Source organism: Talpa europaea, assembly GCF_964194135.1.
Source record: "Talpa europaea genome assembly, chromosome: 2".
Classification (NCBI taxonomy): Eukaryota; Metazoa; Chordata; class Mammalia; order Eulipotyphla; family Talpidae; genus Talpa; species Talpa europaea.
In genome coordinates this window covers 67,630,013-67,918,370 of record NC_140068.1, presented here as the reverse complement: position 1 = coordinate 67,918,370, position 288,358 = coordinate 67,630,013, and the positions used below count along the sequence as shown (strand labels likewise).

General features: G+C 38.1%; 3 protein-coding genes across 3 annotated transcripts; 1 reads left to right on the top strand and 2 right to left on the bottom strand.

The window, feature by feature from the left end:
• Window positions 1-22,302: 22,302 nt before the first annotated feature.
• On the bottom strand, window positions 22,303-71,754 carry SLC17A5 (solute carrier family 17 member 5; the record flags this gene model as incomplete). The annotated part of the gene is made up of 11 exons (XM_084227831.1): window positions 22,303-22,440; window positions 26,321-26,411; window positions 32,767-32,914; window positions 34,283-34,415; window positions 36,422-36,580; window positions 43,898-44,016; window positions 46,474-46,560; window positions 49,084-49,171; window positions 52,019-52,252; window positions 53,993-54,189; window positions 71,661-71,754. 11 exons carry the CDS (start codon window positions 71,752-71,754, stop codon window positions 22,303-22,305), a joined length of 1,488 nt encoding a protein of 495 aa, XP_084083957.1.
• On the bottom strand, window positions 65,855-66,010 carry LOC311167919 (large ribosomal subunit protein eL39-like; the record flags this gene model as incomplete). Its single annotated transcript, XM_084229090.1, has 1 exon — window positions 65,855-66,010. One exon carries the CDS (start codon window positions 66,008-66,010, stop codon window positions 65,855-65,857), a length of 156 nt encoding a protein of 51 aa, XP_084085216.1.
• Window positions 71,755-101,320: 29,566 nt separating the features above from the next.
• On the top strand, window positions 101,321-224,367 carry CD109 (CD109 molecule; the record flags this gene model as incomplete). The annotated part of the gene is made up of 33 exons (XM_084258676.1): window positions 101,321-101,394; window positions 102,760-102,932; window positions 127,269-127,297; window positions 132,854-133,084; window positions 137,239-137,364; window positions 148,207-148,246; window positions 150,716-150,800; window positions 159,542-159,638; window positions 159,906-160,050; window positions 160,751-160,860; window positions 162,773-162,997; window positions 163,873-163,974; window positions 164,061-164,123; window positions 164,743-164,919; window positions 166,464-166,616; window positions 177,914-177,988; window positions 178,185-178,245; window positions 181,948-182,083; window positions 182,888-183,005; window positions 185,044-185,157; window positions 187,957-188,175; window positions 188,954-189,098; window positions 191,653-191,829; window positions 203,410-203,491; window positions 205,287-205,515; window positions 206,809-206,974; window positions 208,540-208,730; window positions 210,153-210,308; window positions 211,457-211,522; window positions 213,289-213,431; window positions 217,282-217,429; window positions 220,748-220,850; window positions 224,192-224,367. 33 exons carry the CDS (start codon window positions 101,321-101,323, stop codon window positions 224,365-224,367), a joined length of 4,335 nt encoding a protein of 1,444 aa, XP_084114802.1.
• Window positions 224,368-288,358: the final 63,991 nt, after the last annotated feature.

Sequence of the window (288,358 nt, the reverse complement as noted above, 5' to 3'; positions counted from 1 at the left end):
AGGGTGAGAAAATTCACCAGAGACAGAGCAGGGAGCAGAACAGGCAAAAGGACGGAAAAACCTGCTGAGGGGAACAGCGGGCGAGACAGGAAAGGTCTGCTTCACCATGTGGGAATCTCCCCGGCCGGCTGGGAATCGAACTGGTGCTGCAGAGGCTGCGGACAGCTTCATAGCACTGCACTCAACTCGCTGTGCCACTGGGGAGGCCCTCTTTTTTTAACTTTTAAAATAATGATTAAAAAAAACCTGTTTCATAACATCAACCTTGGGATAAAATAGTAAAATAGAACATAATACATACATTTAAAGTGCTATATAAATACTGCAGACAACAATATTTCCACAAATTATTTTAAATTATAAGCTATGTTTGCTTTGTGTAATTTGCTCTCCTACTATCCTGAGAGAACTAGGATAACTTTGGTGTCCTGGGTCAGTTCTGGGCTCTGGAGGTGGAGTCAGTCTCCCAGGGCTCAGCCAAAGTCACTGCAGTTTGAGGTTGTGTAAGAGAGCGGGGTACAAAGTGCACAGATAATGCTTCCGTTTGCCTTCATTTGGCCTGTTACACACATTATCTGGAAATTGCTTAGAGGTCAGTAGCAAGAGGGTAATTTGGAAGATTAGAGCCAAGGTGGGAAAGAGGGTGGGACTAGCAGCTTTGAGACTTGCCAAGGATGTGTGCTCAGGTAGAAGGTGGGTTCTACCAGTTGCTCTAAGAGCAAAGTCCACTGGGGATTTTTGCTACCAAATTGCATGCAAGCCAGGATGACCTTGATTTAGGTTCTTTATACAGGAGTTACTGTAGGAGCCCCTAGCACTTTGTCACAGTGGTTCTCACACATGCAGGATGAATCTATATCAAGAAGACCAGGTTAAAACAAATTGTCTTGGCCCCAGAGAGTCTGATTATGTAAGTCTGGGTGGGACTGATTAACTAGTTTCAAAGCGGTGATGAGTCTACATTGAGAACTACTTCCTGAATCTGATGACTGGGATAACAAATCATATCTTAAAGTCAGACTCTGAACATATATAATATGAAACATGTGTATAATATGCATGATGTATGTAATGATATATTTTGATGTAGTGATAATTCCTGATATATGTTCCAAGGGCTTGTTCTACATATCTTCAAACCTCTCCTGACCTGAATCCTGCCAGTTTTTAAAAACCATTTCAGAAGTGATTTCCCAGTCATTTTACACTGTATTACAAGTTCCCCAATTAGTTGATGTGCAATACCAATACAACAGTTAAACAAATACATATGTTTTTAGGTATAATACTGTTTTTATAAATCAAGAATGCCACTATATAGATCGTAAGATAATTTCAAAGAATTTGTCCCCATAAAGTGAGAGGTGAGATCCTTCCCTTGTTCAATTACCTTTTGAAAATAGGTGATCAGATCCTGTGGGCTTCAGCAGAATTCCAGGAGTAGTTAGTCTCACTGATGCTTCCTAATTATGTAGCCTTCTTCCCCTCTTTTATTTTTATTTATACAAGAGCCAGGGTACAGACCAGAGGCGCGGGAGGGTGAGAGGATTCACCAGAGACAGAGCGGGAACAGAACAAGCAGACTGACGAAATACACTGCTGAGGGGAGCAGCGGGTGAGACAGGAGAGTTTTGCTCGCCATGTGGGTTAGTCCAAGGCCGGTGGGGATTGAACTGGCACTGCAGAGGCTGCGGACAGCTTCACAGCGCTGCTCTCAACCACCTGCGCCACCTGGAAGGCCCTTCTTCCCACTTTTTCTTTGGCTCTATGACTTGCTCTCTCCCCCTCAACTCACCTTAACATACCCACTGGCTTATAGTATCTTGAAAACCTGTTGGAACAAAGCAATTTGGGAGCAGAACAGCAGGATTCAAACAAGGTATCAAGAGCAAGCTCACTTTTCAACCAAGAAAGCCTTTCATCATTGTACAAATTCCTACCTCTGCACTGAGTTTGCTCCAACTCCAGAGGCACACAATGCCAAGGACTCAGCAGGATCACAAACCCTAGTGTGGAGGCGCAGCTTAAGTGCTTCTTGGGTGTCCATGCATTTTAGCAGTTTTGTTATATGCATTCATTCATTCATTCGTTCATTCATTTGTTCAGTTTTAGTCATTTGTTCTCTTATTATTGACTCATAATCAGTATTAGGACTACAGCAGATCCTTGAATAATGTAGTTTTGTTATAATGTTGACAAAGGAAAAAAAATTGTGGCCCAAAATTGAAAAATCTGTTAGTCGAGGACTTTCCTTATACATTCTTTCACTTAAATAAAAGTTTCCAAGAAACTATGACCCTGAGGTCTTACTGTACAAAGCTCATTATACTTTTGTTACAGGGCAGCCCCGTTATAAGATGGGTTGCCTGACTGTGGGTCCTCACCCACGCACTTAAAAGGGACTTAATACTCCAATGCAGTCACACACAAAAGGTTAATAAAAGATTTATTCACAAGGGAAGAGGAAAAGAGGAAATTGTACAACTCAGGGGGGAAAATGGGAGATAAAGTCTTAAATGTGTCCTACCCGATCCGCCGATCTCGAATCCCAAATGGCACTCTGTGAGCTGGCCGCGAGCCACGAGCCATGAAGCCAGAAGGTGAGCGAGAGACCCCCCAAGGCCCATGTGTTGGGTTTTTATACCAAACCTGGCTGCTTAACTCCACCCTCAGGTCCCAGCAACCTTCCCTTTGGTGGTGATGGGATTTGTCTTTCCCAAAGTCCTGATGGCTTTGGTCTGGAGTGGGGTGGAGTCCACAAAGCCTGCATGGAATTAGCTCAGGACATCTTTCCCCCTAACAGCTTCAGACCATTGGGGCTTTCAGGCTACTAGTGGAGATAAGACATGGAAGCAGATAATGTCAACAAATTTGTGAATATTGAAATAGAGGTACATAAGCTGACGGATGGAGCAAGAAGTGCTCAGAGAAGTTCACCAGGGGGTGATAATGGATGTAAGTATTGGGGGAAGACTGTGTAATACTGAAATTCCTAGGAACTAGATCTTGGTCTTTATTGCTGTTTCTGACACAGAGTTCCTAAAACCTTGGAATTTCCAGAGATGAGGGCCTTAAGGGTGTCTTTTGTTATGTTAACGAGGCACCTTTTGGAAAGCACCTAGAGTGGGTGTTGATTAAGAGGAGAACCAACCACTTGATTAGAGGTTTGGAACTTTCAGCCCCATACCCTGACCTCTGGGAAGATAAAGGGGTGGAAGATTGATTAATAACAATGGTCAATCATGACTACATAATGAATCCCCACCAAAACCCAAAAAGATGGGGCACAAAATGTTTCTGGGTCAGTGACTACATGGAGTTGCTGGAGGAGTGGGGCTCTTGGAGAAGGCGTGGAAGTGCCTTGTCCTTTTCCCATACCTTGCCCTCGGCATCTCTTCTACCTGGTTGTTCCTGAGATACAGTAAATGATCTCTCTAGTGATCTAGTAAGCAAATGTTTCTCTCATTTCTGAGAGTGGCTCTAGCAAATCAATCAAAATTAATGAGGTTATGGTGCTTCTAATTCATAGCATAGATGAAAATCTAGACTTGCAGTTGGTATCTTTTTTTTAAGATCTATTTATGCATACAAGAACTGGGGTACAGGCCAGAGGTGTGGGGGTAGGGTGAGAGGATTCACCAGAGACAGAGTGGGGAACAGAACAGGTGGATTTACTGAAATACACTGCTGAGGGGAGCAGTGGGCGAGTGAGGAGAGGTTTGCTGCACCATGTGGGTCACCTCCCTGGCCGGGGATTGAACTCACGCTGCTGCAGTGGCTGTGGGTAGCTTCATAGTGCTGCGTCTTAACCCTGTGCACCACCAGGAGGCCCCTGCAGGCCTTGTAGGAGTAAGGTCTTAACCTGTGAGAGCATGATGCTCTCTCTGGGTAGATACTGTCTGGATTTACTTGAATTGTAGGAGACCCAGCTGGTAACAAGATTTGTTTAAATGTATGTGCAAAATACTCACATTGGAATTGGTATTGGTATCAAAAGTTTCAGTGGGGGGGGGGGTGTGTCTCCCTGGTGATGCAAGGGGTTAAATGCCAGCATTATGAACTCTCTGCAGCACAAGTTTGATTCCCCCGTCAGTGACCCACAAGATGCAGCAGACCTCTCCTGTCTCTCCTGCTGCTCCCCTCAGCAGTGTATTTCAGTCAGTCTGCCAGTTCTGTAACCCACTCTGTCTACTCTGTTTCTGGTGAATCCTCTCACCCCCTGCACCTCTGGCCTACACCCCAGCTCTTGTATGCATAAATAAATAAATCTTTAAAAAAAAGTTTCAGTGGGAACACACAAAGCTAGGCCAAAGGAATAATACCTGTAAAGGCCAGAAGATGAAAAAGAGAATGACATATTCAGCATGGCTGCACTGCAGGGTGTGGCAGGGAGTGGCAGCAGATAGAACCGGAAAGGTAATCAAGAACATAAAATAAAGCAATTGCCCTCATAATCAGATATACCAGCTTTTGTTGTGGGCATTATGTGGCATAGATTGGTTAAATATAAGTAGAGAAATTTCAGATAGTATGACACAAATAACTATGGAGTTTTTACCATATTAATTTTCACCTCATGATAGACTGAGAACCAGTATCAGTAAGTGTGTATTATGCAGGGTATTTTAAGTGATTTTAAAAAAGAATACTTTCTAAGAAAAAAAGAAGAAAAGAAAAAAAATACTCTGTATGGCATATTAACTCTGCTATTCTATTTCAGTCAAAGTGAGTGAATTCTATTACTATAATAGGAAAAATAGCAAGAATCTTAATCAAAAGGAGTTTGCTCAGTGGGCCAAATAATATCGATCTTTTGCCAAGACATAGATATTTAGTCCTTAATTGGAGGAACAATGCATGGAACTGGTTTGTTGGTATTAATGTTTAAAATTTCCCATATTTTTCAAATTTGTATTTACAGTCTTGAATATCTAGAGAAAGAGTGATGTTCTAATTGAGTTTGCCTTTTCTTCTGCATTTGCATCTTTAGTATCTGTGTCTTAGTTCATTGGGGCTGCTGTAATATCATAGACTGAATAGCTAATAAACAAAACCTGTCAAGGTCAGGTATTATTCTGGATACGAGAAGCCCAAGAGCAAGATACTGGCAGATTTGTTGTCTGGTAAGAGCCCTCTTCCTGATTCATAGTCAGCTGTCACATTGGCAGAAGGTGCATAGAAGCTCTCTAGGGTCACCATTTTAAGGGCACTAAACCATTCATGGGGTCTTCCCTCATGACCCAATCACTTCCCAAGACTCCCACACATTGGGGATTGGGTTTCAACATTTGTATGGGGGAGCATTCATTTTATAACAATAAGTAAATAGATTTAACCGAAGCACAGTTCTCCCCTTATATATGGCTATCAGGTTTTTCTTAGACATGTAAAGTTACATTAGAGGAATTTATGTCTAATACAAAAGAGGGAGGGGAGATAGTTTTGGAAAGGGGGGAATGTTCTGGTTGTTGGTGAAGGATGAGAGAGAAACCAGAATCTTTCATTCATATGAATTTACTAGTTAACATTATGAGACATTTATAAGCCACATGATATGCCAGGCATGACACCTGATGAGTCAGAAATGAAGATCCTAACTTCTGCCCTCAAAGGGCTCAAAACTTAAGGTAATAGTTATAATGAAGTATGAGAAATCATTTAACATGTCACCTTAGATTGTGGTAGAGGTACAGAAAACAGCACCTCACTCATGGAGGGAGTGGAGTTATAGAGGATTAGCAGGCAAAAAATTCACCCAAGAGAAGATTTTGCTACTTGAATCAGGTCTTTTTCAAGTTATTACTTTAAAAAATCGTTTTATGAAACACTTCAAACATTAAAAACTACGGAAAATAACATGACACCCATATGACTATCACCTAGATGTAACAGATGGTAATCTGGGTATCATTATTTTCTGTACTTTTGTTTGAATGTGTCATAAAATGTTTGAAATGTTTCATAAAATAGTTGGTTCCTACACCCGGGCAAGTTCTTTTGCAATTGGATGCTATAAATGCTTAGGAAACCATGTGCTTGGCTTATAAGCTCTAAGCCTTTTGGCTCTATAACCTCATTTGGCCACCACTCTAGCCTCCAACAGTGTGCGGGACAAGTGTTTGAGTTCCCATTTTGTAAATCAGGAATCAGAGGCACAGAGAAGTAAGTGGATAGGAATAAATGCTCTAAGAACATATAAGTTTATTAAAAACACTTATATTTGTCATTCACTCCTCAGAAGCAGTATTAATAAGTGGGTAGTCGCTTCTGGGTATGAAAAATCAGAGGTATTTTTTGTTATAAAAGAAATCACATTGGGGGTCTCCCCTGGTGGCGCAGCAGTTGAGCCCTGGGCTGTGAGGCTGCCTGCAGCCTCTGCAGCGCTGGTTCATTCCCTGGCCACCAGTGAGGGTCCCACAAAAAAAAAAAAGAAAGAAAGAAATCACATTGGCACATTTATAGCCCTTAGCTTATAAGGGGTTTCATATGCAATTTAGAACAGAAGCTTTGCAAAATTGTGAGATTAATACATGAAGCTCATTTTAGAGACTAGAAAACAGCCTACAGAGGCCTGGTATCTTACCCTGTTGCACCAGCACTGGTGGCAGAGCTCTGGTTTTGAAGCATACTTTTCACTGCACAGTGTTTGCAAATTTTCACCAATTCTTAATGAATAATTCAGATTCTCCAAGTTCATTGGGCAGGAATCCTGATTAAATGTGCTTCTGCCTTCTCACCAAGTCTGGGGGCTGTAAGACCTGTGCATAGTAAGTGAAGTGTCAGGTCTGTGGTCTTCAGATCAGGTTCCTTCACACATTGCTGTAAGCAGTAGGTGATGAACTGAGCTTAGGAGCAATTTTATCTCACTCCTGTGCTGGTGTTTCCCACCCATCACTACTCTGCTTCAGTTTACAACTCTGTAGTTGTCAGCTTTTCTGTCCATCTTTCTAATTTTATTCTGAATTCCTTATACCAGCACTGGGCCTAGAACACTTGAGCCTATCTTCAGCATCCTGCCAGGAAAGCTGACATATCACACTGGAAAGTGACTTTCTGGGCTGCCTTCTAGCAAAGGGCTCCGGCTTGTCCAGCTTTGGGGCAGGCCCAGTTCTGTTGGTTCCAGGAGAGGTGATGAAGGGCTATGACAAGTACCCTGGCAGATGGACCTAGTTCCAGTTACCATGTGAGTGTAGTGTAGTAGGGGCTGCCCTGAGAAATGTCTTCTAAGCTCCCAGATGAACATAGCTACACGGGCCTACCTGGTGAGTGGGGCCTTCACAAGCACAAATGTCTTAGGGGATCTTTACTGCCAATCTATTGGCTGTTGCCACCAAAAGAATCTAAGAGGGCACCAAAAGACTTAGCTGAATATCTTTTTTTAAAAAAAGATTATTTATTTATGCATACAAGAACTGGGGTATAGGCCAGAGGTGCAGGGGGTAGGGTGAGAGGATTCACCAGATGCAGAGTGGGGAGCAGAACAGGCAGATCTACTGAAATACACTGCTGAGGGGAGCAGTGGGTGAGACAGGAGAGGTCTGCTGTGCCATGTGGGTTACCTCACTGGTTGGCCAGGAATCAAACTCATGCTGCAGTCGCTGCCCATAGCTTCACAATGCTGAGATTTAACCGCTTGTGCCACCTGGGAGCCCCTGAATATCTTTCTTGAGAGGCTTCCTGGTAAGAGGCCTAGCCTAGAAAAACGTACATACCTGGTTTCAAAGCTTGTTGGAATGTTTTTAGATTCTACAGAAAGCCCTGACTCAGTTTTCATAATCAAAAGTAGGGTGCGCTTGGCTCTGTGTGATCAGTGTCTCAGAGATGTCATCAAGGACAAGAGTTTTGCCTCCTCACTCCTATCATCCTCGGTGTTGGTATCCGTTGGACACAAGTCCTGCCAGCTCCCTCTTATAGTTCCAAGATGATCCACACTAAGGCTCTGGGCAGTCAGAGCTACAGGCTTCCCTAATCATGAACAGCAGCTGGACATCTCTCACATATAGACTATCACTTCTCTGTTTTGGTCTGATCAGCTGTAAAGGCAGGACTGGACCACAGTGCAGGTTTTCTGATCCCATGCAGACCGGGTAAAGGAGGAGTCAGAGTCCTCAGTGATTTTGCAGGTTTTTTATTGGGGTTCACCAGGCATATGGCAGGCAGGGGTGCTGGCTGGGAGGCTGGTAGGCCTCCCAGCCCCCAGCAAGTCTTTACTCTATCTGGGCTCTCTTGCGTTCTCTGCTTCTGCTTCGGCTTCTCCTTCAGGTTCTGCTGCTGCTGGCTGGGGCTGCTACTGGTGCTGCTGCTGCTGCTACTGGCGTTTCCCCCCCCCGCCCCCCCCCCCCCGTGACGCCGCCCTTAAAAGCACAGTCTTAGCTCAGCTGAATCCCATCTACCTATGCCCACACCCTATTCCAGGTGCCCGCCATCAGGCATGCATTCAGGCAAGGATCCATCATCTATCCTGATGGCGGAAGGGCAGAAAAGCCTGATATTTTCTTTACCCTACATCAGCCCACCTTAGGTCACCAGCCTACCATTCCTGGACCAATATCAGTCACTGTGGGACTGCTGTGTTTTTGGGCCAGACATGTCATTTCCAATAGGAAGCTATTAGCCACATGTGGCCACTGGGCACTTGAAATGGATCTAATCTGAATTAAGGTATGCTTTAAGGGCCTTCCTGATGGCCTAGGGGTTAAGTGTCAGGGCTATCTCCGCTATCACCTGAGTTTAATCCTGGCCAGGGAGCTAACCCACATTTGGCACAACAGACCTTTCCTATCTCACCTGCTGCTCCCCTTAGCAGTGTATTTCAGTAAATCTACCTGTTCTACTCCCCACTCTGCATCTGGTGAATCCTCTCACCAACCCTGCCCCCACCCCCACACACCTCTGGCCTACACCCCAGTTCTTCTATGCAAAAAATTTTTTTTGAATATTTTTTAAAAAAGATATATATGCTTTATAAGTATAAAATACTCATCAGAGTTCTCTCTTTCACACACAACCCCACACACCAAACTATCTCTTCAATGTTGTTTATGTTGGATATTTTAGGTTCTATAATTTGTTATTAAAATTAATTTCACTTGTTTATTTTTACTTTTTAATGTGGCTACAAAAAATTTAAATTTCAGGGCCTCCCTGGTGGCTCAAGGGGTTAAGTACCACAGTATGAAGCAATCCTCAGCCTCTGCAGCACGATTTTGATCCCTTCCCGGCCAGGGAGCAACCCACATGGTGAGGCAGACCTCTCCTGTCTTGCCCGCTGCTCCCCTCAGCAGTGTATTTCAGTCAGTCTGCCTGTTCTATTCCCCACTCTCTCTCTAGTGAATACTCTCACCCCCCCCCCCACAACTCTGGCCTATACCCCAGCTCTTGTATGCAGAAATAAATCTTTATAAAAAAAAATTTAAATTTCAGGGCCTTCCTGATGGCGCAGCGGTTGAGCGCTGGGCTGCGAAGCTGCCCGCAGCCCCTGCAGCGCCGGTTCGATCCCCGGCTGCTCCCCGGCCACTGGAGGAGGGTCCCGCATGGCGCGCAGACCTCTCCTGCCGCCCGCTGCTCCCCTCAGCAGTGTACCTCAGTCCTTCTGCCTGCTCTGCTCCCCGCTCTGGCTCGGTGAATTCTCTCACCCTGCCGCGCTTCTGACTGTACCCAGTGCTTGTATAAATAAATAAATAAATCTTTAAAAAAAAATTTAAGTTTCATATGTGACTTGCTTTGTATTTCTATTGGGTAACACTAGTTCAGATAAATCTCTTTCTAAAACTAGAGAGGGCCAGATACCTGAATAAAATTATGGCTCTTTTGGAAATAATCAATATATTGTTTTTCTTTGCAGATATTTAAGAGGGATGGATGAAGGGAAAACAATGTGGGGTTATACATTCACTAAGAACTATACATTTGAAAATGTGCCATGCTAAGTGTCGTGGGGAAAAGCATGCTGACTGAGTAAAGGTAAGAAAAGTACGCCCATGAGTGGTACAGATAATAAAGGCTGTCAGATTTCAGACTCTGGAGAAAGACTTTCTGTGTTCTGTGACAATAGGATATCAGTGCTGTGAAGGCCTTGAATGTAGATGGGATTCCAATAAAGTAAAAATCAAAATCAACAAGCAACTATAAACCAGAGACACAGTACAGGGGTGGGGGAGAAGGGAGTAGGATGAAAACAAGGGGGGTGGGAATTGTATGGGGACTATAACCATGACGAAAATGCATACATTGTGCAAAAATGAAAAATGATGTAAAAAATATATAAAATAAAATAATAAATTAATAAAAAAACCCACAAAAGTTGTCAAGTGGGGAAAGTTGGCTTGTGACGCATTTTAAGTGGTGGGAAAAGCACAGAGAAAATGCCCAGGCAGGAAAGTACAAACTGGAGTTTTAGGTTAGCTGAAGTTGAGGGTTAGAGAAAAAGAAGGCTGCATCACATGGCTACAAGCTTTATACCCTGAGGTGAATTCTAGTAGCAACTTTATTCTGGGATAACTGATGGCAACAGTGAGACATGTCTTTAAGCACTTTAGCAAATATGCTTAATTAAGCCGGTTCACACATCTATCAACCATAGGAGGTATTCAAGGTTAAGTCAGCATAGTGTAGTGCTTAGGTACATGGATTCTGACAGTAGACTCCCTAGTTCTATACCCATCTCTGCAATTTATTAGAAGTGGGATTTTGGGCATTGTATAGCCTCATTTTCCCTATCTGCAAAATGGGACTGATAACAATATATTACTTTATCAGGTTGTTGTGAGGATTAAATGAGTTACTATATGTAAAATTCCTAGAACAGAGTACCTTGAGAGCTTGTTTAAAAAAATTGGTTGGTTATTGCTGACTACACATAGCTAGGCAGGTAGGATGTTAATGTTAAGTGGGGGGAACTCTATTTTCCCCCAAATTCTGTATATATGTAACAACTATGTGTATATGAGAATAATGCACAGACTCTCCTGAGACGAAATACCATTGTCAGATCTGGCACAATCAGGCTTGTTCCACATCCCCTGTAGCATTGGCTAACCCAGCTCTGCTGACATCCACAGAAATTGTTAGAGCATTTACAAGTAAATCTCCAAGTATTTGCAAAATACACTAATTTGGTCTAAGTGTTCTTAATGAACTAGGATATTTTTCAAAATGCTGAATTGGGCTTTATTTTATTTTTAAATGACACATCTACCTGTTTCACTCCCTGTCCTTCCCTGTCACTAGAAAAGTGTAAGGAATAAAGCATGCTTTGAGTAGAAACTGCTCAAATCCCCCAAGGTGACCCCATATACTAGTATCTTGGTTTGTCCCAGACAAATATTCTGCTGTTGTCTGGCTGTAATTATTACTAGCATCTCTTTCCTTGCAAAAATCTTGGCTTGGAAGACAAACCACATGGTTATCACATCTGGAGGAAAAGGAGAGGAACTTGCATGTATCAGTGTATCAGGGATTAGGGGTATCAGTTTTGGGGGACTTAGTGTTTTCTCAGAGGTGGAGAGGGAGTTTTGAGGGGCAACTTTTGAGTTTGGAAGTCATCATGGGCTTTTAGAAACTGTTCTGGGCAGGACATATGGTGACCCATCTACGGGGGTGGAGGGGTGCTCCATGGGTTGCCTGGACACAGAGGCCAAGCTACCCTTCCGCAGCAGGGCGCTCGCTGCCAGACCCCCTCCCTCCCCCCAGCAATGCTGTACCCCGCACGTGGCTGCCAGGCTGCATCTGGGCGGCTAGAGGGTGGGTGTCAGGGTGGGTGTGGGACCCTGGCTCACCCTGGGCGGGGCCCTGTCGGGCTTCCCGGAGGTATTCAGAGCTGGCCTGCCCCAGGTAGGACTGCTTTTCTTCCCTTGCACCAGCAAATACAACTCTGACAAGCAACGGGGTATTAAACACATTCTATTGATTTTCTAATCTTGGCTGCAACTGTTATATTCCTCGAGAGTAACTGAGCCCCGGACAAGAAAACTCCGAGCTCAATACGTTCTGTAGTATTGCATTTTCCAGAAACCGCCTCCTCATCACCAGGCCTGCGGCCAGCTTATTCCCCGAGTCCCTGTTCCTGCCTGAAAGGGCAAATTGGTATCCTCTGCTACCCAAACTGGCCTCCTAAAACTACAGCGAACCTTTTCCCGCGGTCTGGAAGCAAAGGCTTGTGATGTGGACGCTTGTGCCTTTTTCTGGAAGGTTTTCGGGAAGTTAAGAAAACGTGTGCAGATGGGAGTTGATTTGGGGTCTTTTGGTATCTGGTTGCTGCCGCGGTGACTCTGGCTTCTGGAGGTGAGACTCGGGATCTTTGCTTTTAGATCCCACAGCTCCTGTCAATTTTACAAAATAGTCATCATAATTATATTGTGAGCTTAAGAGGTCTGCATTTTCGGTTATAAAGCAAAAGGCTTTATAGTCACTTTTTTTTTTTTTAAGCTTCCTTACTGCTTCGAGCTGCGGGCAGCCCCACCCCCCCGCACATAGGCGGGTGTAGACGCGGAGGCCGGGTCGGATCAGAGGCCCAGCTGTGACTGCTTTGTTCTCGAGACCCGCGGCCGCCGCGCAGTCCCGGCTGAGTCATTCCAAATTCTTTTCTTTGTGTCTTCTCTCCGCCAGCGCGCAGAGATGGTTGCTCTAATAGTCATCTTCTTTCTTGCCTTTCATAAGACAAAAGAAATCTAGTCTTTGATAGTTTTGATTCACGAGTCCGCTAAAATATGAGTCAAATACGTTTCCTGAGCGCTATAAATATCTACTCTGCCCCACCCTGGTGGAAAGTGCCCACAGTCCGTGTTTCACCAGCAAGTGGCTCAAATCTGGAGAATTCCTATGCTATTCAGGGTAAAACGATGTGCGCGCCGCGAGTGCTTTTAGGGCAGCGAAACTGCAGTGTATTCCAAGCTTCTGAAAAAAACCAAGTATGAGGGGGGAAGGGGAGAAGGGAAAGAGAGGGAGGGAGAGGGGGAGGGAGAGCGCTAGGGTGATCACTTTAATATTCAGCTCTTTAGAAAGTATTTTTTGAAAATATAAAGTCCTTGCGGCGACAGTGATAGCCATTACGCGAGGATAAGGGAATGGAAGAAGCAGCAAAACTAAAAGGCATCCTACATGGTGTCTGGATTTTTTTGGCAAGTAAATATGGGTCATTTGGCATGGCCTGTGGGCTGACATGAATATCAATAAGAGCCACTTTGTAGGTCACAGAAACCACTTTACACCCATGGTGAGGTGTAAAGTTTGAAGAGTCATGAAGAAGGGGAGCAGGGACGACCAGTCTAAGCTCCAGCGCCAGAGACCCTGTGTTTAGTGATCCACGGCCAGCCGAACATTTCCGGAACTAACCCTGAGTTTTGCATAAAAGAGATCTTTTTTCTAATTAAAAAAGTCAAGTTTTGAAAATGTGATATGTAAATAATAAAAGGTTCAAAGGAGAAAAATAATTTAATTACTTATTATCCCACTACCTGTAAATAATTACTTAACATTTTGTTGTAGGAGTTGAGTTTTTTCCTCCTGTGCATATTTTATTTAAAAAAATGGTATTCAAGAGAATTGAACACATACCTGCCCCAAAACATCTGTACATGACTGTTCAAACAGCATTTCTTAACTGCCAGAATAGTGGAAACAATCCAAATATGTCCAACTGGTGAATATATAAACAAAAAGTGTTATATTATCTACTTGCATCCTTTTTTTTTTTTTAAAGATTTATTTATTTATGCATACAAGAACTGGGGTGTAGACCAGAAGTGCAGGAGGTGAGAAGATTCACCAGAGATTGGGGAGCAGAACAGGTGGATCTACTGAAATACACTGCTGAGGGGAAGCAGTGGGCCAGACAGGAGAGGTCTGCTGAGCCATGTGGGTTAGCTCCCTGGGATCTAACTGGTGCTGCAGTGGCTGGCAATGGCTTGATAGTGCTATCTTTAATCCCCGTGCCACCAAGGAAGCCCCTCTACTCATATCCTTTACCAACATTTGGTAGCATCAAACTATCTAATTTTTGCTTATTTGATGGGTCTATAGTAATAACTCATTATAGTTTTAGTTTGCATGTCTCTATTTCTGTAGTTAATAGGGAGTTTGAGCATTTCTTCATAGACATCTTCTGTTTGACATCTTCTGTTAATTGTCTATTCATTGCTCATATTTTCTATAGGATTTTCTAACTTTTTTGGTTGATCTGTAGGATCTCTTTGAATATTCTAGCTATTAAGCTTCTATAATGACAAGATGTTGCAATTTCTCCTCCGGTCTGTCATTTGTTTTGTTGAAGTACATTATTAATACAGTAAAATCCATCGCTCCAACTGCCCATTCTTAGGCCCTAAGGATATTTTCCAACATATTTTCTCTTTGGTTATAATTTTACATAACTATTATTAACAGATCTTTTTTCTATGTATATATCAAGAAGTATATATAATTTGCATGTTTGTTAATAAAAATAGGCTAAAACAATATATATTGTTAGGTAACTCTCATTTTCCAAAATAAAGTATGGATACTCTCCTATATGTCTATCTCAGGTCTTTCTCATTCTTAATAATGACTGCATTGTATTCTCTGCCATGAACATACCAGAACTTAAACAATTTCCTTATTGTTGGAAATTAACAATAATAAAAAAAAAATGCTCAGTGCTAGTTCAAGTATTTTTTAAGCTATGTGAACATAAGTAACTGGCTCATTCATTGATGATTCAATGAAATATTTGCTTTATTTTGACTTATTACCAAGTTTTTCTCCAAAAAATGTTCTATGATTTTTATTTGCCCATCAACAGTGCTCAAAAATGATTTTTAAAAAAATTGCAGTAACTTTGGTTTGCATCATTGTTTGTGTATTAGAAGTGCAAGATCTCCTCCCTCAGGTGTTACCGCACCATACCCAACACCTTGAAGTCCACCATGATGTTCCCTTGCTCCCTCCCCACCTTGCTCTGCCTCCCCTACTTACACTCTGTTAACCTCAATTCTCTAGTCACTTTCAAGAGTTAGTTCTTAGTCAAACGTGATTTTTAATGGTTATAGGATCGCATAAGACTAAGGAGATTCTGTTGTAACACCAGAGGGACCTGGTTTGAATTTTGTCTCTACTACTGAGTTGTGTGATTTTTCTGTTTTCTCACCTGTAAAATGTCACTGCAAATTACTCTGGGAAATTTACAAAGATTGTTATTTGTGATATAAGGCTAGTTATTACTACATGTATTCAATAATTTTAAACATGTCTTCACTATTTCCTCATCTACTTTAGTTCTTCATTTGATAGTTTCAGATTGTCCCGGTTCAATCCGTTCCATGCTTCTTTCCAACCTTACCAGATTTCCAGTGGAAGACCTCATAATGTGCACCCACACATGCATGCACCTCTGCTAGTGTAAACCCAGAGAAAGTGAGTACCAGAACATGTCTAACGAGTGAGTTCTATTGGACCTCATTAGCCTTGTTGGGCTCCATTTTACTGTGCAGGTAAAAAAATAAGGACAGAAAGGACTGTTGTCTGAGGAAGCTTTCCAGAAAGAACAGAGGCCAATGGTACCAGTAATGACTCTGCAGCTACCATTTCTGCTATCAGCGAAAATTAAGAAGTGGGTGACAGTTAGAGACCCCCATATGTGAGGAGAGCCTGTCATAGAGAGAGGAAGTGGGAAGATATGGGAGGGGAGGTCTAGGAAACACAGGGTGTGGTTTCTGGACTGATTTTTTCCCCATTCTGCATTCTGAGTTTTCGCTTGCCAGTGGGAACTGACACTCTTCCCCTAAACTTTATAATTTGAAATAACAAGGTTTATGGAGTTAAGAATGGAATGTGAACAGTTCTTCTTGGAGGAAGTTTAATTTTCAGTAACAGCAGAGCGGGAGGCTGGATCTTTTGCACCCCACTGGAGTGTCCTAATAGTCAATTTTCAAACTGGTATATTGGTGAAAATAATGAGTTGAATTTGTTCACAGAAGGAACTGAATAGTTCCTTGGGTTTCTAGAAAACACTAAAAATCCATAGTTCTATAGAATAAACATAGAATAATTAGATATTTTGTAATATTCATACACAGAACTAAAATAATGTTACAAAAATTCCCAATTGGAGTTGCTTTGATTATACAACTTATGCTAGAAAAAGGTAAACATCTTATAGCTCTTATGCAAAAGAGTTCTTGTGGGATTTAAAAAAAAAATTAGTAAATAATTTTTTTCTTAAAATGATGTTTTGATTCTGTGCTAGAAACACCTATCATTAGGGAGTTTTTCTTTGGCCTAATTTAATACTTTCAGTCAGTGGGCTTATTTGGTTGAAGTTAGCATTGGGAGCTACAGTTACTAGCTGGGTCTTTGTCAGGACCAATGATCTCTCCATTGATAAGAGAATATATCTCTATCCCAGAATGTTCCCTGAATATTCAGGCTTACTGTGAACATGAAGTGAGGTACAGCATTGACAAAGAAAATTCTATAAATGTCCCAGGATAAACTTCCTACCATTTGCTAGAACAGCTTAAAGGACTGCAAACCTCTGAAACATTGTCCCAGTGTTTAAAAAAAGGGGGAAGGGGCATTATGATCAATATTATATAGGTAATATTGGTAATTTTACAGGTAATATTATATATTATACAGGTAATTTAGACAATATTATATAGGTAATTTATACAATACATTCACTTGACTTTCCTCTAACAGCATCCCAATACTTCACATAAAACAGTTCATAAGCATTAAAAAGACCAGACTATCCTATTCAGATTCTTTCAATCTCAACCAAGCTTGTGTGGGGAGCTCAAGTTTCAGACTGTGGAGTGAGTGTGAAGTTGCAAAACACCGGAAACCTAGGGTTATTTGTGGTGTGCTTGAAAGGAAGACTGAGACCACGTGCTGCTTGATTCTGAGAGGGCCATGACTCTGTTGGAAATGTGAGATATTTCAGTGAAGGGCACTTCCCGAAAATACTGAATACAGTGTTCAGGGTGCCAGGGTTCCTCAGTCCAAAGTCCAGCCTATCATGGCCTTTTGAAGGTGCAGATGAAGGGGAAACAGGTAGTTTAAGATACTTTTTCAGCTCAGTTGTGCAATAGTGCCTTCTCACTGGTGGTGACGTGGAACTGCTAGGCTTCCTCCTCCCCCCAAATCAAGATAAAGTGAAAGTAAACAGGCACTTGGAAAATTACTAGCGTTCTTCCTCTTCAAGCCTCATGAAAAAAGGTGGCAGAAAATTCCTTACATTTCATTTCTTTTCAGTGGCCTGTCCTGACAGCTTTCCGTAGCAGAGCTCCTGCAAAGTATTTCCTATATTTCTTTCTTGGAGTATGAACTTTTATAATTGGCTTTTCTGCTTATGGTTGCTCTAAAAGACAGAGACATCTGAAAAGGTTTTCTAATCCATTTTAGCTTACTTTTCTATGAGAAAGATGATGTATTCTTTAACTGAAATTAAACAGTAACCCCTCTCTATTTATCTGAATTAGTACATGCTTTTCCCAAAGGAACCCATCCATTCCCTACAGTGTCCTTCCTGCCTTCAAATTTAAATATTCTATTGATATTTTTTCTACTGGGAGGATTTTATCTTGAGCAGTGATAAGCTCAGAGAGAAGAATGTCTTCCTTGTGACAGGGCCTAAATTTAAACATCTTTATCTCTGATTCTTGGAGATGAAGGACTGAAGGAAGACATATCAATGGTTAACACAAACTGCTGACTTTAGCATTTGTCTCGCTTTCTTTCATAACTCTGATTCTCAAGGTCACTTGGCATGCTTATTTCCCACTGGATTTGCTTGTTGGGTGGAATGATGTATTTACATGGATGTTTTTAAAGGCTAGAACCTATAAAGAAAAACGCTGGATAAATCAGAATGTGAGCTCCATGAGAAAAGAGATTTACTTCTTTTCACTGCAGTATCCCAGGTGCAAAAACAAAGCCTGGCACATAATGACACTCAATAAATATTTGTTGTGTTACTGGGAGAAGTATGTTGCTTATATAGAACAAAGCTATTTTCAAATACTTTCAAAACCATTTATTAATAACTGCCACTTATGAGTTACTTTGAGGTTAGCATATCATTTTTTCTTTAAAAGGTGTTGGCACAGGGCCTCCCCGGTGGTGCAGCGGTTGAGCGCTGGGTTGCGAAGCTGCCAGCAGCCTCTGCAGCGCCGGTTCGATCCCCGGCTGATCCCCGGCCACCAGAGGAGGGTCCCACATGGCGCGCAGACCTCTCCTGCCGCCCGCTGCTCCCCTCAACAGTGTACTTCGGTCCTTCTGCCTGCTCTGCTCCCCGCTCTGGCTCTGGTGAATTCTCTCACCCTGCCGCGCTTCTGACTGTACCCAGTGCTTGTATAAATAAATAAATCTTTAAAAAAAAAAAATTTAAAGTTTAAAAAAAAAAAAGCAAATGGACTTGCCCTCCAGGTGTTTGTGATGAATCTAACAAGGAGACAGACACAAACAAGTGTTCTATGTTTTATAATGAGAGGGCTGTGGAGGAGTTAGATTAAGAAGCCTGACTGAACTTCAGGGAGGCTTTGAGGGGCGGGAGGACTGTGTTAAACTCATTCTTGTATCCTTGTTGCCTAGCAAAGAGTAGATACTTACACTTGATGAAGAGTAGATACTTACATTTGTCTAATGCATGTATGCATGAATGATATCTTCCTTATCACTAAGCCTGATATGTTGAGTTTACTGGAAAGAAACATCTCAAAATAAATAATAGGGTGTTTCAGTGGATCAAACGTAGAGGCCACATCTAAACCAGGGAAGATGGAAGAAATCAGGGGTCATGCAGGAGGTAGAGATGAAGATTGTCCTACCAGGAGCAAGGAATTAAGTTAGTAAGGGCATAGAGAGCCAGTGGGGGAAGAGTTAAATAGTAAATGGAGCTGTAACCAGGTGTGGTGGAAGATGAGGATGGATTAGGTTGGGCCTAGGAATGAGGAGGGCAGGCAACTAGCTCAAGTTCATTGGGTATGCAAAGAGAAGTCCTTTGAGGTACACTGGGCTGGTGAACCCAGCCCTGTGTGCAGAGGCAGGACAGGAAAGACACAGTGCAGGTTTTCTATGATCCAGCAGACCGGGTAAAGGAGGAGTCAGAGTCCTCAGTGGTTTTGCAGGTTTTTATTGGGATTACCAGGTACACGGCAGGCAGGGGTGCTGGGGGGCTGGGAGGCTGGCAGGCCTCCCAGCCTCCAGCAGGTCTTCACTCTGGGCTCTCCGGCCTTCTCTCGGCTTCTGCTTCTTTGGCTTCTCTCTTGGCTTCTGCTGCTGCTGCTGGCATGCCTGTGACGCTGCCCTTAAAAGACCAGTCTCTCTGCCCAGGTGTACCCACTTCAGGTGCCCACCATCAGGCATGCATTCAGGACCACAGGGTTCCCTCATCTATCCTAATGGCGGGAGGGCAGAAAAGCCTGATGCATTTTACCTACCCTACAGGGTGGGAAGCTGGACAGAGGTGGATCAGCCTAAAGGCTGTGAGATCACTTGACCTCTCTATTCAGAGGAAACAAAAACCACAAGGATCTTATTTAGATGTCAGATACTAAAAAAAATTCCAGAGATTTGAAAAGTTGGAATGAAAAAGACAGATGGTGAATTAGACTTGAGGGTGGGGTAGGAGATTAGGGAGAAAGAATAAAAAATGATTCTAGGTCCAAGCCTAAGCAACTGGGAAAATGAATTTTTTTAAAAAAGATTTATTTATTTATGCATGCAAGAACTGGGGGACAGGCCAGAGGTGTAGGGGGTGAGAGGATTCACCAGAGACAGAGTGGGGAGCAGAACAGGCAGATTGACTGAAAATACACTGCTGAGGGGAACAGCAGGAGAACAGGAGATCTGCTGTGCCATGTGGGTAGCTCCCTGGCCCGGGATCGAACTTGTGCTGCAGTGGCTGCGGATAGCTTCGTACGTTGCGTCTTAACCCCTTGTGCCACCAGGGAGGCTCCAAAAATGAAATTTTTAGCAGGAATAAATAGAACATCCAGCTTTATTGGGATGGGAGTGCAGAAGTAAGGTTGGATTTTAAGCAAGTCTCACCTGCAAAGGTAAGCATTTGGGGATGACCAGTAGCAAGTTAGAACCTGGTGATGTTTATACAGTAGCTTTGTGCAGTTGTTTTTTTTTCTTTTTTGTTTTCTCAGTGAGGTATTTATCTGAATAGTCTATTGTAGAGGCAGGACTGACCACAGGGCAGGTTTTCTGATCCCATGCAGACTGGGTAAAGGAGGAGTCAGAGTCCTCAGTGGGTTTTTGCAGGTCTTTTATTGGGGTTCACCAGGCATATGGCAGGCAGGGGTGCTGGGGGGCTGGGAGGCTGGCAGTCCTCCCAGCCCCCAGCAAATCCTCACTCTATCTGGGCTCTCTGGCGTTCTCTGCTTCGGCTTCTGCTCGGCTTCTGCTGCTGCTTTCTCGGCTTCTTGCATCCCTGTGATGCCGCCCTTAAAAGCACAGTCTTGGCGCAGGTGTACCTACTTCAGGTGCCCGCCATCAGGCATGCATTCAGGATCACAGGGTTCCCTCATCTACCCTGATGGCGGGAGGGCAGAAAAGCCTGATTTTTTACCTTACCCTACATCTATACTGCCACATTGGGTGACATTTCTCCTTTCTATACCTTGGTTGTTTATTTTTTCTCACCAAAAGTAACCAGTTTCCAGTTTCTTGAGTATCATTTCAGAGCTATTCCGTAGACTGTGTGTGTGTGTGTTTTGCATCACCCAGGGAGTTCTGTAGCTTTGCTTTTTTCAAAGGGTAGAATAGGGAGGTAGAGACTGAAGGAGCAAGTTAAAGAGGAATTAATGAAGCAAGATCTCAGAGGAGGTGGGAGAATACAGATCAGTAAAATAGTTATACTCTTTAACCAGAAGATGGGACCCTTTTTAGAGCTAGGAAGGACAGGTTGATGGCAATCAAGGTTTCTGATGCTGAGTCACTTAGCCTAAATCTCTTCAGCCTGGGGTTGGCAGAGATGCATGCAGAGGTAGACTGGTAGCTTGAGAAGGACGTCAGAAAAAAATGTGAAATAGCCACTGTGGACACCAGCAAATATCACAGAATGGTCAGTTCCAAAAATCAATCCAAAAGATTTATTTTGATGATTTATAATAGAAATATCACCAATAGCAACTTAAAGCTATTTACATATTTAAAAATAGATTTACATAAATGTATTAACATGATATTACATTGAAGTTTTGGTTAAAATGTTATAGGTAGTGTTGAACAAACATAATAAAACATGAATCAAATCCTAAATCACATAAATGCACTTAAAGTATGACTCCAAAACCCTTGGAAGATGGTCCAGATAAAACTGGAAAAATATGATTTCATAAGCTGCAATAAAGATTATTACACCTTGGGTCTCAGATAACTTGGCCAAGTGAAAGTCACTTCAATCTCAAACGGCAACCAGAAACTTACACATAGACAGAAGAAGACATGAGAGGTTTTTGTTGCTGACTTGTTTCTATTTTGGTGCAGCTCATAAAACAGAACTTGAAAATTTATTCTCTGTTTTACCTGAAGGTAGTTTTAGTCAAGGATGAGGGTATTTGTGGTTAATGGGGCATCCATTTTTCTTTGGCAGGTTACATGCCAGTCAATAACCCAGTGTGCTGGGAAGGGAATGTCTGAGGATGAGTCAAGGCCACAGCCATGGATCTCATTGCTCCTGCCACTCAGGGCTTTACCGACACATTAACAGCTCCCAGTGGAAGAACACTATCCAGAGACTTGGCACTGCCCTGGTCTTGGATGCTGCTCCTGGTAAAGGCTGGGCACTGGCCCTGAAGCCAGGGAAGGAATGTTTGGCAGCTGCCTGGGCATGCTTCCCTCCTTGAAGTTGCCAGGCCAAATTAGACAGTGGCTGGCTGCTCTGTGGCGATGTTAAAGTTTGAGACCTAAGTGTCAGGGATTGCAAGGAAAGCAGACAAAAACAAGTATTTACTAAGACCTGAGGATTATCTTGTTTAGTTAATTAAGAAAAGTTATAGAGGGGTCCATATCAGCGCATTCCTTTTAGTATGCCTATTAAGAGTAAACACAAACCCTCTACTTCATATTACCTGATTTGCAACCAGGTCTGTGGCCCTACAGTATAAGTTTCAGCATATGTGCTTTATTAATAATTAAAAATAGCTAATTCTAGTAATCTGGTGACATTTCATGATTATAAGCCTTAAAAATTTAATCCAAGTACAATTTTTTTTCTTCTATATAGAATGTTTACACGTTAAATATCAAAGGCACTTTCAGGTTACATGATAAACAAAAATACATTAATAGAGACAGGATTATTTATTAGTTCCTTCAGTTTCTGTGTCCATGGTGATCACCAAGAGCCCAACTTTGCACTTCTCCTTTGGCAAATAACGTGAAGAATATGGCACCAAATACATTAATAGCAGCAGCAATAGAGAAAACAATTTGCCATTCTCCAATAGTGTTCTATAGAGAAAGAAAGAAAAGAAATACAAATGAAAAAATTTTTTGTTTGTAGTTCAATTAGCAAAAAAGGTGGTGTCACAAGACTATTATAATAGTAGCATTATTTGTAAAAGCCTCATGCCAGAAACAACCCAAATGTACAACAGGGAACTGTGGCACTTAATGTTCGGGATGTGTCCTGAGAAATGTGTTATTAGGCAATTTTGTTGTGTGAAATTCATAAAGTATAATTGCACAAAACTAGATGGTACAGCCTATTACACACCTAGGCTATATGGTTTAGCCCACTGGGACCACAGTCATATATGCAGTCTGTTGTTGACCAAAATGTTAAGACACATGACTGTATTTGTTCAATGGAATATTATACAGCACTAGAATGAATGAGCTACAACACCACAGATACATCTCACACACAAATGTTAAGTAAAAGAAGCCAGATACAAAAAAGTACATATTGGATGCTTTCATTTATATGAAGCTTAAAATGAGACAAAACTAATCTGTGGTGTTAAAAGTCAGAATGGTGATTCCTTTTAATGGGGGTCAAAGAGGAATGGCAGGAAGGGGTACCTAGGTGCTCTGCAAGGTAGTTAATGTTGTTTCTTTATTGGGTACTGGCTATAGGTATGTATTAAATTTGTAAAAATTTGTCCACCTGGATACTTAGGATTTGTGCACTTAAAATATACATGTTATACTTCAATAAAAAGCAAGGAATACACTTTAATTTTAAAACAAATAAAATGTGTACATGTCTTTGGATTCTGTATAAGTAGGGAAGTATTATGCCTGTATATCATCTCCCAAGTTGTTACAGGTGAGAGGTATAAAGATGGAGATGGACTCTGAAGTTCAGTTTTTGAGGCCTGGCCTGCAAGACATACATGGAATTTATTCAATAAGAGATCATCAAAAATAATTGATCAATGCATAATCCAGTGGTATAAAAACTTCAGGCAGTTATCTAATTTCCAGGTCATGTGACTAAGCTTAATGCCATTTTTAAAATTCTTATAGTTCCAATGTAACCAGAGTACTACATTTGTAGCATTTGTAGCATTTTTCTTATAGCAAAACAAACAAAAACCACCAAAAAATCCAACAATCAGTAGAATTAATTGGCAATGAGGCAGCAAAGGAAAGTCACTAGGAAGCTAGTATAAGGTCATGTATTTAGGGAAAAAGAAAAATATGCAGAAAGCAAGGAGCCCTTTGTAGTTGTACTATTCTGAGATGAATATACTTTGGTGAAAAATAAATCTTAGCACTCTTAATTTTAATGACTATTTAGATATGCTAACAATGTATAACTATTCTAGAGGTAGAATCAGTTAATCATTGCATTATTTACCAGGAAAATGTTTGACAGCCTTTTAGAATTCCTAAGACAAGGCTTCACTGTGGTCTACAGAATAAGATAATACCTCAGTTTTTTTGGTGGCAGTGAATGACTTAAAATCAATCAATTGTACTAAAACTCTAATATAGCTCCTAGTTGTTTTTTTTAACAAAAACTCTGCCATTTTTTAGAGAATGCTGTTTTGTTTGTAGCAAAAGTGAACCTTACACACTTTCAGCTTTTTAAAAAAAGATTTATTTTTACTTATTTATGCATACAAGAACTGGGGTGAAGGCCAGAGGTGCGGGGGGTTGGGGGGTTAGAAGAGTCACCAGAGACAGAGTGGGGAGCAGAACAGGCAGATCTACTGAAATACACTGCTGAGGAGAGCAGCGAGTGAGACAGGAGAGGTCTGCTGTGCCATGTGGGTTGCTCCCTGGCCAGCAGGGGATCGAACTTGTGCTGCAGAGGCTGTGGACAGCTTCATAGTGCTGTGCTCAACCCATGAGCCACCAGAGAGGCCCAATAGCCCTAAGACTTTAACCCCTGCACCACCAGGGAGGCCCTATTTCATTATTATTTATAATCATTCCAAAAGTTTATGAAGCAGTGTAGCAAATTTTTTTTTTAAAGATTCATTTTTTTAAAATTTATAAAAGGACTGGGGCACAGACAAGATGCACGGAAGGGTGAGAGGACTCACCAGAGACAGAGCAGGGAACAGACCAGGCAGACCGACGAAACACACTGCTGAGGGGAGCAGCGGGCACGACAGGAGAGGTCTGCTCGCCATGTGGGTTGCTCCAAGGCCGGCTGCAATCATCGAACCGGCACTGCAGGGGCTGCGGACAGCCCCTGCAGTGCCACGCTCAACCGCTTCTGCCACCAGGGAGGCCCGCAAATTTTAATTGTAAGCAGTTATAGTGGTTAAAGCAAATTTTTTCTTTTTAGAAGTAATATCCTTGAATAACTTTAAATACACATTTTGTAATAACATATCCAAAATCCAGTTTAAGTTCTTACTTTATAAACATTTAAAACTTTAGGAGTTCATGACTCCCTAGCAGAAGTGCTAGGATTATCAACAATAAGTGAAATTAATATATAGTAATATGTTGACTTAGGTTCTTCTATTGGCAGAATGTTCCATGAAGATTAAATATTTCTGATATACCCATATTGAGACACAGCATTTTAGAAGAGGGGGAAAGAAACCCTTTCCTAATAATCCTTTTCAATTAAGTGAGAGGAAATAGTAATGAGGCATCGACTCATTCAAGTAAGGAATTGGAAGTGGTAGGAGTGGAGAAGAAATAGGGACACTACCTGTGGAGAACATATATGTATCTGGAATCTGTATATCTGGTAATCATGTATCCTGAAATTCTATGGCTTAGATTGTGTTAACTTGATCACAAAGACAAACAAATAACAAAAAAAGAGTCTCTTCTAGAGGTTTAAGGCAGTCTCTTGAATATGTTAAGCTAGTCCATTAGATTTTTTTTTAATAGAAATGGAGTTGGAAGGGGTCATTGAGGTCATTTATTTCGATTTCTCCTACAATATAGGGAGTCTTTTATAATGCTGAGTTTCTGCTTACTGATTTGGCTCTTTGCCACTGACACCTTCAGGTCAGACCAATCTGGGGCCCATCCTGCTTCTAAAGGCTTGCTGTACAGTTCTGAGTATCAGCCTTGACTACGCCTCTGGCTGACTGCTCTGTGTTCCTAGTCCACAAAACTGACTGATTCCTACTCTGTGCCCAAAGCACTCTGCACATATTTCTTTCTACAGTAGCTGTCACACTGCATTTTAACTATGCAATTATGTATAATCTCTGAAAGATGAGCTTCTCAAGTACAGAAGCTTGTTATTTTGCCTTTAAATCCTCAGTATTTAGCATGTTAATAAGCACTCAAGAAACGCTTGTTGAATACATGTTTGATTATTTCAGGGCCTTTAAGGTAGTAGACAGACAATTCCATGAAGTAACAGCATTAAACAGAAAAACTGCCTATTGTCTTCTCATAACTTCTCTCTATCTTTGTGGAATTGCCATGAATAAGTCACCAAATTTTATATTGTAGTCCTTGAAATGTGTGAAGACACCTATCATGTATTCTCAAGTCTTATGCTCCTCTAAACAGTCTTATTTCAGCTGTTCTTCATTCATTCTCACATGATTTCCTAACACCTCACTTTTGTGGATCCACCTCTTGAATAATTTTACATTGCCAATTTTTATTTGTTCAAACCAAAGACACAAGTTATTAATGTGGTATAAATCATGCTAAATACAGTTTTAGCCATGAGATGTTCATTTAACTTAGTTCTATGCTATTTAAAACTCCAGCAGTGTTCTTTGAAAATATAGTTCCCTACTCTTTAAGGCATTTAGCATTATGCTACAAAGAACTGCATATGAATAAACATTGAGAATTTTATACTTAATTACAATATACTCAACTTTGTCACAGTTGTGCAGCTCCAGGTGAACTCTTTAAACCTTTTCAGTTTAAAAGCAAATTATCTACTTACATCAGGGGTTAGACTTTTAGCAATGACAGGCCCAATCATTCCGGGAACAGTGGCAAATGTGTTTGTGATGCCCAGGAGGATACCGGCATACCTGCAGAAACATTTTCGAGGGGGTTTATTATTGTGTTATACATTTTAAGTAGCTTTTTTGTTTTTTAAAGATTGTATTTATATATACAAGAACTGGGGTACAGATTAGAGGTGCGGGAGGGTGAGAGAATTCACCAGAGACAGAGAAGGGATCAGAACAGGCAGACTGACGAAATACACTGCTGAGGGGAGCAGCGGGCGAGGCGGGAGAGGTCTGCCACGCCATGTGGGTTTCTCCCTGGCTGGTCGGGAATCTAACCCACACTGCAGAGGCTGCGGACAGCTTCACAGAGCAGCGTTCAACCCTCTGCACCACCCGGGAGGCCCTATGTAGCTTCTTTTGATAGACAGTTACAGCACTCTCAACCTGTATTCTTCCGAAATTTTATGTCTAAATGAAATGTCTTCTAAAAATTGGACTGAATGATTAACTGCTGGAAAACTTGCATTTCAATAGTTAATTGCCATTATATAGAGGAAAATGACCACTGAAATGTTTCCTTTTATAGTGATACAGAAAAGTGCTGAGATATGATTTATGCATGTCACTATCTAGACAAGAAGTTAGATTGTCTTATTTAAAATATTTTTAAGCTAAAAAACAATTTACTTCCTGATTACATTTATTTTATTGTTGAAAATCCAAAAAAAGAAATACTATAATACTCCCACAGAGGTAAACAACATTTTGTACATATCCTATTTTTCTGTATATTTCTAATATTTTATTATAGAAGTGAGATCATATTGAACAAACAACATCACAACTTACTTGTCCCATGTATTACATGTTTCCTTGTAGCTCAGTCCTTGCACACTATCTCAGAAATAGGCAAGTTGACTCTACAATGTGTTTGTATTTATACGTATATATATGACCAAAAAATGCATTTTTAATTAGTTCAGAAAAGTTCTCATCTATGTGAAAGGTAAATGTGAGGGCAGTAAGATATTCTTATCTATGCCTAGATGCAAATCTTTTTATTTATTTATTTATTTAAAAAAAGATTTATTTATTTATTTATTTATACAAGCACTGGGTACAGTCAGAAGCGCAGGTGGGTGAGAGAATTCACCAGAGCCAGAGCGGGGAGCAGAACTGGCAGGCTGACGAAATACACTGCTGAGGGGAGCAGCAGGAGCGGCAGGAGAGGTCTGCACGCCATGTGGGACCTTCGTCGGCCAGCCAGGGATAGAACTGGCGCAGCAGGGGCCGCGGGCAGCTTCGCAGCCCAGTGCTCAACCGCTGTGCCACCTGGGAGGCCCTAGATGCAAATCTTCAATAAAAGACTTCCAGCCTGTATTTGGGAAATGCTAATGATCTGTTGATTTCTCCAATATGTAGGAAGGTAGGTAGACTAAGGAAGGCCACCATACCCAGGACCTTCAGTAGGTGCTATCTTAAAGAATGAAATCCTTATCATTTTCTATATATCAGTCATATTGGACTGGTAATCAGGTCACCTAAAAATTCCTGACCAAGTTCCACCAATAACCATTTGCATCACCTTGGGCAAGTTAGTGACAGATTTATTATTTCTCTTATTATTCATGTGTTCATAGATGTATACATGTAACACATCTGGTGGTCCCTGCTGAGCTCTCCACATCCTGGCAATTATGTGATTTTTTTTCTTTTTTTAGTATGGAATGTTTTGTGAATTTGTGTGCCATCCTTGTGCAGGGGTCACTCAAATTTTCTCTCTATTTTTACAATTTTTGGTATATATGCTGCCAAAGCAAGCATTAAAAAATTTTTTTGTGTTAACACACACATGGAAACATACATACTATATACGGTTTGATGGACTTTCACAAAGTACACACAACTCTGTCTGTCACTAGTATCCAATAATTTTCAAATATCTACTGATGTAAATTTTTAAAGGACATTTTATAGAAGGTTGAACTGCCTCTCAGACTGTATAAACTTTAATTTGTATTTTTATAATACTGTCAGGTCACTCTTCTCCTACTCAAAAACCTACAAGGATGATTTAATGCTTAAGAACACTGTAATCTGCCTGATTTGCAATGGCCTGGAGTTGGTCAGCTATTTCCTCGGCTTGCACAATAACTTCAGATACAGATTGCTGTCATTCCAGCTGCTCACTTCGCCCATGCTTGTTCCTGCTACTTACCTTTATTTATACTAGACACTCTGAAATCCACACTCATTCCAACCAAACCACTTGTTTTGACAAATCTTGTATGAAGGTTTCTCTGTGTGGTTCAGCTTATATTGAACTCTGTCTTCTCATAGTCTTTAGTGTCCTTAAAGCTAATATTATGGGTTTTTAGGAGTTTTCTAATTGCTAATTCTGATTTAATAGTCTCATTGCAAAATCACATTTTATTCCCTCCGATCATTTCTGGTGCCCAGCATAACATATATGTTCATTCAATACATGCTGGCCAGGGAAGTGGCACCTAATTGGCAGCTTTTCCAGGCCCTGTGCCTGGACCCATGGGGCCCTGGCTGCACTGATTGCCAGAGTTTTGTCCCATGGAGATTAACACCATTCTTGGGTATCAGCTCCAAAGAAATTTCCTATAAATGGACTCATACAGAGCATAACCTTTTGGACTATGTGCTAGAGTTGCTGAACATCATTCCAAGTTTTGTGCTATCAATAGCTAGTTCCTTTTTTATTGTCCTCTCTCTTTCTAATTGAAGAAACTGGGATATTTGTCCTGTAGCTATTCCTACATTAGGGATTTTGTAGATTGCATCCCTGAGGTATTACTTAACATAATTTTATGTCCTCTGCATTTCCTGTACACTGGTAGTATCTGGATTCTAGATCCTAGAGGATTCACTATTAGGTTTGATATTTTTAACAAAAAAACCTAAAGGTGTTAAAAGTTAGCTAACCAAGTAAATGACATTTTATTGCTTTTCATAAAAACCACATAGGCATATACAAAGTACAATTTTTAATTTTTAAAATTCTGATCAAAATTAAAGAAACTTGATGTTTTAGTAGTCTACATAGTCTTACTGTGGGATATTACTATCCCACATTATTATTATTATTATTATCTCAAAACCTTGGTTGCAGACTACTGATCTGAAATTCTCCCCACTTAGGATACTGAATTGCGTCCTCCCAAAATTTATATGGTGAAGCCCTAAGTCCTGATGTGACTATATGTGAAGACAGCGATTATAGGAGGAAATTATGATTAAATGAGGTCATATGAGTGAGACCCTAGCCCAATAGCACTGGTGGCCAAGAGGAAGAGAGAGAATGCTCTCTGTTTCTGTGAGCACTTATCAAGGAAAGGTGAACTTGACTATGCTGCTCCCATGCCCTTGGATTTCCAAACTCCAGAACTGTGAGAAAATAAATTTCTAGATTTTAAGCTACCCATTTTATGGTATTTTGTATGGCTGCCTGAGTTGATGAAAATAGGACCTGAATAAAAGTTGTGCTGAACTTAATTCAGTGATCTATAAACATATTTTTATGTTCAAAACTCAAGCATACAGGATACAATAACAAAACCATGTGACATGGCTCTTTCTGGCTTATGCCTGATATGGAGCATAACTCAAATTAACCAAGCTTGGCCTAACCTGTCTTTTTTTTTTTTTTTTTTTTTCTTTTTTTAGATTGTAACACCTTGGCAGTAGAAGAAACTGACTGCAATGCTGCCAGGCCTTTTCAGTGACAGATATTAAGTGCAGATGAATGCTATGGCATTCTAAATGTCAGCACCAAGATCTCATTCAAGTATTTATATTACACTTGGCCAGGAAGGGCCTTGAAAGATTGATGACTGCTTGGAAAACATATTGTATGGAATCACTCTGTATTCTATGCTATTGAAGTACTAGAATTCTGTGCAAGTAATAGTTAAAAACCTGCCAATTCCCTTGACTCTGGACAACAAAATCTCTATTTCAGTCTACAGAAGAAAAGTTTAGAAAATGCCACACATATATTTATACATTAAAAGGAAAGCTGTTTTATTGAAAAACCTTATATCAGGCACAATACTAAGTATTTTATATGTATTATCTCATTTTAATGGTAAAATTGACCCTATCAGGTAGGGATTCTTAGCTTCATTTCATAGATGAAGAAAGAATATAAAATGTTATCCAAACTGATTCCAAATCAGTACTTAGCAGTATACTTTCATAATCTATAACACCATGTCTTTGAAAATATATTATCATTGAATTTAATCTGTAGGAAAGATCAATTTTCTCATGATTAATTTTTCACCACAATCCCAAATGCTTAAAGCTTAAAGTACTATGGTTCTCGAGTGTTCTTGTTCTAACTAGCAGAGTGTTATCCACTGAATGGGCACTTCATTGTTATCAATGATGAAAAGCAACTAAGCAAAACATAGTCATAAGATATGTAACCCATCCAGTTAACCAAGCCAGAGGGAGGGAGAAATAACGATCAATAGTATGTTTTGAACCAAGAAATTCTAGGGGGAAAATGAAAACTCAAAGCTCATCTAAAGGACTGAGTCAAAATATAAAGGACAGAAATAATTTTGATGTTATTACCTTACATTTGTACAGTTACATAATTTTAAAAATTACACATGGTGTTCATATACATGTATGTTGATCTCAGCCATAAATCTCACACCTCGGTCAGTTAAAAGCAAAGTACAGCAGTTTATATCACCATTCTCCTAATATCTACAAGCATTTATGCCATTATTTATGTTACTATTTGCTTTATACCATACCTAGATAAATGTCTTTTCTAATTTGTAAGACTTACAAAATGTCTGGGTTAGAGTATATGGTTCAGGAAATGACCTTATCATCCTCCAAGTCAGCTTAAGCTACACACATGCAAGCAGGGAACATATTACTTTCATGTTTGTGTCTTAAACATTTGGTACAGTGCCTTGCACAGTGTTATTAAATGACTATATCTATTACTCAGCATGTGATGACACTGAAATTTAGTTATGACAAAGCTACCTAGTTGCACATCCAATGTGTCTTTCTCCTGAAGAGCCTCATGGGAAATCTTGTTGAAATCCTGATATGCCACACATCCAGTGTTTTCTCTATGAAACTAAAATATGGCAAGAAATTAGACAGATTTGCTATTTTGCCTCTCAGTGATTCAATGGTGGGTGCTTAGTGATGAATATTTTCTTCTCTAAAAGCTCACTGATTATCCTTTTAACACTTTACTTGGACTGACTGGTGACCTTGATTATGACACAGGAAATAATAAAGTTTACTGTATTATGTACAAGCACATTTTTATATTATGAAGTAAGTATTCTGTGTGTATATGGTTCTAATTAATTCTCATAATTTTATAAGATAGATACTAAGGATTTTCTTTCCTTTTCTAGCATCCACTTTCATCATCTTTTGACAATAGATCCGATTTCTATTTGTTTACCCAATTTGTATTCATTGCCAGTTAAAGAGAACAGAGTGGGACACTTGCCAGGATGTGAAGGATTTGAAGTAAAGGAAAGATGGTAGGAGACCACCTCTTTTCTCCAAAAAGAAATTCATAACCATTATTTAAAAAAATTAAGTACATAAAATTTTCTGGGTCAAAATATTCACACAGTTCCCTCCTCTAGTCTGATAACTGGTACAAAAGAATTCTAGAACATTTCCAGAAAGGGAACTGTAGAAAGAATTTCAGGTTCAAGTTTTGGTTCTATCATTTACAAGCTATGTGGTTTAACGGATATCATTTGACTTTATCAGTTTCCTCAGCCATAAAATAGGTCAAGAGTACCCATTTCATAGGAATGTTTTAAGGATAAAAACAGATTCTATTTGGGGAAGTAATTTTCAAACTATCAAATGCTAGACAAATATATTTGCACATTGGTGTTGGGCATTCATCCATCTAACCAAATGCCTATTATGTGCAAGCATCATGGTAGGCCCTGAGGATGACAGTCTCTGCCTTCCCAGAGTTCCTATTCTAGCGGTAGACTGACACAAATTACAATGTGTTATATGCACTAATTTTATGGGAATACTGTGGACAGAGGTGATGATAATTATAAGTTTAAATTTTAAAATAACTTCATGCTATATTGTATAAAGTCAAATCTTATTAAAGAATTTAGAGCAGTCAAATTCATAAGGCAGAAAGTAGAATTTTGGTTGCCAGGGACTGGGGGAAATAGGGAGTTAGTGTTTAATGAATAAAGAATTTCAGGTGGGGAAGATGAAAAGTTTCTACAAATAGACTGTGGTTAATGTTTGCACAAGAATGTGAATGTATTTAATCACAAAACTGTACGCTTAAAATGCTTAAAATGGTAAACTTTACGTTATGAATATTTTACAATTAAAAAAAAAATCAATCACAGTAAATATTTATGTTAGTACTTACGAAGGAGCAATATCCAGATGGTTAATGCTAAATCCAGAAGAGCAAAAGCCTCCCAGTGTTGTTGATATGGTTAGGAATACAACAGCCAAAGAATAATTACAACCTATATATCCAGCAGCTACCAGGAATACTGCAGGTCCAATCATTCCTGGAGTTTAAAAATTATGAAAAGAAAAATGGGCATCTAGCATTAGTATTTGCTTGCTGTACATTAGTATAAATCTGACATTTGATGTTACTGCCACCTACAGTATAAATGTTATAACTGCCTAGAGGACTCTAAATTATATACATAGTTTTGCGGGAGGGAAAAAACTAGAAAAAAATAGGCATGTGAAACTAATATAAAAGAGAAAAACTTTATTATATATTGTTATTAAATCTTCATGTGGTCAGGACTAAGATAAAGTTTTATAATATCAGCGAAAAGAGAAAGAAAAGACTGAAAAATATGGTTCTAGAGAGAAGCAATAGTTGAAACAGAACATGATTTAAAATTCATATCACTTAGAAAGATAAATAGTAAACTCTGTTGGTTAAAGTTAGGAAAGCACTCCTTTAGGCTTTAATCATTGTTAACAATATTACAGTGTGTTATAGGTAGTTAAGGATAAAATATAAACAACATGAAGGGAGTTAATGAGAGGCTGCTATTTTTGCTGTGTGTCTACAGCAGTACTATCCAGTAACACTCAGCAGTGATGGAAATGTTTTATTTGTATATACTGACACTGAGGAACTTATATTTTAATTTCAATTAAATTTAATAGCCACACATGGCTAGTTGCTAGACATTCTAGACAGAGCAGTCAAAAAAGGAAAAATCAGATTGAACCTAAAGGAATCTATATCACTTACAAACATAGAACAATTTCTTGAGAGTTGAAGTAAGTAAGCAGTGGAACAGGACAGCACCTTATAGTGGAAGGTGTTTAGAAGATAACTGAGAATTATCTGAATAGGGTTCTTTAGAAATGCAATGACTGAGATATAGCCACTGGTGACTTCCAGGGTCTCTACTTACTTGAGATCCTTCAAAAAAAAACCAAAAAAAACCCAAAAAAACAAAAACAAGCAATTGTCCTAGATAGTTTTAAATTTGCCTTTCTGAAAGCAACTCTGAAACACATGATTATTTGTGGTTCCTTTGATTTATAGCTCCTCATTTGGTATGAGGTTAGTCAAAATTTTCTGACTCAATTTTAAAATGTATTCACTTAGAAATGTATTCACTTATTTTTAATGTAAAGTTAGAACTGAAAACAGTGATTGATAACATCTGCAGTCAGTCATTTTTAGTAAGTCTGTAGTGGTGACAATAGGCTATTATGTAAGTCTCGATCTTGAAATGCAAGATTCAAAAAAGAACCATCTGGCACAGAAGTGCACTCATAAATCATACTGTTTCGGTATGTGAACAAAATAAATGACTAACACTATCATTTTCATTTTGCTTTGCATAGTAAACACAGTAAATAATTGTAAACCATAACAAAATCTGATTTATCTCACTTACCTATAAGACTAAAAATTCTTCGAACACTTATAGTTGAAAAATTCCACTTTCCCCTTAAAGTGTCAGCAGCTTGACCAGATAGGATCATACACACCCAACAACCGAAATAAGGTAGTGCAGATAACAACCCATTCTGGAAAGAATAAGAAGGTACTGGATTATTTGTGGTGGGAAGAAAGTAAAAATAACATACACACACACACATCCGATACCACTTGAAAACAAAGGAAACACATAGTGATATATGTTAATTTGTATATAGAGTAAGCGCATTTTTAGAAGGATTATAGGATTCAGGTCAATGAAGTTCCTCAAAGCCTGTTTCAGAGGGAACCAAACGTCCCCATAGTTCAGTCTGGTGAAGCTAATGTTGAATGTTATTTTGGGACTTGGGCTATCACTGCAGTGAAAGATAAGCCTTCCTATTAGCCTATGAACTCTCTCTGCTGAACAGCTTTTGTTTTCAATTTTCACTTATTTATTTTAAAATTCTTTTTATTATACAATATAGATACAGAGAAACACATAAATCAAATATACAGCTTAATGAATTATTCTAAAGTGAACACCACCTAAGACAGGTGCCTGATGTACAAGCAGAAGCTCTGAGCTGAGCACAGGGGCAGAGACCACAGAGGGAACTCTATTTTTCACTCTTTTTCTCCTTTAAGTTACTACCTAAACAAAATGAAAATACCAGGAAATATGAAACAGAATTTATCGTGGAAATATATTAATTACATTGTGGGGAATGATTTGGCCATCAGCTTTTTTTGAATCTTGTGAAAAGCACATAATCCTCCGGTGGAGAAAAAAGAAAAAGTTCTTTCTTCTATTCATTTTTCCTCTGCACAAACCTGAGAAGACTAAATAGACTACTTCTAATAAAAACAATTGTTTTTCTAGTCTGAGATAGAGGGGTACACTGTCAGTGTTATACAGACACATAAAAAAGAGATATTTTATCAGTGGTATTTTAATCCGTTGATAATTCCATTTAAGCATCATTAATGATCTAGACCAGGAACATTTGCTAATGTTTTAATTTTGAGTTTAAGATTTACTTTTTTTCAGCATCGTTTGTAGTATTCTATAATCAGATATCATATACTTCTACTCCTATTATAATTTTATAGCTGAAGAATTTTTTGTTTCTTTCTGATGTTAAGTAATTTCCTATATAAATTTCATCCCATTTGGACTTCTGTTTAGTATGATCACATCTATTGTTCTTTGTGGCAAAATCTTTTTTTTTTTTTTAATATTCTTTTTTTTTTTTTTAAATAGAGGCATGTTTTATTTATTTATTTGTTTGTTTGTTTGTTTTGTTTATACATGCACTGGGTACAGTCAGAAGCGCGGGAGGGTGAGAGAATTCACCAGAGCCAGAGCGGGGAGCAGAGCAGGCAGAAGGACCGAAGTACACTGCTGAGGGGAGCAGCGGGCGGCAGGAGAGGTCTGCGCGCCATGTGGGACCCTCCTCAGGTGGTCGGGGAGCAGCCGGGGATCGAACCGGCGCCGCAGAGGTCGCCGGCAGCTTCGCAACCCAGCGCTCAACCACTGCTGTGGCAAAATCTTAACACATGAATAAACTCTAGCAAATAGAGAATGGAATTTTTTGATCCTGGTCTTGTTGCCTAGCAGGATGACTGATAATTTGTCAGAATTACATTAAAGTTCCCATGTTAAAATCTCCTCCAAAAACCTAAAACCACTAAAACTGTTGACATTTACACATTCCATGGACATCTTTTTCAGTTGTTTAGTTTTGTTTAAGGATATGCCTCCTTGTATTCATTTATTTAAAAAATTGATTAAAAATATTAGTATATAAAATAGGATAATGGATGATCCACCACACTCATTGAATTGTAAGAAACAAGGCACTAGAACTGAAAAACTAGGACCAAAAAAGGTAAGGGTAACTGATGAAATTAAACTTATATGAAAAAGAAAACTTAAAACAAAGGATCAAGAACTTTAAATTTTTTGAATAATGAAAGATTATAATTTCATAATAAACTTTATTTTATTTTATTTTTGCTTAGAGGAACTGGTGTGTAGGCCAGAGGTATGGAGGGTAAGACGGTTCACCAGGGACAGAGGGGAACAGGCAGACTGACTGTAATATTTTCTTACCTCTTGAACATTGAACCTTAAAATTTCCTTCATATATGTAGGCAATAATGTCAATAAAGTATAAAAAGTCCAGTTATAAGAAAAGTGTGCAACTACAATAGCCCAAAGTGGTAGTGATTTTAGTATGGGTACCCATGGCACTGACTTCTGTGAAGAAAGCTGAAACAAAACAAAACAAAAACAGATACAGTTAGGATAAGCTATAGCTATGTTTATGTATGTTTTGACCTATACCTTATTGGCTAAAATTCAGTCTAGAACACATTTTTAGCCATGATTAGTAAATTTCAGATTCTCAAACTCTTTTGAAATATTAAACAGCAAAATACATCTCTCCAATTCAAAGGGGTTGTTAATGACATCCTCACTTGTTGATTTAGTTATAGTGTATTACTGCATACTACTGTTTATACCTGCCTTTTAAGTGGATGTAAGGATTTTATTAGCCATTTTTATTTAAAACAAGTCTCACAAAATCAACAGGATCTTCAAAAGATTCTTATAGAGAAAGAGTTCATAGAAGAGAATTCTAATAATTATGTAGAAGTGAACACTAAGAAAACAGTGGTATTCATAGTTTTCCTCATATAAGTCCTTTATCCACTGTCTTACCAAGCAAAATAATGGCGGGTTCGCCAAATACAACATATTCAAATGCACCGCTCCCATTAGACAACATTATTACTAATAACTTTTAAGTGATTAAAAAGGTAATTCTTATTAAGATTTATGTATATGCTGTTTAGTTCATCTTATTCACCATAATCAAGCTCTGTTTTTACATGTTTTAAAACATACATAAGTACAGGAGTATGTGTAGTTTACTTATGAGTAAAAACACATATATTCAGATTGTCAGATTATTAACCTTATTATTGACACATGATCAAGAAAGCCTGGAGACCAGTGCTCTGGGGCATCAGATTAATACCCTTTCTACATACTAAGGTTCTAGAGTTTCTTTCTCAAAAGCTAGAGAAATCTAGGTTTCTGCCTTCATGGTTCACTGCTATTTTCAAAAGAAGGACCAGTATTAACCTTCTTATGGCCTTTATCCTAGGGAGTTTTTTTTTTGACTTGATATATATGCTATTGCTCTCCACTATGTGTCGAAGATATTAGGGCTAGGAGGAAGAGAAGGAGAGAGACTATTTGCTCTTTTTTACTAGTGATTCTCAATTCTAGCTATATTTCAGAATCAGCTTTGAAACATCAAAATTAGATGTACCTGAGTTAGGTACTCTACCTGACTTTCTGACCTACTGAATAAAAAAGTCAAACTCTGAGTGTAGGGTTCACAATGCAAGATTAAAATAAGCAAAAAAAAAAAAACACCTAAATCTGAGGTCAGTTCATACCTTAGATCAATTACATTGGGTTGGGGATGAGTGGGAAGTAGGTGGCAATATTTTTAAAAGACCCCCCAGGTGATTCAAAGTGTTGCTCCAGAGATTAAAGTCTCCCACTACACTTCTTTACTTGAAAATCTCTGGGCAGAGAGGAAGGAAAAGAGATTCTAGTCTAGAGATTCTAGTTTGAAGGAATTTGGAACACAGCACTTTTCATATAGCTACAGGGAAAGTGAAATCACACTTCTGTGTTGAAAGGTATGAGTTTCAATGTACCTGATCTTCTGAAAATAAAACATAATCTCAATAATGAAGTCCTCTCTTCTGGAAATCAAAACTTTAATGTTAAATACATAATAATTTTAAGATTCCTGCTATATATATTTATATTTAATTTTTCTAAAATTTATTTTTATTTGTTTATGCATACAAGAACTGGGGTATAGGCCAGAAATGTGGAGGAGGGGTGGTAAGAAGATTCACCAGAGACAGAGTGGGGAGCAGAACAGGCAGATCTATGAACTACGCTACTGAGGGGAGTAGACAGCAGACAGGAGAGGTCTGCTGAGCCATGTGGCTTAGTTACCTGGCCAGGGATTGAACTCATGCCCCAGTGGCTGGCAATAGCTTGATAGCACTGAGACTTTAACCCCTGAGCCACCAGGGAGGCCCCTATACTTATGTTTTTAAAGTATTTATTGCTCTCATAAAAGCTTTTGCAGTTTTCCTCCAGTACTTAGGTTTATAGTTTTTGTACAAGTGAGCAAAAATGAAGGAATTTTAGCCATACTGGTATATTTTTAGAACTTGTAAATATTAATTACATTTTTGATAATCTGAAGATTTTGGAGAATCACCCTACCAAATACCACATACCACATACCCTCCAACTGTATGTGGAGAGTGAAATCAGCAAGATTCTCAAATAACATGTAGTACATTCATACTTGCCCTCTTCCCCAACAACAATTTGGTATCCATGCACAAAGTGTCCTTGTGGGGGTTGTGGGATCCAGCACCTAATGCCAAGGGGCCTGAAAGGAGTCTTGCCCACCAGTACACTGGGCATAGAGATATTGCTCCCAGTTGTGAATCCTGAAGTAGACAGCAAATTGACCTCAGTCTCTCTTTTAGATGTGGTCTGGGAGCCTAAGGAGACCCTTCATATATACTCAGAGGAGAAAAAAGAAAGAATAATAAAAAAGGGTGAAGAAAAGTGTAAGTGAACTACAGGATCCTATCAAAAGAAGAAATCTGGGAATTATTGGAATCCCTGAAGAAGAGAAGGAGAAGTGGGCTGAAAGCTCATTAGAGAAACAATGATAGTGGTGGTCTCCAGGACATATGAGCACATAGGATGAGCACAGCACACGAGGGGCCTGGATGGCAGTGACTGGAAGTGGGACTCCTAGGGAGGAGGAGGAGCAAAGTGAGGAGGCAATGGCCCTGCAACCCCAAGTCCTGATGAGGGAGTGTGCCCAGGGTTTTCTTGAGGCTGTCTCTAAGTCTCAGTGAAGGCAGACCCTCATGTGATGCTGGAGGAACAGGGAGCCATCTTCATCCCAGCACAAATTGTAGAACTGTTTGTGGAGAACACTGCAAATGAAGCCTACTGCTATGCTCAACAAGCTAAGAGGAAAACTCTCCAGAGGAGAGATCTATCCATAAACATTATGAAAGTTCGATCAGAGCTCACATTCTTCTAAAATGCCACTGCTGATAAATGAAAATACATCAGGCAGGATGTTTTTTAATTGTTCAGATCATTTGTGCAGTCAACATTTGATAGTAAAGTAATTTGAATGGAAATGTTTAAGGATTCTTGTCAACTAAGAATACTTTATCTGGCAAACTTGTTCTTCATAAATTAAGGACAACAAAAGCTAAGGGAGTTCACCACCAGCCCTTCCCTTCAAGTAGAAATGAAAGGATGCTAATCAGAAACATGAAAACAAACAACACACTGGCAATGTAAGTATACAGTCCAACTCAGAATACTGTAATACTGCAGTGTGGTAATGTATTAACCACTTACTCTAGTAAAAGGTTAAAGGTGAAAGTATTAAAAATGATATAGCTCTAATATTTTTGTGAAAGAATATATAATATAAAAAGAGGTAAACTGTAACATCAAAAACATTAAAGGGGGGAATAGAAAAGTAGAGTGCATGCAATTGAAGTTGTTATCAGCATAAATAACAGTTATATCCATGTTTTATGAAAGCCTTATGTTTACACAAAGCAACAGTCTACAGCAGATACTTCACAAAAAGAGAAGGGAATCAAAGTATACCACAATGGGAAAACATTAGTTCACAAAGGGAGACAGAGAGGAAGAAAAAAGGAAGGTACTTTAAAGCTTTCAGAAGACAATTAATAAGATGGTTTTAGTAAGTCCTTACTTTTTAATAATTACTTTAATGTGAGTAAATGGATTAATTTTTTCAATAAAAAGGCATACCTTAAACTTATATAATGTTATCTGTCAATTATAGCTCTATAGAGCTTGGAAAAAAAACCAAAAAACAAAGACCAGTCCTCCGTCTAATACATAAGCCTGACATGTGGCAGGTGCTCAAAAGCAATTTATTGTAAGAATACAAGGTCCACAAAAGTTTGGAAAGAATAACATGATGTGCATCTGTTTTTTTTATAGCTTAGTGTTTATTTGTAAGCTGGCTACAAAACTAGTTTTCTTTTCTCCCAATTAGAACTGTGAGATCCATTTGCAGTATTTCCACACTGTAAGTTATATTCCATGTGGTAGTCTTCATTTATAAAAATATTTATGATAAAGATGAAGTTTTAAAGTATTACTAGGAGAAACTATCCAAGTATCCAATAGATTAAAAAAAAAAAAAAACACCTTAAGGGTTTTTTCCTTTAAGCATCATGTCAAAGTTTGTTTTTTAAATTTTTTTTTTTTATTGAAGTGCCACTGATTTACATCCTTGTTAGTGTTTTGGAAGTATAGAACTACCCCATCAGGTCCCCAAGGTTTTATGGAAGCATTATTCAATAGAACTTTCTATGATGATGGAAATGTTCTATATCTGTAATTCCCAATATGGTAACCGGTAGCTTTATGTAGCTATTAAGCCCTTGCAATATGGCTAGTGTGAGTGAAGAGTGGAATTTTAAATTAACTTAAATTAAAATTTAATAGTTACACCAGGTTAATGACTATCATAATGGGCAACAGAGTAAGACCTTAATAAAGTACAAAATAGCTTTTTCTAGTTTTCTAGACCTAGAAATCAGTCTCTTGCTACTGTTTCTAAACATTATTGTCACAAATGACATGTTAATCAAGCAATGCTCTCTCTCTCACCCCATGGTTTTACTATACCTACATTTTGGTAAAAATGTTATGAAAATTCTTATCAGAGATCACATTCTTTTAAAATGTCACTGCTGATAAATGAAAATACATTGGGAAGGATATCTTTTAATTTTTCAGATCATTTGTGTAGTCAGCATTTGGAAAGCAAAGTTATTTGAATAGAAAGTACTGATAACTGAGAAAGCACTCTATTGGAAACTTTACTTACCTATTGCCTATCTTCCTTCCACACAACTGTCAGTGTGAGTTGCCTAAATTAAAACTTTATTCTGTCACTTCGCTTACAAATAATTCACGGCACCTCAGTGCCTAAAGAATTAAAACTAAGCACCTCATTGAGACACACAGAGCCCTACAGGATCTGACCTCTGCCTGGCTCTATATCTCTTGTCACTCTCTGCCTTTTCTTTTCACATGTCAGCAATATCTAATTGCTGCACTTCCTGGCAGATAACCAATTTCTTCTGTACCTTTGCTTACATCATTTTCTTGGCCTAGAAAGCCTGAACATCTCTCACTCCCCCAATTTGCCTGGTTAACTCGAATTTCCCTTTCAAAACTCTGTTCAGACTTACCAGTGAGAAAGAAAAAAGCAGCCCCTGGCTGTTGTTACCTGAACTGGCCTGTTTCTAACAGCTAGTCCATGGTGTTCTTCCACTGAACTTGAACAAAGTCACTCTATAAGCATGATGAAAAGAGAGAAAAATAAGACCACTCCATAATCATGTCTGAGTACAGACAAGACCAAGAATGCTACAAACCACAAAAAGAAGCAAACATCTTCCTCTCCCAGCTAATATGAGTGACCTCTGCTTTTCTAGCAATTATAGCTTTAGCCTACCCTTCTAGATAAAAATGAAGATAATCGTAGAATTGCTACTACTTTCCACAGAACCAATTTCAGTGTAAAACACTGATTCTTTAAACCCTCTTTAAAGTCTTAACAGGAGTCTAAACAAGCTCCTCTCTCAACTCTTATTAGAATTTCCGTGGTTCTATATGGTGTACTTTCTCTTATTTCAACAAACCAAAATACCCAACTTTCTTCAACAATAGATATATTACTGAAGGTCTTTGGTCAGAAGGCATCAACACCTAGAGTATAGTAAATTTGTAAAAAATATTTAAAGAATAAATCCAGTACAGTAGATGACATAATTTAAAGGTGAAGTTTCATGTAACACATCAGTATCTTAGGATGTGTTCAACTACATCACCTGGTTTAAGAATGCAATTTGGGATTCTAGGAAACCTAATCCTCCAAACTTCTCTTGCTTCTGAATATTCCATTTTCTGAAGCATACAGAAAAACAAACTAACCTTAGGTTTTGATAATGGGCAGATTTAGACACATATAAAGATAAAGAAATCTTTAAAAACCTAAAGTTTAAAAGTTAAACAAACAAAAAAGTTTCCTAAGTTCATAAAAATAATGATAAAAACGAAGTATTATATAGGAGGAGGCATGATATTTACCATCACTGTAAGAAAATGTGACAAAACATACCAAGTTTTATGTAGCAGGACTGTTTATAAGGTATCAAATTATTTTTATCTATCCCTTAGAGGGAAAAGTGGGTGATTCATATCATAATCATCAGGGAGAAAATTAAGATCTCAAAGTAACTTTATTACATTGCTGATTTCTTTTAAGTTTTTACCAACTTTTGGCAAAGATGAAGAGATGTCATATTTCTTAAAGTTCAGAAGCTTATAGAGAGATGCTGTACCAAAATTTAAAGACTCAAAAAGAAGTGAGAATGAATAAATGCTTTAATGACTACCTGGTTTTACTATATGTAAAAAGTGAAAGAAGCTTTAGATGAAATATTTTAGTCTTTTTTTTTTTTTTTAAAGATTTATTTATTTATTTATACAAGCACCGGGCACAGTCAGAAGCACGGGAGGGTGAGAGAATTCACCAGAGCCAGAATGGGGAACAGAACAGGCAGATGGACTGAAATACACTGCTGAGGGGAGCAGCGGGCACGGCAGGAGAGGTCTGCACACCATGTGGGACCCTCGCTGGCGGCCCGGGATGGCACCAGCACTGCAGAGGCTGCAGGCAGCTTCGCAACCCGGCGCTCAACTGCCGTGCCACCAGGGGAGGCCCTATTTTACAGTCTTAAACTAATAAAGTGACTATGAAACAAGTAAGGATGTTAAAGACTGTATATATTTAAATTTTCACCAATGTTTTTATGTACTTTTTATTGCCCCTAAAATGCAAATATTTTATTTCCATGGTTTGAATATTGAATTATGACACATTTTTATTTCTGACTTGTAACTGTGCTTAATTAGGTGATAAAAATCTATCTTTAATAAGATATATTTTTTCCTAAAGATTTACTGCAAAGGCACAAGCCGATATATATCCAGCTTATTATTATATATTATAATAAATGTGCTGTTGTCCTAATTAAATCACTTTAAATTAAAATATAGATAAAACATACTAGTTTTCTAACAACATTTTAGAATGTAGCTATAAAATTCCTCTTACAATACATTTTCTACAAATTAAGAAGAACAAACTTAAGACTCACTTGATAATCATTACCTAGAAAGTTTAAAATGACTTAAAAATGGAAATACAGTTTTTAATAGATTTAATATAGGTAATATTGGATTTTCTTAGGCAAAACAAACCAATACTTACATTTATTTCATTTGCTCTACTTTGCCTAGAACACACGCGATAGAAATATCTATTTAAAAAATTGGTATCAATTCTGAGGCAAAGATTCTGAAATTGTATTTAAAATGAGCCACAGTCCATACCTGGTTTCTTAATGATGAAAGAATATATTCCTTTTCAGACTGAGAGATTGTCTTGTGAGTTTCCGGTGTATCACTAACTAACCAGAACCATAAAATAAACCAAATGATCCCAATGATACCTTAAAAAAATAGTTAAAATAAAATTAGAATGCACCAACAGCAATTTTCACATGTCTGGAAAGAAAGTTATGTAACTATAAAATCAATGTAAAATTGCTTTTAGTATTGCCAAGTTATTAAAAGATGAATCCTGCTTTTGGCAACGATATGGATGAACATAAAGGGTATTACGCTTAGTGAAATAAGTCAGGTGGAGAAAGACAAACACTATGATTTTACTCATGTGTTGTATCTAAAGAAACAAAACAAATGAACTAAATAAAACAAACTTTTAGAACAAAATAGTGGTTATCAGAAGGGAAGATGGGTAGATAAGTAAAAGGGGCTGATTTTATGATGATGGATAGAAACTAGAAATCTGATGGTGAACATAAGGTAGCAATACAGATATTGATTTAAAAGGGTATACAGGGGCCTCCCTGGTGGTGTAGGTGGTTGAGTGCCGCACTGTGAAGCTGTCCGCAGCCTCTGCAGCACGGGTTCTATCCCGGCCGGCTGGGGAGAATCCCACATGGCACAGCAGACCTCTCCTGTCTTGCCTGCTGCTCCCCTCAGCAGTGTATTTCGTCAGTCTGCCTGTTCTATTCCCTGCTCTGTCTCGGTGAATCCTCTCATGCTCCCACACATCTGGCCTGTACCGTGGTTCTTGTAAAAATAAATAAATCTTTTTTTTTAAAAGGGTTTTTGCAAGAATTGGGGGATACTTTGTTAAAAAAATAAAAGGGTATACATCTGAAACTTATATACTGTTATGAATCAATATTACTTCAGTAAAAAAGTTGGTTTCAGTTTAGTTTTAGTTTCAAGTTATTCTCAAAATTCTTTAATGGGATAATGCTATCTGTATTATTTCTTTTTTTAATTGTATTTCCATTTTATTTTTATATCATTTTTTAAATGTTGTACTTTTTTTACATCATTTTTCATTTTTGCACAATGTATGCATTTTCATCTTGATTATAGTCCCATAAAATTCCCACCCCTCCCTTGTTTTGATCCTACTCTTTTCCCCACCCCTCCTCCTAGTGTGCCTTTGGTTATCTATATCATTTCATTTTTTTTTTTTTAAATATTTATTTATTTATTTTATACAAGAACCAGGGTACAGGCCAGATGAATGGGAGGGCAAGAGGATTCACCAGAGACAGAGCCGGGAATAGAACAGGCAGACTGACGAAATGCACTGTTGAGGGGAGCAGCGGGCGTGACAGGAGAGGTCTACTGTGCCATGTGGGACCCATGCCAGCTGGCCGGGATTGAACTGGCGCTGCAGGTTGCGGACAGCTTCACAGCGCAGCACTCAACTGCCTGCTCCACCAGGGGAGGCCCATATCTGTATTATTTCTTATATATTTTTTCTTTTTAAAAAATTGGATAAATTTGACATGCAACATTGCATAAATTTAGGGAGTATAGCTGTTAACTTTGATACATTCATATTTTGCAGTGTGGTTGCTGTTGTTTTCAATTTATCATAGGACATACTTATATTATAATATTAAAACTCTTTGTTATACATTTGTACCCTAAACATCATCATTCATATCCTCCAGTCCCTATTTCCTATAAATTTTGAAGAGAACGGCTTTTAACCAAATGATCTTGACTATCAGGATCTACCAGACAAATCTTTTAAAAAATAAATTTCTACAATCTATTATTTCCACAGGTATCTGTTTTTGTTTATTGTTTTTTTGGTTCTGACGTATCATCTTGTAAATGAGATAGAAAAATGAAAGGCCCTGGGACTAAATAAAAAATGATTTATAACTACCAAGTGAGAGCATTCAACTTATTTAGCATGAGAAGAGATATTTTTAAAATATACATCTTTATAATATCTAATAGGAATTTTTGACAGTGAGTATAGCATTTCAGTTCTGGATTCAACAGTAGTTTCTGTTGGGAAATATTCCAAAACTGAATAACATCAGGTCATAACTTGGTTAGGTCATTTTAATGTTATCACTTGAAAAACAGGTATTCAGTAAGTATTTTTTTTTTTTTTTTTAATAGAGCCATGCTTTACTCATTTGTTTGCTGGTTTGTTTGCCTGTTCTGTCTACACATGCACTGGGCACAGTCAGAAGCGCGGGAGGGCGAGAGAATCCACCAGAGCCAGAGCGGGGAGCAGAGCAGGCAGAAGGACCGAAGCACACCGCCGAGGGGAGCAGCGGGCGGCAGGAGAGGCCCGCACGCCACGCGGGACCCTCCTCCGGTGGCCGGGGAGCAGCCGGGGATCGAACCGGCGCCGCAGAGGCCGCGCGCAGCTTCGCAACCCAGCGCTCAACCGCCGCGCCACCGGGGAGGCCCCAGTAAGTATTTTTAGAGCTTTGTGGTTTAGGAAATTATTGATTCACTGAATTGGAATTTTTTTTCTAACTGATTATTAGACTATTATTGCATTTTTGGATTTGTTTCATTATAATTTAGGTTAAGTTTTTGAATAAACTTACCAAAAAAGTAGAAGACATAAGTCCAGTCCATATAAAGGCAAATTATTCCACAAAGAGGAAGAGAAATTACTGTTCCAAGTTGTGCTCCTAGAACAACAAAGATTTATAAACTTTGGAGGAAAATGAATAAAGAGGGGACAGATCTATTGTTTAAAGAAGATAGTAGCTTTAGGAGCTTTAGTTACATGTAAATATAAATCAACCATTCTCTTAAAGGATCATTTATTAGAAACCCCAAAATATGTAAAATGTATGCATTAATATGTAGTTATATTAGTTACAATGATGTGGTTATTGATTGATTAGAAGGCATTAATCAATATAAAACCAATTATGAGCTAGTAAAATGCCACATATATTAGAAATCTAGGTGTCTGAAGAGAGATTCAAAGATGGTCTCAGAGCTAATAAACATAGCATACCTGATGAAATAAAAATGAAGCTTTTAATAAACTAATTTACCTAAAATATATACAAACAATTGTTTCAGATAAACAAATAATTAAATTCATTTTAATCATCAAACACAAGATATCTTAGTAGGTAGTAGGAGCTGAAATAATCAGACATTATTTCCAGTCTCAAATTTTTAGATCATCTAGGAGATAAATATAAACAAATAATTATTACATGTTAGAAAGTATTAAGTGTTGGGCTTCCCTGGTGGTGCAAAGGGTTAAGCCCCAGCACTATGAAGCTATCCACAGCTATCCGCACTTATCGGCAGCCACTGCAGCATGAGTTCTATTCCCGGCCAGGGAGATGAACCCATATGGTGCAGCAGACCTCTCCTGTCTGGCCCGCTGCTCTCCTCAGCAGTGTATTTCAATAGATCTGCCTGTTCTGCTCCCTACTTTGTCTATGATGAACCCTCTCACCCTCTCATACCTATGGCCTACACCTCAGCTCTTGTATGCATAAATAAATAAAATAAATCTTTTTTATTTTATTTATTTATTTATTTATTTTTTTAAAGACTTTTTTTTTTTTAAGATTTATTTTTATTTATTTATACAAGCACTGGGTATAGTCAGAAGCGCGGGAGGGTGAGAGAATTCACCAGAGCCAGAGCGGGGAGCAGAGCAGGCAGAAGGACCGAAGTACACTGCTGAGGGGAGCAGCGGGCGGCAGGAGAGGGCTGCGCGCCATGTGGGACCCTCCTCCAGGGGTCGAACCAGCGCTGCAGAGGCTTTGGGCAGCTTCGCAACCCAGCGCTCAACTGCTGTGCCACCGCGGAGGCCCTTTTATTTTTTTTTAAGAAAGCATTAAGTGTCACAGAATAATCTGGAAGTTCAAATATAGGACATATTACCTCTGACTTCCAGAGATCAGGAAAAGATGTTAAGTGGCACTACTGTTACTTTAAAAAGATGGATAAGATTTGGTACCATATAAACAAGGTAAGAAAGAAGATATAGAGACAGATGTAACAGTATTAGCAAAGGAATGAGAGTAGGAAAGGAGACAATTGGTCTACAAATTTCATTTGGGTAAAGAAAAGGAATAGAAGAAAAAGGCTGAAAAGGGGTTGACTAGTTACTGTGTATCTATTCCATACCAGACACTGAGTAGAAGGGACAAGGCTAGCTAAAATGAAGTAAAGATTGTAAAGAATCCCCTGGTTCGAATTTAGACTTTATTCAATAGGTACAGGGTTGCCAGTTCTTGAACTTAATATCAAATTTCTTATGTCAATCTCTATAGCTACAATGAATCATTATAAATTGGATCATGTCTCTGTCTTGATTAAAAACATCTCAAGTCTCCCCTTAGTATTTTTTGGGGGGGGAATCTATATTCCATCCTGTGGCCTGAAAGACCTGATATGATCTGACTCTTTTCTATTTCTTTAACCTCATCTTATGCCATTATTCTGATTATTTATTATGTTCTGACCACCCACACTTTTTTCATTATTTTGAACCCTTATATTATTTCCTGCCTGAGAGTTCTAGCAAATGCTGTTCTGATTGGCTGGAATGCTCTTTTTTCTGCTCTTTGCATGACTGATTTCTTCTTACCCTTTGGATTGTCACTAAAACTCTCTACAGAGAGGCCTTTCTTAAACATGGTATCTAAAGGCAGCCAGATCAAACAATTTTCATTCCACTAATAGAAGAAAGATTAGACGTTCTTGTGTGATCTGTTAAAATTAGAATTCAAATGTAAAGTGCATGCTTTCTATCATCCACATCAAAATGATGTAAATAAATGGATGGAAAATAGATGTTTAAAGGGAGGGGTTAAAAGTTGTGATATGCTTACCAAGCTGTCAAACTGGAAATCACAAATTAAGAACAAAAGTGCTCAACTTTGCAGCAATTGGCCTTAGGAAAAAAACTACATTGCATTCTCTATATGAACATCTGAGAAAAAACATGTTTTGAAATCAATGTTGTCAGATGGAGAAATGACATGAATCAATTAAGCCAGACTGCTATATGTGGAGCCAAAGAGAAACATTAATAACAAGGTTATAATCCCAAAACTTTATTTTTCCCTAAAAGAGGCATCTGACATTGTATGATTCGTGTTATGTAGGCACATTTCCCTCGAGATTGATACGCACATAAATTGTGGCAAAAATTTTTATAAGAATAGTTATCTCACCTGCATATGAAATACTAAGAAGCTTGCTTCTTTCAAGAGGAGGAGCCCAAGAAGACCACATGGAATGCATGGCAGGAAATGTAACACCCTAAGGTGGGGGAAAAGATATTTCTGCTGAAACCCAATGTGTTTTAAATTCATCTGAGTATTTCATTGCAAGAGAAATTTCTGAATAAGAGTCAAATCAGGTTCTATAAAGTGAGATGTCTTTACAGTATCAATGAAAAATACTTTATAACAAAGTAATTTCAAAATCTGAACAAAGATTTGTGGATTCTGGGCCTTTGTGGTGGCGCAAGGGGTTAAGCATCAGCACTATGAAGCAATCCGCAGCCACTGCAGCACGAGTTCAATCCCCAGCTTGGGAGGCGACCTACATGGCACAGTACACCTCTCCTGTCTCACCCACTGCTTCCCTCAGCAGTGTATTTCAGTCAATCCACCTGTTCTGTTCCCCACTCTGTCTCTGGTGATTCTTCTAACCACTCCCCTCCCCGTATCTCTGGCCTACACCCCAGCTCTTGTATGCATAAATAAATAAATTTAAAAAAAAAAGATTTGTGGATTCTGTCAACTGCTTTGAGGATTGCAAGGTAAGGGTTACAATAAATTTGAAAGAATATACTGAATGATGACAAACGGATCACCCTCATGGTTAATTTTACTCATTCATGTTATTAATGGCCTGAAAGAAATGAGAATGTTATCAATATATAACTTTAAAAAATACTGAGCTAATAATTTAGATTACTAAAGAGGGTTTAAATTGACTTGAACAATAGGAAAACTGGCTATAAAAAGGATAAATTCAGTTATATTTTTATAGTCTTTTTCCCCTGGTGATAACTAGCCTAGTAAATGCTAATTACTTATTATGTTAGGAAAGTGGAAAAATGGAGGAAAGGAGGTCCACAGAGAGGTAGAAGAGCAGGAGAAAAGGAGACACCACAGGAGAGCAGGAGGGAACAGTTTGGTAAATTCACAGAAGTGGATTCAAAGCTCTTTTACCACTCACTATGCAGTCTCAGAAAGATTAACTAACCTCCTTGAACTACATTGTTTAAAATCTGAAAAAAACAGAAATAAAACTTCCAATCTTGCATGATTATTGTAAGGATAAGTGGGTACTAGTACTATTATTAATAGACAGAAGAATAGAAGCTTAATTCTTTGTACTTTCTGCTGATTCTTTCCAAAATGCAAAGAAAGAAAAACCAATGGAAGGCAAAAATTATTTAGGCAGCAATATAAATTGATAAGAACCAATGTCATGAAAAACCTACATGAAATACCTGATGAGTCAATTGTTAAGTAAAAGTTAAGTAAAAGTTAAAATGTTCACAGAGATTATGTGGGAAACTTTATTATAAAATCCTAGGGACAATGTAGGATATTTATGATGAATTAGATGCTAGGGATGAAAGAGGCTGCCTTAAGACAAATCATGAGACACGTACATGAGATAATGTACATCTGATACATATTGGAGGAACTGAGAAATATAAAAGAACCTAAAAATAAGCGCAACTTAGATTCTATTTAGAAATAAAATGGTAACTTGGGATAGCAGTAGTATTATAATCAATATACCAAGATGCTAAATTAGTGGCACAAACAGGCAGGAAGCTAAAAAATAGGGGAAGACATTCACCAAAAAGACTCAATATCCAGATCAGAATAAAATATACCATAATTAAGTATATATTTCTTAAGTAAGGAGAAGAATCTGGTGATGGGGGGGTAATTTTCATTTTGTAGTCAAAAAGGGTTTGAAAAGGACAAAATAAGAATGCTTAGATAAGTGATAAAATCTTAAATTTAGACAGTACTTCACAATTTCTAAACCATCCTAGCAATTATTTCACATTTTAACTATGACTGAGGATGGAGCAGATATTTCAGTTCTAATTTTTAAAATGATGAAACTTAAGTCTATAGACTAGGAATTACCTAGGGTTTCACTACTAGATAAAGTGACATTATTATTTAAACTTTTATTTTATAACTTCCAGTCTACTGTTTTTCAACAGCATGAAACATTTTTACCAAAATAACCTTCATGTTATACACCTCATCCAGAGGTCACTTGTTTGGGTTAAAAAAATAATTAAGAGAGAGCAAAATAAACCTAATGCCTCAGTTTCAAGGGTGGAAGTTCAAAGTTCAAAATGGAAAAAGATCATTAGTTATAGATGGAGGTACATATAATAAATGTAAAAGAGTGAAAAGGAAAAGATAAGAAATTAACATTTTTTAATGATAAAAATCTTACAGAAAAAAGATAAAAATTAATAATAACTCTAAAAAACAGGAACAAGGCCAGAGGAATTATAGTACTAAAGAAAGACAGTAATGTAAAATGATAAATTATTTGTCTCTAAGTACAAGACCTTTGTTAGAAGGTCAGAAAAAAGAACAAATGATAAAGAGGAAGTTCTACAAATAACAAAGTTAAAAGTAAAATAATAGCTTCTCCATCTTTTGACTAAGATCAATTGTAGTATCTGTTCTTACCATTTAAAAAGCAAAACAAGGTAGTTTGACAATCTACTGTATAAATTGTTTTAGATCTCAGCAACCAATGATAGAGCAGAGATAAATTATGGCAAAAGTTCAAAAGGTAAGGATTGCCTATCTTACTCTTTTCTTATCTTGTAAAGTAGGAGAGAGGACATGGAACTGTGAAGTGTCCCCTGAAAATGTTTTCTAGTCTTTGAGTAAAGATTTAAATTTTGCGGAATCCGCACTCAAAACCTGAGTGACCACAAACAAAATCTACACAGGTTATTTTCTAGTTAATTATTTTTCAATTAAAATAAAAATCCTATGATCTTCCAATGTCAGTGTTTGGTTCACATTCATACCAAAGAATGTTATCTTTATGGAGACAAGAGAGAGAGAGGCTAAGAAGAAAAACAAGAGAAAAAAATTTTACCTCGCCTAGTCCTTCTAGTGCTCTGAGTGCAATGAGAGCTCCAAATCCGAAATCTGCAGCAATGGGAGTGAATAGGGTGAAGACAGAGGTGCTAAGGATCCCAAATCCTAGCAGCAGTTTTCCCCCTACTTTGCTGGCAAGATATCCTCCAGGAATCTGAGTGATGATGTAGCCATAAAAAAACGAACCAAGAATCCATCCTTGAGTTTCTGCATCCCATTGGTACCTTTTACCCTATAAAGAGTAGAAAGGAAAGAAAAAAACTTTAAGATCTGACTAACAGTTCATTTTTCTTATTGGCATGTAAGTACATAAAAATGTCATTTTGAACTACTGTTTTAGATTGAGGAACATGCAAATTTTCTACTGGCTGAGTGAGTCACCGTAATACAGACAGACAATTTGTGGAAATAAATGAAAAATAATTGAAAAGTCATTGACTTTAGGAAGGATTGCTATTTTATGAAACTAGATTATAGGATTAGCTGTAGAAGCTAGGTAATGATGACCAAGAAGGCTTAAAAAGGAGCCACAGGCTTAATTTAGAAAGCTACTAAACAGGTTACTGGTTATTTAGAGCCAGACCTGAGTTCAAACCTAGCTCTATTACTACTGGATTTGCGATCTGGTAAGAGTAAATAAAAAGGCATCTAACGATTACCTGACACACACTAAATGTTAACTTAATGTTGCCTTAGTACACATATAAATAATATCTCCCCATTTCAGACCAAGCACTCAAACAAGCATACAGTACATAATAAAAAGAGCCAAAATTTAAACCATGCCATAAATTTGGTGTTAGTTGGAAATGTCTTTTAATTAGTAGGAGCAGAAAGTAAGGTAATAATAAAGATCTAGTGACTGATGAGACTATCTGACATGTTCACCACCTGTTGATGTATAACTGAACCAATGTGTCAAGAATCATTTCAGGATTTTTTTTTTTTTTTTACTGTCAATGAAAGGCAAATGAAAGTAAGTAGCCAGATTAACAAAAGCATTTGCCAAAGGTAAAAGAAATAGCAAAGCCCTAATTATCCCTTTTAGGGTACCAATATGTAGCTTATCTGTAGAATTCTAGGACTTCATAAACTATCCAGGAGTACTGTCCCTGAAGTGTATAGGTTGGAGTGAGGTAACTGTGGGGGTCAAGGGTGGGGGTGGGGAGTATGTGCCCAAATACGTTATTTAGCAACATTATTCATGTAAAATATAAAGATATTTGAGAAGTCACTGTTTTGTATGTGTGCTTGCTAGGGCAGAAATCCTCTTCCCTGCTTGAATGTTCTTGTTTGTAAATGGCAAAGGAGACTCACCCAAGTGTGATCTGGCTCTTTTGTGAACACTGAAAATGGATGAAAACAGACTTACAAAAAGAGATACCTTTTCTCCCTGTACTGTCTCTCCATGTGATAACCAAATATTTAAAGTATGTACAACTTAATTCTGAAGAAAGGATGAACACATACTTATCAACTCCATTCTAACATGATGCAGGAAAAATGATTTGTATCTTAAATTACACATGTATACATTTGGAAAAGAATATTCTAAGAAATTGTCTGCTATATTTTGCATCTTGCAGTTGAAATTATCTAAGCTCTCCTACCACAGCAACCTTATAAAATAGTTATTAAGTAATAGTCCCATAAAAACTAGTTAGCAACATATAAAAAAATCCAATTTTCTAATATAGCAAACAGGTTTTTCCAAATTCTCTTCAAGGATGATATGTTTATAGAAGAAACTGAAAAACTACTTTTCAAACAGAGCAAGGTGTGTTAAAGCATAATGATAATAGCTATAGTTACAAGTTACTATTCAACCAGTTCCTGGGAAAATACAAAAGAAAATAAATCAGAGTATATATGAACAAAGTCTTGTGGTTTCTACAGGATGAAGAAAGACCTTTAATATTTATTTGGAAGTATTTTAGGATAAAGGTTGTTTTCTTAAAAAACTGGCACTTACCGTTTGATTGCGAAGAACTTTTGTGGAAGTAGAATGCTCTGCACACTCTTTGGAAGTTCTATTATTCGTTAAAGTTGTATTTGAATCTACCATATCCACTAATGCCACACTTAGATTCACCCGTAATGCATATAGGACGAAAAAACCTAAAAAGGCCAAAACTGCTAAATTGTAACGAGCAGAGCAGCACACTGGAGCTGAAAATAAAGGTGGAGAGAAAACTTTCACTGAAAGAGTAACAGATGATACTGTCTAAATCACTAAAAAGGTTACTTTCTAGAAGTGCACAGATAAATTCATATCATGAATATTTCTCTGTTCTCATATTGAGAATATCAAAAACATTTCTCAAAGAAAATTTTTTTCCCAGTATCTATAGTGTTGACAAACATTTAATACAAAAGAGCCTAAACTGTTAAGAACAGTTTCTTAAAACATGGAGGCAAGAGCTTTATCAATTTTGCTCAGAAAAATTTCCATACCAGAGTCAAAACTGAACCACTAATCCATGCTAGCTGGCAAAGACATAAGATATTAAATGAAGGGGTTTAATAGCATCACTGTTTCTGAAAACTTACAACATGGCCAATAAGTGGCTGACAACTCACTTCAGCACAGATGATTAGAAGTTTTCCATTGCAAATATAGCAGAGCACAAAATTTTTTCTGCCAAGGCTAGGACATAAAACCCCTCCTTCATAAGTTTCTTACCTTGAGAAGTATCCTCAGAGACTGGGTTTGAAGTAGAAGCCATGATTAATACTCTCCTAAACTAAATGTACTTAAGAATCCAGAAGCAAACTTGCAAAATCTATGATAGTTGCAGCATCTGTGACAGTTGCTCAGTAGTGATCATGCTTAAAAAGTCCACAGTAAAAAGGGAAACAATTGTACTAAATGATAAAAAAAAAAAAAAAAAGGGAAGGCAAACAAGGGTGGAGGAACCAATAACAGAAGGCTCCTGGAGAAGAGGAATTTTATCTATTTTTCCCTCTCTTGTTCATACCTACTTTTTTCTTACCCTGAATTGCACAATTGGAGAATGGGAATTCAGGAAGTTATGAATGGATCAACTCCTTAGTGACAAAGAACAACTAGTTAATCCAGGGTCTTACACCTCTAAACTTAGAAAACACTGAGTGTTTGGCAAATATCTTTTGAACTATATGAACATCGTTTTCATTTGGTAATTACAAGTTAAATACATATATATAATTAAAGATATGCTTTTATTTGGTAACAACACATTCACATTAACTGTGTGTGCATATGCTTTCTTCTGCTCAGGAATTCTGGTATTTTTACTCACCTAACATCAGATAAGAAAACATTTTTTTCAGAATACAATGGTTTTTGGTCCTGATTCACATCACTGATTCATACAGAAGCAATAATGAAAAGTCACAGCTATATTTAGGTGTATATTAACACACTATGATCCAACTCACTTTTCTATGACTTTCACACACTTAACAACTATTATCAATTTTTCCTCTGCACAAGAATTTACATACTTTTCCTATGACATTCTTGACTTCTTTTTCAGTACAGCTACATCACTACCATTAATTAGATCTGTAAATCAGATCTAGACACCTAATAACTGCATTTCTAAGGCTCTCCATTTGTGCCATCTTTATTAGCAGAATTTTGACACATTTGTTCTCTCTCCCACTGAATGGGAAGCTGTCCTACTAAGAACAGTTTGGATATTGCAAGGCATGTTTTATAGGGTGGCATATGTTTTTTATCAGTGTTCTTCACTACATAGAAGACTAGACAGGGGACTCATAATCTCGCCAAATTTGGGCAATTAAAATGTGTAATTTCGAGCAAGAAAAATCCAGATTTATGTACTGTCTACTTTGCAAAGTATTATTTACAAAGTTAAGATCTACTTCAGAAAAGAGTGGTAAAAAGTGATTTATGGTTTAAAGAACTTCTCACTGCTTGTGCAGAAGTATGAATGGCTGTAGGAGCTGTAGACTCAGGGTAATCATTTAAGGGAATATGCGGTTTTCTAGGTAAGAGGCAAAGATGGCTTAAACTAGGATAAAGTACTATCACTGTGAAGGCCCACTGACAGCCCATCTGGAGGGCCAGGGAGATAACCCACATATGGTGCAGCAGACCTCTCTTGTCTCACCTGCTGCTCCCCTTAGCAGTGTATCTGCCTGCTCTGCTCCCCACTCTGTCTCTGGTGAATCCTCTCCCTTCCCTGCACCTCTGACCTACACCCCAGTTCTTCTATGCAAAAACAAATAAAATCTTTAAAATAAGTAAATAAAATTTCTTAAAAAAACTATAATAAAGCAGAGGCAATGCAGATTTGATATAAATTTAAAGGTAGAATTAACAAGAATTTGCCTACATATATTAGATGTGGGAATATGTGAAAGGGAGGGATGAAGTTGTTAGTAATCTTCTTACTTCAACTTAATTTTATTCCACTCTGTTTGACTCTATCCTATTTGTTATTCCATTATAACCTTATTTACAGTGGCTTTATTTCATTGTACGTAATTTGTTCCCCCACCCCCCATATGATGCTTGATTTGGATTATGGTTTACCTCATCATGTGAATAAAATGTGAGACTACTCACTTGGAAATTGAAGGATAGGTAAATTAAAGGTAAAATAAATCAAACTACTGGTGATATTACTTGAAAATCTGAGCTACATGTTATGGGTCAGGCAACTTTAACTTTTTGAGGTCAAAATAGATGCCACAAAGATTACGATGGAGGTTTTAAGAGATATTTAAAATAAGTGGTTACTGGCTTTATAAAAAGTTGTTGATTACAAACCAGAGAAATTTTATATCAAGAAAGTATGACAGTAGAGCAAAATGTACCTTTGAATTTGGATAATCTTTGAAATTGGTTCAACAAAATATGATTGCATGACAAAGAGAAATAACATCCATTGAGCATCTGCCACAATGAAATCAAATTCAAAGAACAAGCACCCTAATTAAAACAAGTATCAACTTCTAAAAAATGGTTTAAACTGAGGAATGTGGAGTGGGTGTAGGTTAAAGAACACAGGCTAGTAGTTTAGAGTGAAGCAGACCTGGGAATGAATTTGAAAGTTCAGAATGTTTCCCTGAAGCAGTCCATTTTGGCATGTGGGTTATTTTGAGCTGAAGGCAGTTAAGGCCCAGCAGAAACAAGGGCAAACGTTCATCTCTCTCTAAATTATCTTAAAAAATTTAGATAAGAGACCTGACCCAGAAAAAAGAGCTATTACCATACATAACTTTTTATCTCTATGGATAGTATGGGACAGTAAACGTTTAATTATCTAATATATTAACATATGTTCCTTTTTATTGCCCTACGAATTCCTCTCCCTCCTTTTGAAGTTCCAGGCCCCTCTTCCATTTCTTGGCTCAAGAAGGCTATACTATTTGCTTATGCATGACTCATGAGTATATGTGGATCTGTATATATGAAATTAGTTTTTCTCCTGTTAATCTGTCTTGTGTCATTTTGACTGTTAGAACAGTCACAGAACAAAGAAGGATAAAGGGCAATTTTCTTTCCCCTACAGATATCAGTTCTGATTTTCACTGGTTGTGTATCTTTGGGGAAATTACTTCATGGTTTTCATTCTCAGGATTCTCAGTCCTAAAATGGCAACCACCATACTTTACTGGGGTGTGGGTAAAATGGATGAAATATTGTAGGATGAAATACAATAGGCACTCAGTAAAAGTGAATTTCCTGTTTATCCTGGAGAAAGTTATTCCAATAAGATTAAATACCACAACATATGAAGATTCCAAGGGCAAATAGTCACATTAATCTGTTTTTGTGTGTTTGTGTGTAAAAGGGAGATTAGGAAAGGCCTCCTGCAGAAAGAATATTTGCACTGAATCTTCATCAGTCAGCAGAAAGTCATCCATCAAGCAGGTTAGAGGAGGGAGAGCAATGCAAGCAAAGGTAGCAGCACATGGAGAAGGAAAGAAATGAGAAAAATAGGGGCAGGGAGAGAAGTACACTTCAGATAATCTCACAAGGATAGACTATGGTATTGTAGCAGCTCTGAGTGGGAGAGTGAGTATTGAGCTTAATAACAAAAAATTATAGCTAGTATTTATTGAGCACTCACTACGGGTTTGGCACCAGGCCAAGTGATTTGGGTATATTAGGATTATGATAAATTATTGAATTGGTATTGAGAATAACTTTCTCCAGGATGAACAGGAAACTCAGTTTTACTGAGTGCCTACTGTACAGCCCTACAGTATTTCATTCACTCTATTCACACCCCAGAAAAGTGTGGTCATTGACATTTTAGGACTGAGAAACCTGAGAATGAAAGCCATTAAGTAATGGTAGATGTAAAATACTTAGAACAGTGCTTAGCATATAATAATAAGCCCTCCAATAGTGTTGAACTGTTGTTATCTGTATTAGGAATTGAGGCAATTTGTTAGGAACTCAAGTTATGTGTGAGAAATTAGGAATTGGGAAAAGAAGTTGAACAGAGTGGAGTGTGAAGTTCCCGGTGAAACACGTGATTGGTAAGGGAGCAGACATCCATCTAAAACTGGTGGGAATAATCTGTCCTACTGTGTGACTTTGAAGTATTACCTTCCTGTGCACAGAAATAGGCACTTGGAAAGCAGATAGTTGGCACTCATAAGGGTGTTATGATAAAGCAGAAAGCATGGGAATTTAGAGCATTAGCAAAATAAAATGTTGGAACCAAGGCCATTTGTGGTTCTGCTAGACTTAGGCAGCCTGTTCAGCCACCATTTTTCTTACCTGCAGTTCTGCATTCCTATACAAGCTCAGAACTGCCCAATCAGTTACAAGAGCCTAACCTTACAAGACGCCTTTCAAATCAATCAAGTGCAGAAAGCTGGATCACCCTGGGAAGGGTATGCATCACGAGGTATGACCTGGACTGCCTAGGGGGACGTTGACTGATATATGACAAGGGACCACTGAAGCTGATCAGTGGAACGCCTTGTCGATAAGATTGGAACTATGGCCGGGGGTCTGGGATATGGTTTCGGTTACAACACTTGGTCCTCAAGCAGATAAGAATTATCTGTTCAGCAGACTCATGTCCCCCTGAAGGCCTAAATGACAAAAGCATATTATTTAGTTTCACCCATCTTTTTCTCCTACCCCACATAATTGATGCTGTATGATTATTCTATCAATAAAAAGGCCAGGATCTTGCTTGTTCAGCAGCATCCTGCATTGTGCAGCCTGCTCCATGACTCCCGTTTATCCATATGGTATTGCTGATGCAATAAGTGGCGCCTGAACAGGGACCCCACACGAAGAAGGGAATTGGACATCCTCTCAAGCCTGGTCAAAGGCTTCACAGACCCAGTCTGTGACAAAGCACTAAGAAGGTGTTTTCAGTCGTGTCTTTCCTATTTTCTTTTTCTTCCAAATCAGCCTGGTAAAAGGCCCCACAGACTCAGAGTCTGCAACAAAGTGGTAAAAAGCTGTTTTAGTTGTCTTCCCTTTTGTTGGGGGAAAGGATTTCCTGAACAAACTCCACAAATAGGTTTTATGGACCCCAGCCCCACCCCAGACCAAAAAGATCCAAGACACCAAGGACTGCAAATCCCCTAATGTCATCACCACTGAAAGGATGATTGCTGGGAACTGAGGGTAGAGTTAAGCAGCCAGGTTTTGTACATAACTGGACATGTGGGCCTTGGTGTGAGGGGGGGAGGGTCTCTTGGTTTTTTTGCCGGCTTTCAGTGTGTTATCGTTGGGGTTCCAGCTCAGTGGAATTGGTAGGACGCATTCACCAATTTATCTCTATCTTTTTAAATTTATTATGCATACAAGAACTGGGGTGTAGGCCAACCATGGGGGGGAGGAGTAAGAGGACTCACCAGAGTGGGGAGCAGAACAGGCAGATCTACTGAAATACACTGCTGTAGGGAGCAGCGGGAGAGACAGGAGAGGTCTGTTGCGCCGTGTGGGTCACTTCCCTAGCTGGGGATCAAACTCGTGCTGCAGTGGCTATGGATAGCTTCATAGTACTGTGTCTTAGCCCCTTGCACCACCAGGGAGGCTCCTTCCTCTCTCTCTCCCTGAGTTATTCATTTCTTCATTTCCCCTTCTTTTGTAAATAAACCCTTTATTAACCAATTTGTGTGTTCCTGCAGTTGAGTCTTATTATAAGTCCCTTTTAAGCACATGGGTGAAGACCCACAGTCCTCAGTCCACAGTCAGGCAACCCATAAAGAGCTCAGTTTTTGAAGGCGATAAAAACATATTGTCACAGGATTCCTTAAGAAGGAATCCTAAATTTAAATGTTTGGGAAAAACTAGGAAGATACTTACAGAGAGACTTAGTGGCAACACCTATCTCTCATTTTAAAGTATGGAATTTATGTAAATTGGCTATTCAGTCAATAAATGAGGAAATTTTCATAAGTCCAAAATATTCATTCCAGATGAGCTGGCTCTCCTCCTCCACAAATAATATTAAAGAAGCAGCTTCACAGGACTCTCCTGAGTCTGACCCTGATCCCAACTCCTTTCCAGAGGCTCATGCTGGGGAATATTTCAGGCAAGTAGAGGGTGCTACTATACCATTTACTAAATCTTTTGATAAATTCCAGGAAATCCTGAAGACATTTCAATCTCTTACCACCAATCCCAATCTCTCAGGATCTCTTAAAAGTGGCGGGCTGCAAGGTAACAAGGTGGTGGTTAGAAGATCTCTTGAAAACCACTAGAAAGAGATTCCCCTGGTATCCTGGTGAAAGAAATTTGTATTTAAATAATTGGAAAAATGTAGGGCAATGGCTAAATTAATCAGCCAGCCAGTTAAGAGAATCTTACCTTTCCACTTGGAATTCTGTAAATCAGCACTGAGACGCCTCCAAGGGGATAAAAATATATTACAACCAAATGCTCTGGGGGCTCCTGCCCTTACCTCATCCTCCCCCCACCAACCCATACCACCACCACCATAGTATGGGAGCAGCCAAGATCCAAAAGCAGGACTACTGCCTCCAACAGATTTTGAGCCACTCATAGAAAAATGTTTTCGTGAAAGACAATGAGAGGGAAAAATGCTTCAAGCTTTTCCAGTTATTTGAGGAGGAGGAGGCCAGAGTCCCTGACACTAGAGTTTGCCATTTGCTGTTTTTAAAAAAACTAGAAAAGGTATTTTTCTAAGAATGATATTCAAAGTTCATTCACCAAACAAACAAACAAACAAAGTTTTTTTGCTGCAGCATAAGTTCAATCCCTGGCCAGGGAGCTACCCTCATGGCACAGCAGACATCTCCTGACTTGACAGCTGCTCCTCTTAGCAGTGTATTTCTGTCAATCTGCCTGTTCTGTTCCCCACTGTGTCTGATGAGTCCTCCCACTACCCCTCACACCTCTGGCCTGTACCCCAGATCTTGTAGGCATAAATATTTTAAAAAATGTTAAAGTTATAGGAAATGGGTATAATATGACTGTATGAGAGTGGAAGGTTCTTATCAAAACAGTACCAACCCACTGCAGCTGGCTGGTGGACTGCTGCCTCTGGTCTCAAGAAGCAGCTGCCTGGACCTTTGCTCCAGTGTTGAGATCATTGGCATGTTTCTACTGCCTTCCTTCTGTAGGGGATTGGACTCTCTTGTCCACCTTAAGATACTGATCTGATCTATTCTATAGGTAGAAAATTCTATTTCCCTATGTTTCGTACAAAATGCTTATTGGTTGAGTGAAAACTTCTAAATTGCTTACTGGGCCTTTAAAAAGTTGAGTTCTTATTAAAACTAATTAATCTGGTAAAAATATGAAGTGGGAATACAACTTTCTAGAGCTAAATTCCAAACTTCAGATTTCTGATAAAAGTCTAGAAACAGGCAAACTATAAAAAAAGATCTTTATCTCTTTTCCTGTCCTCTGGGAAAAGTGTCTTCTGTCTTAAAAATGTGCCTGGGGGCCTCCCTGGTGGCAGAAGGGGTTAAGTCCCACCATTAGGAAGTTATCAGTAGCCACTGCATCAAGAGTTAGATACCCAGCCAGGGAGCTACCCACATGGTATAGCAGACCTCTCCTGTCTTGCCTGCTGCTTCCCTCAGCATTGTATTTCAGTAGATCTGCCTGTTCTGCTCCCACTCTGTCTCTGGTGAATCCTCTCACCCCCACACTTCTGCATTTCTGGCCTATACCCTAGCTCTTGTATGCATAAGTAAATAAAATAAATCTTTAAAAAAAAATGTGCTTGGTCTCAGTGAGATAGAGTAGAAACAACTTAAAAGCCAAAGGATCATTTCTTAGAAATACAAGCTCAAAAATATTTTCTTATCTAAGAAAGTTAGAAGAAACTGCTTGATTTTAAAATTGCTGTGGTCTTGAGCCCTAGGTCTTTAGTAATAGTTAAAATTGGACACTTTTTCTATGTAAAGATTTTAGCTTCTATCTCATTAAAAACCTCCTTGATATAAAGGGATATTAAAAACTATTGGCTAAATGGATGTGTCAAACTTAAACTAAAACCTAAGCTAAAGCCAAAGAGTAATTCTTAAAGGTACAAATTAAAGATATGTATTACCTAGGAGTTACAAAAAAAATATATTTAATCAAAGTTTCTCAGTGTCTTCACAAAAATAAAATAACTACTTTTTTTGTTGTTGGAAAAAATAAGGTAGTTTAAATTGAACGGCTAAAAGATTTGTACTTCGTTATATGATTCTATCTGGTAAACTCAATTTAAAAAGTAGGTTCAGGGCCTCCCCGGTGGCGCAGCGGTTGAGCGCTGGGTTGCGAAGCTGCCGGCGACCTCTGCGGCGCCGGTTCTATCCCTGGCTGCTCCCCGGCCACCGGAGGAGGGTCCCACATGGCGCGCAGACCTCTCCTGCTCCCCTCAGCAGTGTACTTCAGTCCTTCTGCCTGCTCTGCTCCCCGCTCTGGCTCTGGTGAATTCTCTCACCCTCCCGTGCTTCTGACTGTACGCAGTGCATGTATAAACAAACAAACAAACAAATAAATAAACATGCCTCTATAAAAAAAAATTAAAAAAAAAAAGTAGGTTCGTTTGCTTTTATCTAAACCTTCCATATCTTGCTCAGTAGTTGGCATAATTATCACCAACAAAGGACCAATCTTATTTTCTATCTCTTTTTGCATCAAGCGTTAGTTTTGTAAACAGAAGTGGAATATGTTATTTTTTTTTAATGCGTAATTTATTTTTAAACAATATTTGCTTCCCCCCATCCCCTCAGGTTGAGTCCCCATAGAATTTCCTTCCGCAAGGCACCATGCACCATGACCATAGTCCCCTGTGCTCCTCCCTCCCTCTCTCTCACCCCTCTCCCCCCTCCTCCCCTGCAGTATGTCTCTGATTTATAATTGTCTGTTTTTGCTTTGTTGTGTTTTGTACTGTTATTATTATTTTTTACACTGACGTCTTATTTGGTTCCCCTATATTCCTGTTATAAGTGAAACCATCCAATATTTTTCTTTTTCCTTCTGGCTTATTTCACTGAGCATAATTCCTTCTAGCTCCATCCACGTTGTTGCTAATGGCATGAGTTTATCTTTTTTGATTGCTGAATAATATTCCATTGTGTATATATACCACATCTTCTTGATGCAGTCATCTATTTTTGGGCATTTGGGTTGTTTCCAGGTTTTACCTATTATAAACAGTGCTGCAATAAACATAGGCGTACAGGGGTTCTTTTGAATCGATGTTTTTGTGTCCTTTGGGTAGATCCCTAGAAAATAACTTCTTCTTAATATTAGTATACATGGCCAAATTTTTAAATAAAAAGCAAGCTATCTCTCTGTGTGTCTTTGTCTTTTACCTCTGGAAGACTGACTATAAAAGGAACCTATATAAATTCTACTAGAAAAACCCAAACTGAATGGTTTGATTTGAAGCATGCATGCGTTAAGGTTATAATGTTGGGTATTAATACTTTTATGTTTAAATGTATTTTTTTTTAAGATTTATTTATTTTATATAAGCACTGGGGTACAGGCCAGAGTCGCGGGAGGGTGAGAGAATTCACCAGAGATAGAGCAGGGAGCAGAACAGGCAGGACCGAAATACACTGTTGAGGGGAGCAGTGGGCAAGACAGGAGAGGTCTGCCTTGCCATGTGGGAATCTCCCTGGCTGGCCGGAAATCCAACCTCGCTGCAGAGGCTACGGACAGCTTCATAGTGCTGAGCTCAACCCGCTGCACCACGGCCACTGGGGAGGCCCTCTATGTTTAAATGTATTTACTTAAAAAACTGTATGAGAAGAGAAGCTCATGATATTCAGCAAAAAAGGAATAAGTAGCGTAGTGTATGTAACAAAGATAAGTTTGCCTTTTAATGTTTATATCAAAACTTCTCTTGACAAAGTTCCTTTCTAGGAAAACTAATCCCAAAAAAAGATAAGTATCTTTTCCCCTTGTTAAAAAAAAAAAAAAGTTATTTTTTTCTTCTTTCCTTCTCTAACTAAGGAATTCAAGATGATATCTAAAGCCACATGGGTGACCTACTCAGCCATATTGAGTCTCTCACAATTATACAGGAAATGCATATGATATTAAGTTTTTTTGATTTTTTTGCTTTTTTCAAATCTTTCTAGTGTTTACCTAAAAAAGAAACTTGGTATATGGGATTGTTACATTTACAACTCTACAATTAATTTAAAATTCCAGTCCTAAGAAAAAACTAACGCCACAATTGATACCTTCATCTTAGATTTGTTCTTTTTATCATTATTTAAATAATGGCTAAATCTCTTATAAAAATAAGGTTTTGCTAAGTTTAATAATAAAAATTTGTTGACTATTTATAAAGTCATCTTATGTAAAATTACTGAACTTTCAGGTTTACTTTTTGCTCCTTATTTTAAGGAAACTAAAATTTAATGTCACCTCACCTAAAAGAAAATTAAAGCATGCATTTATGTGTAAGTTGTCTAGTTTAAAGGGATGACAGTATAATAGCTATTACAACACCTTATAATTTAAAGATTAAAAACTAGGATGTAATAACTCTAAATGCAAATAAAGTGAGGTGTGTGTTTAAAAAGGAAGGAATGTATTGGGAATGGATATTTTAAAGGTCCTGGAAATAATTTAAATAATATGGTTATCTTTGAAATGTAAAGGTATTAATAATAAGATGAAGAAAGCAAAAGAGTGTTAAGAATCTGAAAGAGGTATCTTAAGAGAAGAAATTTTACGTGCTCAAATGTCTTTCTAGAAGAATATTTAACTTTAATATCAATAGTGTAACAATGTAAAACCAACCTTTAGTTCTTTTTTACATATAAAAAATTAAGGTGGGGCCTCCTTGGTGGCACAAGGGATTACGTCTCAGCACTACAAAACTATTAGCTGCCACTGCAGCACAAGTTAGATGCCCAGCCAGGGAGCTAACCCTCTTGGCGCAGCAGACCTCTCCTGTCTGGCCCGCGACTCCCTTCAGCAGTGTATTTCTGTCATTCCACCTGTTCTGCTCCCCACTAAGTCTCTGGTGAATCCTCTTACCCCCCCACCCCCACTCCGGCACCTCTGGCCTACACCCCAGCTCTTGCATTCATAAATAAATAAAATAAATCTTAAAAAAAATTAAGGTGTTCTAAAGCTCCTTTCACTAGCTTCTGTAACAAATTAATCTAAACAGTCTTTTACCCTCAGGGTACCTAAAAAAAAAAATCTTATCCTGTTAGCATTACTGAGCCTAGTCAAAGAAATAGACCTATTCTTTTTTTGTTTTTGTTTCAAACAGCTCACATATTTATTACAGAGCCAGGTACAGAGGTGTACCAAGAGAAAACATGTCCACAAAGCAGTGATGTTTTCAGTGACATGGTAGATGCTACTGATCTCAATACAGCATAAATATGTGCGCCATCTCCATGCGATTCCTTACAGACCCAGCTTGGTTATTCTCCAGTGTCTCCTCTTGGAATTGTACCTGATTTTATTACCAGTTTTCATCCGAATCCACTGGGGAATGGGACGATTCTGTTTTTGTTTCTTGGCTAGGAATCGCTTGATCCTGAAAGTCTTGTGAGAAGACATGGCGAGGAAGAGGTAAGCGCACACAGCACGATGGCGGAGGGAAGGAGCAAGAGAAATAGACCTATTCTTAAAAGTCCTTGTCACTTTGAGTAATAAAGTATTTTATAACAATTTGTAAGTTTGTTAATCCTATGACAACTTCCCTAATATAAAAAATTCTAAAATATTAAAGTTTTTATCTTAAAAGGATTCCCAAGACTCCCATCATAAAAACAGGGACCATTTGACTACCTGCCTCCTTCAGGGCCTACAAAAGACAATCATTAAGCCAGTCAATTACAAAAAACTGAGGAAAGTTACTCAGGAACAAGAAATTATTAAATCACAAATTTTAAAACAAAAAAGGGGAAATCTAGAGATTTTGTTCCCCATAGGAACAAATATACAACGCTATATTTACTTTTAACTTCTTAAATTGCAATTGCTCTGCCCTAATTGCTGTTGAGCAACATTTCATTCCTAATTCTTCTGGCCTCACAGCAGTAAAACAACATTTTACGCCAGCAGAACCAAGCCCTAGGCCCTTGGTGTTAAATCGCCATTCATTGCAAGGAGCAACTTGGCTGGGTGGGACCTTAGAACCATTAACATGGGGGAGAGGCATGTTTCTGTTTTATCACCTACAGGACCATTTTGGGTTCCAGCAAAAGCAATACACCCCTATCATGAGCTGGCATCAAAGAAGAGTAATTCTATTCCAGAGTTCCATCACTGGCAATTCAGCCGCCACCCAGAATGCCACCTATATGAGTCAAAAAGAGAAAAGAGGATCCCTACCCATCGACTGTCCAGTCCTCCGGAACATCAGATCAAGACTTGATGCCCTTGATGCTGCTGTATCCTAGACTGGTGAACATCAACAAGCCCTCTGGACACTACAAACTCTATTGTGGCTTGTTATGATACCATTCTATGTAGCTCCTATTCCTTTTAATACAACTGTCTCCTGGGAAGAGGCTCAAAGACAACTTCAAAGTGTGCTCCACAATAATCTTGGCTGCAATGTCATGGACTTTAGGGACAAACTATAGGAACAATTGGTACAATGACAACAAGAAACACAAAATGCCACATTGGCACATTTAAACAACATTGTCTGTTGGCTAAATCCAACAAAACTGGTTCTCAGGTCTCAATGTTAGGATTTGGATTTTATTTGGTATAGATTTATTATTTTTGTTAATTTTTTCTTGTAATTTAAAAGCCCCGTGCTGCCTATTCCAGAGAACTCCTTGTGTGAAGCTATGCTGATCTCCCTGTAACTCTCCTAATACCAGCCGTTACCTGTCTTTTGCTAATAGCAACTTGGTAGTCTTATATTTCTCGATTTTATTACCCACCATACAAGACCATGCAAATGGATCCATGTAATGAATCCCCCAGTATTTCAAGTCCTAGGTTGGATTGACCCAGAACCACCCATCAGCACTAATGTTTCCCCCACTCTAGGTATACAGAGATACCTGGTGATGTGACTATGCTTCTGGTCCATAGCCTACCTGCTGCCTGGACTATTCACTTTCTAAATTATTCACTTTGTTTTATGTGTAGTACAGACTATGCTATGTACCTATCTCCATATAGCATTCCTATTTCTTCTTTTTATTATTTTTTATTTTTTTAAAGATTTATTTATTTATTCAAGAGCTGGGGTATAGGTCAGAGGCATGGGAGGGTGAGAGGATTCACCAGAGACAGAGCGGGGAGCAGAACAGGCAGATGGACTGAAAGCACTGCTGAAAGGAGCAGCAGGCGAGACAGGAGAGGTCTACCGCAGCATGTGGTTATCTCCCTGGCCAGCCGTAAATTGAACCCACGCTGTAGAGGCTGCGGACAGCATCATAGAGCTGCACGCAACCCGCTGTGCCACTGGGGAGGCCTCCTCATTTCTTCTTAATGGGAATATCCCATTAATATTCCCCCTATTCTCATTTTTCCTCTTTTTAAATAAAATAAAAAAGGGGGACATGTGAGTCTACCAGACTTAAATGGCCTGCTTGGCCACCATTTTTCTTACCTGCAGTTCTGCATTCCTATACCAGCTCAGAGCTGCCAGGCTGATCCGTTATAAGAGCCCAACCTTACAAGATGCCTTTTAAATCAAACAAGAGCAGAAAGCTTGATCACCCAGGAAAGGGTATGTATGATTATAAAGAAAAATCTAGACTTCCTGTGGTATATCAGCATTAAGCCACCCTTCCTCTGTCATTTTGGTATGCCTGTCTCACATCCACTGGGCTAAGCAAAAGCAAATGCTTTACAGGCAAACCAAAGCTGGGTTACTGAGAATTCTGTTATACCAATCTGAGAGGTTAACCCAGTTCTTAGTGTTATGAATTTGTAATACTAAAACAAACAAACAAACAAACAAACAAAAAAACCTAATTTTAGCTTTCTTAATGAAGAACTATGCATAATAGAAAGCCATATCCTCTATTCATGTTGGAGATGGAAAATAAAATCATCTCAAATTTGTGAGGGATCAAGTAAAATGATTAAGCATTTTATAAATAGGAATTTCTTGAATATAACACAAATGTGGCAGCTTTACAAAAAATCCAGGAGAACTATGAGTTTAATCCTTTACTTAACCTGTCTGGGCCTCAGTTACCTAGGTATAAAATGTGTCACCAGTTGATAGCTGGTTTCAAAGGTCTTTTTACAGCGTTAAAAATTTGACATTTTATCAATCTTTCTATTTAAAAAAAAAACAAACTAAATCCTTAGGTATAGATAAGTTACAGCTAATTTCAAAGTGATTTATTCCAGAAAGAAACATAAAAGATAAAATGTATATAAACATATGGAAAGAGAAGTTTTAAAAACTGTTAAGTATTTATTCCTTCAGACACTAAAATCTTTACTATTGACTCTTTTTTTTTTTTATAGAGACATGTTTTATTTATTTATTTATTTGTTTGTTTGTTTGTTTTGTTTATACATGCACTGGGTACAGTCAGAAGTGCGGGAGGGTGAGAGAATTCACCAGAGCCAGAGCAGGGAGCAGAGCAGGTAGAAGGGCCAAAGTACACTGCTGAGGGGAGCAGCGGGCGGCAGAAGAGGTCTGCGCGCCATGTGAGACCCTCCTCCGGTGGCTGGGGAGCAGCCAGAGATCGAACCGGTGTTGCAGAGGCCGCGGGCAGCGCTCAACCCAGCGCTCAACCGTTGCGCCACCAGGGAGGCCCTTTACTATTGACTCTAGATGACAAGTATTTTTTTTAAACACCCATACTTTCTAGAATGTGCAAAGTGAATAGATAGAATATAATTTAATATAAAAATAAAGGTCATCTTGTTTCCCCTATTATAATGTACAAGGTAAATATGATTACTAAAGCTAGGATGGAGGGTGGGGCAGCACTGAGTAAATAAGGCAATCCTTGGTACCTTCCATAAAGTTGATATCCTCATTTTTATCTTTTTCACTCTTTTTCTCCTATTTTTTTTTGTCCTGTTCATAGCACCCCTCACACAGAGCTTTAATTTAAAAATATAGTGGACTAATGTGATTCTTTCTAAAATTTTTTATCATAAATAGCAAAAAGAAAAAAATGTGTTACTATTATTACTTCACTTCTACTCACTAGTACAGAGTAAAAATAAGGAAGATGGCTATAGAGACAACAGCCACCTCAAGTCAGAAAGAATAAGATTAAGATCTATATACCCAATCAATGAAGCAAGCAAAATCAATTTTTAAAAGCAATGCTATGAGATGCATATAGTTTACACACAATATGTGTAATATACATATATTTCAAGTGAACAGTTTAGAAAATTTTGACTAATATCTGTCCATCCCAATTAAGATGCAGAATTTTTCTGTCGCCCCCAAAAGTAACCTAGTGCCTCTCTGCATTCAATTCCCTTCTGTTTATATCTTCCTGGTAACCACTGATCTACTTTTTGTCCTTGTAGATTGGTTCTACTTCTTTTAAAATTTCATACTGATGGAGTTATGCATTAATATGGCAGCTTCTTTTTTTTTTTCTAATAGTCTACTCCTTTATTGTTCAGTATTCTCGATGGCTTCTTTTGCTCAGTGTGTTTTTGAAGTTTTTCAGGTTGTTTTATGTATCAGTAACTTCTTATCATTGAGTCGTATTCTATTATATGGATACACCACAATTTGCTGATCCATTCACCTATTGAAGGATGTCCAGTTTTCAGCTTTTTACTGTCATGAATAAAGCTGGTATAAACATTGTGTGGTATTATGTTAATTATGATTAACTACAATAAATTTCCAATTTCCCTAAGTAGTTATACCGTTATACACTCTTACTAGCATTAACAGTTCTAGTTATTCCATATGTTTACTGACATTTGCTATCTATACACCTTTAAAATGTTAGCCATGGTTGTGTAATGGCTCACTGGCATTTTACTCTGTATTTTCCTGACAAATTAATGATGTTTAACATTTGAGCAAAAATTTGATTATATGTATATATTTCCAATTACAATAAACTATAAGTCTTTAGGGAGTATCTTTATTATAGATTTGTTTCATCAGTCCCATACTAAATTATTTAGAAGATTATAAAAATCTGACACCATATGCCACAAAGGTCAGCTTTGGAACTAAGATAGACTTCCACAAAATGACATTCTGGTACAGTAGTTACACTGAAACTCCCAGCTAAATCAAACTCCCAGCTGGAAAATGGTTTTGTGTTGCCAACTCTACCGCCACCATATGGTAATGTTCAAAGAAAAAGGAATCAGGAAAAGTCAGTTTCCATTTTCACTGCTTCTCCTGCACACATTTTTAAAACTATAGAATGCCTGCAAACCGAGTTGTTCTTCAGTTTTAATTACTTAAAAAAAGTGACATTACAAAATTATCAAACAGCAAAGTACTTTAATTCCTCCAAATTCAGGGAAGATGGATTGTGAAATTCGTTTTTCCGTTTTGTTGCAAAGATCTTTGGTAAATCACCTTACATTTCTACAGATAACTATCTTGAGGTTAGTAACTATTTCCTAACTTAAATGGTAGACTGCCATAGGGGGGAAAAACGTAGGGTACTTTTTTGCTTTTTACTGAGCAATTTCAAGATAGCAGCTGGGTTATAGAAAAATTTTCCTCTGAACACTCAAAAATGTTATCCTCAGCCCTTTTATTTCTGTCTCCTTCCCTCCTCGCCCAGATCATAAGCAGGCGGACTGGCCGCTGCGGAACCCCGGCGGTGACAGGGAGAATGCCAAAGGCTCTGTCCCGCCCTTCGCTTATCGATTTGCAGATTTGCAGATCTCCCCTCCTTCACCTGCACCCAGGATCCTGCACCCGGCCTTTAGCCATTGGTTTGCAGATTCTTCTCCTGTTCCCTCTTCCTTGGGGCTCCCTGCTCTTTGCTAGGGAAAGTCGCCAGGAGCCCAGCGCCCGCGGCGCCCAGCAGCTCCCCGCCCGGGCCCCACCGGGCTGCAGCCGTCGAGGCACGGTCTGAGCAGCCGGCCCAACCCCCTTGACGGTCCACGCCATCCCCCCGACTTCGCGGTGGCCTCCGGACCCCGGGGCAGACGGGGACTCGGTGGAGGCCACGCACTAGAGCAGCCCCGGCCCCTTCCGCCCCGGGTGCGGGTCCTCTAGCCGCTGTCGCCCGGGACTACCGCCCGCCCGGTGCCCAGCGGCCGCCCGGCTGCTCACCGGCTTTAGCCCGCGCGGCGCCCTTCAGGAGGGGCGTGCTGTCTGAGCCCTCCTCGCCGTCGCTCAGGGTCGGGCCCCGAATCGGCGACGTCATGACGCCTCCGAGAAGCAGGTGTGCGGCCTAGAGGGCTGAAAGGAGAGCTCTAGCCGGACAACGGACACCCCGGGACCAAGCCGTTAGGGCCGAATTGGGGTGCCCACATCCCCAAGTCCCGGGTCTGGCACCGCCCTTTGACGACGTTGTGTCTCGGCGGCCCCGCCCGGAGGTGGCCTCGCCGACTCCGCCCCGGCGCCATCTTAAGTTCGGGCAGGCGGATGCGGTGGGCGGGGCGAGCGGAGTCCTAGACGCTGTGACCTGTTGGTGGGGGCGCGCGCGGGTTAGCCGGCGCCGGGTTCCCAGCTCGCCACGGAGCAGGTGTTCTTCAGGGTTGTGTTCTGGTTTTGCGCTCATTTGCAAAGCCCAAGGACCTCACCTTTCCCGGGCGGAACTGGAGTGCGAGGCTGGAGGCGGGAAGCGGGGACTTGAATTCCAGTTAATTAAGGGGAAGATTTTGAACTTAGAAAGTGGATGATGTGTATGTGACCTTCAGTTATCAGTAGTAAGTTGCCATGAACATTAGCTACTCCTGTTACTATCTACCCGTGAGGACATATTGCCCCTTAAATAACTTTTGCCGAAGAATGGACACATTGTCGAGTCCTATAAAATTGCTGATTTTGTGGGTCAAAAATAAATCTGCGGGGCCTCCCCGGTGGCGCAGCGGTTGAGCGCTGGGTTGCGAAGCTGCCGGCGACCTCTGCGGCGCTGGTTCGATCCCCGGCTGCTCCCCGGTCACCGGAGGAGGGTCCCACATGGCGCGCAGACCTCTCCTGCCGCCCGCTGCTCCCCTCAGCAGTGTACTTCGGTCCTTCTGCCTGCTCTGCTCCCCGCTCTGGCTCTGGTGAATTCTCTCACCCTCCCGCGCTTCTGACTGTACCCAGTGCATGTATAAACAAAAACGAACGAACAAACAAACAAACAAATAAATAAAAAACATGCCTCTATAAAAAAAAAAAAAATCTGCAATGGACGTTTCATATGGTTCTGTTACAGGGCAGGGAGAGGGGCAGCCCAGACCCCCCCAAACTTGCCAGCTCGCAATAGGTTCTGCCATCCACCGCATCAACACAAAACATATGAGACTTTAATGGGAAGGAACTTTAATATAATTAGGAAACAATACAGGAAAGGCAAAGAATATAGTTTCTAAATCAAGAACCCACAGTTACCTGTCCCCTCGTGGGTAAAAGTCCACCCAAGCAGGATTGGCCCAGAGCAAGGCCCCAAAGCCTGCCACAAGTCTCAAGCATCTTCCAGTGGAGACCCACAGAAAAGGATCAGAAACAACCCGACAAGTCTGAGAGGAAAAGAGCAAAATCAAAATCAAGACAAAAAACTGCCATTGTCACCTCTCCACAGGTCTCTCACCCATATACATCTGTGTCACCCAGCCCACGACCAAAGGGCAAGCGCAGTTTTCTCACGTGTCTCTCAGCTCCATGTGCCTCCTCCAGGTCTCCTTCTGGCTCTCCATCCTGCTTCTTCCCTTGCTCAGTCTCCTCTGCAGCTTCTTCTCTCTCTCAGCTCCACCCTTCTTTTGGGTGGGGCAGGAAACCTGGAACCTTCCCCTTTCCTGGGGACCACCCTGTTACAGTTCCACCTAAAAATACTTTGATGTATGTGAGCTTTGTCTCCACAGATTTAACTCAACAGGTTCTTCGGGCATTTGCTGTCAGAGAGAGGAACTAGGAAGGTGAGCCATACTGCTTTGGGGCAGGAGCAGAGTTGCCAATTGGGACACAAGGGTTTAGTGAGGTCCTTGTTTGAACAAAAGGGAGGGTTACCCTTGCTGCCAGGGGAGGGTGGCATCCTTTTCCCTGGGATGTGTACATGCTAGAAAAAAGGTTATGTTAAAACAACAAATAAAGCCTTGTTTCTGAGTTACTGAAATTACCAATTAGATTTACACTCTTGCGGGGGGGGGGGGATTTCCTCTTTGAGGAATATTATAGAGCAGTGCCACTAAGACTTGAATATGCATGTGCAACAGAGTACTCCTTCCCTGATCTCAACCAAGGGGCCCAAGCCTCAAGTCAAGACCCAGTTGGACTGGGCCTATGAAGCTGACTCCACAACAAAAAGAGTTGCCTCAGAGCAAATCAGAAACTTCAAAGAAAGACAGAATTCAAGGTTTTTCTTTTTTTAATTGTAGTATATTTCATTGAGATAAAATTCTATACAACACTATATACCCCACAAAGTACAAGTTCACATCTCTGCAGATGAGACTTCAAGGTTTAGGGCATTGCTAAAACTTGTTAAGTCCTTGTTTTCCTCAATACATAGATAACATCACATGGATACATTAACCAAGCAAGTACTCTTTGCCTTTATAGAAATACTTGAAATAACTATAAAAGCCTCAATGAGAAGCTCAGATTTAGGGCAGCTTTCCCACTTCTATCTGGAAATCGTTGATGGACTTGAGTCTTCACTCTTAATTCTTTAATAAAATCACTTAATTTTGCTTGCATCTGTTTTTAGACATGTGAAATCACCTGACAGATCCTTTCAAAATGCACATTCAGATTCATCAGGTCTGGTGTGACAGTAAATTTTACATGTCAACTTGGAGGTTTTGGATGAAGTAAACCAAACTCCCGGGTAAAGCAGATTGCTCTCCATGGTGTGGGTGGTTCTTATTCAATCACTGGAAGATCTAAATAGAATAAAGAGGGACACCCCTGAGCAAGGGGGAATTCACAAATTATTTGCTTTCCGATTATGCCATTGCCTCTCCTGGGTATCCAGGCTATTGGCCCACACTGCAGATTTAGAATTATCCACCTTTGTAATTGCAGAACTTAGTTCCTTATAATACTGTGCTTTATACACACACACACACACCTCCTATTGTTTCTCTTTAGACAAAAATACATACCCTATTGATTGTTTCTCTAGAAAACCCCGACTAATACATCTGGGATAGTTCTGGGGTTGTGTATTGCTAAAATAATTCCCATGTGACCACATTTTGAGTAGCAAGATTAAAGAGAATTTGGAAAGATTCCAACACACCTAGAAGATTTCAAACTAGAGGAAGTTCTTTTATTTTTTTAAAAAACACACCTTTTAAATTAGAAGTTTTAAATTCACAGAAAATTTGCGGAGATAGTTAGCGAGTTCTCCATATCTTTTTTTTTAAAATAAATTTTATTTTTATATTCCCCATACAATTGCAACCCCCTTATTTTGACCCCAATCCCTCCCCTCCCCACTCCCCACCCTTATAGATTCATAGTTGTTTGTTGATTTTGATTTTCACTTTCTTATAGTTATTCATTTTCCTGGTCCCTTATTTAAGTTTTCTAGATTCCTGCTATGAGTGAGACCTTCCGGTATTTTTCTTTTTCCTTCTGGCTTATTTCGTTGAGCATGATCCCTTCCAGCTCCATCCATGTTGCTGCAAATTGCATGTGTTTATCTTTTTTGAATGCTGAGTAATATTCCATGGTGTATATATACCACATCTTCTTGATCCAGTCATCTATTTTTGGGCATTTGAGTTGTTTCCAAAGCTTAGCTATTGTAAATAGTGCTGCTATAAACACAGGGGTGCAGGTGCTCTTTGGAATTGATGTTTCTGTGTCCTTTGGGTAAATACCTAGGAGTGGAATTGCTGGATCATATGGAAGCTCTATGTTTAGTAGGTCCAGAAATCTCCACACAGCTCTCCATAGTGGTTGGACCAGTTTGCACTCCCACCAACAGTGCAGAAGAGTTCATTTCTCTCCACATCCTCGCCAACATTTGTTGTTGCTAGTTTTTTTAATATGTGCAAGTTCTCCATATCTTTTGCATAGTTTGACCTATGGTTAAGATCTTAAATTTTTTGAGGTGCAAAAGAAATCTTCCCCTATCCCTCAGGGTTCTTCTTGAACTGGACAAGAATCAAAAGAGTAATCAAAACAGCACCAGATGGGTTAGCAAAGGAAAAATCAATAAACGGCATATAGAGAATTTGCATGGTTGTGTGAGGTCAGTTTCCTCAAAAGGGTCAGGTAGGTTTTTCTCAATGTGCTCAGAGTAGGCCTCTTTTTGCCTAGTATGGGAACTAGAGGTCAATCAAGGCCCTCTAAGTCTCTGGAGATCTATTAACATGACTTAGTGAATGCAGACTGTTTTGGATTGAGAGCAGTGAGTACTTTGAAGGCTAGCCAAAGCTTCTCTCCTTGCCTAAGTCCTTTGCTTTGCACCTCCGTAATTTAAGAAGAGATACCTAGAAGAATGTAGTTTAGAAAGTCTCAACCAGATCTAGGTTTATCAGTAAACATGTTCTTCCTGTCTAAGAATCTCATCTTTACTTTCAGAGTAAGAATGAAGTAATTGCTCCCCCTTGCTTGTCATGTGAAGTATCTCTCTTTCTGTCCTTGACATCCCAGGTATCAAAATGTAGGAAAAATACTCCTGGTCTATTCCATTATCCTTGAGAATTTACAACCAAGTAAAGCCTCCATTTGTGTGTTATTAAATTGATTGTTTTTCCTTTGCTGACCTGTTTGACGCTGCTTTGATTGCTTGTTCAACCTGAGAAGACCCCAGACAGGTACAGAATTATTTCCTTTGTGCCCCATCAGTTGCAAATTTTAAGAAACAATGGGGCAGACTAAGCATATTTTTACTGTGTTTTTAGACCTGAGGTACAAAGGACAGAGAGGTAGAGATTTTACATGACAGACAAGAAGGGGGTTACTTAATCCTTATTCTAGGGAAAAAGGTGATTCTTAGAGAGGACATGTTCACTGATAAACCTACAACTGGATGAGCCCCTCCAAACAATATTCTTCTAGGTCATAAAAAGGGGAGCAGTGATTTCACTTCTGATTAGGAAAAGGGCAAAAGCTTAGGACGTGAGGATCCCTTCTTTGATTAGGGAGGTGCAAAGGATTTGGGAAAGGATGGAAGTTTCTCAGGAAGTTTCATGGCTCCTAGCTCAAAATATTCTGCATGCCAGTGGTGCATTTTGAGGAAACCACTTCTGGGAATCTTGTGTTTATTTGGGCGCCTTCACATTAGTATTTTGGATGAAAATAATAATCCCAGTAAAAGTGATAACTAGACAAAGAATTTATTAGGTAATGAAAGTATGGATTCAAGCCCAGAAACAACCTGACAGATTTTACTCTGAGAGATCTGCTCCATTATCACAAGTTTGTGTGAGTGAGATTATATACCTTAGGAAAGACAGGAATAATCATTTTGTTATTTCAAACAATACAGTGATCATTACATTAATTTTTAAAATTCTTTTTTTAAAAAAGATTTATTTTTTATTTATACAATAGCTGGGGTACAGGCCAGAGGTGTGGGAGGGTAAGAGGATTCACCAGAGACAGAGAGGGGAGCAGAACAGGCAGACGGACCAAAATACACTGCTGAGGGGAGTAGCGGGCACAACAGAAGAGGTCTGCTATGCCATGAGGGAATTTTGCTGGCTGGCCAGGAATCAAAGCCATGCTGCAAAGGCTGTGGACAGCTTCACAGCACTGTGCTCAACCTGCTGCACCACCGGGGAGGCCCAATACATTAATTTTTGACAGGAGTTTTCATTCATAGATTTTTTATTTCCGGATTTCCAGTCCAGATTTCCCAGTTGTTCTGAATCAGATGGTGGTTGTCTACACATCGAGGGAGTAAAACATCAGGGTAGTTAAACTTTATTCTAACTCTGCTTACATGATTCTTGGTTGGGTAATGGTTATTTTGATCTCCCTATAATTACCTTTGTTCAGCACAGATGTAGAGAAGTTGTGGATTTCATTCCTCACAGATATATGAATTTTTCTGCATTAGTCTTCCCAGAATAGGGTCAGCCAGTTCTGATTCTAGTCTCTGTTGAGGACTTGTGCTTCCTTCTAGCCTATTAGAAGAGGGAGAGGGATCCCAAAATGCAGTTTTGGTTTTCAGTATTGGTCACAATAGCAAGCCAATATTGATAGATTATTATTAACTGAAGTTCATAGTTCATTCAGATTTCTTTATTTTTTATCTAATGTTCTTTTTTATCTTCTAGAATTCCACCCAGGAAGCCACATTACGTTTAGTCATTGTGTCTCTTTAGGCTCCACTAGACTGCCACAGTTCCTCAGATTTTCCCTGTTCTTGCTCACCTTCACAATTTTGTAGCATAAGTTAGGTTTTGTAGAAAGTTTGTCAAATTGGTGGGGTTTCTTTGAGGTTTTTATTATATTTAGACTGAGGTTATGGGTTTTAGGAAAGAAGACCAACAGTGGCAAAGGGCTGTTCTCATAATTTCAAGGAAATGTGCTGTTGACATAACATTACTGATGATTATCAGTGGTGAGGTTAAGCTTCATCACATGCCTGAATTTATGTTGCCTCCCATTCCATGCCTTTATCTCTGAAAAAGAGTCAGCTTGTGCACCTTATATTTAAGAGGGAGGGAGTTATGCTTCATTGCTTTCTTTGTATGTTCTCCCTTACTTGTGAAATCATTTATTTAAGTATCAAGTCACATTTATTCATTTTATACTTGGGGTTATGAACTAACACTGTTATTTATAATTGTTGCTCAAACCATTTCAGCTTTGGTGATTGAGAGTTCTTTCAATTGGCTCCTGTGTCCTTGAACATCCTCCCTTTGTTGTGAGTTTTGAGCACTATCTTACTTTTTTGGTATAATAAGATGTTCCAGGCTCATCCTAAATAGTCTGAGCGTCTGCCATTTTTCCAAGGTGAATAATATAAGAAACCAAGGTGGGAATTGGATGTACTTCATGCTGTTGGGTTGTTTTGTAATCTTGTTTTGTAATCAACTTTTGTTTTGTTTTGTAATCTTCCCAAGAGGACTTTATTTCTTTATTTGTTTTACTCACTATTGTTAGGACCAAGTTTTAAAAGCCAAGAGGACTTTTTAAAAAGAGTATATAAGGTTGGGCCTCCCCTGGTGGTGCAGCCCTTGAGTGCTGGGCTGAGAGGCTGCCCGCAGCCTCTGCAGTGCCGGTTCATTCCCCGGCCTCCAGCGAGGGTCCCACAAAAAAAAAAGTATAAGGTAACACTTTTTTCATCTCATATCTAGCATTTGCTTCCTGCACATTACCATAGAAGATACTGATGATGATGTTATTTATTTATTTATTGGTTGGTAATTCTGTCTTTTACCAGTATTCTAAAGCAGTGCCATCCGATAGAAATATGATGCAAGTCATATATGCAATTTAAAATTTTCTAATCATCACGTTAAAACAGTAAAAAACAAAATGACATTAATTTATAATATATATTTATTTTATCCTGAGTATAAAATGAGTCAATTCAATATCTAATCAATATAAAATGATTAATGAGATCTGTTATGTTTTTTTTTTTCAGTACAAATCTTCAAAACCTCATATGTATTTTACACTTATACTGCATCTCTATTTGGACCAGGCACATTTCAGTTGTTCAGTAACCACAAGTGCTTGAGCTATTTTTTTGCACAGCTCTAGATCATGTGAGGGCTTATTTCTTCCTCTCCCAAAATACTGTATATAGATAGGAAAAGAATGTCTTTTGGGCAGAGTACCTAATTTGAAAGACTGGTTGTTTTCCTTCTCTATAAAATGAAGATTATAACAGAAACAATCTCAGAATTGATTGAAATATTAAATAAGATAATGCATGTAAATCACATTACTTGATTAGTAATAAATCTCAATATATTTTAGCTATTATAATTTTTATTGTTAAGTTTGCTGTGCAAAATGAGATTACTCATCTTAGGAATTTCCTTCTGATTTACATTATACCTCTTTTAAAACACATAATCACACTCTATCTGGAATTATACAGTTTGTAGTTGATTGTGTAGCTGTTTTAGTTCCCTTTTAAAGACTAGGTTTTCTAGAACTTGGAACCAAATCTTATTTGTCTTTGCAAACTGAACAGTTCCTAACATTGCTTGTTTTATTGTGTTTAAAATGTTTCACAGTGCCTTATCATGTTGGCCTTGGTGAAACTACTGAGGTGAGAATTTCAAATGGACAGGAATATACAGGGAGTAAAAAATTGAATGGAGGTAATATGACTAGGGAGGGGGAGGAGATCAGATGACACACTAAGTTGGTATAGTAGGAAATCTGTACAGACATATTGTTTATGGCCTGTCTGCTCTGAGTTAATTTTCCAGCCCAAGGACACACTGAAGGTGTGCCGGGAGCCAGTGCTATCTGAAGACCAGCCTCAGCACACTGGGAGGAGCCTGAGGCCAGTTGTCCAGGAGAGTGATAAGGAGCTCTGGGGGCTGGATATCACAATCTCCTGGCAGCAGTGAAGGCCTGCTTACTGCTTAACTCTCTTTGTTCAACTCACTATAAAAAGGCAGCTGGAAAGGAAATGTTAAGGCAGTTTCTTAAGGGTATTAACACCTGCCCCCCACCTCCAATCCCCCACCCATCTTCCAGATTGCTGGCTGTCTGATTTAAGGATTCAATTCCTGTCTGTACTTTATTGGCATTCGGTGGTGACAGGTAGCCCAAACTCTGGTCTTCCGGTTACAGAGGGACAGGTATTTGGACCATTAAATTTAGAAATATTAAAACTGTTAAAGAAATTTTTGGATAATCAGTGTGATCCTATAAAGTAATACTTTCTTTATCACAATTTTCCTGTAAAATAAATAATTATAACCACAGTGTGATTATTGAGATATAATGGCTATTGAGATTTTTTCAATGTTTTTATTTATTTTTACCAAACTTGACAGTCACTTGAGAGTTGATTTCATGAAGTTAATTTTTTAAAATTCTTTGTCATTTTAGTAGTTGGGTCTCTAGAATTTAGTAAACATATAGTATATCTAGAATATGGTAAACATATAGTATCACATTATTATGTTTGAATAGAATTTCACCATTTGGAGAATTTTTTCTCAAAGAATTCTTTGAATTAAAAAAAAATAAAAAAATAAAGAAATCAAATGCTAAGTAAAAAAAGTATTAAATATCATAAGATGGGCCTCCCTGGTGGTGCAGGTGGTTGAGTGCCGCACTGTGAAGCTGTCCGCAGCCTCTGCAGTGTGGGTTCGATCCCAGCCGGCTGGTGAGAATCCCACATGGTGAAGCAGACCTTTCCTGTCTCGCCTGCTGCTCCCCTCAGCAATGTATTTCGTTAGTCTGGCTGTTCCGTTCCCCCCTCTATCTGGTGAATCCTCTCACCCTCCTGCGCATCTGGCCTGTACCCCGATTCTTGTATAAATAAATAAATCTTAAAAAAATAAATATCATAAGATCCTAAAAAAAAGAATTCTTTGACTTAAATTCCACTGATCATTTTCTTCTCATAATATCATTATAATTTATATAAAGTATCCATCAAAATCTTTGCTCAGAAAATAGATTCATGCAAAGGAGAAACACTAAAATTTTAAGTATCACACAGATCAGCCTAACTAAAACAATGACCTAATGTGATTATTTAAGGAAGAGTATTAAAGTAGTTTTAAAAGATATGATTAATAGGAAAATTTCCATTAAGTCTAAGGTTTCTCTCTATTCTCAGGTATTCTCCTTGAAATGCCTTTCTTGGGCCTGCCTGATGGCCTAGGGGTTAAGTCTCATCAATGCCACTGAGGGAGCTAACCCACATGGCACAGCAGACTTCTGTCTCCCCAACTGCTCCCCTCAGCAGTGTATTTCAGTTAATCCACCTGTTCTGCTCCCCACTCTTTCTGGTGAATCCTCTCACCCCCCCCAACCCCCGCACCTCTGGTTTACACTCCAGTTCTTTTATGCATAAATAAATCTTTAACCAGGAAAAAAAAAAGCAGTCACCTTAAAATAAGATTGAAGTAATGTTGCCTTTGTGAAAAGCCTGGAAGGGACTGATAAGTAAAATTTAAATATACTGCTATGTTTAAGAAGATGTGTCATAGTGTCATCTCTTCATCTTTAGGGAACTTAAGATAAATCAAAATTTGTAAATGTGAAATATCAGCAGAACAGTTAGTTAATCAGGGGAGAAAATCATGTAAGTACAAGAAAGAGAATGACCTTCAGAAATAGGCTAAAAATGCATGCAAAGTAAGTCAAAATTGAATGACTCAGGCAGATTAGAAGATTAAAGTTCGAATAACTAACAAGTGAAGTTCATTGCTGTTGAGTCAGCCCTTCCTGGTAGTCCTTTTTGGCCAAAATTCTCTCTGGATATAATTTATATTTTTTGACCAGTGAAAGATATACTGGCTTAGAAGCTCATTGTTGTTTTATAACAGAGCTCAATGGAATTAATACCTTATTTTTTTCAGAAGCTGAATTTCTAAAGTTTTATATAAATTCAGTCATATTTAAGTTGACACGAGAGATTCCCATTTTTAGGGAAATGGTGATTAATCCTTTTGTAAAGGGATAAATTTTCATATTAAGTGTTCTTTTAATAGAGCACAGTGGTATAAAGAAAAATTAAGTAGTGATTTGGTTATTTTTCCAATGAGTTCTTCAGGAGTAAAAATTGCAATATTACAAATTGTTAGTTATAATGCTATCAAATCAGGATATTACAATCCAATCCTGTCTATCAAAAAAATTCAGTCAGAACTGGTTACATTGCTTGGTGGAATCATCTCAAGTGTGAGATGATTCCACCAAGTAATGTAACCCCTTTTGTGGAAACAAGCAAGACAGCAGCAAAGAACAGAATTACAATAAGAACAATAAAAAAACAAAACTCAAGGTGAGATTGTGGGGAGACTTTTACCTGAAGGAGAAGAGATGATCAAATGATAGTATTAGTTCATTCTGCTGTCTCCTGACTAGGGTTGAAGGATATTAATTAATTAATTAACTAGTTAGCTGTTTACTAATTTGGACTCTGAGTTCAAATGGAATATAAAAAGCATCTCACAAAAATAAGTAGTTGGGACTTCAGAGTTGCCTAAGGAAATCTGCATTTCTATCATTGTGTCCATTCTTGGGAATGAATGGTATTCAGCTCTCTTGAGGGAACAGGATTGCACCAGTAATTATTTCCTCAAAGTTTAGGAACTTTTAAATACTTTCAGACAGGGGCTCTGGGAAGGTAAATAAAAGATAAATACCTCTCTAAGAGTTCATTATAAATCCAGTATGTATGAAACAAAGCAAACACACACAAAGCAAGCCTGACTCACCTGAGAGTAGAACAGCATTTCATTTTATTTTTTTTTAACAGTCAATGAATCAGTAGGTGCTGCAGCTTTTGGATATGGCTCTAATTGTACACTTTAAAGTGTTGTATTCCCCTGTTGTTTCTAAGCTTTAGCGAGTTTAAAATAATTCAGATTCCTGTCAAATGCCTCCTCTGCATCTATTGATATGATCATACAATTTTTTTTTAAGATTGATTGATTGATTGATTGATTTATACATACAAGCACCGGGTACAGTCAGAAGCGCGGGAGGATGAGAGAATTCACCAGAGTCAGAGCAGGGAGCAGAGCAGGCAGAAGGACCTAAGTACACTGCTGAGGGGAGCAGTGGGCGGCAGGAAAGGTCTGCGCGCCATGTGGGACCCTCCTCTGGTGGCTGGGGAGCAGCCGGAGATTGAACTGGCGCTGCAGAAGCTGTGGGCAGCTTCGCAACCCAGCGCTCAACCGCTGTGCCACCGGGGAGGCCCTGATCATACAATTTTGATCTTAACTTTTGTTGACATGGCGAATTATTGGTGCTTTGGTGATTGGTGTGGTATAGTAATTTACATCTGGAGATGTGTGAACTTATACCCTTAAACCACATACAGTATTGTAAACCAATGTTACCATAATAAAAATGATTCATTAAAAAAAGTGATTTAGAACTGGTATTTTTATCCTCTGCAAAATAGGTTTAATACATAGCTTTAATTTAATAGCTACTATAGTTTATTGTGTGGTCTATATCAAGTCCTTTATTTCATTTCGTCTTTTTTTTTTTTTTTTTATAGAGGCATGTTTTCTTTCTTTGTTTGTTTGTTTGTTTGTTTGTTTTGTTTATACATGCACTGGGTACAGTCAGAAGCGCGGGAGGGTGAGAGAATTCACCAGAGCCAGAGCGGGGAGCAGAGCAGGCAGAAGGACCGAGGTACACTGCTGAGGGGAGCAGCGGGCGGCAGGAGAGGTCTGCGCGCCTATTTCATTTCGTCTTTATGGCTACCTCTGAGGTATATCTCAGACAATGGGTCTTGAAACTGGGAGGTGGTAAGCAATTTGCTTGGACACAGATGGTAAGAGGTAAAGATCTGAACCTAGGTATTATGCACTCAAGTTGACATAAGTTTGTCTGGAGGTTTAAGTAGTATGCAAGTTGGAAAATGTCTGGAGCACTGAAGTGTTCCATAAATATTGATTTTTTTCCTTTCCTTTTCCTCTACACCTTGGAGAAGAGAGATAACTCCTTCATGTGTATGTTCGTCTTCCCATTTTTTATTGACTGATTTTTAATTAAACAAGATCAGTTATTTTCCTGAATATTTTCCTACAGTGGGCTTATTTTATTTAAAAAATTTTCCCCACAGTATTTGTTTACTTATCAAGAGAAATTATTCCTTACCCCAAATATTCATGTTTCATAGTCAGGAACATAAGTTAGTGAGAAATGTCCCTGAAATTCAAGCCAAAGAAATCCTTTATGTCTCAAGATCATTTTGCATTCTGGAAGATACCAGCCTTCCTCATCTCCTGAAAACCTTTCATGGAATCATTATCTCTATAGAAATCTATATATGCTTTCTTTCCTGATCCAGCCACAGCAAACTTACAGAAAGCTGCATTTCTTGGGAATACAATGAACACTCCAACAAGTTGAAATCACAGATACTTGGCCAGAAAGTCTCACATCTGAGGTTTCAACAAAACACTGAAAGTCATGGTTGTTATTCTCCTCACCAGAGCTGTCCTTCCATACTATTTTAATATTGGGCTTATTTTAATATATGATTTCAGTCAATAAGAAGGGTAACATTTCCTGGAATAAAAAAGATGTAAACAAATAAAATATTACACTATGTCAGACGATAGCCAAGATCAAATCCAAATCAAAGACTAGCATCTTCATGGAGTTTTGGGTTGATGATACCTTTGAGTGCATACAAACTAGAGATGGAGCTATAAATATGTCATGAATGGTCCCTAAGGTGGATGACTTTGTATGTACAAGCCTCCATATGTATGTACAGCCTCCTGGGTCTGATATTGCTAATCGGTATTACTCTAGAGTCTACCTAGTGGCTTGCGCTCCTCCATAGCTCCTTCATATAAAGAAACCTGAAGTTGGGGGGATCATGTAAGTCTACTGAGAATCTCTGAGAATCTCTGGTGTTAGCCGAGTGTAAACTCTTCACAGCAAAGATCTAAATCAATGAAAACTCTTTTAGAAAAATAACGTAGTCCTACTTTTAAGTCCTGGAGAACAGGTTTTCCAGGAGTACAAGTGGTAAATACTTTTAGGATGAGTGGCATTTTGTTCTAAGATTGAGCTTGGCGCTTGAGTTAAGATCATGTCCAATTTTTATTGAGCAAAATTGAAATTATTTTGTTTACAATGATGAATATAGGGCCATTCATTATCAAGGTGGTAAACCTGAAACCCCTATGGTCTAATTTTTGTGTCTGTCCTTCCTAGCACTCTACATGGCTGACTTAATCATATACCTATGATGTAAGTGGAGTTATTGATAGTCCATTTCACTGATATTTAAGCAAATTGTATTAAGACAATTATCTTAGGTAGATTTCTAATGATGTAATAAGCGTAAGAATTCTATTTTATGATTGGAAGCATCTATTCATAAGTGTTGGTAACCTGCTGCCCAAAAGGAAGCTGGAGGTTTTGGAGAATACCTGTTTGCTCTGCATACAGAGTTTCAGGCCAGTAGAAGTTCTGTAAACAGAACTTCTTTCCAGAATTGACTCCTGTTCTCTGAGGACATGCTGGCTTGTGCTCATGTTCCCTACTAATCAGGAAAACTTGTTTTCAGCAGTAACTTATTAATCTGTATAAGCAAAAACACAATTGTGTGCTATTTTCTTGGTTCTTTGTTCATATCTTTAATAAAAGCTCGGGCTGCGAGAGTGAAAGGCAGAGCTGCCCTTGGTGGCACTCTCCCCAGCCTTTCCCCCATTACAAAATAGACTCCAAGTCTTTGTTAATGGCAGAGAACCTCATCGGCTGTCTTGACCACAGCACATAAGAATTTTGTCAATAGTTGTATTACCATTGTCACAGTGTAAGAAGAATGCCTCTTTTGTCCGCCTTGGTTTTACCTAGTTTGTATTCACTCCCAGGCACAGAAAAGAATGAGTTTATATGGATCATGTGGTGATTCTAGTAATATGTTGCATCAACTGCTAAAACCACTAGGTGGCAGGCTTATACAGAATGGGGACCCCTTTCCTCACTCTCCTCCACTCCCAGAAAGTGGACAGTTTCTGGTCTGGCTTCTTTTACAAACTGGAGGAATGCAAGCATCTGTTACCTATGGCCTAGGAGCCCTAGTTACTATTCCACCTCCTTTTTTCTTTTAGACCTTCAAACACAAAAGATTATGGGTCATGTTCCTGATAATAGAGCTATTTATTCACTATCCTGTTGTGATTCCAGGGCTCCATTATATAGACATCTAGACAGTTTAGCATTTTGAGTCCTTTCTGAAAACTTATGTAACCCTGTTATGAAAATTGAAACACACCAAAGAATCTGGACGTGGTGATGGGAATTGTAAAGAACAGTTTATTAACTATAGTTTCTGATGAGACTTTGCAGTTCAAAAAAGTTACCTCTCTTTTTACTATTTATGCAAAGTCACAAGTTTTTAGTCTAATTTGACTTCCAGGGTTCCAGTCTTGGATCCAGTTCTTTTCCCTTTTACCCTTTCTTGCTGTGCTGTGGTATTGATTCTGGAAGTAGCATTCAGTGTGTCAACTAAAATAATGCAGCTTTTGCTTTCATGTTACTTTAGCTTGAAAGTCTGTTTTTGGCCCAAACTGATCTGTGTTAAGTGATCTCCACAGGAGTGATATTGTTGTCTGGTTCAGTTACTGGCCCTGGCCCTGCCTTCCCAGACCCTGCACTACTTTCCTCAAAACTGAAAACAAAATTATATTAATTGAAACATGTCATTATCTGGCCCAATGATAAACAGATCTGTCCCGACCCGCGGGATTCGGAGGCACGGGAAGAGAAGGGCTGAGGATTAAAATGAGGGGCTTGACAACTTAACGCTAGCGTTTGCTTCTTTATTTTTCCTTTATCCTACATTTACATATCTTTCTTTTCCCTGACTTTCTTACTTCCCTGGCCTTCTCTCTGCTCCTCTCGCAGTAACCCTTGCCGTATCTCCTTACAGTCTCCTCGCAGTCCCTCTCTTGCGGTTCCTTTCTTATACCCTCGTAGTTCCTCCCCCTGTACCTCCCAGTCTTATGTGCTTTAACAGGAAAAACCTGTGGTTCTCCAATAGGCGAAACGGTAAAGCGGACTCATGGCAAACGAACTCATGGCAAGCATATGCAACATGGCACATATTCCGGACGGCTCCGGACACAGATCTCAGAAATATATTAAATTACATATTGTAAATAGATACAAAGGTTTACTTTAGGTAGAATTCCTTTCTCTGGGTGACAGAAAATTCAAAATAACAATGGCTCACGCAAGATAAATGTTATTTCTCTTTCACCTTCTCTAGAGGAAGTCAAGGACCTAGACTTTTTTCTTGTCTGTTTATTTTCCCCAGGTTCTTTTTAGTAAGCTTTATTCTGTTATATAACAGTTGACATGAAAATATAAAGCTTAGTGGTTAATTTAAATTATATACTCTGTAAATACTACACCAATTTTAAAAATTACACATAGACCAATAGATGTCCATCAGTTCATCTGAATTGACCAGACACTCCAGCTGGACTGCTAAAAATAAATCAGGCAAATGTGGAAGCAAAATCCACCCATGCAATTTGTTTGCAGAGTTTGCTGATGGGTACATTGCATCCTAGTCTGTGGTGGCCACTGCTTTCTTCATCACAGCTATTATTATATGCTTTACACCTCTCACCGGCTCCTGAATGCTGGGTGCTCTCAAATTCCTGAGGCTCAACCTCCTGTTTCTGCAATTATGTTTGAAATGTTTCATCTGGATGGTAGAAGATCTTCTAGTTCATAAAGCTTATCTGGATTGATCCAGTTGTTTTCAGAAAACAGCATATCTAACTGAATCGCAAGATTACCTTTTTTCCAAAGGGATTAAGATCTTGTGACTTTCCTTCATCTGGAGCGATAGGAACACATCCTGATTCAATTATATTGCTGAGAGTGGTGGTAATAGGAGGTTTCACCACAATCTGTCTTTCCTCAAGGTGTTAAAATGTGAACTGAAATTCACATAAAGCTTCAACAAGTTCTACTGTATATACCATGTGCAAATCATTCCCATCTCTCTGTAACACCTCATGTTCTTTGTCTTGTAGGGAAAGAACAATGTCTCCTGGTTTCTTTCCTAGAGCCTGGTCTCCTCCCCAGTGAATATGATTTCTGTCCATGTTTCATGCCTTTTTCTATGTGGACATCAAGAATTTTGACTTCTTTAATCTCCTTCTTCCCTTCACATTTTTTTACAGCATTCTTTTTCATTCATTACCTCTCCTTTTCCAACACAGTCAGAACACACAACCTGCAGATGCTGTGTCAACCATCTTGGAATTCCGCCAGCTGCCTGATTGTGATGTGTACACCAGGACATAGACAAGCACTAACTACACTTCCAGACTGTCCACCGTGGCCACTGAAAGAACTAGAGTATATCCTTATTAAGTTGTAGTTTAGCTGTCTTGCCATTATACAGCTAAACTAAGGATATTGATGCTCAGGATTTGATAGTGAGTCCCAGGGCAAGTTAGGGTTAATTAGGCATCTTCAAGGACAGTGCAGGCAAGGATTTCAGGAGAGTTAAAGAGGCTTCTGAGAAAAGGACAGTAAATTCTTGGAGGTGCTAACCAAAACATACTCCAGAGATGAGATAAAAAATCCAGGAAGACTAAACAAAGAGTAAAACTTGAGAGAATAAGACCTTGGACAGGGGAGGTAAACTCTAAGATAAGAGCTGGGACTAGGAGAAAGGGCCAATCCCAAAATAGGATGAGATTTTTTTTGTAAAGATTTATTTGTTTATGCATACAAGAACTGGGGTACAGGCCAGAGGTGGGGGCGGGTGTGTGTGTGAGAGGATTCACCAGAGACTGAGTGGGAAACAAAACAGGCAGATTGACCGAAGTACACTGCTGAGGGGAGCAGCAGGCGAGTCAGGAGAGGTCTGCTGCGCCTTAGGGGTTGCTCCCAGCCGGCTGGGTGATAGAACTCGTGCTGCAGTGGCTGCGGATAGCTTCATAGGTTGCGTCTTAACCCCTTGTGCCACCAGGGAGGCCCAGATGAGTTTTTTTTGTAGAGAAAAAGAGTTTAAATATTCTTAGACACGGGCCTATAAGGGTGTCTTCTGCCCCTCCTTGGCAACGCTGCCTTGGAGTCTTTGCTTTTATTCTTTTTCCTCTAAATAAACTTTTCTTTCTTGAAAGAAATTTGCTTCTCTCTGCTTACTTATCTAAAAAGTCTGCGGATTCCTTTTTGTGGCTTTGTGGGACAAGAACCTGTGGCGGTTTAAGGGCTAAATTAACAGTGCACACTGGCTTCAATAGTACTTAAAGATGAAGCTTATTTCTTTGAATTTGTCCCTGGAATTTGGGTTCTTACCAGAATGACAATTTTTGGCTAACTTTCTGTGTGCCTTCTTCTGCAGGTGTTGTACAGCTTCTTGTGGGCCATGTTTGCCATGGTGACTGGCCGGACAGCACTAGGGAGGAGGTGACAGCTGAATTGAGCTCACAGCAGTGTTGGTAGCTTAGACTTCTACTTTTCAAAACTACTGTGCAAGGCCTACTTTTCTGAACTCAACTAATGGTTCAAAATGGCTTCTCTTGTTCAGGGGATGTCTGTATTCTGCCAGAAAGAGATTAAAGAAGGGGAGTGGCATTCCTCCTCCCTTTGGGGACATTTCCTGAAGGTTATGCACATCGCTTCCATTAATAATTGGTCAGAACATAACCACACCCTGATGCAAATAAGACTGGGAGATGCACTTAATTCTGGATGCCTATGTTCCCAGATAAAATTTCTGTTACTATAGAAGGAAAGGTGACAAGAATACTGAAACATTGCATTCTGAATTACAAGGATGCTTGCTTCTGGATAGACAATATCAGATATCTAGTAAGGGAGAGGGAGTTGGACTGGCGGTGAGAATAAATGGCAGTTTAACTTGTTATATGACTCCTTGTCTGTTAGTTAAAAAAATGGAGTAAAAAGCGATGAAAATAAAACCAAACCAGTGAGTCCTTTCAAGGAGGCTTTTTTCAACATCTTTTAAAGACTGTGGATGGAGTCTGCTCCTCCACTGACCCCTGTCTGTATGACAGAGGATAGAGGGACAGCTGGAGTATTAATACACTCCCCCTCCTGAATGACTGTATTTGTCCTTGTCCTTTACAAGGTTATTACTGAGAAGTTTGGCTCACCATTTGTGCCCAAGCCCCATGGTTCTAATTCTGTTTGCTGCTTTATCTTTGACGGGAAATGGAAGGATCCTATTTTGATTTTTGATGAAGCTCCCTGGAACCCCCCAGTTCCTTAATCTTGCAAAAGACAAGTATGTCATTTTTCTCTGGTATCTTCAATACGCTTCCCTACTCTCTGACTCCCTAGGGCTAACAGGACACCTGAGTCATTTTGTTTTCTCAGCAAGCTGCCTTCCTGGCTAAAACCCAGGAACTCTTGATAAATTACCTGATCTTCCCTGATCCATGTGTTAACACCTAGATAATTTTTTAAAATAAAAGGAAAAATCAAAGGCAGTATGCTGTATTAAATGGTTTTAGTGATCGAAAGAAGCATCTGAAATGAGTTCTTCACTAATATCTAATATCTTAGCATATGTAAAATGAAAACATCATCTTTCTATGAAGGACCACACAAAGACTGGTTTGGTGGCAGTGGAGGTGTGGCAGGAGCTCTAGGAGTTGCAGTGTGTATCTGGCACCTGTGAAAGCAAGGAGCTGAGACAGCCAATCTGTGGCTCTGGGGGAACAGTGACTGGGAGGGGAGCAGAAGCCAAATTGAGCTAAATGTGCACGGAGGAACACAGGTGTGGACTGAGTTTCAATGTAGGTTCTGCATGGCAAAAGCAAATCAAACCAGGAGGGATAAGATATGAAAATGAGTCTAAGTGGAGGCAGATAACTAAAGACAGCAAAAATTAGGGACACAAACTCAAGGATGTGGGTGGGTTCATGTTTCATTTCTATTTTGTTTCTATGTCAAGTCATTTTTACTTTTGTACATTGGCTATTGGTTTGCAGTCTAAATATAGTAGGTACAGATTTATACCATTATATCTATATTATTTTTTATTCTTTTTCCTTTATATAATTCTGTTTTTGCAGAAATCTGTGATTAGAAGTTCAACAAGAAAACATAGTCTAACACAACTACATTAATACACTCGTATAACAGCCCCTAAAATTTGATTGGATGGTACTTATGACTAAAATAAAATAGTGGAAGGATATGCCATTATCAAAAGAAAATATTTAAGGATGCCCTCTATGCCAAAAAGGCTCATCGTCTTCAAGGGTGTGTTACATTTTGTGGGGGCACACAGGGCATGAAAGATTAGCTTTCATGCTGTGGATAGGCAGTGAGAGGGAAGTGGCAGTGGAGAGCTTTTTGGCAACAGTGGCTTTGCCACACAGCTTGCCAAGCTTACAAGGGAGAGTCCTAGGTGGGAAAACCTGAAAGCCTAGCACTGACTCGAGTTCCCTCCCACAAGGAGAAGGACTGATGGGGAAGGAGGCATTTGTCAGGCTCAACAGCTGCTTGAGTGTATACTCAGGGATCCAGGTATTTTCTACCTCTTTCCATTCTGCCCTATTTTGGTGACTTTTATCTCTGAGTTGCAAGGTCTGAGCCCTATGTTCTGGGTGGGATGGAAATGGAAAAGCCAAGGGTCTGCTTCATTGAGATGCTGCAAGTTTATTCAGGGAGGGAGTGCTTTCCTCCACAGTTTTCTTCTTTTGGCTTCTAGTCCGGAATTATGTCACAAGGCCATGTCTTGCTGGGCTTAGCCAGGGAAGACATAGGTTAGTTTTTTAACATCTTTCTCAAAGGAATACGTGGCAGAGGGAGGCAGTGGACAGTCTTTTGGTAGCCAATCTACAGTGTTGATTTCTAAGGTAAGTAGGTGGCTCCACAGGAGGTATCCAAAAACCAAAGTGAACAATGAAAACAAAAGCAAATGTTAAAATGTGGGTAACAGAGCAAACCAAAAGTATTAGGTCAAGGTGACAACTAATTTGTAGAGTATGGTTAATGGTGGCCAGGTTTAAAAATCTTGTCACAGGGTCTTGGCTCTGCCTCCTGTAAAAAATATACACATTTCACATTTAAATTCACTGTTAAAAATTACATATGCCCTGCTCCCCTCAACAGTGTATTTCAGTAGATCTGCCTGTTCTGCTCCCCATTTTGTCTCTGGTAAATCCTCTCAACCCCTTAACCTCTAGCCTACAACCCAGTTCTTCTATGCATAGATAAATAAAATTTAAAAAAAATAAAAATTACATATGTACATAGTTAAAAGACTCAAATAGTTTCACAAGACTTAGTTGAAAAGCAGAAGAGAAACCAGCAGGCCTCTTTACTTACCTTGGTCAATTTCCAGAGGGAGCCGTTTTAAACCAAGAGTTTTCTTCCTTGGCATTTCTAGCTCATTTCATTTTTTTCTGTCGGATCTCAACCTCTTCATTGAGTTCTTATCTAGAAATCTTTCTTAGACTGTGGTCCTTTGGGACAAAAGTTTTAGTTACAAGTTCCATCTTCTCTATGGTCATATTTTTCTGGTGAGTATCATTAGTCATTTTTTTGTTTTAGTTTTTTGTTTTAAGCTGAATTTTCTTGTATCTTTTCATTTTTTTGTTTTGGTACAATTTTTTTTTTCATTATAGATAACTTCAAACATATATAGAAGTAGAGAAAGGAATATAATGAATTCCAATGTACCCATCACCCAGCTTTAATAATCATCAGGTCACAGCCATGTAATTCCATCTCTCCCCTACTTTCGGGTCCCTTCCTGTGTTAATATTATTATTATTGTTGCAGCCAAATATGTGGAAGACAAAGTTTTACCATTTGAATCACTTTTATGTGTACAGTTTTGTGGCTTTAAGTTCATTTACATTGTTGTGCAATCATCACCACCATCCATTTCTAGAACTTTTTAGGTACCTCATAAATGGACATATAATATTTGTCCTTTTGTGACATGCTTACTTCAATTAGTATAATGCATTCAAGTTTCAAATGTGTGTCAGAATTTCCTCCCTAATTTTTAAGGCTGAATAATATACCATTGTATGGATATACCCCATTATGTTTATTCATTCATCTGTCAATGAGGACTTGAGTTACTTTCACCTTTTGGTTATTGTGGATAATGCTTCTATGAATATGTGAGCACACCTACCTGTTTGAGTCCTTTTCAATTCTTTTGTGTGTATACTCAGAAGTGGAATTGCTGGATAATAGGGTAACTCTATGCTGATTTTTTTGAGGAATTGCCATACTGTTTTCCACAGTGGCTACACTATTTAACATTGCTAACCAGCAATGCAAAAGGGTTTAAATTTCTCCATACCCCCAACAATACTTGTTATTTTCTGTACTATTGTTTTCTTTTTAAATAATAGTCCTCCTAATGTATCTGAATTGGTTTCTGTATTTTTGAGGTAAATCCCTTACATCATAACATTTTCCCATAAAATTTCAGTCTGCATTTCTAAAAAATACAACTCTAACTTAAATAATTTATAAAAATTCTTTTATATCATTAAACATCCAGTGAGTATTCACAATTTCAACTGTTTCAAACATGTAATAGTTCTTTACTTTTCTGTTTCGATTTGATAGAAATAATATTCATACATTATTATTATAAACTGAATTGTTTGGTGATGTTTCCTGCGGTCTAGATTTTATTGACATACCCATGTGGTATTTAATATGTTCCCTTATATTTTCTATTAGTAGTTGAATCTAAAGGTTTGATCAGATTCAGGTTCAAAATGTTAGCAATGTCATTTTTTTCTTTTAATATTTATCATTTTTTACATTTTTTAGACAATATTTGCTTCCCCCCACCCCCTCAGATTGAGTCCCCATAGAATCCCCTTCCCCATGCACCATCACCACAGTCCCCTGTGCTCCTCCCTCCCTCCCTCTCACCCCTCTCCCTCCTCCTCCCCTGCAGGATGTCTCTGGTTTATAATTGTCTGTTTTTGCTTTGTTGTGTTTTGTACTGTTGTTATTATTTTTTTTTTTACCCTGATGTCTTATTTGGTTCCCCTATATTCCTGTTATAAGTGAAACCATCCGATATGTTCCTTTTTCCTTTCCTTATTTCACTGAGCATAATTCCTTCTAGCTCCATCCATGTTGCTGCTAATGACATGAGTTTATCTTTTTTGATTTAATTGGTGTTGGATTCTTTTATTGGAAAATATAGAATCTGGATATATTTTTGTGATGTTAGTAACCATTTATGATCATTGAATTTTTTTTTAAAGATTTACTTTATTTATTTATGCATACAAGAGCTGGGGCATAGGCCAGAGGTTCTGGGGGTGAGTGTGTGTGAAAGGATTCAGCAGAAACAGAATGGGGAGCAGAACAGGCATATCTACTGAAATATATTGCTGAGGGGAGCAGTGGGCGAGACAGGAGAGGTCTGCTGCACCATGGTGGTTAGCTTGGTGGCAAGGGATTGAACTCTACTAGTGCTGCAGTGGCTGAGGATAGCTTCATAATACTGAGACTTAACTCCTTTCACCACCAGGGAGACCCTTTGAATATTTTCATTGTCACAGAAAGCTCTACTGGAAGCACTGGACTAGATTTATTTATTCAGTAAGTTTGTGATGTGCTATTCTATTTCTAATATTTATTTCATATTTACTAGCTGGGAAACGTCTATGAAGAGAAATTTCCCCCATATCTCCTATTTGGTTATCTAGGAATACAGTTCATATAGGAAAAGCAGAATAAAACTTAATTTTTTCCTTTTAATGAGGTTGAATCTACAAGCTATAAGTCAATTAAACATTTACTTCAGCGTGATTATGTAATTATTGTTCATTGCAATGAATTAATGGATTCTGGCTGTACTTCCTTTTTTATTCATTTTTTTCCATTTTCTGGAGTTTCTAAATTTTCTTCCATTTTATTATACTAATTTACATTATTGTTGTCTCAATTTTCTCCCCCAGTTTTCCATCATGTTTATTTTATTGAGAGCCTTTCACCCCTTTGGGGTCTTATTTTTGGAAATCTAGTTGGAACTTCTCTTCATCTTTGTCTGAGGTTGTATATACTTTTCCCTGAATCTCATATCTTCCTTTATCTTGGATTATTTAACTGACTTGCTAAATATGTCCTCCTAATGTAACTTCCTAAAAAGGAATTCTGTGGGGGTCGAGGTTTATGAACCATTCCATTTCTGAAAATGATTTTAGTCTATTCACTTTTGCTTGATTGTTTGGAAATATAGTTCTAATTTTACATTTTCAACTGTCATTTCAAAAGTTTAGGACAACATATTATTATTCCTTGCTTAGTTTCAACATCATTACTTCTTTCCCGGTGGACAGGTATATTATCCTCTACCCTTGGGTAAAAAGGATTCTTAAGGAATATTCTGGTATTCTGTTGCAGGATTCTATCTAAATAATGCTCAGATAGATCATGAATTTAAGTTGACATTAATTTCATAGATGGTATTTCTGAAATGTTACAAAATTGAATGTGGAAAAATCAAATGACAGACACTTAAATGCGGTAAATGCTGTAAATTATTATTATATATTTAAAAGATTTATTTATTTATTTACGCATAAATGAACTAGGGTGTGGGTCAGAGGTGCAGGGGGTAAGAAAATTCACCAGAGACAAGAGTGGGGAGCAGAACAGGCAGATTTACTGAAATACGCTGCTGAGAAGAGCACTGAGCAAGACAGGTGAGCTCTGCTCTGCCATATGTGGGTTAGCTCCTTGCCTGGGGATTGAACTCAGGCCATGGTGGTGAAAGCACTGTGACTTAAGCCCCAGGCCACCAGGGAGGCCCCTACTGCTGTAAATTAGTAAATAATATTTCTCTCAATGTTTTCCCCAGCTTCATTTATCTAAGAATAAAGGGTAGAATTGAGAGCTGTTTCTCTCTATTAACACTAGTGATTCATTAGTGAAATTTCTGCTCTCCATTTCTCCAACATGGAGGTCTGTGGATTTAGAGGTCTGAAGTCTAAATTCCCAAGAATTTAGTGTCCATTAGGGGACACTGCAATGGATTAGTTTAATTGGTAGTTGAGATTGCCAACTTGCCACATGGAGCTCCTCATGTTAGTTAATCAACAACCAAAGAAGGGTTTCCATTATTAACTGAGTGATTAAATGATCCTTATTGTCAAGGAACTGCCACTACACAATTAAGAAGTATTTTTGGAATGCAGCAGATAAGACATTGCTTTAGTCTTCCAAGATTCTGTGATTAAAGTCAATAAAAGACACCAATATAACACAAACAGGAATGATAGTGGCTTAGATCCTTCAGGAATGAAGAACTGGTCACCTACTATACAAATAAACATGACCAGACTAAGTGCTTACTGAGGGCAGAGGAATAGGTCATGGGAGAAGGTAATTATAAATATCATTTACAACCATGTGACCAGGAGCATAAATAAGGAATGCTTTTGTTTCTTGTTTGGATATAAATACATTTCTGTATATGTTAACCAATATTTTAACAGATATTGAACAATATATATTCTTTCTCTCGCATTTCTCTATCTAACATACGTTCAAAGTAGTTAGCCTTATACTTCAGTACTGAAATAACAGGATATAAAAAGCGAATATGATTTAGCTAGAATAGGCATAAACAGTATTCAAAGATGGTTAAATGGACTTTGTACACTCTTTTAGAATGGGGATTAGTTTTTGATTGAATGAGGGATATTTGCATCATGTTAGGCAGATGTGTGATTTTTTTGTTGCCTTTCTTTGAAGTTAAATATAGTTAAAAAGGCCATATACAGATGCCTAGTTGTTGAGGCAATATGGTAGCTTCATATTGTTCTAACTAACCTAAAATGGAGCTAAATCTTAGAAAATCTTTCCCTGTATGCTTCTGAGGTGGTGTTGGCCACAAGAGACATTTTGTGTTTGTTTGGAAGGCAGCAGTGAAGCAGGAACCATGTTTTTTACTCTCTGAATGTTACTGCAGAGGTGTTAGGCAGGTGGGCCACTCACCTATATTGTTGCTGATTTGCTCGCTCACTTTGTGGTTGTTGGGCAGTGGAGCTTATAGCTCTTTCAGTTCTGAGAGGATCTCCTCTTTGAGCTTTCCTGAATTCTGGGCCAAGGGCATATGTGATTCTGGGTAAGAAAGACTATTTTCTCCTGCAGCTTACCCATGATATCAAAGTTGGAAGTGGTTAGGAGAGACTTCTTTCTCGTCTTTCCTTTTCTCACCCACATCTAGCATTTCTCCCCTGGGTAAGAGAAATGTTAGGTTCCACACTAGACACAGAGCCAATGACTGATGCACCAGCATCAATGATTATTTGGGATCTGTTTCATAAGGTTTCTGTTTTTCACATTGAATGACATCATAAAGACATGTCAGAAGTGACAAAGGAAAATCATGGAGTTCTTTTTTTTTTTTCTTTTAATGTCCTTTTGGTTTTATTTTTTTAAATTTAATTTAATTTTATATTTTTTAAATAATAAATTTTATTTTTATATTCCCCATACAATTGCAACCTCCCCATTCTGACCCCAATCCCTCCCCTCCTGCCCCCCACCCCCCAAAAAGTGTCTCCTGTTCATAGTTTTTTATTGATTTTGATTTTTACTTTCTTATAGTTACTCATTTTCCTGGTCCCTTATTTAAGTTTTCCAGATTCCTGCTATGAGTGAGACCATCCGGTATTTTTCTTTTTCTGTCTGGCTTATTTCGCTGAGCATGATCCAAAATCATGGAGTTCTTATGCCAAAAATCAGTCAGTTATTTATGAGAACATACATAATATTTTTGGTATCAAAATTTGTGAATTTTATTCAAAAGGGCTTCTAACATGCCCTCTTAAAGACTACTTACTAAAATAATACTGTGTTTGTTGTCTTCTTAAAGGATAAACCAAGTAGAAAACTTGGTAGATATAGGAAATCACCAAAACGTTACTGATAACATTTTGGGGACTATCTTTCAATTCTTTCTTCAGTGCATATATCCATAATGGATATGTACATATAAACTCACTTTATTTTTATAAAAATCAAATCACATTTAAATTTTGTTTTATAACACAGGTACTCTCAATTGTATATCATGATTATTTATTCCTAGACAGTTAAGTAGTCTCCAATTCAAGAATAACATTTTAAATTACTTCACAGTATTCTGTTACATCAGTATACCATGATTTACTTAACCCAATCTCTTATTGTTAAGTGCTCAGGCTATTTTCAATTTTCCTTAATTTTTTAAAAAGATTTATTTATTTATGCATATAAGAACCAGCGTACAGGTCAGAGGTGCAGGTGGTAAGAGGATTCACCAGAGACAGAGTGGGGAGCAGAACAGGTGGATTGACTGAAATACACTGCTGAGGGGAGCAGCGGGCAAGACAGGAGAGGTCTTCTGCACCATGTGGGTCACCTCCCTGGCCGGGGATTGAACTCGTGCTGCAGTAGCTGCAGATAGCTGAATAGTGCTGTGTCTTACCCTTTGTGCCACAAGGGGGGGCCCCTTTTCTTAATTATTTAGAAAAAAAACAACACTATGTTTTTGGGATCTGTCTCATTATTCTGATTTTCCCATTATATGACACCATAAAGACAGGTCACGAGAGAAAAGGGAAAATCTTGGAGTTCTTATGCCAAAGAACTATTCAGTATTCATGAGGGCGCGTGTTTTTTATTAATCATTTAAGCAATTTTTATTGAGTAACTACTCTGTGCCAGGCATTTAATAGCTTCATTTCTATGAAAATTCACATAGCTAACTTTCTGTATGGTTAAGTTTTTCAACAACTATATAGTACAAATTTAAAATCTGCAAATTTACTTTTATAAAATAACTAGGTGTTTCCAAATCCTTTTAGAAGTCTTCTTAGAATGCAACATTATCAAATAATCTTTTGGATTTCCCCTTAAAATTTGCTCACTTCCCAAAGAATACAAAAATAGTAATTTGAAAGGAAACATGCATGCATATGTTTATTGCAGCACTATAACAGCCAAGCTAGGGAAACAAACTAAGTGCCCTTAAACAGATGAGTGGATCAAGAAGATATGGAATACTACTCAGTGATTAAAAAAGATAAACTCATGACATTTGCAGCAACTTGGTTGGAGCTGGAAGGGGTTATGCTAAGTGAAATAAGCCAGAAGGAGTAAGACAAATACCAGATGGTGTCACTTATATGTGAAACATAGAGAAACCAAACAAAGTGTCAGACAAAGACAAACTTTAAAACCAATCTTCGAACACTCACCATAGAGCTGAGGCATCCAGAGAGGAAGGGGATGGGTAAGAGCAGGGTAGGGAGAGGACACAATGGACTATGGTAGAAGACCAATGGTACCTTGGTGGTGGGTGTGTTATGGAGACTACACCTGAAGGGGACGATCCTATACTTCCAGAATATTAACAATTATGTAAGTACATGGTTCTTCAATAAAAATTTTGTTAAAAAAAATGGCAATGTCAACAACAAAATTTGCTATTTCTAGAATAAGCTTGAATTTATTGATCCATTTTATGAAATGAAACTTGAAAAGAATTTACTTCACATTCCCCACTTCCTTTTCTCATCCAAGTACCCCCAAATTGTCTCTACCTGTAGGTCCTTGGTGGTCTACTGTATGCTGAAATAAAGCTAAATCTCAGCACCCATTCCAGACTTGGTGAACAAGCATCTATGTATTAATGTGATTTCCATACACACTAGAGTATGAGAAAGATTGATTTAGACCTTGACATTTTGCCCACATTTGACCCTGGTCCTCTTCGCTGAATAAGAGTTGAGGAGACCAGACAGCAGAAACAGTCATGTTAGGGACAGGGTCTGTACCAAAGTGTTCACTCAGACACTTTTCACTACACCAAGTCCTGCCTGCACAGGAAGTAGGCCCCTAAAGATAGGTTGCCTGTAGGACATGTAAGGACATAAGAGACCTCTGCAAGCTGTTCATCAGGGTGAAAAAGGGTGGAACAGGAAAGGGAAGAAAGCAAGTTCCTGGATTCCAAAAACCACAGTTTGTCTAGGTGCTACTTTTACCCTTATTTAGCACATAGCTTTGTCATCCCTTTGCTGACCTCTTTTCCTCTTGCATTTTGCACTGTATGAAAACGTCAACATCTCAAACTTTTCTCCAAGAACTAAAAAGATTAAGTTTTCAGGGACTGAATGTGTTGTTTTCCAGCAGTTTCTGGCAGTTCCCTGCTTTTATGGTGTAGTCATGGTGAAACCTGAGTCATGAGAGGATAGTGGCAGTGCCAAAGAGCCTGGAAAAGGAGTAGCAGAGCTGCCAGGATGTTGAAGAGTTGGGACATGGGTAACTGCTGAGCTCTTGGGGCTACTGGCCTTCAGGGGGCAGGCGAGCTACCTCCCTCTTAATTGTGTGTATACAGATTGCTCCAACTGTCACCGGCTAGTGAAAACTTTTTATGGTAAATGAGTTTAGATTCAGCGGTAAACATAAAGCATCTCTGCAGATAATTGTTTCTCAGAGTGCCAAATAGCAACGCCTAACTTTTGCGTTTGGAGATCTTTACTACCCCCCTCTTTTTTTTTTTTTTTTTTTAAGGTGAGTAATCACAACTTTTTCCTGGAATAGCAAAAATATACTTCAATTTTTGTTTTAAGGGAGGAAAAAATGTTTTTCTTCTGTGCTCATTAACACATACGAAACAACTACCCAGCACATGCTCCCCTTTTTGGCCTCTGTGTGTATGTGTGTGTGTGTTTGCCATTTGTCTAAAATTCTGACTCATAGTCTGGAGGACAATGATTGATTTTTTTCCACTTCTCATAGCTGCTATGAATTTCTCCTCACAAGGATGGCCTGTTTATTCGCTCTGGGCATCGCGGGTAGAGTGCTAAACGGCTCCGAGGAACCCGGGGCTGGGGAAGTGGGCGTCCCGTGTTCTCCGTGGGGAGCAGGGCTGCCGGGGCCAGGTCGGGCTGACAGTAGTCAGAAACCACTTCTCGCCCCCCTGGTTTGGCGATATTTGTCAGAAGAGCGAGAAGCGCCATTGCGATGAGGGTGGGAGGGGTGGAGTCACCAAGTGCCATCTCAATTTAGATCTCACTCCGCTGTTGGGCGCGCCCATTTCAGATTGCTAAACTCGAGTCTGGGGAAAAAAGTCAGGGAGGTGGAAAGCCACACCCCGCAGTGCCCGCGAATTTCCCTAGCAGCGGACGGTCTCTCCGGCAGAAGCCTCGGAGATGCTGGGCCCACGGCTGCTCACCGCTGCCCACCTCCTCTGCTTGTGCACTGCGCCGCTGGCCGCCGCCCCGGGGTAGGACGCGGGCGCACGTGGCGGGAGGAGGGCGGGCGGGCGCGGGGAGCGCGCGGCGGGATGGGTTCGTCCGGGCGGCGAGCGGCGGGCGGCGGGCGGCGGGCGGCGGGCGGCGGGCGGCGGGCGAGATCCCAGCTGGGCACCGGCCTGGAGTTTTGACCGGCTGTCGGGTCGGCGCGGTTCTCTTAGGGGCTGACTTTCTCCACCCTTGAAGGTGGAGCGTCTCTCTGACCATGTCTGGTTTCTTTTCTTAAAGAGTTATTGAAGAGCTGGGGTGTAGGCCAGAGGTGGGAGGGGGAATGGGGTGAGAGGATTCACGGGAGACAGAGCGGGGGAACAGAGCAGGCAGACTGAGTGAAATACACTGCTGAGGGGAGCAGCGGGCGAGCCAGGAGAGGTCTGATGCTCCGTGTGGGTCACCTCCCTGGCCGGGGATCGAACTCGTGCTGCTGTGGCTGCCAGTAGCAACATAGTCCTGAGACTTATCCTCTGCGCCACCGGGGAGGCCCCCATGTCAGCTTTCTAAAGGGAGTCCTTTATTTTAAGTCCATGTTGCCTCTCTTTTTCCTCAATGTTTTTGCTCCCGAATAACAAACATGTTTTCTTCTCCCAAAGACATCTGATAATATATTTTCTCTGAAAACGGTGTCTCAACTATGGTGCTGGCAAAGTGTGGCTGAGGTGACTAAAGTCTGGGTTTAGATGCAGACATTGTAGGAAGATAACTGACGTGACACCCACATAATAGAAAGAGCCCCACTCCTAAAGATTTTGAGCCTTCATCCCTAGGCTGAGTAAAGGAAGTGCAGTTTTGAGGACTTTTATGCTCTGCTACTCCTGGAAATTTCACTACAGGTAGTTTAATTTCAGATGATATATTTCAATCACTGGTACTGTTATATGATGTTTTCTTGGGCAGATACTGAAGGATACATCTTGAATAAGAAACAGGCAAAATCCTAGTGTGTTGCATATTTGCCTTTTTTTATTTTTGGGGCAAGAATAAAATCACTCTGCCTGGGTGAGATCTGCCTTAAAGTGGTTTTAAAGACTTGCAGTTTGCCAATAACTTATGCATACCCCATGTAAAACACTTAAACTGAGGCTCATCCTGTGTAGCTGTGGTTTATATAATAGAAATAATAACAAGGCCTTCCTCTAGTGGTGCATGAATTATTGCACTAAACTGATTTATGGGAATTGTTGTTTCAATAGCATTTCAGTGTTAAATAGAGCAGTGGGCAATATTAATCGGAGCAATTGCAATTGGCATGGTATAGAGATTCTATCTCACTGTCTATGAAATTTGAGTATTGCAAAATAATGGAGATGTAAAGATAAGAAATTTTGTTGGTGATTCTTTAGGCCCAGGTTTCTGGTGACTGCCCCTGGAATCATCAGGCCAGGGGGAAATGTGACTATTGGGGTGGACCTTCTGGAACACAGCCCCTCACAAGTCATGGTGAAAGCCGAAGTGGTTAAGAAGTCAGCAAACCTCACTACCTCTGTTTTGCAAACAGAAGAAGTCTTTGAAAAAGGTAAGATATACAGAATAGAATCTTAAAGCTTTGGCGATTATAACTGGAATCTGTTAGCAAAGCCTTGAGTTACAATGGGTAACAGAAAACCCAAATTTGCAGTGACTTACATAATATGCTTTTAATTCTTAGATAATATCCAAAATGGTGTTTCTGGGTTCTCTTCCAGTTGGAAATTCAGAGACCCAGGTTCCTTCTACTTTGTGGCTCCTATCATCATCATCATCAACACATGGCTTCTAAGTCTGTAGAGGAAGAACATAGGTTTCTCATCTGGGAGGTATTATGTGTTAGGCCTAGAAGTGGTGCATATCGCTTCTGCTTCTCCTGTGATGGTCATGGGAGGCTGGGAAATGTAAGCCGATGTGTACCCCGGAAGAAGAAATGGGCATAGTTAACAGTCTAACACAAGACCTTATTTATTGAATATAGGGGATTTTACTAAATACTCCTTGGAAAGAAAAGCTACATAATAGTTAAAGTTTTATGGAATATACCTTAATTTTTAAAGTAATAGGAAAATTACAAAAGTTAAGGTAAAAGAGGAATCCATTTGTAAAAGAATCCATCTATTTTCTTTCAGCGTTGGGTTTTAACCTGGTCCGTGATTAAATGGGTCAGTGAATTTTTTTTTTTTCAGTACTAAGAGAAAAATAATTTTTGTGGTAATTTTTTTTTAATTAAAACAAAGATTTATTTTTAAAGTTAAAGAGTAACATGTACTTAGGAATTAGAATCTGATAAAGATTGGAAGGAAAGGAAATAAACCAAAATCAGTTATACTCTTGCCACCCAACTTTAAACACTGTTAATTAGAAGCAGGTTTAGATGTTCAGTCAGAGGTCAGAAATTGTGTACTGTAGTGTTATCTTTTTAAAATATCATTTAAGGGCACATAATGTAGGGTGGATGGGATTCTACAACAGTTCATTATATAAATGTTTATCCTCTACCAGCATTGAGAAATGAACACCATCCTGAAATGAGATAAAAATCAAAGTTTATCTATTCTTTCTCCACTGACTGAGTGGGTGGGTAAGAGTCAGGAAGAGATGTGTGCAGGGGTTGGGCTACTTTGTCTTTTATATGAGTAATGTCAGGAAAGTGGAAGGCCTTGCTTCCTGGAGAGGAAGTATAAATTATTGCTTAACATATGAAGCTGAGTCTTAGTACTTGATATTGGGCATTTTACTTAACTGCAGAGGACCTTAGCGTCCTTATCTATAAAATGGGGATAACAAAAGTTACTTCCCAGATCAGTTACAAATTTAAAATCAGTTGAATGCATAAATTAGGTATTTAATAAACAACAACTGTTGATATTACAAGAAGTAATAATATTGATGATGAAAATGCGGGAAGCTTCATATCCTTTTTATATTAGGGACAGACCTTTGCTTATATTACTGAAATATTATTTTTGAAAATGAAGTGAAGCATGATTTTATGATATCAAAATACTAAGTCATAGAAGACAATACTTAAGGTGATTCCACATGCATTAGTAAGAACAAATAATAAATAATTTATTAAGAATAAACACAAATAATGAAGAATTTTCATGTGGCTGTACAATGCACAGATCCAGAATAACATGGATGATTTTAATAAATATTTGGGTTGTGCTTGGATATTTGTATAATCTTACTCTAGGATTTCTTCTATAGTGTCATTTCTTCAGTTTTCTCTGAGTCTTCTTTCTCTTTTCTGCAAATAGTACCAACACTATGAGTTTGTATTATTGTGGCTTGGTTTTTAACATTATTTTCAGATTTTTCTTCTGGGAAGAGAGTCAGTCTTATACCCCTGGGAAGGGAAAATGACTCAAGACTGGGTCAGATGATCCCATCCTGGGAGCAGAATGGATCTTTGAAAAGGAAGAGAAAACGTTGCTCCTTCTAGGGGTTGTCTTGACTCTTTTACGTACAGTTCTATTGAAAATACCATTGCTGGTTGCACTCTCCTTTCAAAGGACAATGTTACCCTGTTATCAGAGGCTGTGGGGTCATTGTTCTCAGAGCAGATGCTTCCTGTAATGTTTGGACTTAAGGATCAAGACATTTCTCCCTCCCTGTCTTCAACATCCTTTCCTTTATCTGACTCCTCCAGTTGTAACAATATGTAGATAAAGGAGGACTTATCAGTCAGTGGGGTCTGGCTCTTTCTAGGATTTAATCTGTTTTCCTTGCCACATAAATACAAACAAATGCATTTTAGATTTGGATCTTTAATCATTTTCTTATGAGGGTCTCTAAGGAAAGCTTGGTTTTTAAGTAAGATTCATCTTCTAGAAGAGCTGGGTAAGGAGGGGACAGGTTCTGAGAGACTAATTCTGTCAGTTCAGGTCTTAGCAATCCCAGGGGCAGGGCATTATTTCACTATAACCAGAATGCATTTCTACCTTATTGTGTCAACAATAATAAAAACCTTTTTGATTACAGAATATACTTTTAAAAAGTAGAGAAAGTATGCTTTTTTTTTTTAAAGATTTATTTATTTATGCATACAAAAACTGGGATACAGGCCAGAGGTGTGGGGCGATGAGAGGATTCACCAGAGACAGAGGGAAACAGAACAGGCAGATTGACCGAAATACACTGCTGAGGGGAGCAGCGGACGAGTCAGGAGAGGTCTGCTGCACCTTGTGGGTAGCTCCCTGGCTGGAGATCGAACTCATGTTGCAGTGGCTGCAGTTAACTACATAGGTTGCATCTTAACTCATTGCGCCACCAGGGAGGCCCAATATGCTTGTTTTTAAGGAAGAGTTTTTTTTTTTTTTAACACATATAGGGAAATTTTTTGTACATTTCCACTTTTGAGGCCAGCGGCATTGATTAATTGTAGTTAATTGATTGACTTTTTCAATACGTCATTTAAAATTTATTGGGAATCAGTTATGAAGTGTGTTTGTGTGTGAATAATTGTCCCAAAAAAGTGTTTCTACAAAACTTTGTGGAGTTCTCCAAAGGTATATTAATATTTTTCTAGTGGTGACATTCAGATATTGAAGTGTATTTGTTATTATCACCATCACTACTATCATCATTTGTATATTGAATGGAACGAGGTTCATATTCTTTTCTTCTTCTGTGTAAAAGCATTGGTTAAATAAACACTAACTTTCAGCAGTCAGAGTTCAGGTAGTAATGAGAAAAGAGAAGATGGAAAAGCTCTTCGTATTTGAAATCAAGTCAGACTAGATTGTTGGGTGGAGAGTCTCTCCCCTTATCTCTTCTCTTATTTCTTCCCTTACTGTGATGCTGCTCTGGAGTTCTGTGCCAAATCAAGGGGGAAAAAAAGTTAAGAACATTTGAATTCTTAGTTTGTAAATGAGAGTGATCTCATCTTTGGAGACATGTGGAATAATTGCATTATTTTGATAGTAATTCCATTATAAAATTATTTCTGCTTTATTTTTCCTTCGCTTTATAAACATGGAATTTTTATTTGTAAACTTTCTGTGTTTTTCCTGAACAAGATTTGCTTTAAATAATAGGGAACAGACCCTTTACCCCCATCTCTTGGTGCGTGCCTGCTGGTCTGGAAGCACTGTTTATTTATTGATGATGCCAAGCCCACTTCCATCTCCGCATTGAGGTGTATCAGAGTGAGACATACTCTGAATGTCTCTAATCTGCCTAGAACTTGATTTTTCCTTTTGTCCTAAAGTCTTGTTGAGTTAATGGTATGTTTACCTTTTATTTTTTAAGTTTAAAGTTATACTTTGTTCTTCATTGTCTTTCTGTCTTTCTCACCTTGACTATGAGGTATCTTATTTTCCATCTTGATCTAGTAATATGGAAAGTCATTATTTCTTGAATTTGAGGTATTAACTGAAAAACTTAAAAAACCATCTACATCATTTGGGTGGAAACAAAGCTCCTGAATAAATTTCATGACCTGTAGATCAAAATCAGTCCCACGGTTTTTATGAAAGCAGATTAATTAGTGGAGTGTGTGGGCAGGTCTCCCAGGACAGGTTTTCACAAGCAGCTTTGGAAGTAGAACTCAGTCTGAACTTGTTTACGTGAGGATGAGTTTAAAGGGTGTGGTCTATTCATTCACATGTCGTTGCTATTGTGTGGGATATATTGTAGATCATTGGGTAGGTGGTCCCTGAGGATAAAGGGCCGTTGTGTAATCATGAAGTGTTGGGGCTCCGAGGCCAGGTTACCTGAGTGTGTTGTTGGCCTTTCCAGTAGTGGTGGTGTGGCTGTGGGCGGGCATTATCTCACCATTTTTATCATCTGAAGAATAGGGGTATCAGCCTTATATGATTACATGTTATTGTGAGGACTAAACGAGACAGCATGCTTAAGGCACTTAGGATGCAAGAGTTATTCATGAAAATTGTAGCTGTTGTTATTAGAAGAGAACAGCAACAGTCATTGGCAGAGACAGTTATTGACCACATGCTGGGATGATCTTGAATTGGGAATTCTGTGAAAGGTACCTCACTAGGGGGGAATGAGAAGGAATTTAATTTAATTAAATACTGAGTTTCCTTATAAAGCCAGAAACGTTATGCATAATCTTTAACTTCAATAACCCTATGATCACTTTTATTTTAGGGGTGAGGAAACTGAGGCTAAGAGAGAACAGTAGTTTTTCCTCAGTTAACAAGGTAAATACTAAGCCTGAGTTTGAAGTTGGTTCTGCTGAAATTACCTGGGACAGTGTGAAATATTTTATCACTTTGGGAGTTGATGCTATGTTCTATCAGTCATCTTCCTCTGAATTCATTTTCATATTTGCTAGTGGAAATTTAGTCCTAGATATAATGAAATCAAATCCAGATCTAAAAAAAATCACAAATGCAATGTGAGATCTCTTTTTTATTTACTTAGACTTCGGAGAATTTTGAACTTGGAAGAATCCTCAGGGACAAGGCTGTTTAGTTACCTAATTTATGGCTGAGGAAACTGAGGTGTAGTGTTTGGTGACTTGCTTATTGGTGGCAGAGCTGGAATCAGGTCACAGGCCTGTATGTTTATAGTCCAATGCTATTAGCATTTAACTCTAGGAAACTTTCCTAACGTGGAGAACTGTGGGTAAGACACCGGATATATTTGCAAATGTTTTCTGATATGGAAAGAAATAAGGCAAAGTAAGGAGCTTAAAAATGCTTACCTGCATATTTGTGCATGTTTCTTATTTCAGGTCAAGGTGGAGTTGCTCTTTATGGACTAATGGTTCCACTGGGGTGTGGGTGAGGCTGGTAGCCTCGGATCTTTCTAAAACTAAATTCTGTTGCTGGGTTTCTGAAGGTATGCAGGCGTTATTAGCTAAAAACACAGATTCAGGGGCCTCCCTGGTGGTGCAAGGTTTAGGACGCAACCTGTGAAGCAATCCGCAGCCACTGCAGCTTGAGTTCGATTCCCAGCCAGCCAGGGAATCGAAGACCTCTCCTGTGTCACCCGTTGCTCCCCTCAGCAGTGTACTTCGGTCAATCTGCCTGTTCTGTTCCCCACTCTGTCTCTGGTGAATCCTCTCACCCCCCACACCTCTGGCCTGTAACCCAGCTCTTGCATGCATAAACAAATAAATCTTTAAAAAAAAAATCCAACACAAATTCACACATGCCCTAAAGGCATGAATAAGGTCTGGAAATCTAAACTATTTTAAGCAATCACCACACGTGATTATTAGACGCGTTCAGTTGAGAAACACTGCTTTTTAGTATCTTAGGAATTGTTCCTGAGTACTGGAAAGCCTGAGAGTGAGAAACATGCCTTTGCAAGTCTGATGTGATTCAGGCCCTTTAGAGGCCCTTTCCTGTCTGCTGTTAGCATTTGACTTTCACACAGCATGCAGCCCCCAGCCTGAGTGCTGGTGTTAATTTTAAGCAATGGAGAAACACATCATTGGGTTTGATTATGAATCACTGATTGAGTGAGGTTGAAAGTGAACACTGATTTTTTAAAAACATATTTATTTATGCATACAAGAACTGGGGTTCAGGCCAGAGGTGCGGGGGTGGGGGTGAGAGGATTCACCAGAGAAAGAGCGGGGAACAGAACAGGCAGACTGACTGAAATTCACTGCTGAGGGGAGCAGCGGGTGAGACAGGAGAGGTCTGCTACACCATGTGGGTAGTTCTCTGGCTGGCTGGGGATCCAGCACATGCTGCAGAGGCTGCCAGTAGCTTCACAGTGCTGTGCATCACCCCTTGCACCACCAGGGAGGCCCCAAACATACAAATTCTTTAAACTCTAAGTTAAACATCTGCTGCTTTTCTTCTAACCCTGAATGAGTCACTGTTCTTTCTCGTGACTCACTAGGGCTTGTGGTGAAAGTAGAAATCAGATCCTATGAGAATTTGGGCAGGGTTACTTTTTGATCCTTTATGTTTTTAAGAGGGCCTTATAATAGTTGTTTCTCTGATGATGTTCCCCTTTCACTTTATTATTTATTTGTTATTTGCTGTATGTTAAATATGAATGAGTGGGGGTGGGGTGGGGAATAAGGGAGGAAGTCATTGGCAGACCTTCTGAGGCTCCAGAAGGACAACATGTAATATTAAAAGTACAGATGGCCAGAGAGTTATTATTTCTTGTTTGTATAAAAAAATTCAACATTGTTTTGTAAATAATGCTTCTTGTGTGTGACCCTGTGTTTGGCATTATTACCTTCTGCCTCCTAAGCTATGCAGATGTGCATTCATAAATGTTCACCTCTGCTGACACATTTGACATTTGGTGGGAACCGTTATTTCTAATACTGGAGAAGGGAAAGTTGTGTCGGAGGACTGAGCTGATGGCTGGGCTGGCAGTTATTGGGAGATAGATTCTGTGCATGTGCTTTCTGAAATGATGTTGTGTTCTGCTTTAGGTATAAATTTGGGGAGATATCTAGGGGGAAGTGTCCAGCAGATGGTTTTTTTGTTGTAATTAGGGAGAGTATTTAAAGCATTGTTTTCAGAGAGGCAGATGGCATTTGAAGTCTTAGTGGGAATGCATGAGATGCACAAGAGAAAGAGCTAATGGAAAGAACAGGACCAATGACAGAAGCTTGGGAGGAGGAAAATAAATCAATGAAAGGGATAGACAGTCAGCAGCCAGAGACAGGGATAGACTGAAGGTCGTGAAATGTCTCAGCAGCCAAGGGACAAAAGAGTTCTGAGAAGGAAGGTTTTGTTTTATTTTGTTTTTTAAATTGAGGTAATATTTGTTACCACATTGGATGTGATTCAGCAGCACAGGATCACCCAACCTCAGGTACATGTCCTCACAACACTGCGCCCTACACCAAGATACTCATAGCCCTTCCCCATAGTCCCTTGTGCCCTCTCCCCATTGTGTTTACCCCTTTGCCACTTGGAGCCTCGATTCCATAGTCAGTTACCTAGAGTTTGTTGGTTTGGTTTTATCTGACTCCTTGTTTTGTTTATATTCCACATAGAAGTGACACCATCTTGTATTTATCTTTTTTCTTCTGACTTAATTCACTTAACATCTCACTTCTCCAGTTCCATCCAGGTTGTCGCAAATTATGAGTTCATATTTTTTGTAACTGAGTAGTTTTCCATTGCACATATATACAGCATATTTTTCTAATTCACTCCTCTGTCTTTGGGCATTTGTTTCCATAACTTGGCCATTGTAAATAGTGCTGCAAATGACATAGGAGTGCATATACCAATCAAATTAATATTTTTGCATTCTTCGGGTAGATGCCTGGAAGTGTATTGCTAGCTGATATTGTAGACCTATTTTTAACATTTTGAGAAACCACCTGTTGTTTTCCATAGAGGCTGAACCAGTCTACATTCCCACTAACAGTGTACAAGTGTTCCTTTTTCTCCACATCCTTGTCAACACTTGTTATTTCTGGTCTTTTTGATATGGGCCATTCTCACAGGTTTGAGGTGGTAGCTCATTGTGGGTTTGATATGCACTTCCCTGAAGATAAGTGGTGGTGAATATTTTTTCAAATGCCTGTTGGCCATCTGCATGTCTTCTTTGGAGAAGTGTCTGTTTTGCTCTTCAGCTCATCTTTTGATTGGGCTATTTGTTTTCCTTTTGTTGAATTGTACGGGTTACTTGTAGATACTAGGTATCAGCCCCTTGTTGGATACTTGATGTTCAAATATTTCCTCCCATTTTTTGGGTGTCTTTGTTTTGCAGATAGTTTCTTTCACTGTGTGGAAGTGCTTTAGTTTGATATAGTCTGTATTTATTTTGTTTATCTTGTCTTTGGAGTTGAGTCCACAGAGATATCACCGGAGCCAATATCACTGTTTTGCCTATATTTTCTTCAATGTGTTTTATGGTTTTGGGTCTTATATCCATGTCTAATCCATTTCAAGTTAATTTTTGTGTAATTTTTTTGTATGTAGCTGTTCACTTTTCCCAACCCCATTTGTTGAAAAGACTCTCCTTTCTTTAGTGTATACTCTTGGCTCTTTTGTTACTGATTAACTCTCCATAAATGTATGGGTTTATTTCTGAGCTTTTGCTTCTATTCCATTGGTCTATGTGTTTGTTTTTGTTCCAGTGCCATACTGTTTTAATTACCATCTCTGGTAGTACAATTTGAAGTTGTGATCCCACCACTCTTATTCTTTTTTACTCAGTACTGTCTTGGCTATTTGGGGTCTTTTGTTTTTCTATGTGAATATCAGTAATGTTTGTTCTATTTCTTTGAAGAATGTCATTGGCGCCTTGATCAGGCTTGCATTGAATGTGTATATTGCTTTGGGTAAGATGACATTTAACAGTGTTAATTCTTCCAATTCATGAGTACCAAGTATCTTCCTACTTCTTTGTGTATTCTTCTGTTTCTTTTTAACAGTGTTTTGTAGTTTAAGAAGGAAGGATGTAGTAGTACCAAATATCCCAGAAGGTCAGAGAAGTTATGAGTCCAGCAAAAAGGCATTAGAGACCCTCAAGTGAATGGTTTTAAGTGGACTGACTGTTGGGTACAAAAGCCAACTTTTCAGTAATAATTAAGTGAAGAGAAAATATAATCAGAAAATGTAGACCACTTCTTGAAGAAACTTGACAGCTGAAAAGAGAGGTGGATGATTTCTGAAAAGTGCACAGTGAAGAGGCAAATATGATTGCTGCAAAGGGCAGAGATGGATATGTCATGAATAAGAAGAGGTGTGATCTGGAGCACAGGCAAATGGATTATCCTTAAAAAAAATTTGTGATTTTTCTTTGATGTGAGCAAGAAATAGAAGAGAATGAATAAGGTAAAAGATATTCTGAGGTATGAACTTGAGATAAAGAACAAATTTGAACTCTGGTTTTGGAAAAACTGCCATAGTTTTCTTCCTGTCTCTAAATGGTAAATATCTAGTCATCTCTTAATGGAAGTGGAGATAAATGTTAAAAGTAGTGTCACATTGGAAAGAGAAATGGAATTGGAGATGCCGTCTAGTGGTTCCCTATCTTGGGTCCCTGCCTCATTGTGCATATTGAAATGCACTGGCTGAGACTTTTATTTGAGTGGAGAGAGAATGGGGCCATTGATGGTGTTAGTGTGTCTCACATGAAGCTTGAGGGGATATGATAGAGTTATTCATGTTTGTTATGCTAAAAAGAAATTATTTGGTCTCAGGCTAACACTAATTTTTTTTAAATTGGGAAAATAACAATGATACAGTGACTTGTAAGAGGAAAAAATCTTAGGGGGGAAAAAACCTCTATAAGCACAAGAAGTGGAATTGTAACTCCCCATCACTTGGCCTGCGCTAAGATGACTGTCACACCAAAGGTGCAATGACGAAACTTGAGGAGAAGGAATTACAGCCAGTCCTAGTCTTGCTCTGCCTCTTCTACTCTTCATTTCCTTAGGAAAATTCCATGGCTTGACTTCCTTCCCTCACCAAGGATCAAGGTGAAATGGGCAAAAGAAGATTTGGTGGATGGCGTCTAGTTGGGAGGTAGCAGACAGGTTTGTGGGTTGTTAGTTCTGAAGAAATGAATCAGGAATTAAAATGTGAAAACCAGAGTGGTAAAGAGCTTCAAAATAATCTGGGAGGAAATTATTCTAAGAGCTTCTGGTAGCTTCCTTTGGGAAGGGCAATATTAGGAATCAACATTTGTAAAAATGTAGCCAACAGAAATGATTTAGTAGTGTAAATTTAAATTTCACTGAAATATGTGTTAAATCTTCTCAGGAATACAGTAAGAGAGAGAATTTGCTATTTTAAGAATTCCAAATATTTATTTGGTACCAAATTATATATGGTACAATACTGGGTGGTGTAAATTGGTAACCACACACAGTTCTTGTCCCTGTGCTCCTCGTAGGGAAACAGCAGATTTCATTTCATGTGCCAACTTGAGTTGATGGTAGAGGCTGCTTTTAGTGCTGTGTTGATGGTTTCAGGTCATGTCTGGGTTTACTGAAATAGAGAGTAAATGTATTACCTGGGTCTACCATTGCATAGGAACCCTTAACATTACCTTTTACTACCTAGTGGCCTTGGGCAAGTCCCTTCATTTCATCTAGTATTAGTTTCTTCATTTGTGTAATGGCCACAATGTCCCTACTTCAGAGCACAATTTCATTGTGGTTCTACAGACTCCATTCTGGCATATTGAAGACTCTCAGAATGTCAGCTGTATTATACCTGGTACTTGCCAGTATCCGATATTAGTACTGATGCCTCCTCTCCCCAGAACATAAGACTGTGGAGTGAGGCCAGGTACCTCTGTTGATGGTTGTCTGATTTTGATTTGAATTGTCTTTCACCCTTACTATTTATCCCTAAAACAGTGCACCAGGTGTCAGTAAATGGCCAGATGGTAGACACTGTAGGTTTTGCTGACCTTTGCGCCTCTGTTGTAGCTACTTGACTTTGTGTTTGCAGTGAGAAAGCAGCCATAGCAAATGGGTATGATTGTGTCCCAATGGAATTTCACCTATAGACCCTGAATTTGGGGTTTGTAAAAATTTCACATGTAATAGAATATTCTTTTGATTTCCCTCAGTTATTTAAAAATTCAAAACCAATTTTAGTTCATGAACTATACAAAAACAGGTGTGGGACAAATTTGGTTCACTCTGATTTACAATAAATATCCCATTACATTTAGCATAGTGAAGCCTACTTGTATGTTGGCTTTCCATTGGTACTGAGACTAACATTTAGTTTATACTGCACCATTTTATTTATTTTACTTTTAGTGGGTTTTTGTTTGACCAAGTTTGTGCTCATCAACCTGAAGGCTTTTCACAAAGAGTATTTGTGAAACTCATATTTATTGAGATATTTGTAAGCAAGGTGAGGCAGAGAAAAATAAGAGACACGTATAAGGAAACTTAGTGTTTGGTTTTGTTGGATGTACTTGTGTTTTTTGTATAGATTGAATTCACTGAAGTGTTTCTTAGCTTTAAAGTCACATTAAACTATGAACCAGAAACATTATATCTTAGGATTTGTCTTCCACAGATTTATGGTGGAAAGCCCCATTTCTTTCTCTGTCTGGGGTCAAAGAAGATGTTGTGTAATGAAAGCATATTTAAAAACTTGATAAAGAGGTAAAAATTTTTAGCTAAAAAAGTGATATACTGCAGTTTACCACTGTATATTAATGAGTGGCTCAAAACTGCCAAATATATGTAAGCAGCAATTATCAAGTCAGCGTATGTATAGGGAAAAAAATCCACTTTTTCCCCACAGAGTATTTCTGGATCTAATTGGATTTGCAATTACACACTACTCCTTTCCTTTAGCGTTTGTCCAGTTATTTGGTAAGCACAGATGTCAGAAGAGTCAGCACATGGTATTATAGAGTGAGTTAAAAAAGTAAAGAAAAGCTTAGTTTTTGCTCATTTCACAATTTAAAAATAGCTTTGACTCTATTTGTAAATCAAATGGTCAGCTCTCTGGCCTGTGCCAAGTGTGAAGTCTCAAAACAAGGTTTCTTTTGAATCGCTTCAGTGGCAGGGGAAGGAGAAAGCAGCTGAGAGATTTTAAGATTGACTTTTTCTGTTTATACACAAAAATGATCAGAGGTTTACAACATTATCCACAATAACTTTTCAGAGCAAAGTCTGTCTTTAGTCCATGATTTAGGAGTGGCATGGGGTGTTTCAAGTGGTGGTGACTAATTCCTAAGTCTGGGCAGACTCTTGCCAAAAGGGAAAAGAAATGTTCACAACAATTTGCAAATACTGTCTATTTAATTCTCAACCTAGCAACAACAGAGAAAGAGATCACTATTCCTCATCTGCACTCCCACCACCCTGCCCCCAATTTTATGTTTTGGAGTAAATTATTTAGTATAAATTATTACTAGAATGTTAGGACTTTCACTTAATAATAAATACCTAGGAACTTTCAAGCTGCCTTTATAAATTTAGAAGGCAGATGCTATAAAAATAGAGTACTTATAATGAACCGTATAAGGAGGACACAGGAGAGCAGTGAGTGGCCCTTAAATTGGATCTCTACAGATCTCCAAGTCGCTCCTGAATCCAGCAAGAATTAGGGGTGGGTGGATGGGTGATCTCTAGTCTCACACTTGGGCTTTCAGGCAGAGCTTCTATTTCTGGCTCTTTGTCTTTCCTGGGTCTTTGTATAGACATAGTCACATATCAGAGCAGTGGAATCCAGACATGTAGTCATGGAATCCAGAATGTAGTCATTCTTCCTCCAGTTTCTTTCTAGTGAGAAAAACCCTGACAGATTTGACCTGATTAAGAGCTACATTAAACAAAAGTTCTATGAAATGGGATTTCCTGCACTTCAGATCTGGTGTAGCTTGTTTGGAACTGCCAAAATGCTGCCCTCCAGTTAATCAACCTACTCGATTTACTTGGAATGTAGACTTGCAGCTGTTTTTTTACTTTCTCCTTATATGGTGTCATGTTGATACAAATAGAGTACCTTCCTTTCCCTCTGTTCCAATGGACCCCCACCCCCCAGTCTATGTAAATTTGCCCTTGGTAGGAGGCAGACTATGTCAGGCCAAGGTGGAAAGGAAGCACATTGTTTCCTCTAGTCACTTGATGGACAAAAGAGTCAACTGGGATGATTTATCCTACAGTGATGAAGGATAAATAATTCTCAGTAGTTGAGCATGCTGGTTTGTTGGATGCTTCTTGTGGGCATCCAATGTGGGACATCATGATGGAACCTATGCTACGCAACCCAGATATAGTCCTTCAGGGACTGATGATTATTGCCAGAATCAATTATTATCATGATAGTTGTGAAATTTTCTAATTCCATGATCCCTTCTACAATTATTAGCTCTTCTCCCTCATTTAGTCATTTATTTAATTATGCAGCAGCATGAACTCAGACTCTTGTTTTATTCAGTAGATTATAATCCATTATTTATTTGAATGTTTCAGGTTGTCTGAATATATATTTATATATTTTAAAAGCATACTATGTAGCATTTCATATATATATATATGCACACATACATATATATATATATAATTTTATTTTTCTTACAGATTTCCCACATTACTCCTGCTCCATTCATGCATAGCCTTCCCCATAATCAACATCACTTAACAGAAAGGAACATTTTTTTTTTTAACAAAGATGAACCTGTACTGACACATCATAATCACCATAGTATGTAGAATATATGTCATTCATTATACATCTGTTCAAACCCATAGGACGTTAGTGAACCCATAGGACCTTGGGGTTCACTACTTGGATTTGAATATATATATAATGACATATATCCACCATTATATTTAATATCATACAGATTGTTTTCACTGCCCTAAAAGTCATCTGTGCATTGCCTATTCATTCCTTCTTGCCATTCTTGCTCACCCACTGGCAACCACTATTTTCTCCACAGTTTTGACTTTTCCAGAATGTCATATAGTAGCAGCCTATAATGTGTAGGTTTTCAGCTTGGCTTTTTTCATTTAGTACTGTGCATTTAAGGTTCCTCCACGTCCTTCCAGCTGTTATCTTTTTAACATTGATTAATAATCCATTTTCTCCATGTACCGTGGTTTATTTATCTACTTGTTCGCCTACTGAAGGACATCTTGTTTCAAAGTTTTGGCAATTTTGAATAAAGCTGCCTTAAATTTTCAACTCCTTTGAGTAAATACCAAGGAGTGTGATTACTGTTAAGAGTGTATGTTCAGACTATGTTTAGTTTTGTGAGAAACTGCCAACTTGTCTTTCAAAGTAGCTCTTCCATTTTTGCATTCCCACCAGCAATGTATGATGATTTCTATTTCTTTACACCCTGGTCAATTTTTGCTCTTTTGAACATTCTAAAGGTGTTATTGGAATCTTATTGTTTTCATTTGCATGTCTCCAAAGACATATGATGTGGAGCATTTTTTCATATACTTATTTATACATTTTCTTTGGTGAGATGTTTGTTACGGTCTTTGGCCCATATTTATTTTGTTTTATTTTTTAAAAGGTTTATTTTATTTAAGCGTACAAGAACTGGGGTGTAGGCCAGAAGTGTGGGGGAGGGAGGTGGGTGAGATGATTCACCAGAGACAGAGTGGGGAGCAAAACAGGCAGAGCTACTGAAATACACTGCTGAGGGGACCAGCAGAGGAGACAGGAGAGGTCTGCTGCACCATGTGGGTTAGCTCCCTGGCTAGGGATTGAACTGATGCTGCAGTGGCTGCTGATAACTTCATAGCTTGATCGTGCTGAGACTTAAACCCTTACATCATCAGGAAGGCTCCTCTTTGGCCCATTTTTAAATCAAGTTGTTTTCTTATTGTTGAGTTGTAAGAGTTCTCTGTGTGCTTTGGATTACTGTCCTTTATCATGTATGTCTTTTGCAAATATTTTCTCTCAGTCTGTGGCCTTTCTTCTTATTTTCATGACCCCATTGATTGCCAGGGTTGATTTGGTTGTTCTGACTGGCAAGATGGCTGTTCCCTTCTTCCCTCACAGCTCCATGTACCTTTCTCCCGAAGCTTCTCCTCTTCACTCTCCTCCTTCTTGTGCTAATGTAAATAGTGTTGCTTTTAATTTCGAGTTCCATTTGTTCATTGTTAGTATATAGTGACTACAATATTTTTAATGGAGAAAATGCTCGCCACATGTGCTGAAGTACCTGCTAAAATCAGAGCAAATTTTACATATGGAGGATATTCTTAATTCCAATGTTTTTCCACATTGAAATGCTTAAATATTTTAGCCCAAATATTTCACAGGGTCAGTCTTTTGGCTTGTAGATTATCATGCCTTCCTTTGACAAATATTTTTATAAGAAAAAACTTGTAAATTTAATTGTATGTGTGGTTCTTTTGAATGTTTTACCAGGTTTAATTGCTGTAATATCCACTGGACTCAATTTCACTTCAGTTCATTATAGAATGCCTGTCCCATTGAGAACTTAATGAATAGAAGTTTTTTTTCCCCCAAGCTGAGATATTCCTGAAACATGATTATGAAATTTCAAAGTTAACTCTTATGCATATTAAACCCATTACATATTAATATTTTGCTCAACAAAAGAAGATTCAGGACAAATGCTAAATTAGGATGCCAGAATAACAGTGAAACCTGGACAACCCTGGTGAGGGTTCACTCTGGTCTAAAAGCTTTTTCTTTTTGGGATTATTTTACATCCTTGTTAATTTTTTCACAAAATTCACCATAGTTCTCCCATGACCAAACCACCTATAGTCCTCCACCAAAGTCTATTATGCTCTTACCAAACCTCTTTCCTCCCTTCCTTTCCTCAGCTCCCTTCCCTCCTGGGTGCTTCCGATCTATAATTAGGTTTCAGGGGTCCATTTCAAAGTTTTCTGATCCTTTGTTTGGTTTCTCTAAAGTCTACATATAAGTGAAACCATCCATATTTATCTTTCTACCGCTAGCTTATTTTACTTAGGATAATCCCTTCCTATTCCATACAAGTTGCCTCAAATGGCATGATTTTCTCTTTTTTGATGGCTGAGTATTATTCCATTGTGTATATATACCACATCTTCTTGATCCATTCATCTATCCCGGGGCATTTAAGTTGTTTCCCTATCTTGGCTACTGTAAATAGTGCTGTTATAAATATAGGAGTGCAGGTTTCCTTTCGAATTAGTGTTGGGCAGGTTCTTAGGAGTGAATTTACTGGGCAATATGATAGATCCATTTTTAGTCTTTTGCCAGATCGCCACACTTCTTTCCATATGAACTGGACCAGTGTACATTCCCACCAACAATGTAAGACAGTTTCTTTTTCTCTACATCCTATTTGTAGAGAACTTGTTTCTGTTTCTTTTTTGTGATACTGGCCATTCTCACAGCTGTGAGGTAATATCACAGGTATGAGGTAATATCTATTGTAGTTTTGATTATTTGCATTTCCCTCACGATAAGTGATGGTGAACACTTTTTAATGTGTCCATTGGCCATCTGCATGTCTTCTTTGGAGAAGTGCCTATTTAGTTCTTCTGACCATTTTTTTTTTAATTTTATTTTTATATTCCCCATACAATTACAACCCCCTTATTTTGACCCCAATTCCTCCTTTCCCCGCCCCCCACCCCCCACAGAGTGTCTCTGGTTCATAGTTGTTTGTTGATTTTGATATTTTCTTTCTTATAGTTTTTCTTTTTCCTTGTCCCTTATTTAAGTTTTCTAGATTCCTGCTATGAGTGACACCATCCGGGTATTTTTCTTTTTCTTTCTGGCCTATTTTGCTGAGCATGATCCCTTCCAGCTCCATCCATGTTGCTGCAAATTGCATGTGTTTATCTTTTTTGAATGCTGAGTAATATTCCATGGTGTATATGTACCACATCTTCTTGATCCAGTCATCTGTTTTTGGGCATTTGGGCTGTTTCCAAAGCTTAGCTACTGTAAATAGTGCTGCTATAAACATAGGGGTTCAGGTGCTCTTTGGAATTGATGTTTCTGTGTCCTTTGGGTAAATACCTAGGAGTGGAATTGCTGGATCATATGGAAGCTCTATGTTTAGTAGGTCCAGAAATCTCCACACAGCTCTCCATAGTGGTTGGACCAGTTTGCACTCCCACCAACAGTGCAGGAGAGTTCCTTTTTCTCCACAACCTCACCAACATTTGTTGTTGCTAGTTTTTTTTAATATGTGCCATTCTCACTGGTGTGAGATGGTATCTCATTGTAGTTTTGATTTGCATTTCCCTGATTGCAAGTGATGTTGAACATTTTTTCATATGCCTGTTGGCCATTTGCATTTCCTCTTCAGAGAAGTTTGTTTTTAGCTCTTCTGCCCATTTTTTGACTGGATTATTTTCTTTGTTTTTGTTGAGTCTCATCAGCTCTTTGTAGATTTTTGTGATCAGTCCTTTATCATTAGTGTTGTGTGCAAAAATGTTCTCCCAGTTGGTGGGGTTTCTCTTTGTTTTGGTTATTGTCTCTTTTGCTGTGCAGAAGCTCTTTAATTTGATGTAGTCCCAGCTATTTATCTTTGCCTTCATTATTACTACTTTGGGTGATGTATCTGTAAAGATGTCTTTGAGGTGCATGTCATGTAGTGTTTCTCCTATATTTCCTTCTATGTATTTTATGGTTTCAGGTCTTATGTCTAGTTCTTTAATCCATTTTGAGTTGGTTTTTGTGCATGGTGTTAGGTGCAGTCAAGCTTCATTCTTTTGCATGTAGTGACCCAGTTTTCCCAGCACCATTTACTGAACAAACTTTCTTTGCTCCAATGCATATTCTTTGCTCCTTTGTCAAAGATTAGTTGACCATAAATCTGTGGGTTTATTTCTGGATTTTCTATTCGATTCCATTGGTCTGTGTGTCTGTTCTTGTTCCAATACCATGCAGTTTTGATGATTGTGGCTTTGTAGTATAGTTTGAACTCTGGGAGTATGATGCCTCCATTCCCTTCTTTTTTTTTCAGGAAAGCTTTGGCTATTCGGGGTTTTTTGTGATTCCATATGAATTTCATCAATAATTGTTCTATTTCTTTGAAGAATGACATTGAAATTTTTATTGGAATAGCATTGAATCTGTATTTTGCTTTTGGTAGGATGGCCATTTTAATAATGTTAATTCTTCCCCAATCCATGAGCTGGGGATGTCTTTCCATTTCTTTGTGTCTTCTTCTATTTCTTTTAACAGTGTTTTATAGTTTTCTTTGTATAGGTCCTTTACCTCTTTTGTTAGATTTGTTCCCAAGTATTTGATTTTTTTTTGTTTCGATAATAAAAGGGATGGTTATTTTGATTTCTTCTTCTTCAGATTTATTGTTTGTGTATAGGAAGGCTACTGACTTTTGCATGTTGATTTGTATCCTGCTACTTTAGTGAACTGATTGATGAGTTGAATTAGTTTTTCTGTGGAGTTTTTGGGGTTCTCTATGTATATTATCATATCATCTGCAAATAGAGATAGTTTGACTTCTTCTTTTCCTATTTGGATTCCTTGTATATCTTTCTCTTGTCTTATTGCTCTGGCTAGGACTTCCAGTATTATATTGAAAAGCAGTGGTGAGAGTGGACATCCTTGTCTTGTTCCAGATTTTAATGGAAATGCTTTCACCTTTTCACCATTGAGAATGATACTGGCTGTTGGCTTGTCATATATGGCCTTTATGATGTTGAGGTATGTTCCTTGTATCCCAAGAATTTCAAGGGCTTTTATCATGAATGGGTGTTGCACTTTGTCAAAAGCTTTATCAGCATCTATGATATTATCATATGGTTTTTATATTTCTTTTTGTTGATGTGTTGGATAATGTTGATTAATTTTCGGATGTTGAACCATCCTTGTGTCCCTGGAATGAATCCTACTTGGTTGTTGTGAATTATCTTATGGATACATTGTTGGATTCTGATAGCTAAAATTTTATTGAGGATTTTTGCATCAGTGTTTATTAGCGAGATTGGTCTGTAGTTTTCTTTTTTTGTGTTGTCCTTGTTCAGTTTTGGTATTAGTGTAATGTTGGCTTCATAGAATGTGTTTGGTATTATCCCTTCCTTCTCAATTTTTTGGAAGAGTTTGTGAAGAATAGGCATTAATTCGTTTCTGAACATTTGGTAGAATTCATTTGTAAATCCATCAGGTCCTGGGCTTTTGTTTTTGGGGAGGTTTTTGATTACCATTTCAATTTCGCTGCTTGTAATTGGTCTGTTTAGGTGTTCTATTTCTTCTTTATCTAGCTTTGGGTGATTGTAGAGTTGTAGGAACTTGTCCATCTCCTCTAGATTGTTGAACTTGTTTCCATTTAACTGTTCATAGTAGTTTCTGATTATTCTTTTGATTTCTGCTGTTTCTGTTGTGATTTCTCCTCTTTCATTTGTGATCCTGTTTATCTGTGCTTTCTCCCTTTTTTCCTTTGTGAGCCTGGCTAGGGGTTTGTCTATTTATTTTTTCGAAGAACCAGCTCTTGGTTTCATTGATCTTTTGGATTGTTTTTTTAGTTTCAATTTCATTTATTTCTGCTTTGGTTTTTATTATTTCTTTTCTTCTACTGGTTTTGGATTTTTTTTGTTGTTCTTTTTCTAGTTCTTTGAGCTTCGAGATTAGGTTGTTTCTTTGAGTTCTTTCTTGTTTGTTGATGTGAGCCTCTATTGCTATATATTTTCCTCTTATTACTGCTTTTGCTGCATCCCATACATTTAGGAAATTGGTGTCCTCCTTGTCATTCAATTCAAAGAATTTTTTAATTTCTTCTTTTATCTCCTCGTTAGTCCAGTGGACTTCCAGTAGTGTGGGTTTCAATCTCCATGAGGTAGGAGAGTTCCTTGCCTTCTTTTTATGGTTTATTTCTAGTTTGATTCCTTCATGGTCAGAAAAGATGGTTGGTATGATTTCAATCTTGGTGTATCTGTTGATGTTTGTCTTGTGCCCCAGTATGTGATCGATCCTGGAGAATGATCCGTGTGTGCTTGAGAAAAATGTGTACTCAGATTTTTTTTGGGTTTAGTGTTCTATAGATGTCTGTTAAGCCCAAACACTCTAGATCCTTATTTAGAGCTTTAGTATCTTTACTTATTTTTTGTCTCGTTGATCTATCCATTGTTGATAGTGGTGTGTTGAAGTCTCCTACTATGTATGTGTTTTCTCTGATGTCTATTTACAAAGATGACAATAGTTGTCTGATATATTTTGGTGCTCCTTCGATTGGTGAGTATATGTTAATGAGTGTTATTTCTTCTTGAAGTATTGTCCCCTTGATCATAATGTAGTTACCGTTGGGGTCTCTTTTTACCTTTTTGAGTTTGAAATCTGTTTTATCTGATATAAGTATCGCTGTTCCTGCTCTCTTTTTTGGTCCATTTGCTTGTAGGATTGTTTTCCACCCTTTAACTTTGAGTCTATTTTTATCTTTTGTAGCAAATGTGTTTCCTGGAGAGAACAAAAGGTTCGGTTTTGTTTCTTAATCCAGCCTGCGACTCTGTATCTTTTTATTGAAGAGTTTAGTCCATTTACATTTAGAGTTAATATTGATCTGTTAGCATTTGTATTTGCCATTGTGTTTGTCTTTCCTTTGATTTTATTTATTTATTCTTTTAATAACTTTTTTTTATGGCCTTCTTTCATTGTTATTCGTCCCTCTGATGTTCTGGCTTTAGCACTCCTTGTACTGTTTTTTGGCGTGGGGGTTTAGTGGTAATGAAATTCCAGAGTTTCTGTTTGTCTGTGAAGGTCCTTATTCTTTCTTCATAGAGGAAGGAAAGCTTTGTAGGATAGAATATTCTTGGTTGGCATCTGTTGTCTTGAAGTCTGTTGACTATGTCCCTCCACTCTCTCCTTGTCCATAGTGTTTCTTTGGAGAAGTCTGATGTCAGTCTGATTGGTTTTCCTTTGTATGTTATCTATTTCTTCTCTCTTGTCAGCTTCATTATTTTTTCCTTGTCTTGGATTCTTGGGAGCTTTACTATTATGCGTCTTGCTGTATTTTTCCTTTCGTCATGGAAGTTTGGTGTTCTTCCTTCTTGTATATCAATTTTCAGCTCCTTCTTATGTTTGGGAAGTTCTGTTCAATTATATCCTTGAATATTTTCTCTGTTCTTAGGTCTCTCTCCTCTCCTTCTGGGATTCCTATAACTCTTATATTTCCTTTCCTCATGGAGTCAGATAGTTCCCGAAGTCTTTCTTCAGTCTTTTTCATTTGTACTTCTCTTTCCTTTTCTGTTTTGGTTCTTTTTATTTCTGTGTCTTCGAGAGTGCTTATTCGTTCTTCCATTTCCTCTAATCTGTTATCACTCCTTTCCCCAGCATTCTTTAGCTCTTCTGTTACTCCTTTGATCTCTTGCATTTCCTTCATTTCCCTCCTTAGGGACTCAATTTCATTCTTCTGAGCATTGTTTTCCTTAATGACTTCCCCATCAGTTTTTTCATCACGGCAATTTTAAATTCTTTTTCTGGAAGGCTCAGAAGTTCTTCCAAGTCACCGTAGTTGCAAGCTGGTGGGTGGTTTTTTTTTTTGGTGGTATGTCTTTTTTCTGAGACGTAGTTTTTCTTTTCCCTGCTGCCTGTCTTCTAATTTGCCTTATGCGTTGGGACACTGTGCCCCTGGTACTGGCTGGCATCTTTTTGGTGTGTTCTTTCAGGAGTTTCAGAAACTGGCAATCCGAACGAGTCAAAAACTGTTATGCCAGAAGTCTAGTGAGGCAGTGGTATTTTGAGTATATTAATGGTCACTGTCACAGAATCTCTCCTTCTTCTGTGTTTAGTTACAAAGGTGCATCTTGAAGTCCCACAGACTTCCCTAGAGGTGGGACAGCTGGACTGCACTCTGGGTTCCAAATCTCTGGAGCCTCCTCTGGGCTCCGACTTCCTGCCAGGTGGGACCGGGTTTGTGGGGGCCTTCAGCTCACCTCTGACTGCGCAGAGAACCTTCTCTCTCTGGCTCAACGGGGAGCCTTCTGCCAGATTCAAGCAGCCTTTATTGAAGAAAGGTCCCTGTTCTAAAATGGCACTTTGGAGACAGGCACTCTCTTCCACACCCGGTCTGCCCCGGCCCTGGGTGCCAGCTCCCCCTCTGGGTTTGGTCTGCTGGCCTCTTCTGACCATTTTTGATTGGATTATCTGTTTGTTTTGTTAAGTTGTATGAGCTCTCTGTAGATCTGTGATATCAGTTGTTTATCTGATGTATGGTGTGCAAGTGTTTTCTCCCATTCTGTAGGGTGTCACTTCATTTTGATTACTGTCACTTGCTGTATAGAAGCTTTTAAGTTTGATATAATCCCAGTTGTTTATATTCTCTTTTTTTTTTTTTCTCCTGGAGATGTTTCTGAAATTTATGTCTTTGAGTGTTTTGCCTACATCTTCTTCTATGTATCTTATGGTTTCAGGTCTTATGTCTAAGTCTTATCCATATTGAGTAGATTTTCATGCGTGGTATGAGAGTAGTCTAGTTTCATTCTTTGGCATATGGCAGTCCAATTTTCCATGCCTGGGTCTTCATCTCTATTATATTCTCTCTGCCCAGAGTCTTGTGTTACCGAGTTCTTTACTTTAATAGAAACATGTGGACCTCAACTCCTTTGTCTTTGCCTCTACTCTGCCTGGAAACTCTTCCCCTCCCTTCCTCACCTGGCTGATTACCCCTTACCCGCAATCTTGGCATTGTTATCTTTGGGTGTCTTCCCCTTTTACCTTTGTTGCAGTTCTTGTTCAGTTATTATTCCTTCACCTTTATAATAAGCTGCTTTTTGTCCAATGTCCTATTAAAGAGATCTGCTCTTTGCTTCTCATGATGACAGCTATTGGATAAACTGATCTCTGTTAGGTGATCAGTGATTTTGATGAGCTCCTTGTGTGTTTCTCAAGACATTTGTATTTTATGAGGCCCATTGGGACACTGGTCTTCACAGTGGGGGTGTAAGATCATTTAAAGTGTGTAGGTAGAAAATACCAATTTTTATTTCTATTATTTCATAAAGCATAACCAGGAAATTGAGATTTTCTAATCAATATTTTCATTTAGAAAGTACATATAAATAATTTTATAAATCTAAGCTGACATTGATGATGTGCACTAAATTTTTTTTTAAAGATTTATTTATTTATTTATACAAGCACTGGGTACAGTCAGAAGCGTGGGAGGGTGAGAGAATTCACCAGAGCCAAAACGGGGAGCAGAACAGGCAGACTGATGAAGTACACTGCTAAGTGGAGCAGTGGGCGGCAGGAGAGGTTTGTGCGCCATGTGGGACCCTCGCCTGGTGGCCGTGGATCAAACCGGCGCTGCAGAGGCTGCGAGCTGCTTCACAATCCAGTGCTCAACCGTTGTGCCACCGGGGAGGCCCTGTACTATATATTTTTATTGCATGCTCCATTATAACAATTTGAAGGGCACTGCTCCAGAGGTGTGCTGATATCTCCAGTGAGTAACTCATCAGGCTTCCTGGCACTGTAGTGATTTGCTTCATCTAGTGTTTCCTATGTGCTAGGCACTGTGCTGTAGACGTAATAGGCCTTAGCATACTTATTCCTCACAACTATAGTATGAGGTTGGTATGATTATTAACACTCTCACTTTATAAATTGAGCCTGGAGAGTCAGCTAACTTGTTCAAGGATGGTGCTGCTATGTGGCTGATTCAGGATAGAATATGGTCTGATTCCTGAGGCCACTTGCTTAATCCTGTTCTGTGCTGTGCTCTGGTGCCTGGCTCTTCCCATGGGATAGATCCTTTGTGACCTTCTGTAGGAGAGGGACCATGTCTTTCCTGTTAATTATGTCCTTAATGCATATCTTAAATAAGAGATGGAATTGGCAGTCTACCATCACCTTTGAATTTGTGTCACTTAAAAGGGAATTTTGGATAAGTATTCCCTGTTTTTTTTTTACTTGAAAAAAATTTCCCCTGTAAATAAATGGAACCGATGAGAAATTAGCATGAGTGAAACTAGCAGCCCCATGTTTAAAAACTTTATATGAAAAGAGTACATCATTCTAACCCTAATGAGTCAGTTATGAGTCCCAGCTCACCCCTGACATGACTAATGCCTTTCTTTTCTTCCTTTATCATGAAGGTATGAGAACATAAGGAATAAACCTTACATTAAAACATGTATAGCCTTAGAATAGCAACGAACACAGCAACAAGTTAGTGGCAACAAAAATGATAATGGAAAAAGAAGTAGAAGTTAAAATTTTTTGGGGGGTGACTCATCCACTGACAACCTTTTAAGTCAGACCCAGCTTTCCTTAATTCTTTGGCACAAGACTATGCAATAATCTCTCAGGTTTTTCTGGGCATGAATAAAATTATTTTGGTCTGACATTCATAAGGTTAACATAAACTTAATATAACATAAACAATCTTTAGTTTTTGATTCTGTGCGTTTGTGCTTCCTCCTCCATCTAAAGAGTGTCAGGAGTTGCTTGCCAGTACTGTATTATATTATATTAAAATTATGATTCTTGTGGGGTTGAAAAAAAATCAAATTATGATTCTGTTTTCTTTCCTGCTTTCATTTTAGGTTCCTTCAAGACACTGACTCTTCCATCAGTAAGTACCTGTTTAAAAATTTTGGCTTCAGAAATATATAGCACATAAGTGAATTAAATAAATTAATCTTTTATTGGCTTTCATCAACTCATATTCCTTGTGAGTTTGCCTTGAGTTCCACTTCAGGATTATCTAAGAATAATATTCCTTCAAGAAGATTGACTGTTAGGTCTTCAAATTCACAGCCGAGATTTTCCTCCTGTAAAATAGAGAACTCTCAGTGAGGAAAACTGGCCTGGACTATTAGCACAGTAACTTGGGCTGTTTTGACCCTGTTTCTGCATTCATGGGCCTTACAGACTCTGTAATTAACACTGTCCCTCAGTTTCCTCCTCTTGGAAAAGGGTAGTGCCATGCTGAGTCTTGGTGGAGCCTGAAACAGAAACAAAAAGAAACATCAGTGATGCTGATTCTGTCTTGGTTTAAAATTTTGATTTTTTTGTTCATAATTTAATATTTGCATTACTTTTGATATTTAAAATATTAAAAATACTGTTTGTACTCCCTGTCATTTTGTAGCGGGGGCAAGTGCTTTACTCAACTCACTCTAGTTCCTGGCTTGGAAAAGGGGATAAAGATACTGTCTCTATTTCAGAGGGGATACCTTGGAGGCGAAATGAGATGTGAAAGTGCTTTAAAATTGCTGTTATTATTTTATTGAGTGACTCATAAAATCTGATGACTAAATGTTATTTGTGTGATGAACTAATCCTACTTCTCATAGCTTTGATCTGGAAGTTTGTCCTTTTATTATTTAATGTTTTGTTTCTGGGCTTCATGTGTTTAATGTGCACCGTAATAGACCTCAACATTCATTTATTTCTGAGAATAGATGACTTAATGACTTTGACTCTGATACATTACATAATTTGTATAGGATTAGCATTACCTGGTGAGCCATTAACTTTTGAAGGTTATTTGTGAAGAAAGCAAGCACATTCACCTTGGAGCCTTCCTAGAGAATTGCTCCAAATAGTGCTTTATAAAAATTGCTTATATTCCATAGCTATTATATTTTTTACCTACTAAGAAATATTCTGCTTTTTCTATTGTTAAGCAGAAAGGTTGAGGGAAAAGAGGTATAGCAGGTGGAAGTGGGGGGAAGGCCCCAATCTAAGTGATAATAAAATATTAGATTGCATAAATAAAACCTAAAACGTTAGATGCAGGTTAGTGCCTGTGTGTTTATATCTTTGTTGAAAGAATATTCCATTGATAAGACTGAAATAAATTCTGTATAATGTACTTGACCTATTGAAGAATGGGAAGGGATTTAATCTTAGCTTTAACCACAATAGATGAAGTCTGCAGTTACACAGGCCAGAAGTATACAAAGGCTGAAAGGAGAAGGCATTTAGGCATGTTAATTGCAACAATGGCAGTGTAAACTACTCAGTTGAGCTATCACTAGGTAGAAATTTGGCCGCAATAATTTTCTGAAGTCTTTACTATATGAAACGCTAATGTCTTTTTAAATATTATACTATTGTATTAGATATAGCAATTATTTATTGAAAACTTTACTAAAGAAAAGTATATCCCTTTTTAAGAAAACAGAATTTTAAAGACTTAGTCATAAAGTGGGAAACTTTGATGATGCTTGGCACAAATAGAAGGTTCTGCATTTTTATGAGTTTTCAATTAAAATAGACACAACTTTCAAAGTACATTTACATTCTTATTTTTTTAAGGCCCTCATGAATTTTTTCTTCAAAATATGAATTTTCTAGGATTGCATTAAAATAAATGTGTTTTTAATAGCTGATTAGCTCATTGTTTCTAAAATCAGTCTTGTAAAGGATGTTAATTAAAAACATAATTTGATTCTTAGTATAAAGATTATGTTTTATACAAAATGTGCTAGAAAATATTTATTTTGTTCTCTTTGTAAATATATCCAATTTAAAAGGGAGGGTTTTTTTTTTTTTACATAAATACAATTTCTTATTTTATTTTTTAAAAATTTTATTTAGGGGCCTCCCCGGTGGCGCAGCAGTTGAGCGCTGGGTTGCGAAGCTGCCCACAGCCTCTGCAGTGCCAGTTTGATCCCCGACTGCCGGGCGAGGGTCCCACATGGCGCGCAGACCTCTCCTGTCGCCCACTACTCCCCTCAGCAGTGTACTTCGTCAGTCTGCCTGCTCTGCTGTCCCCTCTGGCTCTGGTGAATTCTCTCACCCTCCTGCACTTCTGACTATACCCAGTGCTTGTATAAATAAATAAATAAATCTTTAAAGAAAAAATAAATAAAATTCTATTTATTTTTATTAAAGTAAAGTTGGCTTACATTATTCTTGGCATTTTGGAAGTATAAGGTCCTCCCTTCTCCCTCAGGCATTGCTACCTTAGTGTCCCTACCACCAAAAAATCATCCATAGTCTACCACCATAGTCCATTGTGTTTCCTTGCCTCTTTGTTCTTCCCCCCTCCCCCTCTAGATACCTCAGTTCTGTAGTCAGCTTTCAAAGATTAGTTTTTAAGCTTGTCTTTATTTAACCCTTACTTTGGTGTCTCTATATTCTACATATTAGTGGCACTATCCATTATTTATCTTTCTCCTTCTCACTTATTTCACTTAGCATTATCCCATTTGAGCTCCATCTGTGTTGCCACAAATGACATAAGTTTATCTCTTTTGATCACTGCATAATATTCCATTGTGTATATATATCATATCTTCTTCTTCTACTTGTTTGTTTTGGGCACTTGGGTTGTTTCCACAGCTTAGCTATTGTAAATATTATTACAATAAATATGGGAGTGCAAGTTTCCTTGTGAATTTGTATTTTCGAATTTTTCTGGTAGTTGTCTAGGAGTGGAATTACTGGGTTACATGGCTGATCCATTTTTAATCTTTTGAGCTGCCTCCTTAGTGCTTTCCATAGGGACTGCGCTAGTCTGCAGCCCCACCAACAGTGCATGAGAGTTCCCTATTCTTCACACCATTGTCAACACTTTTTGTTTCTGATCTTTTTTATATATTTTAAAAGTTTGTTTTCACAGTAATCACTAATACAGTTTTTTTTTAAAGATTTATTTATTTATGCATACAAGAACTGGGATACAAGCCAGAGGTGTGGGGCATGAGAGGATTCACCAGAGACAGAATGGGGAACAGACAGGCAGATCGATGGAAATACACTGCTGAGGGGAGCAGTGGGCGAGTCAGGAGAGATCTGCTGCGCCATGTGGGTAGCTCCCTGGCTAAGGATCCGAACTCATGCTGCAGAGGCTGCGGATAGCTTCATAGTCTGCGTCTTAACCCCTTGTGCCACCAGGGAAGCCCCTTTTTCAATCTTCTTAAGAAAACCTTTTATTTATTTATTTTTTAAAGATTTATTTATTTATACAAGAACCTGTGTACAGGCCAGATGTGTGGGAGGGTGAGAGGATTCACCAGAGACAGAGTGGGGAACAGAACAGGCAGACTGACTGAAATACACTGCTGAGGGGAGCAGTGGGTGAGACAGGAGAGGGCTGCCATGCTATGTGGGTTGCTCCACGGCTGGCGGGGATTGAACAGGCACCGCAGAGGCTGCGGATAGCTTCTTAGCACAGCCCTTAACCACCTGTGCCACCAGGGAAGCCTCAAGAAAACTTTTTAAAGAAAGTGAGATGACTTCAGACAGTCCAGGCTAGAATAAGAAATCCATTTATTGTCCACCAGCAAGTGGTGGGCAACAGTATCACTTGAGAGAATAGAATATAAGAATGCAAGTGTGATCCCAGTAGGGCACACATCCTTGGTTCATGTTGACTCACAAGCACCTAGAACACCTGGAGTTAGTTCAATAAATAAATATTTATTTATTGAAGAAAAGCAAAAATCAGTACTCAGGTGATTTGAAGTTGATGTTATTGTTTTTCCTAACCTTTTATTAAATTTGAAAATATATAAAAATTTAAAAATACACAATGTAAAAAATTTCAAATATATGAAAAAACTTCAAAGAATTTCATAGTGAACACTCCTATACCCAGCACTTGATATCTACTATTGACATTTTATGATACTTGCTTTACTATAATCTATCCATGTACCCAGCTCTCTGTCCATCCCCTAACCCATCCTATTTTTAAAATACATGTCCAAGTAAATTGCAGACAATACTTTTCTCCCTAAATATTTCCTGTTTCCTGCAGACCATTTTGTTGGAGGTTTGTTACATTTCCTTCATATTCTTATTCACATTGCTAACTTTGTGTGGGCTATTACTGGAAAATCCCCTCTCAGCTTTCTGTGGACAAACCTTATTTGCAAAAGGAGTGAGAATATAATTTCAGAACCTTAGCTTTATTAATATGAAAGTCAACTAAAAGCTGTGCAAGTTATATATTGCTGTGTAATCTGTTATCCCAGAACTTTGGCATTAAGCAATATATTTTTATTATTTCCAGTTTTCAGTGGGTTAGGAATTTAGGATGCACATCGTTGGGTGGTAAGGTTTGGGGTCTTAGGAGGCTGCAATCAGGATGCCCACCAGAGCTGCAGTCCTCTGAAGGCTTCATTAGGGCTGGGCATTCACTGTGGGGCAGTTCCTTTACCCTGGACATACTTCCTGAACTCCAGTTTCCTTGTTTGTAAAATGGGCTTAATATGAACTCTCACCTTATGAGCTGTTTTAAGGTAAAATCACAGTTCATGCAAACTGCTGAGTGTAGTTTTCAGTCTGTTAATGCTAGAAGGTAGGAATTCTATTAGTAATAGAAGTACCAGTGCCTTCACCCTTACCAGGGCTTCGACGTGATGAGAAGACACAGGAAAAGAGTGTTATAGAGAGGAATTTTAGAGAGCATATTAAGAAAACAAATTTGTCCAAAAATGTGTTTTTCACTGATTGACTGCCTCAGGGTGAGGCATGGAAAAGAATTTTGAAGGATATTAGATATGTTGACCCACAGGGACTGTTAGTGAGAAAGAATTTGAACTTGCGATAGGAGAGGACAAGCTGACGGCTGCTGAGAGAGCGTGTCTGTATCCCAGGAACCCGTGATTTAATTGGAGAATACACTATAGGATGTTAAAAGAGAGAACACAGATTGTTTTACTTTGGTGCCTGGGAGTGGCCAGTTTTTCAACACTGCAATTACTGTTGACAATGCTTTTAAAAAAGTTTCCCATTCTAACTTTTTTTTTTTTTTAAATAAGTTGTGATACTTATCTTTTTTTTTTTTTTTAATAGAGGCAAGTTTTATTTATTTATTTGTTTGCTTGCTTGTTTGTTTTGTTTATACATGCACTGGGTACAGTCAGAAGCGCGGGAGGGTGAGAGAATTCACCAGAGTCAGAGCAGGGAGCAGAGCAGGCAGAAGGACCGAAGTACACTGCTGAGGGAAGCAGCGGGCGGCAGGAGAGGTCTGCGCGCCATGTGGGACCCTCCTCCGGTGGCCGGGGAGCAGCCGGGGATCGAACCGGCCCTGCAGAGGCTGCGGGCAGCTTCGCAACCCAGTGCTCAACCGCTGCGCCACCAGGGAGGCCCCCATTCTAACTTATAAATAAAACATTTTTGAGGTAAAATATGAGACTTTGATATGAGACTGATCTCTCTCTTTTTCCAGATACCTTTGAACAGTTCAAATGAGATGTATGAGCTACGTGTCACTGGACGTACTGAGGATGGGATTTTATTCTCTAATAGTACTCTCTTAACATTTGAGACCAAGAGAATATCTGTTTTTATTCAAACAGACAAGTCCCTGTACAAGCCAAAGCAAGAAGTGAAATTTCGTATTGTTACACTCTTCTCAGATTTTAAGCCTTACAAAACCTCTTTAAATATTCTGATTAAGGTAAGTGCCAGACATAAATGAAATATGAACTTCTCACTAAAAAAGTGGGACTACGAAGCCCTGACTCAGAGGAAGTTGTACTACTTACACAGCACAACCTGCGGGCTAAGGTGGAGAAGTGTATCTGAGAACTGGGAGGAGGCCTCATACCTGGGGACCTAGCTTGCCCAGCTAAATGTGACTATAGGATGTTGTTAAAATATTGAACACAGCTGATTCAGGGATGTTAGGTGTTTTTTTATTTTTTTGTTTTAATTATTGGGTATTATTCATTTTGCCTGTCCAATAACAGAACTCAGGAAGGAAAGGTGCTTCAGAGGCTTTTCAGTGGTAGAAAAACATGCCTGACTACTCTCATTCTGGCCTCATCCTGCTAGTTCCCCAGTCCCTTAAAACTGGGGAAATAAGTGCCTCCAGTACTGTATGGTAACTAGCCCTGACTCTTTTTCAATTGAGGAAGTTATTGTTCCTGGTACGGGCTTGGTGTGGGAACAGGTATTGGTGACTTAGGGGTATATACACTGAGGTTATGCTGTCACTCTGACCTGGAGCAGCAGGGCAAACCCAGATGATCTCATTCACTCCGGATCCTCTAGATGCTCCAGATTCAAAGTCAGACTTTGTTTGTGGGGCCTTGGCTCCACTGGAAGAAATGTATACACTCTCACAAGGTAAGAAATACATCAGTAAAAAAATGAAAAATGATGTAAAAATATATATTAATATATATTATTAAACTATATATAAATTAAATATATAAAATAAAAAATAAATATAAATATATAAAATAAATATATAAAATTATATATATTAAAATGTATATATAAATTAATTTTTAAAAAGAAAAAATGACAGTGGAGAATGACCATTTCTTTCCCTGTAATTTAAATAACACTGGGGATTATTGTTACGATTTTTTATTTTTGTCAGAAAAACAGAATAAAAATGGTATTTCATTGTTTTTGTTTTCACTCCCTTAATTATTAGACAGCATATATTTATTAGCTTTTTGTATTTCTAACTTTATGTTGGAGCCTTCCCTGCATCCGGCTGTGGCATGTGCCACAGAGCCAGCTGTGATTACAGCGCCCATCCTCTGAGTTTGTCAAGGATGGTTGACCTGCTTATTCTTGACTTATTTTTCATCTTTGGTTTTAACCATTAATGCTTTGCTTACTGTTGTCGTTTTTGGAGTTATTGGGTTTGGAGTGCGGGGGTCCTTGGGTTCACTCTGGGAAAGGTTTCACCTAGAGCTCCCGTTTCAGCGACATGTGGCAAGTTTCCCAGGCGAGTTTCGCCACGAGACAGAGATGTTAGTTATATTTAAAGAACAGGTTTATTTGGTGAAGGGACAGAAGAGTAAAAGGCACTTGCATAGACACAAGCGGGCAGGAAGAACTGCCCTGAAAGGGACAGGTTTGCTAAGAGAGGCCTGCATGGTTGCAGGCGGGCAGCCTTGAGAAGAGCTGCCTCTACTGAGGGAGGTCAGTGAAGAGAAGTCCTGGCAAGTACAGGTCACGGGCAGGGAGGAAGCTGCTGCCCTGTAGAGGGAGAGATTTGGTGAAAAGAGGCACCTGCATAGGCACAGGTGGGCAGATGGAGTGCTGCTCTGAGCCTGTGCAGAGACTGCACATCTGATACAGTCTTTTTCTGTTTGGGAGGGGCTCACTCCTTGTGAGTCATCAGTTGGTTGCTAAGGTTGGATAACTGTGTAGAATTTGAAAGGGACCTGAGATTCTACAATGGGCTCAATCTCCGTATCTTTACCTTTGGATGGACCCTCCCCTTGCCCTCAGATACCTGCTTGGATGTTCTGTTTTGTAATCTAGGCGTCTGTGCCTAAGGATCATAGTCTGCATGTAAGGATACTAGTTTCCGCAACTGTGTCATCTTTGCATAAGGATCTTAGTTTCCATAACTGTGTTGTTTGCATGCTTAAGGATCTTGGTTTCCAAAGCTGTGTCAACGGCTATGCTAATCTCTTCTACCCCCACCTCCTTGTGTGAGTCAGATTTCTGGTCTTGTGGCACCTCCTTTTCAGTTTTTTTTTTCTATTCTTGTCCTCCATCACTTACTAGACTACTTCCATCTCATTTCTCAACATTGTACTTACCTATGATTTTTATATTCCTCCCCACTTGGGGAGATAGGTTTCTTCTGACTTCTAATAACTGGGCCAACCCACCATATCTAGTCAAAGGATAGAGAATAAAAATAATAGAAATTTTTTTCTCCCTGCTCTTAGGAGCTCATAGTCTACTTAGGAACAAAGAAACAAACAAAACCCACCAGTTCCCCCATATGCACCCCTCCGCCATAACCAATTATAACAGGGTGGTCCCCAGGAAAGGGGGAGGTTCCGGGTTTCCTGCTCCACCCAAAGGAGGGTGAAGATGAGCTAAGAGAGAAGAAGCTACAGAAGGGACTGAGGAAGAAAGGAAGCAGGATGGAGAGCCAGAAGGAGACCTGGAGGAGGCACGTGAAGAAATTGCGCTTGCCTTTTGGTCGTGGACTGGGTGAAACAGATGTGGGTGAGAGATGCGTGGGGAGCTGTTAATGGCAGTTTTTATCTTCATTTTGATTTTGCTCCTTTCCTTCCAGACTTGTCCGGTTGTTTCTGGTCTTTTCTGTGTTCCCCACTGAAAGATGCTTTAGACTTGTGGCAGGCCTTTGGGCCTTGCTCTGGGCCAATCCCATTTGGGTGGACTTTTACCCATGAGGGGATGGGTAACTTTGGGTGCTTGATTTAGAAACAATATTCTTTGTCTTTCCTGTATTGTTTATTAATTATACTAAAGTTCCTTTCCATTAAAGTCTTATATGTTTTGTGTTGATGCGGTGGATGGCAGAACCTATTTGGAGCAGGCAGGTTTGCCCCTCTCCCTGCCCTGTAACACAATGAGTGCTTTAAATAGTAATGTGTATTTAAGAAGGGTGAACTCCAGAGATACCAGGGAAGTGGTCCTTTCTCCTGTTTGTTAGAAGCCTGTGTGGAAGACTAGACATTAGTGCTTATTCCACTACTTGGGTAAAGAAGGGAGGATATTCTATGCAGCGGGTAGAGGCCTAGATGCTTTTGGGGTGATTTCAAATAAGTCTATTAAGTTTGGAGGACGTTGAGCCTAGAAATGAAATGTAAGTAGCATTAGATTATTAGACCTTGTAAATTATGCAAAGGAGTGTTGACTTTGTTCTGTAAGCAAGTAAAGACTTGTTACCTAAGTGGTCTTATATGAGGATCATAGCCAAAGTTTATTCACTGCTTGTATCAAGCATTTCCACCACTTTGCCTTAGCCTCAGGTTTGTGTGGCAAACAGATCACACTGTTGGCAGTGCGGAAGATGTATTGGAGGAGCAAGACTGAAGGAGGGAGATTAGTTGCAATAGTTAGAAAACAGGATGTGGTGGCTGGGTGTGAAGATGGAAAGGAGACAAATGAGAGAGAGATTAAAGAGTGTTGACAGGACTTAGAAGGTGAGAAGAATGGGAGACTGCTTGGTTGACTTGGGCAAATGTTGCCTGAAGGGGTTCCTGTCTGGGATGGTATAGGATGACTGAAGTGTTTTTCATGTACCCCCTTGGTTAACATCTGTTAATACATGTTTGTTGAATTTAAAAACACAAGGATTTAACTCCTTAAATCTTTCACAGATGGGAGCTATGATTTTGGGCCAGCCAATTGCTTCTTACACCTTAGTGCTCATTCTCCTTACAGCTTAATGCTTGCCTCATCACTCTAGGCATCATCGATTTTCCCAACAATAATGTGGGATAATCCTACCCTAAGGAGGATTGAAAAGATGCAACTGTTGTAATGATAAGCAGAGTGCCTGACACACAGTGTGCCTGTTATCTCTGCAGTGTTCTTATAAGGACACTTACAGCAACAGCAACACAACACAGATTTGGGGACATGTGTTGTAGTGTTTCATGCAGAAGGAAATGTGTTGATACGAATTAAAAGGTGGAGCATAAAAAAATGTTCTCAAGACACTGTCTTCTTTTGTAATATAGAGCTGATATTTTCCAAAAACTATCACTGTGCCAGATTTTGGACATGGCTGGGTGTGCTGCTGTACCCATCACCACTTGCTAGGGCACACATGTACTTGGGTAACCTATGTAGTGTTAACATGGATGGTTTTCATTCTAGGACCCCAAGTCAAATTTGATTCAACAGTGGTTGTCAGAGAAAAGTGATCTTGGAGTTGTTTCTAAAACTTTTCAGCTGTCTTCTCATCCAATACTTGGTGACTGGTCCATTCAAGTGCAAGTGAATGTGAGTATAAAAATGTTTTTTGGGTGGGGAATGTTAAAATGATTTAAATAGATCAGGTAGGGCAATATTTCCAAAGTCATTCAAAGAACAGAAAAAATAAATCTGAACATTTAGATAATTTAAGAGGTTTATTTTTAATTTGCTATGTATAGTAATGGATTAACCTTCATTATAGCATATTAGAATTTTAACCGGTGTTGTTTTTTACATAATATAATATTTGAAGGTTAAAGTATTTTGGCATTTTAGTATACAGTTGATTAAATGCTACTTTACTCATTGTATGTACTAAGCATTTTAAAATTAAGTAATGAATACATAGCTATTGTTTTACAGATTTTATGTGCCAGAATAATTACTCCTGATGAAGGATTAAAATAATTACTTTCTCTTTATTTAAAAAAAAAAAACAGTGACTTTAAATTGTCACATGAATCTTCTGTTACTCAACCCTTCTTTCTCTTCAACTCCTCCACTTCTTTATTTGCTGTTAACTCTTGTAGCTCTGCAATCTAACAGGTCAGGGGAATTAAAATGCCCTCCATCTTTTCCTTTGGTTTTCTCCTCTGTCATCCTGTGATGTTTGAAGATTCATAAAATATTATTCCATTTTTCATTGGATTTCTCTGAATATATATAAGTTTATAGACAAGAGCTTTAAAAACAGTTCTATTAAAACAGGGCTTCTCACTGTTGAAAGGCAGTGACCATTTGTCTTGCTCATTCCTGTATCTCTGTTACTTTGCACAGGGCTTTGTACAGAATTAGAAGTAAGATTTATTACATGAATATTTGAAAGCTAAATAATAGTCATTTATCATGAACTAAATATAATTTTCCTTTTCCATATGCTAATGAATCACCTTTATCCTTTTTAAAACAGCATATTAATCAGGTTACTTACTGACGATACAGCTCCCTCCCTCCTGCTCCCCGATTTATTGAGGATAACTGCTAAAAAAATTGTAGGGTGTTTAAAGTGTACAAGGAGATGGTTTGATATATGTATACGTTGTGATAGGAGGTCTCCAGGTGATACAGTGTTAAGGCACATAACTAAGGAAAAGCAAGGCCCTTTAAAAAAAAAAAACAAAAACATCTTCTTGATCCAGTCATCTATTTTTGGGCATTTGGGTTGTTTCCAAAGCTTAGCTATTGTAAACAATGCTGCTATAAACATAGGGGTGCAGGTGTTCTTTGGAATTGATGTTTCTGTGTCCTTTGGGTAAATACCTAGGAGTGGAATTGCTGGATCATATGGAAGCTCTATGTTTAGTAGGTCCAGAAATCTCCACACAGCTTTCCACAGTGGTTGGACCAGTTTGCACTCCCACCAACAGTGCAGAAGAGTTCCTTTTTCTCCACACCCTCGCCAACATTTGTTGTTGCTAGTTTTTTTAATATGTGCCATTCTCACTGGTGTAAGATGGTATCTCATGGTAGTTTTGATTTGCATTTCCCTGATGACAAGTGATGTTGAACATTTTTTCATATGCCTGGAATATTACTCAGCATTCAAAAAAGATAAACACATGCAATTTGCAGCAACATGGATGGCGCTGGAAGGGATCATGCTCAGCGAAATAAGCCAAAAAGAAAAAGAAAAATACCGTATGGTCTCACTCATAGCAGGAATCTAGAAAACTTAAATAAGGGACCAGGAAAATGAATAACTATAAGATAGTGAAAATCAAAATCAACAAAAAACTATGAACCAGAGACACTTTTAGGGGGGGCGGGAGGGGAGGGATTGGGGTCAGAATGGGGGGGCTGCAATTGTATGGGGAATATAACAATAAAATTTATTTAAAAAAAAAAAAAAACAAAAACAAAAACAAAAAAAAAGGATTCATTTTTGGGCCACCAGAGGTCAGTATAATCAAAGAAATATAAAGAAAAGCAACCCCCCCCCAAGACCCAACCTTCCTCTTTTTTTTTTCTTGACTCCTGCACAACATTCAAGCTTGTTATCAAGCTCCTTTTCTTTTTGCAGTGAATTTTCTTTGCTGCTCTGGGGATTGCAATTCTCTGCAAAATCACCATACCTTTGCCCTCTCCCAGCTCTTTCCCTTCATTTCTCCCTTAACTTCCTGGAGCATCAAGCTGTCTTCTCAGGAAGAGATTTATTTCAACTGTAGCATCTCAATGAAGTGTGTTTTTTAGGGCTGTTTTACATACTTCAGGTATATACAGATCAAGTGGGGATGCACTCTGGTATTACAGTCAACTTACAAATATACATTGGGAAGATAACTTGCTTTAAAAGTTAAACATTGTGTTTTCATTTTTTGCAGGACTTCTCTTATCTCTGGGTGTCTATCTTTTGACTGGTATTTTTGCTTTTCCCAAATAATTGCATATGTTTCATTTCCTCATTTTTGTTTATGGTAAAATATAGATAACATGAGATTTACTGTGTTAACTTTTTTTTCAAGTATTAGCTCAGTGGTATCAAATACATCCCCATTGCTCTGCAGCCATCCCTGCCACCAACCTCCAAGACTCTTCATCATGCAAAATGGAAACTCTGTGCACCCATTCCCCCTTGCCCCTAACCCCTAACCCTTGGTCACTCCCGTTTGCTTTCTGTCTCTATGACTTTCATGACTCTAAGTGCCTCAGTGTAAGTGGAACCGTGCAGGTTTTGACTTTCCGTGACTGGCTTATCTCACTTAGCACATGTCCTCAAGGTTCATCCAGCAGTGTGTGTCAGAATTTCCTTTTTTTTAAGGCTGTACAATAGTGTTCTGTTCATGTCTATACTACACTTTGTTGCAAATGTTTTTGCATCTGTGATTTAAAAATTGTATTCCAAGTTAGTATATGGCAGTTTTAGAGGTTCTTGAAAAGAAAGGCTAATAATGTCCCTGAATCCAGAAGGATCTGGCTGCACCAGCCCCTTCCCTCTCTGTGTGCTGCCCATAGCTTGGAGTTCTAGGGTCACCCGAACCTTGGTGCATGAGTTCTTCTGAGAACCTGAAGGAAGAGTAGGCTCTCTGAGTCCTGCTTATTTGATAATGGCATCCCTCTTTCCTCAGTAGCACATAGACACCTGTCTTTCCTTCCAGAGAAGCTCATACAGCTGCGTTTAGACCCCAGCGTGAGAAATTACAGTGGTTCTCAAACATCAGCAGCCTCCGAGCCAGCTGACTGGGGACCCTGTTCAGCACCTGTAGTCCAGGCCCCACCTTCAACTCACAAATCAATATTGCGGGACCTAGGAATCTGCATTTTAAATAAGCATTCCTGGAAATTCTGTTGATTTTTATGGATCACGTTTTGAGAAGTGCTCCTAGATGCCAAAAGCCAGGAATCTTTAGTTTTTATTTTTTCCACTGAGAGGCAGTGTCGGATAGTAGAAATTGTATGAACTGGGAGCAGACCCTGTGATGTATTCTTTGAAATCTCCCTAGGGGTGAGAGTCTGCACTATTTATCTCTTTAGGTGACCAGTGCAGTCTGGAACCCTAGAGTTGTAAAATTGGATTTTTGGGCCAATTCATGTTTTTACAACAATTTCTCTGGTGATTCAGATACATGATCAACTTGGGAGCCACTGAGCTACATATTCTTGTGGGGTCATTGTCTGTAAGTGAGGGCAGTTTCTCACCTCTTGTCTCATTCGGAAGCCATTGTTGAGGTGGGGACCAGAACTGGAAGGTAGAAAACTCAACAGCCCTAAAGCTTGACAGCACTCTTAGGAGCTCGATATAATATATTGTGAGTATCAAATTATCATGTAATTCAGAAGCAGTCAGCATTGAATTGTTCCTTTGTTCATAACAGTCAACTCTACACTATTTTTGAATTAGTTATTGTCGAAAGGTTAAGTAAGGGTTGCCAGCACCCCACCACTTTGCATAAGCTTTCAGATACCCCTTATCATTCTGGCCCAGCTGTTGCTTGGGTCCCTGTGCTTCTGCTGTCAAGTTTGTCTGGAGCCCTTAGTCTTTTGTCGAGGAGCACAATCTTTGTTTGGACAGTTCTGTTCTTGAGGCATCTACCAGTAGCATCTGGTAGCCCCCCCTTCACTACCCCCACCCCCAGTTGTGATGACAGCTGAACAGAAAGCATGGAGCAGACTGTGACATGTCAGAAAGCAGTGGCTTCCTCTCTGGAATGTGGATACGGTTTCCAAAATACTTTTGCTAACCTCTGCTTAAAAAAATACAGCTTATTTTGGAAAAGACCTTGAGTTCTTACTTCAATGTGTAGTGAGAAAGGGAAGGAGGTGTTGGTTGTGGAGTTTGGATTTGTGAGCCTCTTTGCACTTTTCTATTTCCATGCTTCAACTAGGTGGACCACGTAGGACTTAGCTGAGGATCGGTGCAGATGGAAGTGGGGTGAGGCTCTGAGCTAGGTGACAGAGCTGGAATTGGAAAGCAGGAACTTTCTTAGAGTGGTGGGCTTGTAGAGAGTAGTAGTCGAAGAGGCAGTTGGAAGAGTTTGTGGGTGAAGTTGTGGTGGCAGGTGGTGGATATCAGGCTAAAGTCTTAGATTTCATTTTGTAGGTATTAGGGAGCTCTGAAAACTTACTTTGCTTTGAATTCGATTAATAACTCTCAAGATTTCTGAGGACAAAGGATGCAAAAGTGTATTTGAATGAATTTCATTATAAAATTATGCTTTATTTTCATCTGCTTATAAAAGTATTCATGCTCAATGTAGAAATACTCAAACATTACACAGTAGAAAGAGTGATGTACTTTTGATAATCTCATAAACAAAAATCATCACCATTTCTTGTTTGATTTTTAGGCAGTAGTTTAAGGTGATTAAAGTAGTATTTTCCAAAAGATCTTAGCATGTGGACTGACTAGTGGGAGAGGAACTGAAGCCTCTCAGAGGAACAGATACTAGCTAGAGGGGTAGGATTGTTCAAAACGTCTGACTACCTCCTGTGTAGCCCACCCTCAGGTTAATAAGGAACTGCTCTCAGGGAGCAACAAAATCTGAAAAGAAATGGATGAAATCAAGAGACATTTCAAAGGAAGAATCATTAGGTTTATTGAATGCATAATGATTGGGGCAAAGGAGAAAGAGGAGTAAAAGGTACTAAATTAGTTAGATCAGGAGACATTAGACTGAGGAGCTCTAGTGCGGTGGAGGTTTATGTAAGCAAACCAAAATCTATGCCTTTACCTGTCTCAAGGCTATGAAATAAAAACACTAAGGACAACCAATCACACACCACCGACTAGATTTTCCACTATAGCCAATCAACCACTTCCTCACTTTCCATCTTCCTTTTCTCTATAAAAGTTACTCACCAACTCCTATTCTTGCACTGCTCCTGACCACTTCTGGTTTGGTGCTGCCTTATTTGCATAGATTTTTGCTCAAATAAAAAACTCAAAAAAATTCATTATGCTGAAGTTTGTCTTTTAACAAAGTGATTCTGGGATTTCAAGGGTGGTCTTTGGGAGAATCACCCATAGAAGCTCTATGGAAGTCAGTTTGGGGGTGAGGGATGAACAGGCAGTGTTTGGATTGATCTGTCAGAAATCACTACATTCAGCAGCTAAGAAGAAGAGTCACCCAAATCAACAGAAAGAGAGGAAGGGGCTTGGAAAGACCAGGAGACAGTGAGGGGAAGGGGAGTGGCGGGGTTCAGAAAGGAGAAAAGGGTGGGGAGGAAGACAGACAGACAGACAGACAGACAGGGATTGGGAGGGAGGGGAGGAGAAGATGAGTGATGAGTAATTAAATGGTATCTAATGGTATCTAAAACTACCATATAGTTTCATTCATATGTGTTAACTGGAAATAAAGTCTCAAGGATAATTAGACAAAGGGTGTTAGATAATCAAAGTGAGGATTCAAAGCTGGGAAGCGGTCTGACAGATTTTACTGTGAGAACTGTTCCAACAAACACAAGTTTGAATTTAGTTCATATAAGTAGAAACAATGAGTCATTCACATTAAGAATTTAATGGTTCTTGACAGGTGGTTCTAAGTTGTTTTAACCTGAAGATTTGTTGCTGCTAAGCTCAGAGGAAGGCAATGCAGGGATATAAATCTCTTCTTTTTTTAAAATATTTTTTTTGCATCATTGTTCATTTTTAACAATGCTTTTTTTCCCCTCCCTCTCCCCCACCAGGTGTAGTGCCCATAGAATTTCCTTCACCAATGCACCTGTGCACCATCACCACAGTCCCCTGTGCTCCTCCCTTCCTCCCTCTGATCCCTCTCCCTCCTCCTCCCCTGCAGTATGTCTCTGGTTTATATTTGTCTGTTTTTGTTTTGTGTTTTGTATTGTTATTATTATTATTTTTTAAAAAATAAATCTCTTCCTTTCTAAAGAATACACTGTGGAGATGCAGAGGTTGGGTATACATTCTTTAAATCTTTATTTGACTCTTTGGTCATGAGTGGGGTTGAAAAGCTGCCTTTCCTCGAGGGCAGTGGATTTTGCATTGTTTCTTTGTGACTTTGTTCTGTTGTCTGTTAGACCAGGGAGGTGGATTTTCCCAGAACATTTTAGTATGTTCACATATGGATTAAGTAAACTTTTGTGGATTGGTCTAGCACTCTAAACATAGCTGTTTGGGTAGGAAATGTCTTATGAGTCAGAAATGTGGTTACCCTCTGCATCCCCATTTGTTCTTAACATGGACAGTTGTGCAGTTTGGTGTGCTCTTTTTGTGTGGAAGTGTGAGGTTTAACCTGTATTACTCAACAGGTGCAATGAAAAACCACAATATTTATTCTTTTGCCATTTAGTCCTATTTTTTGGGGCCAATTCTTTCCTAATCCTTCTATGAAATATAGGACGAATCCCACCATTTTTCTGGTTATTTTTTGGAAATAAGCATGGAACAGTTTATGTTCTGTTACTAGTATGTACAGTCTAATAAAATAAAGTGCCCCTTTCTCTCTGCTTGAGTCTTCTTTGGTATGTCCTAGGCCACATGGGAGTCCTCTAGAATCAACTTGAAGAGAGGTAGGTGAGCAGTAAAAAATTCTTATTTGACGTGTAGAGATGAGTCATATGATTTGCCAATATTCATCCTACAAAAAATGGCAATTTAATGTGGTTCAACTTAGTACTGTTGTCATCTAGTATCAGAGCTCTCTAGGCTTGGCAGGTATTAAAACTAGCTCCTTTGCTTTTTTAGAACTCTTTGGTGGCTCTTTGGAGCTCACCTGCCATTGCTGTTTGGTCCTTTATCCAAAGTGTCTTTTTTCCCCCTAAAGATTTATTTTTATTTATTTATGCATGCAAGAACTGGGGTGTAGGCCTGAGGTGCAGGGATTGAGAAGATTCACCAGAGACAGAGTGGGGAGCAGAATAGGAGGATTGACTGAAATGCACTGTTGAGGGGAGCAGTGGCGTGACAGGAGAGGTCTGCTGCGCCATGTCAGTCAGCTCCGAGGCCAGGGATCAAACTTGTGCTGCAGTGGCTGGTGATAGCTTGATAGTGCTGAGACTTTAACCCCTGCTCTATCTGGGAGGCCCCAAAGTGTCTTTTATTTTTTTTTCCAAAGTGTCTTTTGATGAGGATGCTTTTGAATCTGTCTCTTCCCCTGGCAGCTCACGGGCAGTCATGGTACACCTTCAGCTTCCATCTCCTGAGGTTGTCTTAGCACAGAAGACAGCCAGGCTTGTCTGGCTTTTTTTTTACATGTCTAATTGAGGGAATGTGCTCATGCTTTCTTTGCTCCTTGAAACTCAGGAGGCACAGAATACCTGTTACACAGCACACTCTCGTAGTAGGTCAGTGGCAGTGTTTGCTAGTTAATTTGTTGATGTGTGTCAATTGCCTGCCCAATGGCAACTTGAGGACATTCCCAGCAAGTGTATCCATTGTCCTTTGGGAGCCCCTTTTCTAGGCTTGAGGTGAGGGACACACAGCTCCTACCTGATCCCTGACTGTGGGGTGTGTATGTGTGTTACACTAGGCATCTCAGAACTATTCCTAAAATTCCTTTCTTGTTATTTTCATATTGATCCTTTTGTTTTAGTTGCAGAATCAGTTTTTGGAAACCTCTTTTGCAAGTCTTGCATTCTAGTTATGCACCTGACTTTGGAATGTGAATGTAGTTGGCATCTGTTGTCTTGGGTGACAGAGCCAAAACTGAGTCTAAAATAATTCCATTTTAACATTTTGTTATGTGTGGATTTAAAAAATTCAGTGCCTTTCTTAATTCTTATATAAAAATTAAACCCAGATATTGGAGATCAGTGCTAAAGTTGACTTTTAGGAAATTGAAATAACCATAAATGAACATAAATGTGCAAATATTTGAGTTGAAAGATGCTGACTGGCATTTTAAAATAAAAAATAGTGTGCTGTATTGCTTTAAGTTTATTGAAAAAAAAAACCCTCTCAAGAGTTGGATGGCTTCATGGTTGGAGAAGGAAAATTTTGTACATGGAGTAGTTAGTTTTGGTTATTTACATGTCTCCAATTTGCTTCCTACTCCCATCATATTTTCTAGGAAGGTAGTCAAAGTGGTGTCTTTTCTCTCTCACCTTTTGTTTGCTTGATTTCCAAAACATTCACTACTACAATGAACTTTTGACTTAAGAGAAAGGGGTAAAGAAATTACAGATAGCTCTGAATGGCTACTGATGGCTCTTTTCAAACATTTCTGCTTTAGAAGTAGTTTAGAAGATGCGATGAGACAGGCTTACATGTAATACAAAGTGACAGTGAGTATATGTGCTGAAGAGCAGATTGTCTAAGGGAGAGCTTTTCCCGAATAGTAGTAGCCATATTGGGGAAAGAAGAGCTCAGAAGTTGTTGATGAGTGATGCCTAACTCATCATGAAAAGATGTTTGCTTAGGAGAAATGCTGCCCCAGTATTTAAGTTTTTAGGTTTTATCCTCTTCTCTTGCTGGCAGAGTGAATGAGTACAACTGCATTTGCTGAGCTAGAATAAATATAAAATCTCATTTAGAAGCAGATTTTCTCTTTGAAACTGAAAGAATATAGTTTAGTAAAGAAACTTGTACTCCCTACAAAAGCCCTGGGTTTCTTTTTATCCCCTTTTTTGTTCAGAGTTAGTTCAGTTCAGGTAAAATTGACAGAAGCTTTTTCTTCAGTTTTCCATGATTACTTTAGATTGGGAACTCAGGGAAGCAGTAAGATTTGTACTAATTATTGGAAGATGGGTAGAGATGAAAGTAAATCAAACACGAAGAGTAAGATACATTGAGATCCTAGAATGTTTTCACTCTTGTGATTTTGCTCTTGAGTATGTTATCTCCATCTCTTGACTAACTCTCTAAACCTGAGGACTGTAATTTATTTTTACAGAAACTTATACGGTGTTTTGCATATAGTATTCACTCAGTGTTTGCTCTGTGAACTTAACAGAGACATCATCACTGTCAGATTACTTATTTCACCTTAATCACTGCTGGTGTCAGTAATTAGGCAAAAACTTATTTTCAGACTAGAATTCTTAGTTTTTCAGTGAGACAGGTAATTAATGCAAGTTGATTACTTCTTGACTTGGTTTTGAGGATGGCAAATTAGAAGTTATAAATGAATCAAACACATCAAACTTAAACATTCCTCTATATGTGAAGACAATTTAAGATAGAAATCACAAATGTGGAGATTCTTAGAGACCTTAACTAACAGTTTCTTTGGGATCTATTTTAAATGACAACATTGAAGGCTCATTTTAGATAAGTATTTTGTGAGTTATGTCAGTAATTAATTTTTTTAAAATATGAACTACAATATTTATCTTTTTAGGAATAAATAATGACTTGGCATACAGTTACTTTAGATTAACCAAGGACTGTTTTTTAAAAACTAATATTTTGTAGCTACAGCTATTTGATTTGAAAAACAGGGAATCAGATTGATAATAAAAATTACATTAGTATAATTATTTAACTATTTTGAAGAGGTTCTATTTAACATAATTTTATGATTTAGAATAGACAAATTTGAGATATTAGAAAACAATAAGTTATTAATGATTTATATTTAGAATTGACTGAAGGATTTACACTAGAAAATAATTCAAGGAACTAGGAAAGTAGAGGATGTTGGTACAAGATGATTTTGTATCCTCGATTATCAATATTTGAATTATGTGTGATTTGATTTGCTCCACTGTTTTTTTTAAAGTGATATTAAAACAAATTTGAAGTCATTTCCTGTTTTTTTTTGACAAATGTGTTATCCTCGATCTCTAAATTTCTAAAGTATCCAAGTTAATCTAGTTCTCGTTTTACAAATGATACACATCAGATTAAACAGTTTGAATGACTGGCAATAAATTATAGAGACAGGTCACTTTTTTATGTTTGAAATGAGCAAGAAAAACTCATGAAGGGCCTCCCCAGTGGTGCAGCGGTTGAGCGCTGGGTTGCGAAGCAGCCCGCGGCCTCTGCGGCGCCGGTTCGATCCCCGGCTGCTCCCCAGCCACCGGAGGAGGGTCCCACATGGCGCGCAGACCTCTCCTGCCGCCCGCTGCTCCCCTCAGCAGTGTGCTTCGGTCCTTCTGCCTGCTCTGCTCCCTGCTCTGGCTCTGGTGAATTCTCTCACCCTCCCGTGCTTCTGACTGTACCCAGTGCTTGTATAAACAAACAAACAAACAAACAAATAAATAAATAAAACATGCCTCTATTTAAAAAAAAAAAAAGAAAAGCTCATGAAATCTCACAGGCTTTGTGTTGCAAATGACTAAAAACAAAATTCCTAAATTAAACTTTTGTTCATTAAATCATTAAATGTAATTAAAAACAAATTTTCTAAATATTTTCAATGCAGGCAAGCAAAATAATGTATACATTATATAAGCAAGCAAAATAATTCAATAAGAACTCATATATATATATATATATAATTTTTGTCTTTTTTTTCTTCCTCTCAATAGGACCAGACATATTATCAGTCATTTCAGGTTTCAGAATATGGTAAGAGTTCTTTAATTTATCTTGAAAGAAAAAAAACACATTTATTACTTACCACAAAGAGAAATTTTCAATAGATTTGTTAAGTATAAATCACAGTGGGTCAGGTGTTTCTTCCACGCCTAAACATTTTTCCTTTTGTAAAAGTGAAAGATATCATTACAAAGAATAAAGAGGGAAAATGGTAGTCCCATTATGCTCATCTATTTCCTATGTACAATTTTCCTGTTTTCTCCTTTCTTGTTATCATACCATTTAAATTTTTGTATTAAAAAAACATATATCAGTTATTTTTCATAATTTTCATTTGGTTGGCAGTAGTAAAGCCAGCCTTGAAGGTGGGTAAGTTCTCTTCTTGCAGATGCTACATTTGTAATGTCACACAGCTGCAAACACAGATAAAACAATGTGACCCAACTATTTTGTTAATTGTTGGAGAGGACAGTGAAAATTCAAGATTCAGTATTATAATTCGAATAGTGATTTTGAAGTTGTACATGACTTTTTCATTTGATTTGTGTCAGTTTTTGAGATTGTGTCTGACTCAGGCAGTGGCAATTCTGGGAAGTCGCTTGCTTGCACCTTTGTGGCTCAGTCATGCAGCATTATCACATTGAAGTCTCATGATCTAGTCTCATGAACTAGAACAGTGATCAGCAATTTTTTTTTTTTTTAGACAGGGCCAGATAGTAATATTTTAGTTTCCATGGATATACATCTCTGTCATAACTACTCAACTTTGCCATTGTAGCAGGAAGCAGCTGTAGACATTACACAAGTGAATGGAGTTGTGATCCAATAAAATGTTACGTGAAACTTGGACATGGAAATTTGAATTTCATTTAATTTTGAAATATCATGAAATATTCTTCTTTTGATTTTTTCCAATCAGTTAACAATGTGAAAACGTGCTTAGCTCATGTTGGTCATCACTTACCCCTGATCTGGAAGTTCAGTTCACTCAACACGTGCAGGGTTCACACAACATGTGCAGATATTGAGTCCTTGAGACATGTGACTAGTCCACATGGAGATGTTCTCTGAATGTAAAATACATAGCAGATTTTGAATACTTAGTACACAAAAAAGAAAAAAGCTCATTAATAGTAATATTTGTATTCATTAATGTTGAAATGACAATATTTTAGATACATGGGTTAAGTTAAATGTTACAAAAGTTAATTTTACTTTTTATGTTTTAAATGTGGCTGCTACCAATTTCCATTTTACACATGTGGTTGACATTTTTTCCTTTTGGACAGTGCTGATGTAGAAGAATAACTCAGAGGTAGCCATGGTTTTTAAGGCTATTTTGTGTCAAATGGAGGTGGTGTTGGATAGCTGTATGTAATTGGACGGGATTACTGCAGATGGTGGAGTGGAATAGGTGGCCAACTTTGGGAAGGGGGTATTTGAATTTCCTTGTCCTGAGGAAATTCACCTTTGAGTGGCTCCTACCTTCTGAGAACTTTGGAGGAGGCCAGAGTTTACCCATTTGTCTCTTTTGGTCCTCCAGAGCTAGACTGACCTAGGGCTGAGGAGTGTCTTGGCAACCTGAGGGCCTTACACTGGAGGTCTGCCCTGTATCCTTGGCCCATGGCCTTGATATTTTTGTGTCATTTGAATGATGAGATACCTAGAAATGAGACTTGCCCCCCTTTTTTTTTTTTTTTGGTCAGTGAGGTTAGAGAAATAATATTTCTATCTACTGGAAGGAAACTACATTTTTTTTTTTAATGCTGCTGGAGTGATTTCTATCAAATAGTGTTCCCATTTATAAAATATTTCATATTTTAATTAAAGAAAACTGGTCAAAGTAAGAGTTTCTAATTTTGGAATTGTCTTTTAGTGCCACACACTGAAAAGCATCATTGCTTTGTGGTGTATCTTGGTTAACTTGAAATCCTACTCTACAACTTTCTCTTCATAGCAATCCATTACATTAGACTGTCTCCAGATTTTCCTTTGATCATCTCAAAGGCAGGGTTTGATACCACACAGTGGAGTGAGAGTCTTGGGTCTCCAGGTGGTGCTGAAAGTAATGAAATTCAAGAAAAGTCCTAGGGAAGGGTCTGTTCTAGAAGCGTCGGTTTACTAAGTAATATTGAAGTATTTTATCCAGTGGTAAGGCCACACTAGTGGGTGAGAGCTGGATAAAAGCTTGCTTTTAGTGTTCAGATGTTCTGGCATTTAGGGTTCTGGGTACAATTTAGATTCTGCCACTGAGAAGCTTCCTCCAACACCAGAGTTCACAGCAACTGGCCCCCACTGTGGCTGTCTAGTCACCGGCAACTAATTTTAGGTGAAGTAAAGTGCTTTTCTTCTGTGTGTTAATGGATATTTCTGTTCTAATGAATCTAAGTTTGAATTGTCCCCATTGTCAACTCTTTTAGAGCAATTCTGTTCTTTTTAAACTGAGTATGATTCTAAAATAGATTCTTTAAAATATTTATCCTTGCTTTTCTTTTCCAGTATTACCAAAATTTGAAGTTGTTTTGCAGACACCATTATATTGTTCTTTGAAGTCTAAGAGTTTAAATGGTACTGTCACAGCAAAGTAAGTATCATTTTTCTTTTTATGACTATAAACTGTTATTAACCTGTAGGACAAAGGGCTCTTTATGCGCTTCAGAACATTAGCACAATATTCTGCTTATTAAAATACCGCAGTGGGCAGGAAACAAATATCTATAATAAATAAGTATGAGACATGTCTACACAGGTCTTTGCATACACCTCTCTGCTTCCAGACTAACCCAGTCTTGAATTATGTTCTGCAGACTAGTGTTGTTTCAAGACTAATCAAGAGATTTAAATTGTAGATTGTGTCAGATTAAAAAAAGAGTTGCATCTTTTTTATTCCTCATTTGACCGACACAGATTGCAGGTTATTTACCTCTTCTTAAATCCTATTTTTTCCCTCTCTGTTAACGGAGATTAAATCTTGGTGAGGTTTGGCTTTCCTGCTGAAATTATCAGATGACTAAGTAATCCGTGTTCATCCATTTCAGCATATGTAAACAGAGACTTCCAACTCACTCTGAGCAACAGATGTATAGTGAGTAACTCCCTAGAGTTTGATTCACTGGCTCAAGACATCATAGGGTTTTGTTTTGCGGAGGGAAAAAGCAGCCTTAGAGTCCAGACCAGCAGTCCTTAAAAGTTCAGACTGCTTGCCCTCAAGATATTTGAGTATTGATCTCCTATAACTTCTATTTTTTGATGTATCTGTTCTTTGATTTATGAAACTTAGTTTCATAATTTATTTGTAATATCTGATAAAACCTGGGTCTCATCTCACTGATAAAACCTGGGTCTCATCATGATGTTTTTCTCCTGGCTTGTAGCAATGGCAGGAGATGGGCAGTGAGTCGCTTGCAGAAGCAGTCCACAGACCAAAATGTTCTGAGAACTCCTGCTTTAGATTTTAAATAATTATTATCCTGTCCTTGATCTTTGCCCAAGAAACATTCTGTCTGGGTTTTTTTTTTTTTTTAAGTGCTTTGACTAACGCTTGTAAAACTTAGTGAGTACAAATCCACAGAAACCATCACTGTTCTCATGGATTAGGTTTGAGTGTGAGTACCTTATTTTGGTTTACAGGAAGTGCCAGGGATTTAATATTATTAGATAACAGGTCCCTAGACTCTGGTGTGTTTCCCTAAAATTTTATGTACAATTTTGGGGGATGTGGACCCCTAAAGCTATACCATTGACCCTTTCTGCTCTCCTAACCCAGTAAGAATCCTGGTAGTTTCATCTGAGTTCTCAATTTGTTGAGCCAGTTTGATATACTGATAGTTGTGATCAGCCCCTGGCATTTCTTCAGTGTTTACCACATTATATTCTTATCATTAATATGTGCATCAGTCAAGATTCAACCACACAAGTAGAATTAGTGAAAGATATGTATTAAGAACCTCTTGCAGGGAGTTTGGCTTATATGATTGTGGGGCTGGCTCAGCAAGTCCAAAATCCATAGGCAGGCTGTAGGGGAGGATGGACTGGGCTCTTAAACATGGACTGAAGATGCTGTTTATTTGCAAAATTTCTTCCTCTTTTTTTAAAAAATATTTTTTATTGAGGTAGAGCTGAGATATAACATGTTAATTTCTCATATATGACACAATAATTCATTATTTGTGTATATTGTGAGATGATTACTACAATAAATCTGGTAACATCCATCACCAAACATAGTTACAAAATATTTTTCTTGTGGTGAAAATGTTTACAATCTACTCTCTTAGAATCCTTCAAATATGATTACGGTATTATTAACTATAGTTACCATGCTATGTATTACATATTTATGATTTATTTATTTGATAACTCTAAGTTTGCATCTTTTGGTTCCTTTCACCCATTTTATCCATCACTCTCCACTTCTGACAACTACTAATTTGTTCTTTGAGGTTGTTTTTTATTTTTAAGATTCTATATATGGATGAGATCCTATGGCATTTGTCTTTTTGTATCTGACTTATTTCATTTAGCATATTTCCCTCAAGGCCCCTCCATGTTGTTGTAGTTGGCAAGGTTTCATTCTTTTTTGTTACTGAATATTGCATGTATAGTCATCACTTACTGATATTTTGGTCACAGTGGACCACAGACATGAAGGCGATTTCAATAGGCTATAGGATAGAGCCTAAGTGTTAAGTGGACTCGACCATCTAGGATTATGTAAGTACACTGTATGACATTTGTATAAAGACACATTTCTCAGAAGATGTCCCCATCCTTATACAAGGCATGATTCTATATACCACATCTTAGGTTGCTTCCGTATCTTGGCTGTTGTGAATAAAGCTATGAAGATTGGGGTTAGTGGATCACATGTAGTTCTATTTTTAAATTTTTGAGGAACCTCCATACTATTTTCCGTAGTGGCTGCATATTTTTTCCAACAGTATACACAGGAGTTCCTTTTTCTACATATCCTGGCCAACATTTGTTACTTCTTACTTTTTTGACAATGAGTTTCATCCTCTTTAGAAGTCTCACTTCTGCTTTTAAGTTCTTTCAAGTGATTAAATCAGGTCCATCCAGATTACTCTGAGATAATTTTCTTTATGTAAAGACAACTGATTATGGACTTTAATCATGTCTAAAAAATACCTTGACCACAACACCTAGATGAGTGTCTGAGTGTGTGACTGAGGACTTCAACCTAGTGATGTGACACGGACATATCAAAAAGGCCATCATGTTTTGTTTGTCTGTTGTGGACAGAGTTTCCTTGCTGTCATTTAAAGTTCTCAGGTTCATTTAGTTCTGGTTTAGAGTAGTCCACTCTAAGTCCATTCCTATTAATTCTCCTTCCTCCAGGCTTCAGTTGCCTGGGGATGATATCTGTGGTCGTGGCAAAGGAAGGTAGTTCTGTTCCAGGGGAAGGCAAACCCTTTGTGTGAATCATTAGCACTATGGCATAGGACTTTCCTCCAGAGGGTTGTGAGTAAACATTTCCCCTCCGCCTGACACCCAGCAGTTCTGAGCCTACCAGTACAGTTTCAGGAAGGTGTGTTTTTATTTAGAATGAGAATATAATATACCACTTGACAACAGATTAAGGGGAATGTTTTGTTCTGAAGGGTCTTTTATCAGTCTTTAAAAAATTAAAATTGGCATAAACCTATTTTTTAAATACTTTGTCCTAGAAAAGTTAGGAATGATGATGATGATTCTGTGTTTGTCACAATGAAAGCAATAGCTCTCCTCCCTCAACACCTTCAACACCTAATCCCTCCACTTGACCGTTGGCTACTGTCTCCTGTTAGGAAAGTTCTAATCTCATATCCTCTCTCACCTGTGTCTTGACTTTTCCATTTTGGTATCTTTAATCTTATGTTCTTCAGTGACATCTTCACTCAGTGTTTAAACATTTCTAACATTAAAAAGAACAAACTCTCACTTTTTTCTTTTTTTCCCCACTGATTTTTTTATTAACTTTTAAAAATTTTTTTACATCATTGTTCATTTTTAAACAATATTTGCGTCCTCACACCCCCTTAGGTGTAGTCCCCATAGAGTTTCCTTCACCAATGCACCCTTGCACCATCACCTCAGTTCCCTATGCTCCTCCCTCTCTCCTTCTGATCCCTCTGCCTCCTCCTTCCTTGCAGTATGTCTCTGGTTTATAATTGTCTGTTTGTTTTTGTTTTGTTGTGTTTTGTATTGCTATTATTTTTTTTTCCCCTGATGTCTTATTTGGTTCCCCTATATTCCTCCTATATGTGAAACCATCCGATATTTTTCTTCCTTCTGACTTATTTCACTGAGCATAATTCCTTCTAGCTCCATCCATATTGCTGAAAATGGCATGGGTTTATCTTTTTTGATTGCTGAATAGCATTCCATTGTGTATATTTACCACTAGAAGATAGGAATCTTACCAAGAAATTTCTCCAACACAGTGCTATGACCTTAAATCTAACCTTCTCAGCAGAGGTACTATTGTCATTAAGGGTGAAACAAAACTTTGTAGTGATAAACAATCTTTTTTTTTTAAGATTTATTTATTCATGCGTACAAGAGCCAGGGTACAGGCCAGATGCACGGGAGGGTAAGAGGATTCACCAGAGACAGAGTGGGGAACAGAACAGGCAGACTGACTGAAATACACTGCTGAGGGGAGCAGTGGGCAAGACAGGAGAGTGGGATTCTCACCAGCTGGCCGGGATCGAACCCGGCACTGTAGAGGCTGTGGACAGCTTCACAGCGCTGTGTTCAACTGCCTGTGCCACCAGGGAAGGCCCTGATAAACAATCTTAATCATTGCAGGTCATTTGCATCCCTGGCTATCACCCAATCAAATAGTGCCAAAAGTAACACTTCCCAAATATATACTGGGGTGATACTGCCCCGAGCTGAGAACCACTGAGTTCATTCTTAAAATGTTCTGTTCTGAGAAGGCAACTGCAAAGGCAGTCCTGGATTTCTCTGCAGTGTTCAATAATTTTGGTCCTAGTCAAGGCATGTTAGGAGCAGATAATATGTTGTCATATGCAGATTTGGGATCAAGCCACCACTGTGGGGCAAAACTCTTTTAGATCAAAGGGGGAGGGCTAGGTAGTCAGAGAATGTATGGGAGTAGAAAGATGTTAGTAACCATATTGAGTCATAATGATCAGTGTGAAAGAAAGAAAAAACAAATCAGGAGGCACATGCCTCCAGTTCACTGGCTGGTTGCCAACATCTTGCACGCTATGGGCTCATGACATGGCAATGCTTTATCTGGAACCCAACAGTCTCTTCTGCCTTTATAATCATTTTTCAGTCATCTAATAAGTACTGTTAGACTCCATGGAAGGCAGGCTAATGATCTACTTTCATGTATGTTGTAACTTATTCTGAAAATATGTTACTATGAAGACAAAAAGTTGGATACCCCATTCAGCACATTTTGAGTTGCACTTTTGAAAGAGGATTTTTTGGCAATGACACATAAATAATATGCAAAAACCCAAATTAATTATTTATAGATACGTAGTATAATTATATTTTTGTGGCATAAAAATCAAACTAAGACGGGTAAAAGTGGGGCAAGGGAATCCAAAAAACTATAAATTACATTGCTTTAAGTCTTGACATAATCTAGATGCTGAGAATAAACAGGTTCCTCTAGCAGCAGTTTTCCATTTCTCTTTTCAAAGCCACCATTGGGCAGTATATCCAACAAAGAGATCTTTCTTGGCCCCCAGTCCCTTGACTTGTTATTTATAAGTACAGTGATACCTGAAGCTATCCATCTCTGCAGATCCGAATGAGTCTATGTGTATAGAGCTTGCTTCTAATGCTCCTCATACCCCTTCAAGCTAGATTTCTGATTTCACAAACTCTCACTTGACTTCCATGCCTCCTTCCAGCTACTGTCCTATCTCTTGCCTCTTCCCAGCCAAGATGAGTTGCATTTTCCACGTCTTCACCTGCCATTCAGGCCCCTCCTACCTGCCCTTCACCATGGGCACAAAGGCCTCCTTCTTTCTTCATCTTATGGATATTTTTTGAGGCTTTTACAATTTTTCTCTCTTTTGCAGCCTTGGACATCTCTCATTTCCCTTTGGCTATTCCTTTCAAACTCTTGAGACTCTTTGCAGGCAACTCTTTTTGTACGTATTTAAAATTCTTGTTCCTCAGGTCTTCATCTATGGCTTTATTCTTTCTTTATACATTTAATCAGAACTTTCTTCTTCATGGTCAGGACATTTGCCAGTATAATTGGATGACACTTAAATCCATATTGCTAGCCCAATTTCTGTCTTGAGAGTCAGAACCTCAGGTCTCACTGCCCATTAGGTATCTCCTACTTAGAGAATCCACAGTACTTTAAACACTTTATCTTCTCCCAAACCTGTCCTTGTTCCTATCTTGAGGGACCATCTATTTCACTGTCCACCACCATCTATTTCATTGCCTAAGTCAGCTTCCCATTCCCTCAATCCCCATACCTAACCAGTAAACACTGCTATGGTTTCTGTCTCCCCAATATCTCTCATCCATGTTTCTCCATTACTATTTCCTTGATTAGACCGATACCATCTTTTTTCTCCTTAACTGTTATAGTTTCTTAAGTTTTTTCTGACTCCAGTTTAACTTCTTCAGATCTTTTCTTTATACTCTGTCTAGAGTTTGTTTTGACTAAAAGGCAAATCTGTTTTTATGGATCTTTCACATGAAAGTTTTCAGACCGTTGCCTTGAGGGAAAACTTCAAATTCCTTGGTATATTTTACAGCATTCTTTTTGAGTTCATGTCTTTTAAAGCATCTCACTCAGTCCCTTCTCAGCTTTTACAAATTCGACTCCCAAATTTCACTTGTGCTTCCAAGAAGGCAAAAATGCTTTTTCTGACCATTAGTCTTTTACATAGCAATGTCAAGACTTAGTTACTTGCCCCCACCCTCTATCCTTATACCAGAAGACAAAGTGTTTAAAGTATCTGCTGTGTATTCTCTAAGTAGGAGATATCTAGTGGGCAGTGAGACCTGAGAGTCTGACTTTCAAGACAGAAATGGGGCTAGCCACATGGATTTAAGTGCCAGTCATACAGTGCGGCTATTCACTAGTACTACTTCTTTGAGAATGAGTCTGGATCTATTGAACCTTGGAGTAGGTATCCAATAAATACTTAATGAAAGAATAAGATAAACAATGTGATTCCTGAGATCAGCTCCAGGCTATATATGTATGGCACAGCAGAGGTTTTCATACCCAATCAAAAGCCTTTTATTTGGAGTGAACAAAATTGAATTGTATGGGCAATAGGCTTGGTCTTTTCACCAAATTAGGGGTAGACAGTGGTACGTGGATCCCAGTTGTTCTTTGGTATATTTTGAAAGATAAATTCTGTTGTCTTAACATTTGGATAGTTGTTACTGAGTTATAGAAATGGTTTTAAAAATATCAATTTCATAATAGTAATTTCTTTGAGTGGCTGATAAACCACTTAGGTTGCTCTATGATAGTGGCTGTCTGTCCCATCTAATGTGCAGAGCCTTGCAGGGAATTTTCCAGAAAAGGTTAATTGTCTTCTTTAGTTTTGAAATCTTTTACTGAGATGAATAAAAATTTGCATTTCTTTATTAGCTTTTATGTGAACATCTGCTTACTATTCCCACCTTATTAAAATAAATGACTCCCACTAACCACAGGGGGTGCTAGAGGATTATAAAGAAGTGACATAGCATCTGTCTCATTACTTCCATAGCTCCTGGGACAGTAGTATTTTAAAAATAATATTTAAGGTTTACTCCAGCATATTCATTAATTGATAAATCAACATATTTATATTACAGGAAATGACTTGGGAAAAAAAGGTGGGGAGAAATTTGACTTATACTGATAGATTCAATTTTTAGGTATCATTTTGTAAACGTTTTGTGCTGTGGTAATTTTCTGAAGAAAATTCTTGTTTTATTAATCATTCTATCTGAGAATATCTTTGATTTGTTTTTTTAAATGTTGTCATGCCGTTATTTTCTGAATAGTTTATCCCAAATGCTTCCAGATTCTATTTAGGACAATAACTGTTAGTATTTTGTTTCACAATTATTATCATAAGCTTGATGCTTGGGAAGCTAAGTCTACTTCACATTTAAATCAAAATTAAAAATATTTTTGTCTGAGAATTCTTTAAACTATGTCTTGGTTTTCAAGCTCCCCGTACTATCATGTGATACAACTCTTAAAATAAATGTTCTGATATTCTAACTGTTCTGATATTCTAAATGTTCTGATATTCTAAACTGCATTTATTTAATCTTTAACAAGGTATAAACAATATCTAGTTTTGAGGATTTTCTTTTGAGTGAATGAATTGGATCCTAAAGTTGCTAACTAGGGTTTCTGCTAACTTTACGGTTTTTATTTGGAAGGGTGCTACATCTGATGAGTTTGCTTTATTCTTCTTAATTTGAATATGCTATATTTCACATTGGCTTTTAAATTGAGTTGATCCAGACAAGGGGCTGCTTCTGTGTGTAACTAATGGATTCAGGAAGCAGGAATTTACTGTTAGATTTATATAGATGCAAAGCACAGTTGACTTAGACGTTTGATTCAGTATTTTCCAATAGAGATGGAAGGAATCCAGGAGACACATTTGAAAAAAAGGCTTTCTGGCAGTAGAATGGTTTATTAAAGATTGACTCTCCTTCACACAGAGAGACTTTTTTCATCATGACAGGGGATAAAATTAATACACAGAGTGCAAAATAGCAAAGAATGAGATTTGACACAAAAAAGGTAAGTTTGGTACTATAGATAAAAAAGTATTCTTATTTTAAAATTTCCTTTAAAAAGCCAATTTTTCATAGTCATGAACACATTTGTTGTTCCAGAATGTTTGGTCTATAAGCCTACCTGATTAGTATTGGAACGCGCAGCAGTTGGCCAAAATGATTGCAGTTTTAGCTAACACTTAAAAATGTCCCAATACTGTGAAGTTTTCAGAGGCCTGCAGTTAATGGGCCAGTTCTGATTTCTAGGAGAATAAAAGATTTTTATAATATTTAAAAAATCTTTGTGTAGGAAACTGTCATTTCCAATTATGATTTTTTTTTTTTTGTGGGCCTCTGTTTTGAGGTATTGTGATTAAAAGTGTTTCCATTTTGAATGAAGGAATATCATTTAGTAAGCATATTCCTAGCTATAAATGTTTAAAAATTAAAATTTTTTGTAGAAAGAATGTATTCTTAATATAACTCTTAAGTTATTGCTAGTGTATAGCATTGAAAAAATACTTTCATTGTGTTATTTTGACAATATCAAATTGAAAATTAAAAACGGTTATTTTTCAGGTATACATATGGAAAGCCAGTGAAAGGAGATGTAACACTTACATTTCTACCTTTATCCTTTTGGGGGGTGAAGAAAAATATTACAAAAAAATTTAAGGTAACTTTTGCACGTATCTTGTAATCATTATAGGGAAAAAGTATATATATATGTACTTCTAGAAATGAGATTTTTGTCCTGAATTAACAAAAAATTGAGTGAAAGAAAATTGAGTTTTCCAGCATCAGATGTTTGATAATTTATCCATTTATAGTGATAAAAATTGAATCAGAACCACTGTAAATTTTTTGTGACTTAGTTCCAGTTTTGTTTCTACAATTTGAATTGCTAAAGTGAAGAATAAAATTGGACTTCTTAACAAAACAGATTAATGGATCTGCAGACTTCTCTTTTAATGATGAAGAGATGAAAAAAGTAATGGATTTTTCAGACAAGTTTTCTGCACACATGCATGTGTCTTCTTCCCCTGGACCAGTAGAAATTTTAGCCACAGTCACAGAATCACTTACAGGTTTGTAGACTTGGAAGTGAAGGTAAAGCTATTTATGTGCTGCCATTCTACCTTCTTTCTTATTATAACCAGAATGTTCATTTGGGAGCTTCTATGCCTTTTCAAGGATGCTATTTAATGCTGAGATTGTGACTCATGACTACTAGTTAGCCTAACTTGCTGAACATTTTCATAATGAAGAGGAAACTTACTTTGTACTTCAACCACTTGTGATAGGTATTTGTACTTTTTTCATTCTAGTCTTTAGTTTTTAAGCTGAAAACTACGTAGGAAGGCATACCTTGTCAGTGGACTAACCATTTTTAAAAAAAATCTTTTTAATCACTTAATATCTTCTGAAATTTTACTATTCCTCAACAGTTGTCTCTTTTAATAATAAAACAAAGTTTAAATACTTGGACCTTTCTGTTGCTGTTTCAGCAGCTTTCATTAGTCCTAAAGGAGCAAAAGACCATTCTGTCAGTGGCCTTGGCTAATGGCACAAATGTCACTGAGAGGGGATGATGCTTAGATCAGCCCATTGAGGATGTAATAGAATTGTATGGCTCTCTTAGTGGCCACACAAATGTGGGAATGAAGCTTATGTGTCCAAATATCTTAATCCCTTGTCTCAGTATAGTGGAGGTGTAAAGATTTGGTGGAATTAAGCTGTTGGTGAAATATTTGTTTTGTGTTCTAAATAGTATAATTCTCAAAACAGGCATCTCAAGAAATGCAAGCTCCAATGTATTTTTCAAGCAACATGATTACATTATTGAGTTTTTTGATTATACTACAGTCTTGAGGCCATCTCTCAACTTCACAGCCACTGTAAGTTGACATTTTTATTAATGGTCTATAGCAGTAAGTTCAGCTTAATGAAGCAGAAAGGGCTATATTGTTTTCAGTGATTTTCAAGCCCAAAGTTGGTAGGTTACTTTCCCCTTTAGATATATTAGGCATATATAGTGTTGTTTCCAAATGATCTCTATTTTTTTTTAAAGAAGTAGTTTTCAACAAGAATATTTTCTCTCAACATTCATTTAATAAATTTATTGAATTGCTACATTGAGGTTTATTAATTCATTAAAGAAATTATATAGTAGTCAAAAAGTTTTGATTTCAATTTTATTTTTATTATGACTGATTTTAGTTTTAGAAGATGTAGCTTTAAAAATTCATCAATAAATTTCTCATCTCTTGAGAGAATGTTGAATTATTGCTTATTAATTGAGTGAGATATGACACTGTGCAAGGCATGCTGCTAGGAGGAACTGGTCCCTATTGAGTTCCTTTCCTGGATTCATGGTTTTTGTGGTAATGACAAGAAAATATACACAGAATATTCAAAGCAGGATAACATCAGTGTTATGAATAAACTTCTATAGGAATTGTAAAGCAGGGGTTGGCAAACTTATCCTGCAAAGTGCTAGATGGCAAATATTTTCAGCTTTGTGGGCCATGTGGTGTCTGTCATAACTACTCAGCTGCCACTGTAGTGGGAAGGTCGCCACCATCATTTTGTAACCAAGAGAGGGTGGCAATGAGCTAATAAAACTTTATTTACAAAAAGACTGAATTTGGCTTCCCTGCCTGCTATAATTTGCTGACCCCTGGTTAAAGAAAGGAGGCATCACAACTTGTTGAATGAATCAAGAGAAATTTTAGTTTCTCATTTCAGTGATTTTTGTTATTTAAGTAATGTTCCTCTCTCTCCGCCCCCCCCCCAAAAAAAAAATCCTTTGCCAAAATCCAAAAGAAATAACAAGACTGCTAATGGTAACTTCTAAATGAGGAGCGTGAAAGAATGAGAGTTCAGGGAGGAAGAGCTGGCTTTGGAAAAGGGATGAAGATCATTAGGGGATGCTACATGAATGGGGAAGGTTTAAGTTAATTTATTAAAAGATCAGTGGGATTTTAAATGTTGGGTAGGGGTGGGAGACAGCATGGTGAATGCTATATACAAGGCAGAATACTTTTGGAATTTATAGTCTAGGTAGTGAGGAGTCAGGAGTCTGTGAACCTGGGAGGACTATGTCAAAAGCAGTCTGATAAATTCCTTCCTGAGACATGGGTCAGTGCTGTGTGGGGAGACTGAGAGCAGTTCAGGTGTGAGGCAATGAGGGCTCTTGTGGTGGAGGATGTGGGAGTGGAGAGGAAAAGAGAGAGTAGTACAGGACTTGATGCACATTGGATTTGGGAGGTAGGAAGAGGGAGGGAATATTTAGAGGTGTCAGCTCTGGCAAAATTTGTGGTAGGAAACGTGACATGGTAGCTCACATGTAGATGGACAGAAGTTGAGACGACAGGATATAGAGCCAAGAAGTTTCTTGCAGCAGGTTGGAGATGTTGAGTGTGAGCTCCCGAGCTAGGTAAGGATAATAGCAGAAGTGCTGAGATCTTTGAGGAACAAAGAAAACAGATAAATGGTCTTGACAAATTCGCACATTTAGGAAGAAGGAAGAGGGGTCAAAAAGGATGCTGAGAGGAAACAGAAAGAGGAGTCTGAAGTAATGGAGGTTGATGTAGAGCTGTGGAAGGGAAAAGAAAACATTAATAAAAAGAAGTGGTTGGTAGTGTTGGATGTCTCCTAGAAAAAGAACACATGACCTCAATGTTTGGATAACACCAATAATTTTTGAGAGTTCAGTTTCATGGGAATAGCACAGAGGGAAATTAACTGAATTTAAATCCTTTACTTCTCTAGTTACCTGTTTTTAAATCCTCATGTTTTGATAATTAGGTGAAAGTAATTCGCACTGATGGCAATCTACTCACTCCTGAAGAAAGAAGTAATAATGTCGTCCTTACGGTGGTAAAGAGAAATGATACCGACTACTGGAACGGATGGAGCAGTAGAAATCAGGAAGTAGAAACTCTCCAGATCATAAATTATACTGTCCCCCAGAATGGAATCTTTAAGGTTGAATTTCCAGTCCTGGAAGATTCCAGTGAGCTACTATTGAAGGTGCTGCTTCCCATCATTATGTCACTTCAACAACAGGGTTAAAGTTGTAATCTTGTGGTGGGCACCTAGTGTGTTGGAGGTCAAAGTGTGCGGGAAGTGAACATGTTTCTAATTTTAAAAATGGAGGCAAATTAGGAGTAATAGGACAGTAAATTAAATGACAGTAGATATGACAGTAAATTATAACAATCTAAAGATATGATGAAGTTCCTCTAATTCTCAGTCTATATTGAGTTTCAATCATTTGAAATTGTATTTTGGCAGAAGCTGAGATGAAAGAGGAATTTTTTTTTCTTGTGTGCTCACAGTGTTTTTGCTGAGTTCTCTTTCTCATTGTGGCTTTTCTGAGATGCCCCAGCCATTTATGACTTTATATATATATATATATATATATATATATATGTGATTTCATATATATATATATGTGGTTTTATATAAATATATGTATTTAGTTATTCAGCCCTCCAAATGTGTCACCTCTTTGATATTTACTCTGAGTATTTGTGGATCAATGGGGTGTTAGGATTTCTTACTTGTAAATGAGCTCTGTGTTGTAAAGAGAAGGAAAAGATTCCTTTTACATCTCATCCTCTCTTCTTAAGTGTTTCCTGATAATGTACTTTTGTTTCTGAAATAAGTTAGGACTATGCTTTTTTCCTCTTAGATTATGATGAAGACCCTCTTCTCTGTGTTAAAACTATCGGTTTGTTTGTGGTATAAGATATAAAATGAAGCTCCAATGTGTGGGGAATGTATTTTTCCTGCATAAAACAGTAAAAGTGAATTTGCCTTTCAATTAATTATTCAATAGTAGCTTCTTTTCTCAAGGTGTTACTTAAGAGGAAAATCTACCTGTCCCTTTTCTTTTGTTCTAGGCCTCTTTTCTTGAGAGTGTGCGTAACCTGGCAGTTCATAGCATTTTTAAGTCTCCTAGTAATACATATATCCAGCTGAGAACAAAAGATGAAAATATAAAGGTAAAGCTTACAATCATTTTATATTTATTATATAATTATAGTTTTTGCCATTAATAGGTATGTATTAATTAAGATTTTTTTTCTAGGTGGGATCACCTTTTCAGTTGGTGGTTAATGGCAACAAACCATTGAAGGAGTTAAGTTACATGGTAATATCTTATAGAACCTTACAGAATAAATTATAGAAGCATTGTAATTGCTATCTACCTTATGTCTAGACTAAACTTACTAATTTAAAAAATTCAGCTTCACACCCTTTTTTAGCCTGTTCTTTTTATAGTGTAATCAAAATATCTTTTTTTAATTTCTTCACTTGTATTTTCATTTCTAATTTAAGATGGATAATTACATCTTATGTTATGTTTAAATTTTAAATTTATGTGAGATAAACCACATAAGTTCATTGTATCAAATTATAAACAATCAGAAAAACACAAAAGAAAATAAAAAAGTTGCTAGCAACCTTGAAATTTTGCCCATCCACTTCTCCCAGTGGTGCCCTGCATTCCTTCCACTCAAAAATAGATTTTTTTGAGTGTGAAGTGACTGTTTCCTCTATTAGGATTGCTTTATTTTATCCTTTTCTGTTTCCCAGTTTATACTCTGTTGGTCTGGGGAGTTTTCTTTAGCATACAAAAGGGCTTTCATGGTGGTTTAAGTCAAAAATTTATGTGTATGGTTAAAATTATGATAAATTTAACTGCAGGTGAGATTCTCACTAGTTTTAGCATGCACTGAAGTAAGTTTGTCTTTTTTTTTTTTTTTCAGGTAGTATCCAGGGGACAGTTGGTTGCTGTAGGCAAACAACATTCAACAACCTTCTCTTTAACACCAGAAAATTCTTGGGCTCCAAAAGCCTGTATAATTGTGTATTATATTGACGATGATGGGGAAATTATAAATGATGTTCTAAACATTCCAATTCAGCTTGTTTTTAAAAATAAGGTAAGATGGTGGTGGGTGTGCTAAGAAAACAACAGCTAATGTGGCGGATCCTATACTTCCAAAATACAAATGTAAAACAACATTATCCAAATAAAAAATTAAATAAAAAATTCATAAAAATAAAATAATGTAAGATTTAAGGTAACAATGTTTAAAATAAAACTATTAGTGAAATCTGAGATGTGTAATATTTCTTCAGAAGAGAATTATTGGACATTAAAGTATCATTAAGTTGGTTAGAAATTTATGTTTGTTTCTAGAACTGGTTAAACCTCTTCATATTTATTTACTACATAAATATTTTCCCATGTGGAATTAATTGTCATTTTGAGTCTTCTTTGTACAGTGTGTTTCTTGACTTTAAGACCTTAGCTCAAATCCCTGAAGCTATTTCAAAATTTTTGAAATATTTGAGTCAGTATTGTTCTGGTGTGGAATCCTGCTGACATTATACAATTTGTATGATATTGATATTGGTGTGAGGGTGAATTGAGAGGGGTGGGAATCATTATTGTCTGTAGTGATGTGTGGAAGTAGAGCTGGTCTTTGGTTTATCTCTTTCATTAGTCTGGAAATTAACCCATCACATATTTATAGTGAGATTGGGTACCTTGCAAGTAGAGCTCTGTGGAAAGTCTGGTCATCAATTGGACATTCCTAGAAGGGAGGGGCTTCATGACAAAGCCATTTGGTTCAACTGTGATGAGAGGATTGACTCTACTTTAGGAGTACAAGTAATACCATGCTGTGATGAATGTAATGATGGGAAGTTCATGGAGACAAATACTACTGTTTGGTCTGATCATCTCCTCCTGTGCAAAGACATCCCTCTTCCCTCTTGCCCGCAGCAGAGTTAGTCTTTGAGTCCCGAGGCTCTTGTAGTCATTTTTTTTTAAGATTTTATTTATTTTATACAAGAACTGGGGTACAGGTCAGAGGTATGGGAGGGTGAGAGGATTCACCAGAGACAGAGTGGGAAACAGAACAGGTAGACTGACTGAAGTACACTGCTGAGGGGAGCAGTGGGAGAGACAGGAGAGGTCTGCTGTGCCATGTGGGTATCTCCCCGGCCATCTGGGAATTGACCCAGCGCTGCAGAGGCTGAGGACAGCTTTACAGCACTGCACTCAATCCTCTGCACCACTGGGGAGACACTGTACTCATTTCTAAATCCAGGTGGCCAAAATATAGTATTTGTAGTTTCTTCTTTCCTGTTCTTCCTTTTGGGAAACTGGCCTTTCTCAGATATGGCAAACACTGATGTCTGAGGGACTCAGGACTGAGAGACAGTGCCTGGAGACAGGAATAGGAATGTGTGAAGTGAAAGAATAATTCAGAATTATGCCACTGTGAGAAGTAGCATGACTTGCAGTCATCAGAGTAGCCTTTATATTGCATCCTTTAGGGAAGAATTGTGTGTGGTTTTCAAATTACTCCTCAGCTGAGCAAATGTAGAATGTGTGCTAAATATTGAGTCATTGATCTGCAATTGGTAAGCCATATAATTAGTGGAATAACTCAACTCTGTTTTCTCCCTTTCTTAGATAAATCTATATTGGAGTAAAACTAGTGCTGAACCATCTGAGAGGGTCTCTCTTAGGATCTCTGTGACACAACCTGACTCAATAGTTGGGATTGTAGCTGTTGACAAAAGTGTGAATCTGATGAATGCTTCAAATGATATTACAATGGAAAATGTGAGTTTAGTGGTTTTTTTTAATAATAAAAGTATATGTTAAAAAAGAAAAAAAGAAATGTTATTGCCATACTTCAGATCTAAATGAAATAGAGTTAGTTCCTTTTCATGTATATGTCAATAATCAGTAAAGCTTCCAAGTGAAAAAGAATCTGCATTCTAGTTGTTACGTTGGAAAGAGGCTGATGTGGCAGCATCTGCTGCCACACATGAGAAGTGCCACCTAGAGTTTTCCCTCATTTTAAGCCTGTATTATAATTTAAGACTCTCAAGAGAGTACTAGGAAATTGACTTGTCCCTTTCTGGATGACATTGGAAAAGAGAGCTTTACATAATTTGAAGTAGTTTCTATTTTAGTTATATATAGTATGATGGTTATAAATAATGATAGTCCTCACTGAGTCTAGAACTTGAGTATATTGAAAGATAGAAGTCATGGCATTTCATGGGTGTCAAACACTATCAAACATGTGATATTGATATTGATTATTGTTCCAGTTTTCTTTTGATTCACATTCGCCTTGCACATTTTTTCAGCTTTTTGTTTTCCATCTTTTGAAAGTTTAAGATAGGACTAGGGGGGCGGAGCAACATGGCGGCGAGGAGATGCTGCGAGTAAGATCTCCCATTAAAAAAAGTTAATAGGGGAGACGCTGCGAGTAAGATCTCCCATTAAAAAAAGTTAATAGGGAGGAAAAGCGGCAGGTCCCAGTGAGAACTGGGACACGAAAGATAAACGGACGACTCCAGCAAACTGCCCGAAGAAGAAAGTTGCCATAAAAGAGGACGAGAAGGGAGGGAAGCGCAGAACCCTGCTCCCCTCCCCCGCCCACAGAGGCGGCACTCTCCGACCGGCAGAGTCGAGGGAAACAACAAACCAAAACGCCCAACAAGAAAAACGGATGCAGCAAGTGGGACTGTGAGTGGAAAGGAACTATTGCAGCCACCACACCCCGTGAACGGGAGATGAGGCGAACCCTGCAGGATCCGCCGCGGAGGTGAGCTCCAGGCGCCATTAAAGAGAGCGCCGCCCACCAGGAGGAGACCAGCACCAGCACACAGCCCCGGCCGCCCGGTAAGCTTGCGCGAAAGCAGCGCTCGGATTGCAGCTGCCCAGGTCCCCGCGCCTGCGACCTAGGCTTGCGGGGAGACGGCGGAGGCCCTCCCTGAGTGAGCAGGAACAAGGCGCCCAGGCAGGGGAGCGGGATTCAAAAGGCGCCATTCCCGTGCCACTGATCTGGGCTACAGCCCGCGTCCTGGAACTGAGGGCTTTGGAACTGAGACCCGGGCGGAGGCCCTCCCTGAGTGAGCAGGAACAAGGCGCCCAGGCAGGGGAGCGGGATTCAAAAGGCGCCATTCCTGCGCCACTGATCTGGGCTACAGCCCGCGTCCTGGAACTGAGGGCTTTGGAACTGAGACCCGGGGCACGAAATTAGGGGCGTGGGTTCCCCACGACGGTGGGGCACAAGGCAGACACAGCACCCCAAAGCTGTTGAGGTGTACCCTACCATCCCCGCTCTGCTCCCTGTCCCACGGGGTGGAAAATCAGCTCCCCAAGGGCTCTAGGAGAGATCTCTGGTGCCACCTAACGACTTGACCCCAGCACAGGCTACTGAAGGAGCTAGTGGCCAGCTGGGGAGTTAGCCCACACCGGGCCCCTTCTGAACAAGTAGTCTGAGCCCACAGGGAGAGCGAGCACCCACAGCCGGGGCAGACCAGGCGCGCAGAATAGTGTGCCTGAGACCAGAAGCGCAGGGAGTGTGTCCCACATCACCATTTTAGAACAGGGACATTTCTTCAGTAAAGACTACCTGCAGAAGGCTTCCTCAGGAGCCAGAGGTGAGCGGGGGAAGTTCGCCCACGCCAGACCCCCTCTGGCCTGCAGTCCAAGCCCAGAGGGGAGCAGGAACCCACCGCCGGGGCAGACCAGGCGCACAGGGGAGTGTGTCCCCACATCGGCATTTTTGAACAGGGACCTTTCTCCAGTAAAGGCTGCTTGAAACTGACAGATGACTCCTGGAAGAACCAGAGGGGAACAGAGAAGCCCACCCAAGATGCCGGCAAGTCCCAACAACACAGTGTCCCAACGCATACGGCAAATTAGAAAACAGACAGTAGGGAGGAGAAGAACCACACGCAACCTAGCAACTCTCCAGAGAAAAAGCACACCACAAAAAGAAAGCCAGCCCCCAGATTGCAACGACAATAACTTGGAAGAATTTCTGAGCCTTCCAGAAAGAGAATTTAAAATTGCCGTGATTAAAAATCTGACAGAAGTCATAAAGGAAAACAATGATAAGGGAAAAATAATCAACGATCAGAAGAATGCAATTGAGTCCCTAGAGAGGGAAAACAATGGTCAGAAGAAAGAAATTGAGTCCCTAAGAGGGAAGTAAAAGAAATGCAGGAGATCAAAGAATTAATGGAAGAACTAAAGAATTCTGGGAAAAGCAATGAAAGCAGAATAGATGAAATGGAAGAACGAATAAGTAATCTTGAAGACACAGAAATAAAAAGAACCAAAACAGAAAAGGAAAGAGAAGTACGAAGGAAAAAGAATGAAGAAAGACTTCGGGAACTATCTGACTCCATGAGGAAAGGAAATATAAGAGTTATAGGAATACCAGAAGGAGAGGAGAGAGATGTAGGAACAGAGAAAATATTCAAAGAGATAATTGAAGAGAACTTCCCAAATGTGAAGAAGGAGCTGAAAATTGATATACAAGAAGCAAGAAGAACACCAAACTTCCACGACGAAAGGAAAAATACAGCAAGACACATAATAGTAAAGCTCCCAAGAATCCAGGACAAGGAAAAAATAATGAAGCTGGCAAGAGGGAAGAAACAGATAACATTCAAAGGAAAACCAATCAGGCTGACATCAGACTTCTCCGAAGAAACACTACGGGCAAGGAGAGAGTGGAGGGACATAGTCAACAGACTCCAAGAAAACAGATGCCAACCAAGAATACTCTATCCCGCAAAGCTCTCCTTCCTCTTTGAAGAAAGAATATGGACCTTCCCAGACAAACAGAAACTCCGGAATTTCATTGCAACTAAACCCCCACTCCAAAAAATACTACAAGGAGTCCTAAAGCCAGAACCTCAGAGCGACGAATAACAATGAAAGAAGGCCAAAAAAAAAAAAAAGTTATTAAAAGAATAAATAAATAAAATCAAAGGAAAGACAAACACAATGGCAAATACAGATGTTAACATATCAATATTAACTCTAAATGTAAATGGACTAAACTCTTCAATAAAAAGACACAGAGTTGCAGCCTGGATTAAGAAACAAAACCCAACCTTTTGCTGTCTCCAGGAAACACATTTAGCTACAAAAGATAAAAATAGGCTCAAAGTTAAAGGATGGAAAACAATCCTACAAGCAAATGGACCAAAAAAGAAAGCAGGAACAGCTATACTTATATCAGATAAAACAGATTTCAAACTCAAAAAGATAAAAAGAGACCCCAATGGTCACTACATTATGATCAAGGGGACAATACTTCAAGAAGAAATAACACTCATTAACATATACTCACCAAACGAAGGAGCACCAAAATATATCAGACAACTGTTGTCCTCTCTGAAAACAGACATCAGAGAAAACACATACGTAGTGGGAGACTTCAACACACCACTATCAACAATGGATAGATCAACAAGACAAAAAATAAGTAAAGAAACCAAAGCTCTAAATAAAGACCTAGAGCAACTGGGCTTAACAGACATCTATAGAACACTAAACCCCAAAAAAACGGAGTACACATTTTTCTCAAGCGCACACGGATCATTCTCCAGGATCGATCACATACTGGGGCACAAGACAAACATCAACAGATACACCAAGATTGAAATCATATCAACCATCTTTTCTGACCATGAAGGCATCAAACTAGAAATAAACCATAAAAAGAAGGCAAGGAACTTTCCTACCTCATGGAGATTAAAAACCACACTACTGGAAGACCATTGGACTAATGAGGAGATCAAAGAAGAAATTAAAAAATTTTTTGAATTGAACGACAAGGAGGACACCAATATCCTAAATGTATGGGATGCAGCAAAAGCAGTAATAAGAGGAAAATATATAGCAATAGAAGCTCACATCAAGAAACAAGAAAGAACGCAAAGAAACAACCTAATCTCGAAGCTCAAAGATCTAGAAAAAGAACAACAAAAAAACCCCAAAACCAGTAGAAGAAAAGAAATAATAAAAACCAAAGCAGAAATAAATGAAATTGAAACTAAAAAAACAATCCAAAAGATCAATGAAACCAAGAGCTGGTTCTTTGAAAAAATCAATAAAATAGACAAACCCCTAGCCAGGCTCACAAAGGAAAAAAGGGAGAAAGCACAAATAAACAGGATCATCAATGAAAGAGGAGAAATCACAACGGACACAGCAGAAATCAAAAGAATAATCAGTAACTACTATGAACAGTTATATGGAAACAAGTTTAACAATCTAGAGGAGATGGACAAATTCCTACAACTCTACAATCACCCAAAGCTAGATAAAGAAGAAATAGAACACCTAAACAGACCAATTACAATTAGCGAAATTGAAATGGTAATCAAAAACCTCCCCCAAAACAAAAGCCCAGGACCTGATGGATTTACAAATGAATTCTACCAAACATTCAGAGACGAATTAGTGCCTATCCTTCACAAACTCTTCCAAAAAATTGAGAAGGAAGGGACAATACCAAACACGTTCTATGAAGCCAACATTACACTAATACCAAAACCGAACAAGGACAACACAAAAAAGGAAAACTACAGGCCAATCTCCCTAATGAACACTGATGCAAAAATCCTCAATAAAATTTTAGCTATCAGAATCCAGCAATGTATCCATAAGATAATTCACCACGACCAAGTTGGATTCATTCCAGGGGCACAAGGATGGTTTAACATCCGAAAATCAATCAACGTTATCCAACACATCAACAAAAAGAAATATAAAAACCATATGATAATATCAATAGATGCTGAGAAAGCTTTCGACAAAGTGCAACACCCATTCATGATAAAAGCCCTTGAAATTCTTGGGATACGAGGAACATACCTCAACATCATAAAGGCCATCTATGACAAGCCAACAGCCAGTATCATTCTCAATGGTGAAAAGCTGAAAGCAATTCCATTAAGATCTGGAACAAGACAAGGATGTCCACTCTCACCATTGCTTTTCAATATAATACTGGAAGTCCTAGCCAGGGCAATAAGACAAGAGAAAGACATCCAAGGAATCCAAATAGGAAAAGAAGAAGTCAAACTATCACTATTTGCAGACGATATGATATTATACATAGAGAACCCCAAAAACTCCACAGAAAAGCTAATTCAACTCATCAATCAGTTCAGTAAAGTGGCAGGATACAAAATCAACACGCAAAAGTCAGTAGCCTTCCTATACACAAACAATAAATCTGAAGAAGAAGAAATCAAAAAGACCATCCCTTTTGTTATTGAAACAAAAAAAATCAAATATTTGGGAATAAATCTAACAAAAGAGGTAAAGGACCTATACAAAGAAAACTATAAAACACTGTTAAAAGAAATAGAAGAAGACACAAAGAAATGGAGAGACATCCCCTGCTCATGGATTGGAAGAATAAACATTATTAAAATGGCCATCCTTCCAAAAGCAATATACAGATTCAATGCTATTCCAATCAAAATTTCAATGTCATTCTTCAAAGAAATAGAACAATTATTGATGAAATTCATATGGAATCACAAAAAACCCCGAATAGCCAAATCTCTCCTGAAAAAAAAAGAAGGGAATGGAGGCATCAGACTCCCAGACTTCAAACTATACTACAAAGCCATAATCATCAAAACTGCATGGTATTGGAACAAGAACAGACATACAGACCAATGGAATCGAATAGAAAATCCAGAAATAAACCCACAGATTTATGGTCAACTAATCTTTGACAAAGGAGCAAAGACTATGCATTGGAGCAAAGAAAGTTTGTTCAATAAATGGTGCTGGGAAAACTGGGTCGCTACATGCAAAAGAATGAAGCTTGACCACCACCTCACACCATACACAAAAATCAACTCAAAATGGATTAAAGAACTAGACATAAGACCTGAAACCATAAAATATATAGAAGGAAATATAGGCGAAACACTACGTGATTTGCACATCAAAGACATCTTTACAGACACATCACCCAAAGCAGTGATAGTGAAGGCAAAGATAAACAGCTGGGACTATATCAAATTAAAGAGCTTTTGCACAGCAAAAGAGACAATAACAAAAACAAAGAGAAACCCCACCAACTGGGAGAACATTTTTGCACCCAACACTAATGATAAAGGACTGATCACAAAAATCTGCAAAGAGCTGATGAGACTCAACAACAACAAAGAAAATAATCCAGTCAAAAAATGGGCAGAAGAGCTTAAAAGAAACTTCTCTGAAGAGGAAATGCAAATGGCCAACAGGCATATGAAAAAATGTTCAACATCACTTGTCATCAGGGAAATGCAAATCAAAACTACCATGAGATACCATCTCACACCAGTGAGAATGGCACATATTAAAAAAACTAGCAACAACAAATGTTGGCGAGGGTGTGGAGAAAAAGGAACTCTTCTGCACTGTTGGTGGGAGTGCAAACTGGTCCAACCACTGTGCAAAGCTGTGTGGAGATTTCTGGACCTACTAAACATAGAGCTTCCATATGACCCAGCAATTCCACTCCTAGGTATTTACCCAAAGGACACAGAAACATCAATTCCAAAGAACACCTGCACCCCTATGTTTATAGCAGCACTGTTTACAATAGCTAAGCTTTGGAAACAACCCAAATGCCCAAAAATAGATGACTGGATCAAGAAGATGTGGTACATATATACCATGGAATATTACTCAGCATTCAAAAAAGATAAACACATGCAATTTGCTGCAACATGGATGGCGCTGGAAGGGATCATGCTCAGCGAAATAAGCCAAAAAGAAAAAGAAAAATACCGGATGGTCTCACTCATAGCAGGAATCTAGAAAACTTAAATAAGGGACCAGGAAAATGAATAACTATAAGAAAGTGAAAATCAAAATCAACAAAAAACTATGAACCAGAGACACTTTTAGGGGGGCGGGGGCGGGAGGGGAGGGATTGGGGTCAGAATGGGGGGCTGCAATTGTATGGGGAATATAACAATAAAATTTATAAAATAAAATAAAATAAAATAAAATAAAAAAAAAAAGAAAGTTTAAGATAACTTGTAGAAAGCATACTATTATAATTTGATTTTTTTGATCTGATCATCTTTTCATAAGCTTATTAAACCCATTTATAGGTATGATGATTCTTGTTCTAACTAGCATTTACTTATACTTTTTTATTTCACAGTTTCAAACTTGGACTACTCTTCTATGGACGAAATCAAATTTTGTCCTGCTTGCTTGGAAATTATACATTCTATTTTTGTTCCTATGCTAGATTCCCTTAACTCGTGAGCCATACTCATATTTATTTTTACTGGTTTCTTTAGGTTTTTAATATTTGTAACTTCATCTAACAAGGCAAGCATTTTGTATGCACTCATCTCTTTGCCTGTCCTTTTTGTCTTTACCTCTGTCCACTCTTTCTTTCCTAACCTTGGCCAAGAAATAGTTCTGTGTCATTACAGATTGCCCTTTCAATCTAATTCTCTCTTCAGTGTAAATTTGGAAATATACATTCATTATTTCTTCATATATTTCCATTTGTCCATTTTATTTTCTTCCTCCTTCTGGAATGCCTATTATTCAGAGATTGGAATTTCTACCTCCATTTTCTTTATCTTTCAGATTTTTATTTTATATTTCCTGTCACTCTCTTTTCTGTGTTCCTTTGGGAGAGTTCTTCAATTGACTCATCCAGCTCACTTAATCTTTATCTTTCCTACTTTGACCTCTTAATGTTGGCTTCTCATTTCAGCTATTTTATTTTTAGTAACTATTATTTTCATTTGGTTCTTACCTCTTATTCTTGTGTTGTATTGCTAATTTCTCCCCTTATCCTCTTGTGTATATTCACTATGCTTAGAGTTTCAGTTCTTAAACTGACCTTTTCAATATTCTGCCTCACATGCTGTATGCTGCCTGGTTGAGTATCCTTTATGGAAGTTGCTCTCATCTGAAGTCTAGTTGATTTGGCAGCTACTCTGATAATGTCTATTGGGAAAGACCAACAAACACCAGACTTTAAAAGTCCTGCCGTTTAAAGAGAGGGGAGGAGTGGAGTTTCAGGGAGTAGATAACGCCTCTTGATCCTCCCTGCATGCTATTTGCTTCTATTCCGTATTTTATTTACTTTTAAGCTCTTAGGGAAAACCTGAGGTTATGTTCCACCAGTCCTGAGAGTCTGGAAGGCAGGGGAAGAAGAGCCAATATCACAGGGGTTCCTCAATTTCTCACACCAGAAAGGCAACCCCCGCGACCTCAGGGGCATTCTGGGCTGCTGCTTGCCGCTCCTGACTGGTAGTGAAATCACAAGAAATGACTGTTTTTGGGTTACCCCCGAATAGAAACAGCAGGATTTAAAAACCTTTCCTCAGCCTGTCATCTGCTTCTCCTCGCAGCTTTCTAACACCAACTTCCTCCCAACACAGTAGTTCAAGATATCCTTCACTCTTCCCAGCCTTTTCTGGTCTAACTCCTCCAAGTTTCCTGCTTGCTTTTGTTGTTTCTCCAGAATTGTCTCTGGAGGAGGGAGTCAGTAGTTTGTGATAATAGGCCATTTTGGCTTTTTTCATTCTCATTAAATTTGTATATGCTGCTGAGAGTCTTGAATGCCCTGGAATAATTTAAGTGTACAAGATCTTCCAGGAATAACTTTCCTCTCATTAGCCTATGCTGCAGCTTTGGAAGTGTCTTTTTATCGAGCCAGTGAGCAAAGGAGGATTTCTTTACGAGATAGAGACTTCTTCATAGATAATTCCATCAATTCACACCCGAGTGTCAGTAGAAGGTGATCTTGCATGTATTTGTGTTCCGCAGCAGAATTTGAAGTGTGAAACGAAAGCCTTTTCTCTCCATTTTGTCTGGCACTGGCTCCATTGTCTGCTGAGCTAACTATATTTGCCAACTTGTTGAGACATGAACTTTTCTGTTTTCTCTTTCCATTGTTTTCCTCTTGGTGCCTATTTGTAGTGCCAATAAGCACAGGGCAGGTTCACTATTGATTTGGCAGATGGATAGAATACCAGACCCCTTGGTGCACCTTTCAGGCTTTAATGCTCTCAGGGAACCAGGTACACAGGCACACCAGGCAGGGAGTCTGGCATGCAAGAAAGCAGACACAGGCCAGCCAGGGGGTGCTAGGAGACAGGCAGGCTTCCGAGCCTCCCAGCCTCCCTCCATGAATCTTTAAGCTTTCGCTCTGGGCTGTCTGTGGCATTCTCCCCAGTGGTCTCTAGGTCTTGCCTCTTTAGTCATATGGCTTGTCCTCTCGTAGCCCTAGTCTATCTCTGGGTGACACCACCCTAAAACCCCTGGCCTCTAAGGCTCAGGTGTTCACACTTGCACATGTACAGACACATGTGCCCTGTGCCTGCATTAACATGATGAAGGCCACAGAGGCTTATGACATTAAAAGCTTGATTCATTCATTTACCCTACAGTGTTCTATCACCACGTTTGCTTTTGTGGGTGCAGCAGACTGTTAGTATAGCATAAGCAGTGATTATATGCACTAATTTAAAACCTCTGGAGTGTTTCTTAAACTTGTACCGAGAAACTTTCATGACATTTATTCCCGCCTTTGTATTAATTTGTCTGGTTAATGCTAATGTAAATGTGGATATAATATCTTAATTTTTTTATTGTAGTAAAATATATAGTATAAAATTTTCCATCTTAATCATTTTAAGTGTACAATTGAATGGTATTAAATACAGTCACAATGTTGTACAACTGTCATCACTATTTCCAGACCCAAACAGAAAGTCTATAAACATTAAGCAACAATTTCCCAGATCCTGGTAGCTTTTAATCTTCTTCTGTCTATGTGTTTGCCTAGCTATCTAGATATTTCATATAAATGGAATCATATAAAATTTATCCTTTTGTGTCTGCCATTTTTTCACATAATATACTATGTGGAAGATTTTGTATACATTTTTTCACATAATTGTGCACTTCATCCAAGTCATAGCATATATTGCAACTTTCTTTTTATAGTTGAATAATATTCTCTTATTTGTATGCAGTGCATTTTATTTATCCATTCTTACGTTATTGGACACTTAGGTTGTTTCTTCCTACCTTTTTGCTTTGAATATTGACAGTTGGCCTGCAAGTATTTCTTTGAGTCCCTGCTTTGAGTTATTTTGAGTAAATATACATAGAGTTGTGATTGCTGAATTATATTCTAATTCTGTGTTTAATTTCTTGAGAAATTGCCAATTTACTTACTTTAAGCCTATTTTACTCATTTAAAAGAATAGCATTGTTAATGTGATATATGCAAGTATTTTATTATTGAAAAGAAATATATATATTGTTGGTGTTGAAATTTGCATCACTTTGACTATCAATGAGATTAAATATTTTCTGCTTATCAATTATTAGCATTTCCTCTTTTTTGAATTGCTTTTGTGTTTTAAAAATGTCTAGTTAACTGACACTTTGCAGAATTTATATTAACCATCAAATTTTAGTACTTGTCTCTGACAAACATGAGTCTTGCCGATCAGTTATATTTAAGTTCCTTCCGTGCAAAATGCAAGCTTACATGACTTAGGAACTCTGGATCACTGAACAGAGTAAAAATAAGATTAAATAAGTGTTATTTTGGGGCCTCCCCGGTGGCGCAGCGGTTGAGCGCTGGGTTGCGAAGCTGCCCGCAGCCTCTGCGGCACCGGTTCGATCCCCGGCTGCTCCTTGGCCACCGGAGGAGGGTCCCACATGGTGCGCAGACCTCTCCTGCCACCCGCTGCTCCCCTCAGCAGTGTACTTTGGTCCTTCTGCCTGCTCTGCTCCCCGCTCTGGCTCTGGTGAATTCTCTCACCCTCCCGCGCTTCTGACTGTACCCAGTGCATGTATAAACAAACAAACAAAACAAATAAATAAATAATAATAAAAGTATGCCTCTATTAAAAAAAATAAATAAATGTTATTTTGGTTGATTGATGAACAAAGTATTCACATATTTATTATTTTTCCATTTATCTCTTTTTCAAATTTGGTAAGAATGTAGGTTGTATCTTATCTAAGTTACATATGGGAAATGTTGCAGAGAAAAAAACAGGTTGATATGAAAATGTTCATTCTACACATTTTCTCCTTAGGTGGTTCAAGAGTTAGAACTTTATAACACAGGATATTATTTAGGCATGTTCATGGATTCTTCTGCAGTCTTTAAGGTATGTTTTATTTGCTTTTGTAATTTGGGGAAAATAGAGAGGGATTGGACATGTATATACCTAAGTTCTGAATAAGAAGAAAGAACAAAAGGAAATATTTTCACATTATGCATAAGAAATAAGCAAGAGTGAGTTAGGAGTACAGGAGACTGCTGTGACTTTTATTTAAAAATCAAGTTAAAATCATTCTTTGTAGGAATGTGGCCTCTGGGTATTCACGGATGCAAACCTTGTACAGGATTCCTTCGATGTTCTTTGTAAGTAAAATATAGCAATATGCTTTTGAAGTAAAATTTTTTCACCTTCGATATTTAAAATTACTTCTATAGATATGGATACTTTCTGGGTGAGCACTGAAATTGGGATTTTTAGTTTCTGTTTTCTTATCTCAAAATGTTTGGTGTTTAACGCACTTAGAAATACATCTGGGCTATGACATGGAATATTAGTCAGAGTTTCTGTCTGGGTCTATGAAATGAATGTTTCTGCTTTGTTCTCTGTTATTCTTGAAGGGAATTATATTTTTTGACATATTGGAAAAGCTTGTGCTTGTGATTTTTTTTGCAAAATGATTTTGAATAAAAGTAGCAAGTATTTTTGAAATATCTTTGTTCTCCACCTTTTTGTGCTCCCTTGGAATCAAGCCCTTCATTTATACACTGGTGAACTCTCTGCATTTGGGTTGATTCTTCCTGCTGCAGATACCTGAGCCTCTAGTGTTACAGTTTTATGAAGTCAAATGATATTGTTATATTAAAGAATATGGTATATTTAGCTTTCTTCAGGTAATCATTTTTCTAGACAACTTTTTTAGCAGTATTTTCCATTCTTCTGTTATTTAGCTTTTACCCATCTCTGTTCACCTTTACTTACCATCTTTACTTAATCCTGGTGCCCACTGTAATACTCATTCCTTTATTAGTAATACTTACCAAATACTTTGCCTTTTCTGAGAACCTTCTACCTTTATACTGTAACAAAAGAAACCTGATACTCTCACTAGCATATTGTATCCGTGGACACCTTAAGTGACCAACATTCATTTTTCTGCCTCTCTTGTGATCAGAGTCAGTAGGTACATCAAGTTCAGTATTTTGGCTCTTATAAGACCATTGTTTAGAAACCCTCAATTAATAGCCCCTGATTATTTGAAACTCAAAAATTTCAATTACAACTCCTGAAATCAACATTTAAATTTACCTACTTTTCCTTTCACTCTCTCTAACTTGATTACTCTCACAAAAGATTCAAAGTCTTACTCTTTTTCGTCCTCAGGAAGTTGAATATCTATGTACTTGATTCAGCTAATGTCCACTATCCTATGATCATCACTATAACAATAGTTACCCAAGGTCATATTATCTCTTGAATGCTGCTCTACTCCTAATGTTTCAGATCCCTTCTCTTCTGCCTTATATATTCTCTCACTTCCCTTAAATCTATTCAATATCTTTTTTTGGTCTTACTACGATCTTTAGTTTCTTGACTTACTTTAGCTCCTTTTGCCTTAATTTCCCTCTAATCCCTGGCATGGACCACACGGTTAATCAATTTGGTAGAATTCTTCCATTGTCCTTTGTCCTTCCATGTCTCTGTTAAACCCAAAACTGGAATAACTCAAATGTTTATTTTATCCCTTTGTTTTTCCACCCTGATGCTGTGCAAATACCTCAGAGTAAATATGTCACAAACAAGTTTATGATCTCTCTCTTCATTATTTTGCTCTTCTTAGTATGTATGAATTGATTGACATAGGATTCCTTGAATTGGTGTGATTTCATATTTCTGTGAATAAAATCAACATTTACTCTGATATCCAAATCAGAAACTTCATCCTTAATTCCTAACACTTTCTGTCATAGCATAGTGGTTAAGAAAGGAATTTGCCATTAGTTATTTTGGCTTTGAATTCTGGCTTTATGGCCCTCAGCAAATCAATTAACTTCTCTAGGTCTCAGGTTTTCCTCTGAAATATAAGACTAATAACATCACTAGTATTGCAGGATTTCTATGAAGTTAAATCCAAAAGCATGTAAAATGTTTTGTACATATATGGCACTTATAAGTCTATAATTACTTATTATCTTACTCTTCAGATCAGTTTGTTCATTCACTGTTCAATACATAGTGATATTAATTGCATGTCTAGCATGGATGGGGCCATGGATATTACATCTTGGGCTAATGGAGAAAACCATTAGCTAAGGACTGTGATGGCATACACATAGGATATCCAGCCAACAGACAGTGCAGAATTGTCTCTGAAGACTGTCTCTTCCTGTCCTCTGCTTGGCTTGAGGCTGTTACCATTATCTCCTTGACCACTGCAGTAGCTTCCTACTAATTTTTTGCCTGTCTCCATTTCCCTAGCTCTAACCCATTGTTCACACAGGCCAGAGTTATCATGGATAACAACATGGATAAAAAACATGGATTACATCATGTTTTTCTAATTTATTTTGAACATTCAATAGGCCATCATTATTTAAAGGACAATGTCCAAATCCTTCAGCATGGGATATTTGATATTTTAAAGTCTGGATCCAACCATTGTTTCTATTCTCATCTTTTTTTTTTTTTTTAAAGATTTATTTGTTTATTTATTTATGCAAGCACTGGGCACAGTCAGAAGCGCGGGAGGGTGAGAGAATCCACCAGAGCCAGAGCAGGGAGCAGAGCAGGCAGAAGGACCGAAGTACACCGCTGAGGGGAGCAGCGGGCAGCAGGAGAGGTCCGCGCGCCATGCGGGACCCTCCTCTGGTGGCCGGGGAGCAGCTAGAGATCGAACCGGCGCCGCAGAGGCTGCGGGCAGCCCCGCAACCCAGCGCTCAACCACTGCGCCACCGGGAGGCCCTCTATTCTCATCTTAATGCCATTCTTACCTAATGCTCATTGTCATAGTCTACCCATGTCTTTGTACTTAGCTTACTTTCTCTTTCCTGTATGAGATACTCTTATTCTGAAGACTTAAGGAAAATGCAAATGCAAAATGGAACTTTCCCCCCAGCTGTACTCTTTTCATCATCATCGTTTCATCATTCAGATTCTGTGTAAAAGCAGTCATTTTCTGCATGATAGGCATTTTACATGTGTCTGTTATCACCCATCATGCTTCTTAGTTTTCTCTTTCTCAGTCTCCATAGAATATGAGTGTAGCTTTCTGCTTTCGTCTGTCTATCCTTGGTAACTACTATGTATAATTATTTAAAAATAACTTGAGACTTAAAGTAGAGAAAATAGAAATAGATAACTTGACTATTATAGGAAAAAAAGTCAGTAAACTGGATGATTATAATATCCAATAAAAAAAAGGTTGGTATTAGCAGTGGTAATCAGCACTAGGCAGTGAAAAAGAGGAGCTTTCACGTTTAAAAATATGCTTTAACTTACCTTTTTTTTTTTTTTAAGATTTATTTATTTATTTATACAAGCACTGGGTACAGTCGGAAGAGCGGGAGGGTGAGAGAATTCACCAGAGCCTGAGCGGGGAACAGAACAGACAGTCTGACGAAGTACACGGCTGAGGGGAGCAGCGGGCGTGGCAGGAGAGGTCTGCGCGCCATGTGGGACTCTCACTGGTGGCCGGGGATCGAACCGGCACTGCAGAGGCTGCGGGCAGCTTCGCAGCCCAGTGCTCAACCGCTGTGCCACCAGGGGAGGTCCCGATTTAACTTATGTTTTAGCAACTGAGTTATAAGTAGTTTTTCAGGTATTTGCTGTGGGGACGGGGAACATGGATTTTTTTTTTCAGTTCTGGCTCTGTTGTAACTGGCCATCTGGCCTTGGGTAAACAGTTGACTTCTCTGAGCCACAGGCGTCTCATCTGTAAAATGAAAGGATTGGGTAAGATGAACTCAATGGTCCTGTAGAGTTGAGAGGTGACTTGATTCTGTGAGCTAAGTTTATAATCATTTTCTACAGTGACTTTCCCCCTAACAGTTATCAATGTTTATTTGTAGATGACTCGCTTCCTGACAGGTTTGTGGAGGAAAATGAAGGGTATCCAATAGATTTTAATGATTTTTCTTCGGGGAGCAGTACACGTGTCAGAAAACATTTTCCCGAGACTTGGATTTGGCTGGACACCAAAATGGGGTAAGAATTTAAAAAGTGCTTTTTCTGGTCACATTTTGTTTATTGTGAGTTGTAAGTTTTGCCCTCTTTTTAATGTTTAAGTACAAACATAATGTGATTAAGAGCTAAATAGACCAAGAGGGTTTTATTTTAGAATGTTGAGCATATGTAAATATTTTATTTTAAACTGTTTAGCATTTTAGAATGTTTAGTATTTGATAAAGCCACATGCAAATTGTGGTAGTGAGAGTATTGTCACTATTTCTAATGAAGGATGATTTTTATTTCCCAGATGTCTCATAGTTCTTTTGGAGAAAAATTACTGAAAATACATCTGGGAAGCACTCAGGGCTACTCTTTCTTCCTTTAGCCCCACATTCCCATGAACCACAGTGGGACAGGGTGTATTCAGTGAAAGGAATTCAGCTTTGTTGACAAGCTCTGTGCAACCTTGATAGTTAATTAGTTTTGACTGGGATTTAGAGAGAAACATTTATGCAAATTGAGAGAAATGTGTTAAATTAGAAAATACATCTATTATTTCTGTAAAATTTATGAAGATAATCTTCATTTTGGAGACTTAAACATTTTAGAAAGATTTTAGTAGAATATGGTTCAGTGTGCAGTGTTATGACTTTGTTATGATCTTTTCCTTATTTTCCTTGAGAACTTGGCATTTACTGCTTTATTCTTAGATTTCTTCATGAAGTTAGATATGTAAAGGATTTGGACAATTAAAAATACTCCCCCAAATAGTTTAAATTGACTTATTTTGAAATGTGTCATTTCTTGACTTTATGATTTTTATGTTTATCTTGACTTCAGTTCCAGGACTTTCCAAGATTTTGAATTTACTGTACCTGACTCTATCACTTCTTGGGTGGCGACAGCTTTTGTGATCTCTGAGGACTTAGGTCTTGGATTAACGGCTACTCCAGTGGAGGTAGTATATTAAAGGACTACTTATAATTTATAAAGTCATGTAACTAAGAAAGTGTCAGCTCCTGAATGGATTTTTAAAAAAATAATTTTTTCCAATTTTGATCACAACATAGAGATTTTTCAGTGTTTGTTTTCATTGGCTTTATATTTTAGAATGTGAGCTATATTATTGTTGAATGTACTGGGTCCATATTAAGATTTGGAAAGAAAGTGTATTATTGGCTAAATCCACCCACCTGCAGAGACCTATAGAGACAGTGTTTCTGTGTGTCCCCTAGCATATTGTCCCCTAGCAGACATTCCTTCACATCTCTTTCATTAGATTGTATCATATGTAACTTCCTAAACCAGTCACTGGCAAGAAGCTTATAATGATCATGACCAATGTTAGACCAGTAGTCTTTCCTCTGTCATTCCAGGGTTCCATTTTTATAACAAATATCTTGTTTGGTACTTTTACCATCTAAAATGTAATTCACAGAAAATGCTACAGGCCTATATACTCAAATTAATATGATGGCTTAAATGAAATACTATGGAGAAAAAGAAGAAAAGGAAAGTTATGTGTAATAAAATGATATGTATTTCTGTATGTAAGTGAATAGGCATAGCAACACTAGAAGGTATAGTAACATGTTTAAATGTTTGTGCCATGCATAAAATCACCCTATAAGTAACAGCTGCAGATGCAGTTTCTATACATGTATTGTTTCTGCAACTGAAAAGGAGTGATGTTGCCTGTGATGATGTAAATTTCTGAGACTCAAACAACTTTTGGTAAGGTTACAAGCAAACTGAAGTGCAATCTCCTCTTGATTTACAAAATAATTGTCTTAGTGAAAAATTTGGTGTCCATTGAAAAAATGCTTTGGGTTTTTATATGAATTGGAATTAGCCTGGAAATTCACGCCACTTTACCTACATGTATATGTAGAGTAACATTTAAGAATCATGAGGGATATGGGACAGTTCTCTGTCTAGGACTGTCCTGAACCTGCAGACCTCCACCCAGTACGTGCCCACATCATCCTGCAATTGTTTGATAATCTTTTTTTTTTTTAAAGATTTATTTATTTATGTATACAAGAGCTGGGGGTACAGGCCAGAGATGCGGGAGGTGAGAGGATTCACCAAAGACAGAGTGGGGAACAGAACAGGCAGACTGACTGAAATACACTGCTAAGGGAAGTAGCAGGTGAGACATGAGAGGTCTGCTGCGCCATGTGGATTGCTCTCTGGCCGGCCGGGGATCGAACTCGTGCTGCAGAGGCTGTGGATTGCTTCATAGTGAGGTGCTTAACCCCTTGCACTACCAGGGAGGCTCTGTTTGACAATCTTAAGGCCCCTCCTCAAATGTCCAAATAAACCTCTAGAGGGAATTACAGCTGCTCTTGGGAGTCATTGGCCTAAGCTGATCAAGATTTGTCTTCAGAGGCAGGGGAGAGTTTCAGCCTCTCTGCAGAACTGACAACACTATCAAAGTTTGGTTATAAATGAGGAAGTGCACATTTACATGTGTAGAAGGTAGTGGGCAGAATATCATTAAGACTCTCCACCTGACTGGGGCTATTTGATTTGGCCAGTGGCTTTTAAAGTAGTTAGTGGGGTCAGGATAGTTTGGAGTCAGCTATTGCTTAGAAGAACAATTTGCTTTGGTATCAGCCATGCTGCCCCAGTTCTGGCACTTCCACCTCCCAATAATGTGGTCTTTTACATAGTTACAGAGATCTCTGAACATCAAATTTCTCTTCTGTAAAATACCAGTACAATATCTGCCTCATAGGGTTGTAATGATTAAGTTGCTGGTGTAAAGTGCTTGACTCTTAGTGGTATTTATTAAAGTGTGGTGATTATTATGTTAAGTAACATAAATCAAGTCAATTTACCATCATTCATTTGGGATAAGATGGTATTTACTTTCTGTTAATAAGCATTTCTAATGAAGTTTTAAGCTTCACAGGTCTTATGAGGTTTGCTTTCAGTTACATAAAAATGTGAAGCATTTGACTTAAATAATATATTAATTTTGTTCTTTCCAGTTACAAGCCTTCCAACCATTTTTCATTGATTTGAACCTTCCCTACTCTGTCATCAGAGGTGAAGAATTTGCTTTGGAAGTAACCATATTCAATTATTTGAAAGATGCCATGGAGGTAAGATTTTGTTAATCATTTATACTTCTGAAAAAAGTGGAGAAAATGTGACGGGATTGAGTCATGTACTATTTGGGCACTTGGACATCTAAGCATTTCACATATTTCTGGAAGATTGAAAATAGACCTTGTGATTTCTTCTGCTTATTAATGTCTAAGGCTATTTTTAACATGCCTAAAACATTCTTTCCTTAATTTCCTACACAGGCCCTCCACTTTAGCCTTGTGACTTCCTTATGGTCCTGATGCATGTCTTTCTCTCTTTTGCCTCCTTGTATTTTCTCCTAGTCTTCCCTACCTCTAGGATGTGTTGCCATTTCTCACTGACATTCTGTGCCTGCTACAGTTGGCAGGAATTTATTTCTTACTGACCTGACTTGAAATTAAGATGCCTTTTTTGAGGCATCCCACCATTCTATTACATTTGTGCTCCCCATATTTATACAGTGTATTTTATTTTCTAAGCTTTTTTTAATCATTGAGGTAACATGGGTTTACAGCACTTATATGATTCAAGGGACTAGGTTCACACCTCCTCAGATATATGTCATCACACCACATCCAACACCAGAGCACCCTTAGTTCTTTATCCTAGACTATTGAGCCCCCTCCCCAACTTGTTCATTTCCCACCATCCCTTTCTAGTAGTCTCCATTCTGCAGTCATGTTTCTAGACTTTGTTATGATTCAGTTTCATCAGTTCGTTTTTTTTGTTCTCTGTATTCCACATTGTTTTATATTCCATATATATTCATTCCACATATGAAATCATCTGGTATTTGTCTTTCTTCCTCTGGCTTATTTTGCTTAGCATAATCCTCTCTAGTTCCATCCATGTTGTTGCAAATGGCAAGAATTTATCTTTTTTAATTGCTGAATAGTATTCCATAATGTATATATACCACGTCTTCTTAATCCACACATCTTTCATTGGGCACTAAGGTTGTTTCCATAGCTTAGCTATTGTAAATAGTGGTGCAATAAACATAGGAATGCACATATCCTTTTGACTTAGTGTTTTTGTATTTTTTTGATAAATAACAAGGGGTGGAATTTCTGGATCATATGGTAGATCTACTTTTATTATTTTGGAAACCTCCATTCTGTTTTCCTAGGAACTGGACCAGTCTACATTTCCACCAATAGTGTATGAGGGCTCTCTTTTCTCCACACCCTTGCCAATATTTGTTGTTTTTGTTTTTTTTTTTGACATGGGCCAGTCTTACCAGCATGAGTGAAAATTGTGGCTTTGATTTGCATTTTCCTGATGATAAGTGATTGTTGAATATTTTTTCATGTGCCTGTGGGCGATATGTACATCTTCTTTGGAGACATGTGTTTTCTGTTTAGCTCTTCTGCCCTTTTTTTAATTGGGTTATTTTTTTGTTATTGAGTTGTATGAATTCTTTATAGATTATGGTTATTAGCTCCTTAATGGATATATGATATATAAGTATTTTCTCCCTTTTGGTGGGATGTCTTTTCATTATAGTGATTGTTTCATTCCTGTGCAGAGGAGTATAAAGGCTTTGTTTTTTTAATCATATGCCTGGTGTCTTTTTGGCCAGTAAATTACCTGGAAAACAGGAATTAGTGTCACTGTTTGTATTGTGCTCATAGTAGTTTTAACCAAATGATTGATTCCTCCCCTCTTCTCTCCACTCTTCCACTCTACCCTGCCCTCCCCGCCCCTCCCCACCACATTGAGTAACTAGGAACATGTAATTCATTTCATTACATGAGAATTCTATAATCTCTCTAAACACTGTAACTACAGAGAACATTTTAATTCTTATTTTTTAATTTTACTTTTTAATCTAGTTAAAATTTATGGTATAAAGAGCAGAAAATCCTTATTCAGTGTCCACCTTCATCACTTACCTGACAAAAAAAAACTAGCTGTAGTTTCCTCATCTGTAAAATGGGAAAAGAATTCATAAAATATCAGTACAATGCCCAGAAAAATGCTATTCTTTTTTTTTTTTTTAAGATTTATTTATTTATTTATACAAGCACTGGTGCAGTTAGAAGCGCAGGAGGGTGAGAGAATTCACCAGAGCCAGAGCGGGGAACAGAACAGGCAGACTGACGAAGTACACTGCTGAGGGGAGCAGCGGGCGGCAGGAGAGGTCTGCGCACCATGTGGGCCCCTCGCCAGCAGCCTGGGATTGAACCGGCACTGCCGAGGCTGTGGGGAGCTTTGCAGCCCAGCGCTCAACCGCTGCGCCACCAGGGGAGGCCCGAGAAATGCTATTCTTTATGAGATTAGCAACTTTACCTTACTTTACAAAGGTTTATAACCAGCCTATTCTTTAGAACTAATGTCTCAGCCATAGTTTCCTTGGAAAGTGTTTAGCAGGGGCTCTCAGTGAACATAGTAACATCCTGTTTGTCTCATTTTTTCCTAATAGGGCCAGTTTCCAAGATGACACACTTAAAACAGGCTGGTGGAAATACCGTGATGCAAAATAACCTTTCTGGGTCCATCCTTACCACTCATAGACTTGGCATGTTGAGAGAGTTTAACACTGTGGGAGCTTTTTAAATTTTATGTTAGTGGCAATTTAATACTAGAAATGGAAGTGAAGAGTGTCCTTACCCCACTTGTCTTGGGGTAGCTGCTGAAAACATAAGAAAGAAATGAAGCTTTTCCTAAAATCCCTTTCATCTTTTCCTTGACTGAATCTTTCTGCCTCATCTTTTTCTAGTCTTGGGCCTCACAGGACTTAAAATGTTGCTAAAATAACACGTTCCTGAGGAGCATTTATTATACACAACTATGATCATGTTTTCTTCCAGGTTAAGGTAATCATTGAGAAAAGTGAACAATTTGATATCCTAATGACTTCTAATGAAATAAATGCTACAGGACACCAGCAGACCATTCTGGTTCCCAGTGCAGATGGGGCAACTGTTCTTTTCCCAGTTAAGCCAAGACAGCTGGGGGAAATTCCAATCACAATCACAGCTATTTCACCTGCTGCTTCTGATGCTATCACCCGGAGGATTTTAGTGAAGGTAAGTATTTGAAGTCTTAAATAAATGAAATGGAAATACATAATTGAAAGGAAACAGAGGTGGTTTTTCTCTGGGTTAAATTTCTGGCAAGACTTTGTTGATCATTTCTTCCACCCTCCTGGTATGCCTGATAGTTTTCTCATCTGTATATGAAAATATATCACATACATGTTTTGGAAGTGCCAATTTCCTCTTCAAATCTATAGTCTGACTCTAAAGCAAGCCTGCTCCGGTCGGTTACATTTACAAACTATGTTGCATTGGGATCCTATCATATCCAGTTGATACGTAGACTGGGAATTTTGTAATCCCTCAGCACTAGTAGAAGAGATTTTGTAGATTTTTTTTTTTTTTAGGAAGACATTCTGAACAAAAAGACAACCCAGGAGAGTGGATAAGTACTTGTGTTCTGGGGTGAGACAGATCCGGGCTCAAATCCCTGATCTGTCAAGTGTGGTTTTGTACTTAATCCCTTTCTCTTTTGATAATAAATGATACTACTTCAGAAGGTTTCTCACATAACCTTTTTATATTCTCCTTTGTCATGGGCCTTGACATTCCAAGAAGTTTTTTTAATCTGTTTTAACTAGAAAGTAAATATTAACAGACTTGAAACAACAATCAGGAAATGGTAGGTACTTAACTAACCATATACAAACTGAAGACACGATAGGTCAGATATTTATATTACTGTCTACTTACAGTTCTCTGTAGATAAATGAGTAGAGACCATGTTAATTGTGTTCCTTGTTTTGTTTGTTTGTTTTTTTTTTAACAGGCTGAAGGAATAGAAAAGTCATATTCACAATCCATTTTATTAGACTTGACTGATAACAACCAACAAACTACCATGAAAGCTTTGAGTTTTTCATTTCCTCCTAATACAGTGAGTGGTAGTGAAAGAATTCATTTCACTGCAATTGGTAAGAATAGAGTACATCATTACCACTACTGGTTTTTGTTGAATATGTATTCCTCATCTATTTATAGGTGTATTTTCTTATTTAGTCCTATTGAGAGAAGATTGTAGAAAGTGTTTAGTTGGTACCGACTGCTGATTTCAAGAGAAAGATGGCAAGATACGTTCCTAGACCAGTTCTCTGTATAAACACAAATTCTGGTTTAGTAGGTCTGATGTGAGACCTGGGGCTCTGTATTTCTTTCTTTTTTTTTAAGATTTATTTATTTGTACAAGCACTGGGTACAGTTAGAAGCGCGGGAGGGTGAGAGAATTCATCAGAGCCAGAGCAGAACAGGCAGAAGGACCGAAGTACATTGCTGAGGGAAGCAGTGGGAGCGGCAGGAGAGGTCTGCGTGCCATGTGGGACCTTCGCCGGCAGCCGAGGATCGAACTGGCGCTGCAGAGGCTGCGAGCAGCTTCACAGCCCAGCGCTCAACCGCTGAGCCACCAGGGAGGCCCATGGGGCTCTGTATTTCTAACAAGCTCCTAGGTAATGCTGATGCTCCTGATTTGCAGACCACTCTGAGTAGCATGGCCTCGATAGGATGCAGGGAGAGGTAATTTCTAAGAGCAGAGTTTCTGGCTTCTGTCTACTGGTCAATATCAGAATCTTCATTTAGAATCTCAGTTAGAATCTGTTGGGCTGTCGCTAGTGTTGTATATATTTTGAAAAGTTTCCCTGAGTAATTTTGATAGCCAGAGGCTGAGATTCTCTGCGTAGGGCTGCTCCGTGTGCAGTTGGTGAACTTTATGGGAGGCAGCTCCCCCCTGATTTCAGTCACCCTCTCCTGTCACCTTCCACTAGCTAAAAGCACTTTAGAATGAACAATGAAACAGCTTTCACACAAATGGTCTTTTATATGGTTGTACTTAACAACTGACGAAATGTTGAAGTTAATGATATCCAAATAGTTTGTTAGCTCTACAAGGTGTCAGGACCAAAGGTGCCTTTTCAGAGGTTCTTTTAAGTCTCATTTGCAGTTCTAATGCTTCTTATTATAACTTCAAACAACCAGTCCCTTTACAGAGGACTTTTTTTGATCTTAGGTATAATTTTTAATAAGAATTAAGCTCTCTATAGGGGAATAAATTATTCCTAAGCTTCTGTCACAGTGTTGAGGTGTGGGGAGATGCAGCATGCACCCTGGGAGAGGCAGCACATGCATGTCCACACCTGCACATAGGGAAGAAGCTGAGAATTGTAAATTTATGTTGTAACTTCTGACATTGGGAGGAATCTGTCTGTGGTCATTGAAGTACTCTAGATTTAATTTTTAAGCTTGATATAGAGAAGTTTATCCCAAGTTTTATTTATTTTTGGAGTTTATAGCTTTTATTATTAATTTTGATGTCTCTATGTATTTTTTTAAAACTCCATTCTCAAAATAACTGGCACAAAGAACAACTTTCAATAGTTTCAGTATCTCATGTTAGCTTTTATAAACATACAAAGAGGCAAGTCTATTTCTAAACTTTTTTAGCTGAAGTAACATTGGTTTATAAATTTACATAGTTTCAGGATTATAGTTCATGTTTCATTTTTCTACTATATATATTTTTTAATTTATCTGGTAGCTCAGAATGTATGAATATTGCCTTGCTTCTTTGAATTTTGAGGGTCTAAGTTTATGTTCACTTTGAATACTAAAAACATAACCTGCAGTGATAGTGATATAACCTTCGTGTTCACATCCAAAGTTGAACATGTATGTTGGCGTGGCAGTGGCCTGTTCATAGGAAAGAGTCCCTCCATTTCTTTTGGGATATTTTTTTAGGATTAGATTTTCACTAGGTATATGGTCTTGGAATGGTATAAACTTCTAAAATAAACTCCATAGGAGGTTATTCTCCTCTATACAGCTCAACCACAGTGGGGTTAGAATTTGAAGTTAGCCTCTATATTCCTGAATTTCTTATTCCACTAAATCATGGCATTAGAATGTTAGTAGATGGGTCTCTTACACATGTGTTTTATTTAATTTATATGACTAACTTTGAAGAATATTCCTATCCTTTTAGATCCTGAGATTCATTGAAATGCTTGTACTTGTCAGTTCTACTTTGCTGAGTAGAACACATTGAAAAGCACTATAATTACTGCCCTTTAAAAAAATCATATCTCAAATATTTATAGTGTATTAGTAAGAAATAAGAATGAAGTTTTATTTATATGAAGGATACTAATAACAAACCATTCTTTACTCTGTGTGAGAATTATCATTTTTCAGTCAGTTCCTTAAGAGCTATTTTTTAAATTTATTTTTTGCTTATTGTATACAGTATCCTTATCTGAACTAAAAGTCTCCATACTTAGCAGATAATCTTAAGTTCAGTACCACTGTTTTATCCCTTAGTTGACAGTCTTCTTAGAGGCTTGGTAGAAAGTTTCTGCTTTGTACTTGGAATAATCATATTACTTTCATATTGGATTCCTTCTGTACTCAGTGGAAGCCTCTGTCTTAGCAGGTGCCAGAATTGAGTGTTTTCTGAATGTTTTGAACATCTTGTGCTTTCAGGAGATGTGCTTGGTTCTTCCATCAATGGCTTAGCCTCGCTGATTCGGATGCCTTATGGCTGTGGTGAACAGAACATGATAAATTTTGCTCCAAACATCTATATTTTGGATTACCTGACTAAAAAGAAACAGTTGACAGAGAATTTAAAAGAAAAAGCTCTTTCCTTTATGAGGCAAGGTAAGTATTTTAGAAACCTATTTTTATTTTTAAGGTAAGTTTTGCTTTTTTTTTTTTTTTCGGAGAGTTTACTCTGGACCATGTTTCATAATGGACAGATTTTGTTTTTGTTAGGTGATGGTGGGACTGCATGGTGTTGAAATGTGTGAAAGTGTAAGCACAGAACCGTTACCATTTTTCCTTCTGCTGTTTGTAGACTAATTGCTGCTAAGATGTTTGTTAGTATCAGCTTAAAGAGTTTCTGGAGGGGTTTGTATTTTAATGAGGTACTAGAAATTTCAAACACCTTAAAAATCTAAAGGTTGGAGTGTTCAATTATTCATTGCTCATTTATGGAGTTCTCTTGGCATGGGGTCAATTTAGTGCTGAGAAAGTTGAAGATAGGCCTTTTTCCTCGTGGAGAGTAGAGAAGACTGTATGCCTAGTGCTGCACATTGGGGACCTTCTCAGCACATTGAAAAGTCAAGCAAATGGGGGTTAGGAGAGAAATGTTTATGAGGAGGCCCTGCTGGCCCTCAGAAAATGACCCTACACTGACCTCTTGAGAAGCTGATATGTTCACAGACACTGGAGGCTTTATTATAACAATAGTCAGTTGATTGCTTTCTGTGTTCTAAGCACTTTACATCTAATATGTCATTTACTGCTAACAATTCTTATTATTCTATTCTTACACATGATGAAACTGAGGCACAGAAAAGTAACTAAATTGGTAACTAGTCTGCCTACTAACACTTGTAAGTAAGTGGCAGGGCTGGGATTTGAGCTTACTATTTGGTCTCAAACTCTTAGTGTCCACACCTACAAGAAAATGAAAAGTTGTGAGATTTTTTAAATAATAATAATGTAGATTTGACATCCTCAAATACTCTAAAAGCCACCCAAAGTTAGTCTCAGTCTTGCACTTCTATATTAGGGGATCTCTAGCCATATCTCTGTATGGCTGAGTTTATCTGTCTACACGATTTGTAGAACTCATGAGGATTAAAAAGGTTTATATCACGATAGGAAAATATTTACTATAACCTAAAAATCTAATCAGCACTTTCAATTCCTATTTTTTTTTAATGTTCTTTTATAATGAATGGGTTAAATATAAAATAGAACAAGTTGGGATCTGTTTTTTTAACTTCTCCAGTTAAGAATTAGAAATCTCAGTGAAGTCATTGTTTTGATGTGAACTTTTCTTCCAGGTTCCGTTACTATGAAGAGGCTTGTTTTATCTTTTTTTTTTTTTAAATATTTATTTATTTATATAAGAACCGGGGTACAGACCAGATGCACGGGAGGGTGAGAGGATTCACCTGAGACAGAGGGGAACAGAACAGGCAGACTGACGAAATACACTGCTGAGGGGAGCAGTGGGTGAGACAGGAGAGGTCTGTCGCGCCATGTGGGATTCTCGGATTCTCGCCGGCTGGTGGGGATAGAACCCGCGCTGCAGAGGCTGTGGAAAGCTTCACAGTACGGCGCTCAACCACCTGCGCCACCAGGGAGGCCCAAGAGGTTTTTTTATCTTAAATTAAGTTCAGTAATAGCAGAACTGTTTAAATGTTTTCCAAATATTTTTCTTTAATTCTCACAAAACCCATAGAAGGTAGGCATACTATTATTAATTTCATTTTACAGGTGAGGAAACTGAGGCACAGGGAGGTTGATTAACTTATTTATGGTTATTTGCCAGAAAGTCTGGCTTCAGAGTCCATGTTCCTTCTGAGAACAATATGGAATAAGTCTACTTAGGTTGTTAGTACCAATAGGTTAACATGGAAGAGGACCAGGTATTGAACCAATATACTTGAGGATGGCCAATGTACAAGAAGTCTCAATGGAGCTTTTGATAAAGTAGTAGGGGAGAAACATGGGATCTTGTAGGGAAGGTGACACCAAAGGTTAGGAGCTAGGGTTTCAGATTAGAACAGAGTGAGATGTAAGGTGTTGGATCCAGTCAATGGACTGGAGTCAGTAGCCAGAGGTCTTCCTGGTGTCAGCAGCACAGACAAAGATGGAGTAGGAGTGAGAGGGCTGTAAGTTGGGAACTCGACTGCATGAGAGGAGAGCTAAGGAAACCAGAGATTGGAATCAGGGCTGGGTGTGACCTGAGTTTTGATGTGGGGAAGGAGATAGTGTTATATTTTCCCTCAGATTAGAGCCAATCCCTTCACACACTTAAAACAGGCCTCAAGCCTAGGAGGTTTAGTACTCTAAGAAATTCTCAGAGATGTAGCAGTTAGTACTTTCTGTACATTTTCCCAATTAAAATGACCTTCCTTTGTACACACATTTGTGGATCAGTCTTTTTAAATATATGAGCTGTTTTTTTCAAGTTCTAATTTAATTAAATTAATTAAAAAGTGGCATCAAGTGGTGGCTGTAGTAAAGTATATACTACCTTAAAAACAAATGAGATATTTGCATATCACCATAGTGGTTATATTTAAAATTAGAAGTAAAAGATATTTGAGGTTGTCATAATCTGATTCTGTACTTTTTGAAAGCAAATTTCTGATGTGTATTCAAAATTTAGTTTGACTTACTTCAAATAGAAAGTATATAGGAATTAGACGGCTTATAGTTTAATAGCCATACTTTGAGATATTTTAATAAAATAAAGTGAAATATTTTAGGAATTGCCACATAATTTCATATTTTATATGCTTTATGAACTATAATGCTGGCTAATCAGATATTAGTGCTTTAAAAATGTTACCAGGCAGAGTGAGGGGCACCCTGGAACTCCTAAACCTGCCTGCTCTAAATAGGTTCTGCCATCTGCCACATCAAAACAAAACATACTCTAGTGTGAAAGATCTTTAATGGAAAGGAACTTTAATACAATTATTGTGCAATAAAGAGAAGAGAAGGGAAAGAATAGGTAAAGAAGTTTTCACATGAAACACCCAAAGTTACCCATCCCCTCAGGGGTAAACGCCCAGTCAAGCAGGGTTGGCCCAAAGCAGGACTGCTGAGGAGAGGCCTGAGAACTTGCCACTAGTCTAAGGCAACTTCTGGTGGGGACCTATTGGAAAGGGGCAGAAGGGCCTGGACAAGTCTGGAAAGAAAAGAGCAAAATCAAAATAATGATAAAGACTGCCATTGTCAATCTCTCACAGGTCTCTCACCCATGTTTGTTTCAAGTATCTCCTTCCATTCCCCCAAGTCCCTGGTACAAGTCAAAGGCTGAGAATCAAGCATAGCTTCTTTCACATTTCTCTCTGCTCCATGTGCTTCCTCCAGGTCTCATACTTTCTCTCTGCCCTTCTTCCTTCTTTCTCTTTAGCTTCTTCTCCTTCTTACTCATCTCATCCCTTCTTAGGGTGGGGCAGTGAACCTGGAACCTCCCTGTTCCCTGGGGACCACCCTGTTACAAAAAGATGGAATTGCAGCAGGAAAATCAGGGTGTAGACTGGAGGCATGGAAGTGAAAGAATTCACCAGAGTAGAGAACAGAAAGGTGGATATTGAAATACCATGCAAGAGAGCAGGAGATGAGTTGGGAGATATTGTGTGTGCAGGAAGAGGGGTTTGGGGGTCCCTTTATAACATATTTTCTTGGGCTTTTTCATGACGGGGGGAGTCAGTCTCTGAAGGTTGCTTGCTATCTACTGGGATGTCAGGTTTCCGGTTAGCCCTCTGCACAGCAGGCGTCCTGATGGTTCTGTTAGCCCTATTTCCACATTCCTGGGAATTCTTGATGGCTCCCTGTAGGTCTTGTGGACCCATGACCAGGTTCCCATGGCAACTCTATCAGTTTCCCTCTCTTATCTGTTTGTGTCTTCCGTTACTGTTCAGCTAAGCAAAGTGCAGAGACTAAATTTTAATTCTATTAAATGATACTCCTACAAGAATAAATTTTAGGAGTTTGAGCCATTTAATGAATGATAAGTCATCCCTTAAAAATAATGTGAGTTGTGTCCTAAGTACTTTGCTCTGGGTCAGCAGAGGTCCTAAACAATGAATGGTCCAAATTTTCAGTATCTGTATTTTTTTTTTTCCAAAAGAAAGCTAACTCCTCCAGCCAGATCTGGCCAAGTCTGTACCAAATTGCAGGTTTCAAAGCAGCACTGTAGGTGGCTCCCTTTCTTTGATTATTTGGGAACCTTCCTCACACTTAATGATACTTGAAGGCATAAAACGCTAGAGGGCAGAAAAGGCACTGTTTTTTAAATGCCCAATTGTTTCCAAGAATATGCACAATGGAATGGGCACTACTGTTGTAAATGAAGTCCCACCTCTGGAGGAGGCATAGCCCAGTGGTTAAAACACAGGCTATGGTTGTGTCAGGCCCAAACTCTAAATTCTGCTTCCTGCTTCAGACTGGTTTCCCCAACCTTGTTTTCCCTCCTGTAAGATAAAGGTTCTTTTGGTTCCACTTCAAAAGGGCTGTTTTGGAGATTAAATGAGATATTTTAGCATTTTATGGAACACATAGTATATGCCCAATAACTGGCAGCTACAGAATAGTCAGCTCCATGTATTGGGAGTTAGGTTCTAAAATCAGCAAGTAAATCCTGTCCACCCTACCTTTTGGAGGTAAAACAAATGTGAAATTCTTCCACTCTGTCCATGCCATGCTAATTGTTCCGTTCAAACCCTGCTATTATTCCTCAGGGCCACTCCAAAGCCTGCCTAAGCTGTCTCTCTGTTTCTGCACTCACTTCCCTTCAGTATAGTCTCCACATATTGTTAAAGGGCTCTTTTGAAAGCATCAAAATCATATTAGTTCTTTGCTTAAAATTCTCCAGTGGATCCCTAGACTCATCCTACAAGGCCCAGAGTGAAATGACCACTCTCACTGGGCTTTATCTAGAGCACTTCCAGCTGTGCTATGCTTCAGGGACCTTAAGCTGCTATTCCTTCTGGGAGACTCTTCCCCATTATCATTTTGTGACTTACTCCTTTTCATCATTTAAGTGATATTTTCCTCAGATTGGTCTTCCCTCGCTATTTGTTGACTTACTTATATCATTCCATTTTATTTTCTTCATCACACTTTAACACTGTTTAAAATTATCTTTTTTTAGTCTATTATCTGTGCTCTTCACTAGAAGATAAGCTCCCTCACAGTGGGGGCTGTGTTTAACCTCTTCTCCATTGTCTTCCTATAAAGGTACCTCAATAAATGCAGAATGGATAAATGCATAAATGAATGATTGTTAATAACTTCTTTGGGCTTTACGTTCAGTATCCTAATGCAGGGCTTGGGCCTAGAACATCTCTCAAGTTTTTCTACGTTATGGTGATGGTTTATAAACATGACAGGTTCTACCTAGTTCTGGCATTTTCTTTTGAACTAAGAAATGTGACCAGTGGTTAACCTTTTGAACTGATGAGAATTAGCACAATGGAGCTCCCAAAACACATCATTTCACCCACTGAACTAAATTGTATTTTAAAGTAGTGGTCAAATGCTTCTTGTTATGATGAGTTTCATTATGAAATCAGTGGCTCATTTCAGAGACTCTTTTTTTCATTTGTCATCACATTTGCCAAAGTCCTTTAAATATACCGAAGTTGTTTTTATTTTTCACGAAATTAAAGTGACTTTGGCATGAGTCATGATTGTACTATTTAAATGTCATTTATGAACAGCGCATTGTTTTACTTAAATCATGCTTGGCCCAGGAGCCCTGTAACCTAACCCATTGTTTTTTTTGGTCAAAACAACAGCTACATCATTGAATTTTGCTGTCAAAAAGAAAAATAGATCATAAAATGAAAACTGTTTTTGATAAGAATTGGAAGTCCTGAATTTGTTAATTGAACATTTAAACCACTTGTTTTCTTCAACTATTTAAGTCATTGTGCAGGCAACTCAGGTTTTCAAAAGAGACTCAGCAAGTCTAGTTGAAAGCACATTATAGTTTCCTATTGAAATAAAAAAGCAGGAAAAAATAGGTTTCAGAATCCTGATGTTGCATTTGGTCATCACAGGATGTTAGAGGTAATAGTAAAGATGCAAAAACAGACAAATCCTGGTAAAGGTCTCACCTTCCCTTTCATGTCAAGGAAAGTAAGGAAGTTGAAATGATTACTTTTCTTTTAGTACGGAAAATAGTTTTATCAGCTTTTGCGGGGGCGGGGGTGGGGGTTGGAAGTCCTCAAACCCCCTGTGTCAAAGGTCCCCAGCAGCGTACCAAGTCCTCACAGGAGATCAGAGCCCATGGGGCTGTTTTACAAGCTTTTTACTAGAGAAAGCAATTGACAGTCTCAATGATTGATTTTACTTCTTTTCTTCATATGCAGTGTTGACACTTGAAGTAACCAAGTCAAATTATGTTTAGAACATCACTTTTCTATGTGTTTCTATGGACAGTACTTTCCTCTTCATTATGATAACCTACAAATGTTTTACATTTATGGCTAGTCCAAAGAAAATTTATGACCCACTGTGTATCTTATGTGGCCTTTATAAATATCAGTTCATGAGTCATCATCCTAACAGCCTCTTAAACTTTTTTTTTTTAAATAGAGGCATGTTTTTATTTATTTATTTATTTATTTGTTTGTTTGTTTGTTTATACATGCACTGGGTACAGTCAGAAGTGCGGGAGGGTGAGAGAATTCACCAGAGCCAGAGAGGGGAGCAGAGCAAGCAGAAGGACCAAAGCACACTGCTGAGGGGAGCAGCGGGCGGCAGGAGAGGTCTGCGCACCATGTGGGACCCTCCTCCGGTGGTCGGGAGCAGCTGGGGATTGAACCGGCGCTGCAGAGGCTGCGGGCAGCTTCGCAACCCAGCGCTCAACCGCTGCGCCACCGGGGAGGCCCCCTAACAGCCTCTTGACTACTTTTCTATTTTAATTTTCACAAGTGTCTGTTAGTTCTGATTATGATTGCTTTCTCATTCAAGAGCTATTCACAAAACTATGAACTTAGATGTAATACTCTTATTTCCTCATGGACTTTGGAAAAAAACTTGTTTCCACTTTTCTCACTTGTCACGATGAAAAGTCTCCAACTTATAGGTGGCTACCCTGGAACACTGAATTGTTGTATTAATAATGAACCTCAAAGCTGAGTCACCAATGTCTTTTTCAGTATATAGAGTGGGTGATTTGGAGGACAAGCATCTTAGGGTTCTCTTAAACCATGGCTGGTTTAAGGTGAGGAAGGAAACCTCAGAGGAGGCTTCATCAGGAGAGTCATGCAAACTCTTCTCTCTAGTTTCTGATTCTGACCTTTTGTTTTGCCATGGGAGAGGAATTGGGAGCTTGGATTCTCAGTTTTATGTATACCAGCTCTAGAAATGCCTTCCACAGTGGAGATTACCTGAGTTTTCCCCCTCTTCTGAACTGGCTGCCCCTGATGGAAGAACAGTGCTGGTTGCTAATATCTATGTCTCTATATTTATATCTACATTTACATCTATATCTACATGTAGATACATGTATCTTTTTTAATTGAAGTAGTTTTGCATTATATAATGGGGACTGTTGGACGTCAGCCACTTGAGGAGTAATTTCCAGAAGTACTGATCTCATCTCCATGATCTCATCTCTCTGACCAGTTTTACAATAACTCATACTTTGGAACTGCACTTGATGTGATTTGGGGGCTTGGAGGCACAGGTCTTCTCCTCCAGGCAGGTCCTTCTTCTCACAGAAGTACCTTCTGTGGTGATGGAGGGCTAGAACCTTCCCTTCCCTTCCTATCGCCTCCCCCCTTCCTCTCCTTTTCTCCCTTTCCCTTTCCCTTTTTTCTTTTCCTTCTCCCCTCTATCAGATTGAGTTCACAGTTAAACTCTGCTATCTGGTGAATATAGTCCTGAATTGTAGAGTGAGGGAGACTGTCTTGGATGCTTTCATTAATTTTCTTTATGAACATTAGAAAATGATTCTACTTCCTTGTGATCCCTAACTTACTCTAAAAAAGGAAGAGATTATACCTTGTGTTGTGTTTTAGGTTATTTGAAAACTAAAACATCTTAAAGTTGTCTTTAAGGTAGTCTTAATAATGCCTATCATTTAATTGTTTTCATTCTTACTTTTTAAATTTTTGAATATGTAGAACATTAGCCTGCTTCCAAAAGTCAAACTTATGCAAAGAGGTACTCTCCCCCTCATATCTATTCCACCTACTTGCTTAATTATTTCCTATTTTTCATTTTTCTCTTTCTCTAAAAATTAACATATACATAAATGTTTTATTACCTTTTTCTCTTACACAAAAGGTAATATATTACATTGTGGGGTTCCTGGATCCAGTTTCCACTAGGCAGGTGAGTGCTGAGGCCCCCCTACAGCAACAAGTAATACTTGGATACTAACAGGGTGTTCAAGATTCTGGACTTCTCTCTTCAGAGATGGCATTAGGTTCCACAGAGCAAGGGCTCAGTCCACCAGGACCACCCACCACTTCAGATACTGCCTGCAAGCTCCAGGCAGGTCCCTGCTTCTAACTGACTGAATGACTATAAATCAGAGGTTCAGAGCTCCCAGGTCCTCACTTGGCATGCCATTCTTTCCCAAATCTTATTGTGTTCACCAAGTAGGAAGCTCTCTGAAGCCTTTTCCTCTTGGCCTTTTATGGAGGTTTCATTACATTGGCAAAAGTGGTTAAGTCACTGGCCATTGCCAATTGACTTCAACCTCCAGCCCATTTCCCTTCCCTGGAGGTCTGTGGGTTGGACTGAAAGTTCCATCTTTTATTCTTCATTGGTTTCTCTGGCAATCAGCATCCCTTTCCCCAGAACTTACCTTCATTAACATAGCAAGAGACATCTTTAACATACTCTATATCCAGGAAATTATTCCATAGCAGCTCAGAAAAAAAAAAAAAAATTCCTCATTCTTTTTACAGCTGTATAGTACTCTACTATGTATACACACTACATTTTATTCAATCTCTCCAATATGGGGGCATTTAGGTAATTTTTCAACATTTTTATGATTACAAGTAATGCTGCCATAAATAATCTTCTGCATATGCATTTTTGTATTGTTGGATGCGTAGCTTCAATACTTACCAACTGCATGTCCTTGTCCAACATCTCCAAAAACAACTTCACTTGCACATGGTATGTTCCCAGCTCCAGTTTCATCATCTCTAATAAGGTGATAATCATAGCAACTACATCATAGGGTGTTTGTGAGAATTAGTTGGGGTTAATAACTGCAAAGGGCTTGGAACAGTTACTGACACGGTCAGTGTTGGATAAAGGTCAACTGTTAATTGCTCTATTATAGTATATCACTTTCAAATGAAAAGATTGCAACCATTCCTCAAATTAAGCACAATTCTCTCATCACTTAAATGTTGTTTATATAGATCACCAATTTTTGGAAAATTTGGTCGTACTGTAGCTTAAATAAGATACTCACATACGGGGTTTCTTGTGGAAAGGCTCAAGGAGAAAAGTTTGAGACTTGGCAAGAGCAGATTAACTATAATTTAAAACTATTTATGCTCATATTTTGTTAGTGGAATATGAATATAGTTATTGAAGCTTCTAAAATATTGCCAGAGTTTAGTAGAGATTGAACTCAACATGTTGCTAATGACTGTGGTCTCCAGGCTCTCTGGGGCTGTCCAAGGCTCGGCCCAAGATCTTACCTGCCTGCAGTGGAAATCTGGAATTTTTAGGGAGGATTTCTGCTTATCAGAGAAAGACTGATAATATCTTGAGATGAAAATGTTTTTGGTGCCTACTTATGCTTGCATTTTAGTGATAAATTACTGCTATTTTAATTCATTTCCAGCAAGATAGTTTCTTACAGGTTATTTGGTGAATCTTTTAGTGTTTGGTCTGTGATTTCTTATAGTCACTGGTTTTGAGATCTTACATGCATTGCTTTGCAAATATGAAACATCTGCCTCTTATTTGCAGCTAATTGTTTGCAACCATTTATTTGCAAATATGAACCATCTGCTTTTTAAATCAGATACATGATGGCTAACCCCCTCCCAATTTACTTCTCAACTGAGATTTTATTGCCACCACTAAGTTTTTTTTGAATGAGAACTCAAAATTAATGTAGTGGACAGACTATTTAGACTTTTGGTTTATCTAATGGCCAAAACATTTTTGCCATTGTCTTAGATTATTTAGCAACGCTTTCCCCTACCTCCAATTGCTGTTCCAAGAATAGGAAGTATTTTTAATTTTGTTTTAGTATTGAACTTTGATTATGATACTCTAAATAGTATTTTTTTTTTAAATGTAACGATCTTACATACTGAGTGATGAAATCACTGTTGTGAGGGCCTCCCTGGTTAGGGGTTAAGCTATGAAGCAATCTGCAGCCTCTGCAGCATGAGTTCGCTCCCCAGCCGGCCAGAGAGAAACCCAAATGGCTAAGCAGACTTCTCCTGTCTCACCCACTGCTCCCCTCAGCAGTGTGTTTCAGTCAGTCTGCCTGTTCTGTTCCCCACTCTGTCTCTGGTGAATCCTCTCACCCCCCGCACCACTAGCCTGTACCCAGCTCTTGTATGCATAAATAAATAAATCTTAAAAAAAAAAGAAATCACTGGTGAGACTACAGAGTTAAATAAAATTCTGCCTTTAATTTGCTTGCTTTTGAATGGTAGAATTGCCTGTGTTACAGTACTCTTCTGAATTTACTTTTATTTAATTTGGGAATGTCATTGTTCTTACTTTACACATGCTGTTATAGGGCAGGCCCGATATTGAACGGGTTGCCTGGCTGTGGGTCCTCACCCGCGCGCTTACAAGGGACTTATTAATACTCCACTACAGGCACACACAAAAGGTTAATAAAAGGTTTATTTACAAGGGAAAAGGAAATAAGGAAAATGTACAACTCAGGGAGAAAATAGGGAGATAAAGTCTTTAATGCGTCCTACCCGATCCGCCGACCTGGAAACCCAAAAAGCACTCTCCGAGCTGGCCGGACGCTGCAAGCTGGCAGAGAGTCAAAATGGGGGACCCCTCCAAAGCCCACGTGTCTGGCTTTATACCAACCTGGCTGCTTAACCCCACCCTCAGGTCCCAGCCACCTTTCCTTTGGTGGTGATGGGATTTGGAGTTCCCAGTGTCTTTGGCTTTGGCCTGGGGTGGGGGTGGAGTCCACGAAGCCTGTATGGAATTAGCTTTAGGACATCCTTTTCCCCCTAACAATTCTTGAAAAGTCCTGGTATTTTAAATCTCCCATGATATTTAATATAGAAAAGTATTTAATATTATTTTTTGATTTGGTGTCTTCTTTCCTTTTCTCTACCCCTTATTCCTTAGTATGATGTCATGATTTATTTATTTATTTTTATTTTTTTAAAAGATTTATTTATTTATTCATATAAGCAATGGGTACAGTCAGAAGCGTGGGAGGGCGAGAGAATTCACCAGAGCCAGAGCAGGGAGCAGAGCAGGCAGAAGGACCGAAGTACACTGCTGAGGGGAAGTACACTGCTGAGGGGAGCAGCGGGCGGCAGGAGAGGGCTGCGCACCATGTGGGACCCTCGCCCGGCGGCCCCGGGGATTGAACCCGGGCTGCAGAGGCTGCGGGCAGCTTCGCAACCCAGCGCTCAACCGCTGTGCCACCGGGGAGGCCCATGATGTCATGATTTAAAACTCATTCAGTGCAAGTAGGTAACATGGATTACTTTTCTATTTTCCTGTCCTCAGGTTACCAGAGAGAACTGCTCTATCAGAGAGATGATGGCTCTTTCAGTGCTTTTGGGAATAATGACCCCTCTGGGAGCACTTGGTAAGTGTTTCTGCTATCAGAACAAACACATGTCATGGAATAGGCCCTCACTAGGTCATCATGGCCATGGAACTGAAAATAATTCTATAAATAGACTCAGAGTCTGCTTTTTCCATAATCTGGTTTTAAAAGAGGTTCTCCTTTTTAAATGTAATCACAAAACACTAGCAAATCAAATGTTTTTATTTTTCAAAGAAAAGACATAAATCTGCTTTTGTTTGGAGAGAAAGCAGCAATAAAAATACCTATGATGATCTTGTGGCTGGCAAGAAAAATTGTTAGAAATATTGGGTGATTGTGACATAGTTCTTTCTTTAATCTGACATGATCAACACAAATTTTGTGTTAGTACAGTTAATGACGTTTTTATAAAGTTATTTTTTTGTGAAGAATAGTGATGGAATTAGGTAACAAGCGTTCAGTTTCCTCCACAATTTAATCTGTGTGATTGATTGGTTTTAGATGATGAATTTCTCTCCTTGTACTAAGAGTACTACTCCTTGTACTGTATATCATTGAGAAAAAGATTGACTAATTGTATCTGAAGGGTTAGACCAAGCATGCCTTGGTAACAACTACCACATGGCAACAGTTTGTTAACAAAGGCTTCTTTAGTATTGCTCATGCTGCATTTCCACTGTGGGTCAGCAGAGGGCTCTGCAGTCTTTGCTTCAGCTGCCACTCTCTCCCTAGTCTTGGCCTAGCCTGAGAAGAGAAGTCTGGTTGTAGCTAGCACTGGCAATTAGATGCTTCAGCCTGGGTGTAACATTTCTTCTTACTTTATTATTTTCAGCGCTAGTTACATGGCCCTGCCTAACTCTGTATACTCAGAGTTATAGAGAACTGGGCATTATTGAATATTAGTCATGATTATTGCAACAATTTTTTTTTTTTTTTTAATAGGATGAACCAGATCTGCTTCATATTTTCTTTTGGCATGAGTCAGGATGTAGATCCATAAATAGAAAATTTTCAATGTTTTATTGCTTAATATTTTTTTCACTTCAATATTTAGTGTTCTGTGTCAGAGATCGGCAGGCTTTTTAGTAAAGGCTCAGGCAGTAAATATTTTAGACATTGAGAGCTGTGTAGAGTATCGCATATTCTCCCCTCCTACTCCCTTTCTCCTTCTTCCCGTGCCCCCCCCCACCCCTTTAAAACCATTCTTTTAGGAGGTGGGAGGAGAGTCATTTGTAAATAGACCCGGACTGTGTTTGGCCTGAGGAGCAGATTTGACCCAGAAAGATCTGGCTCACAAGCTGTTCTTTGCTGACTCCTATCCTATGAAGAGAAAATGTCCATTTCCTCCACTTAAAAGTACTGCAGTTTGATTGTTAACTACAAATACTTCATCCACAGCCTTAGGGATGAGTGAAATGTGTAATGATACCTTTTCTGGTAAATACCTAGAATAGTCCAAAGATGAATATCCTTGGATAATTTATTGAACTCTGACCATAAAATAATGATGTTGGATTGGATGACTTATAAGTTCCTTTCTAAATCTGATTTTTTGTGGGTTGACTTGAAATTTCTTGGCCACACTCAAGTGGAAACCAGATCTCCCAGCTAGGCAGAATTGTTTGTTTCCCTTCCCTCTGTGCCTTCCACCTTTCCTCCTTCCTTTCTTTCCCAAACTTTTTTTCCCTTTCTTTCCTTTGTTCCTTCAGTGATTTTTTCCCTTTGGTGAATCTTCTGATGTAAAAGATGTGTCATTATTGGTGCTTTTCTCATTTAGTGTTATTTGGGGGACTTTATAAAGTGTATTTAATGTATTTTTTCTCTTTTCACCAAGGTTGTCAGCTTTTGTTTTAAGATGTTTCATTGAAGCTGATCCGTACATAGATATTGATGAGAATGTGTTACGCAGAACATATACTTGGCTCAAAAGACACCAGAAATCCAGTGGCGAGTATTGGGAGCCAGGAAGAGTGATCCATAGTGAACTTCAAGGTGGCGCTAAAAGTCCAGTAACGCTAACAGCATATATTGTGACTTCTCTCCTGGGATATAAAAAGTATCAGGTATTTAATTTTTTTAAAAGATGTATTTATTTTTATACAAGAGCTGGGGTATAGGCCAAAGGCACAGGAGGGTGAGAGGATTCATCAGAGACAGAGCAGGGAGCAGAACAGGCAGATGGACCAAAACACACTGCTGAGGGGAGCAGCGGGGAGACAGGAGAGGTCTGCTGTGCCATGTGGGTATCTTCCTGGCTGGCCGGGAATTGAACCGGCACTGCAGAGGCTGTGGACAGCTTCACAGCGCTGCGCTCAACCCGCTGCACCAAGGGGGTGCCCCAGGTATTTAATTTTTAATTTAATAAATGATGGATGAGAAATTACTGGAAAGGTTGGTCTTGATGAGTCAAATATATGTCTGCAAGCTTGTAAGGAGTCTTTCAGTTTTGCATCACATTCATTTTTGCTGTGCTTTTGTGGTCACATTCCACAAACAGAACAAAAATATTAACCTGCTCTTTTAGAGTAACTGAGAAGATTCTGAAAATGCTTTCTGATTTAAATATCATTGTACCTACTATTGGTAAGATAAGTCAGTGCATATTTTAGCAATGAAAAGGTTAATTTCTTGAGGGACAGAAGATTCTTCAGTATTTGGGAATATATTTTAGCAAGTGTAGGTTGTGAGGATTTATTTACTTCTAAAATATCATGGAGCAATTCCAGTGTTTGCCAATTTAGTACAGAATATACCCACATTTTAAAAATCATGTTAAAAGGTCATGAATGCCTGGATGAGAATGTGATGGAAATCTTATGCTAATGAGCTTAATTTTACCTAGTGCTGTCTCAATGATTGATGTCTTTTTTGCTTAAAGCCAATGATCATTTCAATGATCAAAACAGGCATTCTCTATATTAAATGTCTATTATTTTCCCAGCCCAGTACTAGATATGATAGAAAATAAAACTTTTCCCTGAATTTAGAGCTTCAACACCCGAAAATCAAGTATGAGAATCTCTTTTTCAATCTATGCTCTCATCCTAGTTTATGATACTCAATGGCAGAAACACTGGCCAAAACTTTGCTTCTTATTTCCTCTAAGAAATGGCACCTACTTACTTATAAAAACTGGAAAGCAGTATGATATTCAAAATGCTTGGCATTCTTCAAATGTCAGTGATTATTGTTGATTACCATTGCCTATGACAAAATCACGTGCTTAAAGATACGGAGATTATTTTTTGCATGAATATAGTAAGGTAATTTTTGTTTACATAGGTGGTAATGGCAACATTTTAAACAATATTGTTTAAAATATTACTTTGAATGGTAAAATGTTAATTTTTTTCAAGCCTAATATTGATGTGGAAGACTCTATCAGCTTCTTGGAATCTGAATTCAATAGAGGAATTTCAGACAATTATACTCTAGCTCTTATAACTTATGCACTATCATCGGTGAGGAGTCCTAAAGCGAAGGAAGCTTTGAATTTGCTGACTGAGAGAGCGGAACAAGAAGGTAATGTATGGAGTCCATTTGAAGTTGTCAGCTTTAGGAAATATATAAATTATGTGAGAAAAATTGGTGAGCCAGATATGAAGTTGATTACCTTTTTATCTTCTGAACATAATGAAAACTGAAACACAGATGGTTAGATGGACCTGACATGGTCATGCTGCAGCTATCTCTAAGAATTTTCTAAAGGTTTTAGAGCTTTTTCTTAGATATGCTCTGTCCCGTGTCAGTTCCCTGATCCCATAGAAATGGGATCTGGCTTGGTGGCCTTGAGTGGGACCTTGGGTTGTAGGGAGACTTGGATTTAAATTCTGGCTACTACTTACCTTTATGAGGTTCAGTTTCCCCAACTGTAAAATGGGGATAACATTTAAAGTTGTTATGAGAATTATATGAGATAATATGCTGCTACATAGCCAGTATTCAACAAATATGGACTAAGATGCTAATAGAAATGCAAATGTTAAAAAGTGCTGTAAATTGTGTGTGTTTGTTTTATTTTTTTGAAATGATACTGTTTATGGACTAAAAGAGGACAAAAACTACAGATGTTGTTACTTCTCAACTGTCCACTATAGTCAGGAATCCAGAGGGGTGTGTGTGTGTGTGTGTGTGTGTGTGTGTGTGTGTGTGTTAGAGAAATGGGCATGCGTAGACAGAAATAATTTTAGGTAATTTCCGTTTATTCAAAGCTCTGTTAATTCAAGAAGGGATAACTGTAGAAAGTGTTTAAGAAACTTCTGAGACCGGAAAAAATGTATTATTTTATTAGCAATAACTTTGGTTGAATCATTAGTCCTACTGCAGTGCTAGGGACTAAGAAGATTACTTCATGGCCAGATGATAGTTATCTCACATTCCAACTAAGTGTAATCATCATCTAAGTATTTGAGAGAAGAGGAGGGAGCACCAAGTAGGAAGTCCCTCTGGGTGTTAGCAGAAATCTCTGGGAAGATTGCTGAGTTTGCCAGATACTTTATTTTTTGGGTGGGGGTGGTATTAGATTTTGAACTTGTAACTCCAGCTTTCAGATAATGAAAAAAGGAGAGGTTTCTCAAAATGTAGAGCTGGTTAGTGGCAGATTTCCAGGACAGGGAAATATGTCTTAAAATATTTTGGGGATGGCTTGGTCAGATAAATTATGTACATTATCTTCTGGAATATAGTATATGTTTTCTTTTATTTGTAATTCTCTAGTCTTGAGCCAAGCATATGGAATTTCTCTTGGGTAAAGTATTTTCATCAAAACATTCTAAAATATAAGCATTAGGAAAAGGATGAAAATTTATGTAAAAATAGTTTAAAAAGTTACATGTAAGTATGCAAGTGTGTGTGGTATATGTGTTTGTGAATACACATATATTTGCTTGGCATAAATACACACATTAATATGTGTATAAATATGTATAAACATATATACTTTGTGTGTGTATGTGTATATATATATATATATATATATATATATAAAATGCTAGTCAAGTAGAACTTGAACCAATATGGAAATATTTAGCGGTATAAAATGTAATTTTTCTAGAATTGGTCAGAATGTTATTAATTTTCTCTTGCAGGGGGCATGCAATACTGGGTGTCACCAGTGTCCAGACTTTCTGAATCCTGGCAGCCAAGCTCCCTGGATATTGAAGTTGCCGCCTATGTGCTGCTCTCACATTTTCTGCAGTTTCAGGTTTTGGAGGGAATTCCGATTATGAGGTGGTTAAGCAGTCAAAGAAATAGCTTGGGAGGTTTTGCATCTACCCAGGTGAGACATGACCAGATGATAGTTTTTTTATTTTTTTAATTTTTTCCAGTGTCATCAACCGCTGCACCACCAGGGAGGCCCAATAGTTTTTTTTTTTTTTTAATAAAATATTATTGATTTACCATTAATTTACAATAGGTTTTGGGGGTACATCTTTTACTTCTATACAGGTGTGTGGGCTTTACCTCATCTGCCACCAAAGTTCGAGTGCCCTTCCCACTATCGGGTTGATGCCCTTTGCCCTATCTTCCCACCCCTCATCCTCTCCCACTCTGAAAACCACTTATTTTTCATAGTCAGCTGTTATTTTTGTTGTGATTTGTTAGTTCATTTGCTTTGGTTATTTATATGCCACATTTAAAAGAAACCATATGGCTATTGCCTTTCACATTCTGAGTTACTTCACTTAGCATAAGCACTTCAAGTGTCATCCATGTTGTCTCAAAGACTAGATATCATTTTTTTTAATAATTGAGTGGTATTCCATTGAGTACACATCACACTTTCATTATCCAGTCGTCTGTTGATGGGTATTTAGGTTTCTGTGTCATAGCTTTTGTTACTAATTTGCTGTAAACATAGGGGTGCACAAACCGTTTTGAATTAGTGTTTTCAAATTCTTTGGATAAATATATAGGGAATAGCTAGGGAGAGGTGTTACTGGGTCTTAAGATATTTTCATTTTTTATATATGTTTTAAAAATTTTTATTATTTTTAATTTATATATTTTATATCATTATATATATCATTGTCCATTTTTAAACAATGTTTGCTTTTTTTTCTTTCCATTTTATATTTTTATATATTTAAGGAGTCTCTTATTTTCCATAGGGGCTGCACTGATTTACATTTCCACTCAGAGTGCATGAGAATTCTTTTTTTCATTGTCCTTTTTTATCTATGATAGCTGATATAGTGGGTGCTCACTTCCAGTCAGCATGTATTTCCTTAGTCTCTCCTGCATTCTTTTTTTTTTTTTTTAAAGATTTATTTATTTATCTATACAAGCACTGGGTACAGTCAGAAGCGCGGGAGGGTAAGAGAATTCAGCAGAGACAGGGCGGATAGCAGAACAGGCAGTCTGATGAAGTACACTGCCAAGGTTTGCAGCAGTTGGCAGGAGAGGTGTGCGCGCCATGTGGGACCCTCGCCGGCATCCAGGGATCGAACCGGCGCTGCAGAGGCTGTGGGCAGCTTCGCAACCCAGTTCTCAGCTGCTGCGCCACTGGGGAGGCCCTCTCCTGTATTCTGTCACTGTTCTTTCAGGAGGTTCAAAGAGGAACTAGGGAAAGTTCCATTCTTAAGAAAGATGGATGACTGTAAAGGGATTCCTAAATATTACAAATTTTATTCTTTGGAGACCTTGACATAAACCTTATATATTTTATATAGATTTACTAATGTTTTTTGTTTCTCAACAGGATACTGTTGTGGCTTTGAAGGCCCTGTCTGAATTTGCAGGCTTAATGAATGCAGAAAATACAAATATACATGTGTCTGTGACTGGGCCTAGCTCACTGAGTCCTGTAAAGTTTCTGATTGGCACACAGAATCGCTTTCTCCTCCAGTCAACAGAGGTGGGACTAAAAGGGCAGTTATTTACAATTTTGTGTAGATGATTCCTTATAATGTAATACTGATTTATTTTCATTCTGTTGACTTCAACAAAGACTTGTTCCCAGAGCTCTGTAGAGAGACAGGTAGGATGGTGTGACTTTATTTGAGTTGGTGAAGTGAGGGGGGAGTAGGAACTCTGGAAAGATTTGGAAAAGGAAAAAAACATGGGAACTGTTCTATTGGGAAAGGAATGGTGCTTCTAATTGTCACAGGACCTGTGCTAGGTTTCTTTATGTGCTATTGCAATTTATTTCTGAAACCAACACTATAAGTACGTACTTTTATCTCTATTGTGCACATGATAAAATTCTCATGAGAGGTTAACTTGCTCAAGATCATGTTACTATTAACAGGAGAACTAAGATTTGAATGATGGTTTCAAAGACCACGTTCTTTTCAGCTGCATTGTATGCTGTCAAGGAGAATTGATAAAGCCAGTGTTGGAATTCTTAATTTATTTATTTAGAATTCTTACTTTAAGGTGGAGTAAAGAAATATGTAACACCTTAACTTTATTCCTTTGGTTAATCTTGTGGGAAGTTGAAGGTAATGGATGACAGTGGTAACTTCAAGGCTGGTGACTAAGGGAAAGTCATATGTAACACCTTAACTTTATTCCTTTGGTTAATCTTGTGGGAAGTTGAAGGTAATGGATGACAGTGGTAACTTCAAGGCTGGTGACTAAGGGAAAGGGTAATGGCAAAGGAAATAAAAGGAATAAAGTTGTCATGGTCCATGATGATGTGTCTTGTGTTCTCAGGAAGACCGGAAGATAAGGCCTTCAGGATGAGGGAGGCTAGAGGAGGAAGATGACTTTTGTTTTATGTTTTCTGTATTTCAGCCCTACAGAGGGCAGACCTGACAGTGGCAATAACATGCCCCTCTAAAGGGCAAAAGTGAGGGTGTGTGGAATGTGTCTACTTCCTCTGCCTTCTCTTCTCTTACTTGGTTGACCCATAGCTTATTATATATGTGGACATGTAAAGTTCTTAGAGCTTTCTATAGCTTGCTTATACAACTAATAAAGGATAACACCAATTTCATATGCTACTTGGGAGAACCTGGATATGGGAAAATAAACTATTCTTTTTGTCCTTCCTTTGTCCAGCTTCCTTTGATACAGCCAACTGCAGTTAATATTTCCGGAAATGGTTTTGGATTTGCGGTTTGTCAGGTGTGTAATAATGGCTACTTTTGTTTAATTAAATTTGAATTTTTAAAAAAAGATTTATTTATTTATGCATACAAGAGCTGGGATACAGGCCAGAGGAGTGAGGGGTGAGAGGATTCACCAGAGACTGGGTGGGGAACAGAACAGGCAGACTGACCGAAGTACACTGCTGAGGGGAGCAGCGGGCGAGTCAGGAGAGGTCTGCTGCGCCATATGGGTTGCTCCCTGGCTAGCCAGGGTATTGAATTCGTGCTGCAGAGGCTGCGGACAGCTTCATATGTTGCGCCACCAAGGAGGCCCTAAATTTGAATTTTTATAGTAATTATTTGGTTTGGGGCACTGCTTTCTTTCATTTAAATAACATATAAAAATCTTAATTATTTTTAAATCAATTTGGCAAAATAAATGACTCTCTTTAATAAGGAAGTATTAGAGGTGTTTGTTACTAGCTAGTGAGTGGACAGCAATTATATGGACTCCTAATCTGTTCACACAAAATTTCTTGAGTATTATATACTTTTTAAAGTCAGGATTAAAGTCCTCCAATATGATTCATGAGACTTGTTGGGAACTCCCACTTTTCTTTAAATATAACTCAGAAATTGTAATGCTAGCAAGAGCTTTTACTATGACTTGGAAAATAAACAAATTTTAATTACAACTTTTTAATAGTCATCTAACAGTATAAAGGTTGACATTATTACAAGTAATTGACTTGAAGATAGAAAATGTGTCCCTTTAATATTAAATCTTATATAGAAGTAAATAAAACAATGAAATTATGATATGTTCAGTGCTCTGGTGTAAAAAGAAAATCTAAAGAAACCTACTTTTTATGGTGCAGTAGGGATTAGTATAAAACACAAGTAGAATGAAAAATACTTGGTGGAATAGTTATACATAAAACATGAAAAATCATAGAAACTTTAAAACTATCATATTAGAAACCCAAAATAATGATTGTTTTGGTTACAAAAAGCAAATCCTGAAAGATTTACTGTGAAAACAAAAAATTGACTATTGTAGAGAAAAGATACATTAAAAGAAATAGCATAAGAAACTGTTCTTATGAAGAGAACAGTTATACTTGCTGAGTAGGGCATAATTTGAAAAGTTCAAATAATTGCCAGATTTTTATGATACTTGAATCACAGTAAATGTTTTTAAAGGATCTAGGAAAAATGATCTCAGTTAAAAAGAATGGTATTCAATGAAATAGAGAGGAAAAGAAAAGAGTAAATAATTTGTATGGATCTTTTCAAATAGACACCATGTGAAAATTCTCACCCCCAAGTTGTTTTACAATGCAAACAGTAAATCCAAAAATAAATGCACAGGATATTTTTGATACAATTAAATAAACATATATACTTAAATCCGTATTGGTTAGAATTTATTCTAGAGAAACCCGATGTAGATAAGTTACTGAAGCCAAATAATTTTGACTTGAGGTTTGAAGGACATAGGATTAGATATGGTAGCTACTGGTCAGAATGTTCACTTGTTCTATATATCAACATGCAGAAAACAAAAAGTAGGGACCAGTAGTCAATTTTAAGTCATTGTTTCTAAGCTTTTATAACAATATTAGTTATAATGATAGTTTATTAATTAGTAAAACTAATTTTTTTTATTGAAATTTACAAATCTCATTAGGTTTATTCTGAAGGGACTCAATACCTAATACTTAGAATACATAATGATGGTAATTTATTATTAATGATTTATTGCTATTTTATTATTTATGCTCATTTGTATACCTATTGCAGCTCAATGTAATTTATAATGTGAAAGATTCAGAGAATTCTAGAAGACGAAGATCCATCCAAAATGAAGAAGCCTTTGATTTAGATGTTGCTGTAAATGATAATAAAGATGATGTCAATCATTTGAATTTGAATGTGTGTACAAGGTTGGTATCTATGTTCCTCCTCTTCCTTTTTCTCCTCGTATAACATTTGATGATTTAGTTGTATATAATTATCTAACTATATTAGTAGATAGAGTTAGCTTTAACAAAGATTTAAGTTACATATTTCATTTTAGATCAGAAACTAGAAATACTGCTAATTATATTGAAGCATTTCTTAATGTTTCCAAACTCATTTACATTATTTATAAAAAATTTAAAGTTTGTTGAATAAAACAAATTTAGTAAAAATTTAGTAAGACTCAGTCTAGTTTATAGAAACTTTAACCATCCGTATTTAATACTCCAAAATTGATTACATCTTGCTATTTTTCTGTTAAATATTTATTTTAGGTTCATATTTAGCCATTAGTGGTATGCTTTAAGTTAGAGCCTCTAAAGAGCATTCAAGTGCAAAATATAAACTTTTAGTCTAAAAAACCATTTAATCAGTATGAAGGGAAAGGGGAAGAGGGTGGGTAAATTGGGATAGAGGGGGTGATTGTATGGTGAAGGATAGAACTGGACTTTTTGTGGTGAACTTAAAGTTTTGTATACATATGTTGATTTTCAATAATGCATACCTGAAAATTTCATAATGTTATAATGCAATATTACTTCAATTAAATAAAGACCTCAGTTAAAAAAAGGTTATGTAAGTTCAATAAAGAGGTAGTTTTTTCAGACAATGAAACTATTCCTTTAAATGGATCTTACCTTGCATAATTAACCACTTACAACTTCTGGGACTACTTAATAAGGTGAGTCTTAAATTTGGTCTATATTCAGAGGATCTGAGGATCGTGTTTAGTCATAAGGGAAAGTGGTTCTACCTCAGACTTACTGATGTCACAGAATTCAGATCTGTAAAACTGCCTTTTTCAGCTTTCTTGGTCATTCCAATGCACACACAAGTTTGAGGGCAATTCCTTTGGAAAGTTCTTGAATAAAGAGACTTTACAATTTCTTCCTTGTCTGTCTGTCCTCTTACCACTGCATTTATTGATGTTAAGCTGGGAGTTATTGAAAAGGTGCGATAATATTGAGGATATGCTGTCTGCTCTTTTGCAGTACCCAGTTGGTTCTGGCTGAACTTAGCTTGTTGGGGTGGAAGTCACCCAGGTAGTACTGAGTTGTCAGATGCTATTCAGGGTGTTATCTGGGTGGTCCTTCAGGTGGTCAAACTTTTTTGCAATTACCTGAACCCAATCTCCTCCATTACTGTGACCATCTATATTATCTTTGAGCTGCCTTGTTCATGATTTTGGTATAAAATGTTACATGTGTTTGTCCCATTCCATACTTCATTGGGCATTTTGGAGCAGCAGCAGGGGTATAGCAAAGTCTCTTCAACTGATAAGAAAGTAAGACTCATTTTTCCATACTAAGCTTGCAGTTGGACTGTATTTTAATTTATTTTATTTTTTTAAAGATTTATTTATTTATGCATACAAGAGTTGGGGTACAGCCCAGAGATGCAGGGGGGTGAGAGGATTCACCAGAGACAGACCGGGGAACAGAACAGACAGATTGACCGAAGTACACTGCTGAGGGGAGCAGCGGGCGAGTCAGGAGAGGTCTGCTATGCCATGTGGGTTGCTCCCTGGCTGGCCGGGGATAGAACTTGTGCTGCAGAGGCTGAGGATTGCTTCATAGTGTGGTGCTTAACCCCTTGCTCTACCAGGGAGGCCCTGGACTGCATATTAGAATAACAACAAAAGTTATTATTATTAATGTTAACAACAGCACCTATATTTATCAAAACTTGCATGCTAGCATTGTACCATAAAGTTCTTTAATGTGCATTTCATTTAATCTGTACAATAACTCTATAAAGTATGTGTTACTACTATCTCTGCTTTTCTTATTCTTTCAATCAGTCAGTAATGATTGAGTCTCCATTATGTGCCAGATACAGATTCAGGTGTGGAAATACAATGGTGAGTCCAAACAGGCAAGACCCTGTCTTCATGGAATTTAATGTTTGGGGGGAGATACAGAAGTTATCAAAAACAAATTCCCAAGTAAATCTAAAATTCTAGTTTTGAAAAGGGCAAAGAAGAGTCTCATGGAGCCATGAGAGAGATTTTACCTTTTAGATTTTAGTTCAGATGAAGAAACTTTTATACATGTAAGGATGCAGCCTTTCAAATCTTATTCCAATACCAGCAGTCAGGTGGGCAACAGACTTTGATAGGTAGAGAGAGTGTGCATGCATACAAACATATATATGCTTTGTAATTTGTTTATAGATACTGTCTATCTGTGTCTGTCTTTTTTTGTGGGAGGACCTGGAGAAGGACAATATTTTCATGTGAGGGTAGAAATTTTATAAAAAGGATTTAGAAAAATTTGATATGAAGTACAAATAACATTTTCAGTCAGTTTTTTCAGGGGAACTCTATATAAGATAAACTGATTTGTGGAATATGAATAACCAAAGAGAACAAACTGGCAAAGCACAGAAAAGATAATTCTTATACTCCATGGAAAATATATTGGTTACTAGAGGAAATAGGGGGAGGGAGGAGAAGATAGGGGAATGAAGGGGATAGGACATTGGCATATGGAGGGTAAGTGAAGCATGTGCACATATGGAGGTATGAAAATGTACCTCCAAATTACATAGCTGTGTAAATTGAAATTTGAGAAAAACAAAGATAATCCAGTATTTCAGGCAGTTTATTCCCATCTGTAAGATCCAACACCTTAGTCATCTCAGACCAGTTTTTCTGAGTGACTTGGTAATTTAACAAGTTCTGTTCCTGACTGATAGAAAGACCAGGTCTGTTAAGGCACTTTGGATGTTGTGCTGAAAGTCATGACATTTATTTGTTTTTCTTATCTGTAATTTTTGCTCAGAACCAAACACCTCTAGTTTTAATGTTCTTTCTAGTTTTCAATAGCATCTATTCTGTCTGAGTACATCTCCAAGCAGATGGTTTCGGTTGCTGAGTGTTGTAGAGCCAGCTGCAGTCAACAGTTGTACTGTGTGGCTTTTCAATCAGTCATGTCTGGCAGGCATCACTTCGCTGCTCCAAAAAGCAAGATTTTGTAACAGCCTTTCTTGCCTTTGCCATCTGAAAGGACAACAGGAAGTAGCCTGATCCTTTCACGTTGGTGACAGACTCCTTTCCATAACCACACTGGGCTTTTTCTGCTCCAAGCAAAAAGCTCTTGCCACCTATTCATTTTAGAAAAATAATTATTTTAAAGGAGGCAAATGTTGCTGGTACCAGATCCTTGATGCTCACATCATGTACCACAGGGTGAGAACAATGCAGTGTAATAAGACTTTCTGAGTCTTGTAATGCTCTCAAGGTGGCCAAAGAAAACACTAAATATGCTCCAAGTATGTGGAAGAACAAAGAGAAGGACTCTCCCTACTGGTCTTCTTTTTCTAAAACCAGATGAAGGGAAGTTGCTAAAAACTTGGCCCAGGTCTACTACAAAGTGGTCAAGTGATGCCTCTTTCTGTTCCTGGCTTTCAGCTGCAGACTTTAGTGCTGTCAACTTTTGAGAAAATGAAAAATGCAGTTCAGTTTGAAATCACCACTGAAACCCAGAGTTGCTGTTGGAAGGGAGTCTCGGTTGTGTTGCTGCATCCTAGAAGATAATTCTGTTAAATTGCAGGCATTTCTCACTGGATACAATGAACAGTGTTATATCACTCCTTGTTAGGTTGAAAAGTCTGAAGAGTTTTTCATGTGTAAGAAAAAGTTTAGCTATCTTTCCATTTTGTACAGTGATTTTTATTTCAACTTAGTAATTATTTGGAATAATGCTGGCAGTTTAAATTTTTTTGGCATTTGCAATAACTTTAGGTTTTTCTTTCATGCCTTCTTTGATATAGGTTTTTGGGCCCATCGAGGAGTGGCATGGCCCTTATGGAAGTTAACCTACTCAGTGGATTTACTGTGCCATCAGATGCAATTCCTCTGAGTGAGACAGTGAAGAAAGTGGAACATGATCATGGAAAAGTCAACCTGTATTTGGATTCTGTAAGTAGTAAAACATAATTTTATATAGGAACCACGACAAGGCTGTTTATTGTGTCAACCTTTATGCTTATTTTAAGTCATTCTTTTAGGTTTTGTTGTCCCTGAACGATTTTGTTTATTTTTTCTTCCCTTTTGGATTTTTTCTGTTTAATCTTGTATTGAAGTACCCTTATTTTACATCATTGTTACTACTTTGGGAATATAGGATCTCCCCCTTTAGGTGTAGTCACCATAGTGCACCCACCATCAAAGCACCCATTGTGCCCTCTCCCTACCCTTTTCTTACCCACCCCCTCTCTCTCTGGATGCCTCACCTCTGTGGTCAGGTTTTGAAGATTGGTTTTGAAGTTTGTCTTTGTCTGACCCTTTGTTTTGTTTCTCCATATTCCACATATAAGTGACACCATCTGGTATTTATCTTTCTCCTTCTAACTTATTTTGCTTAGCTTAATCCCTTTGAGCTCCATCTATATTGCTGCAAATGACATGAGTTTCTTTTTTGATCACTGGGTGGTATTCCATTGTGTTATATATCATGTCTTCTTGAACCACTCATCTGTTTTTAGGCACTTAGGTGGTTTTCATAGCTTGACTATTGTAAATAGTGCTGCAATAAACATAGCAGTGCAGGTTTCCTTTCAAATTAGTGATTTTGTATTCTTTGGATAGATATCTAGGAATGGAATTGCTGGGTCATATGGCAGATCCATTTTTAATCTTCTGACAAACCTCTATACTTTCCAGAGGGGCTTGACCAATTTATATTTCCGCCGTCAGTGTAAGATGATTCCTTTTTGCCCACACTATGTCCAGCACTTGTTGTTTCTGGTCTTTTTAATATGGACCATTCTCACAGGTGTGAGGTAGTATCTCATTGTGGTTTTAATTTGCATTTCCCTGATGATAAGTGATGATAAACCTTTTTTTATGTGCCTTTTTGGCTATGGATAAGTCTTCTTTGGACAAGTGCCTATTTTGCTCTTTTGCTCAGTTTTTGATTGAACTATTTGTTTTCTTTTTGTTGAGTTGTATGAGTTCTTTGTAGATCTTTGGTACCAGTCTTTTGTCATGCAAATATTTTCTCCCATTCCCTGAGTGATTTTAACATGGCAGCCATAAAGACATCATTATGAAATTAGTTTAAAGAGACTTTCTATTGAAAATATCATACCATTTTTTTAAAGATTTATGTATTTATGCATACAAGAACTGAGGTATAGGCCAGAGGTGTGGGGAGTGAGAAGATTTATCAGAGACAGAGTGGGGGGCAGAACAGGTGGAGCTATTGAAGTACACTGCTGAGAGGAGCAGAGGGTGAGAAAGGAGAGGTCTGCTGCACCCTGTGGGATAGTTCCCTAGCTAGGGATAGAACTCAGGCCACAGTGGCTGGCAAAAGCTTGATAGTGTGTGTCTTTAACCCCCATACCACCAAGGAGGCCCTCATACCATTATTTCAAAAATTCAGTATTTCAGTTTGAGAATTCCTCTTCTTTAGGGAATTGCTAAACATATTTGCTTACACACTGAATAAAAGCTTTAATTATGTATCTTAAAATACCTTCATGAAGCTTTCAATAAATCCCTAAAGGGTTAAGATTCCTTCATTGAAAGGTACTTGAATCATAGAAGAATATTCTCAGAGGTTTGGTCATTACAAATAAGCATTATATGGCCCTCTTATACTCCTTCTGTTGCTCTGTCTTAATTGCTGATCCAAAAATAATGCACATAAAATACGTGAGAGAAAGGTAAGTGAACAATTCAAGGCTCTTTTTGTTATGTTTCAAAACTGCTGGCATATAAGTTTATTCTTCTAACATCTGTGTGAAACTCATAGGTTGAATCAACATTGAGTTCTAAATGTTCTTAGGATTTCACGTTATTTGGGGGGCATATGTATGTTTCTTATTCCAATTTTTCCAAGTATGAATCAGAACCATATTATATCTACTTTCAAAATGCTAGTTCCTAAATGTTCTCATTTGTTTCAGGACTGCTTTGGTAAAATCCTGTTAAAATTAACTCAGAGTCTCTTGATTCTTTTGCTGTTCAGGAATTTTCATATATTTAATACTGGACTTTTAAAGCCTGGACTTAATTTGAATCTTGAAAAAAAAAAGACTTTTTATTTAATAATAAATTGTTTTGCAGTTTGGAATTTGTCCTGTTATCTGTGATGTTCTTGTTAATGGTCATCTTAATTTGAGTGACTCAAATATGTTTTGACTGATTAATTTGACTTTTCATTTAATACTATTCACTAATAATGGAATGTTTGAAGAATTTATCAATTTTAAATTCCTAAAGCATCAGTGTTTGCCATATGGTCACACGCTGTCCCTCCTGGAGGCAAGAAGGGCTGCCTATAGTACCCTATACCAGTAGGTTATTTGGTGTGGGGCACACTCCCTGCATGAGGGCTCCTTCACTTACTGCCTAAGGTGGCTCCCCGGAGTTGAGAGCAATTCTCTGGAGAAGGGAGCTGCCGTGTAATTGGAAGCAGCAACTTGGTGGGTGGGGGTGCCCTGCCTGAGATGGTGTGGGAGGAAGGCATGGCATCTGGGTGCTCTGGCCCCAGAGCATGCACCTTTATGCTTGCTGCTTACGTACCCTCTCCAACTCTCAGCATCTCAGTAAAATGGACATAAGAACAATACCTGTTGTTCCAGTTGTTTTGCAAGTTAAATGAGATAATTTATACAAAGTACTTACTATAGCTGTTGCAGAAATAAATTCTAGCCTTTTACCCAGGCAAGGGAAGAACAAGCGACTTCAGGAATGGTGAGGTCAGGAGAAGCTTTATTACTTATGCATGAGTTCTCAGACCTGGGCAGTCCCGTAAGGTCTGAGCACCTGTCTAGAGACAAAGGGTTTCTTTTATACACAACCATCTTACATTGATAACATTGGTTAGCAAGCACAACTATTTGCTGTAAAACTCCTAGACAAAGGGGGAAAGATGGACATTTGGGGATGTCCTTTGAGAGATAAATCAGCTTGGCCGGCTGTCCAACCTTGTTAAAATGTAACCTCTTGTACATAAGCTAAAACTAAGATGGAAAGCTCTCTAAGGAATGATTTATCAAGTAAGCAAACCTGTTATTTACAATTGCATTGGATTGTTTACTGCACCAGGCCTAAGACCCTTTCGCAGGAAAGATTTTATTTGCTTAGCAGTTCCCTTTCATAGTAAGACTATAGTTACAGTCTCATAGATTCCTAAATTTTCTTTGTTCTTCAAACTGATTAAGTAAAAGAAATATTTTATCATGAACACATATTCTGCCGCCTCCTTATGAATTTTTTGTATTTTTCAAGGTAAATGAAACCCAGTTTTGTGTTGATATTCCTGCCGTGAGAAACTTTAAAATTTCAAATACACAAGATGCTTCAGTGTCCATAGTGGATTACTATGAACCAAGTAAGTGTTTTCTGGAGTTCCTAATACTTCAGAAGTTAGGCCAGACCACTTATTCACTCATTCATTCATTGGTTTCTGGGGTGACCAGAATGTGTTGTTTGTGTATTGATGGGGGAGTTTAGGAAGTGGGGTGCAGGAGGTAAACTATCCATTTGGTTATTTTTAAAATTAATTTATTATCTTATATTGTTGTTAATTTTTGGACAGTGTTTGATTTCTCCCCTTAGGTGTAGTCCCCGTAGTTCTCCCACCACCGTAGCACCTATGATCCACACCATTGGTCCCTTGCACTTTTCCCCCGTTTTGACTCATCTCCCTCTCCTACCCCTGCTGCGTGCCTCAGATCTGTGGTCAACGTGCAAGTTTTGTCTTTTTCATTTTTTATTCGATTTTCTATTTTCCGCATATAAGTGAACCATATATTAAAGTGAAGACAATTGATAACTTACAATGGTAGTACTTAGCCTATGATACTAAAAATTGATGTTTTTGTGCATAACACCTTAGGTTTTTAACTTCCGATTACAAAATTTACAAAGAAAAATTGATAGAGGGTCCAGTTATGTTCAGTTTCCAAGTTTTGCTTCTCTTCCCGCATTCCATGTGATTTCTGCTTTGAAATAGGAGTTCTTCAGGAGAGGATTTGAAAGTCATCCACACAGGTTAGCTGTTTCTTCATTGAGGGAGTCTGTTACTTGGCTAAAATATATATATCAGGGTGGTTATTTTTTTAGTGCTTCAAGGAAAATGTCTGCTTGGAAAATAACTCGAGCTTCTCTGAATTTACTGGTAACTTCCTTATAAAATGTTAGAAATTTAGGATGTGAAAGTAGCGATCACCCTAGTGGATTTAGGACTAATCTACATTCATCAGAAAGTGACACTTTGCCAGAGTGTGATGTGTAGCTGAACATTCCTAACTGGAATATGTCTTACCCTGAGTAAGCACTTCTGGGAGCTCAGAACCTTCAGAATGTATGAGAATTGTGAACATTTTCACAGATAATATTGCAGATAATTACACTTTAAAATAAAATGGGCTTGTTCACATTGTTGATAGTGTTTTATAGAGTGTTCATTTAAGACAAGCCAGTTTCTCTCCTCTCCTGCTGTTGGAATTGGGAACAATATTTGCCCTGGTTAAAAAAATACACCAGGGATACTTTAAGATAGTACCCCATTATCCTGCCCTGTTTTTAAATCAGATTGCACAGTTTATTTGTCTTAAGTGTTTGGAGAACATTTTAAACACTTAAGAAACAAAAAACAGTTATGTAAGTTTTTTGTAGAAAACAACTTATTTATGAGGGGGCCATTTTAAAATACAACAATGGGAAAGATCAGAATAATAGAAACAATCCATTTTGAAAATCCTAAACTTAAAAACTTATAACATTAAAATTGGCAAAAAATCATGAAGAAATTTGTAAATAGAATAAAAAAGCAGTAAATAGAGAAATCATTTGTTTTGTAGTAAGTTACTCTAATGTTATAGGTGCTTTATAAAACAGAATTTAAAAAATTAGCTTGTCCTAGGGCCTCCCCGGTGGCGCAGCAGGTTGAGCACAGTGCTGTGAAGCTGTCCGCAGCCTCTGCAGCGCCGGTTTGATTCCCGGCTGGCCAGGGAGAGACCCATATGGCGCAGCAGACCTCTCCTGTCTCACCCGCTGCTCCCCTCAGCAGTGTACTTCAGTCCTTCTGCCTGTTCTGTTCCCTGCTCTGTCTGTGGTGAATTCTCTCACCCTTCTGCGCCTCTGGACTGTACCCCAGTGCTTGTATAAATAAATAAATTTTCAAAAATAATTAGCTTGTGCTATAAAATTTACTTAAGTTGAATAATTTGTAGAGACTGTGTAAAGAGCACAGTCTCTAATGCTCTCAACATTTTTTTTATTTATTTTTTATTATTATTTATTTTTTATAGAGGCATGTTATTTATTTATTTATTTGTTTGTTTTGTTTATACTTGCACTGGGTACAGTCAGAAGCGCGGGAGGGTGAGAGAATTCACCAGAGCCAGAGCGGGGAGCAGAGCAGGCAGAAGGAACGAAGTACACTGCTGAGGGGAGCAGCGGGCGGCAGGAGAGGTCTGCGCGCCATGTGGGACCCTCCTCCGGTGGCCGGGGAGCAGCCGGGGATCGAACTGGCGCTGCAGAGGCCGGGCAGCTTCGCAACCCAGCGCTCAACCGCTGTGCCACCGGGGAGGCCCTGCTCTCAACATTTTAAAGCTGTGTTGAGGTTCCTCAAAAAACTGAGGATCTACTATATGATCTAGTGATTCTACTCCTAGGAATCTACCCAGAGGAATAGAAGGAAACCTGCACTCCTTTGTAAACAGTGTTTATTGTAACACTGTTTACAATAACCAGTGTTATTGTAAATACAATAACCAGTGTTTATTGTTTACAATAAACCAGTGTTTATTGTAACACTGTTTACAATAACCAAGATATGGAAACAACCTAAATACTCCAAAACAGGTGAATGTATCAAGAAGATGTATACATATACAATGGCATACTGCTCAGCCTTCAAAAAAGATAAACTCATGCAGCAACATGGATGTAGCTAAACAAAATAAGTCAGAAGGAAAAAAATATCAATGGTTTCACTCATATGTGGAATATAGAGAAATCGAACAAAGGGTCAGGGAAAAAAAGACAAAACTTGCAAACTGACCATAGATCTCAGGCATACAGCAGGGGAGGGTATGGGGTCAAAACGGAAGGGAAGAGCACAAAGGACTATGGTGAGGTGAGAAATATAGGGCTTACACCTGAGGGGAGAAATCAAATACTCTCCAAAAAAGATCAACGATATAAGAAAATAAATAAATAAATAAACAAAATAAATAAAATAAAACAAAATGGTGAAACAAGGTATTGCACAGGCAAATTCCTCTCCATACTTTTGTATTTTAAAATAAAGCCACAGCAACATCATTTCAGTATTGGTAATGATTAGAGCTTTATTTGAATGCATAGAAAATGTCACTGTAAAATAAACTCCGAAGAAGGTTAAACATTCCTCACTCTGAAATCTTTCCTGTTCCTGTGAGAGATGAACTTTGTGTCTGTGACTGGGATGCAGGGGCAGCTGTGACTGGGATGCAGGGGCAGCTGCAGGCTATTTTCTCTCTCACATGCTGGGCAGTTGTGGGCAGGATTTGGTTAGCACTCTGGACCCCTTGTGAGCATTTTGGTTGTTTCTTTCAGAGAAAAATACAGTCATATGAGAAAGGAAAAACATAGAAAACTGTATTGAAATGCTCTTAAGATTTGGCAAAGTGCATGTTTCTAAACAAGTTTGATGTGTAAACCCATGTCTACCTTTCTGAACAGGGAGACAAGCGGTGAGAACTTACAACTCCAATGCGAAGCTGTCTTCCTGTGACCTCTGTGGAGATGCTCACGGCTGCAGTCTTTGTGACAACACAGTTTCAGCCTCGTGCCGTCATGCTTCAGTCATTTTCATTTTTGGTTTTATGCTTCTGTTCTCTTTGCTACATGGGCGGTGATTTATTTTTTTAAGGACTCCATGTAACACATTTCCAGAAGTCACTCGTGATTGTCTTGTTTTCATAATCAAATATTGTGTCTATTTTGAAAGATTTTTTTTTTCTTTTTATGGGATTGAGGGATGGTGGACGACAGGTCCCTGCAGCTGCAGCTGTATAGATTTCTTCATCTGACTTCTGTGTGGGACAAGAATAAAAATTACTGTAGTTGTATTCCTTATTTCACCCTCAAAATGTTTTAGGATTTTTTTGGTAAGTTTATTTTCTTCAGAATAAATGTGTTATTTTAGATTATTCTCTTTATTTTCTAGAAGAAATGAGCCAAGTTTCTTAAGCATTATTATATACCAGTGTTTGTTTTAGTATTCAAGATGGATTTCCTGGAAACCAAGAAAAAATAACTAGAAAGAGGAGCTTGTTCTGTTCCCTTCACATCCACTTTAACCCCACTGTCCATTGGAGTCCACCCTAGTGGTTAGTGTATCCTTCTTGACTGGATATTCTTTCTTTCCAGAATGTAGGGGGTGATCTTTTTTTTTTTTTAATGTAAAAGGTGTTTTTTCACTCCAAATATAACCACATACTCCAACTTTTCCCTTCTTTTTTTTCTTCTGGAGAGAAGGAATATATTTTTCTGTGCTTTGTGTGCAGGTTCAGAGACTGAGGAGTGAACTGAAAATTGCCTGAAGAGGTCTTGGGTGCTGTTCTCCTCACTTCTTCAGCAGCACATGCTGGCTCTGTTGCAGGGTGAGAGTCAGAGAGTAGAGTTATCTGACTAGAATAGATAATCTTAAATGAGGAGACATACTTTTTTTTTTTTAATAATGGGGTACAATAAGCTAGGGCTACCACAGAATTCTGTATAAGATACGGCAGACTGAGCTCACTGTGTCTGGGACACAGTTTAGGGCTTGACAGGGATCAGAGTCTTGACATGACTGCCCAGTGCTCGCTTCGGCAGCACATATACTAAAATTGACATGACTGCCCAGCTCAAGTATTATAGGGCATTGCCCAAGATCCTGCCAGCGCCCTTCAAATTTCATGTCTCTGAGCATCAGACTGCCGGTTTCTGGTAAGCAATCCAGTGCTTGCTGTCACTCTTTCTGGAGATTCTTGAATTTTGAGCACCTGGATCATTGGTTACCCAGTGTTCTGTGGGAAAATATTTACCTGCATGAAAAATTTTAAAGAAAAATTCCTTCTTCCCCCTCCTTCCTTTTTTCCCTTTTAACTATATTAAAGAGCTTTATCTATATGTACACGCACACACACACACACAATTAAATATCTTTTACCCAATCTTAAATCTTATAAATGGATTAATTTTGTTTCTTAACTCTGGTTTATCTCTCAAGTGGACAGGAAAGAACTAATTCCCATGGACTCCAAAAAATATGTTACAGTATGTAAATATATCTATTAAAGTTAATTTTTAAAGGAATGTTTTTAGTGACTTTTAACAAATTATAGTGTAGATGTCCATATATGGATATTTTGGATACCAAGGTAGAAATAATGAACATTTATAATTTTAAAATTTGAAACCTATTTGTAGAAAATAGATTCTCAGAGAAAAAGAACAGTCAAATATCAAATAATTTTCTTTTATTTATTTTTGAGTGGGGAAAGTTTTTAGCTTTGTTACATTTTGAAACAATCTGATCTAAAAAAGAGACTTGTTATGTTGAATCTTCCTATATGATATTTTCACTATAGAGATGAAATTATTTTACAGTGAAGTTGGTGGGAGGGTATTGACAAAACTACCTCCCTCCCAGGTCCAGGGAACTTTATAATAAACCATCAATCCCTGATAGTCTATAGTAAGTCATTTGTACTGAACTTCTTGCGTACAATATTCAGAAACACTAGAATAGGCAGACTGTTGGAAAACAGGTTGTATCTTTTTTAGACCATATCTCTTCATTTGAAAACTAGAACTCTAATACCTTCTTTTGAAATAATTCAGATTTCCGTTTAAAAAGTTACCCTTGAATCATAACATCTTTTTTTTATTATAAACTTAGTGAAATTGAGGGAGAGGAGGATGATGAGGAGGAGAAAGTGTTACTTAAAACTGTTTCATGGTGCACAGGCTTTGGCCAGACTTGCCTTCTTTCTCCTTCATATTTCTCTTGGAGAAAATACTCTGCTTCAAGCAGTGTATTTGCATTAAGTGTTAGAATGCCTCAGGCATAAGGAGAAAGGGCATTATTGTTAGTAATAATTAACAGTGTAGACTATTTTCTTCACATGCTATGGGTCATCTTTTAAAACTCATTTTACCTTTACAGGTACTTATGCTGACACTCTTCTGTTTAGAATGTTTTCAGTTTTGGTTAGCAATATCAACTAATTTAAAATCTCCCACCTTTTCCGCAGACTGGGAGCCTTATTAAGACACTAGCATATCTGACTTTCATTTTTACTGGCCATGGTTCTAGAGATTGAATATGGGAATAACTATTAGCCAAACAATTCAAGAACAGAAAAATGCATTTAATATATTTGGTTTCATTATCTGACTACCTGCAATGATAGTTCTAAGAAAGAAATTAAAGCCTATTAAAATATGTCAGTCAATAAAATGCTTCTTTTTATTGTATTGTTCTATTATACTTCATATTTTTCAAAATATTCTAATAATAGTATTTTTGGTTTGGCATTTTGGTTATATTATAATTTGAGGAACATTGTGCTAATATAGAACCAGATAGGCATCTATTACTTAATAGTTCATTACATATGCAATATCGTGGGAATTTTTCAGAACTGCAGATGTTTTTGAACTTGCTGTTCCTAATCTTTGGGAGTTGAATATTTTAAGGTTATATTTAGGCCTAACTTCCATTTGTTAAATATAGTTGTAGCATGGCAATATGATACCAATTAGTTTTATTTTGACAAAATTCAATAATTTCAATCTGGCTGTCTTATGACATTAAAAATATTGAAACTATTTTTTGTCATTTTTTAAAGGAGACATTTTATTAACCTGCTGGCATATAATCTGGAGTTCTTTGTAACAGCCTTACATGTTCTAATTTGCATTATTGAAGTTTAATATTGATTACTATAAAAATATATTGTAAATACCTTCTTGACAATGTCTCTTAATATAAGGAGAGTGCTTATTTTGAGTTTGCCAAATGGCTATGAGGGGTCCAGATGCCACTATATAATTTGGGATACATAATTTTCTTTCATATTGTAAATTTTGAGGATAGTAAGTAGACTCACTGTAGGATAAGCTTCAGGCCTATTATACTCTCAGTAGAAGTCTCTGTTAGGAGAGTATATTCCTATTTTTCTTTGGCATGGCACTTTTAAGAATTTAAGCATTTCCTATCGCCCATTCACTATTTATGTCAATTTTAAATATTTTAATTTGCACGGGGAGTCATTCGAGGTGCAATTTTCATCACTACTTTGAATAGAGGACTGTTATCCTACATTCTTCAGGAAACTAAGCAATACATATATTTTAAATTAAGTATATATTAGTGAGAGTAGACTTGTTTCAAAAGTGTTACTAGCCAATAAGTTGAGTCTTCATGTGCCTTATCCATGACAGTGCCACTTGTCATCATTCCATAAAATACTGTCACTTTCATTTCAATTATTGTAACATAGAAATTATTTCCTAGATAATTTCTGAGTTTCTTATGTCATAGGACCCTTGTACATTGGTATGTGTGTGTCTCTGTAATAAGGATAATATTGATATAGGTTGCTACATATTTGAAAATAATTCTATCTTGTTATTGTGAGACCACTATTTATGACTCTTCTGTCCAGTGTATTGAATCAGTAGAAGTGGTTCCGTGTTCCAGTTATGCATCTTTAAGATTTAGTTTTGATAGCGTTAGTAGAATATGACTTTACTCTGGTCCTTCAAGCCTGTATGCTTTGGGTTTTAATGAGGTGCAGTTGATGTGGCAGATTCAGTCTTTAGTACATAGGAAAATTTATAAAAAATTTTATGCCTAAATCTGCTATTTGGAGAAGTTGTATTGCATATGAGAAGAATAATGTTGAAATAAAGCATTTTCTGAAACTAAAGCTTTATATATTAATCAAGGTGATCCTGAAAGTTTAAATTTTAAACGTTAGAATGTTAAAATTTTGTTAATTATACTCTATCACATATTCAAAAGAAAATCATGGTTTGCCAATAAAAATTAAAATTCATGTCTTTACCATTGTTTTTATTTTAGCTTAAAACATGTGCATAGCACTTCTCATACACCTAAACCTGTTTATGAGAAATGGGATCTGTGAGTAAACATCATTGTATTTCTAAGTTTGAGATGAATGAGGTTAAGTGACTTAAGGTGAATGAGGTTAAATGACTTAAGATGAATTAGGTTAAGTGTCCCTCCTCATTCTCTGTCTAAACTGTTGGGGTAGGTGCAAGTGGGGAGGTAAGTAATATACAAATAAAAAATGAAGTGAGGGCTCACTCACCTTCTGGAAATTATATAGAAATACAGAATGCATAGTCTGTGTACACATAGGAAAATGCAGGCAAGCATTTTTGCATTCACAGTGTAGCACTCAGCCACCAAGTTTTTTTTTTTTTTTAACTCTTCTGTCATGAATTTTTTGCAGATCTGTGAAATGCAAAAGATAGTATATTAGTTTTCAGTTGAGGACTATTTGACTTTGGGGACATTTGAGAATTTCTGGAGACAGTTTTCATTGTCACAAGTGGAGACAGTGGTACTGGTACCTGGTATCTATTATGTAGAGGCCAGGGATGTTGGTAAATATTCTGCAATAAACAGGACAGCCCAATACAACCAAGAATTATCTGGACCAGAATACCAACAGTAGTGAGGTTGAGAAGCCCTCTAGCTAGGTGACTTGGGAACTTGTAGATCACCTAGTAATGTAAATTAACTTAATACCATCCTTATACAATAACAGAATCATTCAAATGGACAGACATTTTTGTTGAAGTAACATCACATAACATTATCTCAGTCTCAGGTGTGCATTATAGAGCATTGGCATGTGTATTAAGTTCACTGCTAAATGTGGACAGATATTTAGATTAACAAGTCTGTATCTCAACACTAGGAAACTTGGGTTGGATTTCTCATGATAACTATTTTTTGAAAATGTCTATATGGTAGTTTCTACACTTTAATCATTAGATTCCACTATAGAACTTGGTTTAAATGGGAATGCTATAGTGACTATACCCAAAGGGTAAATCCTACTGACAAAGCAGGCAAGGATGTGGAACAATACTTCAATAAATAATGCAAACTCTTGGCTTCACCTCTAGAAATCTTAGTTCAGCAGGTATAGGATTAGGTTCTAAATCTTATTGTGAAGCTTCCAGGAAATGACTGGAATATGTACTGGTATTCATGCCTTTATGGATTCTCATTGAGTGTGAGTATGATCTTGACCAGACTTGCTTGTAGCCAGTAGACTATGGCGTAGGAGACAGGATACGTAGGATCACAGCACCTCTCTTGTGGGTCTTCCTGGCTTTTCTGACTTTGAAGTCCTAAGCTTTCATGATGTGGGCTGCCCATGTTGAGAGGTATATGAAGCAAGGCACTGAGAGCAGTTTTGGGAAGGAAGTGCAGCCTATAGCTGTCAACCTGCAAGACAATGAAGTCCCTACACCTGTAGGGACCCCATTCCTACCGGCAAAAGTGGATCCTTTTCTAGTTGAGCCCAGTAGAGCTCCCAGGCCCAGCTGATTTCCTCATTATGGTCACATGAGACCCTAAATAGAAAACCCAGCTGAGTACTCTTGATGCACAGAAACTGGAGATCATAAATGTGTGTTGTTTGAAACCAAGTTTGTGGTATTTGTTACACAGAAATAGAAAATAAAAAAATGAATTCTGTTACGTGCAGCTTTTTCTAACTGTTATACCTAGTGTTGCCATCTTTTCTGTAGTTATGTGGCCTGAAAACACTTTCACATTAGCCCTGGTCACTGGGCCAGAGAGGAGCTGTGTTATCTGGAGAGCTCACCTCTGATTTCCACACAAAGCTACACTGAAGTGGAGAGATTTTCTGTCCCTGACTCCAGTAATGCTATGGCGCATCTCTTGGGTAGAGTGGAACTGATAGGCCTTGGTGCTTACAGAGTGTTCAGTGGAAACTTCCTTCACTTTCTCTTTGCAGTTTCTCATTTCTCCAAAATCCCAAAGCAAACTAGGATTAAAGCAAAATCCTAAAGCAAATTAGCCCTCCCTGACAGTTTCACAAGACATTCATCTATCAATGCTATGGTTAATAGTGTGGGCTCTGGTGCAAGGTAGGCCTGGGTTTGAATCATGTCCCCGCCTCTAGTCAAAGGGGACAGCCTTTTCCTCTGTGTATATATGTTTAAGATGGAATTTTCCCTAAATGTTCTTAGATTCTCTTAACTCTCGCCACCTTAAAGAAGATACAATGGGGCCTCCCTGGAGGTGCAGTGGGTTGAGTGCAGTGCTGTGAAGCTGTCTGCAGACTTTGCAGCCTGGGTTCAACTCCTGGCTATCCAGGGAGAGACCCACATGGTGAGGCAGACCTCTCCTGTCTTGCCTGCTGTTCCCCTCAGCAGTGTGTTTTAGTCAGTCTGCCTGTTCTGCTCCCTGCTCTGTCTCTGGTGAATTCTCTCACCCTCCCGCGCCTCTGGCCTGTACCCCAGTTCTTGTATAAATAAATAAACCTTCAAAAAAATAAATTTAAATAATAAAAAAAGGAAGACAATGCCTTTTTGAATTGTCAGGAAGAGTCAACTGGCAACAGAGGCTGCATCTCCTGTTCCTCTGACATCCTCTTTGATTGCTGGCCCGAGTGCTGCCTGGGATGGGTAAGGAAATCTGGCCAGGAGTGGCCTTCAGGGGGCAAGTTCACTGGGTTCTCATATTGGGCTGCATTTTCCTAATTAACCTTTATCATGAATATAGCAACTATTTGGTTCCTTCATCTGCTGACCTTTGTATACCAGCTGGGGATGAAGTACTTATTGCATCCCCTCAAAGATCCCTGATACCTCTACATAGAATGTGATTTGGGGCCTCCCTGGTGGTGCAAGGGATTAAGTACTATGAAGCTAACTAGTTAAGCACTATGAAGCTAACCACAGCCTCTGCAGCATGAGTTCCATCCTTGGCAAGGGAGCTGCCCACATGGTGCAGCAGACCTCTCCTGTCTTACCCTCTGCTCTCCTCAGCAGTGTGTTTCCGTTGATCTGCCCGTTCTGCTCCCCACTCTGTCTCTGGTGAATCTTCTCACCCTCCGCACCCCAGCTCTTGTATGCATAAATAAATAAATCTTTTTTTAAAAAAGAATGTGATTTGGGCAGGTTTTGCAATATCTGGAATATAGTAGTTTTCTATGAAGTAGGTGCTTAATAAATTATGGGTGTGACTACATTTATCCCCTGCTTTTTAGAAATTTGAGTTACACTTTGCTTTTACAAGAGGACTATATTACTACAGTAGGTTCTTAAATGATACTGCTTCATTCAACTGTTTTTCACTAGGCTTACCTGTGCACACTTGCACATGCGCACACCCACTCTCCAGGTGTCCACCATCAGGCACGTGTGCCCCACGCCCACACTCACCAGAGCCTTCTGTACTCACATGATCAAGGCTGTAGGTGATAACCACAGAGGCTAGTGGCATAAAAAGTCTGAATAATTCATTTACCCTGCACACTGACATACACTATTGTTGTCATTTTGGAAGTGTAGGCTCCACCCCCTCAGATATCAGTTTGGGGATGTTTTGATTGACCAGAAATCTGCCACAGGAACTTAACCTTTATTATAATAATTAGGCTCTGGTAAAAGTGGTTTTGTTATCAGTCATTTCATTTAAGTACCAGTTTCCAAAAATCTACCAGTAACATTAAGTGAGGACTTACTGTATCTATATAGTAATCCAAAAATATTTGCAGAGGATGCTTACTTTTACCACAATGTGAGAAAAGCAAAAAAACACCTTCAGCGCGGATTTTGCAGGAGCTGTAAGGGAGGCTGCGCGCGCACCCCAGGCAGCAGGCGCGATGCAGCGAGCTCTCCCCGACCGACGCTCAGCATCTCAGCGTTGGGCAGCTGTAGTTTTGTGTCTGTGAGCATCTTGTTTCTTCTAGATTTATTTTGTCTATCCTCTAGCAAGATATATCTTAAAGGGTCAGAAAAGCTAGGAGAGCTGTAGACCCGAAAGTGAACTCAAGAACTGAACATGAAACACCCACGTGAGATTTTTTTGCTCGACTGACAGCCCTGCAATGACTGCAAAAAAGAATAATTTTAATTTGAAAGGGCAGGTTGGTTCATGGCAGGCTAGCAGGATGTTTTGAGTACCTACGAAGCAACAACAACAACAAAACGCTTGAGGCCAAGTTTTCAAACCTTAGCCCGGAGACTCTGTGGACCAAGAAATTCAGCCTCAGGGCAAGCAAAGAAGGAGCAGACCTCGGTGACCTGCCTGCCCTTTAGATTCAGACAATAAAATGTTAATAGGCCCTCTGCCTCTCTCTCCTGAGCTGCCTCTTCCAGTACCTCCCACCACCTCAGTATCTAATGATTCAGCCTTAACACACCGTCATCACCACCTCTCAGTCTTCCCATGTCCTTGCTGTCTTCCAAGTTCTGGTATGTGGAACTGCACTGTAGTTATGCTTTTTCTACTTTATGTAGGCTATAAATTTACCATATTCCTACTTTGCATTACTGTTATTTTAGGATTTGCTGTTATTTGGTGTGATTTGGTAATTTGGTAATTTGCTTTTTCACTTCACGCCATTTCACCTCACAAAAGGTTTTATAGGATTACGCTACTTTCAGCAGTTGTAAGAGCGGCTGTGAGCACCTCAAGCAGTGAGTGGCAGGCGAAATTGGTATATATCTGTATGTGTCAGTGGGTTTAGGCTCAGCAGTGCATACACATACTTGTGTGCAGGAGGGAAGGGAGTTCTCACCTTTGCCAGCTGAGTTGTTGCCTCAGGGGAGTCCTTGCATTCTGACATTATCTCTAAAGCTTAAAAGGGACCTGAGGTGGTGTTTGGTTTAGGGACTGGTAGATTCTCTTCTCCCTGCTACTGCCTGGGTTATCATTTCTGCTAAGTGATTAACAAATAGGACTTGGAAAAAATTCAAGTGACAATTTATTCAGGGTCACCATGATAATTGCAAATTATAGAGAGTCAGAGATGAGGGTATTTTGCTCCTTGACATAGTTACATTGTCTCATCAAACTATACAAGAACATGAGGTGTCAAGTTCCAGACTTTTGCAGTGTCCTCACAAGGACATTTCTTAAACTAGTGGAGAGTGGTGGTGGATTCTCCTGGCTTTCTTAGACCAGCTTCCTCTTCCTCCATCTTTCATCTCTGCTCTCCCTTATGAAGTGCCCACCTTCTTCACTTTTCCTATCAACTACTTCCTCTCAGAAATCAGTAAGTACTAAGTCTTCCTTTTTACTATTTTCTATTCCCCTCTTGTGAGTTGTGAGTCAAAGCTTTCTTCTGTCTTTTCTGGGCTATGTCACGTCCCTGAGGTGGGAGAGTGATGAAAGAACTTTGGATGATTCTTCACTGTCATTGGTAGCTGGCTTTTATTCTTTTATGTTATCCCAATTATCTAAAAGATCAGACAGCTGCGTGAGTCAGGAGGCGAGAGGCATTTAATGGCAGAATACATGAAAAAGACTTGATGGTTAAAGTGTGAGTCAGTGACAAGGGAACAAATGCTTCCAATTTCTCAACAAGAGAGGTATTAATTCTAGGACAGCCTGCTATGTTCCAGGGTATTATGCCCAGTTACTAACGTCGCAGTTTAAGAAGGTAGACCAACTGGGGTCCATATGGAGCTGAGGGGCCATAGTGGTGTTAGGATGAAAGATCAAAGGATGTGGGGCTGCTCCATTGGTGAAAGAAAAAATGCTTTTATTAAAATATCTGAAAGGCTTTCATGTGCAAGTGCACATGGGAGAATTGTTACCAGTGGCTTGATTTGGCTCAACATTAGGAAGAATCAAATAGCCTTCCCGATTTCAGTAGCTGGAGACTCCATGGTTCCCAGAATTGGTGGAGGCTAATGATCATTCGTGGCTGACAATTTTTATCTTATCATTACGTTTTTTTGCATTGAGTATTAAAAAGGATAGAGATTAAAATGTTTTCTTGTTTAGCTTATGTTGTGAATTAAATTGTGTTCCCCTAAAATGATGTGTTGAATTCCTAATTTCTTGCTGTCTTAATTCCTAAGTTCTATGATGATTATCAGGTTTTATCACATAGGGAATTATATTTATTAACTTAATTTTAAAGTTTACAAGAGACATAAATACAACAAAGCTACTTTAAAGGTTTACTATAACAGGCAAATATTCCTAATGGCAATAAAGTCAAACTCATGAAACCAGAGAGTAGAACTGTGTTTACCAGGGAATGGGATGGGGAAAATAGGAAGATGTTGTTCAAAGATTGCAACCTTTCTGAAGTACAGTTCTGGGGACCCTGTAATCTAATGTACAACATGGTGACTATAGTTAATAATAACATATCGTATGTATCTCATGTACTTGAAATTTGCTAAGAATAGATCTTAAATGTTCTCACTAACACCCCCCAAATGTAATTATGTGAGATGATGGGTGTTTTAATTAACTTGATTGTGGTGTGCTTATCACATAATGTATTTCATAATGTATATCAAGTCATGTTGTATATCTTAAATATATGCAATTTTAATTTGTCAGTTATACCTCAATAAAATAGAAAATACTACATTAAAATATGTTGCCACTAGGGGGCAGAGGAAGATTAGAGTAAAGAAAAGTTCCCCCAAATTGTTGCCTAATTTAAAAATTCCTCTTGTGTACTAAGAAGGAAATGAGATGAGGGCCTTTTATCCTTTCTGTGAAAACAGAGAATAAAATTATTAAAACATTCTGCTTACTATGATTACCGTATTTCCTTAAAGATGATTTTTTTATCTTTGGCATGTGTTTATGCATAATAATTTGTTATTTTTATAGTGAAAAACAGATCCAGAGTGAGAACTGCTTTTTGAATTTATAAAAGTAAATCCTGAGTTTTAAAACATGGGAGATCATTAATATTGGGCAGTCTAGAAAAAGATAAAATCACAACATTCTGCTGTCATTCTCCTAGCCTGTTTTGGTTAGAGAATAAGTTATGGCAAGTAAAGTCTGACCTAAAATTTTTGGAATTTTAATCTCCTCAGAGAATCAAAGAGTCCCTATTAATCTTCAAACATGTATTTATTACTATATTTTCCAGCCTACGTTTGCTTTGTGTTTGAAATACTTTCTTTCCCTCTCAGTGGCGCTTCTTTTATAATCACAGATAGAGAAGAATAAATATAATCCCCAGAAGATAGCAAATGGACTTGTTTATGGAAAATTGGTTGCAAATTTCTCAAAACCTGTCTTCACTGTTTAACTCCAGACTCCCACAGGTTCTTTTTCATTGTGAACTAGCTTTTCTGTGTAAAAATGCTTCATGAGGATCCAGGAAACCCTTCTCATTTGGTAAGGCTGTCTACAAATTCTTTACTAGGGAAGTACGTACGTTATTGGATTTGGTACTGTAATGAATGGCCCTCCCCTCCATGGGACCCACCTGCTCTCTTCTTTCCTTCCCTCAGTCCTTTCCTGAGCTGTGTGACTCATTGGTTGACATGGCAGACACAGGAAGGTTCTCTTGCATCCTATAGCCAAGTTCTGAGGGTGTGTCAAGAGGAGAGTTTCAGAGGACTCTGAGTGTGTGTGTATGTGTGACTCCATTTGTCTCCTTGGGGAAGAAATGATGGGCTAGGGGACATTAAATCATTATTCTTTCCCTGCATCCAATACATTAAAAGCAAAGCCCTGTCTAAGTTAATTAGATATGGAAGAAGCAAGCCACCTCAATTCTAAACAAAGAGGCAATGAGCAGGAGTGGCCAGGTAGATCATTTTTTCCCCTCCTCAGTATGGTTTGTATTCTGGGAAAGGAACACCAAGATGTTGATGACAGTTGCTTAGTAATTGTGCATTATTGAGGCCATGTGTTCCTGTGAAAAAGGGAAATCATGGCATGGCTTTGTCTGCGGCCCCTCCACACCACCTGTCCAGTCCTCTTTCCACTGCAGCTATCTGTGATAGTAGAATGCTTGCTTGCTTGTTATGTGCCTAGCATTGTTTTAAAGTCCTTTATCTGTTTCGTGCCATGTAATTCTTTCAAATGCCTTGTAAGATAGGTGCAATATTACAAAAGACACTGACAAAATAAAGTTATTTATCACATGATAGTAGAGGGGGAGTCTGCACTCAAATTCTTGCAGTTTGTCTTGAGAGTGTGAGCCTTATCGCTACCCCACACTGCCACCTGGTAGCAGTCACCTGACATCCATGGAACCCTGTGAATCTAGATTAATTCTCACAGATTTTATCCACAATTTCTTAAGATTCTGGTGTGATAACATACGTGGAAGTCACGCTTGTCTGGGGAGAGCAGACAGAGTGAAAACAGGAGTTTGATGATAAAATCACTCCAGTACTCATTCAAGGATAATGTGACCTGGAATGTCATTCCACATTTGATGTATTCACTTTATTTTCAAATGATCGTTAATATTTATTGAAATATTTAGTGCTTAACTAACTGTGAAACAAGTGCTTTACATTTATTGCCCTTTCATCCACACAGAGACCACACATGGAATAAATATTCTTACTGTTCCTAGTTTACAGATGAGCTTAGGGTTATTAAATAATTTCTCAATGTTGTATAGCTTCCTAAAAGGCAGAAGTGAGATCTGAAGTCCACACTGCTATCCCAGTGCTCATACTCTTAACCCTACACTAGGTACCCTAGTTGGCTGCTGTGCAATTCTGCAGACAGTTAGCTTTTTTGAAAAATTGGAAGCAGTATGGCCTGGTCTCTGTCTTCCTGAATTTTGTTTTGCTGATCTGTTCTGCTCTTGAACCATCTGTGTACCATTTCTTCTTTCTTTAGTATTCAACTTTTATCATCTGGCATTGATTTGCTTGAACTCTTTCCTCTATGTGCTTTGTATTGTTTTAGTTTCTTTTACTATGGAAACCACTTTTTGTAGTTAATTTAATAATACATGCTTTACTTCTTTGAAGTAATTTCTTTTATTACAATAATAGAATCTATATTACATGATGGATATTTTCAGTGAAAATTATGTATGTGTGTAACACAATTTAAAATTGATAAATTTTGGTCTTAAAATTATCCTTATGAATTGTTTGTCAAATACAACTGATCCAAACTCACTTCCAGTGTCACTTTTTTCTACATGGCACGATTTGATGGGTGTAGAAAAATGTCTGCTCTAAAGTATTTTTGTAACATCATAGATAAATACAGTACTATAGCTAGAAAGTCATCCTGAAATGCAAATAGGGTCATCCAGGGAAGATCATGCATTAACTGAAGAATGCTGTATTAGCCAAACAAGCTGCTTCGATTTGTAGAGAGAGTGGTTGAACTCTGGTGGAAGGAATTGAGACAGCTAAATTCATACCAGACAGAGCATTGTACTTAAGGCATGTATGGGTGAGTCAGTGAGCTTGGGAAGTATAAGAACGTTGAAGAAAGTAGTTGACAGTGGTAGCAGGGTGGAGAGAGAAAAGCAAGAGTTTGAAGAAAGTGGTGGGGAAAGCTATGTTTATGGACTTGTAGTGGACATCCATTCAGTTGTCCTCCTGGGTTCCAGTGATTTACCTTTTTTGGTGTTAACTGTCCATCCCTTCCCTCACCCATCCCATTCGAGTGGTTATAACGGAGCAGCCAAGTTCACAAACAAGTCTTTGTCCTCAGAGCTGATTGGACAAATGTGAGCGAATATGTTTCTTCTCAAATCTCTAAGACTAAGAGATTATAGATAGCTGGCTCTTCTTAACAGAGGATATGTAAATTAGAAATTCAGTGAGAGGGAAGAATAGGCAGATGCTAGAGAGTGGCAGAGATGAAAAATAGAATTTGTTTTTTTCTGGTCTTCCAGTCACCTCTTTTTCTAATCTATTCCACAGGACCATTTGTAACTCTACCCATGGTATGAACAGAGCCCTCTACCTTTGTGCTTAATTTATTGAGCTGCTTATCGTTTGTCACTTTTTTTTTTTTACTGTGGTTAAATACATATAACATAAAATTTATCATTTTACCCATTTTAAAGTGTAGAGTTCAGTGTCATTAAGCACATTCACATTGTTGTGTAATCATCACCAACCACCATACATCTCCAGGAATTTTTTCATTTTCTAAGCTGGAATTCTATACCCATTAAACAACAACTCCCCATTCTCCTTTCCCCCAACCCCCTGGGAACCACCATCCTACTTTGTCTCAATGGATTTGAGTACTCTAGGTAATTCATATATATGCTTTTGTGACTGGTTTATCTCATTTAGCATAATGTTTTCAAGGCTCATCTGTGTTGTAGCATGTGTAAGAATGCCCTTCCTTTTTAAGGTCAGTTAATTTTTCATTCAATGGTACCGTATTTCGTTTATCTACTCACCAGTTGAAGGACACTTGAATTGTCTCCACATTTTGGCTATTGTGAATAATGCTGCAATGAATAGGGGTAAATAAGTATCTGTTTGAGTCTGTAGCTAATTTCAATTCTTTGGGTATATACCTAGAGTGGAATTGCTGGATCAGGTAAGCATTCTATATTAAATATTTTTTGGGGAAATTGCCTTATTATTTTCTGAAGCTACTCCACAATTTTATATTCCTGCTAGTAATGCCCATGGTTACAGTTACTCTACATCCCCAATAACACTTGTGATTTTCTGTTATTTTGACAGTGGTCATCCAAGTGGGAGTGAAGTGGTTTCACATTGTGGTTTTGCTTTGCATTTCCTCAATGATAACTTACGTTGAACATCTTTTCATGTGTTTTTTGACTATTTGTATATTTTCCTTGGAGAAATATCTATTCAGTTATCCATTTAAAAATGTTATTATTGGGCCTCCCCGGTGGCGCAGCGGTTGAGCGCTGGGTTGCGAAACTGCGCGCGGTCTCTGCGGCGCCGGTTCAATCCCCGGCTGCTCCCCGGCCACCGGAGGAGGGTCCCACATGGCGCGCAGACCTCTCCTGCCGCCCGCTGCTCCCCTCAGCAGTGTACTTCGGTCCTTCTGCCTGCTCTGCTCCCTGCTCTGGCTCTGGTGAATTCTCTCACCCTCCCTCCCTCGCTTCTGACTGTACCCAGTGCATGTATAAACAAAAACAAACAAACAAACCAGCAAACAAATAAATAAAGCATGCCTCCATTAAAAAAAAAAACCTTTAAAAAATGTTATTATTGCTATTGTTGAGTTTCAGATAGTCAGACTATCAATTCCTTATCAGAAATATGATTTACAAATGTTTCCTTCCATGCTATGTGTTGCCTCTTCACATTTGATGCACAAAAGTTTTGAATTTTGATGTTTTCATCTTATCTATTTTTGCTTGCCTATGCTTTTGGTATCATATCAAAGAAATCATTGCTAAATTCAATGTCATGAAGTCTTTCCCACTTAGTTTTCTTCTAAGAGTTTTAGATCTTGCATTGAAATATTTGATCCATTTTGAGTTAATTTTTGTATGTGATATATGCTAAGAGTAAAATTTCATTCTTTTGCTTGTAGATATCATATCATCTCCCCAACACATTTGTTGAAGACATCTTTTCTTATTTAGTGGTCTTAATACATTTGTAAAAAATCATTTCACCATGTATCTCACAGCTTATTTCTCTACTCTGCTGTATTCCATTGGTGTATATGTCTTTTTTTTATGCTAGTACCATAGTTTTATAGTAAGTTTTGAAATCTGGAATTGTGAGACTTTCAATTTTTTTTCTTCTTTTTCAATACTGTTTTCGTTTATTTGGGGTCCCTTGAGAGTCCATGTGAATTTCATTTTGGATTTTTTTTTATTTCAGCAAAAAATATCAGTGTCATTGGGATTTTGATAAGAATTGTCTAGCTTGAGCTCTTGCCTCTTTGTTTTGAGCTCCTGTTTTACAGAAGTAATTACAATTTATTATTTTGAAATTTGCTTCTTTGGTCTTAATATTCTTTTATTTATTATATATATGCAGATTTACTTTATAAATGGTTCTATCAAATAATCATACCAAGGCAATCTATTAATAATCTTTTTTTTTTTTTTTTGTGGGACCCTCGCCGGCAGCTGGGGAATGAACCGGCGCTGCAGAGGCTGTGGGCAGCCTCGCAGCCCAGCGCTCAACCGTTGCGCCACTAGGGGAGGCTCTATTAATAATCTTTAAACAAATAAATTTAGGTTAAAGTAGGTATTTGTGTACTTTATGGATTATAAAGCTTGAGACATTATTGTTTTCAGTTTTGAGGTCAGATACACAATTCAAAATGCATATGAAATGGGTAAAGATGACAAAAGTGGGATGAAAGCAACAACAGGATTCAGAAAAATGAAACTTTATTTTACTTGCATCAGAATCACATGTGAAGAGCAAGTATGTGCTTCTCTTAGCTTTTATTACACTGTACAGTGTACAGTGATAGTTTCTTCAGAACATCTACAGTGATTGTAGGAGGTACCTGGTAGCATGTCAATCTCATAAAGTCATTGTAGGGCCCATGGACAAGCAGCCAGGTGACCTGCTGGGGGCTTAATCAAAGCATCATCTGATCTCCACCTTTTCTTTCTAATGTTCTTCTGTCATTTTGTAATCAGTCAGGGTCACCTTGATTGTATCTTCAGTCAGCATGGAGCAGTATAGTTTCATAGGAGGAAGGCTGTGTTCCTTGGTGATATCTGTGGTGTTTTTTTTTTTTAAAGATTTATTTATTTATTTTATTTATTTATACAAGCACTGGGTACAGTCAGAAGCGCGGGAGGGTGAGAGAATTCACCAGAACCAGAGGGGAGAGCAGAGCAGGCAGAAAGACTGAAGTACACTGCTGAGGGGAGCAGCGGGTGGCAGGAGAGGTCTGCGCGCCATGTGGGACCCTCACCCGGCGGCCGGGGATCGAACTGGAGCTGCAGAGGCTGCGGGCAGCTTCGCAACCCAGCGCTCAACCGCTGCGCCACCGGGGAGGCCCGATATCTGTGTTTTTGATGGTTAAGTCTTTCTCCACTGTCTTCCCTTTCACCTATTCAGTGGTGAATGATACGGAGCCAATTACAAAATCATAGTCGAATATTGTAAATCTGGTATCCACAATCATCCTCTTTTTATCCATTTGAATGATCACATCACCATATGTTGGTGACAATAATGCAATTCCAGTGTTTTTCAATGTGTTGTCAAGGGAACCCCCCTTTCTAAGGATTTTCATCATCATCAACAACTTGTTTTGTGATAGAGGTAGGCCAGAGCTGATAGTTTCTGATGGGCAGGCACAGACCCCAGAGCTATAGATCTGAAGTCACCCAGCTCTTGTGGGCTTTCTAGCTTATCTGAAATTTTTCTTGTGAGTATTCTTTGCCATTTTCCCTGTTCCTCAACCCCACCCCCTCTCAATCGATCTCTCTTGTGAAGTTTATGAAATGATTCCTTTCTCTTTCTTCTTCACTCATCCTTAAAGGAGTCAATTTCTTTCTGCACTATTATAGGAGGTTGGATTGAAAGGCGGCTTAGGAAAATTTTCAACAAGTTTGAATTTCTTATGATACAGGGTTGTTGGGTAAATTCTTTAAACTTTTATTTCCTCCCAGCCCTCCAAGACTGGCAACCACCACACCGTGCAAAATGTACTCTGCTCTGCCTTAACATCCAAAAGCTTTCTAGAAATAGGTGTGAATGTGTGAGTCCTGGTTCACCCCTCCCTTCCCTGGTTCTCCTTGATATAATTTGTGTGCCCTTTTAGGTAGCCCTGTTGGCCTTGGAGACCTGTACTTGACAGGGTTGTTTGAGATCTGTAGCTGAATACTTCTCTCTTGGGTGACTTCCCACACCTCTATTTGACCTTTAATGCATTTGGCAGTCCTTCCTCATGGATTATGTTTGGAATTATAAAAGTCTCTGAATTTTATTAAAAGTAGAGCTTAACTTTCTGGTTCTCATTCTCCTAGTTGTTTTGGGTGGTTTCCTGAAGGCAAAGAGACTAGCTTTATAGTTTCCAAAAATGAATCTGGGAGGTAAGAGCTTTAGTTAGTTAAAATAACAATCATCGAAAGTAACTTTCATGAGCAAGAAATGTGGGGAGAATGGATAATATCAAAATACTAAACAATTACTTTATGGTGAATTCTAAGTAAAGATAGTTGAATGATCTGCATGAAAGACAACACATGGAATGCAGAAATGATGTAAATTAACTGCCATTGCCCTTCACGGTGAACCTTAAGGTGCTCTTGTGATCTCCACTTTAGACTTAAGTCTATTTTTCAGATTTTGTTATTGAGCTTAGTATTTTTCTTTGCTGTTTCCATCTTCAAATATCCAGGTTTAAATGCTTTCCTGTGATTGTTGTATGGACCTGCCTGGTCAGTTTACTCTTTTCTCCTTTCTTCTACCTACCACCGGTCAACAAGTACCTGCTTAACAGTCTGGGTAAATTTCTGGATTTTCAAGGTAAAACGAATGTGACAGGGGAACAGTTAGTTTTCATTGGCACTATGGCTGTTTTAATTGGAATTATATACAGGACATAAGAGAGCTATGCTGGTACCTTACATTCAAGATAAGAGCAGAAGTTGGAATCAGGCATGAATAAGGAATATTGTATATTTTATGTGAGCACAGAAATGTTTAGATAACATTAGTGTTTCAGGGCGTCCCCTGCTGGCACAGCGGTTGAGCGCTGGGCTGCGCAGCTGCCTGCAGCCTCTGCAGCGCCAGTTCGAGCTCCCCTCAGCAGTGTATTTCGTCGGTCTGCCTGTTCTGTTCCCTGCTCTGGCTCTGGTGAATTCTCTCACCCTCCCGTCTGACTGTACCCAGTACTTGTATAAATAAATAAATAAATAAATCTTAAAAAAAAAAGATTCTCCTATTTAAAACAAACAAAAAAAAAATGCCAAAAAAACAATAGTGTTTCACCAGCCAAGGAGTGACAGCTTAAGGGAAGTGCATGACAGAGAGACAGATAAGGGTTTGTTTCATTTATAGTTGGCACCTGCAGAAATAGTATCTGGGGCAAAGTGCTCCATTAAATGCATCAATGTGTCATGTCAAAGTGGTGTGGTGGGAAGGGGTGACTGGGTAGAGATTCACTGAAGTAGTAGATTTTTTTAGGTGGCAAAAAACATTTCTTAAAATATTCTCCAAGAAAATGGTTGGGCCTTCCCTTTTCCTTTTTCAAATCTTCTCTCTTATGTGCTTCTTTTTGTGATTCTTTCCACCCCTTTAAGTCTGCCTTAGGTTTTCATTTTTCCTTATATAAAATTGTGAGATGTGTCAGATGATTGAAGAAGTTGGTAAACTCACATCTGTAGAGAAAGCCTCATCTAAAGTCATGTAGACTTCTTAATATTACAACAGAACACAGGACTATTTAATCAAGGGAATAAGATTTGCCTTTGATAGTAGAAATAAAATACCTGTTAAAGTTCCCTTTTGGACTTGGATACAATTCCAAAGTAGTTATGTTAAAGCATGTTGCTTCTAGATATTGCTTCTAGAATGAAATAAACTGTCTTCTAATCCCATATATTAAGAAAACACTATTTTGGAGAAACATATATGCCCATGTTCATCGCAGCATTATCATTAAGTAGTCAAGAGTTGGAAACAACTTACCTGCACATTGACAATGAATTACTACTCAGTTATAAAAAAAGATAAAATCTAAAGCCTATATATTAAGGACAGAATAATGGTGTATAGGCTGTTATCAAGGCAAACATAATTGAATGTATGTGCTTCAAATTCTCCATTCAGTTATTTAAATTTTTTGTAAAGAGCAATTTCCATCATAAAAACTGATATGTTAATTTTGACCTTTATATATTTTCCAGTTGAGGAAAATCAGTTATATAAGGATAATTAAAGGAGAAATCACATAATTTCTTAAATGAAATATGTTGTCACATTCTCTTAAACTTATCTGAAATTTCTTACAAGCGTTATCTCCTGAATTGATCTAATTCTTGTCCTGCTATGTCATTTTTAAATTGTATGTGTATATATATATGTACTTCAAGTTCCAAGAAAGATTCTTTCTCAAATTTATATTTGGCTCCTTTAGTCCCCAGAGATTGTGAATGATACCAGAGCAGGAAATACTGTGAGTTATTCCAAATAATCAGAACTTTGGAAATAAAATTAGTGTTCCATACAAGTAAAATAATTTTTTTGCCTGGAGCATATAAATTCTAATTTTATTATCCTTATAATTTGTAAACTTTCTCTACTTTTTATGTGGAAAAAGTAAGAAATAGAATGGCTAAACACATTTCAATTATGAGAAACTCTATGGTAAAGGAAGCCAAAATTGAAGAATGTTTTCTACCTTTGTAGCAACTACTTCCATCTTTATTATATAGGAAAGGCAATCTTTCAGTTCCATTTCCCAAATGAGATATCCTTTTCTAAATGGCACATACCACAATGATTTGATGATGAATCTAGAGGATTGATTGAATTTTTCAGATATTCTCAGCGAGATAAAATCCAGAGTTCTAACCCAATTCCATGTTTTCCACTCACATACATACACAGAATCTTAGAGTTGGCAGGGGTCTTATTTATACCTGAAATCCTCAAAGGTTACTTTTCCCAAGCTATTTGATCCAAGAATGATAGACTTCTTGATGATTGTTTAAATCTGGTCATTTTGGAGTCTGATTTAGAAGTCAGAGGTCCTAGCTTAGGTAAGGATTGCCAAACTATAACATAAAAGATAAAGCCTAGTTCAAAAATAAAAACTGTGAATTCTGATTGAGTGCTATATTGGGCGACTGTTCTTGTGTAAATCATTGTCTTCCATAAGATGGATTTGACACATCTCTAGAAATGATGCCCACAAGTTTTTTAGGTTGAGTAGATGAACTACTTCAACCCTGACATTTTCATTTAGTGTTGGTAATGTAATTATTACTGGAAATCTGGGTTGTGACATAAAGGATAATGTGAACATAACAGATAAATCTCTCTTTATTGTTAAGTATTGTTATGTATTATGTAATCAGAAAAATTTATTGAATATGTAATATAAAAAGTTCCTTTCTTTATATATTATTTTGTACATGTCTTCTTTTAAAAATTGAATAATAATTGGCATTTCACATTAGTAGTAATTGACATTATATTTGTTTCTGGTGTACTATATATTTATTCAATATTTGTCCTGCACCACACATCGGTACTGTTTTATTTTTCTTATGAAGCGAACTCTTAATATATACTCTCTTAGCAAATTTAAAATATACAATAGAGCTTTATAACTATAGTCACCATGCTGTATTTTGCATCCTTAGGAATTGATTTATTTTATAATTCTAAGTTTAGTACATGTCTGCTTTTATGTTATACATTATTTCAAAGTGAAAGATAATACCTTTAAGAAATATATTCTGAAAGTATAGCTGTATAATAGTTTATAAATATCATAAATATTATAAAAGCAAGCTTATAATCTTCATATATGTAGTATATCAGATTATTTTAAGTGCTTTAAAAATATTTAAAAAAACAAAATATACCCAAAGTAATAGTGATTATAAAACTTATGAACACTACCTCCCCAAAATATGCTATGTGATAGATAAATTTCCTCATTATCTCTACAGTTATCTTTTTCCCTTTTTTGATTTGCAAACTTACCTACATAATCAAGAAGAAAATTTTCATTTTAAGCTGCAAAGTTACTTGTCTGGGGATTTGGGATTGGATATGGCACCAATGAGCAACTTCTAGGATGATGTGATCCTAGTTAATGTTTTTCAGGGTAAGCTTAGACAGATAATGGTTTAAATTTGTGTTGAGTCTCAAATACAAGACTAGGAATTTGAACTTATTTCAGTCGGGATTGATGTTGACTTTTGAATAGGGGAAGTATTGTATGGGCCTTTAGGAAGACTGCTAAAGCTTCAAGTTATTTTTGTTTACATCAGTATGAAAGTTCCACTTGAATAATTTGTTTAGAGTGCGTAGAGCTAGCTTCTTTTCTGAAAAATTTCCCGTAGCTTTATACAGGTGTGAACTGGGGGAATTGTGCTGAGAGAAGTAAGTTAGAAGGAGAAAGACAAATACCTGACTGTTTCACTTACATGTGTAATTAGAGGAACAAAACAAAGGGTCAGATAAAGCCAAACTAACAGCAAACCTTAGAAATCTGACCATAAAACTGAGACTACAAGAGAGGGGAGGAAGTGGAAGAGCAAAGTGGGGAGGGCATGCAATGGACTATGATGGAGCAGTGGGTGTCTCGGCAGAGGTGTGGTGTGGTAAGGACACCTGATGTGGGTGATTCTGTAGGATCATATGCAATGTTGTAAACTAATATTACAAAAAAAATTAGAAATCAAAAGTCAGTTCTCTACAATTACTCAAAGTGGGATTTGCATATTGAAGTAAACAAAAAACAATTTAAAGCTTTGTCAATCTTCCTGAAGTCCAGACTTCATTGTGTAATTCCCTTAAATAAGTTTAATGATCATATTACAGCATTAAAATCAACACAATATTATCTACATACAACTCTTATTCAAGTTTTGCCAAGTATGCCAATATTGCCACTTAGAATGTGCCATATCTTCCTCATCTCTAATTTGGATTATCTTCTCAGTTATTTTTGTCTTTTATGACTAATTTTTTCCCATTTTCAGTTTTCTTTTCTTTTTTGAGGTAACATTGGTTTACAACACTGTACAGATTTAGGGGAAAAGGTTCATACCTCCTCAAAAAGATTTACACCTCCTCAAAAGTCTGAACACCCACCACCAAAGTACCCATAGCTTTACCCTAGGCCATTGTCCCCTCTCCTTTTGTTTTCACACCAACCTTCCTTCCCCTCAAGCAGCCTCAATTCTGCAGTCATATTTCTAGGATTCATTTTGGTATAGTTTTCTCAAAACTAATATTCCACATAGGAGTGTGTGTCTCCTTTTGACTTATTTCATTTAGAATAGTCCCCTCCATTCTGCCCATGTAATCACAAATGACAAAAATTTGTCTTTTTTTTGGACATAGTTGAGTAGTATTCCATTGTATACATACATATATATATATATATATATATATATATATATATATATACCACTTCTTCTTAATTTACTCCTCTGTGGATAACTGATATTTTGAGAGTGGATAGGCTAGTTGTTTTGCAGGATGTCCCTTAATTTGAATTTGTCTGGCTTTTCTGCATTTTTATTTGGATTATGCACCTTTGTCAAAGGTACTGCTATATAAGCAGTGCTATATCCTCACTGCATTATACCAGGAAGTACTCAGTGTCAGTTTGTCTCATAATTGATGGTCACTTTGATTACTAATTTAGGGTGGTGTTTTCCTTTGCAATTAATAATTGGTGGGTGGGGAAATATTTTAAGACTGCAAAAAATCTGTTCCCCACGAACATGTATTCAGTGGTTTAGCATCCAGTGATTAGCATCATGATAGCAAAAGAGTTGTTTTTTAGCTCTATTATTACCTCTGCATTTATTAATTGGCTTTCTATCTTAAAGAACATTTTACTCTTAATTAGTTTGTTGTTTTTTTTGGTACAGGTACAAACTCACAGATTATTTTTATTTAATGTGCTATAATCCACAACTTTCATGATTCATTTCATTATGCAAATTATTGCGAGTTTGGGCAGTGAGAACCCTGTTAGACTGGCTCTTGTTTTCTTTTGATATTTATTCATCAGATTTTGAGACCTATCTTACTTTCTGGCAAATAAGATATTCAAGTTTAATTTATACTTTTCCTAGGATCAGTCTTTCTTCTTTTAGTTGGAAATGTATTTAAAAAACAAGATTTGGGTGTCAGGATGTATACTGCTACTGGGGTGTTTTTGCTTGTAGGTCCCTTCAGCAGACTGAGATAGAAACATTTATTTTTTAATTTAATTTTAAATTGTGGTAAAGTGTATTATGAAATTTATCATATTAATCATGTTTAAGTGTACACTTATGTAGTGCTAAGTACATTCCCATTATTGTGCAGCCAATTTCCAGAACTCTTCCTCTTGCAAAACTAAAACTTTATTGTCAATTAAATTACTGTTCTCCTCCTCTTCCTCCCGCATCCCAATCCCTGGCAACTGCCATTCTTTTTGTCTCTTTTTTGACTACTTCATTTATTTGGAATCATAGAGTATTTGTCTTTTGTGATTGACTTATTTTACTTTATGAATTCAGTAGGAGTATTTCTGAAGCATTCTGTGATGGCTTTTATTAAAATAGATGAAACTTTTTTGACTAGGGTCATTTAAAAAATAGATGAAACTTGCAGCCTATATTTATTATAGTTGAAGATATTGATCAATATTTGGTGTCTAAATATTCATCAGTTTCATTAAATAATAAATGTTAGGATTTGGTAACTTATAAATCTCATATATTTTTCCCACACACACTTATTTTTTTCCTTTTGAAATTGTGTGAGTATATAGAAAGAGAATATTATTTAAGACCTGTGGCTCTTAAATAGGGAAGTGATAAGTGAATTTATAAGTAGTGAAACTAACCTAGGAGGGCATATGTTTTATGTGACACTTTTCTAGTAACTGAAAAGCCATCTGATCATTTTATTTTTTTCAGTATTTAAAACTTAATTCTATTGAAATATGAAAATCAAGTTATCTAATCATTTTAAAAGAAATGGGGGCCTCCCTGCTGACGCAAGGGGTTGAGAACCGCACTGTGAGGTGATCCGCGGCTTCTGCAGCACAAGTTCGATCCCCGGCCGGCTAGGGAGCGACCCTCATGTCGAAACAGACCTCTCCTGTCTCTCCAGCTGCTCCCCTCAGCGGTGTGTTTCTGTCAGTCTGCCTGTTCTGTTCCCCATTCTGTCTCTGGTGAATCCTCTCACCCCCCGCACCTCTGACCTGTGTCCCAGATCTTGTATGCATAAATAAATAAATCTTTTAAAAATGGCCTAGCATCTTAAGATGATCTAATCCCAAATTCCTTAACTCTCTCTTATGGAGATGGCCAAACCTGTATCCTCCTTCTTACTCAAGGCTTATCACTCTATCTTTAGAAAACTGCTAGAAAATGATCTTATAGTTTTCACCCATGTAAGCAGGGAATGCAGGTGGGATTGTTAGAGGTCATACCCCAACTGTCAGTCTGGGGCAATTACAGATGCCCCTTTCCTTCTGTCCATATCTCTATGTGTACGTTTGGGGATTGGACACAGTTCTGTCCAAGGGGATGGGAAAAGTCTGCTGAAGTACTTCTGGGAAAAGTTTAACTTATTAACAAAATGAGAAAAAATGATTTCTTTTCTATGTCTGACTATTATAATGAAAATATGATGTCTAGAAACATGGTTTCCATTTGCTTGTGAATGAAATGAACTTGCTGAAAATAGTTGAGCAAAAAACAGGGGAGAGAACCTTATCCTTAATGATGACAGTGAGCTGCTAAATCAATCAGTCCTGGAACTATATTTTATTTTGACTTCTCACTATGTGAGATAATAAATTCCTTATTGATTAACTCAATTCGGGCCAAGTGTTTGGTAGCTTAAGTTAAAAATAAATTAAATGTCTTATCCTCCTTTCTCCCTTCCAACCTCTATATCTTGAAGATAATTTTATTGACATAAATTAATATTAAAATATTCATACCTGAAGCAAATACCACTATTCTTTGAAAGATAGACCTGGGTAAGTCTACATGATTCATTTGTCACATTGAAATAGGTCAAAGTAATAAAGGCTTTGTTTTATTTCCAACAAATTATTCCAAAACCAGAACTAATTCTATGAGTAGTTAAACAATTTATTTAAAAATATTACTGGTATTTGAGTAATATTCATGACATCATGTCATGTCACAATATTCAGTCATGGTGGCCTTTTCTTTTTATCTTTGCATTCTTTCTTGAATCATAACATTAATTTTTGATATTTTTTCCATTTGGTGTTTCCAAAGTTGATCATGGCTTTTGCTGAAAATAAATACATGCTTGAAACTAAGGGCAGTGTCTCATGAATGAATCTTTTAGAGGGGATCTTGTTAAAATAAGCATTATTTAACAAGGTTTAAACATTTTCACAGATCTGTGGAATTTTAATGCTTGGGTGGATATCAAAGGTAATCTAACACGCACAAATCCTCTTTGAATCTTTAATTTAAAGGGGGACAGTGAATGGTAGAATGCATTTTAAGTTGGTGCACATTCTTTAAGACATAGTGTGTCATGGTGACATAAAGAACTCAAATTATTGAGGTCAGAACACTTCATTTCTGTTGTTCGTTTCCAAGTATGTGACATGAAATAAAGAATTCACCTTAGTTTCTTTATAAAGTCAGTTAAATAATATTTACTCTCTTTGTCTTGGAGGGTTGTTAAGAGAATTAAATGCACTGGTGTGTTGTCCAGAGAACAGGAGTTCACAACATCTACCACAACAATATCCTGCTGGGTGAATATATCTTGAGTAAGAACCATTGCAGATTGAAAAAACAAAACAAAACTCCATTGACTGCTGGGTCTGCCTTTTCCTTTCATTTAGTTAAACTCTTTAGCCACCATCAGCCTCTGCTCAGACTGAAATGGAGCTGTCAGCTCCCATCTGTGGGTTTGAGGTCACTCACATGAATAAGTACAGTTGGTTCAGGGCTCAGAATCTCTGATGTCAATTCTCTAACAAATTCCTTTTAAAAAAGAGTGCAAAAAGCAAATAGGACTTCTTAATACCCTACCCAACAACTTTAACAAGTAAACTAGGCAAATATCATATTCTCGGGGCCAGAGCTCATGGAAGAAGCCCAGTAGTATCCGATGCAAACAGTGTAGACAAAACAAAACAATACCAACCAACCAACCAACCAACCAACCAAATGAAGAGTAACAAAAACTTGGTTTTAGTTTCTCTAGAATGTCATTAAGTACCAGTTGTCTAGCAACCACAATGAATAAACTTACAGTCAACCAGGGGAGCTTCTTGCCAGTTTTGTTTTGGGGGAAAAAATACATCTTGTTTCTACTCTTCAAAAGTGGTACATGAGACATGGCTGTCTTCTTGCCAAGTTCAGAAATTTATGGTGGATAGCCCAACCGCCCTCTCTTATATGTAGTTACTTGGGTCCTGTGCCCTAGTGACTTGTTTCCATGACCTCTTCCTGTGGAACTTCTTGCACCTGTAAAATCTACCTCCTGGAGTAGGCTTCTTTCTCATGTGTGATTAAATTCAGAACCTATTTTGATAGTCATTGCTAATGGGTGACAGTAGGCATTAACAAACTGCGAAGTTCATTATGTTACAAGTCCTTTCTTGGAAATGCAAAATGAAATTCCATACAGCTTGTCTAGTGTAGCTTACTTAATACTGGAATTAAAGAGTTAAACCTAGAGCATTGAGCGCTCAGTAGCATATGAAGAACTCTCAGCTACCTTGCTGGTCTGGCTAAGCAATACAGTAACCTAAAGGGCTGGGGGAAGAAGAGGAATCCATTCTACCTAAAACTGAATCTTTACCCCAACCTGCCTTTGTGGCTCTCCGGCTTCTCTTGAAACGCCTATGGCCCAACCCCCTATTCCCACTACCGGAGCCCTCAGTAAGTTCAAGGTTAAGCTCTGTGGCTGTGTCTTTTATTTTTTTTTTATTTATTTTATTTTTATTTTTTATTTAAATTTTATTTTTATATTCCCTATACAATTACAACCTTCTTATTTTGACCCCAAGCCCTCCTTTCCCTGCCCCCCACCTCCATAGAGTGTCTCTGGTTCATAGTTGTTTGTTGATTTTGATATTTTCTTTCTTATAGTTTTTCTTTTTCCTCATCCCTTATTTAAGTTTTCTAGATTCCTGCTATGAATGAGACCATCCAGTATTTTTCTTTTTCTTTCTGGCTTATTTCGCTGAGCATGATCCCTTCCAGCACCATCCATGTTGCTGCAAATTGCATGTGTTTATCTTTTTTGAATGCTGAGTAATATTCCATGGTGTATATGTACCACATCTTCTTGATCCAGTCATCTATTTTTGGGCATTTGTGTTGTTTCCAAAGCTTAGCTATTGTAAATAGTGCTGCTAGAAACATAGGGGTGCAGGTGCTCTTTGGAATTGATGTTTCTGTGTCCTTTGGGTAAATACCTAGGAGTGGAATTGCTGGATCATATGGAAGCTCTATGTTTAGTAGGTCAAGAAATCTCCACACAGCTCTCCACAGTGGTTGGACCAGTTTGTACTCCCACCAACAGTATGCAGCTGTGTCTTGAAGCTTCCTGTGAGGAGGGCTCAGACCAGCTCTGTATCTCACTCATCTTTTTTTTTTTTTTTTTTTAACAACCTCATAAATCTGTCATGACTTTTCTCCAGGAAATCCTCCCCAAATACAGTGGGCTTTTCTGAGGAGTCACCACTGCAAAACAGTGATGTAACATTCTCACAAGAGTAGTGGTCTCACTCACCTTTGACTCAAGTTTGAAACTCCATATCCTTGCCCAGGAAACTCAGGGTCTTACCATATGCTTCTCATTTTAACGTAAGGCCCCACTTTTTGAAGACCCTCATCTTTGCTGAGGTCCTGGTAGCTCACCAATGGCTGAAGAGATTCAATCCTGCTTCAGACTATGCAGGGCAAACTGTGTATGTGTTTAGCTATACTGTGGTGAGTTATGTCTAGGGATTCAACATTATTATCTTGTGGCCAGTCATGTAGGACAGGAAGAGCGGAACTAGATTGGAGGTTGTCATGAGGCATTTGGACTTTATGAGAAATGTTGTTTATTGTTGTTATTTAATGAATTAGTTGTTAAATTGTTTATTATTGAGTTGGAGAGTGTCAAAATGAACTGCATAAAACTTTTTTTTTTTTTTAAATAAAGACGACAAGTGTGGCGTGTGAGTTAATTTGGAATAGATAAGAAGGTTGATTTGGAGTGGTTGGGGGATTTTGTGGAGGCTATTCCAGTAATCCTGGTTGGGGAGAAGCAGCAGGGACAAAGAGAGTCATTTCCAATAATTTGAATGAACAAGGGATGGAGTCAGTGGGATGTAAAGTGTAGACTTAGGAATGTGTCTCATTCCCTTCTCTCTGCCCTGTGACTCTTGAAGGGGAAGTGCACATTGCCGGGGGGTTAAAGGGGAAACATTGATTGACAGTGGAGTGGTTGTAACAGATGTCATGGAAGATTCTTAGCGTGCTTTGAGTTATTCTGATGTACAGCATTGGAATGTACGTCTGTTTTCCCCTCTTGGACAGTTGAAAGGTGCCCTCCTGGCCTGAGATATGATCCATCCGTAAGGTAGTTCTACACATCTGGTGCTAAGACAGTGTTCTTGACAAATGGCTAATATTTTAAGTAAAGGAAAATATTACATCAGGGGTTTCCACTTATTTTTCAAAATCAAAAAGGACCAAAGCCACTAGATGTGTCATTGTTAAAAAGCCTTGTGGACTTCAGGGAGGTAGTAGTAATGATGAGCATTTTACAATGTCTCCAAATTTCTAGGCCCTGGTTTAAAGAGCATTCCCTGACAGACTCATCTCCTTGCCTTCTGTAAGGGGAGAGAACTGACTTTTTATCCAGTGGTTACTGGGCCTCCATGCTAATGATACCCACCTGTTTTCTACAAACACAGCTGTTTTCTTTCATTCCAGGAGATCTGGGCATAAAGTGTCTCACCCACTGTCAGCACTTGGCTCCTAGGACATGACCAGAATCCCGACTGACATAAATTCCCAGCTGTCCCCTAATGAAACACAGCCTTATAATCCATAAGTGATGTAAAGTGTCCTGACCCAAACTGGGCCCTGTGCAATTTGCCCCAGAAAAAATGAGGATGGGATGTTTATGTCTCAAGGGAATTTCCCACTTCTGTCCCCAGGGCCATTTGTAACCCATCACTGGATATTTTAGCTAAAAAAAAAAAAAAAAAAAAAAAAAAAAAAAAAAAAAAAAAAAGATTTACTAAACTCCTAGTTAGAAGGGAAACATCTGGAAGAAAACAAGAGTTGATTTTTGTGTTATTTAAAGCAAAATATCTCCAATGTAGGCCTTAGGAAAAATTGAGCATGTTTATGGATAAGGCATTGAATTTAAAACTGAGTAACATATAAGAATGGAGAAGATATAATCCCTGCCAAGAGGCAATTTCTGTGTGCGTGTTTATTTTATATATTTTTTAATTGAGGTAACATCAGCTTACAACATTTTATATGATTTAGGGGTACAGGTTCACACTCTTCAGGTGTATGTTACCACACACACACTACCAAGATACCCATAGCCCTCCACCAAAATCCTTTGGCCCCCTTTCCCCACCAAGAGAAAATTTACAGTGTAGCTGGGGCCTCCCTACTGCTGACCACTGGCTGGACATTTAGGACACAATCCTTTGGATAAGCCACTGACCCCTATCTCTACCACACAGGCTTCAGTGGAGACCCTTCATCTACATCCTATGCTTAGGTCTCCCCCAAACCACAAACTGGCTGTTCAGACATTTGTAATTTTTTTAATTGTATGTTCCAGGCAATTTTATAAAAGAGAATTTAAATAAAGGAAGGCGAAAGTAAAATTCATGTACTTAGTAAAACCTTGTCAAAGTTCAAAGGGCAAGTAATTAAGAGGATTTTTTGAGAGGGTTTGGAACACAAGTCTGGGTGAACTGGGGAGTGAGGACATGCGAGGGCTCCATTCTGTAATCTTGTGTCTGCTGTGGTGGATGGTGAGTGTGCTACAGACCTGTTTCTTTACCATTATTCTATGTAACCCAGCAAGTATGTGTATGTCTCCCAAGGTGAAGCTTTAATTCTCAGGCACTGCATAGTCTAAATTCCTATAAAAGACAAAGTTGTTTCTTATAATTTTCAAGCTCTCTTTCTGTGCAGGATGATGTTCTTTTTATTCCTATTTCCAAATCACACAGGGGCCGTAGGAATAGGAAAGGATCTACATTCTCTTATGTCTCTTTCTTTGCATATTTCAAAGACAATCTAAGAGATGAGATTTCTAGCATGAATTTTTTTTATTCAAGGAGTTTGTCTTGTTTTCACCTTGCGGAAGGCAAGAGGGCTACTATCAATAGTTCAGTCACATGATTTTTTAATCTTGCTGATAACCCTAAATATCTTAATTATTCAATGAGTACTTTTTTGATTACTAGTGAAAGTCATCACTTTCTGCAATTTGTCTGCTCCTTTATACAGCTTTAGAAAATTGCTTGATCAAGTCTCACCTCATTTTTTCTGAAGGCATGTCATATTTTCTTACTGATTTGTGAGAGTCTAAACAACAACATTGATAGTGCATGCCATCATGCAAAATTAATGTGTTTTTTTTCTCCCCAATTTATAGAAACTATTGTGTTCTGAGAAAGGCCGGATAAAGCCCTTCTAACTCTTCTTGTGGTAGTCTTAATTTGAAGGAACAGGATGAAGGTTCTGAATTGAGTGAGTGTACCTTATTTATATATTGTTTCACAATTTAAAAAGATCTTTTATACACGTAATCACATTTAGAACCAAGTGAAGTTTTTTGAGTTCTTAGACCAAATCGGACTAAGTCTCTTCAAGTATCTCTCAAGGATTTGATCTGTACTGGCTCATTTTTGTTTATATTTCATGGGACTTTAGCCTGCTTGGCACTGGGCCTTGAATGATGACTGTTAGAACTCTTCTGTTGGTTGGTGCTAAGTGATCAAGAGAAAGGAACTTGTCCCTTGGCGCTTACATTCAATTTGACAGGATTGCACTGGGATTCCATGGATCTCGTGTAGAGGTACCAATGCTTTTAGAAAAAATTATTTTTAATAGTGGTAAAAAACACATGACATATTTTTACAGCCTTAACTATTTCTACACGTACAGTTCAGTGGTGTCAGTGCAACCAGCACTCTCTATCTTGCAAAACTGAAACTCTCTATCCAATAAACTACAGCTTCCCATTTTTTCCTTTACTCATTCCCTGGCAACTACCATTCTACTTTCTGTTTTTATAAATTTAACTATCCAGAGACCTCATATAAGTGGAATCATAAATATTTGTCTTTTTGTGACTGGTTTATTTTACTTAGGCCATTGGCATTTGGGGTAAGACAATTTTTGATCATGTGCAACTGTTCTTTGTGTGGCTCCTTGGGTGACCTTGGGACACTAGTTATCTATGGAAACACCACTGCATTGTGACAACCCAAGCTTGAGGATGATAGTGCTCCTTTGGTTGGGTCTCCAAATAAAACCTCCAAACCATCTGAACCTGATTCTCTCAAATCAAATATGTATTTGAAATGTAAATAACTCCTTATCCCAATCTGTGTAAACAAGGCCCAGATGCCACTCTCTTAAACCTGAGAAAGCTGAGCCAAGTTTCATCAAAGGCTCTTTCAAAGTTCAGTTCATTACCAGGCACTTGTAAACAAGTTTAAATGCTCTGTTTGTAGTACATGGTTTGCATTTGGGCAGTGAGGGTCCAGAGCCTTTGAATTCCTCAGGGGGAATAGACTACACAGTCAGCTTTTCTTCCTTAACTCCCTCCCTAACCAACCGCTTTTGAGAGTTCCACTTAGTGCTCTCTGAGTAAATAGTTTACGGCCTTGTTTATTACTTATTGCATTTTAAAATATATTTATTTTAGTATAAGTACCTCAAATAGCTTAGAAATGCTTCAAGTAGCCAGTTTGTCTTAAATGCCAAAGTGGAAGTTGGACTTGAGGTGAACAGCGTTCCTGGTAGAAACGGGCACCTCAGATGACTCTGGACTTTCAATGAGGCACAAGGAACAGGTCATCTTAGGGGCCTTATCACTAGTGCCACACAAGATCATCCACTAAACCTTTAGTTTTTAGAAAGGTGTTTTATATTTTAAAATAATAAGTGCATAATAAATGAGTATTATTAAAATACAGCAAATTATGATGAGAAAGAATAAGAAGAAAGAGAAAGGAAATCAGATCACATGTTATTTTGGCACCCACAAACAGCTATTACTCACCTATTTGTTGACTTCTGGTACATTAAATGAATTAAAAAAAAAAAACATAATTCCCACCTGTTTTCTACCTTGCTTCTCCAAGGGAACATTTGTGTACTCATTTGTGCTAAATTGATTGATCATATAAATAAGGAGCTAAAATTGAATTCAGTGATCTTTCAGTCCACCTCCTTCCTTGGAGGCAATTAAATATCTTTCCTGTGTTCTTAATGCTATGCTTAATAATTTTGATGATAATTTTTTTATTGAACTACTGTTATTTTAGATCCTTGTTTATTTTTTTCACAATAAAGAATTTTTCCCATCAGCAGTGATTACCATAGTTTTCCTACCACCACATCACCCATAATCCTCCACCACAGTCATTGTACTCACTCTCCTCATTTTCCCCCTCACTACTCCTTACTTGAGTAGAGAAAAAAAAATTTCCTTAAAACTTATAGGAAGTTTGTATTCCCTTGTAAAAAGATAAAGCAAGAATTGGGAAATCCTAATAAAAAGACACAGTGGGAATCTTAAGACCATTTCATTTTTATTTTTATTAAGACTGATTCATTTTTATTTCCTTGCCTTCATTTTTATAAAGATCAAATTTTCATATAAATATTAAATTTCATAGGATCATATGGCAGGAAGTAGTTCAAATCAGGACATTTTATAAATAGGAAAGCTGCAGAAAGATTCATAAAAAGTTCCCTGTTCTGAGGGAAAGAGCCCAGACTTGAACTTAGGTATCTGACCAACAATCCAGAATTCTTTCTGCTCTTATTTTATAGTTTTTTTTTTGAAAATGATACCTATACAAAGTTCAAGTAGACACATCTCCAAGGAAGTCATGCAATATGCCCATGAAGAAGTTTTTAGCATCGCTTATAAAGAAAATGCAAATCAAAAATGGCATCAATGAGATACCACTTCACACGTGTGAGAATGGGCCATCTTAAAAACAAAAAACGCAACCCAGAAACAACAAATGTTGGTGAGTATAGAGAAAAAGGAACCCTCATATACTGTTGATGAGAATATAGACTGGTCCATCCTCTATGGAAACTGTATGGTGGCTCCTCAGAATATTAAAAATCAATCTACTATATGGTCTTCACTCTGAGGTAGCTACCTGAAGAAAACTATTGGAAGATATTGAAAGATATGTCTATTAACGCCTATGTTCACTGAAGCATTCTTTACAGTAGCCAAGTTATAGAGACAATCTAAATGCCCATTGACAGCAGTAGGTTAAGAAGCTGTGGTATACAGTGAGAATGGCACATAATAGAAAAAACTAGCAACAAAAAATGTTAGCAAGGATGTGGAGAAAAGGAACTCTTCTACATTGCTGGTGGGAATGAAAACTGGTCCAACCATGATGAAAAGCTGTGTGGAGGTTCCTCAAACTACTAAAGATGGAGTTACCATATGACCCAATAATTCCACTTCTACCCAATCTACCCAAAGAACACAAAAACATTAATTCCAAAGGATACATGCACCCTTATGTTTAATGCAGCACTATTTATAATAGGTAAGATATGGAAACAATGCAAATGCCCCAAAATAGGTGACTGGCTCGAGGAGATGTGGTATATACATATATATACAATGGAATATTATTCAGCAATCAAAAAAGATAACCTCATGCCATTCTCAGCAACATGGATGGCACTAGAAGGGATTAGGCTCAGTGAAATAAGCCAGAAGGAAAAGGAAAAATATCAGATGGTTTCACTTATAGGAGGAATACAGGGGAATCAATAGGGATCAGGAAAAAAGTAACAACAATAAATAAAAAATCAGAATTAGCAGGCAACTATAAATCAGAGACATTCTGCAGGGGAGGTGGAAGGAGAGGGATCAAAACAGGGGAGGGAAGAACACAAGGGACTATAGTGAAGGTGAGCAGGGAAATTGGTGGTGGGAATTTTATGGGGACTACACCTGAGAGGAGAAAGCAAGCATTGTATAAAAATGAACAATGGTTCTGTGAAGCCAACATTACACTAATACCAAAACCAAACAAAGACAGCACAAAAAATGGGATGTAACAGAGACACGCCATTGAGATAATAAATCTCATCCCCAGAGAGTAGTAGGAATGGGAAGAATAAATGGGAGAAAGTAGGGCCTCCCCTGGTGGTGCAGTGGTTGAGCTCTGGGTTGCGAAGCTGCCCGCAGCCTCTGCAGCGCCAGTTCAATCCCTGGCTGCCGGGCGAGGGTCCCACATGGCACGCAGACCTCTCCTGCTGCCCGCTGCTCACCTTAGCAGCGTACTTCGTCACTCTGCCAGTTCTGTTCCCTGCTCTGGCTCTGGTGAATTCTCTCAGCCTCCTGCGCTTCTGACTGTACCCAGTGCTTGTATAAATAAATAAATCTTAAAAAAAAATCACTAAAAAAAAAAAGATAAACGTATGTGACAAGATGGTTGGAACTGGAGGGGATTGTGTTAAGCGAAATAAGTCTGAGGGAGAAAGACAAACTGAATAACTTCACTTATGTGAAATATTGGAAAAACAAAAACAAAGTGACAAAACTAAATCAAAATAAACCCTAGAAATTTGACTGCAGAATTCAGACTACTAGAAGTGGAGGAGAGGTAAGGGTGTGAACATAGGAGGGAGTGTGGTCTAGGTAGGGTAAAAGACTATGGGTGCTTGGGTGGCGGTGGGGTGATAACATACATATGAGGAGATAAAAACCCATTCTACTAAATCATGCACATTGTTGTAAACTAATATTTCCTCAATAAAAAAAAGAAAATTAAAATAATATAGTCATCCTAAGAGAAAGGAGAAACCTGTATGTCTGTTATTGCTCCTGGCTATTCTATTTGGTAATGATTTTTGGGGAGTTGATGAGGATCAGTTCATAGTAACAGTACCAGAAAATTCCTCGCACCCTCTCAAGATAGTCAAAATTATCATGAAACCCTTGGGGAGAAGCAGCACTGGAGGAGATGTCTTCCTGGATTATAATCCACTGCCTTGGGTTTGGGAGAGTTGAGGATGGGTGGTCAGTCACTATCTGTTTCCAAACCTCTTCGCCCCAGCTGGGTGTGTACACTGCTCTGATAGTTCCTCTCCATGATCACAGATGGCCTTTGCAATTGCTACTGGTGCCTGTGATACACAGTTAGGAAATAAGTATCTCAAGATCAAGTGGGGTGAGTGGAGATCAGAATTAAAAGACTCTCCTCTGGTTCAAATTCTCTACTGCTTCATGGGATTCAGTCACCCAACTCACACAAAGCAATTTATGGCAAGCTTCAGTCTCTGGGGTTTCTTATCTTTTTATTTGTTATTAATTGCTGCAGCCTGTCTTCCTGTCCAGAAGCTATAGTTTTTCTAGAGTTGATTTCTAAGTAAAGAGCCAGAAACTTGTGCTAAATTAACTCTTGGCAAAAACCAGAGCTGTCTTGCAGTTTCTCCTCCCTGAACCTTTCCTTCATTAAAAGCTATTCAGAGGATATGAAAAAATATTTGGGAGCAAATTTAAGAAACCAATTTGTTTTCATTCTGGTAAAGTAAATCATTGAGGCTGATGGGGAACCTATTCATTTTCTTGGAAGGAACAAGGAGACTCAACTGGACAGTGGCATTAGTAGTAAAATTGTTTTCTATCCTTTCAATTTCTCCAAAAGACATCCAGAAAATATATTTAATAATGGATGAAAGCAAAGCAGCTTGGTTACAATGGTAGGTAGATACTTTGTACCAACAAGATGTAGGGAACATGTGCTGAGGGCTTCTAGGGAGCATTTTCTGTGAGTACAGAGCCATGTGGGAGAGAATCTTTCTACCTGCTCTTCTGCATGTGGAATGGATATTGAGAGGTGATGCTCAGAGCTGTTGCAGCCACTCTGTAGTTATGAGTGAAGACTGGTATGGTGTTAAGAAGAGAAGATGAGAAGTGTAGAAGGGGCCAGAGTCTAGCCAACATCATTGACTTGCCAAATCCAACTATTTCTGACTGCTTGTTACATAAGCAGAAAATAACCTTATGGTTTGAGCCACCATTAATTGTATATTCTATTAACTCTAGCCAAATATATCCCAAATAAAACAAAATCTGTCTACTAAGTAAATTAAAACTTATTTTTTCCAATTTTGATGATGATTTGATATGCTAAGTAAGTTATAATGAGCAAAACATCAGCTAGTCATCATAAATCCAAACATATGAATGAATAATTTTTCCTATGTTTGCACGTCTTTGGATACCCCACTGAACCATAGGCGGAACTTTTTTTTTTTTTGAAAATCCTTTGACAGTGTTCTAGAACCTTGGTCTCAGGATGATTCAAAAATTGTGTTTTTGTCATATTGTAATTGCTGTTATAAACAAAATGTAGTATTCAAATACATAATGAAAATATTTGTACCACTATCTTTTCAAGTGAGGATCGTATATTCTGCTGATAAATTTTCACAAATTGCTATGTAGCTTTTTCTTAGTCTGATATGAGATGTTTGTTTTAAATTCTACATTAGGGCTTCCGTGGTGGTGCAAGGGTTAAGATGTAACCGATGAAGCTGTCCACAGCCACTGCAGCAGTTCGATCCCCCACTGGCCTGGGAGCAACCCACATGGCGCAGCAGACCTCTCCTGACTCGCCATCTGCTCCCCTCAGCAGTGGTCAATCTGTCTGTTCTGCTCCCTACTCTGTCTCTGATGAATCCTCTCACCCTCCACATCTCTGGCCTGTACCCCAGTTCTTGTATGCATAAAAAAATCCTTTAAAAAATAAATTCCACATTATAGGGCTTGCAGTTACTAGTTTTGAGTCCCTGGGTTTGGTAAGCCCTTTCAAAATTTTATTAATGTTGAGACTTTGGCTGGGAAAAACAGAATTAGAGGCTGGAAGATGAAATTCTGAATAGGAAGAGTTAAAAGTCTGGTTAGTTGGGAACTTGTGTAGTGGGATTTCATGGAACGAGACAGTAGAGCTCGTCACTGTGAGTTACAAATGTTGATTTGATGGTATAAGAAGACATAGATAATATATATATGTAAAAAGATTATTCCCTATCATTATTAAATCTTCATTTACTCCAGATATTCTTAGTCTCAAGATGATTTGTTTCCTCTTGTTAACTTTATGTAAAAGTTACAACTCAGTATTTTCATCTTTTAAGCTAAAAATAACCTAACAAATTTTATTCTCCTTACTGTATTGCCTTCCCACTCCCTTTTTTGGGTGTACAGAGCCGTTGACAGTGACAGAATCTGTTTCTCCGAAAATATTTCCATGAAATCATGCTTTGATGGCAAAAGCTTACAAAGAGGGTACCAGGCTAACAACAGATTTCCAGATAACTTTCAACAACTAAAGCATGTATGTTTTTAGAAATATTTTGAATCATTCTCTGCTGAGAAATTTAGGATTTCTGATGCCTCTTTTACCTTCTAAAATATAATTCCACCAAGATCATAAGTGTTCAAGAGAAACCTTGAGTGCTGTGGTAGGCAGAATTCTAAGAGGACCCCATGGCTTTTACCCTTCCTTAATTCCCTTCCATTTAAGTGTGGGTGGAAGTGTGATGATGAGGAAAAATCACTGTCATGATAGCATTATGTGGAAAGAGGTAAATTATCCTGAGTGTGTCTGTTCTAATCACATAAGGCCTTTATTTACTTCATTTTTTTAAACTACTGTCAGAGTTTACATTGTTCATTTTTGTGCAGTAATTGGCTTTGCCCCTCAAATGTAGTCTCCACAGTTCTCCTGCCACCTTATCACCCATGAACCATCACCATAGTCCTTTGTGTTCTTCCCTCCCCTATTATGCCCCTGCTCCACTCCCCTCTTGTTCTATGTCTCATATCTATGGTCGCCTTGCTAGTTTTGTCTTTTTCTTTTTCTATTTTAAAGATTTATTTATTTTTGCATACAAGAACTGGGGTGTAAGCCAGAGTTGTGGGAGGTGAGAGGATTCACCAGAGAGAGTGGGAAGCAGGACAGGCAGATCTACTGAAATACACTGTTGAGGGGAGCAGCGGGCTAGACAGGAGAGGTCTGCTGCGCCATGTGGGTTGCTTCCTGGCCAGTGGGGCCTTGGGGGCTCGAAGTAGTGCTGTAGTGGCTGGCAGTAGCTTGATAGCGCTGTCTTTAACTCCCAAACCACCAGGAAGGTCCTAGTTATCTCTTTTTCCTGACCTTTTGATTTCTCTGTATTCTGCATATAAGTGAGATGAGCATCCATATATAACATGAACATAAGATGAATATACATAAATAAACCCTTTAAAAGTAGAGTTTTTTCACTGGCTGAGGAGGAAATCTGAGAGGTGCTCCACATGGCTCTGAAATAGTGAACTGCCTGTGTTGTGAACTGCAGTGGTGGTGAGGGGCTAGGAGTGAGCTCTGGCCAACAGCTCTTAGGAAATTGAGAGCTTTAGACCTACAACTGCGAGAAAACACACTGTGCCTACAACTAGTAATCCTAGAAGAGTATGCAGTGTACCAGGTAGAACTGTAGCCCTGGATGATACCTTGATTTCTGTCTGGCAGCCATTCCTGGATTCCTGGCCTACAGACCCTGTGAGATAATACCTTTGTGAGGTTTTAAATCACTGACTTTATGGTCATTTGCTATGCAGCAATAAGGAATTAACACAAATGGAAAAAGGGCATTCACAGCAAAAGGGCAGTGACAGTTCTTCATTTGCTGACAATTCCTACTTGGTGCTAGTCTTAGCTGACATGGTTGATTTCAGCAATGTTGGCTATTACAGGCTAGATATCTATATCCCAAGACTAAGCATAATATCATATGTTAGAAGTTGTTTGGAGTTTTCTGTTGTCTTTGGAGCATTATTGAGGCTTTGCAGCACAAACCTCACCCAAACATTCCCAGTCGAATTTAATTAAGATGATGGTTATCTAGATGCATAGCAATGAAAAGGCATGCTATTCCCTTTCTGGTCACCCACTTTATGCCTCTTCAAAAGTTTTAGATGGAGAAAGTCAATATGGATAATCTAGGCACTTTATTGCTAAGGGACCAATAAAATAGTTAACTTACTTGCTCTCACAATCAGTAGAATTTAAGGTGTATAGTATTTTTTAAAAATTTTTTTAAAAAGATTTATTTATTTATACAAGAACCGGGGTACAGGCCAGATGCTCAGGAGGGTGAGAGGATTCACCAGAGACAGATCAGGGAACAGAACAGGTGGACTGACGAAATACACTGCTGAGGGGAGCAGTGGGCGAGACAAGAGAGGTCTGCCGCGCCAAGTGGGACCCTTGCTGTCTGGCCGGGATCGAACCAGCACTGCCGAGGAGGCTGCGGACGGCTTCACAGTGCAGCGCTCAACCGCCTGTGCCAACAGGGGAAGCCCTAAGGTGTATAGTATTTTAGATCAGTGTCCAAGTCAAAAAATTGCAATATAATTATACATAAATAGGCTGAGAAGACAATGAATTCCACAAGTAAAAGTTTTAGAAAATTTCCATAAGAAATTTTAAGATCTTTATGAACAAGTCCTAGAGTCCTGCTGTTAAAAATGGAATTATATCTACCCAAAAAGAAATGTTGAAGTACTACCTCCTCAGTACGTCAGAATGTAAACTCATTTGATATAGAGTGGGTGCACATATTATTAAGGTGAAGTCATATGAAGGCAGGAAGTGTCTATATTTCAATGATTCATGTTCTAATAGGAAGACAGCCATATTGAAGAAAAAATTAATACAAATGCATGAAAGAAAATGCTGTATGAAAAAGAGGAATTGGGCCTCCCCGGTGGCGCAGCGGTTGAGCGCTGGGTTGCGAAGCTGCCCGCAGCTTCTGCAGCACTGGTTTGATCCCCGGCTGCCCCCCGGCCACCGGAGGAGGGTCCTGCATGGCTCACAGACCTCTCCTGCTGCCTGCTGCTCCCCTCAGCAGTGTACTTCGGTCCTTCTGCCTGCTCTGCTCCCCGCTCTGGCTCTGGTGAATTCTCTCACCCTCCCGTGCTTCTGACTGTACCCAGTGCTTGTATAAATAAATAAATAAATCTTAAAAAAAAAAAAGAAAAGAAAAAGAGGAATTGTAGAATGAACCTAGAAGTTTAGAAACTCTGAAGATTACTGTTAGACCATTAGAGGGAAGAAGAGGCTTAGACATTTCCCTTACATGTTTCAGAAAGAGTATGGCCGTGCTGGCACCTTGATTTCAGACATCTGGCATCTGAGATTGTGAGATAATAATTTTTATTGTTTTAATTCACCTGGTTTGTGCAGTATTTTGTTTCATTAACTCTAGCAAACCAATATACCTGGCCTGGCCTTTAGTGAATCAGCCTCACACTCAACTGACTCTGTGTGGTCTGAAGGGATTGTGTACAGGGGACCATTTTTACCACAGAGTTTGGCTAACTGCTGCATAGTGTAAGATTGTGGGTACACTATGGAGACTACACGTGAAGGGGATCCTCTACTTCCAAAACACTAAAAACAATATAAACCTATGGTACTACAAAAAAAATTATTGATAAAACCAAAACTACAGAAAACACAAGAGTTTAAGGTGGCAGGGTTATCTCCTGGCAATGCTTCCCCCCACCTGGCCGATCCTAGTTTCAAGAGAGTGTGATCAACCTTGAGCAACAGCCTGGTACTGCTCTAGAGATCCACTTAAGACATTTTAATTTGATTAACATTGATTTTGCTAGATCTTTCAAAATGCTAGATATTTTCCCATTTATTTACACATCTAGAAATCTGTAACTCCTCTTATTTTTAATTACCTCACTTTCTTGAGAATAATTTTAGCCACCAGCATTTTTGCCAATTCATTGAGCAGTATTTCTCAAAGTGTATTTCATGAATTGTCCAAAAGTATGATTTAATGGAAGGCATCTGGGAATACATAAAGGAAATGATGAATTAGACAAAGCTAAGCATGTTTCTCCTTCTCTTACAGGGTTTCTCACAGACTTCAGTGTGTCCATATGTGAAGGTTATCCCCAAGGCATAGTATGAAGATAGGGAGATTTATAGTGTGTCCCAAAGTTACTTACATACTTACTATGTTTTTAAAAAGCATCCTTGGGACCAGTGTTCCCCAAAATATCCTTTGGGAAATGCTGGCTAAATCATAGGATTTTTAGAGGTGGAATTCAATTCAGAGATGATTTAGCTCAGTATAGAGACTTTAAGTTGTCTAAAGTCACACTAATTAGTGACAGACCTGATACTTAAGGATGAGGTCTTCTGGAATCCAATATAGTTACTGTCAACCATTTTGTGCAACTTACAGTTAAAAATAGAACTTTTAAAAATTACATTTATTGTGACAAAACAAAGAAGTTAAGCCTGTATTTTTAAACTCTAATATAAAACTGATGCTCTTTCTATTATCTGAATAACACTTTAGAATTGTTAGCATTTCCTTTTTGATCAGAACTATGCCTGCTTTTCATGACAGGAAAGTGTTGCCATTAGATTTTGGCATTGTGTGTTTATACAGAAGGCAATTCAGAAACAGATGGGAACCAGGAGGTCCGTGGTGGGAATGAGGAAAGTAGAGGAGAAAGAGCCTTCCAAGTGAATGATGTAGGAACAGCTGAGTCAAACCTGAGCTTCATTAAAGTTTCCCATTTGCGTCCTGAAATTTGGAAATATTAGCATTCTTCACTCCCCTAGGGGGTTTATTCTTGCATTTTCACAGACTGGGGAGGCAATGGCAAGCAGCCTTGCTCCATTGTCAGTCCCGGTGAGCCTACATCTCTGTTCCTCACACTCCATGTGCTGGCCAGCAAGTTGATAACGCCAAGAAACTGATCTCATGTCATGCACTTGGGAAAGAGTGTGTCCGAGGACTGGAGAATCTTTGTCAGCGCTGTTGGGGAGTATCAAACATAGTGATGGCAGTCTTTTCAAGTCATTTTCCTTCTGTCCTATCTTTGTGACCTGACATAAACCCCCTCTATCTCCCAAAAAGCAATGATTAAATGGACTTTTGGAGATGTCTAGAATCCATTTAGTCCATGGGCTTATAACCACCAGTCTGTGGGCCATTTGAAGAACTGTGGATGAGTTTAAAGAGTCTGAGAATGCCTGGAGTGCAATGCTAAAATTTGCGGCTAAGTTCATTTATTTTGGGAAAAGAGACCATAGCTTTCATTAGATTCTCAAATCAGCTGATATCTTTCAAGAGTTTAAGAATCACTGATCTAGCGTAACCTTCCTAGCTCATAGCAGAGGAAACCATGTCTCTGAGAAGCTGAGTAACTTTGTTTAATAATAAAATCATGCAGTTTTTATTAGAGGTCAAGCCTGTTGTACTTTTTTAAAATTCAATTCAAATTAATCACCTAACATTAAATGATGACTTAAAAGATAACGTCTCTCCATATTTGGACATTCAGATTTTGAGGAAGATCTGGGTTCCATATGAGGTTATCTATCCCCAGATGAGATTCTTAATAGTTATTTGTGAGAACTGCAGAAGTGAAAAGACCGAGTTATTTCCTTAGCTATATTATCAGTCATATTTTCCCTTCACTCCTGGCTCATCATTTATTCTTCTTAGTTACTAAAAATAATCATAGTGTGGAGTAAAAATTTCATATTTTGTGTGATTCTATTATCAATCAGAATCCAGCTAGGAAATTTTATAATCACTCTGGGCTTTTCAGCAGAGGGAATTTAATGAGGGGAACTGGTCCTGTAGGTCATGAAAGAGCCCAGAGGTCAAACAGGATGGGAAACCAATCCAGAAAATAGCAACATCAGCACGCTGACCCCTCCATTATGTCAGAGGGACAATGAGAGTAGAGATTCTTATAGATCCTAAAATCTGGGGCTTTATAGAAGGATCTAGAACTGTATAACCACACAGGAGACACAGTCATTGCTAGTTGCATCACCAAAAGCAGAAAGAGAAGGAGAAATTCTCTTGTAGCATTCCAATTTCCTTTCAGTGTCTACCATTAACCAGATCTACCTGGAAGGTAAGAGGTCAGGAGATCTTAGGAACTGTAATGCCCTAAGATGCAGAATAGTGGGAAATAAGGGTAGGATGGATGTGGGAACAAAAAAACAATCATCTGACATAGATTATACAACTAACAGGATAAACAAGGTTGTAAAGAATCAAAAATCCTTAGAAAAACGTCATCACTTTGGAAATCAGTTCATATCCCTTATGAAGTTTAGTCTAGCCAGTTTTACCTCTGGTGTTGAAATAAAAACATTTTTTTTGATTGGGCAATAGAAGACATATTTGGCTTTCTATGGTATCATCTTGTATGAAAAATATGAATAATTCAAGGATAAAATCATTCAGATCAGTGACATGCTCACTCCTTGAGAAGTTGCCAGAAAACAGGGGTAAAAGTATTTCTATACCTTCCGTTTCATACTCACTCAGAAATCTCTCTCTAAATAGACATAGATATATAGTAGAATAGGTGGAAGAATTATCTATACTCTATAATTGCTAATTCTCTCATCTTCCATTTTATTTTTTCTCTTTTTCTAGAGATAATATGCTTGAAACTTGTGTAAGTTAAATGCTGCTATGATGTTGCTCAATTCCACTGTATTCTGTTGTGCACCAAGTGTTCTGCTTAAGGATGGAAATTAAAAAAAAAAACAAGTGAGACATGATGCCATGGACTTTTTGGAATAGGAAGAGAATATGCAGACAACTGAAAAAGAATTTAAGAGAAGACTACAAGACTCTGTTACAGGGCAAGGTCAGGGGCACCCCAATACCCCCAAGTCTGCATACACTAAATAGGTTCTGCCATCTGCTGCATTTAGATAAACCACACTGTAGTACATAAGACCTTCAGTAGAAAATAACTTTAATACAATCATTGTGCAACAAGAGAGGAGAATAGATAAAATAGTTTCCACATGAAACACCCAGAATTACCCATCCCCTCCTGGACAAATGCTCAGCCAAGCAGGGTTGGCCCAAAGCAGGATTGCTGAGGCCCAAAAGCTTTCCACAAGTCTAAGGCACCTTCTGATAGGGATCCACTGGAAAGGGGCAGAAGGGACCAGACAAGTCTGGAAGGAAAAGAGCAAAATCAAAATAATGATAATGACTGCCATTGTCAACCTCCACATGGGTCTCTCATCCATGACTGTTTCAAGTGTCTCCTTCCATGTCCCCCAAGTCCCTGGTACAAGTCAAAAACTGAGAAGCAAGCATAGCTTCACGTCTCTCTATTCCATGTGCCTCCTCCAGATCCTCTTCTTTATCTTCTTTCCTTATCCCTGTCTTCTGTAGCTTCTTCCTGTAGCTCAGCTCTATCCTTCCTTGGGCAGAACAAGGGACCTGGAAACTCTACTTTCCCTGGGGATTACCTTGTTACAAAAGTAGTATAGTTTCTATGGCAGACTATTTTTGGGTGGAATATTTTAACAAATTTATAATTGAAAGTTTATTGATCCTTCATAATGCATACCTAGCTATACAACAAGGAACCAAATGCCATATACAGAGTAATATCCAGGTAAAGATAATTTTGAGATTCTTTGCACACATAAAAATTGCTACAACATGGTATAATATGCCTTCCATGATTTATTCCTCATTTGTCTTGCTCATCAATTGGTAAAGTAGTGTATTAAAGGAGTGACAGGATATTTTTTTGACAGTCAGACCCTTCTCTGGTTGACTTAACAAGAATTTTGGTTACTGATCTAGTAGGTGGCACTCACTATTACCAGTTAATTCATTGATTAGTTGTTATATAACATGGTATATATTGGACAATACAGTAATATAATTTCTTGTTGATCATCAGCACAGACAACCTGGGTGAATATTTCTCACTTTTTCAGGTGACAAAACCAAGGTTCACAGGTAACGAATGCTTTTTCCAGAACCCTGAAATTACTTGTGGGAAGTCATGTTTGTACCCTCTCCTGACAGCATTGACCTATTTCATTTAATCACATGGTTCCATAAAACCTACTGCTTGATCACAGACAAAGATTATAAATGATCTGATAAAGTTTGATAAAATAAATGATTTGATAAAGTGTTTGATAAAATATTTTTTGCCAGATTCACCAGCTTTTTAAAATATATTATTTTATTGATGTACCATTGCATTATAACATTACATAAGATATATGTGTACATTGTTACTAATGGATATATACACATTAAGTTCACCTCTAAAAGTTCAAATCTGTCCTTCATCCTTCATCCTATTATTGACTCCTTTTTTTCCTGATTTACTCACCCTCACTTTTTTAAAATTTATTTTTTACACCATTGTTCATTTTTAAACAATATTTGCTTCCTCCACCCCCTTCAGATATAGTCCCCATAGAATTTCCTTCACCAGTGCACCTGTGCACATCACCACAGTCCCCTGTGCTCCTCCCTCCCTTCCTCTGATCCATCTTCCTCTTCCTCCCCTAAAGGACGTCTTTGATTTATAATTGTCTGTTTTTGTTTTGTTGTGTTTTGTATTGTTGTTTTTTTTTTTTTACATTGATGTTTTATTTGGTTCCTTTATATTCCTTCTATAAGTGAAACCATCTGATATTTTTCTTTTTCCTTCTGACTTATTTCATTGACTATAATTCCTTCTAGCTCCATCCACATTGCTGCGGATGGCACAAGTTTATTTTTTTTTGATTGCTGAATAGTATTCCAATGTGTATACATAAAACATCCTCTTGATCCAGTCATCTATTTTTGGGCATTTGGGTTGTTTCCAGGTTTTACCTGTTATAAACAGTGCTGCAACAAACACAGGCTCCCCCACTTTTGATAACCACTGATTGTTATTACAGTCCAAAAGTTTATTTTTGTTTTATTTAGTTCACCATTTTTTTTCTCTACATAACACATATGAGCAAAATCACATGGTGATTGTCTTTTTTGGCCTGGCTTATTTCACTAAGCATAATTCCTTCTAGGTGTATCCATGTTGTTGCAAATAACAGGATTTCATGTTTTACATGACTGAAAAGTATTGCTTTGTGCATATATACACCAAATCTTCTTTATCTATTTGTCAGTTGATGGCACTTAGGTTATTTCCAGTCCTTGGCTATGGTAAATAGTGCTGCAATAAACACGTGGATGCACATATCTCTTTGAATTAGTGTTTCGTATTTTTTAAGTCTAATAGAAGTGGGAAAACCGGATTGTATGGAATTTCTATTTTTGATTTTTTGAGGAACCTCCACACTGCTTTTTACAATGGCTGCACCATTTTACATACCCACCAGTGTCCCTTCTCTCTATATCCTCTTAACACATTGTTTCTTGTCTTTTGGATAAAAACTATTTTCATATATGTGAGGTGATATCTCAGTGTTATTTTGATTTGCATTTCACTAATAATAGGAGTTGAACATTTTTTTCCATGTGATTGTTAGCCACTGGGTATCTTCTTTGGAGAAGTATCTATTCAGGTCCTTTACCCATTTTCAATCAGTTTTTTTTTTTACTGTTGCATATTATGAGTTCTTTATAGATCTGGGATATTAATCCCTTATCAGATATATGATATCTCTAAATATCATCTTCTACTCAATAGGATGACCTTTGTTTTGACACAAGTACCTTTTGCTGCGCAGAAATTTTGTTTTTAAATTTGGTGTACTACCAAATTTGTTTGTTTTGTTTCTCAGCAAAGGCATTCTTGAAAGAAACAGAGCAAAAATTACTGATTTATATGGAGCTTAAAATACCCTAAATAGCCAGAGCAGTCCTGTATTACAAAGAATGGAGCCATTATACTCCCAGGTGTTAAAGCTACAGTAATCCAAATAGTTTGGTATTGGGATAGAAATAGACTTACATAACTCTGGAATAGAACTGAGACCTAGATATGAAGGTAAACCTATGTGGACAGTTAATCTATAGCAAAGGAGACAAGAGTATATATTGGAGAAAGAATGGTGTTGGGAAACTGGACAGCCACATGTAAAGAATGAAAATATTATCTCACACTATACACAAAAGAACACAAAATGGGCAAATGACTTTTGATCAAGATCTACAAATAACTCATACACCTTAACAAAAACCCAATAAAATAATGGGCAGAAGAGCTAAATAAGTACTTCTCCAAAGCAGACATACAGATAACCAACAGTCACATGAAAAAATGCTCATCATCACTTATCATCAATGAAATGCAAATCAAGCCCACAAGGAGATAGTGCCTCACAGTGTCTCACACCTGTGAGAATGGCCTATATCAAAAAAGCCAGTTTTGGCCAGGGTGTGGAGAAAAAGGAACCATGTAAAATGTAGCTGAGAATATAGACTGGTCCAGTCCCTATGAAAAATAGTATGGAGGACTCTCAAAATATTAAAAATGGATCTACCATATGATTTAGCAATTTAATTCCTAGGTATGTACCTGAAGAGTGTGGGGGAAAAAAAGAATGCAGAAACACTAATTTGAAGGGAAATATGCACTCTTTATTTATTGTAGCACTCTTTACAATAGCCAAGTTATGGAAGCAACCTAAGGGCCCAAGGACAGATGATTGGACTAAGAGAATGTGGTGTGATGCTACTCAATTGCAAAAAAGGGTGAAATCTTTTTAGCCATTTGCAACAACATGGATAGAAGTGTAGGGGATAATGATAGGTAAAACAAATTAGAAGGAGAAAGACAAATACCAGATAATTTCACTCTTATATGGAATATAGAGAAGGAAAGCAAAGGAACTGTCAAAAATAAACCAAAACAAACCCTAGCAATCTGATGATAGAGCTGAAGCTACCAGAAGGGGAGGTGGTACATGGGAAGTAAAATGTAGAGGAGGCCAAATGGATTACGGTGGAAGACTATGGATACTTTGGTGGTGTGTATGGTACAGTGACAATACCTGAAAAGATATGAACCTGTATCCCTGAATCATTTATAGAGTTATAAGCAAGCATTACTTCAGTAAAAAATAATGCCGTTAGAAAATGAAAAGAGAAATATGTTTTGATAATATATTGCTATTTTCTTCAGAAGTGTTTGCATATTTTATTATGCTTATTCATGCCATTAGGGACTGCTTAAGTAGAGTGGACTATTGACCACTATGTTAAACATTTGAGACTGTCCTGCTTATTAATTTCTTTTTTCTGATTTTATAGGTTTTCTGTTTTTTACGCTTGCTGCCACGTCTAATTTCTTATGTGCCAGAGGCTGGGGGAATTAATTAATTATTATGGTCAGCATTTATTGAATATTTACTAGGTGTCCTAAGTGAATTAGTTTGTTTCATCTCCACAATAATTTAAGAGAAGGGTGATGTAATTGTCCTTACCTACCATTGTATAGATAGGTCTTGGAGATGCTAAGTGATTTTACTTGGGTAGCAAGTAAGAGGATGCAAACAAGTAAGTTGACTCCAGAACTGTTTTCTGCAAGTCACCACAGCATCTTAATATTTGTCTGAAATGAGTAATTAATATGAGTAAAGTCCTGTTTGGTTGCATAAACCTGAGTATTTAGCTACTTAGCTATACTACTTGGTATTTATTTACAGGCTTTAAAAGTGTGTTTTGTTCCCTTTTTTTTTTTCTATATCTATGGCAGGAGATCAAGTGCTCAAAGTGATGAATAATTTTTGCTATATTTCCATAAGTCCTGTTTGTATTTATCATGACTGACTTTTCAAAATGTTATGGATTTTAATCTAAGCATTTGATTTTGTACCAGAGTCAAATTCCATCATGGTGACCTTGATCTACTATTTAGAAGTTTTCCTGTATTTCAAAATACATCATAGTATTTTGTTTTCAAACACAACTTTTCTGTTTGTCAAAGAGACTTCAGCTTTCTGATTCATGCCAATATCTCCATTACAGTGACTCTTGTCTAGCATCTTTACTTTCATTATCTTCTAAAAATTGCCTATTTAGTTTCTTTCATTTGAATAAATGTAGCTAAGGATTTGGAATCACAGTATGGAAATCTTACCTGGAAATCCTCTCCTGTATTTGTGAATTGAAAAAATCCCTGTAGACATCACTTACCATGTTTTTTTTTTTTTTCTTCAAATGATGACTTTCTATATATCTGGTTGGGATTTATTCTTTTTATACCTTGACTGCTTCTTCCAGGAGATTGGTAGGTGACGACTTTGAGCTTGACAAACAGGTCTTTTTTGGGCTTCCAAATTCTCCATATGACTTGCAGAGTTTCTCAATAAATATATTAACATAGTAAATGGAATATTTCTTACAGTCTGAGGAAAAAAGTTGAAAGTAAAACAAGCCTATCAGGATTAGATTTTTTTTTATGTGATGAGGTGTGAACCTGTATCCCTAAATCATACACAGCAGTGTAGGTCCATGTTACATCAATAAATTTGATATAATTTACAAAAGGATTAGATTATTTAACAAATTTAATTTATAGGTTGATGAGTATGTTACTACTTAAATACAACAAATTAGTTGATGTGGTGAGCAGGAAAGGAAGCGATACATATGTGTTTGATTTAGTCATGATTTTGTAAATTAATTATTATTTTTTAAGTCCTTATATTGATTTCCTCTTGTATTTCCAATCCAAGCTTGGTCAACCATTTTCTTCTCCCTGGTTGAAAATAATGAACATAAGGAAGAACTGTTTTAAAGGTTTGGTATTCTGCTTTTTTGGGCTTTCTTTTTCATTCAGATTATAAAGCTCTGTATCTCATCATATTTATCTAAGGAGATGAAAAGGTAAAGCCATGAATGAAGATTCTCCATGCTGTAAAAGAAGAGTCAAGTGTTTGATTATTGTTACAGTGTAAAATTCCTAAAGCATTGGTTTATTATATTCATTTCTGTGACCATTAGAGAAAATTGGGAGTGGAGGAATGAATACCAGGTTCTAATTCTAGCCTTGCCTTTTACTCTTCATGGAGAAATCATTTAACCTCTTTGGGATTTAGTTTCTTTATTTGTAAAATGGGAAAGCTGAGAATAAGATTATTAAGGTTTTTTCCATTTCTAATATCTACTGACACCTTCCAGTGTCTAGTAACTTCTAAAATATATGGGCTATTTCTTTTAGGCTAATACCCAGTCACTCTAGTAACTGACACTTTTGGGGAGTACATACTTCCTCAAGGAGAAACGGCCTCCTTTCAAGCAAGAGATCTTAATTCTCTTTGTTTTGGTTATTGTCTTTTTTGCTGTGCAGAAGCTCTTTAGTTTGATGTAGTCCCAGCTGTTTATCTTTGCCTTCACTATCACTGCTTTGGGTGATGTGTCTGTAAAGATGTCTTTGAGGTGCATGTCATGTAGTGGTTTGCCTATATTTACTTCTATATATTTTATGGTTTCAGGTCTTATGTCTAGTTCTTTAATCCATTTTGAGTTGGTTTTTTTGCTCAAGAAGATGTGGTATATATACACAACGGAATATTATGCAGCAATCAAAAAAGATAAACTCATGCAATTTGCAGCAACATGGATGGAACTGGAAGGGATCATGTTCCGTGAAATAAGCCAGAAAGAAAAAGAAAAATACCGGATGGTCTCACTTATAGCAGGAATTTAGAAAACCTAAATAAGGGACCAGGAAAAAGACTAATTGCAATAAAGTAAAAATCAAAATCAACAAGAAACTATAGACCAGAGATACACTACAGTGGGGGGCAGAGGGAGGAGAAGAGAGATTAGGGTCAGAATAAGGGGGTGGGAATTGTATGGGAAATATAACCAAAATGAAAATGCATGTATTATGCAAAAATGAAAAATGATATAAGAATTATATAAAATAATTTATATAAAAAAGATCTTAATTCAGTGGCCTCTCAAAGGTCTGCAAGCAGGGTAAGAGCCATAATATATTCAAGATTCTGGGCAAACTGTTTTTTTCCTGAGACATTTATTTAGTAACATTTTAGTGGACTGCCCATCTATTTTATTTCTAGGGACCCTGTAACTTAGCCATGCAAATGATTGCTGCAGTTTGAGTGATTCTGATTATGATATTACCCTGTTGCCCTTTATGGTAAATTCATTCACTTTATCTTTAGTGACCAAACATTGTCACTCCAGGATCCTACCATTCCTACTGAAATCTGTAGGCATTTCAGTGGTAGCATCTTCTATGATACGTGGCTTACAGAATGGCAGATCTTTGCATGGATGCTCCTCTAATTAATGTATTTCTCAATGTCTTGGTAAAGGGAGTGCCCTCTGGCAATTTTCAGGGGATGTAGTTGGGGGTGGGGAGAGTGAAAATCTTATATGACAAATCTGAATATAATATCTCCCCTTAAACTTTGGTTTCCTTTCTCTATATTATGTCAGGTTCTGATACCTCCACCTCATTCAAATGAATGTCACAGTTAAGTTCAAGTTTTAGCCAACAACCAAATAAACTGTTGGAGCCACTTCTAGTTGCATCAGCTACAACATTAAACCTAAAATCTAATGTAAGAGAATGCTTATGAATACATTTAGGTGGATTCTAGGTTATAGTTTTTTCTCTTTGGTTTCAGGTCCATATTGATATGCAAAATATTTCTTCCTACATCAAACTCTGTCCTTCTCCTTGAGACACAATGGAATCTAATCCTACTTATGGACCTAATGACAGTAAGGGATGTTGGGGTGAGTCTTGAAAAGAATGGACACCCTTTTAAGGCTGCTTGAAGTGAGGCATTGCATGAGCTCCAAGCCAAAGGATAGCTAATTTCCTTGAATCTTGGAGGACAAGCTGGTTCCACTGGCAAGGACAGCTAGTTTCTGCCTGGATGTTACTCGAGTGGGGGAGTGATGAGAGGTGAAGCTGACTAAGGGTCATGTAAAAAATTAATTGACCATCATATGTGATAGAACACAATTTCTAGATGACTTATGCTCCAGAATTCACATTACCATCTTTCTGAGAAAGAGGTAAGCAGTAGAAACCAAACCAAATCAAAAGAAAGAACCATGATCTTGGGTCATTTTTAAGATAATAATGCTGCAGTATCCACTGAGGCTTGTGCTATTCAGTCTTAGGGCCATATTTGTTTCTTGAATGCTTACTTTAGAATAGAGGAACCAAGAATACTCTAAATAAATAAATAAATATTAAATAAATACTCAAAATAAAAAAGGCTGACCTCCTATTACAAAGTATTAATTTTCTCAACAAACTTTTGAATTTTACTTTCTGTTAAGTCAACTTATCTAAGAATTTATTGATTATAGAAACATCACCTGAATTTTTCTTTTGTTTCCTACATTCTTCATGGTTTAACATTCCCCAAAGTCTGAATCCCTCTTATTTCTATCCCAGCTGAAACATCAGCAGACAGTTTATAAGCCAGAACTGCTCTTGGATATTTCTATTTTTTCTTTCCCAAGCAAAAAGAAAAAAAAAAAAAGCTTTGGCCTTTTGCCTTTTATTGGCATATAGTTCTCCCTTGTGTATATTTCAAAATCAGCTGCATTGTAATAGCACGATGCTTACGTTCATTCTTCTCTGCTTTTTTTAAAAAGTTCATTTAAGAATGATTCATCCACTTTACAGACTCATCACTTTTGGATAAGGAAAAGACTCATCATTAGAGCATCTGGCTTTATCCTCCCACCTAGGGCCAGAGCTGTCCCCATGATGCATTTGCCAGTGATAATTTTGGTTCATTAAAAAAAATAAATTCAAGTACTAGCATTTATAATATTCATTTGGGATTTGAGTGGGAGTAAAAGACCTTGTTTCTGAAAATTTTATTCTTTTCCCATTATAGGTACATTTAACTCCCACCAAAGATTTAAGAGTACACACACATGAGTAATATTTTGACTTGGTCCCTATTTTCAGAAATTTCATATTTTGGGACTTTAAATTGAATGAATTACCTTCTATAAATTCTCTTGAAATTAGATATTTTCTGCTTTATATGCATCCATCTTGACTTTCTCTCTTTCTTTGCTTTTTTCTTTTCTTATTTAACATTTGTAGAACCACAGTAAATACTAAAATATCAAATATTTCCAGTACTTTTTATTGTTTTCACTTTCTTACATGAAAATTGCCCTACATAATTAAAAACAGTGAAATAAATTTCTTGATTTTAATTCTTTCTCTATAGCATGTTGACTGATTCAAAAACTATCCCAGTACTTCTTCAGATTCATCTTGGTTTCTGTGTCTTTTGTGAACTTTTGCCCTGTTAATTAGATCACATATATCTCTCCCAGTCTGCATCTTTTATATCATTTCTAACTTTGGCAATATGTGTTGTATTGCCAGTGTACAGGTACTGGGTAGGTAGATGGATTACTTTTTACATTCTTTTTCTTAAAATTTATGCTTTTTTTTTACTCTGGATTTAAAAAAGACTTTAATAATGCAATCTAATTTGATATACTTATATTTAAACTAAAACACTTGAGGAGTTGTGACTTCATGATTTGAAATCCCATCCTGGTAGAAACACAGATTTTAATTTGTCTTCTCAGTTTCTCTGTAAGGAATTTTTAATTTGAAACATCATTTTATTATTTAATGGATATAAATTTAGTTATGTACTATGTTAAACTTGAGCACAAAATGTTGTAGAATGCAATTTCTAGATGCTGAGCTAAATTTTCACTAATAGTGGAAAACTTATTCAGACATTGCCAAGTAATTCAGTCCAGTGATTTTTTAATTAAAATTCAGAATTAAATTTTCTTAAAGTTCAACTCCTAAGATCTATTGAGGCTGATCTCTTTCTCTTTCTTGTCCTGCCTGCTGTCTATTTCGAGACGTATGTGTGCATGTGTTTATATATGTGTTTTGTGTATGTTATGTTGTATATTGTGTTTATGTGTGTGATCGTGTATAGGTGTGTGTTTGTGTGTATGTGTGTGGTTGTGTTAGGGTGAGTGCTTATGTAGGTACATGTGATGGGAGAAGAGTCTACTTCCATCACTGGTCACACATTGGTCACACATTGGTGGTGCAGAGGACTTGCTTTTATTTGGTCTCACAGGTTTGTTACTTTGTGTGACATCTGTGCTTGTTTTTTGCCACTGTATACTACTGCTTGCATCACCACTTGTTAGGATCCCTGGTTAGGATGGTAGTATTTAGTGCTCTAGTAGGTGGTCATTTAGGTAGTCTGAGGGTTTCCTGGGGGCCTTGTGTGAGTGGCATTCCTGATTCCCCCCTTCAAAGCTAGGCCACCCGCTGCTCTGTGAGGGGATTGCTGGTGTTTTGGCTTATTCTTCCAGGTAGTCTCCTAGCTGTTGCCAAAAGACAAGAAATAACCAGTGTTGGTGGGAATATGGGTGGAAAAGGGAACCTTTTATGCACTGTTGGTGGGAATGTAAATGGAAATTCCTCAAAAAAATTAAAAAAAGAGCTACCATATTTTCCAGCAATTAGATTTCAGAGTATTTATGTAACAAAAGTTAAAACATTGATTTGAAAAGATATATATGTGCCATGTTTGCTGCAACATTGTCTACACAGTCAAGATAAAGGTATACTCTAAGCATCTATAGATGGATAAATAGATATAAAGAAAAATATGTGTGTACTTCAGTAGCACATAGACTAAAATAGATAAAGAAAAATATATGTGAAATGAAATCTTGCTATTTGCAATAATATAGCTGGAACATGAGGACATTATGCAAAGGCAAGTGACAGATTAAGATAAATATTATATTATTGAACTTATACATGGAATCTAAAAAATAAGCCCAACCAACCAATCAACCTACCAATCAAGAACTAAGCTCATAGCTAGAGAGAGGGGAGCATTGGGTTGGGCAAAATGGGTGGAGCTGGTTAAAAGGTACACACTTGTAGTTATAAAATAATTAAGTCTTAGAGAGATAATGTATAGCATGGTAGCTACAGTTAATATTGTATTGAGTACTGAATGTTGCTGGTAGAGTATATCTTAAATATCGTTATACAGGAATAAAAAGAAAAAATTGTAACTAAATGGTGACTAAATGGTGAAAAAATTGTAACTAATGGTGATAGTAACTAGACATGTATAGCAATCATTTTTCAGTGTGTAAAAATATCAAGCCATTATGTTGTACACCTGAAGCTAGTACTTTTGTCAACTATGTCTCAGTAAAAACAAAACAAACAAAAAATATGGAATCAAGTTGCTCATTAGTATAGGCTGAGAAAAAGAAGGCATTGGTGAGGGAGAAGATTGTCTAGATGTGATAAGATTCCTGAAAAGGAAGAAGGAGATGAGGTACAGAATAGAACAGATTTATTGCAAAAAGAAGGAAAGGTAATTGTTGTATGGAGATGAAAAGGAAAAATATAAGGATATATGTAGAAAGATGAGTTTGAACTTTCTCTCCAAACACTGTCCAGACAGAGCGACATCAGGATGGACATTCCTCCAATTTGCTCCAATACCAATGTGCATAGGTATCAACTCAGATAAAGTCAGAAAACCCACTGACAGTAGCTTGTATTAATGACTTACTTTCTTTGTGAAGTGGGCAAAGGAATAACTAGCAAAGGAAGGGAGAATCAGGTAGATGAGCTATGTGAACAGACCGATGATATAGAACATTCTCAAGATGGAATAGAGGGCCTCCCCAATGGCGCAGCGGTTGAGCACTGGGTTGCGAAGCTGTCCGCAGCTTCTGCAGCGCCGGTTCGATCCCCGGCTGCTTCCCGGTCACCAGAGGAGGGTCCCACACGGTGCGAAGACCTCTCCTGCCGCCCGCTGCTCCCCTCAGCAGTGTACCTCGGTCCTTCTGCCTGCTCTGCTCCCCGCTCTGGCTCTGGTGAATTCTCTCACCCTCCCGCGCTTCTGACTGTACCCAGTGCTTGTATAAATAAATAAATAAATCTTAAAAAAAAAAAGATGGAATAAAATAAGAAGCCTCCTTTGGATGGAGAGAATTGTTCTCCAGTAGTTGGAGTTTCTGTAAATAGATAGGTCTTTGGCATCTTATCTCATACCTCCTTTAGCAATTTGTATATGGAGAAAAAAGGTGAACAGATGGATTAACCCTAGAATTGGAGTCTTTCTAGAAAAACAAAGTGGAATGGCAAATGGCAACAGAGTTTATGTTTTTGCAAAGGTATGTTTTAAGTGATAGGTGTGGTAATGAGGGAATAAAACAGGAAAATGGATGAATAAACCATGTTGGAAGACTCAGCCTGAAGAATAAGCTCAGCAGGAAAAAAGAGAATAAGAGAGCAAATCACTGAATTTAACATCTTTGGTCTAGGGAATGGCTAGATGAGGGCAGGATTCCAGGCAGTGGTCAAGGATGAAATGAAGGACAGAGGGTGTAAATGAAAGTAATGAGAAAAGAAGAGATCAAGAACAAGATTGGGAAGGCCCATCTGGCAATGAATTCTTTCAGAATAATGATTACCAGGATGCCATGCAGTCCTGCTGATTTGATGAGAAAAAAGCTATTTTAACTAGCTGCCTAAGCATTGTGGAGTATGCTCACAACGAGAGTCCGGACATCTTGATAAGGATCACCTTAGGATTGCCACTGTACACTGTAAGTTCCTGCTTTCTCTTTCCAGGAACACCATTTACTTTTTTATTTTATTTTAAAAAATTTAGTTTTAAATAAAGTAATATTTGGATACCCCCTTCAGGTATTGCCACCATGTGAACCCACCATGAAATCACCCATAGTCCACCACTATAGTCAACTGTGCTTTCCCTGGGCACCTTTTAAAATAGCCACTTAGAACTGAGGCTGAGAAAAATTAGTGACTGCCTTTCTCCCAGCTCATTGTGCCTCCTTACCTCCATTTCTGGGATCTGAAAGTAATAAATCTTTAATTTTACCTTCTTTGTATGTGTGGGTTGAAACTACACCTTCAATCAAAATATCCCTGGGTTTTCAGTTCCCCAAAGAGGAAGGTTGGCTGCTGAGGGTGTTACATTGATGACCCTATTTGGGTGATAGTGCTTCTGCATTCAGCAGATCACAATCTGTATATTTTTATTTTAATATACCAGCCATATCCCTTGCCCTTAATACAGCTTGTAGTCCATAGGTTAAAGGCAGCAATTCACAAAATATTGGTGAGGCAAAGCATAAGATTGTGACTTATTCATGTCTGGAATCTCCAGTGGATAGCAGTTATCTGGCACATTATTAGTACTCAATAAATCTTTGTTGAGTGAATTAATGATCTAAATGTAATAGGAAAGTCTATGATCTTCCAACTTATTATATGAGACAAAGCAAATGGTATTCCTTATTGTCTGCCCAAGAAAGGAGTAAAAAAAGTGAAGTTTAGAATGTGAGAAATTATGAGGGCTTTTTAGAAAAAAGGCTTTTGATCTTTGTTCAAGTATTTACGATTGTCATTATTGTTGATAAATGTACCTAAAATGAAAAAAAAAATCAAGCTGTCCAAAACCAATATTTTCCACAAAATATTTTTGGTGTTAGGCCTTGGCCAAAAACTGGAAATGTAGGACAGTGGGAGCCCATTGTGGTAGGGAGGATAATTCCTGCTCTTGGTTTCATGGAACAAGGAGTCAACTTGCAGTTTATGATCCTCATCTTCCCTATCCATGTGAACAATCAGGGAATAATCAACAGGTTTCTTCCCATCACCCATACATTACCAGTCATCAGGGTAGAGGAGCCGGAATAGGAACTGCCAGCACTGGTCTCTTGACATGGGATTCCTCAGGGATAGAGGAAATGAGCTGGTTGGGAGCAATATTTTAACAAGAATTGATTCAGCTGGACCAGTGGGCCTTCAGAGATGCTGATTGAAAGTAGCATATTTAATATTCTCTTACTGAACTTAAACATACCCTGGAATACAATATGGCTTTTCAAAAGATGAAACTAGGAAAACATCAACATTTCTCTGTTGTCTGTATGGCAGTTTTTATGGTGGTAGGAAATCTGAGGGCAAAGATGGTGCCTGGGCACATTTAGATCCTTAATGAGTCAAGTTTTATTCTAATGCAACTTGCTGAGACACACATGCCAATCCTACATTGGCATTTCCAGAATTGCCATCAGCTAATCTCAGCCCCCAGCCTATCTCCAATCTCAACCTTATTTTCTCTAACTTCTGGCTTCGCCTACACTTGACCTCCTGTTGATATTTTGTCTTGCCTTGGCTCCTCTAGCTTGCAATTTCTTGGCTCCTTTTTCAGTTTTTGACATTTGGCTCATTCTTTTTGGCAAACGTGTTTCCAATGACCTATCCTTTGGGGATGTTAATGGCATGGATTCTGTGAGAAAAGGGTCTGAACAGGTCCAGGAAATATTTTACTTTATTGTGGGGGGGTGGCGGCATTTTAGTCCAGTTATCAAAGATTGGTAATCTTACCAGACTTTAATAGCTGTATGTAAAATATTATTGCTTCTGTTTTCTTTTGTAATATTTCCTAAAATATCAAATATTTGGAAAGTATTCACAATGCATTCAGTAGTGTGGGTTCTGTAATTTTCAAGCAGTCCTTTTGTTTTCTTTATAAGGATTTGAAGGACATTTCAATATATACAGATTCAAAGTTTAAATTTCTAGATATTCTGTTACTTTAGTATTTCCACATTAGAGGGAGAAAGTGGTCTTATTTACTCAACAATATGTGTAGAGATTCTATTTTGTTCATCCTATCAAAATGAATTAAGTGCTAAGTTAAGATAAATGCTCAGTTAAGGTAATTTTTGGGAGGGAGAGGGTACTGAAGATTATTCATGAATTTAAACCTCTGCATATACTAACATTTACTGGTTCTCCTCTCATATTCTGGTGCCAAAAGTGTTTATTTAGTGAACATCAGAAATTTGAACCAAGATTAGTTGGTAGTATTTTTGATTTTCATTTTGTATTCTACCTCTCTTGATGTAACAACTAGGTAAGTAAATTTTTGCTTAAAACAAATTGGCCAAGGAACTTTCACAGCGGTTTCTCTTAACAGCTCTGTATTTTGGTACCACAAAAGGCAGTTAGGGAAAGCATTTCCAACTCCCGCAGGTTTCTGAGCTACTCTTCTGATAAAAAACCTACAATAATTTCACCGTTGATTTCCAATTCAAGCTCAAGGGCAGGGATCATACTTTTTACAGAGGAACTGTGAGCCTCAAACTTCACAGGACCCAGGTGCTAATGTTTTCTATCACCAAAGCGTTTCTGGGGGTTAGTTATCTGACCTTCTATTTACACGGGCACTTCTTTGATTGGTTAAGTTCTTGAAGTATGACCCTTGTAAAAAAGTGGACTAGATTTCAAGGTTGTTTATCCAATAATCTATTAGGTAAGGGAAATAACCAGATCATTTCCACCCCATGATGGCAGGTTGCCCCATATGCCTGTCAGGAGTTTGATATAATGGCCCGACTCAAAATCAGTGTGTGTGTGTGTGGGGGGGGGGTGGGATGGGGAAAGGAAGGACTAGAGTCAAAATAAGGGGGTGGTGTGCAATTGTATGGGGAATATAACCAAAATGAAAATGCATACATTGTGCAAAGGTGAAAAAAAATGTAAGAATTATATGAAATAAAATATTTAAATAAAAAAAACCCCCAAAAAACAAAATCAGTATGTACTTTTGTGTGGTGGTGGCATGGGAAGTAAAGGTAGCCAGGCTTCTGGGATGGCTGTGGGATATAGTGTGAGGGCTTTATTATGAAAATAAAGTGATGTCTTTATATCTTAAAGTTCAAAGAATTGTTTCTCAAGGTATGGGATCATCTGCAGCAGATAGCATGAGGTGCTTCTTAAAATGCAGGTCCTCAGGTTTTATCCCACAGCTTGTGAATTATAACAGATTCTCCCAAAGATTCTGATATGTTGAAACAACTGCATTCCTAAGTGAACAAGACATTTTCTGCTGTTTGTCACTCCAACCAGTCAGTTTCCATCTGCCATCCTTAGTACAGTCTGAGAGATTTTAGCATGGCACTCCAGAATGGCAGCCACTGGGTCATCCTAATAAGAGGCCAAGAGAGACTTCTATACAACTGAAATGCAAGGCTTATAGAATCCTCAAATTCCTGTTGCTCGGTAACAATTACACTGTTTTTTGCCACAAAGAGTTTTTGATCTCTTCATGTGAAATACTTCTTTTAGAGACGCTCTTACCTGCTTCTTGTCTGCTAAGCACAATGCTGACATGACTATCTAGACCTATACAGAACAGAAAGCAGGAGTTAGTTGCATACTTTACAATAATATTTATATTCCAAAATGATTTAGAATATTATTCTTTTAATAGCAAACACATTTAATACATTTAAAGTGGAACTCACCTTGTTGAACTATAGAACTAGAAAACATTTTTTTCCAGGTACTCAGCTACTAAGTAAATGAAAATGCCTTTCAAACTGGATGTTTACAAGATGACTTTGTGTTGTGGGGATCCCGGAGAAGTCAGGAGGGTTTAGTGGGAAGATACATATAGATAGGTTTGCTGGTTCACTTCTCTCTGAGGTGCAGCTGGTTTCACCATCTCTGCCATAACCATGTGTTGTGGGTTATTGCTCATGGGTTGTTGGCCCTTTCTCCTGCCCCCTTCCTCTTTGCCTCAGAGACCTCATTTCATTTATTAATGCCAGCAAATTATAAGTACTTTCTGTTGTTAAAATTGTCATCACTGTTTATGCTGGGAACTGTATGAAATGAGTTGAATCTGCTTTGTAAAAGGGCGCACTTTCTTCTGGCTTTGCCATCTCGTAGTGGGTTGCCTGTAATGTGCATCACATTCTAGTTTAATGCTTTTTCAAGAATAAATTATTACTTCTTTTCTGAACTTTGTGGAGAATTTTTCTGGGTTGGAAGATTTTTTTTTAAATTATATTTCCTCTGCAAATGGCCAACAGGCATATGAAAAAATGTTCAATATCCCTGATAATCAGGGAAATGCAAATTAAAACCACATTGAGATACCACCTTACAGCAGTAAGAATGGCACATATCAAAAAAACAAGGAAACAACAAATGCTGGCGAGGATGTGGTGAAAAAGGAACTCTCCTAAATTGCTGGTGGAAGTGCAAACTGGTCCATCCACTGTGGAAAGCTTTCTGGAGGATCCTCAACCTACTAAAAATGGAGCTACCATATGATCCAGCAATTCCACTCCTAGGGATCTACCCAAAGGACACAGAAACATTGATTCAAAAGAGCACCTGTACACGTATGTTTATTGCAGCACTATTTACAATAGGTAAAACCTGAAAACAACTCAAATGCCCAAAAATAGATGACTGGATCAACAAGATGTGGCATATATACACAATGGAATATTATTCAGCAATCAGAAAAGATAAACTCATGCCATTCGCAGAAACGTGGCTGGAACTAGAAGGAATTATACTCAGTGAAATAAGCCAGAAGGAAAAAGAAAAATATCGGATGGTTTCATTATAGGAGGAATATAGGGGAACCCAATAAGACATCAGTGTAAAAAAATAATAACAGTCCAAAACACAACAAAGCAAAAATGGACAATTATAATCAGAGACATACTTCAGGGGAGGAGGAGGGAGAGGGATCAGAGGGAGGGAGGGAGGAGCACAGGGGACTGAGGTGATGGTGCATGGGTGCACTGGTGAGGGAAACTCTATGGGGACTACACCTGAGGGGGCGGGGGGGAAGCAAATATTGTTTAAAAATGAACAATGATGTAAAAAATAAAAAAGTTAATATTAAAAAATAAAATAAAATAAAAAAAATAAAATAAAATTACATTTCCTCAATAGTAGTAATGACCAGAAAGTAGGAAGTAGCAATGAAGGATTTCTCTCATAGGTTTCTAGCCTCCAGAATGGTGGGAACATGTTTCTTTGCTTTGAGCCACCATATTTGTGGTATTTTGTTAAGGCAGCCCCAAGGAACAGCAACAGCAACCCAGGGTAGTAGGCAGCTCCACTCCAGGAAGTCCTCAGGGACTGCGAGTGTTAGCCTTCTCTGCCAACAAAGAGTGTTCTCCTTGTCATGTAGCTTGAGGAGAGCAGCTTGCCAATTTCATATCCCAACAGAAGAATGGCGCTAATAGCAATAATTTGTTAAGGAAGATTCCTGAAAGTTATTGCAGGAACTCCTATATTAATATCAGTGAATAGAGTTTAAAGGTTATACAGTCACTTCTAACTTCTTGGAAATGTAGTGTTTATTCTAAGTAACCATATGCATAGCCAAAAATAGACTACTCAAGGAGAAGGGCAAAGATGAATATTAGGGGGCTACTTGTATTCTCTGAGTGTTCTCATTTGTCTTCTTATTATCTCTGCTTGAGTCCATTGCACATTCTTTCTTACTTTCTAGCCTGAATTTACCACCTCTCACATTTTTGGCTCCCCAGGATGTTTGGAGCCATATTTTGTAGTTTCCACTAGGTCTGATGTTATCTGGTTAATTTAAAAATATTTTCAAATACATAACACGCTCCTCTCAGTTTGACATCATGAAATGCACTTCCATGAGTGAGAAACTAGGTTTACTTCAGGTAGTGAGATTTTCCCCCAGCAGAGTGACGGAAGTTCTTCACTAACATGGTATCATAAATACTTTCTTAATAAAAAATGAGTTTAAGGAGAAATGAAAATTGAAACTGTTGTTAAATAATCCGTATATAACCTAACTAAAAAAATCAATTAAAGCACATAGTACAGAATTTTAACTACTCTTCTGTCTTCACCCATGCATGGATATTCTAGAAAATATAAGTGAGGAGCTCTTTGGAAAATATTCTGAGATTTATATAAGAAACTACAGTCACATTATAGAAATATTAGCTTTTATTGTATAATAAATTTAACTGATGTGGTCCTATAAAAACATTTGTCTAAACTTAGTTTTTAATTGAATACCAACTTTGGGAGATGGAGTAAGGGCTTATGATGGAGTTTCTGGATTTCTAAGCTTTGTTGTTCAGTTTCATATTATCTTTAATTCCTCATGCCAAATAAAGTTCCCATCTGTTTTACAAAACACAGAAAGACACTTAATATTCATAATTGAGTCTTTGTATAAAGGGGATTTTCCCTCCCTTTTAACAAGTGTTGAATTCTCAGTTGCACTCTCCTCTTACTTTATTCTCACAGTGTTTCTGTCTCAGCAATGTGCAC